Source organism: Ruditapes philippinarum, unplaced genomic scaffold, assembly GCF_026571515.1.
Source record: "Ruditapes philippinarum isolate M1 unplaced genomic scaffold, ASM2657151v2 ctg808_1_1_1_1, whole genome shotgun sequence".
In the NCBI taxonomy this organism is placed as follows: domain Eukaryota; kingdom Metazoa; phylum Mollusca; class Bivalvia; order Venerida; family Veneridae; genus Ruditapes; species Ruditapes philippinarum.
Window position 1 is genome coordinate 112267 of NW_026867265.1, and position 251354 is coordinate 363620.

The following is a 251354-nucleotide window of genomic DNA, read 5'->3' on the forward strand; positions in this document are numbered from 1 at the left end:
CCACAGTCTTCATATTTAGCATGGAGGCAAGTCATGATTAGTAGATGACCCCTATTGACTTTGAGGTCACCAGGTCAAAGGTCAAGGTCACAGGGGCCTTGACCTCAAAAAGCTTGTCCGCCCAATAACTTAAGATTTCTTTGACCCACATTCTTATATCTGGCATGGAGGTTAGTCATGATTAGTAGATGACCCCTATTGACTTTGAGGTCACCAGGTCAAAGGTCAAGGTCACAGGGACTTTGACTTCAAAAAGCTTGTCCGCCCTTTAACTTAAGATTCCTTTGACCCACAGTCTTCATATTTGGCATGGATGTTGATCATGATTAGTAGATGACCCCTATTGATTTTGAGGTCACCAGGTCAAAGGTCAAGGTCACAGGGATTTTGACTTCAAAAAGTTTGTCCAACCATTTACTTTAGATTCCTTTGACCCACAGTCTTCATATTTGGCATGGATGTTGATCATGGTTAGTAGATGACCCCTTTTGATTTTGAGGTCACTGGATCAAAGGTCAAGGTCACAGGGACTTTGACTTCAAAAAGTTTGTCCACCTATTAACTTAAGATTCCTTTGACCCACAGTCTTCATATTTGGCATGGATGTTGATCATGACTATAAGGTGACCCCTTTTGATTTTGAGGTCACTGGGTCAAAGGTCAAGGTCACAGGGACCTTGACAAAAAAAGCTTTTCTTCTCAATTGCTTAAGAATGTCCTGTCCGCAATGTATTGATTTTGACATTTTCACATTTGAAGCATGTAGAATACATAACTTAGCAATGCACTGGCTTAGTAACTTCAGATTTGGCAGGGAGGTTGTCCTTGAGCTCTATATGGCCACTGTTGATTCTGACAAAGTGGTATGCGGGGGTATTCACGCCATGATAGTGGCAGTTCTAGTTTATAAAGATATTACCCAATTTAACATTTCATGTAAATAAAGGGACGTAATTAGAAATTTATTTTCTATACATTCTAAGTCAAATTTTCCAATAAGAAATGAATGCATGTAATTTATTGATTAAATAAAATGTGCACAAATATTTGCAATACACATTTTACATATTCTTCGATGTTTGAAAATTGTTTTATTTGCATAATTATATGCATTTATAATTTTTTGCAAGTGTGGTATACACACAGTAACAATATCAATCACAAAACATATGTAGGATCTTTAAAGGTCCAATTTATATTTAGTAATTTATAGAATGTCAATGTATTGATATAAACTTTTAACTGAAATTCTTAGTGTGACGTTAAGCTGTAATATACAAACTTATTAAAACTCATCAATTTTTAAAGGTCATATATTTACAAGGACAGTTTTTCAATCTATGTGGACTGCACATGGCTATCAAAGCACAATCAAAACAAGTCTTTTGACATTGAAGTGTGGCGTTGAGCTTTAAGCTGATCAACTGGATCTTGTTCGCTACATGTTTTTTCTGGATTTAAACGCTAGTTTTTACTTATTTTATCATATCTCAGTGGTCGATTCAATTACCACAAACGGCTTTCAGCAGTTACAAAGTTCAACTACTGATCCTATTATTCCTGAATCAGCGGTGAAAGATAGAATCTATTATACTCGATGTCTGAGATGAACTGTCACGGAGAAAGTACGTCTAGTCTGAGGATCAAACCAGAGACTCCTGGGTGACTAACTTTTTCTGTTAAGCTGATCGGGTGGATCGTCATTTCAAAATTCAACAATGAATAACAAACGTGTGTACAAAGCATGACTAGTCATTTACAATTTTGAATTTTGACGTATGAGTGTTATTTTGACCTTTGAGCTGGAGACCTAATTTGTGGGCGTATATAAAATTCTAAATTTTACCAGTTCATGTTAAATGTTGAATTCTGCTGAAGTCGCTGCTAGGGGGCGTGGACGGTAGTTTGCACTTGACAGTACCGTCCATGAACAGGTTCAATCAGACCGAGCCTGCAACATTTTCAATTTTGCCGTGTTGGGCTTTCTTTAGTGATTCTTATTTCACTCTATTTAATAATAAAATCAATCAAATGACATAATAGATGATATATCTCTTGACCGTGCACGAATGTCAATATACTTTATTAAAAACTTTCCTTCCCGGATAAGGTATGAATGACATTGACCCTTATGCTAGAAACTATTTTGTGGGAGACACTCAATATTTATGAATTATCATTATTAAAAAAAATCATGACTTGACAGGAATCCATTCGCAATGAACACAAAGGTTCATTGTGGCCTTAACCTTACGACCTAATAATCAATAGGGTCTATTGTTCAGCCTTTTGAAGTTTGAAAATATTTATGATTTACAACAAGCTTAGATGTTCTATGTTCCATGATAACCGCCGCATGAACACATCTGCGGATGTTTCTGAATTCAAAATTTCACCATTTTCATGTTTAAATGTTGAATTCTGCTAAAGCCGGTGCTAGTGGCGTGGACGGTAGTTTGCACTTGACAGTAACCGTTCATGAACAAACGGAGCCTGCAACATGTTCAATATTGCCGTTTTGGACAGTCTTTAGGGATTCTTATTTTCTCTTTTTTAATAAATCGTTATTGTCATTTATTACTTAGTTTCTTGTTCATTTAATTGCAAGAAATGATTTAATTTTCAGAATGTTAACAACGTTACGTTGTATTGCTTCTTATGTTGTTCAAATAGCTGTGTTATAGGATATTGCTTTTTTCTGTAACTACAAGATGTGTACAAATATTTGTACAGATACAGTTCAGCCACATATTTTAAATGAGACATTGTTAGTAAGACAATTAAATCGTTATATGCCTTAAATTTTAAACATTTTCAGATAGTATGCCTAAGTTAAAAAGGATGGGTGCTGTTTGTGGGTATAATATTAACTCTTATGAACATTCTTTATATAAATTTGTACTTTTTGTGTCAGGTTAAAATTCCACTCTCATCCCTTTTCATTTTGTACACTACGGAAATATTTCTAAATAAACTTTATATATCATGATTATTAAAAAGATATATGCCTGTCAGTATAACATCAGATCAGGATTAGGTATGCATCGACAATCCGAGGTTATTACACACTACTTTATACATGTATTTGCTAATTTACACGTAGTTACCTCTTCGATATGGTTCAAAAGCAAATAAAATATACTTTAAGTCTTGTTTTAATTGTATTTTTTAATGAACTAGCTGTGATACAGTTGGTGACAAATAACTAAAGTACTTATAGACAAATTTATTTATTTATTTATTTATTTATTTATTTATTATAAAAAAGTGTAAGTGTAATTGTTCTTGTTTATATGAATTCGTGTGATTTAACGTTCATAAAAGTCAGTTAATCAATCAACGTATCTTATATTAGTTAAACCAGCGAGGAAAGACATATATAGTCGTTGATGTCTGAACTTTGTATCCATTTTAATAGAATATACATTATTCAGCAAAATCAAGTTCAATGGTCGGGTGTCATGTATGTCGTGCTAAGTCCTTTTCAAATGAAAACCCAATTAATTGACTTATTTAAGATTTCGTTCGGCATGCATTTTGACCTCCTTTGACCTGTGAATGAAAGAATGGAAACAACCAATGAAACATACCCAATTGTTCACCAAGTGCTTTCCGTTTTCCTGTTCGGTACTAAACAACACCGTGAAAATACTAGAAACATGATTGCCCTGGAAAGCTTATTGTAGAACCATTGCAAAACCAAAACCTATCTGCAGAAGCGCTCTGATGTAAAGATAAATAAAAGCAACAAGGAGCATAACTTTAAGATTATATGCCCGTTTGAAATTTACTACCAATTTATGACTATTTACATGTTTTCTAAGTTTCAAGTGAAAAGCTTGAATAGTTTCTAAGAAAATGGACCTTAACGAAAAAGTTAATCGGTGTCAACGCCGACGAGATGGTCATGACAATAGCTCCACTTTTTTCTTTGAGCTAAAAAAGCAATTTTTCTTCAATTAAGAAGTAGGTCACAAAGTAACATTGGTGTGGGATCAGTGTTGAAGAAACTGTAAAGGACGACGAATGACATGCTGTCACAAAATTTGAGCACTTTGGGTTCATTGTATGTCAGTAAGTATATTTTATTGATTATATTAAACTTAACATACAACTAACTTTTATTTTAAACTCATGCAATACTTCCTTGACATAACAATTTAGCTTAAATCGTCCAGCACGACATTATTGTGGTATGTGGTAATTTCGTTTATTTAATTTTCAGATTGGGTTGTTCCAGTAATTTTTATTTGAATATTGTATTACTACCCTTAGGACATGTTTCCTGCTTTCCAATTTTGTCTTTTGTCTGTGATGTGCAGTCTTTATAAGCAGTGAAATCCTTTAATAAAATTCATTTCGTTTAGTCCCATCGATTACTGTTTTAGGGTACACGCTTTCTTTTACTTGGGACCATTTGCATTTGAACACATATGCGGCTGCTTTTTATTCAAAATTACACTATCAAATGTTTAAATGTTAAATGATTGTTAAGCCGGTGCTAGGGGGCATGAACGGTAGCTTGCAAAAACCACGATCGTCCATGAACAGGCTCAATGAAACCAAGACTGAAGCATTTTCAGTTTTGCCTTGTTTAGATGTTCTTTAGGGATTCCACGGCATTTTTGTTGTGATTTTGGTACATTTTACATTTTTCAATTTGGCTGTTTGTCAAGTTGGGTGGTTCAAATATTACTTATAAGTTACCTGCTTTTTTATTTGTCTTTGGATAACCTCTGATCCCTTTTCAAAAATATTGCATGTTAATGTTTATGTATAGCTGGCACCATCACGTACCGTCAATAAAAAGGCTCAATCACAGCCACATTAAATATTCTATGTACACATCTGTAAATATAACAAAATTCAAAATTTAGTTGCATATTCTTTTATAAAATAGCGAAATATGGAATTCATAAAGAACGCACAAAAACAGCTAAAAATCCTCCAACATATTTGTTAAGAATGTCATGTCATTTCATTTCGACATTAAATTTCCGAAGATGAGCTTCATGATGGCTGCTAGAATTACAAAGACAATATCTGATCTGATAGTAAGGTTTTTCATCTATAGTTCATGACAATCAATGTAACTTATTTGTCTTGTAAATCACAATATTAAATGCTGAATATTTTTACTTGCTAATATATTTTTAATAACTATGTTTTATCTGTTGATTTTGTTTTCTTCAGCGATATAAGTCTAACACGATAACGTTTAATTTATTCGGTCATACCATTTTGGTAAATGGGTTGTGCAGGTTATTCAGTCATTTTATTTTGGATATTATAGCATTGTAGAAGAAAAAATTATATATTAACGGATTACGCTGAACGGATTAAAAATGAGTAATTATTGTGATAAAAGTAGGTGATAATAATTTTAGGCGATTTTAGAGTTTACAGTTACTTGCTAGTTATCCAACTGAGAATATTTCAATGATAAGTCAGGCGGTGCTGCTCTGCCTCCATATCGTTTTTTACTAAAATCCTTCCTCAGATTTAATAACATCAAAGCAAGTCATTCTCCTGACAAGCAAGAAATAATTGAAATAGTTATAATAAAAATAATCTAAAACAACATAGCTATGATTTAAGGACAGTTAATCCTATATTCCAGCATTAGTATGTTATATGTTATTAAGACTATTTTACATACCTACGCTTTAAATCCATATTTACATACATTTACATACTATATACAGTATAACATTGCTTTCATTCTGATGGTAAATATATAAAACTGCATTCATATGAAAACATTTATCGATGTATAATAACATCTACAAATATTTCTTCATATCATAAAATATCATCACATATTACTATGTAAATTTTACATAATTAAATCGAACAAATCATTTACCAATTTCCTTTCGTAGTGTTACATTAGGATTCTCATATAACTAATGATTTAAAACATGAAGCCCCATACAAAATCCATCAAAACATGAACACCAAAAAGGCAAAACGCGCCCAGAAGGTGTCATATTGTGTACTGATAATAATTATTTTAATTATGAGAAAGTTCGCTGCAGGCATTAAAATAATTAACATGATACATTTAACATCAGATGTCAGTATATCCACTCTAATTTGTATCCATGTTCTGTGGGAAATAATTTCATGATTACCTGAACTAATTTCACAGATGAATCAGAGCATCAATAAAGAAAATAAAACGAAAAGAGAGTGTCAAAAGTGTGCCCAAAGAATGCCCAAAACGGTAGCCGGTTCATTATGAGCCGACAAATTCCAGGCTATGGTAAAAAAAACTAGGGATCAAAATATAAGTTTCAATTTAAATGATAGTACAATCCAATGTGATGAATCTGTTAAACTTCTAGGGGTAACTTTTGATTTTTAACTCAAATTTGATAATCATATTTCAGACATTTGTAAAATAGCCTCAAAACAACTAAACGTGCTAAAGAGAATAGGTAAAAACTTATGTAAATTGGGGAAATTGAACATATATTACTCTTTTAAACTATCAAACTTTAATTACTGCCCTGTCACCTGACACTTCTGTGGAGAAAAGTACACAAACAAACTAGAGAAAATTCAAGAAAGAGCATTAAGATTCATTTATGATGACTATTAATCAGACTATGACTCACTTTTAATAAAATCTAAACTACCAAATATAAAATTAAGACGAATCAGAACTATAGCCCTCGAAATTCATAAAATTATTCGTAAACAAGGACCAACATACTTACATGATCTTGTTAATATAAAAACTCATTCTTTTAATTTTAGGTATAAATATGTAGCCATTATCCCTCAGGTAAGAACCACCAGTTATTGCAGCAAATCTTTTCGTTCCTATGCACCTAAACTATGGAATTCACTTCCTCAACACCTCAGAATGGAAGTGAATTATGACCAATTTCAAAGTTTAATTGGTGCATGGAATAGAGAGAGTTGCTCATGTACTTTCTGTCAATAAACCTGCATTATAGTTTAGCTCCATCTTCAGTTTTGTTTCTTGCTTCAAGATCAGCAGAATCCACCCACTTTTAATGTAATCTTATTTTATGTATGTGCTAATATGTTCCGCATTTTTATCTAGATATATATTATTTTATTCACTTATGATACAGAAATTAAATGTTATCCTTAGCATATCATTACTATTTATTAATTATTATTATTTTACTTTAAATTATTACATCTAGTGTCTACATCCCACATTATAGTAATTTAACTTGTCTTTTAACATTTGTCTTTCAAAGTTTATCTTAATGTGCTTCTTTTATGAGTTTTATGTTTATATGCATGTATGTCGGTCAAAAGCTATACATAGCTTATGTTTTGTAAAATGTTATATATATATACCGACAATGAATAAATTTTGATTTGATTTGATTTGATCAGCGGTAGTGGTAAGTACAGGCGGTCGGCGTACCATATTCAGAAAAACACCGTATATTCTAACCAGATACTTAAATATGTGTGCAACATTAAACAAGGTGACTTATTGAAAGACTATTATTTATTCAATTACACTTTATGATTTTCGGAAATAAATTGAATGCAATTTGCTCTATGGTTCGTTTATGTATGAGCAAAGGAAGCAGAAAGCACTTGTATCAAATATGGTAAACAAGATTAACAAGGACAGGTAGCATTCAATGAACGCAACCCCACACGACCCAGCAACAAGGAGTAGAGGCCAGGAGCCAAGGAGGATCAAAGACGACATAGGTAATGCCCGCTCTAATAGAATTGTTCAATGCACTAAATATAAGTTTTCCTTTTTCCAAAAACCATTAAAGGTATTCACTTCTAAACTTGAAATATGTGCTGATTAGCAAGGGCAGGTAAGTCTGAGTAAGTCTGCTAATCACGTTTACAGAATTATGTCATTTTCAATGTTACTTTTATTTATCTATCCAGTACTCAGAAAAGTTGAGCGCGCTCGCTGTACGCAAACAGGTTTGTTTAAATCACTCGGTATAACTGATAACATGTTGAGCGCAACAATCCGATATCCACAAGGTGAAGGACAAACTAAAAGCACACAATTTGGAATCTTACAAAACACGTCAAACAAGAAGATTTTCTGACCATATCACATGCAATGTGAAATTGGAGAAAAAAGTTTATGCTAACAATTTTGACGTATTACACGTCATGTAACTTATAAGTTCACAAATTAACAAGATAATCAAATCTTTAGAACATGTATTTAACAACTGAAACATTTATATATGAGTAAAGAAACTATTAAAAATAATTTTGTGAATAATTTTATTTAGATATTCAAGGTTTACATTTTGTCTCATTATGGTGTATCTATTAAAATAAACTTTTTAATGAAGTATTATTATAATGTATATTAAATTGTATGGTACAATATAATATGAAATTGATAAGTCAAACGTTAATATTAAAGTAACTTCTAGACATTAATTAAGATTACAGAAACGCTTTTGTAAAATAAAGGTTAATAATAAATTAATATACTAATGTACTTTTCAATTAGTTCTTTTGGATTATTGTGAACCGACTTTCGGAACTTCGATGACATTGGTTATAAACGAGTCGAAATAATAGGTTGTCAAACATATAAAATTATTGTAGGAACGACCGTTATAATTGCATGCCATTTGTTTTATGAAGCTTATGCTTGTATCAATTTCTCTTTTAATTTGTTTTTTGTTTTAAATATTTTCTTTATACGTTTATCAATAAAGGTATAACATTCAATTCGAATATAATATGTTGTATGTTTTAAAAATAAAACATAGCATTTTACTTTTATGAAAGATTACATTTACAGTCAAACATATTTTCTCTTTAGCTTAGTTTCTTGTTTCAGTCAAATATTAAAACAAAGTGTTGTGTATGCCTTAACCATACAATACTGAAACATTTTGTTACAACAATTAAACAATCGCTATACTCAGTTGTTCTCATATTTGATGTTAACATTACTTCTCATTCTTTTGCAATGAAAAACCTAATGACAGAGATAAGTAGATTTATGTTACACATTTCTTAGTTACTGCTGCAGATGTTAAAAGGTCAGTCATAAGATGTGCATTACGTCTATTAGATTAGACATGTTCCTTAATTTGTTTTACAATTATAAAGCTGGTAAAATAAAAGATAAAATCGTTTTCTGTGTGATAATCATTGTCGATTAATGACGATAATAACAAATGATATACATTACTTATGTCGTGCATATCAATGAAATATGCAACAATCATATTTAAACATCAGGTCCTGTATTATTATGCATATATTTAGGCAATCTCACCGCATAATAGCGAGCAGCAACGAAGTATTAACCTCAAAATTTATTATACTATATGTTTATTATTATGCCTCTATTTTACTTCCGTTTCATGATCATTTTCACAGTTGTTATATGACTGTTTCATTAGTATTTGAGTTTATAGCAAGTTTAAGTAGAGCTATGTAGTAAGGTATGGTAGGTAACTGCATCTATAAAATAATAGAATCATACAGGGAATGACTTTCTTTTCTGCCTTCGATGGACTATCATACCTTTTCCACATTTCAAAAGGTGATTAAAAGTAAGCTTCTCCTCTTATAAAATTACACCAATCCTAATTATTATAATGTAATATTTGACTATATAGTTATATTCAACCGAATAAAGAAAACACAGAAAATATCATTTATTTAAACCGTAAAATATTTGTATTAAAGCAGCATGCATCCAGATTCATGCTTATTTTTAAAAATAAAATATTTTGAAGTGAACAAAAAATAGTTTATACACTGCAAACAGCACTTGCAATCCACATTAATCACCGTAATCAGATCAAAATTATGTAAAATAGACTTTACTGTGTTAGTTACGCAGTAGAAATATGGTGATAAATATTACAAAATCAGTCCTAAATAGCACATAACATTTAAATAAACACTTGAACCTTAAATCTTTTTACTTCCTTGAAATGTCAAAACATTTTTCTCAAGTTTAAATTTCCTTTGAAATGTTTTGTCTGAGCTGAAGGCATTCAGCTTTAATTTCATGTATCATCACAAAAGGTTAAACGATAGTTAATTCTATTCTGATGGAAAAAACACAAGGGGTAATACTATTGTGATAATCACTAATTGATGACCTTACACTATTGTATGATCAATCATTACTTATTAAAGTGTCTTTGGCCATAGAATGATAACAGAAATTCTACAAAAAGCAAAGTAAGCGATCATTTACATTAATATAACTGTAAATTATACCGCTTAAACTTAGATTTATGTAGTTCATAACAAATTAAGGAAAATCACATATAGTATTACAAAAGAATAAAATATTAATGTCACCGATATTAAGCACAGGTAAAACGGTATACATTGTATTGAGAAAGAGTATAAAATCACAGATAAATAGACATTTATAAATGATATTATCACAATATCATTATATTCATATTCATATAGCAAATGGGAACAAAGATCAACACCATAGAACCATAATGACCACAATGCATTGTAAACATTTAAATGAATGCGGATCTTTCTTGAATTTTCTCTTTATAAAAGTACAATGTTTATAGACAGAAATAATCATGCATGAATAAGTATTTCCTTAATAGTTGGACGTAAAATAACCTTCTATATCAAGGATCAAAACAACACTTATACGTTTACTCTGTAAAAAAATTCACATTTCTTATAAATCATGATCCACACAAGTCTGTGGTAGCTGCTATAGACCAAAAAAAAAAAACAATATCCAAAATAGCAATATTAGTATTATCTGAATACTCTAGTAGTAAATGCTATTGTTTTTCATTATTGCAATGAAATATTCTTTCAGTACTTTATGTGTGATCATGGCTATAAAGGTATAAAGTATACCTTTTTCTTATTACATTCTGACCAAATCTATTCGGCAAAGAACTAAATAGTTATTATTCTCTTATAAATATATGAAACTTTTTCAGGGACATAATAATATTTTGACCTCATTCCAATTGTTATACAATATTATTTTCTTGTGTCTCCATAATCCAGAATGAAATTCCAAGGCCCTTCCGCAATGGCAGGTGTGTTCCTCGTTACATACAGCTGTATTCCTTGCTAATTACATTATGACATTCCACAATGACATTAAAATATTTCTTTTTTCTCAGCATGCACCTGCCTCTGATGTTGCTGAAGGTCATCTTTGATCCCACGGGATATTCCACACGACTTTTCCTGACCATGTTTGCTGCAGATAATAATGATATAATCGTGATTATAAAAGAATGGTTATCACCAACATTATTTGTTCACATGTGCTTGTTCAAATACGATATATTTTAATGGAAACAATATGCATTATATAATTGTTTCTGACAGCAGCATACATGCTATTAATTTCTTGTTTCTATTTGTCTGTACTTTAATTAATACGACGAATTTTTTGAAATCAGTAGAATTCAAATGATGATTGTTGTACTTATGAATGTCTCTGCATGACTACATTCTCTTGCCACAATATTTATGCAGGTCTGTATTGTTAATATGAATCTTCATTGAGCATCTTGTGGTGAAGATTGTCTTGCACGCCACTTAAATATTGTCTATAGTATCAGATAAAAGCAAAACAAAGTCATTAAAAATTTTAAGTGCAATTACTATTTTCTATTAATTTTTATTTGATTATCTGCTTTTCTACAGTTAAATAGCAACCTATACTGGGCTCACATTTGATTGTTAAAGTCAGTCAGTACCAACTTTATAAGGAAAACAAAAATTGATATGTTGCTTGTTAGTCAGGTACCACCACTGTTGTTCCCTTAGTTCAACCCACACATGTCATCCAAAAGTGAACACCCCAAACCCTTAAATTTTCAAAATATAAAACGTTAGAATCGACGATATATTAAGACAGCTTACTTGTAAAAGGCGTTCACCTATATTTTAATATTATAATCCCTTTCTTATACGCTCTATTAGGTCTAGTAAGACATATTTAATTGTTTTGTGAACGAGGAACGAGTTCTACAAGATTTCTTAAAGTTTTTGCATATAAAACTGCACAATAATATATAAAAGAGCTGCTTGGAATCGACGGTATGAAACCCTTTCTACTGCTTTGTGTGTCTATGAAAGCAAACAATTGACTTAAATGTTCTTAAAAGTAGCTATACGGTCTGCCCTGTCTACTCCGGTACAGCTATTCTTAATAAGAAAATTGTTTTCCATTAAAAGGTTATAATTATAAAAATTTAAATATTTCTTGCGAGATAATTTCCTGAAGTAGATAAAATCATTTCAAATATAGATATATACATATTAATTGACTGTCTACGGCTCCTTTAGATAATTAACGCTTACAGAAAATAAAATACGTAACTAAGGCGAATTTCGTGTGTTTGTTATCACTTGATTATTACAATTGAATAATTGATCATTATAAGGACCATCTATATACCAGTACGAACAATTTTTATTGTAGACCTCAGGATGTTTATTTCCATTTTTAGAAATAAAATATTGTTACATTTTACAATGTAGAAATATCATATTCAATTACAATAACTTGAATCCGAAGTAGATATTGAGTCTAATACTCGACCTACTTGAGACAACTAAAGATATACATTTTGCAATTACATTTGGCCAATTATCACTAGAAATTTTAGTATAATAAATGACAAGAGGATACGTAGTTTGTTTCTTAAAGGACCAAAATATAGAATTTATTCTGATATTGATTTTGATGCTTGTTGTAGTCAGTTTGCTGAACCAATCGGGACTTCGTCGAATAAATGATGTCGCCGCATAAACGGAAACATTATTTTTTTACAATTACCGATTCACTCATTGAAATTGATCATCTACCTCTTAAACCTCAAGTAAATTTGTGAACGATATATTAGCGTTCCTCTTAAAATTTGATTTTTAGTTTGAAGGCATATGCAAAAACCTTTGCATTTAAAAAAGATATTGTTGACAGTGATATCTAAAATTGCTTTACATTGTTTTCCCAAAATAATTGTCCGTGTTGATGTAAAAGGATTTTCTGTTATATTCTGGATTCCAAATTACATATATAACAATAAAAATGGTAACAAATATCAACAAGGCAATGCGTCATTCACAGAACGTAACCCCCGTCACGTATGAAAATTGTGAAATTAAAAATTATGTACCATGTCACATTGATGTAACGACGCTTCCAGGCTGGGATCAGTAGTAAGGATTTGCATACGCAATATTATAATTATTACTTTTTTGTATCATTAACTTTTCACGCACAATCACATTTATTCTGAGTTCAATTTGTTTTTGCTTTTTATATTATTTTTTTTCTTCTGCTTTTGTTATTGTTGTTGTCAAATGAATATTACATCCAAGAATACACGAGGCCACTTTTGTCGAACTTAGCCCTGCACATATACATAAAATTCAAGAAAAGTTATCAAGTAATCTTGAAATTTAAGTGGAGTGGTCACATCTCACAAGCATAATTTCATTTCTATTTCATTTCTCGCTGAACAAACGATTAGATTCATTCAGACAAAGATGGTTTTTGCATTCGTCATTTCACTTCATGTGAGTTGAAAAAAAACTTAAAAACGTTTCATAACAGAAAAGGGCCTGTTGCGTTGAATAAATTGTGTAAGTACATTATAAGCTTGAATTTCTTCTTCCAGTGACAATATAAATGGTGAAACAATTTAAGCTATATAGTATAACACAATTTTACCATTTCCAACAATGTTAATCAATCAACTTTAGGAAGTATGGCTGACAGTAATATTATAAAATAATTCTAAAATTATTAAATGACAGTTGATATGCCAGTAGTCATTCTGGCTGAGCCATTAACCTTTCGAAACAAGAGCAATAACCAGGAAAGTGACATTTTATTAAAGCATGTGATGTATTACTGAAAATACTTCTCATTATACCTTGCAGCGAGTCTATAAAGCATATCATATTTGACCGAATTATCAAAGTTACAGATGGGAAACACAAGAGCCGTGTACAAAGTTTGTATTTTCACTTGTTATTGATTTGGTAAGTTACCTAAAATGATACGAATATATTAATTATCCGGATAGATTAACTCGAAACTAAAGCCATTTCATCAATTTAACAAAGATAATTCCTTTTAAGCTCGACTGTTTGAAGAATATGAGACATATTGTAGTCGCCCCGGCGTCGGCGGTGGCGTCCGCGTCGGCGTCTGCGTTGGTTAAAGTTTTTTTGTAAAGTCAAATATCTCAATTATTGCTTGAGATATTCAATTGAAACTTACAATACTTATTTATAGTAACAATGTACATCAGATTGACAAGTTGGATAACTCTGCCTACAATATTTACAGAATTATGCCCCTTTCTTACTTAGAAATTTTGGTTAAAGTTTTTTGTAAAGTCAAATATCTCAGTTATTGCTTGAGATATTCAATTGAAATTTACAGTACTTTTTTATAGTAACAATGTACATCAGTTTGCAAAGTTGCATAACTCTGCCTGCAATATTTGCAGAATTATTTGCCACTTTGAAATTTTGGTTAAAGGTTAAAGGTCATCAAAGATATTTACTTGAAACTTGACACATGTACTTATGGTCATAATTGAAGGTCACATCTCAAGATTCATTACTCTGTCGTGTATTTTGACTGAATTATGCTCCCTTTTGTACTAAAAAAATCTCCTTTTCTTGGTTAAGTTTAACATGCAAGTTTTGCATATCTCTGAAACTATTAAAGATACAAACTTGAAACTTCATATGCGTATTTGTGGTCATAAATAATGATCACTGAACAGCACTCATATATGTGTCATGTATTTAGGCTGATTTATCTCCCCCTTTTTTACTTAGTCTCTTGGTTAATGTTTACATGTTTTACATATCTCTTAACTATCAGAGATTTTTATTTGAAACTTAACATATGCATGAAGAGTCATAATTGTTTGTCACTGACCAAGTTCCATAACTCTATCTTGCATTTAGGCTGATTTATCTCCCCTTTTCTTCTTAGTCTCTTGGTTAATGTTTACATGCAAGTTTTACATATCTCAATAGCAATTAAAGATATTTATTTAAACCTTCACATATGCATTTACGGTCATAATTGTAGGTCACTGACCAAGATCCATAATTCTATCTTGCATTTAGGCTGATTTTTCTCCCCTTTTTCAACTTAGAAATTCATGGTAAAGTTTTGCTTGTAAGCTGTTGTCTTCATAACTACTGAAGGGTTTGTGCCTTTTTTGGGACAATTTTACGCATTCATAATAATAAAGCAGTGATTTACTTGATGAAACATCTTAATAACAAGCCTTTGTACCTTTTCGGTCAATTTTATGAATTCATAGGTAAGCATTATTATACTCGATAAAACACCCTTGTGACAACTTTTTCGAATAGTCGAGCCTTACTGTCCTCCAACAGCTCTTGTTAATTGTTGAGCTAAGTTAAGTTAATGTTGTTGACTTTTTTTATTAAATTAACGTTTGCATTCTTTGTTTGGTAGATGACTTTAAAGTCATATAATTATACGGACAATGTGGCTATTGGCCTTTTATGTAATGAAGTAGTATACTCCAGTCTTAGAATTAACGAAAGAGAAGTAGATGTCGACAATGAATGCCAAAATGTATGTGGAAAACTTGACGTAACAGTTGTGATTCAAACAATAAGATGATGTCGAGTATAGTAAATGTCTGGACGACTGTGCTGAAGTATACATAAATTTTCAATATCAGCTGGATTGTTACATGAACTGAAGTTTTGGATGACTGTGTTGAAGTATACATAAATTGTCAATATCAGCTGGATTGTTACATGAACTGAAGTTTTGGATCACTGTGTTGAAGTATACATAAATTGTCAATATCAGCTGGGATGTTACATGAACTGAAGCTGTATAAGCCTTATTGTAAATATATAAACGGAGAGTTCCAAAACGGGAAAACGCGCAAGTGTATTTACAAAAGCATTGAACTGAAAAAAATCAAAACATTGTTGTTTGTTTATTTGAACACTCTCGTATGGATAATTTCACATATGATATACTTATCCTCTGGAAATTATTTTGATTTTGAAATAATGTTAGTGAAAGGTGGCAAAATGTGAACAGATAGGTATTTTGACTTCGATATTAATTTCTTAATTATTATAACTGCACTAATTGAAACAAAAGATTCTCCTGTCAGAAAATAATATATGTATATAGCGAATTTACAATGTTGCAAGCTCTTAATTAAATATTAAAAATAAATTAGAAAAATAACGGCGATGATTATACATATATGTTTACCAATTTCTTTTTAGATTCCCCAACAAGTGCCACATAAAGAATTATTATTATTAAAAGTACTTCAGACGCGATCATACGATATACTGTATTGTTTCTATAAGCTTATAGCGTCCAGCTTCCAACACAATCGAACTAAAAATTATGTATAAACTAAATTCAATCTCAGAACTTATATATGGCAACAAATTTGTTTTACCATATCCACGTACCTTGACCCTAAGCAGGGCTTAAAAGGAACTGTCGTATAAGCAGCATATAAAACTTTATTAGGGAAATCGTTAGAATGTCTCTTGAGAAATAAAACAATATCAGCTCGAAATCATGATTTCGTTGTTTGTTACCCTTGCTTGTTTATATATTTTTTTATTGTCACACCAGCGTTGTCCTGCATGTACATTTAGTCAGAGACGTTATATGTCCGGTATTGAGAATATTTCAGAACGACATAATTGTTGTGTTTCTGGTAATTATAGCTTCTATGAGTTTTCTTTTTCTTAATTAAACCGAGTCTGCAAAAAAATCAAAAAAATAACCTCTCCTATTTTATTTATTTAGTTACGCTAATATCATTTATTGGCAAATTCCGTGAAGGAAAATACAAAAATATATATTTAGCTCAGAAAGCTGATAATGGTTGCAAATTGTTCGACTGTAATTTATTGAGTGTGTTTGACACTTATTAATTGTTCTTAAATATACCATTGAGTTACACTAATCGACATGCAAAATAGGGAGACCGGTAGTTTAACTCGAGTGACCGTTTGGAGATAAAACAATGGAGGGACATCTGTGACGTTTCCGCCATCGAGACTATTGGCATTGATTAAGTAATCATTTGATGCTAGAATAGTTGCGAAAACCAGGTTTATGTTTTTGTTTGTTTGTTTGTTTGTTTGGGTTTTACGTCACACCGACACAGTATAGGTCATTTGGCGACGTTCCAGCTTTACTAGTGGAGGAAGACCTCAGGTGCCCTTACGTGCATTATTTCAGGCACGAACGGGCACCTGAGTAGAACCACCAACGTTCCGTAAGCTAGCTGGATAGCTTCCTCACATGAAAGAATCCAAAGTCCCTGTCGGGATTCGAACCCACAGAGGTGAGGGGCAAGTGGTTTGAAGTCAACGACCTTAACCACTCGGCCACGGACGCCCCCTTTATGTTTTTAAATAATCGGGAAAATGGTAATACGGTTAAACAAAAACACAATTTTAACTTTACTAGACGTTTCTACTTTAATCAATATAATTTCTTTTATTTCTATATTTACATGAAGTAAAATATGTTTTACAAATCATTTGGCTTTTTAATTCTCAATTTCTTATGGAATACTGGTAGAGCACGGAGGTTGGTGATCACGGTTTTTATGGTAACATTGGTTCCTGGCTCATGACAGCTTCCATTTTTTTTAGCCATTTACTATGTTGATCCGTCAAATGCCAAAGGGACTTTGGCATCATGCAAATGCATCTTAATGTTCCGATGTGAGGATTTGGTTGACCTGGTTTCCTCCATTTCGTATAACCACTCTTGAAAAAGGTTCCATCCAACCAAATAACATTTCAACCGTATTTCTTCCTCCAACCCATATTTTTTTCTTCTGGAAAATATTTTGATACATATTTAGTTTCAAAGCAGTTCACAAATTAACAAGATAGTCGCATCGTTAGAACATACAGTTATCAGCTGGAACATTTATGTATGAGGAAAAGAAACCATAAAAAATAATTTAATACATAATTTTATATAGACATTCAATGTCACATTTGCATTTAGTCTCTTTATGGTATATCTTTTAAAACAAGCATTTTTAATGAAGTATTATTATAATGTATATTAAATTTTGTGGTTCAATATTATATGAAATTAGTAGGTCAAACGTTAATATTAAAGTAACTTCTAGACATTGATTAAAATTATAGCAACGCTTTTGTAAAATAAAGTTTAATAACAGATAAATATACTTACGTACTTTAAATTAAGATTAGTTCTTTTGGATTACTGTGAACTTTAGAACTTCGGTGACCTTGGTTATAAACTAGTCAAAATAATAGGTTGCCAAACACATTAAACATTTTGTAGGAACGACAGTGGTAAATGCATGCCATTTGTTATATGAAACTCATTCTTGTATGAATTTCCCTTTTAATTTGTTTTTGAATACATGTATTTACTTAATTCGTTTATCAATAAAGATGTAACATTCATTGCGAATATAATTTGTTGTATATTTTAAAAAATACTTAACATTTTACCTATATGAAAGATCACATTTACAGTCAAACATATTTTATCTTCAGTTTAGTTCCTTGTTTCAGTCAAATATTGAAATACAGTGTTGTGTACGCCTTCACCATACAGTAGTGGAATATTTTGTTACAACAATTAAACAATCGCTATAGACACGTCTTCAGATGTTCTCATAGTTGATGTTAGCATTACTTCTCATTCATTAACTATGAAAAGACAGATGACAGAGATAAGGTGGTTTATGTTACAAATACTTTAGTAACTGCTGCAGATGTTAAAAGGTCAGTCACAAGATGTCTATTATCTTTACTCCTTGTTCAAATGTTGTACAATTATAAACCTGGTAAAAATAAATGATAAAATCGTCTTCTGTGTAATACTGACGATAAAAACAAATGATATACATTATTTATGTCATGTATATCTATGAAATATGCAACAATAGTATTTTAAACAATGTAAGTGCCATGTAAATAGCAATACTAATATTGACTGCATACTCTAGTAGTAAAAACTATAGTGTTTTCTTATTTTTCATTCATTAATTTTCAGTAATTTCTGATATTTTTTTATTATTGCAATGGAATCCAATTTTGGTATTTATTACATGCTCATTGATAGAAAATATAGTGTTTCTTTTTTCTTTCCCAACCAAATTTATTCGATAAATAACTATTTGGTAATTATTTCGTTATAAAATGAAACTTTTTACAGGGATCTATTTTGACCTCAATAATATATTTTTTCTAGTGTCTCCATAATCCAGTATGAAATTTCAAGGCCCTTCCGCAATGGCAGGTGCGTTTCTCATTACATACAGCTATCTTCCTTGCTAATTACATTATGACATTCCACAATGACATTCTAGTATTTCTTCCTTTTCAGCATGCACCTGCCTCTGACATCGCTGAAGGTCATGTTTGATGCCACGGGATATTTTACACGACTTTTCCTGACCATGTTTGCTGCAGATAATAATGACATAATCGTGATTATAAAAGAATGATTACCGGTATCACCAACATTATTTATTCACATGTGCTTGTTCAAATAAGTTATAATTAAATGGAAACAATGCGCATTAATATAATTGTTTCTGACAGAAGCATACAAGTCATGCTATTAATTCATTGTTTCTGTTTTATCTATACTTTTATTAAATACGACGTTTTTTAACGTTTGAAATTGCTGGTATTATTGGTATACAAACGATGATTTTTATTATAAATAATTATTATAATTATAATAAAGTACCAACTGTATACAGAAACAGATATTTGTTTGCGTGTTAATCAGGTACCACCATTGTTGTTCGCTTTGCCTGCCCCAGTGTTCAACCCATACAATATGACAATCAAGATCAACAAGGAAAGGCGGCGTTCAATGAACGCAATCCCCATACGACCAAGCAACAAGAACCAGTGGCAAGGAGCCCAGGCGGACCCCAAACAAAAACAGGACAGGGCATTCAAAAGTGATGACAATGTTTCAGTTTGAAACCCTCAACCTCTTAAATGTTTAAGACATTTAAATGAAAAAAATATATAAAGACAACATAACTTGTAAAAGGCGTTCGCAATTTTTCAATATCATAATCCCTTTCTTGCATGTTCTACGTATTAGGTCTAGTGAGACAAATTTAATTGTTTTGTGAACGGGAAAGGAGTTCTACAAGATTTCTTAAAGTTTTTGCATATAAAACTGCACAATGATACCTAAAAAGGTTGCTTGGGCTCCAAGGTATTAAACCCTTTCTACTGTTTTATGTCTCTGTAAAAGCAAACAATTGACTTAAATGTTCTTAAAAGTAGCTATACTGCATGTCCTGTCTACTTACAAATGTACCTAAAATACACCGATTCAGCTATTCTTAATCAGAAAATTGTTTTCCTTCAAAAGTTATAATTATAAGAATTGAAATATTTCTTTTCGAAATTATTTCATGCAGTAGATAAAATCATGTTGAATATAAATACATGTATATACATATCAATTGACTGTCAATGACTCTTTTAGATTTTTCTGGATAATTAACGATTACAGAAAATCAAATAGGTGAATTTCGTGTGTTTTTTTGTCATTTAATAATTAAACAATTGATTATTATAAGGACCATCTAATGCCAGTATGAATAATTTTTATTGTAAACTTCAGGATGTTTGTTTCCATTTCTAAAAATAAAATATTGTTATATTTTACAATATAGAAATATCATATTCAATTACAATAAATTGAATCCGAAGTAGATATTGAGTCTAATACTCCAACTACTTGAGACAGCTAAAGTTATACATTTTTTTGCAATTAGATTTGGCCAATTATCACTAGGATAATAAATGACAAGTGACAAGAGAGTTCGTAGTTTGTTTCTTAAGGGGCCAAAATATAGAATTCATTCTGATATTGATTGCTGTAGTCAGGTTGCTGAATCAATCGAGACTTCGTCAAATAAATGGTGTCGCCGCATACTCGGAAACATTTTTTTTACAATAACCGATTCACTTATTGAATTCTACCTCTTAAACCTTAAGTAAATTTGAGAACGATATATTAGCGTTCCACTTAAAGTTTGTTTTAGTAGTTTGAAGGCATATGCAAAAACCTTTGCATTTAAAAAAGATATTGTTGACAGTGATATCTAAAATTGCTTTACATTGTTTTCCCAAAATAATTGTCCGTGTTGATGAAAAAGGATTTTCTGTTATATTCTGGATTCCAAATTACATATATAACAATAAAAATGGTAACAAATATCAACAAGGCAATGCATCATTCACAGAACGTAAGCCCTGTCACGTATGAAAATTGTGAAATTAAAAATTATGTACAACGTTATGTCACATTGATGTAACGACGCTTCCAGACTGGGATCAGTAGTAAGGATTTGCATACGCAATATTATAATAATTACTTTTTTGTATCATTAACTTTACACGCACAATCACATTTATTCTGAGTTCAGTTTGTTTTTGCTTTTTGAATTATTTTTATTTTGTTCTGCTTTTGTTATTGTTATTGTCAAATGAATGTTACATCCAAAAATGGGGCGTCCGTGGCCGAGTGGTTAAGGTCGTTGACTTCGAATCACTTGCCCCTCACCGCTGTGGGTTCGAATCCCGACAGGGACTTTGGATTCTTTCATGTGAGGAAGCTATCCAGCTAGCTTACGGAACGTCGGTGGTTCTACTCAGGTGCCCGTTCGTGCCTGAAATAATGCACGGAAGGGCACCTGAGGTCTTCCTCCACCAGTAAAGCTGGAACGTCGCGATATGACCTATACTGTGTCAATGTGACGTAAAACCCAAAACAAACAAACAAACATCCAAGAATACATGAGGCCACTTTTGTTGAACTTAGCCCTGCACATAAACGTTAGTTGACATTCAAGAGGAGTTATCACGTAATCTTGAAATTTAAGAGGAGTGACCACAAGCATAATTTCATTTCTATTACATATCTCGCTGAACAAACGATTAGAATAATTCAGACAAAGATGGTGTTTGCATTCGTCATTTTACTTTCACTTGTATTAGATGAGATATAACCTTCATGTGAGTTGAAAAAAACTTAAAACGTTTCATAACAGAAAAGGGCCTGTTGCGTTGAATAAATTGTGTAAGTACATTATAAGCTTGAATTTCTTCTTCAAGTGACAATATAAATGGTGAAACAGTTTAAGCTATATAGTATAACACAATTTTACCATTTCCAACAATGTTAATCAATCAACTTTAAGAAGTTTGGCTGACAGTTATATTATAAAATAATTCTAAAATTATTAAATGACAGTTGATATGCCAGTAGTCATTCTGGCTGAGCCATTAACCTTTCGAAACGAGAGCAATAACCAGGAAAGTGACATTTTTACTAAATCGTGTGATGTGTTACTGCAAATACTTCTCATTATTCCCTACGGCGTGTCAAGTAAACATATTATATTTGATCACTTATCAAACTTACAAACTTACTTTCTTTAGGGATTCTGTTTTTCTCTATTTTACAGATGGGAAACACGAGAGTCGTGCACAAAATTTGTATTTTTACTTGTTATTGATTAGTTACCTAAAATGATTCTTAAGTATCTGAATTAATTTACTCGAAACTGATGCCGTTTTATCAATTGTATTTATTTAACAAAAAAAAATCCTTTTAGTTGTTTAGCTGAATTAAGAAAATGTTGTTGAGGGTTTTTCTTATCAAATTAACATTTGCATTCTTTGCTTTGTAGATGTCTTAAAAGTCATACATTTCAACGGGCATTGTGGTAAATGGTCTTTTATGCAATGAAGCGGTATGCTTCAGTCTTAGAATAAAACAAAGAGGAGTAGATGTTGGCAATGGATGTCAAAATGTATGTGGTAATTTTGACATCACAGTTTGTGTTCAAACACCAATATGAAGTCGAGTATAATAAATGTCTGGACGACTGTGCTGAAGTATATATATATTGACAATATCGGCACGGATGTTACATGAACCAAGTTGTATAATTCTTATTGTTAATATACAAAAGGGAGTTCCAAAATGGGAAAGCGAGCAAGTGTATGTATTTTCAAAAGCAGTGAACTGAAAAAATCAAAACATTGTTGTTTGTTAATTTGAACACTTTCGAATGGAAGATTTCATGGCACATTTAGTCTTAGAAATGAAGAATGCTTATTTCTTTGAAAGGGGCAGACATGTGGAAATACCATATTTAAAATATATGAGATACTTATTTTCTGGAAATAGTAATAATGTTTGAGAAAGATGGCAAAATGTAAAGATATTGGTATTTTGACTTCCATACAAAATACTAAATCATTATAACTGCATTAATTGCCAAATCACAAAAGAAACAAAAGATTCTTCTGCCAGCAGCCAAATATTGAAATAAAACGGATTGTATTTGAAAAGATAGACACAGTGGGATATCTTGAGTGGTCTTGTACCGGACGAATTATAGCCAATATACACTTCTGTTAAGGTGTTGCCTCTCTTTGATTGCAAGTGCTTATAATTCCGACCAATGTATTAAGTAAAGTAAGTGTTCGGTTATAGATTCACTCGTTCTAGAACTATATTTCAACAGAAAAATGTGGCATCATGAATTAAAATGAAATTTAAAAAAAATGATTGAAACCCATTTAAAAGCATGACATAAATAGAAAAGGTGTTTGTTTTGTATGTAAATATGATAAACAAGGTCAACAAGGAAATGCAGCGTTCAATGAACACAACCCCCACACGACCAAGCAACAAGAACCAGTGGCAAGGAGCCCAGATGATCCCAAAACAAAAATAGGACAGGGCGCAAGGCAGAGCACGGACAGGACATCCACTTAAATGACACTTTAAAAGAATTAATAGTAACCGACAAGGAAATCAAAGAAAACAAATAATTGATTAAATAATACACTCACAAAGTAAAAAGACATAGGGGGAAGGGGACTCAAGATTCGGGGAAGGGAGGGGCAAAATTAAACAAATAAAACTAGGGGCAAAAGGATGATCAAAGTATATCAACAGTGAACACCTCGACTCGGTTGTTCCAAATAGAGGTTAGAGAAAACGGACGGATAAAATCCATATCCACTGCCCCTAGCAGGGCTCAAAGGAAACGGTCGTATAAGTAATATATAGAAATCATTATAATGTTTCATGAGAAATAAAACAACATAAGCTCAAAATCATGATTCCAGTATTTTTCTTATTATTCTTAATTGTTTATTTTTATATATTTATTTATTTTTACTATTATTTTTAATTGTAGAAGGCTATTAATGGTTGCAATGAATGTCTGTAATATATTGTATTTGACACTTATTAATTGTTCGTAGATATACCATTGAGTTCATGATTTATTTATGTAGTTTAACTAATCGACATGCAAAATAGGAATAACATATACATGCTATATAAAGATAATATAATAATATTTATGTCTCAAGACTGGCAACATTTTTTTATAAAAAAAGGAAATAATAGGAAATTATTCAGCTTGTTTGTGGGAGATCGGTAGTTGTGCTCGGGAGTCCGTTTGAAGATGAAACAATGGAGGGACATCTGTGAGGTTTTCGCTATCGAGACTATGACATTGATAACCGAACTTATCAAATAATGGCAGAATAGTTGAGAAAACCAGGTTAATGTTTTATGTTTTTAAATAGTCAAAATGAAGGATAAAAATGTTAATACGTTTAAATAAAAACACAATATAAACTTTACTAGACTTTCTACTTTAATCAATTTAATTTCTTATATTCTTACATGAAGAGAAATATGGGCTCTCTGAGGGAATACTGGTAGAGCATGGAGGTTGGTGATCATGGTTTTTATGGTAACATTGCTTCATCGCTCATGACAGCGCAGATTATTTAAAATGTGTTTTGCTTATTTTCGAGTTATCTGTTTATGTTTGATTTATTTATTTATATAGATCATGTTCTAGGAAAATAATTTTTAAATTCAGCTTTATATAACTTTCCAATGTTGTTTTTGTTATTTTCAAGTTATACTTGTACAAATACGGGACCGTTACAAGAGTCATTATGGGGTTAATGCACAATGTACCAATATAATCGAATATAGTGTATATTTATTCAAATATTACCAGGCATATTTACTATAGATAAGTCATTGTGACTGTCATTATCGCGAATTAATGTCACGTGTTCTCCCACCCAGGAACTATCTATTAAAACATTTAGAGTGTATAAATAGATCTTATTCTAAACAAACAAAACCGAGATTACACACACTCCACGTTGTAGATCATTCAATTGGATTTTGATATCATGCTAATGCATCTTTTTGTTCCGATGCTTGGAATTGGTTGATCTGGTATCCTCCATTTGTAACCATCTATAAGGTTCCATCCAACCAAATAACATTTCAACCGTATTTCTTCCTCTAACCCAAACTTTTCTTCTGGAAAATATTTTGATACAGTTTTAGTTTCATAGCAGTTCACAAATTAACAAGATAGTCACATCGTTAGAACATTCAGTTATCAGCTGAAAAATTTATGTATGAGGAAAGAAACCATAAAAGATAATTTTATACATAATTTTATATAGACATTCAAGGTTACATTTGCAATTTGTCTCTTTATGGTGTATCTTTTAACACAATCATTTTAATGAAGTATTATCATAATGTATATTAAATTGTGTGGTACAATATATTATGAAATTGGTAGGTCAAACGTTAATATTAAAGTAACTTTTAGACATTAATTAGAATTACAGCAACGGTTTTGTAAAATAAAGTTTAATTAAACTTTAAGATGAGTTCTTTTGGGTAACTGTGAACTGACTTTTAGAACTTCGGTGAGCTTGGTTATAAATGAGGCAAAATAATATGTTGCCAAACACATTAAACATTTTGTAGGAACGACAGTGGTAAATGCATGTCATTTGTATTATGAAGCTCATGCTTGTATCAATTTCTCTTCTAATTTGTTTTTTTTTTAATATTTTCTTTATAAGTTTATCAATAAAGGTATAACATTCATTTCGAATATAATATCGAGGGTTCAAAGGTAAAATGTTATAACTGCCATTTTTGATGAAATCGACTTTTTATGTTTTTATAATGTACTTATTGTCCTTTATGTTTGGCGAAAATATTATATAAATATTCAATCCTTATAAGGGCAAAACATTAAAAAGTATTTTGTAATAACTTCTTTTCTACAAATTATGTAGGGGTAAAAGGTTCTAAGTGTACTTATTACCTGTTGTTTACTTGATGTTCCACATGTTGTGAAGAATCTGTAGTGGAAAAAGGTTATAACTGATTTTATCACCTTTTTCCTCTGACAGAAAACTGCATTCATACAGTTCACAGGCACTATCTGTCATCTCTTTTCCCAAAAAATTTATTTTGTAGATTTAAATGCAGCGAGAATATAACCGAAGATGAAAGACAGAAAATATTCAGTACATACTGGTCAATGGGTGATTACAAAAGTCAGAGGCAATTCATTTGTTTCCATGTTGCAAATAAAGAACCAGAGAAGGTATCTAAACAGAGAAGAAAACAATGAACTACACTTTACGAAACTTATAAGTACTCCAAAAACAAACTTGCATTAAACACGTGTTTTTTTAAAAATATGGACATTAGATAATGATTATATGTAATGCCCCAATTTGTCGTCTGCTCAAAATGAATTTATGCAAAATTAACCATGCAAAACCATACTTTGAGAGTGGTCGTTGAAAATCGAAAACGAGCACGTGCACCTCGTGCAACTGACCATAATGACCAATATAAACATGTATCGATAGAGTGTAGATGTGCCTAACATAAAAACACAAAACATGGCTCGTATGTCGTTGCAATCGCTATTGGACTTTTAGAAGCCGGAGCGTCTCATGAGCAGGTATGTGGTTCAATACCCATTGTTCGTTTCATTGCATTTCAGTGCATGCATTCTACGACAAGCCCGTTGCATATCAGTATTATGAACCTTGTAATCCTTTGTTTTTTTTTTCTAGGTTGCCCGAAGAATGCGTGTTTCAAAGACGTCTATTACTAGACTGGCCTCAAAGTACAGACGTACCGGAAGTGTCGCCAATCTTCCGAGGAGACCACGTGGTAGAGTGAAAACACGCAGACAAGACCGGTTTATGGTTTTATCGCACCTCCGCCAGCGGAAGCGCACAGCAGTAGAAGCAGCAAGGGCGACATTTGGGACTCACGGACGGCCAATCAGCAGCAACACAGTCCGATCGCGCCTCATATTCGTTGGTATTCGTGCCAGACGGTCGTATCGGGGAATTGTACTGCGTGGACACCACCGTCGTGCACGTTTCCGCTGGGCGAGGACTCATCTGAGATTCACACGTGCGGACTGGGCACAAGTCTTGTTTACCGATGAGTCCCGTTTCAATGTTCAGGGAAATGATGGGAGAACCCGTGTGTACCGCCGACGTGGTGAGCGTTATGCTGATGCGTGCGTCGTAGAAAGAGATCAGTTCGGCGGCGGCTCCGTAATGATATGGGCTGGAATTTCACTCCGCGTGAAAACACCACTTGTTGCAATTCAAGGGAACTTAAATGCGGCTCGTTACCAGAACGAAATTCTTCGCCCCGTTGCCATTCCCATTATTCAACAGAACAGGGGCATGACACTAATGCAAGACGGGGCAACGAGCCACACTGCACGCACAACACGGGCACTCTTGCAACAGCAGAATGTCAAAGTCGCCCGATCACAACCCGATTGAGAACATATGGGATGAACTTGGCCGGCGTGTCTACAGAGGCCCGAATGCACCCACCAACCAAAGAGAACTACACAACCGACTAATGCAAGAATGGGCTAATATCCCAGTGGCTTATTTTAGAAATTTCATTATGTCAATGCGATCACGGTGCTTAGCAGTAATTAACGCAAACGGTGGACATACGCGATATTGACTTCATAAGACTCTGGTGCGAATTTGTGTACTGGTAGTGATCTCGGTTTATGATCTTTTTTGTTAAGTTTGAGTTGTTTATAAATGAATTTTTTGTTATGAAATGTTAAAAATATGATTAAACTTTACACAGCATAAGTTTTAAATATTTGCGTTAATCATATCATAATTTATGCTGAAAACTATAACTGGGGTACTTATAAGTTTCGTTAAGTGTATTTCAAGTTCGTTTTTCTTCACAGTTGGTGGCAAAATGGTTAGAGTGTGCAATGACTTTTTCTAAAAACTCTCGATGTTGGTTCCAAAACAGTTGCAAACGCAGTTAAGCACAAATTGGCAGGGTTATATGTTGGTAAAGACAAGAAAGGGAAAGCTGTGCCTGGAAATAAAACAGAGAAATATCGCAGATCATTTGTAAAGAAACACATCGAAAGCTTTCCGACTTTTGAATCACACTACACACGGAAAGACTTCAACAGGAAGTATCTAACGCAAGATTAAAGTATAAGACGAATGTACTCACTGTATGTAGAAAAATGCAAAGGACAAAATAGAAGGTGTGTTTCAGAGGCTGTGTACAGAAACATTTTCCGTACAGAATATAACTTGTCTTTCTTCCATCCTAAGAAATATCAATGTTCACTCTGCAATCTGTATGACACTTTGAGAATAGAAGATAGACTAGACGAGGCAACAAAAAGCAAAACATCAGGCACACCAAGAAAGAAATAACAATGCTAGAATGGAAAAGTCAGCCGATAAAGAACGGGCAAAGAAAGATCCAAAGTTTTCTGTGTCGGCATTTGATATGCAGGCTGTATCGCCAAACACCATGCAGTTTAATTGGTGAACTTTATTACAAAAGAAAACTGTGTTGTTACAATTTGTCATTCTATGAACTGGGAAATGGTAACGGGACTTGTTATCTTTGGGATGAGACACAGGGGAAACGAGGTTTGTGCGAAGTAGGAACTTGTGTGTACTTGTATGTTACTTCTGATGCAAGTAAGACATCTGTTATTGAAGAAGTGACATTATATAGTGATACATGTGGGGGACAGAATCGCAATCAGTTTGTTGCAAGTTGCTTAGTTCACTGTGTCCAGTATATTCCTCACATCAAGTGTATAAACCACAAATTTCTCGAACGTGGTCATTCAGAAATGGAATGTGATTCCATATATGCATCTATCGAGCATGCAAAAAGCCTCACAAAAGTACATGTTCCATCTCAGTGGGAAACAGTTATATCATTAGCACGCCGGAAGCAACCATGTATTGTCGTTCTAATAAAATACACTGACATACTAGATTACAAGTTGTACAAAGAACAAAACTTTGGCTGAATAAAAATTTATGTTGATGGAGAAAGTTTTAATTGGGTGAATATAAAATGGATTCAAGTTCGTAAAGACAAAGAAATGAAAGAATACAGTATTTTTGTGGTTTTTGATGTTAGTGAGTTCAAGGAAGTTAGGTTAATGCAGAAGAAGAGCAAAAGCAAAGAAAAGTCTCTTAAGGCTCCACGAAAGGCTTATACAGAGAAACATTCAATATATGCTGCAAAAAAAAGCTGATTTGATGTCACTTGTTGCCTCTGGGACAATTCCGAAGGAGTATGAATCATATTACGAGTCATTGCCATGCAGCAAATCTATAAAAGACAAAATGTTAATGAGAGTGAAGAAGATGAGTGAACTTTATGGAATAATTAATGACAAACATTCGCATTTTGTGACATGAAACAGTAGTCTTTATTTACTTAACTATGATATGGGTCACTAATATCCTTAATTGCTGATGTCTGGGGTATGTTTGACTTCAGTTCGATTATATACCAGAGAACATTCAAAATAAATGAAAATTTGTAAACTTAGATTTTAAGGCGTATTTTCCTAACTTTTTAGTTATCAATTTATTTCTTTAGAATCTAAATATTGAGCAGGTACATATTTCATATTTCTATGAATGAAAATTGTCAATCTTGTGTACGAGTATTATTGTGCATGTGTGTTAATGACATTACGTAAGGTTCTTCAAAGTAAGGACATAATTAATAAATTTGCAACAGTAATTATTACTGCAACATCTAAATTCTTTTCAGAGGAACAAGGCTATAACTGCACTTATAACCTTTTACCACAATTTATCTCAAACTTTTATTGCTAAATCTTCAGAAGTAAAAGGTCGTAAGTGCAGTTATTACCTTTTACCGCTCAAACTTGTTGTCTTGACAGGATCTAGGTACATTTATTACCTTTTACTTCTGTAAAATGATATTATTTTGATCTTATAACTTTAAAACAAAACATAATTACTTTTTTTATCAGCACCAAGCAAGGTAAACTAAACGAATTATGATCCAGTGTAGTCAACAAATATGGGAGAATCAAAATTGTTATAAAAAATATTACGGAAAATAAAGTTGTATTAAAATATATGTTTTTTTGCGTTTTTCTCGAAAACAAGAAAATGGCAGTTATTACCTTTTACCTTTGAACCCTCGATATGTTGTATGTTTTAAAAATAAAACATAACATTTTACCTTTATGAAAGATCACATTTACAGTCAAACATATTTTCTTTACAGCTTAGTTCCTTGTTACAGTCAAATATTAAAATAAAGTGTTGTGTACGCCTTAACCATACAGTACTTACAACAATTAAACAATCGCTATAGACACGCCTTCAGATGTTCTCATATTAGATGTTAACATTACTTCTCATTCTTTTACTATATAAAACCTAATGACAGAGATAAGTAGATTTATGTTACAAATATCTTAGTTACTGCTGCAGATGTTAAAAGGTCAGTCATAAGATGTCCATTACGTCTATTAGATTAGACATGCTCCTTAAATTGTTGTACAATTATAAAGCTGGTAAAATAAATCTGTGTGATAATGACGATACTAACAAATGATATAATACATTATTCATGTCGTGCATATCAATGAAATATGCAACAATCAAATTTAAACATCAGGTCCTGTATTATTATTTGATATTAAAAATTCATATCTTTAGGCAATTATCGCATAATAGCGAGCAGCAACGAAGTATTAACTTCAAAATACATTATTCTATATGTTTATTACTATGCCTCTATTTTACTTCCGTTTCATGATCATTTTCACAGTCGTTATATGACTGTTTCATTAGTATTTGATTAATAGCAAGTTTGAGTTAAGTTATGTTGTAAGGTATGGTAGGTTACTGCTTCTATAAAACAATAGCATCATACAGGGAATGACTTTCTTTTCTGCCTCCGATTGACTATCGTCCATTTTCCATATTTCAAAAGGCGATAAAAAGTAAATTTCCTCTTATAAAATTACACCATTCCTAATCATCATAATGTAATATTTGACTGTATAGTTATATTCAACCGAATAAAGAAAACACAGAAATTATCATTTATTTAGACCGTAAAATATTTATATTAAAGCAGCATGCATCCAGATTCATGCTTATTTTTATGAAAATTTTAAAAATGAATCTAAAAATAAAATATTGTGAAGTGAACAAAAAATAGTTTACACACTGCAAACAGCACTTGCAATCCACATAAATCACCGCAATCAGATCAAAATTATGAAAAATAGACCTTACGTGTGTTAGTAACACAGTAGAAATATAGTGGTCAATATTGCAAAATCAGTCCTAAATAGCACATAACATTTAAATAAATACTTGAACCGTAAATCTTTTTACTTTCCTTGAAATGTCAAAACAGTTTTCTCAAGTTTAAATTTCCCTTGAAATGTTTAGACACATCTTGAGGCATTCAGCTTTAATTTCATGTATCACCAAATATACACAAGAGGTTAAACGATAGTTAATTCTATTCTGATGGAACAAACACAAGAGGTTGTGATAAAACACTAATTGAAGACCTTACAGTATTGTATGATCAATCATTACTTATGAATGTGCCCTTTGGCCTTAGCAATCTTACCAAAAAGCAAAGTAAGCAATCATTTACATTAATATAACTGTAAATTATACCGCTAAAACTTAGATTTATATAGTTCATAACAAATGAAGGAAAATCACATATAGTATTACAAAAGAATAAAAGATTAATGTCACCGATATTAAGCACAGGTAAAACGGTATACATTGTATTGAGAAAGAGTATAAAATCACAGATAAATAGACATTTTTAAATGATATTATCATAAAATCATTATATTCATATAGCAAATGGAAACTAAGATCAACACCATAGGACCATAATGACCACAATGCATTGTAAACATTTAAATGATTGTGGATCTTTCTTGAAAGTTCTCTTTATAAAAGTAAAATGTTTATAGACAGAAATAATCATGCATGAATAAGTATTTCCTTAATAGTTGGACGTAAACTTTAGTTGTTTTATAACCTCCGATATCAAGGATTAAAACAACACTCCGTAAAAAATTTCACTCTTCTTATAAATCATGATCCACACAAGTCTGTGGTAGCTGCTATAGACAAAAAAAACAATATCCAAAAAAGCAATACTAGTATTATCTGAATACTCTGGTAGTAAATGCTATTGTTTTTTATTATTGCAATGGAATCTTCTTTCAGTTCATGGCTATAAAGGTAGAAAGTATACTTTTTTCTTATTATATTCTGACCAAATCTATTCGGCAAAGAACTAAATAGTTATTATTCCCTTATAAATATATGAAACTTTTTCTGGGACATAATATTTTGACCTCAATCCAATTGTTATGCAATATTATTTTCTTGTTTCTCCATAATCCAGAATGAAATTCCAAGGCCCTTCCGCAATGGCAGGTGTGTTCCTCATTACATACAGCTGTATTCCTTGATAATTACATTATGACATTCCACAATGACATTAAAATATTTCTTTTTTCTCAGCATGCACCTGCCTCTGATGTTGCTGAAGGTCATCTTTGATCCCACGGGATATTCCACACGACTTTTCCTGACCATGTTTGCTGCAGATAATAATGATATAATCGTGATTATAAAAGAATGGTTATCACCAACATTGTTTGTTCACATGTGCTTGTTCAAATACGATATATTTTAATGGAAACAATATGCATTATATAACTGTTTCTGACAGCAGCATACATGCTATTAATTTCTTGTTTTTATTTTGTCTACACTTTTTATAAATACAATGTATTTTAACTTTTTAAATTACTGGTATTCAAATGATGATTTTTATTACTTTTTAATACATTCTTGCCCAAGGATTTGTATTGTTTGCTGCATACTGTTAATATGAACCTTCTTTGAGCATCTTTCTGGTGAAGTTTGTCTTGCACAACAAATAAATATTTTCAATAGTATCAGATAAAAGAACAAATATTAAAGTCATATAAAATCTTAATTGCAGTTACTCATTATTGTTAAACTTAATTTGACTATCTGCTTTCCTACAATTAAACAACAACCTATAGCTCACATTTGATAGTTCCAGATCAGCACCTTTTCGCAAGTTAAAGTTAGTCAGTGCGAACTGTATGAAGAAATAGAGGTTTGATGTTGCTTGTTAATCAGGTACCACCACCGTTGTTGTTCGCTTAACATGTTCGTTCAACCCACATCCAAAAGTGATGACAAGACTTCTGTTTGAATAAAATGTAAGAATCGGCGATATATTAAAACAACATCACTTGTAGAAGGCGTTCACCGATGTTTCTATTTTATAATCTCTGTCTTATTTGATGTATTAGGTCTAGTGAGACAGATTTAATTGTTTTGTGAACGAGGATCGAGTTCTACAAGATTTCTTAAAGTTTTTGCATATAAAACTGCACAATAATACCTAAAAGGGTTGATTGGATTCTACGGTATGAAACCCTTTCTACTGTTTTCTGTTTACAAATGCACCTGACATACACCGTTAGAGCTGGTCTTTATCAGAAAATTGTTTTCCTTTAAAAGTAAAAATTATAGAAATTTAAATATTTCTTTGCAAAATAATTTCATGAAGTAGATAAAGTCATTTTGAATATAAATATATACATAACAATTGACTGTCTACGATCCTTTAGATTTTTCTGGATAATTAACGATTGCAGAATATAAAATTCGTTAGCAAGGCGAATTTTGTGTGTTTGTTGACACTTATTTCTTACAATTAAATTATTGGTTATTATTAATGCCATTTAATTGACAGTACGAACATTTTTATTGTAGACTACGGAATGTTTATTTCCATTTCTAGAAATTAACTATTATTATATAGAAAAACCATATTGAATTACAGCAAATTGTATCCGACGTAGATATTGAGTCGTATATTCCAGCTACTTGAGACTTCTAAAGTTATATGCATTTTGCAATTTGTATTTTATCGTGTGAATGTACATCTTCTACCTTTTAAACCTTAAATTAAATAATTGATTATTATAAGGACTGTCTAATTGCCAGTACTTATATTTTTATTGTAGACTTAAGGGTGTTTATTTCCATTTCTGGAAATAAAATATTGTTATATATGTTTATAATATAGAAATATCGTATTCAGTTACAACAAATTGTATCCGAAGTAGATATTGAGTCTAATACTCGAGCAACATCTTACGGGGTTAATTAGATTCGCTAGCGCGTGTAGCAACGTGAAGGATTTCAACGAGCTGAATATTTTCATTACCAGCAAGCTTCTATAACATGGCTAGCGCTATTATAAATTACAGAAATATAGTACAAAAGTTTACAATCGTACTTTTGATTTAATTTCAAAATTCAATAGCGATTTTAAACAATGCAACAAGGGATTAGCTAGCCTGGTTTTTATGGCGATGTGATTTACAAACTTCGTAAGATTTTGGGTCATGGTAATTTTTCTGATCATTAAACGTTTTATTAAAAAAGACTTTGAACCTACTATTTTAAGGCATACTGCATGCTTAGTGTTCAACCATTTTACAGCTGGACACTACGCTTTCCTCTTTTGATTACATCTGACGGACCAAGTGGGAGACTCTATGATGGACAGTTCTTAAAGCCCTTTGAGACTGAATTGCCTTAATATTCGTCTTCTGCCTTGCTTCGTCGGGCCCTTGTAGGTGATTTTCTTGTTGTTCTGTCTTCCTTAAAGATATTGAGTACTTTTGTTATGGTCATTGGGTTTTCTTTTATATGTTTCTACATGCTCATTTTGGTGTTTTACTTATTTAACCTTTTGTAACCATAACAACTGTTAGAATTTCACTTGGCGGGGATTCATTTTATTTACACTGTCTCGTTTATAGGAACATGCTGGGGCTAAGAGTGAGGTTTGGTGCGCCATTAACCGGTTTGAACTCCCCAGTAGTACTTATGCTGCTGACCGTTCCAAGACGTAGCCCCTCTGTGTTCCTCAGATAAATGTCTTATTATTTCATACTGTTTGGATGACACATTTGTTTGTGTCCCTTGTTGTTTCTCGTCTTCGATAAGTGTCTTCCTTTATTTCTTTATTCCCCCCCCCCCCCGAATTTCTTATGTATCATTTTAGTAATAAGCCTGTCCGTGCTCTCCCTTGCACACTGTCCTGATTTTGTTTCGGGTCCTCTTGGGCTCCTTGCCACTGGTTATTGTTACTGGGTCGTGTGGGGGTTGCGTTCATTGAACGACGCCTTTCCTTGTTGTTTCTCATATTTTGAGACTGCTAAAGTTATACATTTTGCAATTGGATTTGACCAATTATCACTAGAATTTTTAGTATAATAAATTACAAGTGACAAGAGAATACGAAGTTTGTTTCTTAAAGGACCCAAATATAGAATTCATTCTGATATTAATTTGGATACTTGTTGTAGTCAGAGTGCTGAATCAATCAAGGCGTCGTCAAATAAATGGTGTCGTCGTCGCATACACGGAAACATTATATTTGTAGAATAACCGATTCACTCATTAAATTTTATCGTGTGAATGTACATCTACCTCTTAAACCATAAGTTAATTTGAGAACGTTATATTAGCGTTCAACCTAAAATTTGTTTTAAGTTTGAAGGCATATGTAAAAACCTTTGCTTTTGAAAAGATATAGTTGAAAGTGATATCTAAAATTGTAATACATTGTATTTCTAAAATAATTGTCCGTGTTCATGAAAAAGAATTTTCTGTTACATACTAGATTCCAAATTACATATGTATCGTTTTGTTTTGTTTGTTTGTTTGTTTCATTTTTTACGCCTTATCCCAACAGTATTTCAGTCATATAGGCGGGTAGTTTCCTAACCATCGTTCCTGGAGAGTTACACCAGTACTAGACTACCTTGCTCCGTGCTAAACTACCAAAGCATCTCCCGGGGATATATGTATCAATAAAAAATGGTAACACATATAAACATGGCAAGGCGTCATTCACAGAACGTAATTCCTGTCATGTATGAAAAGTGTGGACAAATCTACCCCAAAATTATAATCATGTACAACGTTATGTCACATCGATGTAACGACGCTTCCAAGCTCCGATCAGTTGTAAGGATTTGCATATGCAGTATTAGAAAAATAATTACTGACAACATTTTGTATCATTGGCTTATCACGCACAATCACATTTATTGCGTGTTAAATTTGTTGTTGTTTTTTTTCCTGTAGTCAAATGAATGTTACATCAAAGAATACACGAGGCCTCTTTTGTCGATTCTAGCCCTGCACATATACTTTAGTTGAAATTATAGTTGTCATCACTTAATCTAGAATTTTAAGAAAACGATTAGAATAAATCAGACAATGATGGTATTCCCATTGGTCATTTTATTTATTTGATATAACCTTCATATGAGTTGAAAAATCTTAAAGCGTTTCATCCGTTGCGTTGAATAGATTGTGTAACTACATTATAAGCTTGAATTTCTTTTCTCAGTGAAAACATAATAGGTGAAACAGATTAAGCTATATAGTATAACACAATTTTTCCATTTCCGACAATGTTAATCAATCAACTTAGGAAGCAAGATTGACAGTAATATAATAAAATAATTCTAAAATTATTAAATGACAGTTGATATGCTAGTAGTCATTTTGGCTAAACCGTTAACCTTACGAAACCAGAACAATAACCAGGAAAGTGACATTTTTACTAGATCGTGTGGCATGTTGCTGAAACTACTTCTCATTATACCTGGCGGCGTGTCTATAAAGCATATCATATTTGACCGGAGTATCAAAGTTACAGATGGGAAACACAAAATTTGTATTTTTACTTGTTATTGATTCGATTACTGACCTGAAATGATACATATTAAGTATCTGTATTAATCATCTCAAAACTGATGCCGCTTCTTTAACAAAAATAATTTTAGAAGCATGCTAAGGCAACACTGGAACACGTTGACATATGGGAGTGCGATCACGTGTTTCAATGTATATCGCATTTGATACAGCTTTTCGGAATTTGTAGATGCTTATGATGGGTACTTAAATGCGACCGAAAAATTCAGCCTTAATATAATTGTATTACATTTCCATTTTTATGGAACCAATGAGTGACCTCTGCTTTTGACTTAAGTTGTAAACAAGAAATGTTGTTGGACGTTTTTAGCATACCTAGCACATAATTTAAACAGTTTGAAACCAATATGCAGCCTGCAATGAAAATACAACTGCGTCGTATCATATTTTATTTTCAACTGCGTCGTATCATTTCGTAAAAATCATTATTTTCTTGGAAAATAAACATCTCTTTTTAATGAAAATTCAGTCAATGATGCAAAATTATGTTTTGAAGTTTATGGTGAACTCTGAAAACGAGTATATAATTTATTTGAAGGAGAAACGATAAATAAAGCAATATGAACTGCGTCGTATCCACACAATTTCATAAAAAATCTGCTCCGCTTCGAGTTGCAAGTTCGCTATAACTTTTGTTTTACAAAATAGTTGTCTAAGCGACATATACCGAACGAAGCGGAAAATAGTGTAGCGTGTTAATACATATATCTGGTTTTCAATCATTTCCAACAAAAAGAGTTATAAACAAAAACATACATTTTTCGTTCCAAGATGGCGGCGTTTGTTTACATTTTGTAGGATACGACGCAGTTTTGATTCCCAGCCCTGACAAAACCTCAAACAACTAAACGAATGAACTTACGAAGTGTTTTGTAAAAATATGCGGTTTTGGTTAAAACAAATCTGGATTGAGATAAAGTTATAAATCATTTTATCCCCAGATATGATAAAATACACATATATCTATATCAAATGATTATGTTATTTCCATTACCATAGTGTGTGGTATTGGAATAAATTCATGTGTATATACAGAATGATTTCGAATATCATTAATAGACTGTAAAACATGCATTCATTTGAAATATATGTAAACAATATATCTATTACATCAATTGTTGTTTATCAGACTACAATCTAAATATAGTCTAATACTTGTAAATGGACCAAGAAGCTTTCCACTGGTTTCTGGAATACTTGTTTTGGGTGGTAATATACAGTGGTACAATTACACATGTACCATGTTAGGAGCCAAAGTCAAACATATCATGTTAAATATTATAATAATATGATGTACGAGGTCTCCAAGAAAAAAGTAAACAATGGTGACTTCATCGAATATCTGAAATTATATCTGTATGCTGTCATTTGTTACATAGAAACTTATTAGTTCTTAATATGTGTAAAACAGAGTCATTGTGTGTACGTTTAAAGTCAACGGTTCAAAAATAAGCGGGAAAAATAAACAATATTGATTATTCGTTCCCTCTCTAATACGGATGTTCGAAGCCGGCTTGTCCATGGTGCCAAAAATAAAGTACAAGTGCTCGCACTTTATCAGTACATCTATATAATCCTCCTTATAAAATAGTTTCAAACACATGCGTATTTGTCTGACCATGTTGCGTTGTAATTATGTATTTGTAAAGATGAAAACTTTCAGTTATTGAGAAAATAAATAAAAGGACAAGAGAACTGCGAAATAAATTCATGAGTGAAGCTGGCTTAGTTTATAATATTTTCTTTTCAGTGCAGTATAATAAGATCATTAGACATGACGAATTTTAACGTTTAGAAACTCTCTATTATATCACGATGATTATTCAAATGTTTATGAACAAAATAATACCACTATAAGACTATCGTTAAATGGCGACCGATTTATTTGAAAATTATTTTAGTACTTGATTTATGATTTAAGAAGTAGAGCTGTGGGTTTATAAAAAGCATTTTTTTAATTGCTCACTAGAGATTTATCCATAGCACATGCTACTATTAATCATTTATAACATTTTAAAGAAAGTGAGAAGAAATTCATTCATTTGTATAATTGCACTGCTTGAAACTATAATTCTAGAGAATTACTAATTTACCTTATAGCTCTAAATATTTGAGGGGTAGTTTTGATCATTTTATTTTATGTTTCCATCTTAAGTAATTACTTCGTTGCAAAAACAGTATTTGTCTGTCATGGAAATAACAAGATGAAACAGTGTGTATAAAAAGCATTACTGAAAACACAAGAATACTCAACAATGTCTTTCATATTTCATACTTGAAACAGGTGTGTTTAATAAAATTAAATTCTTATTTCAAGTTTTTTGATATTCCTATTTGGATTTTCATCGCCTCCTCAAGCATTTTTAAATACAAAAATGTTAAAACAATATAACGCCATACACAAGTCCCCTGAAATGCATTATGTATCTTTTATATTTGGGGCTTAAGGACAGTTTATTTGCAGTTTCTTCTAAATTCAAACTTTGAATGGCTTAAGAAACAATAAGTACAGCAGTAAATGTCCCAAGTTGTCCGTTTTATAACCAATTATGGTGTAAACTAAACTGGCAATATTAATACTTTGTCAACACTAGGGTGTAATTGGGTTGAGTCGGGGCTGCGTTCTGTGAATGTCGCCTTTGCCTTGTTGATCTTTGATCATATTTTTTAAACTAGTATTAGAACGAATGACTTGAGAGTCAAACATTCACATATACTGTAAGATAACTTTATATCTTTCTTATACCCATGATATACGGTACATGGCAATTTTATGTAATAGAAAGAGCACCGAAACACGAGGCTATCTGATTTGTACGAGGGGGCGTAGCCCCCGAGTATAAATCAGATTGCCGAGTGTTTTGGTGTTCTTTCTCTTTTGTATCATAGTCAAACATGACAGCACGTTCCCTGTTGTCATAATATGAAACCCCAGAAAAATTTAATCAATGAATGAGCATTTGAATATGATAGTTCTGCCCCTTTCCCTTTCTCTGCCGTCACAATATGTAAACCCCGGCAAAAATGAACCAATCCACGGGCATTATCTGGAGTGCGGGTAACTGATACCTGCACTCCAGTTACCGCACTGTGCATGTATATGTATACGATTTAACCCTGACACTTTTTCAACAGAAAAGTCCCCAAACTATGATACAATTAGGTTTTAAACCACACTGAACTACAACAAAATTTAGTCTTGACAGAATTAAATTTCCAGAATGCAATTGAGCCGCGTCACGACAAAACCAACATAGCGCGTTTGCGACCAGCATGGATCCAGACCAGCCTGCGCCATGCTGTTCGCTTACAAACTCTATAACAAGTAGAGAAACCGATAACGAACAGCATGGATCCTGATCAGACTGCGCGGATGCGCAGGCTGGCCTGGATCCATGCTAGTCGCAAACCATTATGTAGGTTTTGTCATGACGTGGCTCAATTTTGATCTCTTTTCCTAATGTGCCGATATTTTCCCTCCCTAATACCATATTCCTATCTAGCAGATCTTCAATAATCCTTATTATAATGTTTTATTTGAAGAACTCTACTGGGAAATTTGTGTGATTCTGTATTTTGGTTGATGACTTGAAATTTGATATATTGATTTAAAGAATTAAAGTCGGCAATGTTTCCATGTCAGCATTTTCCATGTGAAAGACGAATGAAGCAGATAATAATGATGTGTTATTGTGTTATATGTCACAACTCTTTGATATGTTTTCTTCTGATAATGCTTTCGGCTACGGAAACAATGAGTATATTAAACCGGGAGTGGGAAACATCTTATACAACCAGTTAACTGGGATTGTTGTACAGTAGAAATTTGTGTGACTAAAAATCCCATTAGTCGTGGACTTGTTAACTTTCAGTGAAAAAAGAACTTACACTTGTTTGAGTTATCCATACGGAGTTTTATGTCATATGAATATACACATGTATATATATATCTAACATTATTTTTTCTCGGAGAAACTTTTTTATATATTCGAATTGTATAATTATTCATGAGATGTTAAAACTTTCAGTGTTATCATCACTTTCTGTTCGTAAAATCTGTAAACATTGATTTACAAAAAATATCACTTGCTACAGGAATAACTCAACTCTGTGCATTACACTTAGACAGATTTAGATCTCTGGGGAAATTTATCTTCCCGCATTTGTTTCTGACATTATTTCCTAGAAGTATCATTTATTGACATAAGACATATTTTAAACAAGGAGGAAAATCGTTGTTATTTTCTTTGATATTAACTTATGCATTGAACATGGCATAAACCATCAAGTGAAACAGTAGGTGGCTGGTATGTATATGTCTTTTATGGGGAAATTATTAAAATACAGTGAAACGTGTTTTCTTCCAAGAGATAATGTGCCATAGACAAACATCATTTTGATGAATAATTTAAAACTTTAAATAGTTTGTAATTTCCATATGTTTGTAACACCAATAATTAGATAATGTAATTGAAATAGCAGCATTCGTGTTAAGAGAAGAATAAAAATAAGCTTTGTTTTATTTGCAATAGCAATATAGCAATGGCTGCTTTACAATGTGCCCAACACTTCAAGAAATGTTAACACGGATTGTTTTCTTTGCACTAGGATATAGGATTTAAAAACAAAACAGATATGTCGATAGTAGAAGCTGCTTTATTATTTATTGTTTCCAATGTTCTTTTCAAAAGTTAGCAATGTATATAGTTCAGAACAAAAATCAAAGCGTTATTACTATTATTAAACTTATTATTTATAAATCTTACAATTTTGAACTCCGTGCACTTTAAATGTATTGCTCACGAATCAAGTGCATGCGCATTTAAGGATTTTGCACATTTCATGTGGATATAGTAGATTGTTAACATGAAATGCTGTAGATTTTTCTAGCTCGGCACATGTTTTGTTTATAAACCAGTTGTATGCGAATTACAGTAGACCTGCAGTAAAAAATACAGTCAAACACTTCGTGATAAAAATAAATACAAACGGTATAACATGGGACTTGTCTGAAAATTGGGTAATCCCTCCGATGCAATGTAAACAACAATATTAATTATACGAAATTGCAGCTCGGTTTTATTGTCTGTTCATGAGAGATAATGCAAAAGTGCAACATCTCTCATGCTCCCTAGCACCGGCTTTTAAATAGAAAGACCCTGCCTGAAGGGGTTATTTTTAAAGTTGCCATACACATTTTGGTGAGCACACCTAGAATAGAAATACAAAAGCAAGCATTGGTTTTCGTAACTACACCGGCCCTTCTTAACAAAGTCTTTCAAATACACCTATTTTTTCAAATACAATGTACACACATGTATTTGTATTTATCATGTCTAAGGTATTGGTGACTTATTGCGCATTTGGGTCGGATGCTTTATAGTATATTTGTTATGTAATGCATATGTTACGTTAATGAGACTACTTATTTATATGCATTTGAAGTATATGTATAAACTGGGACAGAATTAAGTTATCTTATAAATCAGAGTATGTAAATGTGTTGCTGTTCTGCACTGCTGGTTACTAAGACTGTTTCATTTGAAGTTTGGAGGATTACCTAAAATATTACGAAAAGTAGATATATTTTGTTTGTATATGATTCCAGTTTCCTTCTTGAAAACTGTAAAGGATACTGTATGTAGCCTGCTTTTTAAATTTAGCTTTGAGCGTCTTATCTGTAGGCTTCATAAACCTTTAAAATTCCATTTTGAATAGTTCCGACCATTTTTTTTTCTCATTTAGGACACACGCATTCTTTTACTTGGTGATCATACGCCGCTTTTCATAAATGGCACGAGCGTGTCACATTATTGTTCCGGTGGTAGGGGGCGTGACAAACGTCGAGTGCGAATCTCACGAACGTAATTATTACACGCGTCACCGTCAACTTCCGTCAAAATGTCAATTTGGGAATTTTTTAATTTTACGTAAATGAACTCTAATTAAAGCTACATGAGAATGTTAACATCTTTAGTTAGAACAAAATTTCTTTTGAAATGTATTGTAATTCTTTTAGTTATTGGTAAGTTATCCAGAAACAAGAAAAATGTTACGTTTGTAGATATATTTTCGGATATGTAAAAATATTAGATCTATAGTCATAATTTATCAGATTATTATCATTTCATGTCATATCTCATTTCAGGTTTAGCAAAGAATTTTTTTCATAGATTTAACACAATTTAATTTGGATCACTAGACATTAACTCATGTTTTGTATTGTTTTGTAACTCATGTTTACTGTTTTGTGGATTACCCTATAATTTCATGCGTCTTTTGGCGAGTCTGACTCTGAGGTTCAAGACGAAGTGTACCATTGTATAAAGTTAGTAGATTCTATCGCAAACCTGTTAATCCTCAGACAGTGATGGGTTTTGAACTCTGCACCTCTCGATTACAAGGAAGACCGATGGTGACTGCTCATCTGATGTACCAGTTACCTCTGTACTGCCCCAAGGCTCAGTCCTAGAACCCTCTGTGTCCTTTTCTATATCAACTAGCTAACATCTTCTGTCCTTAAATCTCAAGTCATATTATTTTCATATGACACTACTGTCTACCTAACCATCAATATCTCCTCAGACCCCCCCAACAGTCCAACATGATCTAGAAAATATGGTCTCTAGAGGAGACAGATTTGTCATAAAAAGGCACAGACAAATAATTGTTGTTTTGTGCCATATATTTGAGATATGTCCTAAAAACACAATTCTTTAAGCAGTTGGACATGGAGTTTAACCCTTCAAAGTGCCAAGTCATTCATATTGATCATCAAAAACACAGATGAGATGAATGATGATCTAGAGGCCTGCATTATGATGGGTAAATAGGGATTACTCTCCAGTGTCTCAGCCATGCAGGAAGAACTGGGTTGGCGATCCATTCAACATCGCAGACTGGACTGTAGACTCATCATGTTTTATAAGATTTACCATAATCTCCAAGGTTCATCCAGGAATGAATGAGAGTTTAAATTGGTAACTTTTTATTGGAAAAAGATAAAGACACAAATCTTGGCAAGTAACTAAACCCTTTGTGCATAAGCCCATGTGAAAAAAAAAACATCTTGATGTTAAGTCATTTTTTGTGGTGTCATTTCAAACAACATAATGGTTGTGGAAGATGCGTTCGCTCGAACGCAAGATGAAATTTATGCATATAGCAAGAGTGTAGGCGCTGAAAGAAAGTAGGGCTGGGGCGAGTATCCGAGTATTCGGATAATCACAAATCGAAATGAATAAACGAGTACAAATATTTGTAAGTCCTAAGATCGTGGATAGCAATCTTATTTGTTTATATACATTTACTGTTTCTCACTCTAAAAGTCAGGGAAGAAATAAATTTGAGTATGAATTATGCAATGTTTACCTAAATTTCACCGGCAAAATTTACTTCCAATGTTTTGAAATACTTTTGTATAGGTTGCTCATTGTCAAATATACATTAGGATACTCTTGCAAAGAATAAAAAACCAAAACCTAGTTTATATTTGCATAATTTTATATGTTTAATGAATTGTTTAAAGAAAAATAAACATGTTTTTAGAACTAATGTTTAAGTTTTAAGAGTTATTCAAGATATCAAGACGATAACAAAAGATTCATGGTTGGATTTGTGAATCGTAAGTGCTGAAACCCCTAAAAGAAAGCGACTGAAATATTAAATGCACTCCAGGAAGTTGACTCGATATGTGCAGTTGGAATTAGCACTATTTGTAGATGGGTGAAGGATTTCAGTAATTGGCCTGATGTCCTCAGATTTTGTACAGAGGTTGGTCATGTCTAATAAAAAAGTCCCCTTTTGAAATTTGGCCAAGGTCACTTTTGAAATTTGGCCAAGGTCACTTTAGCCTTGAGCACAAAATGCTTACCATACCAATAATTTTTAGAGTACTGTTTACAGTCCTAAAGTTTGGCATGGAATTGGTCATAACTACTAGGTGACCTCTTTTAATTTGGGGTCAGTAAGACAAAGGCCAATCATACTCAATGTCACTTGTCTTGAACTCAAGAACTCATCCAAATAATTAAAATGTATTTAAATAAGTCTTTTACATGTATATATCTGTGTACATAAAAATGTGACTAATGAGTATAGTATTGTGGTATTGTAGGACTGGTACAATGTGAAGGAAGCTGCAGAAATTGTCTATATGGTGAGGAATACTGTGATCCTAACACCAAGGTGTGTACATTTGGATGTAAACCAGGTTGGAGGAATGACAGATGTGATCAGAGATGTATAGTAGATGATTGTAGGGAATGCACTGTACCAGCTTCTACAATAGAAGAATGTACAAGGTAATATTCTGGCATGGTCATGTTCTTGGGGAAAGGTGTTCAATAGATTATTACAAATTTTACATTATCGTGAACTAACCAGTTCTCAAACCTCTAAGCATTCAAGAGGTCTTATAATGTGAATAAAAATATATCTTTATAAAAATTCTCTACATATGTACACTTTAATCTTTATGTAACATTTCTGTAAAATTTGACTGAAATTCAACTATTGAAAAAGCTCTATTTCCATCTTGGAAAAGCACAACCCTCTGTTTTAAAACTAACATGGCCTCTTTAAATAAAGAACCTAATCTCAAACCCCTTCAAGTATCTCTAAAGTTTAGTCAATGAAGTAATTGTTATATGACTATCACATGACAATGAAGTACCCTACACGATGTAGTTACCTGCTTTAAGATATTTTGTCTATAATATTCATTTTCACAAATAGGTAATGGTGTATTTATGGGGCTTACAAAGGTAATAGCGATTTGTATGAAATTACGCTAAGTAATAAAATATGTTATGTAAATATTTGTTCCTATGCACTGTTTTCATTTGACATCAGCAGACATGTCTGTCAGAAACAAAGCTTTAATGCACACAAGTTCAGGACATCATAGTCACTTATAGAAAAAAAATAACAGCAAATGAATGAAAGGTTTGAGAATAGGTTGGGTGTGAGATTAGGTACTTATATGATAAGTATCATTTATGATTAAACATTGATTAAACAGATACATGATAAACTGATACATTTTGAATTTTTCATGCTAATGAAGTAGAATGTCATTCTGTCTATTTTGATATTTCATAGCCACCTGCTTGAAAGCTTTTGGTATTTAAATCTTTGGTGATTTGTTAATATATATAAGTTTCATTAAAGAATTTTTTCTAGTATTTTGTAATTTTAAGTGTTTTGTTTTTAGTGGTAGAACTTTTTATGATAATTATAGTAATATGTTTATTTTGTAGTGTAGCATAGTGTAATATATATTCAACATTGTCTTTGAAAGTATATTTGTTTCAAGATATTCAAAAATAATGTAATTTGTTATTTGTACAGTTGTGATGCTGGTTTTTATGGACCTTTATGTAATCTACATTGTGGAGACAAATGTAATGGAGTGAAGGGTTTTGACACATGTGACCATGGTGGTAATTGTTTGTTTGGTTGTAAGCCACCATATAGTGGAGCCAAATGCCAGGATCAAGATTGTCCGTTTAAGAACTGTAAGAGATGTGATGTAAGTTCTCATGGCAATACATACTGCTGGCAGTGTGACTCAGGTAAGTTATTACAATCACTGATGTTATCTCACATGAGGACAAATTTACACACCAAATTTTAAAGTTAAATACAGTATTATTTAGTATGGTTATTTAATTACTAGCTTATATGTTTTGAATAAAAAGTTGAGCTATTATGGTCACAGCAGTGCCGTCTTTGTCATCCTGCAAAAACTTTAATAAGGCCCATAACTCAAACAATTTTAAAAGTATCAATATAAAACTTTGAAGGCTTGCTTGTCACATGACAAGGCACAGTAGTTTGACAAGGGGCATCATTCTGAAAGCTATATTTTTGGAGTAATGCCCCTTTTTTCACTAAGAATTTTTTTTAACAGACTAACGTTAACACCACATGACATGCTCTTGTTTCGATTATGTCTAGTTTGCCTGTAACAATACATATTTATGACCTAACTCTCACCCAATACTTTTTGTTCTTTTTAGAGAGAATATTTTACATTATTATATTAACACTTGCATAATTAATATATTAATATTTCCTGGATATAACACTTGTTCATTATGTAAGGGAAGGTTCAGTAAGAGGAGTATAAGTTTTGTGAAGTTTTGATATCTAAATGTGAGATGTAAATTTGTCTGATTAGCCTTTAATGGTTCCAATGAAAAGTATTCATACTTCGCAGAATACTAGATGCATACTGTTAAAGAATCAAGAACTCTGGTAAGGTATTTTCATGTGACAACTAAAATACTGTCAAAAACAGGCACTGGACCTAACACAATGCAAAAACTTAATTACAGGGAAATTGATATTAAGATTAATATGGTAATTAAAGTTGATGACTGTATTATTAATATAGATAAATTCATTCACTGATTATAGGCTATCACTGGGATGAAAACAGGGAACAATGTGTGAGATGTAGTGAGTACTGTAAAAATGGTCCTCGAGATTGTGACTCGTACACGGGAACTTGTCCAGAGTGTAAGAATGGCTGGTTTGGTAGCAAGTGTTTGTACCAGTGTAACATAGCAAACTGTACAACATGTGCACACAAAAAAGATCAAGTTATCTGTAAGAGCTGTAATAACGGAATGTACCCAGGTTTGTCATTTTTTGCTGTTATTTAAGGGGTTTATTTGTCGTTAAATACATGTAATAATGAAAGTTGTTTGATTCAACAATTCAATATATCCAATTTGTTTTGTAATGTCTTGGTTAGTAGCTTCACAGCATTAAACCGTAAGATTTAAATTGATTCCGATCAAAGAAAAGTTTATACAAACCTTATTATAATTTTAATGTTATGTAAATGATTTATACTACATGTGAATGTATTTCTTTCTTCATTGTAATAAAAACCTGGATAGATGGAGAATAATTTTTTTTCAGAAAATGATGTTGAGATTCTCTCTATTAATCACATTGACAAAACGTAATAAAAAACACTTTGTAATAAATCTATAAAAGCACCTCGTAATGACTTTATTAAAGCACTTGGTGTAATTGCTTCATTGATGAGATTTAGATTAATGAATAAACATGAGGAGATGTGTTCCTTGCCTCTACTCTTAATAATTTGTAAATTTATACCTTACACAAATATGCTCCTTCTTTATCTATATAAGTGTGATCAGGTCTTAAAAAAGTATAATATTCACAATGATTATGAAGTCAGCATTCCAACAGTGTATTACTGCGAGGAAGGTTTTACAAAACCTGCATTAAACAAGCTGAGTGCCAAAAGTTTTCAGTACAATTTACTTGGAAAATGATTTTATTTCTCGTACTTTTAACATTTTGTTCTAGTAAACTGCGATATAACATAAGAAATAGCACAGACCTCCAGGCATTCTATTGATCTCTTAGTCAGCCCCAATCATTGAATAGACCTGAGAGTTAGGTTTTGGTCAGATAAATGCTTGCAGGTTGACTGATTGATCCCTACAATACTGTGAGGCCCTTAGTGTTGTGTACTATTCCTTAATTAAAATATCAAAGGACATTCCTTTTCTTGATATTTTCAATATTTTTGACTACTTTGTTACACAGGTATCTGGTAATTTGTTTTGATATGTTTTGTTTTACATAAATCTTATGATTTCAGAGGCGGACGGGTTTTCATGTAAACCATGTGATGATCGTCATTGTATAGGTGAATGTAGCAGAAATACTGGGGAATGTTTTAATGGTTGTCAGAAGGGATGGTTTGGTAAGGATTATCTCTGTGACAGATATTGTACAATATCTAACTGTGAAATATGTTCCCTAAGTTATCACAGGAACGTTGTCTGTTCTAAATGTAACAAAGATTATTATGTGGAAAATAAGATGTGTGCTAAATGTCCGGCAACATGTCGTAACAGTTGTGAGGATCATAGTTCTGACTGTGTTGGTGGCTGTTTAGATGGTTACTATGGAGACCAGTGTGAGATGAGGTGTAATCCCCACTGCCTCAATAATACCTGTGTAGCCAGTACCGGGCACTGTGACTGTGAAGAAGGGTGGTATGGTTATCGTTGTGACAGAGATTGTCCTATACACTGCATAGATTGTCCCAATTTTACAGACGGAATATGTGCAAGTTGTGAGCCAGGTAGGTTTGGACCTACATGTGAAAGCCGCTGTAGCAGAAACTGTCGACCTAGAAGCTACGGAGGCTATATATACTGTGATAAAGACACAGGGGCATGTGAACAGGGCTGTATAAATGGAGCATACGGTGATAATTGTAACAGTTCTTGTAATTCTAATTGTGAATCTAATGTCTGTGATAGAGTTACAGGTAATTGTCTGTCTGGATGTACACAGAACTATTTTGGTCCGATGTGTCAATATCCATGTCCAGAAAATTGCCGTCATGTTGTACAGGGATATAAAAGAACATGTGACGCAATTAGAGGAGAATGTCTTGATGGTTGCGGCAAGGGGAAATACGGGGTGTTTTGTAACTTGACATGTAGTGATAGATGTAAAGAAGACATGTGCGAGCAGTCTAGCGGAGATTGTTCTCTCGGTTGTAAGATTGGATATGCTGGGGAAGATTGTGACATCATTTGTGCAAATAATTGTCCCAATGATTGCAGTCCAAACTGTAAAGATGGAGTGTGTGATAAAATCACCAAGTCTTGTATATCTGGTTGTAATACTGGCTGGTATGGGACAACATGTATGAATATTTGTAGTGATAAATGTGTCGGTCGTATATGTGAACAGATTAATGGAAACTGTGTGGGTAAATGTATAGATGGTTTCTATGGAGCAAGTTGTAATCTTCACTGTAGTGAGAACTGTTTTGATGCTGCATGTAACAAAACTACAGGTAAAATATTCAACTTTTTTTCTGTTTTGAATTAAAAACTTTATGTTTTCACTGTATAATTGTCACTTTCTCATGACATGAAAGATATTTGATAGAAAAATGTGTTTAACCTTCATTATATTTCAAAGTCTGGAGATAAAATGAATAACATCAAGGGATATAGGGATCACTTCTCCGTTGTCTGTCTGTCCGTCAGTACGAACCTAGGGGTACTTGTGTGACTTGGAGAACAATGGGTAACAGTAAATTCTCTTTGATCCTATTCATTCCGTTTTTACTTGTGTTTCTTTTTTTAAGCCTTGTGTGACTAAAAATGGCCAAAAAGATCAAAGGAAAAGTCACATAAGTACCATTTTGTGAGTACATCCGTCTGTCTGTCCGAGCAAACATTTTGGGTTTAGGGGCTATGTAACAGTAAAGAGAACAAAAGAGAACAATAGGTTCATTCCGTGATCAAAGGGTTTATGGGCTAGTAGCCCTTAAGAAAACAAAGAAAATAGCCCCTTAACCCAAAATGTTTGGGCGTTTGTCCATCCGTCACAAAACTTGTCCGGACTACTCCTCATAAACTACGGGTGCAATTTCATCCAAACTTTACAGGAATGATCAGTACCAAATCTTGTTGTGCATATTGTCAGCATTTTCCGGTTCAATGATTTTTGTCAGAGTTATGGCCCTTTAATAATTTTTATTTTTAAAGTTTGTCCGGACTACTTCTCTTATACCACTAATGCAATTTCAATGAAACTTTACAGGATTGATCTGTAGCTCAAGTCCTTGCGCATATTGCACAGGTTTTCCGGTTGAATGATTTTTGGCCGAGTTATGGCCCTTTGATAAAAAGGTGTTTTTTTCTGTGTGTTGCCAGATACACAAAAGCTTGTGTGGACTACTCCTCATAAACTACTGGTGCAATTTTATCCAAACTTTACAGGAATGATCCGTACCAAGTCTAGTTGTGCACTGTCCGTCTGTCACAAAACTTGTCCCAACATGAAATTGGCCATCATGAGGTGACACATGTGATCACTGATCGCTCTTGTATAAACAATAATTCTCTCAATATTAGTAAATCAATTTTTAAACTAATTAAGGTTCACAAATAGAATAAATCTAAAATAATATGTGTTTGTATGACTGTAAGACATTATGTTTCAGGATTTTGTATAAAGGGTTGTAAGACACCATATCATGGTAAGAAGTGTGATGAGTCATGTCCGACACTGTGTATGAATGGTACATGTAATCAGATCACTGGTACATGTATCTCCTGTGGCATCGGTAAACATGGTGACATGTGTGATGAGAGTAAGTTATTATATAAGATACTATATACATTATAAATAAGATATCTATACACATCCTAAAAAATTTACTATATCCATCAGAATTTAAACATAATTATTATAGCTTGATTGCGAAAGAAATTCTTGCAACTTATATTAATTACTGTCAAATTTGCTTCCTTGAACTAACCAGTACTGGTGTCATATGAGGAATCATGGTAGTGACAACAGTAGGGCTTAAACCTTTGATTCCTGGGTTGAGACCACTTGGCCACTGCTGCCACCTATAAAGTACTTTATCATCATCAAATAATTACATGTACATGTTTATCCATCATAAATAACCATATCCATCAAAAATTTATTACTATATTCATTGTAAATAAATTACTTTTTATATCATAAAAAAAGATAATACATCCATATTAGATAAATTACTATAACCATTATAAAGTATATTTAGAATTGCTGATTTAATGTTTACTGTGTTTTATGTGTGATGTGTAATATGTTATTAGTCCCCTACCGGTTTAACCGGAGGGGACTTTAGGTTTACCCTCCGTCCGTCTGTCCGTCTGTCTGTCTGTCCGTCTGTCTGTCTGTCAGTCTGTCAGTCCGTCAGTCCGTCCGTCCACAAAACTGGATCCCGCGATAACGCAAAAAGTACTGAAAATATTTTTATGAAACTTGATATATGGATAGATGGCAGTATGGAGATTATGCACGTCTTTTTTTTTTCTTCCTATGTTGAAAATTCTGGTTGCTATGGCAACAAATAGTCTGAAAATATGGCAAATTTAACACATAAACTGGATCCAGTGATAACTCAAAAAGTACTGAAAATATTTTTATGAAACTTGAAATATGTGTAGATGGCAGTCTGGAGATTATGCACATCTTTTTCTTTTCTTCCTATGTTGAAAATTCTGGTTGCTATGGCAACAAATAGCCTGAATTTCAAGATTTCTGATTTAAATTTTTCAGCTTTTTCACTATATGTTCTTTATTTCTTAAGGTGTTTACTTCAAACTTTAAATTTAAGTTTCTGGTCATCAACCACATCATATGTGACAAGGTTTATAACTCTAGCACAAAAAATATCAGTATTACCTCCCTTGAACTTAGATTTTTTAGGGGAAAAAATGTTGTCTTTTTTAAATAACTTCTTTATTTCCTAATGTATCTACTTCAAACTTCATATATATGTTTCTTATTATCAATCAACATTTTTGAGAAGGTTAAATACTCTAGCAAGACTATTTCCAGAATTATGTCCCCCTTGAACTTAGATTTTTTTCGAGAAACTGGTATTTTCACTCCAACTTCTTCATTCCTTATAGGATTTACTTTAAAATCCCACATCGTAATAATATGACAAGGTTGTATAAACATAATTTCCTTACTAAGCATGGAAACTTAACACATTACTGTGATATAGACAAACTTATTTTATTATGTTTTGTGGTTGATATTTTCAAATACAGACTTCATCCTCAAATTCATTATAAATGGCAATACACAGGAGTGTATGACAATTAAAGAACTTTTTGAGGGACCGGTAGGGGACTCCTGTATTGCCCGCAATACTATCAAATGCTTGTTATATTTCAGATTGTGAGCCGGGTAGTTATGGTGAGAATTGTGAGTTAAAGTGTGGTCATTGTAGAGATAATGTACCATGTAATATATATACTGGTGATTGTCTACCTGGCTCTGGCTGTATGGTCGGATATACTGGCGAAAAATGTATGAAAGGTAACATTTGTTTGCCCGATTGTTTTATACTATATTTTTGAAAATTATGTATAATAGAGAGTATTATGCTAATGTCTAACTCTTTTGATATCAATTTTCAAGCCAAGCCTGATAAAATTGCTATCAAAAGACAGTAGTTTGTTATTTTATTTGATGTTACTCAAAAGTATATATTATAGATCTATCATCTACTTTTACATGACAATATGTGCAGAAAGGGGCATTTTTTGTTTGAAGAAATATATTTAAAAACCTGTTTTTTTTTGCCCTTGAAACTTCTCAGTTTTGAGTCATCTCGTAAATGGTGGCTATTTCTGTTGAATTGATTTCATTTATTACAAAAGTAAATTCTTAACTTGAAACATTGATACAAAAGTTTCCCTATAAACTTTAGTGCATTTTTCCATTAAAATGTCATATGACAATTATTGTACCAGGTATATTTTGAGGTTGACTTTTTTCTTTTTTTTTGAAAAAATAAATAGACGTATTATTACAGTAAGGCATTGACTTTGCCATTGCCCTTGCTGTCTGCAAACTTGTACCTTGATCATAATTTTTTAACTTCAGTAGTACCAGTAATGATATTTATATATATTACAGCACTATACAGTAAAGAAGAGACTGTAGGACAGACAGTTAACATGGATCTTGTTATAGGTTGTTGTGTTGCCGCTGTTATATGTATTATCATATTATCTATTGTTGTTGTTGTCTGGTTGAAATCACGTAAATTAAAAACCAAGACAAAATGTGATGAGCCAGTTGTGGTGTACAGAGATGCCAATGTTTCTATTGTAAGTCAAAATTTATATATAGTTACATTGTAGGCCTAATCATATTTCGTGTATGCATGTTTGAAAAATATTGTAGGACTTATAGTCAGATAGTAATTTAAGTTAATATGTAGTATGATGTATTTTGAGAGGCATCCTTGGCCGAGTGGTTATGGTTGCTGACTTCAAACTGCTTGCCTTGAATCCTGACAAAGACTTTGGATTCTTTCATTTGAGGAAACTATCAAGCTAACTTACAGAAAGTTGGTGGTTCTACTCTTGTGCCAATTTGTGCCTGAAATAAAGTAAACTGGAAAGTCGCCATATGACTGTGTTGGTGGGACTTAAAACGTAGATTTCAGTTTTTTGTTTGATTTTTTTACTTGTATTGAGAATATTTCTTTGAAATTGTGAGAGAAAAAAATTATATTGGGAACATGACCCAATATCATTCATCAGAGTGAATAAACAAACCCTGCAATTAATTTAATTCATTATAATTTTGAATTTTTGTTATGAAGTAAAGTTACTAGTTGTAATAAGATGTAAACATTTTAGGAGCGTACAGCGCCATCAGGTGATAGAGGAAGTAATCAGAGTACACATAGTGACATGATGTTGCTAGGCGACACAAGTTCAAGGTTACAGATCAACCTTCAACAAGAAATCAACAAAACTAACATATATACATTATATAAAGGACAGATAAATACTGGAGCTAGAAAACATTATTGTTGTGTAAAACTTGTCAAGTTAAAAGGTTTGTACAGTTTCTATTGAATATTTATATTTGTACATTTGAGAAGATTCTTCAAATGGCTTTAGTTAATTTTCTCTTTCTGTAAAGATCAATGAAAATGAAATGGTTTCTTTAGAAGAACAACCTGAGTTTAATTTGTTCCAGATTGATTAAAATGTTTATCACCTTTAAAGAGATTGTATCAGTATTCTACACAATTCAATCAGCATAAAAACTATTTTTATGTCTTTTATTGGAAGAAATGGTTTGCTAAAATTCTCAGAAGTTTTCACTTTATTAATGCATTCAATCAATTGATATTGAACAAAAACAGAAAGTTTTTGTGACAATTAATTTACGATTGCAATGTTATTACACCTTATAGTGTTGGAGATATTTGTTTAATTATTTATACAGGCGGTGTTATATTCTCCCTATTTTAGTCTTGTTGTTTGTATTTAAACAAGTGGTGTGAACCAGACCAGCTTGTCATTGTTGACTCACTATCCTATACTGCTGTATGTCAGTATTTTAGCAAGACTTTATACTGTAACCTGTCAAATTTTGATATTTGATTTTGAAACCCATTCAACATTCCAATGTCAAAACGTGACATTTGCAGTCCATCAAGTCAGTGTATTGATAACCTTAAAAAAAAATTGAAGGAAGGAATGAATGAACAAAGGAACAAATGAAGATATTAACGAAAAGTGTCAGACTTGTAATCCAGGTTTAAACCATGCCAGGGACAAGCTGTTGGATGTACAAGTTGGATCAAGAAACAGATTTGAGTGTGTTACTAGAACTTAATTGCTTCCTACACATTCAAACTAACAAAAATTGTATAACTTTACACATATGAGCCGCGTCACGACAAAACCAACATAATTGGTTTGCCACCAGCATGGATCCAGACCAGCCTGCGCATCCGCGCAGTCTGATCAGGATCCATGCTGTTTGCTATCAGTTTCTCTACTTCAGACTACTTGTAATAGGGTTGGTAAGCAAACAGCACGGATCCTGATCAGACTGCGCAGATGCGCAGGCTGGTCTGGATCCATGCTGGTCGCAAACCCATTATGTTGGTTTTGTTGTGACGCTGCACATATGATAATGATTGTTATATTGTACAGATATAGAAGAAGATAAAAGCAGTTTAAGCAAGTTGATGAGGGAATCAGAGTTACACACCTTGTGCTGTTCACATGTCAATGTTGTTAACCTGATTACATCATATCAAAACACAGGTAGGCCTGTTATAAAATATTGGCTGATGGTTTCTAATTGATATCAAAACCTAAAGTGTATTTGAGAGTTACATACTGGGTGCTCTTTAATCTCATTTACAATGCTTAAATTCATTCTTATTTATCTGTAGCAACCTTGTGTGCTTTATATGAAAGATTTCTTTACTGTAATTAACATGAACCAATGGACAGATCATCATCAAACATGGTGTGCTTAATCATTAGACAGTTCACTTTAAATCAAAATTTTGTCAACTCATATTAAAGTAGGCACATGTGATACCAACTATGTTAGAATTAATCATTTTATAATGTATTCTCATGAAAATTGTAGAGGCCACAGTATAAATATATCTTGTGTAAACATGTGATTCAGTGCATCCTGGGATTTTATATTTAGAAACATGACATGTATAGATTAAGAAATGTATATGAATGACAATGTGAAATTCTAACTGGAACAAATTCAGTAAAATCATATATCATTGACTCTATTTTCATTTATTTGCTCTTCTTTTAGATATTTCTATTCATGATGCATGTTTTGAAAGTTTTTTACATCTTGAAATATTTCAGATGTTTATTGTGTTGCCTTTGACAACAGTATTGAGACTGGTTTAACGCAATATCTACAGAACTTACAATCTGATGGTGAAAGTTTAGAACCAGACAACATATGTAGACTGCTTCAGTTTACTATAGATATATGTTCAGCACTGTGTCATATACAGACAATGAAGGTATGTTTATGTTTAAACAATTTATTTGGAATCTTTTCATCTACATAATAACATACATAAAATAAATTTTACAGATTGAGTAGAAAACAGTACAATGTATTTTTTTGTTGATAGTAAATGTCTTAAGCTATCCTAAATGGCTTTATTTATACCTCTAACAACACTTATTCTTCAATGTTAAGCACATTATAAACTCTCATAAAAACAGCCTGGATCTGAAAGTATGGTACTATCAAGTTGAATGCATGCTTGTTAGTGTTATTGTGTTGTTATGGTTGAGGACTTAAGAAAATGAAGCCATCACTCCCTTTGCCACTTACAAGTGTGGTTAAAGATCTGGCAACTTTATTGTTGTAAAATAATCAATTTTGAGCATTTTTGCAAACAAACAGACTTGTTAAATTGTAACATTTCAGTGTAAGACATACATACATATAACTATTAACTTGAAATATATTGGGCTGTTTTTATTTATTCAATGGTTGAATGCATCATTTTTGCACTAAAACTACTTAAACAATATTACCAGAATTAAAAGTTTAGCTGACATATGAGTATTTATAATTTCAGATCATTCACAGAATGGTACAGTTAAAACATATTTATGTATCTGATACATTAGTTGCCAAGCTGGGAGATTTTTACTGGGCAAATAATGCCTCCGAGACAGATCTGATGGTATGTTCAAATATTGACAGACATTTTCTCTGTATTTAATGTAAAATAGAGTGTAAGAAAACATTTATCTGATGTTGCTTGTTAAAACATTGTCTAGCCAGGCTTTCTCTGCCATATGTCATACAAATGATTAGTTCAATATACCAGTATTCTGTTAGTTATAAATGAATTTTAGTGCATTAAGGATGCAGAAGGAAAAACAACAACACCTTATGAATCTTAAATGGGGCTTTTGTTTTTTGAAATTTTATATGCAATCTTGGGCTTAATGAAAGTTTCTAAGGTGGTTATGTTTTAGCACACCATTTAAATATACGAAAGCAGTAGTTTTTTTTTTCATAAAATTTTTTTTCAATTCTTCCATTGTAATGATTGCAATGATTTTAAAATGGCCACTGCTGGAAAGTACCAGATGCATCGTACAAAGTAATGCATAGAGAGGTTTTGCTATCATCATAGCTATTGGAATGTTAAATGAAAAATGTTTAATGATTGACAATTAATGATTGACATTTACATGATGAAATAGTATATGATTGACATTTATGAAAAAATGGTATATAATTCACTCTTACATAAAAAAGATTGTACTTTAATAAGTAACATAAATGTATGGAATATTGATGTTCAGTATATAAATTTATAGATTGAGTTACCAGAGGAGAGTTACCCATGGTGGTCACCGGAAGTTTTATTACGTCAACATTTCACCTACCAATCTGATGTGTAAGATTATTTCTATTTATTATACACATCTTATTCATTCATGAATGTTATAATATCATAATTTACATCGATATTATCATGCTAGAATAAATATACCATTTATATAATGTATATATTTTCAAGATATATAGTTATTTATTGAATTTAACATGTTGTGAAAGATAATTATATTCTTAATGAATATAAAGTGTTGAATACATACTATTATCATCATACATAAAAGAATGTTAAGTCATCTCCTGATAATTGATATACATTCAAATTATTTGCCTCTCACCTCTGTGGATTCATAAATGTGAAGAGCTATCCAGCTAAGAATCATATTTTTTGGTATGGCTATACATGTAGATGTGTATGTATTTAATGCTAAAGAAAAATTATGTTTTGTTAAAACTGGAATAAAAATGTGAACAATTCTGAATAATTCTGAATAAGCAGTGAGGTTGTTTTAGTTTATCTTCCCCTGATAAATATCATTGATAGTGATAGATAAAGAATTTCTCCCTGATAAATATCATTGATAGATAAAGATTTTTTGTTTGTTGTATAGTTGGAGTTTTGGTGTGACATTCTGGGAGATTTTCTCTCTTGGTAAACAACCATTCCAAGATGTTGATAAGGAAGAATATAAAACGATGATACTAGATGGAATACGACCTTCTAAACCTCAAATAGTCCATTTAACCAAGTAAGTTACCATTTCTAATATATACATTTTCTAAAAAGCTTAAGATTTAAAGGATTTTGTATTAGTATTTTCATGGAATAAAAAGCTTTGCTTAACTTTGTAACATAATAAACACAGACATTGTGTTTTATAATATTATCAGTTGTTATTAGTTAGTTAGCTCACAGGAATATGTTTATTCATGCAGAAGTGTTCAAAAAAAATTTTCTTGTATGACAGGAAAGTTTTCATAGCATTTATGTGTTAAACTGAATATTTCTGTAAGTGAATGGATTGGATATAAAACACAAATATAGGTATATTGTGATGATGCTCTAGTGGTTATATAAATACACAACATGTATCGTGTAATGATGTTATACAGTGTATGTATTATATATAATTACACAACAGGTATATGTACATGTATATTTATTTACACTACAAGTATCGTGTAATGATGCTATATGTATATTTAATTACACAACAGGTATCGTGTAATGATGCTTTATGTATATTTAATTACACAACAGGTATCGTGTAATGATGTTATATGTATATTTAATTACACAACAGGTATCGTGTAATGATGTTATATGTATATTTAATTACACAACTTGTATTATGTACATGTTTATATAATTACACAACAGGTATTGTGTAATGATGTTATATGTATATTTAATTACACAACAGGTATATATATGTACATGTATGTTTAATTACACAACAGGTATCGTGTAATGAAAAGTTGTTGGAGGTACACACCTGAAGACAGACCTACAGCTGAACAAATTCTCCAACAGCTTATTGATATACAGGTATATTACCATAGTAACCATTAGTATAATAATTAACTCCTTTATTTCTATCTCTTAAAGTGTTTGCCTGTCAACAATATAGTAAGGGAGCTCTACACTTGATTTACTTTACAGTATAAAAGTTGTAAATATAAGAATTGAATACAAGAACAAAATTAATATGTTTAAAAATTACTGTTTTCAAAATGTCAGACATATATTATAAGCATTTTATGATAGTTTTTGATGGACATGCCTGTATATTTCTTGCATCACCCAGAAGTGAAAATATCACAAAGCAAAATCTTATCAAAAGGACTAAGAAATTATATGGTTTTATTTTCACATTCATTCAGCAAACTTTGACATACACAGTCGCACAACATCACAGTTATCATAACAAAAGAAAGCCTGATACATTTTTATCCTATTGTATAAACACCTTCATGACTTAAGATACAGGTAAACTTGTGTATAATTCAAACAAATATGGAGATATTCACAGAAATACTGTCAATGAAAGGGATAAAAATGATATAGTTAAGGACGTTTTCGGGAGTTTTCATATACATATAGGCAAAATTAAAACTATTCAATATAATTTCTTTAAATTTGGCATGTTGTTAGAATATGATAACAGAAACATTTTAAGTGAAAAAAAAATTGGGGTCACCGTTCTCATTTTTTAGTTATCTGCCCTTGAATCAGGCTTTTCTACTTATTTGAGGTCATTTCAAGGGCAGATAACTTATACATACTTAAATGAATTCTTTTTTTCTTCTGGATTATGTTTTTCTTTTTATTGTTGAGTACAATACATAATAAAATGCAATTCCTTACATCGAACTCTGTTAATTTTTTTCAATGAAAATAAAGGTACTTTAAATACTTAAAATATAGGCCATTTTTTAAGAAAAAATGCACAAGTTAAAAGAAGAAGTGGGAATAAAAACTACCCACTCTAAATTTATTCTTGAAATTTTGCATATCAACTAAAACGAAGGTAAACTACATGAAAATAAGAAAAAAAATTGTATTGTTTCCCTTCATTGTAAAATATCTGCCCTTGAATTTAACAAAAAATCCAATTCAAGGGCAGGTAACTCAAAAACGAAAAATCCCGAAAACGTCTTTAAGCTAAACATGTAATTGAATTGCATGGGTGAATGGATATAATATGCTGATATATAAACTTATTTGTAAAAATATGCAATATGTTATATATATTTTACAGAGCCGGTTTTCAGATGTAGAGAGAGTGGTAGTTCATGTGTAGATATTGTGACTGTCATGACAGTGTAGATGTGGTGCTGATGAAGATATAGATCTTATATACAGGTTGAGATACTCTAGTTGGGGAGGATATATCATTGTTATACCTAGAACATCGAGGAATTCCAACTTGCCGTATAATCTTAATGCATAATCAGATGTTTGTCATGTTTTGTTATCTCAATTTGTCATGATTTATTCTGTAAAGATTACTCATTACATTATCACATATTTATACATAATGTAAGCAGGAAGACATACAAATAGAAAAACTTATAACATATCATTGACAATGAATGCAAAAAAGCTCTGAGAGCTTATTATTCAATTCCAGATTTAGTTTTTATATGTTGCATTTTAAGCATACAATTAATAATTAATTATGCCATTTAATTGCTCAGATTAACTTGATTCCATATTTATTTTAAGTGTTAAAATGTTTTTTCATAATACATCAAGCAGAAAGTATATGTTTGTTAATATTTGTAACAAGTGACTATAAGTCATCAAGTAAACTATTTATATAACAGTATTTTGCACATTCATTATAGGTTATTTTGTAATATCACAACATCATTGTTGTTATTTGTTTCCAAATTATATTAATATGACTTGAAAAATATTTTTTTTAGAGTCAGTTGATAGAAATGAAAATTGTGTTAATTTCAACATTACTTTGTTCAGCTTTTCTTTTGGCTGATTTTGGGAAGCACTTAAATTGTGGATTTGGCAGTAAAAAATCTGGACAACTATTAACTAGCAGTAAAATAACTAGACAAGTATTAACCAGCAGGCTGGACTTGCTGTGGTATTTGTACTGACCTGTGATATTAACAATAGCCCTATGAAGTTAAACAGTATTTTTTTTATTAAAGTTCTTATATCATTTCATGTAAATATTATTATAAATATTGAATATTGTTAAAAATCTCATACATCATATATTGACATTATATGATAGTTTAAACAGTGTTTTATTCCCTTGTATACATGTTGTATGCTAGTATTGATGTGGCAATAATTTGCCTTAATACTCTTGTACATGTACATTGTCTTTACAACAATTTTGAATTGTTTGAAGTATATATACAGTATGATATTAGAAAGGAATTTATACTGGAATGCTATTACAGTTGAAGGTCAATTACCTACTTATATATGTTATAGGAAACTGGATTCCTGTATGTGAAGAATTATATAACTAGATTACAGAACTTAGTGATTTTATTCAGGTGCCCCTCTGGTGACTGAAATAATGTATAGAGGGACACCTTAGGTTTCCTTGGACAAGTATAGCTGGAACAATCACCATGTGAGCTGTACACTTAAAACTGAAACAAATGAGTAAATATATTTGTTTGATTAAGATCTATGTAGTACTTACTTGGAGAACAACAACAAAAATCTAGATGAATTTGATGTTCCTTTAATTGTAAAAATATAGTAATGATGTACCTATAAATGTTTTACTTCCTTAATATACATTAAACTATTACATTCCATAATGGCATTCCATTTGTACCTATGGCAATTGATATCTGATCTGTTTGTTCTATAAAGAACTTGTGTGTTGATAAACTTGTACATTATTCTCTGTAAGATATTATTTGGCTTTTTTTGCCACAAAAGCTTATTCCTTCACATTCCAATTTTATTTCTTTTTCAAGATATTATTTTATTGTCCCCTGCCTTTTCGAAGAAAAAAGGGGGATATAGTAATAGGCTCCGTCCGTCTGTCCGTTCGTCCGTCACACTTTCGTGTCCGGTCCATAACTTTGTCAATTATCAAAGGAATCTAAAGATAACTTGGCACAAATGTTTGTTATAATAAGACGATGTGTCATGCGCAACAACCAGACCCCTACCTCCAGGGTCAAGGTGGCACTTGCTCATTCAAGGTCAACATTGTCTATTTGATGGTATATGTCGTGTCCGGTCCATAACTTTCTTATCTTTGAAGGGATTTTGTAAATACTTGCCACAATTGTTCATAATAATGAGACGATGTGTCATGCGCAACAACTGGTCACCTACCTCCAAGGTCACGGTCACACTTGGAGGTCAAAGATTAACATAGTCTATTACAGGGTATATTTTGTGTCCGGTCCATAACTTTTTTTATTTATCAAAGGAATCTAAAATAACTTGGCACAAATGTTTGTTATAATAAGACAATGTGTCATGCGCAAAACCGGTCACCTACCTCCAAGGTCAAGGTCACACTTGAAGGTCAAAGATTAACATAGTCTATTACAGGGTATATTTTTTGACCGGTCCATAACTTTTTCATTTATCAAAGGAATCTGAAATAACTTGGCACAAATGTTTGTTATAATAAGGCGATGTGTCATGCGCAACAACCAGACCCCTACCTCCAGGGTCAAGGTCGCACTTGCTTATTCAAGGTCAACATTGTCTATTTGATGGTATATGTCGTGTCCTATCCATAACTTTATTATCTTTGAAGGGATTTTGTAAATACTTGCCACAATTGATCACAATAATGAGACGATGTGTCATGCGCAACAACCGGTCACCTACCGTCAAGGTCACACTTGAAGGTCAAAGATGAACATAGTCTATTACAGGGTATATTTTGTGTCTGATCAAGAACTTCGTCAGGATTTTGAAATAACTGGGCACAAATAGTCACAATAATAAGACAATATGTCAGGTACAACACCTGCACCCCAACCTCCAAGGTCAAGGTCACACTTAGATGTCAAAGGTTAACAGAGTCTGTTATATGGTTTATTTTGTGTCCCGTCTATACCTTCTTCATAGATCAAGGGATTTTGAAAATACTTGGCACAAATAGTCAAAATGATAAGTTGATATGTCATGCGTAACACATGTGTCCCTACCTCCAAGGTCAAGGTCACACGTAGAGGTCAAAATTTACATAGTCTGTTATAGGGTATATTTTGTGTCCAGTCCATAACCTGGTATTTTAAAAATACTTTGCACAAATAATCACAATAATAAGATGATATGTCAGGTGCAACACATGGGTCCCTTCCTCCAAGGTCACACTTAGAGGTCAAAGATTGACATAGTCTGTTATAGGGTATATTTCGTGTCCGATCGATAACTTCTACATAGTTCAAGGGATTTTGAAAATACTTGGCACAAATAGTAATATTAATAAGATGATATGTCATGCACAGCACCTGCACCCCTACCTCCAAGGTCAAGGTCACACTTATAGGTCAAAGGTTAACATGATAGAATTTTAAATTCCATGTTTCATTTGACTAGTATTTCTTTAATAAATTTATTGTTGCATTTGCAGATCTAGCATTGATCATTATTTTGGACTGAAAGTCCTGAAATCCATACCTCAGTCTTTTGAAATAGAACAGTTTTATGCTTCATATAAAACTTCCCCGAGGCGGGGGACATTGGTAACTCTGTTACAAACTATTGTTAAGTTTGAACTTAGTTTTTTTATTGATTCATGTGATATATTCGGCATGGTTTGTTTTTACATATCTTTATGTAGTGAGTTAATTATTCTGTTTTCTAGAATCACCTCTTTCGTACATTTAGTGAACAATGTTATGCTTTGATAAGGTTTACTTTATTTTATTACAATTAAGGGAAGTAACCTACCAAACTGGTTAAATATTTTTCAACTTTTTTTGATATACTCTGAACATATTGGGCTGACTGATGGTTGAGTTTTTTTTCTCTGTTTAACACTTTACATCATATTCTTGTTATATAGAGGATATTTGTTTGTTTTGCATGTAAGATTGAAATATAATTTCACTGAGTGAACACCAGATGCAATATTTTCACGGGTGGCGTAGCCACAAGTGAATATATAATAGCTGGTGTTCACGAATGAAATATATTTCAATCTTATATGTAAAATAAATAAATTTTCTTTTTATTTCATGCTTTTTAGGTGATTTTAAGTATTTTTTACTGATTTTGCCGCGTAACGTCGCGCATTCTCCTTTGTGACGTCATCACATCATGACGTCACATCAGCAATTTTGAAACATAGGTCTATTTAATTTCCCTAATTGTGCTACATTTTTAGCATGATGTATGATGACATCAACTTCCTTTTCTTTAAGAAGCAAAATTTACGCATGACAGCATTTATTTCTGCCTGTTATTCCATGTAGTTTTGATTTTCTTTTCATACGCATTCAGATATAGTCCGGCTACAGTGAAAATTATATTTTATAAATTTCACTAGTGGTTTATCGGAATATAATCATCTAATATATTAAAATAAAACACTGGAAAGCATGAAATAAATCTTTCATATCACTGTTGATTGTAGTAAAATGGTTTGTAAAAATTTTAATAAATATATTTAAACATGACAAAAGCACTTTTTTAAGAAATGCCGCGAAAACTTTGGACTATTTTATGTTGTAAATATTCTCATATTTCTCTACCATGACAACTTTTTTTTAGGGGGGGGGGGGGGGTTATTTCATTTTTTTTCCAGCTATTAACTACAACATATCATTTTTATAATGCCTAGTTTTTTGGATTATGGAAAGAAACTTTATGATCACATATCATTTGTTGAAGAACTTTGTTACTGGTTTTGAGTTGTGTTGAAAGTTGTTTTTTTTTACAAATGTTTCCTATATTTTATATTTTTACATTTCAAGTATAAACAGTACAACATGTACATTGTTGTTATGCAGATCTTTATAGAGAAAATAAAACGTAAATAACAAATATTCTTGACAAGTTATATTTGTATGTAGGTATAATTGTAGCATTCAATATTTTACATGTGGCATTGCTTTATGGTCTTCTACAAGTTTGATAAATTATGCCTCTAACGACTATGCTAGGACATGTAAATTTGTTGACAAATCAATTCCAAAACTAAAGGGGCAAGTCTTATAATATTTGGCATGTACCAGTGCAGTCCTTTAAAATAAGTATTATAACACTGTGCTAATTACCTCGAAATATCTAGAACAATTTCATGTAAATATGAAATGCCACATCATCTTGTCAGCCTTTAGTAAGTTACGTATATACATGTACAGCATGTCTTTTTCTCTCAGAAATTCCCCAAGCCAGAGACTAACTTTGGAAAAGTTTTAAAAATAGTCTTCAAAAAAAAAACATATGGTTTGTAGCACCCATACTTTTTTGTGACAAGTAATATATTGGAAAACAATTTAAATATCTTCCGCTTTGAAACAGCAAGTCCTAGATGTTATATAAATGACACTTAGAATTATCTTGTAAACTTCTACAAAGAAATATAATGTTTGAATCAAAACTCTGGAGTACAAAATAGCCAGACACCCTGAGGCTGAATTTTGTGACAGAGACACAGGTGTAACACTTTATAAGAAATGATAAAGCCAAGAGCTTAGATTTGTAGCATTGTTCAGAATAATGGCCTTTCAAAAATAGAATTCATCTTGTATTTCCATGGAGTATTTATTTGAAGAACTGTACTGAAATCCAATGTGAGCTTAAAACATGCAGTAACTTGTGTGTAAGAAAAGTATGTTATAGGAGCTTCTAGGAACAATGGTTTTTAAACATCTGTCTAATTGCAGGTAACATGAAAATGCACAAGAATCCTGTACAGATTGTATTCTGTCCTACATTGGATTTTCATGTTGTCCCTGTAGGAAGGGCTCACATACATTGTATATAGTGATACAAACTAGTACCCTTTTAGGCCACTAGCTGTATGTTTATTACAGGCCACTCAATCCGTCAGGACACGGACAAATTTGTAATTCATCAGCATTCTTTAATCATGAACAATTTCTTATATAGTTAGTCTAAGCATTCCGGATCTCATTAAAATCATATAATATCTGAAGCTCCACTACCCTTCACTAGGTTTTCTCTTCGTGTAGGTAATTTACTGAGATTGATGCATTTGCACTTTACTTTTGTAATACATTTAAACGATTGTAATTATTTTATTTTTCCAATAAAACAACAAGTAAAATTGATATGATATTTTGTTTATTTTATAACAATTATTGTAGAAGCATATAAATCAGATGCAGAATTCACAAAAATAACTTACAAGTATGCTCACTGCTATATAACTACATTTCTTCCAATGATATACATGTAGCATCTGAACTTGTTTTGTAGCTTTTGATTACCCACAAGTAATAAAGCATATAAACATACAAAGAACAGGACATAAAGTTTATTAAAACAGCACTTATTTCATTGCTCTTTTGCGATAATTTTAGTAGCAAACAAATTCATAAATAAAAGAAACTCCACTGAGGCCAAAAAGTCTGAAAACCAAAAATATGAATTTCTTGCATAGACCAACTTGGACAATTAAATGGAAGGATATGCAAAAGATATTAAAACATATGAATGTACTTGTAATTAAATTGAAAATCATATTTTTTGTGCAACTCTTCGGCTTACTTGAGTTAAGTATGTTTTAAAAGCTTTACATTTTTGGATCATTTTTTTTTCTTTTTTTTTAAATCAGAATAATTATTCTGGAAAAACAGAGCTAGTGATTCATCTGAAATTGTGCACTAGTTATTGGTCCACACCTACATCAAATGGTACACATATTTTGAGAAAAACAAACTATTTCAAGTCCAGTCATGTCAACAAACCTCAGTGGAGTCCCTTAATCACCCTGTAAAAATGAGAAATCTCAAAAATAAAAGCATCAAATTTTGCCATACATAAATCATACATATAGTTCCCACCATAAAACATGTAGTATAAAACAGAATCTGAAATTTCCTCCACAAATACTTAGGAGAAACTTTCATGAAATTGATCTGAAAATTACACCTGTTGTTACCATTTTTCTCTTGATAGAGAAGTTTATGCAAGACAAAAAAAATCTATTCTATAGATGTTGCAATTTGCAAAAATAAGAAATAAGTACAATTTTTTTCTTTATAAAATATCTGTTCGCTTGTATAAGCCATAATTTGTAAAACATTTACCAGTTTTTCAATTGATTTATACACAGTGTCATGTCATTAAATGGAAGAAGATATTTAAGATGGAAAATGTAAAATTTATACAGTAAAAGAAATGGAATGGATATATATGTATAACAAAAGTAGAAGGACTTAATGGTACAATGTAAAACTACTGTAACTTACTACTGTAACTTGAGGTAAGTTACACCAGTCATACAATGTACCATTGTTTGGAAAAATTAACATAAAATATTCAGAGAAAATATATACTGACATTTTGTAAGTAGATCAACTGTGTCTTACATCGTTATTATAACATACAGTGATATATATATACATTTGTAAAATGTTTCCAACACCCCTACACATTACAAAAATATAGTTTTATTACCTACATGATATTAATACATTATACACAGGTTTAATGTAACATACATTCTAAACTAAAATTTCCCAATCATAGGACGTGAATTACATGTAATCAATCAAATGGATGCTTTATTGAAAGTTGATTTATGCACATGTATATAAAATTGAGCCGCGTCACCTCAAAACCAACATAGTTCGTTTGCGACCAGCATGGATCAGCAGGATCCATGCTGTTCGCTATAAAACATCTGTTTCTCTACTTGTAATAGAGTTGGTAAGCGAACAGCATGGATCCTGATCAGACTGCGCGGATGTGCAGGCTGGTCTGGATCCATGCTGGTCGCAAATGCACTATGTTGGTTTTGTCGTGACGCGGCTCAAATGTAACTGTATACATATCAACAGCATGGCATCTGTTTCTTTTAAGGACAATTCTACAATGTAGTTAGGTCAATAGTTTTGATGTACTAGAATGGATAACATGTACTTTATTTAACTGTTTCTCTGCCCGAGCTTAAATTACATTAGTACAGGGCATTTTTGTCTGGGACTTCTCCAATAATTAGAGAAATTAACTATAGATGTGTTCCCCTCACTTTATGTATACAAAATATATAAAATCTTCACTTTTATTTCAGAAAATCAACAATGTTAGACTAAAATGTTGTGTTTTTTTCCAAACTCAAACCAAAATGTATATAAAAGTACCAAAAAAAACTAATAATCAGATATCAAATTCTGAATCCCTTATTGTAGGCAAATATGTGGTTCTGCACATGGAAAGGTATACCCTTGCTTATTGGCAGTGAAAGTGTTGAGGTAAACAAGCTTGTCTATATATAATTGTTTTATGGTCAGTTTACCTACCACTGTTATATACATTAGACTCGACTTCAGAAACTTTGTCTTTTATAACAAATTTGAATTAAAAAATATTTTGAATTCAAACGCTTGTTTAGTTTAAAGCTAGCCACTTTAATGCAATGATTGAATCTGCATACAATTTTGCCTGCTGGCACATTTGTACAATTTATATAGGAAAACTCTTATATTACCTGTTTAATTGAACTATTTTGATATCCTTAAAGTAGATGATTACCAAATGAAAGCAGGGCATGTCTGTTATACAGATAATTAAGAGTCAGGTAAAAATGTTACAGGTAATAATGATTATCATAGTACAATTAATATTCAACATATTTTCTGAACCAAAATGAAAGGGTTATATGAAACATGTGCCTAGTTTGATATAAATCATGTGATAGAAGACTATATGTTGTAATAAAGCATCAACTCTTATAAATGTTACCAAGATATTTCTTTTGGAAAGATCCTGATGTAATAGCCCAACATTTTTAACTTGGAAAATAATAAAAATTAATTCCCAAGTTTGATTTAAATGCTAAGCTATATATGTATAAAAATGTACATACACCCAACCAGAATTATCTTAAACCATACAATTATGCCAAAATATACAACAATTATTTATCTCTTATAGAGATATAATGTAAAATATACAGGCAATTACCTAAATATTTACAATTTTTACTTTTATATGAAATATATCTCATTTCATTTTATTATTTTTTTACAAAAAAAAGATCATTAAATGTTATAATGATTTAGTATAAACAGGTAAACAATAAAACATTTATAATTTTCTAAACAATTTTAAATTGATATATATCAAAAGCATACTATAAACTATATAGTAAATAAAAGAATATAACAAAGGCCCTACAACAACAATAGATTTATGTACTATATGTTTGAAATTAAATACAAAAATCATAGCCCTAGTGGACAGTTAGGCAGGATGGTAAACATTGAATCTTCCGTCACAACACTACATATATATATATATATTTAATGGGGAGCTTACATTATATGTAAATGGGTAATTAACATAATCATTTAGATGAACAATGTTGTTTCTGTATGTATAAAATTATGAATACATTATGAAAGTGATTTAAATTCATATTACAAATATGGCAACTATATTTCTTATTCCTCATTTTTGTTGTTGCTTTTTCAAATCAAAATATCACCAGAACTTACAAAGTGTTAGAAGACTACCATTTCTATTATGATAGATTTACTTAAATATAGACAAGTTGCTTCCCTTTGTCTGAAATAAGCCAATAAGCCGATTGTTTTAACTATCAATCTCAGCTGCTAATTTCTATCTATATTTTCCTTTGAAAAAAAAAAAGAACTTTTATACAAGTAGTCCTCAAAGTCGAACAATTTGGAAAATTACACAAAAATTACATTTCTTAACCAGCAACTCAAATTATAACAATATATATATTCACATAGTAACTTAAATATTACCGTTTGATAAAATTGCTTTTGTTCCGATAGGTTTTTATAACAGTTTTAATTGTTATTTAGTCATGAGGATCATTTATAAAAATAAATGAAATACACATTTTACAAATGTGTAACAGATCTTTTAAATATATGTCAGCTTCACATCATATGTGTTATTACATAACTTTCATAAACATTTCACTTCCTCCTATACATGTAATTTGTCATAATCTTTAGCTTTCATTTCAGTTCTTTCGTTACCACAATTTGCTTTGTTTTTGTTTGTTTAATCCTGGTCTGTAGTGTTTATACAACCTAACTATAGACACTGGTCACATATATTGGTGCTTGCTCATTACTGATATAGCCTACCTATAAATGTTACACTATCATCATTACATGTAATGTTTGAGTATTATTTCTTGTTCTAGCCAATAGCTCAGGATAAACTTTTCTTTATTTTCTGTATAAACATCCCCACTAGTAAGATATCAGTGGCTACACCGGGTTTCAAACTTGTGCAGCCTCAGCCTCCTCCCCGGACTTCTCCTCTATTCTCATTGCATTCAGTGACTTACTGGTACCATCAACAAAATCCTGTCAAATATTCATACATGTTGGGAGTTCAAACATTTTGCTATTTGTCAAGTATTTATACATTTTCAAGTAGCAGTTTTGAATTTTCATTTTTCATCAACAATATTAATTTTCAAAAGTGAGTATTTGAAACAATTGATCAGAATTCATGTAGAGATTGGTATTTGAACCCTTAGTGTCATTCATATTACCATGTATAAAATATGTTTCATATGTACAATCAAAATATATGAACCTTGATGACAACATACATTCTGTTACAACTGAGGCCAAGGAAAATTTTTCAAAATCATCAGAAAATATTTCATTTACCCAAGTTGGGAAGTTATTTTGAAGTGTGATGGATGTACATATGATCTAAACATTATTATTCATTCTAACACACTTTATACTATTCCTCTATCAAACAAATAGTGAGGGTCAAGAGCATAATTACACCAAATTTACACACTGTAAAAAGGAATGCTTACATGTCATATGGCATCAATAAATCAAATGACGTCAGGAAAATTACTTCTACACTCAATGTAGTTTAAAATATTTTTATCAATTCTTTTTTATATCAGCATGTTAGAATGGAAAAAAATATAATAATTGTCCTTGCATTATTGTATGATAATGCACAGTTTATCAGTCAAATCAGTTCAAATGCTTTGTAATTAATCATTCAGGCTTATTGGCCTTCGTGATAATATTCCTAGTATGCTTTTGAACTTGAACCGTGCATTATTCTACAACAATGCACTCAAAATAGTTATCTATTTCCTAATAACCATTTCATATGAGTAAACATGGTTGTGACCCCAGTAGGGCTTCAACCCAAAATCCCTGGATTGTTTTTTAATCATATTTATTTAAGCTCAATTGCGAAACAAGTTCTTGCATATTAATCACTTTTGAGTTGAATTCCTGGAACCAACCAGTACTGGTGTCATATGAAGATACATGGTTGTGACCCGATTAAGGCTTGAACCCTTGATCCCTGGATTGAGAGGCAGACACTCAACCCTGTGAGGATAAACATAGTGTACAGGATATATACAAACCATGAGAGATTCTCCAGCAAAGTATGGGTTAGCAGCAGAACCATCATTGATATCACAATCATGACAGAAACACAGCAACATTGCGTCTATCACCATCTATATACAGAAATATTCAACTACATCTAGTATATCAAACAACAAAACAACAATGTCCTATCATATTGTATTACCTCTATAATATTAACCCTTTCGCTGCCAGAGGGTTATTGTTTTATTGTTCACCTATTTGCCAGAGGATTTTCTAAGAAATTACTATATTACTAATCAACATAATTATTATTATTTGTTATTAGTATTATAATAATTATATATGTTTCCAAATCTGTTAGTATAATAATAATTATTGTCTATGGTATAATTTTCTTTATATTTATATTTATTATTATTATTATTATTAATTTATTATTATTACTATTATTATTATACAAACGGCTAAAGCCGTCCATATGGCAAATACGCCGAAAATAACAGGGACGGCTTAAGCCGTCTCTATGACAGTGAAAGGGTTAAATAACTTATTATCTAATAATAAGGAAAACAAATATTCATAAAGTGTACCATTTTAAGATTCAACTTGCATACACGTGTATCATGATGAAACATAAAAATAAGCCCACCCCAACCCAATAATCAAAAAAATTGTAGATAATATCTAGTAGCTCACAACCTGCACTTTGATTTCTAAATGAAACTTAGTTCATTACATATTTCATTGCTGGTAGATATCAACATGTACTAAAACAATAATAGGAAAGTAATTTCTCAAGTTTAAGGTAAAGAGTAAAGCTATGATAGTTCAATTGAAAATTTCAAACTATTACAGTATTTGATTTTGATTTAGTATAATCAAATCTTAAAATAAATAAATTAGTTTGTGGGTAACAATAAAAATATCAACCCTATGTGTTATATAATGTTAAGAATATAAGAATTACCTCGTATGTAGAGAGGAATGATGATGCTATGAGATAGGAGAAAACACACACTAGTAACACCGGTACAGCATAATAATGTAGGTCTGATCTACTCTGTAAACATAAAATATATCTCCATCTCTTACCCTGCATTTTTATCTCTTGTTGGTTTTTGTATTTAATTACAATGAAACAGTTTTAGTCACAATGCAAATTTCTATAAAAAGGAAGACCACAGGTGTAAGTAGGTACCTGGGTAGAATCAGTCAGGTTTGCTTACGATGGTATAACAATTACTAGTCATACATGTATAATAACAAAATTCTAACTTTAATAGAAATATTATTGTTTCAGTAATTAACTTCCAAATTTAAACTGTTTTATATCTATTAAAGGAACTACATTAAAATATAGAAAGCCTACCTTAAACCAAAGAAGACCAACAGCTGCTGTGGCCGCCATTACACCAATTTTACCAAGAAATAAGATAAAATCTCCAACACTGTTTATTGCTGCCACACGTAAAGCATTTGTTACTAATGTTGTAAATGACTGGAAAATGAAATATAACACTACATTTTATATCAGAATTATATATAACAAACAAATAATTCTGTGACAATTTTGTACAAATATAGAAATATTTTAGTGATAATTACTAATGTTATATATCAAATTATAAACTTCATCATTCAACGATTGAGTTCCAAATTGTTTCTATTTCCAACGTTTTATCACATTTTTATAACACTTTGTCTCTAAATATCCCAGAAACAAATTACAGTTTTAATTGTATGCATAACAAATATAGAAATTATTATTAACATGAAAATTTCATTTTAGTGAAATAAAATGCCAAAATTGGAAAAACAAAATAAGATAAACTCACTTTTACTGCTGATTTACAGAAGTTTGTCCCTTCAATAGCTGAAATAAACAACATGTTAAATAAGTAATAAATCTCCACATAAAAGATACAAAAAAAACTTGGAACATAAATTGTGACATTTTACAAAACAAAATAAATACAGCAAAAAAAAAACAAACAAAAAAAACAAACCCGAATAAAAACCCATAAAACAAATTAAATGTTATATTTTCTCTATTAAATATTACGTAAAATATATTTTGAAAATAAAGAAACTAATTAATTTATAATTGGAAAGAGTGATAAAAAAGTAAAGTTAAACTTTAAAGCAGCTCGCCTCCAGATTTGAAAATTTAGTGATAAAAAAGTAAAGTTAAACTTTAAAGCAGCTCGCCTCCAGATTTGAAAATTTAAAAATGTATTTCACAGTATAATATTGTAAAGTAACCTAAAGAATGCAATTTACACATTATCAATGGCACTTACAACCCATGTAAATTACTATAAAGAGGTCAAAATATGCAAAAATAGCCCTTACTGTGTCAGTAACGCAGTAAAAAATTAGCTATAAATACTGAAAAATCGGTCATTAATCACACATAACATGTAAAATATTACTAGAATTTTGAATCTTTATACCTTTCCTTAAATCTTAAAACATTTTTCTCAGGTTTGAATTTATCGAAATAGTTTTGCTCATCTGAAGGCATGCAGCTTTAAGGTTATCATTTAACACAATACAAAGTATATTTTCTTACTTATACAAACTTACCTACTATAGTGTAGGCATTTTTGAACATTCTGGTTCAGATATTGTGATATATGACAAAACTTACCTACTATAGTGTAGGCATTCTGGTTATATGTTAAAACTTACCTACTATAGTGTAGGCATTCTGGTTAAGATATTTGAGACATTTTTCAAGGCACCACAGGCAACAAATACAACATTTCATACAATATTCTGCACATTTGTTCTCGGCATCCTTAAACCTGTAAATAGAATTATTATTTGACTATATAGCCATGATGTAAATTATGTATATTTTATGTATATGTTTTGAGGCCCACATGGAAGATTGGGTAACCAAATGTGTAGCCTCAGTAAATACTTACTTTACTTTACTCTTGATATATATAAACAATACAGCTTGTCTATGTGATCAAAAAATCAGTGTGGTCAGATGTCTGCACATACATTATAACTGTCTACTGAGTGATATTAGTTTATGTTGTCATTCTAGAAATTATCTATAGACACCTGTAAAATTCCACACACAACCAGCTGATATTATATAATCTGAAGGGAAAAAGTTACATTGACTATTATGTTACATTGTAAGGTTAGATTATATATCTGTTCAAAGTTATCAGAGCACCATCTTGTATAATATAAAGATTTACTATAAAATATTTAAAATATCTGTCTCTACAATGGTGCTTTCATGTTTTTGCTATTTATTATATTAAAGTGATGTTAAGCTCTTTTTTTAATGTCAAGTTGGGCTAACTTTATTTATATAATCTAAATTGGCCTAAGTATTTAAAAAGTTTCACTATAATAATGGTCATTGAACAAAACATGTTTAAGATATACTATGCTCATCTTTATGTAAAATACTTTTGAAGCATTAATTTATTCAAATCTAGGAAATTCTAACTGAATATGTATTATTTAAATAAGAGAAGGCACAAACTATCCTTGTAAAGCTGCATTTCTTACAACAGATCATTTTAACTGGGTCTTTTCTTAATTAAAGTGCCAGTTTTTTTAATGACACTTTGTATTTCATTCTGTGTTTACCTTTAGTGTGTAGTGTTTAAAACTTAACATAATTATATTCTCTGTGTATACTAAAAAGATCTTTATTTCACATTTAGAAATAAACTGTATAGAAATTATCCGTATTTTCAAATATCAAATTTGAGCATAATATATCTTTAAGGATAAAATATAACAACTGCCTAAAATATAAAAAAAACTGTTTCAATCTTTTTATCAGTTGATTAAAACTTAAAAATTCCCAACGATATTTATAGAATTTTTTTGTGATCACATGGGTTATTGATTATACACATGAACTAAACAATAAAATTGAAAACAATTACGTCAAAAATCTAAAGTTATAATTGAGCCGCGTCATGACAAAACTAACATAATGGGTTTCTGACCCGCTTACAAGTAAAGAAACTGCTAGCGAACAGCATGGATCCTGATCAGACTGCACGGATGCGCAGGCTGGTCTGGATCTACGCTGGTCTCAAACGCATTACGTTGGTTTTGTCATGACGCGGCTCAATTATTAACTTTGACCTGTACAACTACCATTTTCCCTTGTATCGGTATAATGCAACTTTAAAGTAATTAATTAATTTATTATACTGTTATATAACATACTTTTTATGAAGGTACATAAGAATCATCCTGGGTAGTTTGACAGCTGTGATAATTAGAGCACCAAATGCTACTGAGCCGAGATGATGGAATACCAACAACTTGATCGAGTCCATGATTGGGCATCCTAGATTGTCCTTGTCCCTAATTATAGAAAAATTATAAATGTTCAAAAGCACAGTAACATTTAACAACAATAAGATTTTTTTTTATCAATTATTTATCTTTTTATTGGAACTTAACAGACATTGTCTAGGTCATGTAAAAACTTTTCAACCTGACAGGGTGAGAAAGCTCAATGTGTCACTCAGTATAATATTGGAGTAATAAGCAGGTATTAAATTTTCAGAAGTCGGCACACAATATAATTCAACTACTCTGTAATCTGGTGGGATTCAATCCCACAGCAGTTAATTTTAAGTCTTTTTTTTTCCAGCCTAAGGTGAGTGTCAGACTTTGATAAATCTAACATTTACTTATATTTTGGAGAGTCAATTTTGCCAAAGGTTGAGGAAAACAGCTTATTTGAGGAAGAATAAGCCCCAATCATCATGTTCTGAATAACATACCAGAAATACAATTTGTTGATTTTGTGATATTTAAATTGTGTTTTGTAATTTTGCTTAAAAAAAATCATTTGTCAATTGTTAGTTTATGAGTATAGTAATCATGTTTTATTATAACAATATGAGAATGGTGCACCAATAATCAAAAACAGTCAAAACAAACATATGATTGACTGTTTATGAAGACGTCATTTGCCTTACATGGATTTGATAAAATAAAATTATCAGTAAACAGTCAAGTGTGATAACTGTAACTGTAAAATATAACTGTTGTAATTTTTATTTACATCTCAGCATTGTACAGACATTTTATACACAACATTAAAGACAACTTTTACAGCATTAAAGTACAATGCCACTCCAACATGGGGTTATAAGTGACAAAAGCTGTTTATTATGTAGGGATTAATAATATATCAGATTTTTTTTGCTATGATAATTGTGCTTTTGTGTGACTGAGTGCATTTAATTAAGATTTATATTATAATAACAATATTAACATAAATGAGAGCACATTATAGTATTTATTACATACTAAAGTAAAAGATTGAAGAATCAATGATAAAATAAACCATGTCATTTCTAATCATCTTTCTTTTGTTCTTGTATTTGATTCTTTACCACATTCATAATGCAAGATAAATCAAGTGCAAAGAAGAGTGATCCCTCTTTCTATATTGTTGACAAGCCAACAAAATTATTACCTCTGAATTGTTACACAATTAGAAGAATTTAATCACTGTTTTTAAATTTGAAATACCTTAAAAACTGCAAATAAAGTGAAAATAAACATGGCAGATTAATTTCCCCTATACAGTAGCTAACACAGCATTGCCATATCAATCAAAGTGTTCTACAACCTAAAAGATTTCTTCAATAATCTTTTTTTTTTGTAAAAGATAATTTCCTCACATTAAAATTGATTCATAATTATAGTTTGAGTATTGATTTTGTTGGAACAATTAACAATATTAATTAGTTATTCTATTTTCAGGTTTGTATCAAAAGATTAAATTCTATAATTGTTGCAGGTTACAATGGGAAAAATGTACAATTCTTGTAAAACAATGCGGGTAATCTGAAAATCTAAAACAAAAACTATGTAAACAAAAGTACAACATATCATCAAAGCCTTACAGATGCCGGGAGTCTGAATTACTGTAGTATGCACTTTTATATACTATAGTCAATATGTTCATATTGTTGGTTTGGTCCTTCAATGCTGACTTAATTAATTTAATAAAAGCAGATATAATCATGTTTTACTATTTTAGTGTTTAAGTCACTGCCTCACAGGATACTATGAATGCAAGATGACGGACACACAGAAAATATAAACCATCATAATAAAAGGACATTGAAAAGATAAACATTTACCTTGAGAAATACCAGGTAGCTGCAGACCCACAAATGACAAGTTGATAAACATTTACCTTGAGAAATACCAGGTAGCTGCAGACCCACAAATGACAAGTTGATAAACATTTCCCTAGAGAAATACCAGGTAGCTGCAGACCAACAAATGACAAGTTGATAAACATTTACCTTGAGAAATACCAGGTAGCTGCAGACCCACAAATAACAAGTTGATAAACATTTCCCTAGAGAAATACCAGGTAGCTACAGACCCACAAATGACAAGTTGATAAAACTTTACCTTGAGAAATACCAGGTAGCTGCAGACCCACAAATAACAAGTTGATAAACATTTCCCTAGAGAAATACCAGGTAGCTGCAGACCCACAAATGACAAGTTAATTAACATTACCCTAGAGAAATACCAGGTAGCTGCGGACCAACAAATGACAAGGTGATAAACATTTACCTTGAGAAATACCAGGTAGCTGCAGACCCACAAATGACAAGTTGATAAAACTTTACCTTGAGAAATACCAGGTAGCTGCAGACCCACAAATGACAAGTTGATAAAACTTTACCTTGAGAAATACCAGGTAGCTGCAGACCCACAAATGACAAGTTGATAAAACATTTACCTTGAGAAATACCAGGTAGCTGCAGACCCACAAATGACAAGTTGATAAAACATTTACCTAGAGAAATACCAGGTAGCTGCAGACCCACAAATGACAAGTTGATAAACATTTACCTTGAGAAATACCAGGTAGCTGCAGACCCACAAATAACAAGTTGATAAACATTTCCCTAGAGAAATACCAGGTAGCTGCAGACCAACAAATGACAAGTTGATAAACATTTACCGGAGAAATACCAGGTAGCTACAGACCCACAAATGACAAGTTGATAAACATTTACCTTGAGAAATACCAGGTAGCTGCAGACCCACAAATGACAAGTTGATAAACATTTACCTTGAGAAATACCAGGTAGCTACAGACCCACAAATGACAAGTTGATAAAACTTTACCTTGAGAAATACCAGGTAGCTGCAGACCCACAAATAACAAGTTGATAAACATTTCCCTAGAGAAATACCAGGTAGCTGCAGACCCACAAATGACAAGTTGATAAACATTTACCTTGAGAAATACCAGGTAGCTGCAGACCCACAAATGACAAGTTAATTAACATTACCCTAGAGAAATACCAGGTAGCTGCGGACCAACAAATGACAAGTTGATAAACATTTACCTTGAGAAATACCAGGTAGCTGCAGACCCACAAATGACAAGTTGATTAACATTACCCTAGAGAAATACCAGGTAGCTGCGGACCAACAAACGACAAGTTGATAAACATTTACCTTGAGAAATACCAGGTAGATGCAGACCCACAAATGACAAGTTAATTAACATTTCCCTAGAGAAATACCAGGTAGCTGCAGACCCACAAATGACAAGTTGATAAACATTTACCTGGAGAAATACCAGGTAGCTACAGACCCACAAATGACAAGTTGATAAAACTTTACCTTGAGAAATACCAGGTAGCTGCAGACCCACAAATGACAAGTTGATAAACATTTCCCTAGAGAAATACCAGGTAGCTGCAGACCCACAAATGACAAGTTGATAAACATTTACCTGGTGAAATACCAGGTAGCTGCAGACCCACAAATGACAAGTTGATAAACATTTACCTTGAGAAATACCAGGTAGCTGCAGACCCACAAATGACAAGTTGATAAACATTTCCCTAGAGAAATACCAGGTAGCTGCAGACCCACAAATGACAAGTTGATAAACATTTACCTAGAGAAATACCAGGTAGCTACAGACCCACAAATGACAAAATGATAAACATTTACCTGGCGAAATACCAGGTGGCTACAGACCCACAAATGACAAGTTGTTGACAGGCGATGATAAATTCACTTGTCCATATTAGACCAACAAGATGGTACCACCACATATACGATACTGTCTCATGTTCCTTATATGTCACATAGCCGTCAGCATTCATGCTTGGTTTCTCTGTAAAGATAGATAGGTTGAATTATTTCAAAATTAACTCAATGTTCATGCATAATAAAATGTATAAACAAAAGAAATAAAGTTGAGGGTTAATTTCCTATGTTTTCCCTATAACAGGCCAATTGAAATTAAAATATAATATGTTTTACACAGGAAATCCTCCACTTAATTACATATTAGAAATAACGAAGTGTTAAGAAGAATGATCAAAAGTCAAAATGAAGTGAATAAGAATTTTAAACTCACTGTGTATAACTGATCATTTAATAGAGAATAAAATGAGCCATGTCACGACAAAACAAACATAATGGGTTTGCGACCAGCATGGATCAAGACTAGCCTGCGCATCCGTGCAGTCTGATCAGGATTCATGCTGTTCACTTACCAACCCTATTTCATGTAGAGAAACTGATAGCAAACAGCATGGATCCTGATCAGACTGCGCTGATGCGCAGCCTGGTCTGGATCCATGCTGGTCGCAAACCCATTATGATGGTTTGTTCTTGACACGGCTCAAATGTTTTATTTGGCGTAAGTGCTTTAAGGTATTCCAAGGGTCCTAAATTAAACATTTGACAGTTGAGTATATTTATAAAATGTAGAATCTGACTTTATGATACAATATGCCAGTAATTTAGAACACTTTTGCCTCATTTACACAAACTGCCAAATAAAGAAGCATCTTAGACTTAATAAAATATAAAATATATCAGTATACCTGCTGTAGAAAGGAAGGCAAGAACTATCACCCAGTACATGAAGAAGCCCATCAGAATTAAGAATGTCCATACAGGTTGTAGCAGTAGACAAGGCATGGCAGCCATACAAGCTCCTGCCTCATGAAACAATGCTACAACTAGGGAAATACGCTTCCTCATCACTAATATCACCAACAATAATATCACCTGAAATATATTTATATATAATTGAGCCATGCCACGACAAAACCAACATAATGGGTTTCTGCGCAGTCTGATCAGGATCCATGCTGTTTGCTATCAGTTTCTCTACTTGTTATAGGGTTTGTAAGCGAACAGCATGTTGGTTTTGTCGTGACGCGGCTCATATTATATTATAGTCTCCATCTGTAGTATAAGTAAAATTAAATGAAATCTCTAAATAAATATCAAACAAAATTCAAATCAATAAGCTTTTTAAGCCATTTATATAATAATAATAATAATAATATAAAATAAGTTTAAAGTACAGTCTACCATCACATAATTATAGCTGTAAAAGATGAAAAATACAGGAAATATGCTCATACATACATGTAATACAATTTGTATGAAAACCTTGTGAAATTTATCTTATCATTAATAATTATTTGAATTTCCTTTTTTAAGAATATGAATTTCTTTTTTTTTTATAGGAAAGTACCATAAACTCTTTTACCCCTAGCATAGTAATTTTATATGCCACCTGTATACAGCTTGGTTAGCCTACATTTTCATCTGCTATCTAAAATGGCTCTATACTGATTCTACTAGCTTCCATATAATATTCATTTTAAATTGAAATTCCATTTAATAGACAGCTTTTACTATCAACAGAAGAAAAAATTTCAGAAGGTTAACTAAATGTCTCTGCAAACAGGTAACATAAGTTATGACAATATATACAATATACATGCCAGATACATTTATAATATTCTATAGAATGTAAAATGTAAATATCTCATTTGAACTTTCAAGACTTACCATTCACCACCATTAAATATAGTGGTATTTACATCACCATGCCAACCTTTTTACAGACATTATAATTCACTTTTCCAGGGGGTTAGCTCTGCAGACATATTGCACTTTTCTGTAGCTTTAATTTTTAGCTTTAAAGCAAATGCCATTTCAAAAGGAAAATATTATATTTATTACTCCCCTCTAATTGCAATAATGTACTAAGTCGAGTAATGGAATTCTACAAGGAATAAATTTCCTTCATAAATTATTCATTAAAGGAGAAAACAATTTCTTTCCCTGAGAAAATGTATGCAATAGATGTCTGTATGTAGGACCTGCTAGGCTAGAAGTATTATTTGTGAAGAACAAGCTGGGAATTTTGAGCAGATTCCTATACTTACTGTCAACACAGTGGCAATTATAGAGTAGATAAGAAAGGCCCTCTCACTGTTTATTTCTACATCTAACAATGGCAAGTTGATAGCATCGTCTTCTTCAAGTTTTTTACGGAATCCATAATATGTCCACCATAAAAACGCTGTTCCAGCTGTATTATAGAAGGTAAGAGTAGCATGATATCATAATCTCCACTAATTTAGCCACGTCACGAAAAAACCAACATAGTGCGTTTGCAACCAGCATGGATCCAGCAGTGTGATCAGTTTCTTATCAGTTTCTCTACTTGTAATAGGGTTGGTAAGCGAACAGCATGGATCCTGATCAGACTGTGCGGATGCGCAGGCTGGTCTGGTTCCATGCTGGTCGCAAACACACTATGTTGATTTTGTCGTAACGCGGCTCAATTGTCAATTCATTCATTTCTCAGTAGTGAAATATCTAAGTCATCAATTCTTTTAAAATTTTAGGTTTTTTTTCAAACAAATCACTAGCCACACAGACTAAACTTACCTATAGATCCCAATATAGCCACAGCTAAAATCACCCAGACAATTGCTGATGCTAGAAACCTGATCAACAACACCATTACTCCAGAAAATGCTGGAATAAAAAATAACATGAAAACATTAAATTACAATATTCTTTACATTTCATATCCTTAATTCACAATACAGTCTCATCTGTCTAAAAGGTCCATCCTATAAACAGCAAAAAATATGCCATGTCACTGTTGATAGGTCGACTCATTAACACAGGATTGACTATAAATATCAGATAGTTAATAATTTATTCTTCTTTATGAGCCTACAGACATTTAATCAGGTAAAATTCAGTAAACACTGAACAAAAATAATTGTTTTATTACTGTAGATGTTAAAGTATATCATGCCTTAAAAGATTTGTACATTATTAAAACAAGAAATTTATGAATTTATTAAAACAAGAAATTTATGAATTTCAGAATTTATGAGGTAGAGACACATGACAATATAACCACAACCATGATGTGTCTCATATCAAAATTATAGTTTTATATCATTAATCAGACAGTCTCAGTCATTTATGTTAGAAAATACAGAATAACAGTCTGTTATATGGTATCAATGACCAAACCCAGTCTAATTAAGTACATAGTACAGTAACAATCTATTATAAAATAAATTATTGTAAAACAGTCTCCTAGCCTACTTTGATAACCCAGTCTACTTTGATACAGATATCTGTAACCCAGCCTACTTTGATATAGATTTCTGTAACCCAGTCTACTCTGATAAAAATAACTGTAACCCAGTCTTCTTTGAAACAGACATCTCTAACCTAGTCTACTTTGATACAGATATCTGTAACCCAGTCTACTTTGATACAGATATCTGTAACCCAATCTGCTTTCATACAGATATCTGTAACAAAGTCTACTTTGATACACATATCTGTAACCCAGTCTGCTTTGATACAGATATCTGTAACCCAGTCTACATTGATGATACAGATTTCTGTAACCCAATCTACTGTGATACAGATTTCTGTAACCCAATCTATTTACTGCAATTTTTTGTAATAAAGTCTATTATAGTACATGTTACTGCAATTTGGTCTCTTTGGTACAGATTTCTGTAAGCTAGTATAATTTGATAGTAAGAAAACTATTCTTTAATACAGGTTACTGTAACAATAATCTGTGTTAAATTTGTTTACTTAAAATTAACATACAAAATATAAAAGTCATTAGAAATGTAACTTAAATAAAAACACCACAAACACACCCGCATACATGTAAAAGAATGAAGATTAGGTAATAAAGGTTTATTGTAAGTGTATACTTTACAAGGGTATCAGTAACTATGCACCTGTCATTTGAAGTATATACATGCAATTTCAAAACACAATTGAAACTTTTTTTAAAATGTGAACATACTAATGATAAAATACAGACATACAGTGGCGATGGCTAAATATATATATTACTACAGAAATATAGGTGACCGGGAGTGTCCATGCAAACAAGGCAACAAGCAAAACAGAACAGTTTTATAGAAATAGTAAAGAAGAGTATAAAATTGGCATATTCGAGAAAGTTTTCAGTGACCATTTTCTTCCTACATAGATAATCCCTGTAAGAAAACTTACTTTACAAAAGTATACCTATATATAATCTAATAACTTTGATACAAGTACATGTGTAACTACATATAATCTAATAACTTTTAAGTTAATATTACTGGATCTTATTTTAGATTCAAGCAAATATGCAAGTTTAAAACATTTAATTTGTGATGTAAATGGTTTACATTCCTGCAGCAGACAATTTCAGTAACTAAAATATACTTTTAATGCTTCACCTTACCATCAATTACTCAAGATTCCAAATTCTACAGAAATAGTTGACAACATGAAAATATAATGATTATTTTTGCCTTTTTGTACTTTAATTTTACCCAACCCAGCCCTATAATTACTGGAGACAAAAGTATCCTATTATTTATTGTTCTGATGAAAAAACCGGCAGCGTGCCTAACAGCACTGTGTGTTTACTTGATTTATATCTCGCCTTTATTCTCACCATGTAATCAATAGAACTCAATGGTCATAAAAAACAGTTATATATTATAATTACTAGTAATGAGGTATACAGACCAATTTATCATCCGATACTTCCCAATATTGTCAACCAAAATGGAAGCTAATAAACATAGGTTCTCAATAAGTGGCCTAAGATTACCAGCTATGATAAAATATTCCCAAACATTTACAGAACTTGATCTTCATATAAAACTATGAGAAGATTTTTTATGGAGTTTATACTGGCAATTCAAAAGCTATTATTTCAAAGACTTTATGCAATATTTGTTAATGGTTTTTGATATATATAGAACTTCAATTTACATTTTAAATTTACATTTCCTAGTAAACAACTAAGATGAAGGTGGGATTATTACATTGAGATGAAAAGTCATCTAAAATGGTGGCTGAATCAATAACAAATGTCTATTATAATTGTTACAATGTAAATAAATCCATGAAAAAAAAATGAAGAAAAAAAATCCATAAAATGCCTAAAACCATATGGAAAATGTGCCTTAAATTATACAAAGGAGCCTATTTGTACATCTTGCTCATGAGAAAAATCCTTCTTTAACTACATATAACTGCATTAAGAATTATTGTAATTAATAAATCAATTTTGGTTAAAAACTTGTCACTATATCAATGACAAGTGCCTATTAACTGTTAAATCCTTGAGAAAAATTCCTTCCTTAAGATAAATCAAGTTGTTATCCCTGAAAAGCCATAAAAATTGCCATGCTGTTATAAAAGGCTTGGTTAAAATACATAGATTATTGAAATCATAAACGCCCCTATGTAAAATTCATTGTGAATATCTTATCCTTAAGCTACCATGCGGACAACCTTAATTGTTCATATCCCTGCTAAGTTTAAGCAAAATCTGCATCACTAGTGTTAGATTGCGTTCACAAAATTTCTACATAGTATATAGTGAAAAAAATCAACAAAGGGCCATAATTCTGTTAAATTTGGTTGCAGCAAAAATTCCTTCCTTTACTACCATCTACACATTAAGGTTGTTCATCCCTGTAAGTTTAAGCAAAATCTGCCATCCGGTTTAAGAGGAGTTGCGTTCACAAAAATTTCTACATAGTATATAGTGAAAAAATCAACAAAGGGCCATAATTCTGTTAAATTTGGTTGCAGCGAAAATTCCTTCCTTTACTACCATCTACACATTAAGGTTGTTCATCCCTGTAAGTTTAAGCAAAATCTGCCATCCGGTTTAAGAGGAGTTGCGTTCACAAGATTTCGGGACGTACGGACGGACTGACGGACGGACAAGTGCAACGCTATATGCTCCCACATTGTGGGGGCATAAAAATGAAGAAAAAAAATCCATAAAATGCCTAAAACCATAGGAAAATTGTGCCTTAAATTTACAAGAAGACTATTGTACGATCTTCCTCATGAGAAAATACCATGTCTTAACTATATATACTGCATTAAGAATATATTGTACCATAATATTTGGTTAAAACTGTCATATATCAATGAAATTGCTTATATAACTGAATAAATCTATTAGAAGAATTGCCATAAAGGAAATCAAATGCTTATACTGCTGAAAAGCCATAAGAAAATATAGAAGTGAAGCTAGTTGATAATAAAGCTGGTGCTGTAAATACATAGACTGATCTGATCAGTATAACTGACACTTTAGTAATAATTCATTGTGATATATCTATATCAAAAGCTACCTGGTGCAATTATTGCTTCATATCCCCTACAAAAAGCTAATAGTGTGCTGCCTTATAATAAATCAGCAAGAACTCACTATGTGATTTATTTTGTTTTAAAATCCACAGATCAGTGGATGAGTTATCAAGAAGCAAATTATTTTAATATAGCTGGATGTCAAATAAACCCATAGTTGTTTATAAAAGTGCTTTGGATATATGTGCTTGAAAAGGAATGTTGCAATACATGAGCGAAATTTTTAATTTTGTGCCTGAACTACTGTTATTCTATTGTACCTCCTCTACATTTAGTGGAAGGCGACTTAATTCTATTGGTCTGTGAAACAATGCCAAAGGATCTGGAGAGAGTAAAGAAAGAATGAAATAAGATTTGTTCACTCAAAACAGGGAAATAATCACCCAATTACCATGACACATACACTGCCCCAGTATTATATACAAAACTAACTTTTCTAGAATTGTTAATTCTACACAGTACAATGTAAAATTAGTAAATTGTTTAAAATTCCTACATTTTTTCAGTCAGTAACTTGAAGAAAATATCAATTTGTTTGAATGTTCATGTAATAACTTTTTTGATTTTGATATCACAATTCACATTATGTCTTTATTAAAGTAGCCCATTGAGCTGATAGGGTATAATGGCATTTGTTCAGTACTGTTTATTGTCAGCTTTAGAGCATGTAAAAGTGAGCAGTAAACCATGCTGGCTGGCCTGGCTCTTTACCAATGCCATTACAAGGCCATGCTTTTCAGAAATTAAATCTACAGTCAAGTCAGTCAGTTTATCTAGATTGTGAACTAATATAAACATTTTTCCATATGTTTGAACTCCCTTTATCAATGAACCATCTGTTATCTTTTTCAAACTATAACTGTGAAGCTGTCTTTTAAAATTTCAAAGGTATTGACAATCCAAATAAAATCTTTTAAATAAATTAAATTAAATGCCGTGAAACTGATTTTGTTGTTAGGTTTAGGAAAGCTTAATATATAAGGACAGCTATTTTATATGTATGTATAGTAAAACAAACATTTCCTTCTAATTTATTTTAAAGTATCACATGATTTCTCATAAAATTTATTTGGACAGTGTATGATATGATGGTGAGAGTTAGTTCCCTTTATAAGGTATACTTTTTGGAAAAAAACTCAGTGAGTATAAAAGCTCAGGCATTATATTCATCACAATCGTGCAAAACTATTGTAGCTAAGTATATATCATATAATATACAGTCACATGATAAACAATAGTTTTGAACTGATGTGACAAGATCACCGTACCTACGGCAACGAAACACAATACCAGCATCTCCTTCCAGCTAGAATATAGGTCGCTGAGAACTTTCTGGAATAAGTCACTCGTGTTAAGAAAGCTTATGATATCAGACGATACATTCGAAGCAAGGGAGATCAGGTTGGTGGGAATGCATCGATTCAGGAGGGGTCGACTGAAATTAACAATTTGAAAAATAAAAAAAATTACCACCTAACGAAAAAAAATGTGAAAAATAAAACAAAGTTTGTACTTGGGATTTGGTTTCTAAATACTTTTTTCTTTTTTTCTGTAAAAAATACATATATAATAACAGATATGTGAGCAAATATTGCCTTTTACGGACAACAAATTCAGTATAAGCCTATTTAGTTCTAAAACACTGACTATGTAGACATTTTGATTGCACACATTTTACCACCAGACAAATAATTGCTGCCTTACTTAAAAGTTTACACGATCTCATAAATATACGTCTCCTCAATTAAAAACCTCTCATCTTTTAAAAGAAGCATCTTGCATGTGAAGGTTTCTATCAGAAAGATAACCATAAAACCAGAAAAAAAAAAACTTAAATTTGTCAAAAAAAGAAAAGGGAAAATTTGTACAATTTGTCAATGTTTATTAATTAGTTTATATACTAAATTCTAAGAACAATCAAACCATTACAGATTCTGTGAAACTCTGATTACAGATACTAATTATGTTTTGTATATTGGTTTATCTTAATTGAATTCAAAAGGTCAGATTCATAATGAATGTAAAAATTGAAATTAACTTTTCCTTGACAATTTTTCCTTGTTTCTTAATAATTATTCTTGAAGTGTATAGTTTACAAAGCTAATATTTGTGGTGTTAATTACAGAATTACAGGAACTGTATTGGTTAACTTATTTATCAAGTAGTTTATTTGACAACAACAAATTTCATATGTTTGCAAGAAGTGATTATTTATGAGTGTATCACCTTGAGAACAAGCAGTATTGTCACTCAAGATAAAACAGTTTTGTAAATTTACCATCTAAGCTGCTGTTCTTGTCTCATGAACAAATTATAAATTATTTCTAGCTGCTAATTCCCTGTAGATGTGATACAGTCATCATATATAGATATATATCCGTGCCCCTCACACAGACACATTATACAAGATCGGTGAAACAAAAGCCCCTGGATATTTCTACTATATATACATGGCTTGTGCAGGCTTTTGAAAGAGGAATTTATAAAGACTGCTTTCTAATTATTCTGTCTATATTCTACAGTATCTCAACAACAGACCATGTCATTCCCTCACCATATATAACACAAGTTGACCTTGAAATTTCATTTGTTTATATATTTTTGTTTTTTGCCCTTCACATTTCATGTATAAAATTTGACCTTGACATTTCAGAGAGTAATGTAAGAGTGTTGTTACTATGGTAACTGATGTAACCATGGAAATGATTTTAACATTTCCTGTATCTTTATATATGCTACAAAAAGTGATCTTATTTTATTTGACATGACTGTGAAAGTTAATATTATTGATAAATTTTTTACCCTTGTACCTCTTGCATCATTCAGAAATCAGTTTTGATGGAAAAATCAACGTAAAATAGTGATTTTTGGCAATTTTTAGATGTCCCCTCCTTGCCATGGTAACAGGAAATTTAAGATTGAGTCTGCAGTTACAAAGGCTGTGGTCCAGTCAACATTTGTGACAAGTTTGAACTATATTGAAACATCTTTTATAGTTTCATAGCAATTTGAACTTGTAACATGAAAACAGCCATTTTTCACAAAATGCTCATGAAGTAATGGGTTAAATTGATTTTTGAGAAATTTATATGAAACAAGATTTCTTTTTTTTTTCCATTCAAGCCATTTACATATGGAAAATAATTACTATATGCTTATAATTTTCCATAAATTAACCAAATAAGTCAAATATATATTAATATATTAAAATGTGTTAATAATTGTTCAACATAAAATGAGCTGCGTCAAGACAAAACCAACATTGAGCGTTTGCGACCAGCATGGATCAAGACCAGCCTGCGCATCCCCGCAGTCTGATCAGGATCCATGCTGTTCGCTTACAAACCCTATTACAAATTGAGAAACTGATAGGGAACAGCATGGATCCTGATCAGACTGTGCGGATGCTGGTCGCAAACGCACTATGTTAGTTTTGTCGTGACGCGGCTCAAATCTCTTTTCCGCGTACATCGTCTCATATTTTATAGGAGAGGTTTTCAAGGAATTCAATACATGTGATTGAAATAAGATACAGGGTGGCCGTAATTTATTGACATGTCTTTCATTTTCAAATTAATCACCAATAAAATACGAAATATGAAAATAATATGAGCAATAAATCATTTTTATGATGGATGAAACAATCTATAATTCCCTCATAGTTATGATATATAGTTCTTAGTTAGAATCTTTATATTTGATATCTGAACATCTTCATTTAAATTTCTTATTGGAATACAACATTACGCAATAAACTGGACTGATACAACCAAACAGTATATCATTCTCATGTTTATGTTAATATCTTTATATCACATATATATCACACATATATCACACATATATACATGCATGTTTATATCTTTCTTAAAGCAGCACACCTGCTGATATAAGAACAAATTTTCAAAAAACCCAACTAAAGTAAAAAAAATTCATGATTTTAGAAATGTATAGACATCTAAATTTCAAGAGACCCTTTGCATGTAATATACAGAATGAGACACAATCTACTAAATTAATTGTCATATTTCTACCTGATTATTAGGTAATATTCCTGCACAAATTTGACATGTTATTGGTGATTTCTGTAAATAGTTAAATGCCACACACAATGTTGAATCACACTTAAATTTACACTTGACAAAATTTTGACAATTTTTAAAATGTTCATGTTTCTAACACGAACATGGAGGTCCGTATTGCTTCAGACAGCTACAGAAATATATGGTATAGCAACACTATGTCTTTCTGTTGGTCAAGTTCATATACAGATTAAATGTTAAGGACATTTCCTCACATGTACTACATTCAACATTTTTAATTGATTCTAAAATGATATATTTCATTGTTTTGAGCAAAAATCGTATTCTTATCGATGAAAAATTAACTTTCATGTGCACTTGCAAATTTTTGCGAGTACCAGAATGAAATTTTAACTTGCAAAAGCCAAACTTAACTTGCATTTTCAACAATATATAATTGATATACAAGATGTTTATAATTGTTAGCAGAAATTGAATTTTTTGTTACCCATGCTGCCAGTGCAATATCAGCCAGCACATTGTTTGGATCATCAACTTAAATATGCTGTTTTGCCTCATTTTGATTGCGAAACAAGAACATGTTTGTTAAACACAAATGCCCCCGGCTCAGATTTGTGTCAGTAACAATATTTAAAAAAAAAATTTAACCTTTAGGAAAATAGTAAAAAATGAATAAAGGCTGTATGAGCAAAAGTGTAAAAATCCAATTTTAGCACTGTTGACCTTGACCCAACTGACCCCTACCTCCATCCAAATGAGAATACCTCAATTTTATGCTCCTACAAAATATATAAGACATATGTGGATAGAATAAGGTTAATACACCTGTAAAAGTGTAAAAAACCTATTTTTGACATTGGTGACCTTGACCCAAATGACCCCTTACTAAAGGAAAAGGAAGAGGACCTTCCTTGGTATGACTATTATAAACAATTTTACATGAAAGACATTAACTTAAAAATAAAGGCTGTATGAGCAGAAATGTTTAGATTTATTTTTTTACACAAGTGACCTTGACCTGGAGACGCCTAACGCCACAAAAAACTAGAGGACCGTTAAAGGTATGCACCTACCAAATATGAAAGATATCATTAAATAAATTAAGTAATTAGGTAAAATTTTTTGGTAAATCCAACTTGGCTGAATAGGTTAACCATTCAAGGCCCTATTTTCAAAGTGATAAAAAGGGAAATTACTGGGAAAATGGATGGCACATTTATATAACTTGGCAATATCATGTACATTGTATTGATAAGTAAGTGTGAAAATTATTAAGCCATTACTTCAGATAGAACATAAGATATTTCCAACTTGCCGGTTTAGGTTAACCATTATTCATTTTCTAAGTGCTTAAAAGGGCCATAACTTGGTGCAAATAGAAGCCATAGTTATGTAACTTGCCCAGATCATATACTTTGTATGGATTAGTAAGTGTGTAAATTATGAAGCCATTGGTACAGGTAGAACTCAAGAAAAATCCAACTTGCCGTTCTAGGTTAACCTCGTACAGACAGATGGACGGACGGTTCAATTACTATATGGCCGGGGCATAAAAACTCTAATAACTATAGCGGTATAAAGGGTAGGGGCAAAAAGCAAACATTGGAAGCTATTTCAAATTAAATGTTCTGATTCATACACATGAGTTTTCAATATTCATTCATCATTTATAAGCCAAATAAACAACAAAGTTATCATTAGTATTACAATCTGTCAAACTTTAAAACATTCAAATATAAAAACTTAAAATATCAATCAAAAGAGGCTAAATATCTTCTTCCTTCAGCTGCTGATGTTAAATTAACAGTACTTGTTTTGTAAAAAACCTGATTATATGTCCAGTGTGCAACCAAAATGTCATAACAGTCTGTGTCTTTATAAAATATTCTTTATTCATTTTTAAATCTATTTAATATATTCATGAACCATGTGATAAAAAATCCAAACCAAGTACAAACAGTGACATATGAACCAAAACTGAACCTTTATATACAAGCTGTTTTGTTTTTGTTATGTAGATTTCATAGTAATATATAAATGTATAAATTTCTGGTATAACATATTTTATAAATTAGTATTTATAATAGCAGATGTTTGCAAGTTTTGAGTACAACAGTTTTATAATTTTTTTTCAAGTACCAATCTCTAATACTACAAGTGTATCAAAACAAGAACATGTCCAAATTCGAACATAAAGATGATTTTTTTCTTAAATGTATAATTTGTCTACAGAAGCAATTTCACATACATTCTTAGTAAGACCTTGTGTATCTCAAATTTCCAGAATGGTCTAAAAACTTAATTCCATAACAATTAAAACTTTTATATCCTCCTGAACGTAAGTTACTTGAGCCTGATGACAGGCCTTCTTTTACTTCATAACAAGTTCATTTATTCTTAACATTCAAAACAAATCAGCTAATATAAAAGGTTCAATTACAACACAAAATGCAGAGTGAACAAAAATAACATGAACAGTGAACAAGTTATGTTGAGTACCTATAGAAAATAAAGTAAGCAACATCATTTCCTTCCAGGCATTAACTAGATCACTGAGCACCTTGTGAAATATGTCTCGCGAGTTTAAATAAGCTATCAATGAATTCTGTATATCAAAGCTTAAAGTTGTCAACTCCTTCGGAATACACACATGTAGTAATGGGACGCTGAAATATATCAGATCTATTATAGCTTTCACATTACTATAATTCAAAACATACAACATTGGTATACACACTCAGTCAAACTTTCTTGACTATTCACCTTACAGACTAAGTTTATATTGCATTGATAATTATAAATTTTGTCTGGAAAAATCATAAAATGAAGTATCCTGATTTCTTACATTCTTTCTCAACCAATGAAAATAGTTGTGTTTTTTTTTCAAAGAAATTGTTAACAAGTCACTGTTTTAGTATCTACAGTTTGTGAAATCTAAAATCTTGAGATCACTTTTTTCCTCTGATTTCATTATCATAAAAATCTTATGCCACCAATGTGTGTTTACATTCATTTCTGATACAAGTACTTATATAGCAAACTTTTTTTCAAATGTAATGAAACAACTGATTCTTTTAACATCATCACAGCAACCAGAATTTTGTTAACAGGATTATAATAGGACTGAACAAACAATAGCATAAAGCCCTATCAGTGTGCATCAATGTACATGTTGACCTGACTCTATAATACTGTTGGCAGAAATTGTTACAGTTGCTAGTTAACAAAGGGCACATTCTAGCTTTTCTGGTGGACAAAGACATTGCATGGCCAGCCATACATTATTTCACTCATGAGCAGGCACCTGAGTACAACCATGGACCTTCCTTAAACTAGCAACATGAAAGAATACATTGTCCCTGGCAGGATTTGAACCAACAACAGTGAGGGGTACATGAGTGTCTGTAATAGCTTAGTGACAGAGGCCCCTAGCTTCCATGATTTCCAATTGTAAATAAAACATAATGCAGTCTACAGTATTAACATTAACAATTGATACATAACAATTCCTTCTATATATTTCATGTTTCACTTTCATTTTAATGCTGAAATAAAGCCTAAAACCCTTGAATAATTGAAACCAAATATTGATTTATAAAGTCTGAACCTGAGGTAACAAACAGAACGTTTTTAACACATGTTATAACTTTCCAAGAATTTATATTTTATTTCAAGAGATTTTTACTAACATGCAAATGTTTGAGAGAATTTTAAAGTGATCTGTTTTAATGCTTTCACCATAGAATTTACTCTTACATTAATGATGGCCTATTTCCCTAGAGTAAAATATCACATATTTCTTTACACAGATCTTGAGATCAAATACAGAATGTTGAATTAACAATACATGGGAGAATAGTTAATGTCAGCTTTAGTTTTAATAGACAATTAAAGTTGATCCACTTGTTCATTTCAAAGAAATCTATATATTTACTAACAGGAAACAACTCTGTACTCAGACTCTTGGAAAAAAGACTTTCATTGAAATGTTAACAGATTTATATTGCTATGCAGTTTTAGAGCACTTGAGGTCCATTGGTAACTGAAATGGCACATCTATTTAGTGCTGCCATTATATATATATTGAGCTTTATCATATCAGTGATTTTGATATAATATATGTAAAGTTGTAATTTTAGATGTTCATAATTTTGCATCATATACATACAATACTTAGTCCCCTCATGGCTATGAGCTAGATGATTTAATATGAGAATATTAATGAATATATGTTATGGTATTCATTCATGTAACACATCATATATGTAAAAGACAACAAGGCAGGTCATTATTTAAAAACAAGATTGCATTTGAGAAAATGCTATGCCACCGCATTAATACAACACTAAATAGAAGTGTAGGAACAAATACTGTTGAAGAACAGGTCTTTTATTAACCTCGTATATTATTGTCTGGATGTGCCGGTACAATGCAAAAACCAACGTATTACTATAAACTGCTAGCATTCTTGCAGAAAGATAAGCAGACGACAGCCTAAATTCCATGACTACATCAAAGGACAACACAGTAAGACACTTTGTCAAAATCTAGGTCAGCTGATATCAAAAAGTTCACTTTACATCTTAATCTGTGCACATGGTTCAAAATTTCATAGCTGTACATCAAGGACAAGAAAGTAGGTCACATAATCAAAATCTAGGTCACTTGATATAAAAGTTCAATTTTTACAACTAAAACTGTGCACATGGTCAAAATTTCAATTGCTGTACATCAAAAGGACACGAAAGTAAGTCACTGTCCCTGTGGGCAAGGCAAAATTTTGACCCAAGGATTTAATTAAAAAATCTTGATACAGGTCCCACTAAACAACATTTCAAGTCAAATATCTAAGCTGTAGCTTCTCCATTCAGAAAACATTTTGTTTTAGTTTCTGTTTTTATTATGTGTTCTTAATGAAAATCACTGCCCCCCAGGCAGGGGCCTGATTTTGACACCAGGGGAAAAATTTGAAACAACTTTGGTAGAGGACCTACAGATGAATATTATATAGCAAACATCATAGCTCTATGCCTTGTACCTTCAGACAAAAATAGCTTTTATTTTTTTTTTTTTTACTATATGTACATTATGAAAATCAATGAACCGGGGCGGACCCAATCTTTTTGACCCAGGGCTATAATTTGAACAATCTTAGTAGAGGTTCATTCCCAAAGTCTCATGCCATAAATTTAACCTCTAGCTTTGTCAATTCAGAGAAGAAGGTTTTTCAAGTTTTTTACTGTATACATTTAAGGAAAACTATCGCCTCTAGGGCAGGGCAATTTTTTTAAACTAGGGACATAATTAAAACAACTTTTAGTAGAGGACCCATGGATGATACTATATACGCAAATATCAAAGCTCTAAGCCTTGTACCTTCAGACAAGAAGATTTTTTTAATTTTTACTATATGTACATAGTGAAAATCAACGACCCTTGGGGTGGGGCCAATTTTGACCCCAGGGCTATAATTTGAACAATCTTGCTAGAGGTTCACTACAACAATGTTTCATGCAAAATATCTAACCTCTAGCATTGTCAATTGCTAGAAGAAATGTTTTTAAAGTTTTTTACTGATAAAGTTTTTACAATATACATATAAAGAAAACCAATGACCCCAGGGGCGGGCCGATTTTTGACCCCAAAGCTATAATTTGGAACAATCTTGCTAGAGGTTCACTACACAATGCCTTTATGCAAAATATCAAAGCTCTAGGCCTTTTGGGTTTTTACAAGAAGGTATTTTAAGTTTTTTCCTATATGTACATATAGTTAAATTCAATAACCCCCCGGGCGGGGCCGATTTTGACCCCAGGGCTATAATTTGAACACTCTTGGTAAGGGTCTACAAGGACAATGCCTTATGCAAAATATCTAAGCTCTGGGCCTTTTGGGTCTTTACAAGAAGGTATTTTAAGTTTTACTATATGTACATATAGTGAAAATCAATGACCCCAGGGTGGGGCGATTTTTTGACCCCAGGGCTATAATTTGAACAATCTTGGTAGAGGTCTACCAGACAATGCCTTATGCAAAATATCTAAGCTCTAGGCCTTCTGGGTCTTTACAAGAAGATTTTTTAAATTTATTCTTATAATTCCTTTTGGTTGCCATGGCAACCAGATTTCTGCATGGAATGAAATTCTTTGAACAACTTTGGAAGCCCTTCACCCAAGGATCAATCATGCCAAGTTTGGTTGAAATTGGACAAGTGGTTTTTCACAAGAAGATTTTTTTAAGTTCACTATATAATCTATATAACACACACACACACACAAACAAACACACACACACACAAACAGGTGAATCGCTATATGCCACCGCATCGCAGATGCTGTGGTGGCATAAAAAGCATTTTCTTATATAGAGTTAAAACTTTAAGACTAATTACTTAAATTTCTCAATCTAAAGTTAGTTTGCAGTTAGTGTGACATTTCAGTGAAATATAAAGAGACAGGCTGCAGCTCATAAAGTGAAGTAAAGTACAAATATAGCACATCATGTCAGGCTCATGTGTTTATTACTGTTTGAACAATGACATTAAAGTGGTATTTTAGATGCATCACCGATACATCTAAAATACCACTTTAATGTCATTGTTCAAACAATAATAAACACAGGAGCTGCAGCCCGTCTCTTTAAATTTCACTGTAGAAAATATCTGCCTTCATTCAGGACAATATAAGTAATAGGGAAGGACTACTATGGGGAGAATATTTCATTAGGAAGTATATTATACTGGTAGGTTGTATATTGAGATTTACACGTGCTACCAGTGACTAGAATATATTATCTGGGGTGACATTTAACAGCATCTGTAGACAGAATTTCCTCTCTAATTACAGTATATGGTGACAGAGGTGCAGACAGAACACAGATTTTATATAGATTACATACTAATAAAACATGGCACCATCTACATCTCATGTGTATCAAAGTACCTCACGATACTTACATGACGGTTATATACAGGAATATTATAATAATATCATTATTGGTCTAATTAACTTTTTTAATCATTTAATTAAAAACTGTATAATGACTGGACTTTTAATGCCTTGCTTTAAGTTGGATCAGTCCCTCATTAATACATGGGACTTCAATATCAAACTACATGTAATGCAATTAATCAGCCAAGCCATCAATGTCCAGGACTATAAAATCAATGTCCAGGACTATAAAATCTGGACAAACTTTATGTATATGTAGACTAGCTTGGCTCTATAAAGTGACAAAGGGCACAAGTCTAGTCCCTAATAGCATTCTGGGAGGTTATTGTTTACTGAATAAACATTTTAATTCTTCATAATTATATTTCCATCTTAATAATTATATAAAAACAAGAACATGTTTGTTAAACACAAATGCCCCAGGCTCAGATTCTTGTCAGTAACAATATTTAAAATGGGCAAAAGTGTAAAAAATCTATTTTTAGCACTGGTGACCTTGACCCAACTGACCCCTAACTCCATCCAAAGGAAGAATATCATGCAACTTATTTTCCTACCAAATATGAAATAAATCTGTCAATATATAAAGGCTGTATGGGCAAAAGTGTAAAAATCTATTTTTAGCACTGTTGACCTTGACCCAACTGACCCCTAACTCCATCCAAAGGAAGAATACAATGTAAGTTATCTTCCTACCAATTATAATACAAATCTGTCAATAAATAAAGGCTGTATGAGCAAAAGTGTAAAAATCTATTTTTAGCACTGGTGACCTTGACCCAACTGACCCCTACCTCCATCCAAATGAGAATACCTCAATTTTATGTTCCTACAAAATATACAAGACATCTGTCGATAGAATAAGGTTAATACACCTGTAAAAGTGTAAAAAAATCTATTTTTGACATTGGTGACCTTGACCCAAATGACCCCTTACTAAAGGAAAAGGAAGAGGACCTCCCTTGGTATGACTATTATAAACATGAAAGACATTAACTTAAAAATAAAGGCTGTATGAGCAGAAATGTTTAGATTTATTTTTTTACACAAGTGACTTTGACCTTGACCTAGAGACGCCTAACTCCACAAAAAATTAGAGGACCGTTAAAGGTATCCACCTACCAAATATGAAAGATATCATTAAATAAATTAAGTAATTAGGTGAAATTTTTTGATAAATCCAACTTGGCGGAATAAGTTAACCATACAAGACCCTATTTTCAAAGTGATAAAAAGGGAAATTACTGGGAAAATGGATGGCACATTTATATAACTTGGCAATATCATGTACATTGTATTGATAAGTAAGTGTAAAAATTATTAAGCCATTAGTTCAGATAGAACATAAGATATTTCCAACTTGCCGGTTTAGGTTAACCATTATTCATTTTCTAAGTGCTGAAAAGGGCCATAACTTGGTGCAAATAGAAGCCATAGTTATGTAACTTGCCCAGATCATTAACTTTGTATGGATTAGTTAGTGTGTAAATTATGAAGCCATTGGTACAGGTAGAACTTAAGAAAAATCCAACGTTGCCGTTCTAGGACAGATGGACAGACGGACGGACGGACGAGCCAACATTTTTGGTTTAGGGGCTATTTTCTTTGTTATTTTCTTTGTTTTCTTAAGGGCTACTAGCCCATAAACCCTTTGATCAATCACGGAATGAACCTATTGTTCTCTTTTGTTCTCTTTACTGTTATATAGCCCCTAAACCCAAAATGTTTGCTCGGACAGACAGACGGACGGACGGTTCAATTACTATATGCCCAGGTGCATAAAAAGAAACCAAATTTAAACAGCTGACTTTCTTAATCTACATAAGTATTCTATATAATTTTTGACATGCATATATCATTTTTGAAAGTTTACTTTTTATCTTTTCCTCTTGTAAATTAGCATTTCAGATCTCTATTTCTGTTATATGGACAAAGATGATATCCCTCAAATACAAACAAGATTTATACATTATATTGAACATCAAAATATTTCTTCTAATCCAAGAATGCCTGTTCTATATTACAATACTTAATTACTTTAAATACATAAAATCATCATTATTATATAACATTAAAATTATAATATTTCATTTATTTTTTGTGACTGCATTTGTGAAAATTATAACCAGAATCTGAATTCCTCATCTGCAATTTATAAACAATAAATTATTCATAGCAATAAATCATAATTCTTCAATTATTATTAATAATGAGACGTAAAATTTCAATGTTTGAAATAAATACTTTCAATCTTACATGATTTATTAGATAGAAGTTACAATTTATTCCTTCGTCATGGATTTAATTTTTTAGCTTCTTTATTGAAATAAAAGTATTTAAATAATCATTTAGATAGGTCCAGCAAAATAACATCATGATTACCATCACAACTGGCCAATTTGGTTAATAATTTGTGTGAATTATTTGTTGAAACTCTACTCTAGGAACAGAATGTCCGTCATTTTGAGGGAATAGTTTGATGTCTATTAGCTTAGGGACTAATACAGATTTTGTTTTTGTAAAAACAAGAGCACCACATGTGTAGGTAAAAATTCAAGGTTAAAATGGGGCATAACTCCGAAACTATGATCATTAATGTGCCATTGTATTACTACATTTACATTGACATTGTCTTTGATAGAAAGAAAAGATCGTAAATTGTATAACTTTGCAGAAATCAAAATCTTTAAAGTTCATTGATCCTGATCAAAAAGTATATAATTATCCTAATTCATTTAGAATATACATGATTATAATATCAAAGCTAGAACTAAGCACAGTGCAGCATAACCTTATGGTATTTTAAAATTAAAGTTATTAATTAATTAGCAATGACATTAGAGGCTTAAACAAATTGAGAAAAGAATTATACCTTGCTAGCACAGGTGTAACAGGACATGGTCCTTTCTTTGATCTTCTCTGGGAAGGATAATCATCTGGTTTGATACCGTATTCACAGAGTTCAGAGCCGGTTGTTGTACTAAACAACTTTACATCCTCTATGTTGTCCAGCTTTTTCTCTGGACATCTATTTACACATATACATTTTGATCTGAATGGATCTTGTACATCCATGAAGAAAACATACCTGTAAAGTTAAATAATAGATGTATCAAAATAATTCTTCTGACAACTATAATAACATCATGTAGATGTTCACCAGCAACAATTTCTAATTGTTTACATCACTAGAGATTCATACCAAATACAGGTTAACTTGTTACACTGTTTATGCTAATTATCTTATTACATGGGAGGTCATTTACATGAAAGAAGAGTGTCCTTGTCTCAAAATAAGCCTGTCACATTTGACTCAGTAAGTCAAATACATATTTTCATTACATTATCTGATCTTGACCTTTGTATGTGACCTTGATCTTTGTATGTGACCTTGAAGTTGTTTTTGTTCATATAACAATGACAATTAAGAACATGTAGAAATAAAGCTATGACAATTTTTGATTTTCTTTTTGCAGGAACGTAACTTGCAGAACACACAGTAGATATATGTGCTGGGCGACATCATAATAATATATAATACCGTGTTTACATCAGTACTTTTTATATTTAACTATTCCCCTCTTTATCTTATTTATGTTATCATCTTTTTTCTCCATTTTTATCATGATTTAATTATATTCAGTTGCATAGATATTATATAAATATGATTAGCTAAATTAAATCATTTAATTATAGGTTGCTATGCGACAAAAAATGTTTAAAGTATAGAGCTTTAATCAGATTTTTTCAGAAATATCAAAAGATATGGCTACATATGCTAATAAAACAATAAATATTATATACTCTAGTAGCTCCTACATTCTGTAATTCAAGCGTATCTCACAGTTTTTGTCTAACATTTTTGATGTAAGAAAGAAAACCTAAGGGCTAAAAACAAATGACCATTTGATCAACATTTTATGTGTTTACATTTTTCTAAGTATTAAGTTTCAATTAAAAGATCTGCTCAATTAAATTTTAGGGTAGCAAAGGAATTATAGCTATAGTTTAACTTTATTGTTTATTAGGTTTATTGCTTATTGGAATTTTAAAACCATGTCATGCAATATTCTTAAGATCTATTTTTAGCATTAAAAAGCCTTTGTGTAAAAAAAGGTAAGTACAAAAAAAATTGTGTGAGCTATATTAGTTTTGCATTTAGTTGTAGATATGTTTCTTTAAGGAAAACTAAATCATATGATTGTACATGTTAACCTACCGCCGTCCCTTCATATTCCTGCCAGATAATGTCACATTTTCAATTTTCCTGTCAGAATTATCAGCGTCACATGTGTTACCAAAGCTGTCATAGCCGTACACAAGCCTGAATGCATCACCATGTATGATACCAAATGCAGCTATAAATATCTAAAATAGAACAAAACAAAAAATCTATCACCGAGCCACCTAATCAATTATCTAAACTCTTCAGTCTAGTTGGTCTGAAAGAGGTATTGACAAATATTTTTTCAAATACACCTATGTCTCAAACATTCTAACCTTATAGCATTAAATCTGTATGTCTCCAGATGAGCCTTAATGCTTCAAAAAAATCAACCTTGAGGAAATTGTACTAAGATTTTAAGAAAAGTAAAAATATTCGCAATTCAAGAAATAAGTTACATGTTACATACAATTAATGACAGATTTTGTGGTATTTACACCATATTTCTACTGAGCAACTAATGCAGTATTTAGGGCTATTTCAACATATTCTGACCTATCTTTTGGTAATTTTCATAGAATTTAAGTGACTTGCAATGTTTAAATTACTTCCTTTGTTTACTCATCAATATTTTATTTTTAAATATATTTTACAAATTATCATGAAAATTAGCACAAATCTGGAGGCATGCTGCTTTAAAAGTTGCAGGGCGGATTTACTTTTGACTTTAGTATCCTCTATTGATTCATGAAAATACAGAAAGTTTAACAACAAAAGTTAAGGAAGATATTCACAAGGGATTAATCAACTAAATTGCTGATTTGTGATCTTATTTTTGTGTTCTAGATTTATTTCCTCATTAGTAACAAAAACTTGATGCACATAGGAATTTTGATTTTTGTCTTTGACATTTTTGTTTTCATTTTTGAGACTGATTTAGTGAGGGCTTAAACACATAACACTATACATTTTTTGTTTATTATTCATTCTTTATATTTCATTCAAAGTCACTCAAGGGGATATAAATGATTATTCTAATAAAAGTCACAATTCCCGTATAGGTTGATGTAAAGGGTCTTATTACTTAAAGCCATGAATATTGGTTATATGGTAGATAATTTTTTTATCTAATTGTTTAAATCTCATCAATGATCAGAACATTCTGTCTATGAATGCAATTGTTAATATGTTGTCTTTTTCTTTTCACAAAATAAACTCAGATTAAATTCTGCCCACAGTTTCAGTAAATGTATGTTTATCTTGGTATATAACATAAGAAAACATGTATGTATGTTGCCAATTTGCCAGGAATTTCTTGTTTGTCAATTACCTGTATAAGATGAGAGACTATTTAGTTAACTTGTATATTTCACTTCAGTAAATAAAAATGATATTATCAGCTAGGAGGAGAGATTTATTATAGAGACTCTTATCTACGAGTGATGTTATATACATTTGTACTGAGAATAATACAGTATTCTAAGTTCTAACACTATAGTTTTGTATATACTGTAGCAAATGAGACCTGCTCAATTTGTGGAAAATTTGTTTGTTATTTTGTAGTGTTTTAATTCACTTTGCCACTGATAAATGTCATGTGGCAACTTGCTGGTGTAGGAAGACTTTAGGTGTATGTTTTGAGCATTATTTTAACCAGGAGCCAGCACCAGAGTAAAATCAACCATACAACCTTTTACAACCGACCAATACAATATCTGATTGTCTTTAAAAACTGGCCATGCTAAATTAGAAATCTTGTAAAGTTCTGGCAGAGGAAACAAAAAGTTGATGCAATGTTTATTGGGTTGATAGTATTTGTTTATTGCACTTTTATCATGTAAAAATTCAAGATAAGAACTATAAGTCAATAAAAATACAGTTATTTTTCTTTTACAAGTATTATAAAACTGATATATCTACATTGAGATACTTTCACTCTATGTTGTTTGATTTGATCTATTCTGAAGTTTCGAGTTTTTTTTTCTTGATAGCTTTTTTGAAAAAAGTAGTTTTTTTTTCTGCTATGTGTCAAAACAAAAACATTTGACAAGTCTTTTCAAACATTTCAAGATAGAGCTCAAGATTGTGAATGCCTCATTTTTTGCACAGGTGTAATCAGATTAAAGCATTCTCACAATGAAACAATTATTACAAGCAACAGAGAGACTCTAACTGATGTAATTGTCAGACATATAAAATGGTGAAAATATCCTTACCATGCCAGCCCAGAACAAGACAAACAAGATGAGAACAAGTAGATCTGTACATCCTCGATTCTTCACCGGATGCTGTAAATCCACTCTATCTTCATTCTAGAAATATAAGTACGTAAGTAAAGTAAAATGTTTATTATTGTGATATGTGCATAGTCAAATACAAATAACAATTATATATGTGTACAATTATAGCACCCAGCCCGACAGGCCTATAAGTCACTAATGTAATGATTTCATAATGCATCATACAATATATATGCATTATACATACATAATTATATGCAATATATACAATATACAATAATATATTAATCTTTATCTTGTGTACTTTAATATACAGAACAAAGCTATCAAATGTTACCCTAATGTCCCTTTTACAGAAATCACTCTGTCTAGATGTTCATATTCTCCTCAAACATAATTGATAAACATTAATCAGGTAAAATAATTAGATTATCATCAAAATAATGTTCATTTGTTTCAACAGTACTCATTTAATCTCAGTCTTGATACTAAACATAAGTTCTTTAGATAAATATTTGGTCTATTTGGTCAGTTAAGAGTCCCATGTTAGCTATATAGGATGGGTGTTTGCATGGTCAACTATTTTACATTATAAATCGTACAGCTTGGCCAAAAATGTTGAATATTCACCAAACAAGCCTTTTTCAAAATTAAATATTTTAGTTACTTTATTGTTAAATGTCAGTGTGTTTTTATATGTGTATAGAGTAATTACAACTTTGACTGCCTTTAATGGATTGTGACAAAATCTGAACATCAAAGTGTTTGCATATGAGTGTTACTTATGACACTTTTCATTTCAACATTAATAGATACATTAAAACATCTTCAGGATCATAAATCATTGGTTAGATAAACTAAAATTCATCAATCATGCTATAAAAAATAAATATAGCACAGTTTTAAAGTAACTTAACTCTTTATGTTTACACTTGTCACACTTTTAATTTGTACTTTAAGAGATTTGCATACAAAATAATTAAAACCAAGTACTATGTTTACACATTTTTTTGCCACATGCAATGTTTATATTTTTCTCTTACCCTAACAGACACATACTTTACTCTCTTACTATGTTAATACTTTGCTTTTATCCTTACAACCACAAACCTTGCTCTTATCCTAACAAACACATACTTTGTTCTTATCCTAACAACAACATACTTTGCTCATATCCTAAAACCACATACTTTGCTCTCATCCTCACAACCACAAAGTTTGCTTTTATCCCAACAACCACAAACTTTGCTTTTATCCTATCAACCATTTAATTGCTCTTATCCTAACAACCACATACTTTGCTCTTATCCTAACAACCACATACTTTGCTCTTATCCTAACAACATACTTTGATCTTATCCTAAAACCACATTCTTTGCTCTCATCCTCACAACCACAAAGTTTGCTTTTATCCTAACAACCACATACTTTGCTCTTATCCTAACAACCATATACTTTGCTCTTATTCTAACTATTCTAACGACCACATACTTTGCTCTTATCCTAACAAACACATATTTTACTTTTATCATAACAACCACAATTACTTTGCTCTTATCCTAATAACCACATACTTTGCTCTTATCCTAACAACCAAATACTTTGCTTTTATCCTAACAACTACATACTTTGCCCTTATCCTAACAACCACATACTTTCCTTTTATCCTAACAGCCACAAACTTTGCTTTTATCCTAAAACCACAAACTCTGCTCTTATCCTAAAACCACAAACTCTGCTCTTATCCTAACAGCAACATAATTTGCTCTTATCCTAACAACCACAAACTTTGCTTTTCTCCTAACAACCACAAACTTTGCTCTTATCCTAACAACAACATACTTTGATCTTATCCTAAAACCACATACTTTGCTCTCATCCTCACAACCACAAAGTTTGCTTTTATCCTAACAACCACAAACTTTGCTCTTATCCTAACAACCATATACTTTGCTCTTATTCTAACGACCACATACTTTGCTCTTATCCTAACAAACACATATTTTACTTTTATCATAACAACCACAATTACTTTGCTCTTATCCTAACAACCACATACTTTGCTCTTATCCTAACAACCAAATACTTTGCTTTTATCCTAACAACAACATACTTTGCCCTTATCCTAACAACCACATACTTTCCTCTTATCCTAACAACCACAAACTCTGCTCTTATCCTAAAACCACAAACTCTGCTCTTATCCTAACAGCCACATAATTTGCTCTTATCCTAACAATCACAAACTTTGCTTTTTTTCCTAACAACCACAAACTTTGCTCTTATCCTAACAACCATATACTTTGCTCTTATCCTAACAACCACAAACTTTGCTCTTATCCTAACAACCACAAACTTTGCTCTTATCCTAACAACCACAAACTTTGCTCTTATCCTAACAACCACATACTTTGCCCTTATCCTAACAACCAAATATTTTGCTCTTATTCTAACAACCACACACTTTGTTCTTATCCTAACAAACACATACTTTGCTCTTATCCTAACAAACACATACTTTGCTCTTATCCTAACAACCACATACTTTGCTCTTTCCATACAACTACATACTTTGCTCTTATTCTAACAACCACAATTACTTTGCTCTCATCCTAACAACCACAATTTATTGGCTCTTATCCTAACAACCACATACTTAGCTCTTATCCTAACAAACACACACTTTGCTCTTATTCTTATACTTTGTTTACTAATATACTTTCCTATCATCCTAACAACCATATACTTTCATGTAAATAAGTTTTGTTTGACTGTGAAACTTGTCATGTTGACAAAACAGCTAAGAAAGGGTATAAAACAGCATAATTGATGAAAGTTTTACCTCATCTCCACCTCCACAACAACCACACATGATTGTTCTATACTTCTGTCAATTTGTCCCCAGAAAATATCTGAAAATATAAATCATTGACACTAAAACAAAGATATAATACAAAACATTCCCATATATTATTCAAATATATTGTAAATGGCAACCCACAGAAATGTTCCTATAAAATTATAATAACTACAACAATAACACCAACACAAAAATGTTACTGTGTACAATCTTAGATGACAACATATAGTAAAATATCAAACACATAGAAATATTCCAGAAATTAACAACAGACAATTCATTATTGTCAGCAGTTCAAGTTCATTACTATCTAAAGTAGGTTAATTATGATTAGTAATCTCCAGGAAATCTACCATGACACTCAAATGCTCCTTTGTGTTAATTTAATTCTAAACTTTCTGTTACAAACTGACCTTGACCCTTAGCTTGCTGGAACTGAAAGTGATTTAAGCCTTTGCCTGTATATAGAGCAAGTTCTGCCCACACATCCAAACAGTCTGACCTTGCTTATTGTTGGTAGCTCTATTTTCAAATCACTATTTTGATACCCAAAATACCTTAAACATTAAATGGATTGTTCCAAATTTAAAGCAGGGCAAATTCATTATACAAATTCAGCATGGATAGGGTTAATATCATACTGAATACAAATGCTCCATCTAAATAAATTGCAGGAAACAACGTACCTATTTCAATTATATAAGTATACAAGTTCTCACTTCACTTGGTAAAATCAATTTCCAAGTTTATAGCAAATGAAAATGTCTCCAACCATTGAATTACACGTCTAATGGTCTATCAAATTCATTTAATATCATTTCTGTAGCATTTAATCAAGTTTTAAAAGTCACAAAAGCCCCGCTCAAAATTACAGCTACATGACTTGTACATTATTGAGAAGTGTAGCCACTTTTAAAGCATATTTCCTAAACCTTTAATCTTTTCTTTGAAATAGCAAAGGTGGAAAAATCTTCCAAGGTCTTATTTGTCAAGCTTCAGTATTCCCAAATGGATACAAACTTTAATTTGAATAATAGAAGAATGCCTTCAATACACCCCTGTGAAGAAATCTCCAATTGGTTAAAAAGAAGAATGTATTCCATTGGCAGGGGGTGCCTGATTTCTTCCTCCCTGGTTAAACTGATTACAATTTTGCATGCTGCTTCCACTCAATCATATAACATTACTACAGCTTTTATTCCTGCAATAAAATACTCCAATAAAACTTAAGAAAATCCATTTTCTACCTAATGATTCTACAGTGTGTAATGATTTACTGCAGCACTGCATCCAGAGACATTTTTTTTCCTTTCAGAATTCATCACCAGTAAATCAAATGGAATCAAATGTAATAATGTGAATACATGATATAAACATGGCTAGTTGTCAGATAGGAGACGAAGAAACTAGATACAATTACAGAGTGTATGCTGCCATGTCTCTCTATTATACTAAAAGGCAGTCATTATCCTGGCCAAGTACATTTTGTTAATCACTACTTAGCGCTAAATGTACCCAGTCCACGTGGACATTACAACAGCCTTTATGGAAAACTGAAATGCCACTGACTACAAAAAGCAAGCCATTACCATTTAGAGTTTTATGTTATGTCTAGAAAATTTATATAATCTACTGGTATAGTGTGTCCTCACATATATTTCCCTGCTACCATTCATGGTGCTATATCAATTATTCAGCACAGAAATCACACAGGGAGAGCTTAGACAAAAACATTATAGATGAAACTAGATCCCTCAAACACTAGGAACACATGGAGTCTGTTGTCATTTAGTTTTCCAGGGACTGGGCAATTTGTATAATTATAGCAGAAAGATGTTTCGGGAAAATCATTCTAAATATATATTAAAATGTATAAAACTTTTTGTAATTAAGTTTTAAAACCTCCTTATTTCATTTAACAATATTCAAATGACTGTCTATTACCAGACAAATTTATTAACTTCTCGATAATCATCGACCAAGATATATCGGGTCACATGACTGACGTGAAATTGACATCTCTTTTCTATTGCGCTGAATGTATATTTAAACTTAAAAGGAAATAAATTATCTTTTAGAATATTTCCGCATCATTTATTTCTATCACTATTTTGTAACTAATATTTCAACAAGTCAAATGATTATGTTTGTTAATGATATGTCTTCATGCATGCAAAATTATTTGAGATAACTTTTAAATTTGATATTTCATCATTCACTTGTTCTGTATTTATGCTAAAACATAACAAATTTATGACATCTTATATTTCATGGTGCCTATACCATGTGACTTTAATGTGATCTGTAAGTAACTGACAATTATATAGCAGAAATTAATTTCATAACAAAAATACCTTGATTCTAAATGTAACAAAAGTTTTTCCATATACATTTCTCCTTATGACTTACATATTTACTTATGAAGATTAATACACGGCAGAGTAGGGCAGGCAGGTGATAATCCACCCGCAAAATGAATAATGGCCTCGAGGGCTTCAGTCCGAGGGCATTATTCATTTCAGGTCCAATTGTTACTTTCCGATCGTCTATGACGTGTATTTATGTCTTTAATACACTTGATAGATTTAATAAAATCATTTTTTAAGTTACTTTGATGTTTTCTTTGTTGAAATTCCTTTGTTTTCTCTGAAAATTTGTACTTTACAGTTACTTCTACAGAGTTGCTTCCCTTGTGTGTGTAAAGTACACTAGAATCAAGGAGCATGTTTTATTTTCTTTGAATGAAATTGCCGTATTTATATTCTTTACTGTAAATTTCAATAAAACTGTGTTTGTACAAATTATGCTTAAAGTTCTCAACATAAAATCAAGCTATTTGTGCTAAAAACCTACTTTCACTTTTACAGCAAGCTGTTTTGATGACGTAAAATGTGACGTGAGAGTGTGCACGTACACATGTTCTGCGGCTGATTACAATTATCAGTTATAGGCCTGGGCGGGCTGCAAACTGATAATCTGTCAAGTGACACTCATAATCAGTTGAAATCATAGACAATTTTGTTACTATATATAGTAACAAAAGTATTATTATTCTATTTTTAATATAGTATGCAGTTAAACTAGGAGTGTATTTTATTATGGCAACAAGTCAGAAATCAAGAGCATTAAAGTACTTCTAAATAAAATATGACCCAGTTTCTTAGAAACCTTTATTATACACTCATAATCAGTTGAAATCATAGACAATTTTGTTACTATATATAGTAACAAAAGTATTATTATTCTATTTTTAATATAGTATGCAGTTAAACTAGGAGTGTATTTTATTATGGCAACAAGTCAGAAATCAAGAGCATTAAAGTACTTCTAAATAAAATATGACCCAGTTTCTTAGAAACCTTTATTACTATTAAACATATGTTAGCTTATAATAGGAATTATTGAAAAAATTCTAATTAAGTTATATAATTAGTTATTAATGTGTTGAATGACCTTGACGATTGTTCTGAATGTGAAAGTAATAATTAATAATTCAGTTATTTCATTCAAAACATTCTTTTTTTTTTTTTTAATCAACTAGTGTTCCTAGATGATATTTTTATATGAAGTATTATAATTTGTTCTGTAACTGGCAAGCAGAAAATGTGAAATTAAAAGGTAATATACTCCGATCTCTATTTTACGATTATTTTATCTCCAAAAGAGCTTAACTCTTTGCCTCAGGAAAATCTTGCTGTTCTCAGAAATGAGATGCCATGCAGATTTGATTACCCCCACAAATTAAATCAGTTTTACCCCTATTTCCATAAATTTCTCATTTTCTTGAATACAACCCAGTGTTTCAATGTTACAGTGAGAAATCCACAGCTGTATGCATACTGAATGAGATTGTTCCACAAGGCTAAAGTTGCCATTTTCCTTGAAATATTTAACAAGTGTCTAGTTAGAAGACAATCAAAACAGAACACATTACACTTGAAGTACTATAATGTTGAATATTAAATGATACCACTGTTGTAACCACTGTTGCCAGGCTACAAGCTATAACAATAACTATTTAAACATTGTTACTCGACATGTTTCTGAAAAAACATGTACCTAGAATTTTTTTCTAACAAATATTTAATCAGCTATCATGACAAAATGCTTCATCACATAACTCATTTTCAGTGTGTATGTGGTGTAATACTCAAACAGACTACAAACACAAGTGTATTACATAATAAATATACTGTCTGTAAGTCACCCATCTTAGATTACATAAATTTGGGACCTCTGTGGCCAGGACAGTGGTAAAGTTTGCCTGCCTCAAATCACTTGCCCATCACCACTGTAAATTTAAATCCCATCAGGGACTCTGGATTCATCCATGTGAGGAAGTTATCAAGCTAGACTAAGATATAAGTTGAATTGCTTAACTCAGGTGCCCACTATAGCCTGAAATGATATGCAATCTAAGGAGAACCTGTGGTCTTCATCCACTTTTAAAATAATGGTGTGACTTAAAACTGGACAAATAAACAACCATACACAAAATTCAATGTTATTGAGTAATTCAAATATACAGCAATGAAGACTAAGTGATTCTTAATCACTTAATCAGTGACCAGGCATTGACTAAGTGGTCAAAGTGGTTAAGATTGTTGACTTCAAACCACTCGTCCTTCATTGCTGTGGGTTTGAATACTGTCAGTGATTTTGGATCCTTTCATGTGAGAAAGTGGAGATCTTTGGTAGTTTAGCACGGAGGAAGGTAGTCTAGTACTGATGTAACTCTCCAGGAACAATGGTTAGGAAACTACCCGCCTATATGACTGAAATACTGTTGGGAAAAGGCGTAAAATGAAACAAACAATGTGAGAAAGCCATCCAGCTAGCTTATGAAACGTTGGTGGCTCTATTCAGGTGCCTGTTCGTAATACAAGGAATGAAACAGAGATGTATATGAGGTCTTCCTCCACGAATAACCTCGGAATTTAGCTACCATTGAAAAATGTATAAGTCATTGTGAAGGACAGCTGAATTTTGATGTAACTTGAAATTGAAATGTTGGAAAATAAATTTGATTTTTTGTACCAATATTATTTAATAAATGAATTAATTCATGTCAAATGAAACATGTAAACAAGGGAGATACAATGTAAACATTATAAATGGAAAATGTCCACATAAATTATGTGATGACTTTGTCATTACAACAATACTGTGTACTGTCTACAAAATATCATTGAAAACTTACCATATATTAAATTATTAAATCAAAATACATTATCTAAGCCATTGTGCAAAAAAAAAAGCGAAAATCAATTTTTAATATTTCTGTATCATATTATAAATACTAATGTCACTAATGTCTCCGAGGCTTTCCCTTTTTTTTCAATGCCATGTAATTTTTTTTTAATATATATAAAATAAATTACATTTGAGAACTTAAAACATATGTGGTAGAATTCATTATCTGCTGCTTTGACATTTTCTTTTAAAATTTAATATTTCCAGACAAGGTAGGAGTAATGCTTTTCTTATGTTACAAAACTTAATTACTCTTGAACATTTTCTGATTCTTATATGAAATATATCCAGAAAATAATTGTATTGCAAAAAAAACACTTAACATGATCAATAACATTATATTTAATGTATTATTGATAAACAATGGTTGTTCAAGAATTCTAAATTTTAACATCTCCTTAATTTCTTAAACAATTAAATATCTCTATTTGTCTGAAGATAAATTAAAGTTAATTATTCAATCACTATGAACATAAAAACATATGAATTTCATTATGCACTTTACTAGCAAGTCTAAGGTACCAGTGGTAACCATAGAAGTTCACTAACACCCCAGTCCTCATGTTCTCTAAAATTGTAATCAAAGTTAAAAAATAAAATATTCTCCACTGTTGAACATTTGAGTGTATAGTTAGATCTACACATTTAAATATATAATTATGTTTTCTACACATGAAATTTATAATGTATACAAGTATAGAAGTATGTGTGTGTTAAGAAATGTAATTTTTAATATTTATATAAATTTTGAATATTTATATCATTTTTGAATATTGATATTATTTTGAAATATCCCTCATAGTAACTTGTAATACTGATATAGACAGATTTCATTAATCTTTATTGTTTGCTAGAAATCAGATATTTTTTTCAATGGCTTGATGTCATAAGAAACAGACAGCAGACTCTTAGGGTAAATATAAAATTGTGCTTACCTTCAAGGAGAAAATAAACAATGACAGTGACATTTTGTGTAATAATTTGCAGGTGCTCACTGAACACATTCTGACAAACAAAAATTTAAGACCAAACCAAACAAATGATCTGTTTTCTTTTTATGACAGGAAGGCAAGTAAATACATCATTACTGTAAGTAATTTTACTGAGGACAAAGACAAGCTTTACATACCACACATAGTAACTCCCTAAATTGAAAAATATTTGATGGATTCAAACCAAACCAGTGAGTAAGGGGCACCGGTTGTTTTAATCTGGTGTCCTAAGAACAACATAGTCATAGAAACATATATCATCATCTTGTGTACATTGACACATATGACTTCATTATAAAACGCTTAATCTTATGCTCCAAAACAAAATCTCCAATTCGTATCAAAGACATATTAATGCCTGCCTCATGTCAATGGTCTTGTGATTTAATACATTGTATCCACTCATTATGTATTCTGTTTGTTCTTTTATTTTACATCAATAAAATTCTTGGATGCTTGTTAGACATGAAATGGACACAAAATACCAGTTAAAATCCTGTATAATAACAGTGTGTAACGGTAAACAAGTCTCGGACCTCCTTCTTGTCTGTAAACATACCACAATATAATAACATTTATCAGCAGTTTTATTATGAGAAGCTCTGAAGTTAAATCAGAAGATTTTCTAATACACTTCTAGCTGTCTTACATACATAATATATAAAGTGTCTGTAAATTCCATTACAAAGTAAAAGAGTCAAAGAAAAAAGAACTCCCTAATTGTCTTATAATGTACTTTGAGAATTGTTTTTGTTTAACATTCCATTTAAACAGAATTTGTTACAACAAAATTGATACTTTTCTGTTCCAGAATTTAGTAGAACTCAAAATAAATACCACTTATTATAAATACCACTTAAGGAATATCTTAAAAGCCAAATTAAATATACAGACTGTAACTTTGATTACTATCAGTGTTATAAATGAATGAAATAATTAAACATTCAATTTGTTTATCTAGAATTTCTGTAAATGAGTCTCTAGTAGTCAGAGCTTAATACTGAGAGAGATTTTTGATTAATATTGGTGCAGTTTTACCCAGCTTTATACAGATGGGGGCATAATTGGGGGCTCAGTTTATGTATTTTATAATGAAATCCCTTCATTTTTAAAAGACGTACACTATTGTAAATGCAAGGCATGGAAAATCCATTCCTCAAAAACAGCTTGTGATCTAAAAATCTATTAAGGTTATACTGATACTTTTGCAAGCAGCTCCCACCTCCAAGTTTGAACCACAAGAAAATGTGATTTAGTTCATGTGTGCAGCCTAAACATGCACAAACCAGCACATGATTACAGGAACTTACATTAACCCAGAAATTTAATATTTTATTTCATGACATTTTCATATTAGTGAAAATATCAACAACATTTATGTTACACTGATATTTATTCACACCTGTAATCAATTATGATTGAATTATATTGTTGACTTTTATAACTAAGTGGTTTGAGTACAGACTTTTAATCCCAATATGTCCTGAAGCCTGTTATTTTTTAATCCTATCTTGGACTCTCAATTCTTCTTGTCAGGTCAGTCACTGGATCAAGTTAGATGCACAAAATTATGCTACAAAAATATTTATTCTTTAATTCCAAACATCTGATATATCTATAAGTACAATATCTAACAACTGCTTCATTTTAAGGGATAGAATCTTTGGTTCAGTGGTTTTAACATTGTCATTTTGGGGAGTGGTGGCCTAGTGGTTAAGGTGTCTGCCTCTCAACCCAGGCATCATGTGTTCCGGCCCTACTTGGGCCACATCCATATTTCTATGACACCAGTATCAGTTAGTTCAAGGAAGCGGACTCAAAAGCGATTTATATAGGTTGCATTAACAACTTATTTTGCAATTAAGCTTAGAAAAATATGTTTAAACATTATTACTTTGTAAGCTGGAGGTTGCAAGTACAAATCCCAGCCACAAGGGAACTATTCTGAATTGGTAACATGCTTATAACAGTAAGGGTGACGGTCTATAATGTCATTGCTTAATTTCTCATCAGGAATCTCGTCCACAAATCCTTCTGTTAAATATCTACATTTGTATGAAGCTTTATCAACTAAAATGACTTTACAAAGTAAATTGTAAATGTTGTAAATCTGCCTGTTTCTCAGGCATGACTATTCAAACTCGATTTCATGATTGCAATAGGTAATAAAGCAAACAATTATATAAGTTTTTGTTACAAGATCATGATACATATCGTATATAATCTCAGACAATTCCACTAGGTATACAAATAAAACTATTAAATAAAAACATTTTATATATTGCACAGAATACAATTTAGTGTATTACATTTCTCCTCAAAGTAAATTTTTCCATTCCAATTGCAAAAGACAATTGTTTATTTTAAAGATTTAATATCAGTTTATATCACGTTATATGTTTTTTCCTTGTTGAAGACAGGTATCATCTTAAGCATCTTCATGTAATAAACTATTTAATATCTGTTTAATATGTTTACATTACTTGATACCAGTGTTTTATATTACATGTTTGTGCTCAGCTTACATTTTTCAATTTCAAGTTAATGAAACAAATATCATTATTTTGTTTTATTTCAGTTTTACATTTGATATTGATTAATGAAGATATTTAAGATTAATCAATATATAGACGTTTGTCTTAATGTCTTTATCAATAATATAAAAGGAAAGTCAGTAAATTCACTTAAGTAACATTGATTATGGCAAAAACCTTACTCAATACCTGTAATATATAAAGAAAAATTCTGTGTTTTAAACTGACGTTTGATTAACTTATGCAATACATGTACCATTGATGTGGGATTAATTTATGCAATACATGTTCCATTGATGTTGGATTAACTTATGCAATACATGTTCCATTGATGTTGGATTAACTTATGCAATACATGTTCCATTGATGTTGGATTAATTTATGCAATACATGTTCCATTGATGTTGGATTAATTTATGCAATACATGTTCCATTGATGTTGGATTAACTTATGCAATACATATTCCATTGATGTTGGATTAATTTATGCAATACATGTTCCATTGATGTTGGATTAACTTATGCAATACATGTTCCATTGATGTTGGATTAACTTATGCAATACATGTTCCATTGATGTTGGATTAATTTATGCAATACATGTTCCATTGATGTTGGATTAATTTATGCAATACATGTTAAACATTGATGTTGGATTAACTTATGCAATACATGTTAAACATTGATGTTGGATTAACTTATGCAATACATGTTCCATTGATGTTGGATTAATTTAATGCAATACATGTATTAACTTTATATGCAATACATGTACACTGATATTGGATTATCTTATGCAATATGTGTATTATAGGTATTAGATTAACTTATGCAATATAAGTACCACTAATGTTGGATTAACTTAGTAATGCAATAAATGTTCTATACATGTTGGATACAATTACGATTGATTTTGGATTAACTTATGCAATACATATAACATTACTTTTGGATTAACTTATGCAATACATGTTCCATTGATGTTGGATTAACTAATGCAATACATATAAAATTAATTTTAGATTAACTTATGCAGTAGATGTACCATCAATGTACTTATGCAAAGTTCTGACTATCATCTAAACTGTATTTCTACTGTACCAGCCTGACACAGCTTTGCAGCAAAAGTTTTACATGTTCTAAAAACAGTTAATGACAGTTATATTACTGGTCTCATGACTTCATTAACAAAGTCATATCGGATAAATATTACTGCTACCTCATTTAATACAATTAACAAGAAAATCAGTAACTCTCAATAAGCCAGTATCTCAATAATGTGTAATGATTCCTGACTTTACATCACTAATCTTTATATTTATGAAAATCTCATTTATGACATGCAATCAGGCAAAATTACTATCCCTTTTCAATTCTTTCTGGGTAAAAAAATGCCAGTGGAATAACAAAAATATTGTCATTTTCAAAAACCTGAAGAAGATATAAAACATACAAATCTAATACACCCGCAAAATTAAACTTCAGTATGACAATATGTACAACAAGCTTAAACTGAAGAATATGGTGAACTGCATATATTTTTTTATTATTTCCTTCAATGTTTTTGTAGTTATTCATAAATCATTCAATGTATGCATACTCGACAATCTTCCTGGAATATCCATGTTGTTTGTGTATGTTAACTAAATATAAAACCAATATATATCTAAGAACAAGAGCTGTGGATAGGACAGCACGCTGGACTATTCTAAGTGCTTGATAGTATGACCCTCCAATTATGACCCTATTATTAGTGCATGTGTAAAGTTTCAAGTAAATATCTTTGAAGACCTTTAACCTTTAACCAAAATTTCTAAGTTTAAAGGGGCAAATAATTCTGCAAATATTGCAGGCAGAGTTATGCAATTTTGCAAACTGATGTACATTGTTACTATAAAAAAGTATTTCAAATTTCAATTGAATATCTCAAGCAATAATTGAAATATTAGACTTTACAAAAAAACTTTAACCAAAATTTCTAAGTTTCAAAGAGGCATAATTCTGTCAATATTGTAGGCATAGTTATACTTAACTTGTCAATCTGATGTACCTTGTTACTATAAATAAGTATTGTAAGTTTCAATTGAATATCTCAAGCAATAATTGAGATATTTGACTTAACAAAAAACTTTAAACTAAAGTTCTAAGTTAAAAAGGGGCATAATTCTGTCAATATTGTAGGCATAGTTATCCAACTTGTCAATCTGATGTACCTTGTTACTATAAATAAGTATTGTAAGTTTCAATTGAATATCTCAAGCAAAAATTGAGATATTTTACTTTACAAAAAACTTTAACCAAAATTTCAAATTTGAAAAGGGGCATAATTCTGTCAATATTGTAGGCAGAGTTATCCAACTTGTCAATCTGATGTACCTTGTTACTATAAATAAGTATTGTAAGTTTCAATTGAATATCTCAAGTAATAATTGAGATATTTGACTTTACAAAAAACTTTAACCAACGTAGACGCCGACGCGGACGCTGACGCCGAAGCCTGGGCGACTACAATAGCTCTCATATTCTTCGAATAGTCGAGCTAAAAACCCCAACATATTCATTTTCACCTTTGTGGTGACACTAAAGGAAACTAAACCAGCTTCCTCCAAAAGCCTGTTGTAAAACTAAATTTTGCTGCATATAACTCTTTTATATTTTATTTTCTCAAGTACCAAATACATAATTTATATTCGAAGGTGACTAATTATTAAACAAGCAATCCAAAAGAAACACTTTAACAATGGAAAAATTCAACTATTGATTTACTGGTACATAAATCTTGATGACCAATAAAGCTAAGGAAGCATTCAAATGAGAGAAATTCTAAATAAAAATGTAGAGAACTAATGAAGCAGTGGGGAGACAGAATCAATGACAATTAAGGCTATCAGATAATGTCACATGACTTCATTGAAGGAGACCCGCTAACTCATTTCAGTAATAAACTACAAATTCTCCAGTCTTTATTAGAACTTTGTCTTCATAGAATCACGCCATAAAATATCAAGATTTACAACAAGTTAAAATCATGTACACTGGAAGTATTACCTTAAAATCTATTCAGATTTAAAAGTAACTATATATTTAAAATCATTGTATACCTGAAGTAAACATAATATATTGCAGACCTGAAATTATCATCTCAAAACATTGTAGATATAAAATCATCAAATCAAACTGGAACTAAAATAATCATTTTAAATCATTTAACACCTGAAGTGACTAATCATTTCAAATCATGGTAAACATGAAGTTACTAATCATTTACAATCATTGTAAACTTGAAGTTACTAATCATTTAAAATCATTGTAAACCTAAAGATACTACATTGTATAATCATTTAAATCATTGTAAACCTGAAGATACTATAATCATTTAAATCATTGTAAACCTGAAGTTACTAATCATTTAAAATCTTTGTAAACCTGAAGTTACTAATCATTGAAAATCATTGTAAACCTGAAGTTACTAATCATTTAAAATCATGATAAATCTGAAAATACTATATTCATTTAAAATCATTGTAAACCTAAAGATACTATAATCATTTAAATCATTGTAAACCTGAAGATACTATAATCATTTAAATCATTGTAAACCTGAAGTTACTAATCATTAAAAATCATTGTAAACCTGAAGTTACTAATCATTTAAAATCACTGTAAACCTGAAGTTACTAATCATTTAAAATCATTGTAAACCTGAAGTTTCTTATCATTTAAAATCATGGTAAACCTGAAGTTACTTATCATTTTAAAACATTATGAACTTTAAGTTAGTAATCAGTTAACATCATGGTAAACCTGAAGTTACTAATCATTTAAAATCATTGTAAACCTGAAGTTACTAATCATTGTAAACCTAAAGATACTATAATCATTTAAATCATTGTAAACCTGAAGATACTATAATCATTTAAATCATTGTAAACCTGTAGTTACTAATCATTTAAAATAATTGTAAACCTGAAGTTACTTATCATTTAAAATCATGATAAATCTGAAAATACTATAATCATTTAAAATCATTGTAAACCTGAAGTGACTAATCATTTCAAATCATGGTAAACCTGAAGTTACTAATCATTTAAATCATTGTAAACCTGTAGTTACTAATCATCTAAAATCATGGTATACCTGAAGTTACTATAATCATTTAAAATCATTGAAAAAATGTAGTGACTAATCATTTAAAACAATTGTAAACATGAAGTTACTTATCATTTAAAACAATTGTAAACCTGAAGTTACTAATCATTTAAAATCATTGTAAACCTGAAGTTTCTTATCATTTAAAATCATGGTAAACCTGAAGTTACTTATCATTTTAAAACATTATGAACTTTAAGTTAGTAATCAGTTAACATCATGGTAAACCTGAAGTTACTAATCATTTAAAATCATTGTAAACCTGAAGTTACTAATCATTGTAAACCTAAAGATACTATAATCATTTAAATCATTGTAAACCTGAAGATACTATAATCATTTAAATCATTGTAAACCTGTAGTTACTAATCATTTAAAATCATTGTAAACCTGAAGTTACTTATCATTTAAAATCATGATAAATCTGAAAATACTATAATCATTTAAAATCATTGTAAACCTGAAGTGACTAATCATTTCAAATCATGGTAAACCTGAAGTTACTTATCATTTAAAATCATGATAAATCTGAAAATACTATAATCATTTAAAATCATTGTAAACCTGAAATGACTAATTATTTCAAATCATGGTAAACCTGAAGTTACTTATCATTTAAAATCATGGTAAACCTGAAGTTACTAATCATTTAAATCATTGTAAACCTGTAGTTACTAATCATCTAAAATCATGGTATACCTGAAGTTACTATAATCATTTAAAATCATTGAAAAAATGTAGTGACTAATCATTTAAAAAAATTGTAAACATGAAGTTACTTATCATTTAAAACAATTGAAAACCTGAAGTTACTAACCATTTACAATCATTGTAAACCTGAAGTTACTATAATCATTTAATATCATTGTATACCTGAAGTTACAAAATTATTAAAAGCATGGTAAACCTGAAGTTACTAATCATTTAAAATCATGGTAAACCTGAAGTTACTTATCATTTTAAAACATTGTAAACCTTAAGTTACTAATCAGTTAACATCATGGTAAACCTGAAGTTACTAATCATTTAAAATCATGGTAAACCTGAAGTTACTTATCCTTTAAAATCATGGTAAACCTGAAGTTACTAATCATTTAAAATCATGGTAAACCTGAAGTTACTAATCATTTAAAATCATTGTAAACCTGAAGTTACTAATCATTTAAAATCATGGTAAACCTGAAGTTACTATAATCATTTAAAATCATGGTAAACCTGAAGTTACTAATCATTTAAAATCATAGTAAATCTGAAGTTACTAATCATTTAAAATCATTGTAAACATGAAGTTACTGATCATTTTAAAACATTGTAAACCTGAAGTTACTAATCATTTAAAAACATGGTGAACGGAAGTTAGTAATCATTTAAAATAATTGTAAACCTGAAGTTTTCATTTAAAATCATGGTTACTAGTCATGAAGTAAGTTTATTTATACCCATTGCAGACCTAAAAATCTTTTAAGTTATTTTTCTTTAATCCGTACATCATCATGCAAAATGTGTGTAATTAAATTGTTCTGCAATGAACTTTGAGCTTTTATTCTGCAGTGTGGCAGCTACCAGGATTAATCTCGTTCAAGTATGTAGGCCTGGCTTATTGTTACTGCTGATAGCAACACATTTTACTCAAGACCTACATTGTTCACTATTCAGTCATTGCAAAAATGATTAAGATTCACTTGTATTTTTTTTCTTAAAATTTAAAACATTTTAATAAAGAATATCAATATTCAAGTGTATAAAGATCAACAAACTTCATGAATAACCTCCCTTTCATGTCATAAAATATCACTTCTTTGAGAAATATCTGTAACTGAGAGGTACTAGAACACTAAATGTTGAAATAGTTCCTGCATAAACAATATGTTATTGTTCCTGGATGTATCATGAATATTTTATGAGTGTAATATGATCATGAACCAACACAAAAATTTCCTCTTTCTATGTTTGATATCTGATAACATTTTATAGGTCTTTATATTGTATTTATATAGTGTAACAACTTGGCAAGAACTTGAACTGGCCTGGAATATTATATCTGTAAGATATTAATAAAATACATTGAAATAAACACAGGGACTACACTATAAAAACACCTTAATCTTCAGAGATGTACTTAAATGTTTAATTTACCTAGCTAAGAAAGTATTCCATTGTGTACCACATCAAAACACTAAACTGAACTAAATGGTAAAAATTATTTAAGTCTTGGTATGTCTTCAAATGAGCTTATAACATTTGACCAAAATTATGTATATATCATGAAACATAACAACAATGCTATGTTCATATAAAATCGTTTTAAGAGTATAAACACTTATTCTCTTACATTAAAGGATATAAACAAGAACTCACATATATAAAACAAGAAACATGGCAATGCCACGAAACCAGGTTTTCAAATATCACCATTGTAGATAAATATGTTGTATTTGAAATACAAATACAAGCAACAAACAATGTAACTATGTGCAATGTAAAACATGAATAATGTAGGAGGAATTGCCACAGAAGAAGTGTTCACTATATATTCTGTATAAGAAAAAAAAACAAAGGGCCATGATTAGGTAAAAAATTATCCAATCACAAAACCCCGACAATATGCGTCAGGGCACTTGATGACAAAGCTTCTGTGAAAGTTTGAACAAAATCCGTTGAGAAATGTAGGACGGGTTCAGCACAGAAGAATTTGTTCACTATATATTGGTAATTCTGTATAAGAAAAAAAAACAAAGGGCCATAATTAGGTCAAATATTATCCAATCACAAAACCTCGACAATATGCACCAGGGCACTTGATGACAAAGCTTCTGCAAAAGTTTGGTAAAAAACCGTTGAGAAATGTAGGAGGAGTTGCGCACAGAAGAAATTGTTCACTATATATTCTATATAAGGAAAAAAATCAAAGGGCCATAATTAGGTCAATTATTATCCAATCACAAAACCCGGACAATATGCCCCAGGGTACTTGATGACAAAGCTTCTGTGAAAGTTTGGTCAAAATCCGTTGAGAAATGTAGGAGGAGTTGCACACAGAAGAAATTGTTCACTATATACTCTATATAAGGAAAAAAAACAAAGGGCCATAATTAGGTCAAATATTATCCAAACGCAAAACCCCGACATTATGCGCCAGGGCACTTGATGACAAAGCTTCTGTGAAAGTTTGGTCAAAATCCGTTGAGAAATGTAGAAGGAGTTGCGCACAGAAGAAATTGTTTACGGCGCCCGTCCACCCGCCCGCCCGCCGACATACCTCAATCTAATAACCAGATTTTACCTACGGAAAACCTGGTTAACAATGATCTTATCATTACCATAAGAGAAAAATAAGAGCCACTTGGTACTAATAATTTCAAAAATTTACACCAATATTTTACTTCATCTTCTGAGTTACCAATAAATGACAAAATGATAAAATATCCTTCAAGTTAAGGCAATTTAGAAAATGAAATGCAAAACTATATCCTCAGATTAATTCTAAGAACAAATCTTTCTTCACATTTAGGTTAATTAACTAAAAGGAAAAGTAAGAATTAATAACAGTGTAATAAAATTTCATACACACCTCCCTGGAGAATCAATCTGCTAGTGAAGATGTAATAATAGTACCATTATATGGTCACATGACTTTATTATTAAGTCACATGACTACATTACTAAAGATGAAAAGTTGTTTTAGGATATATATCATTGCTTCTTCTACCTCATTGACCAATTAATCAAACAATCTACCTTCCTTCTTGAAATAAATTCATTGAAATGTGAAATGATTCGTGATTTAACATCAACTCACTCAACAATCATGAATTATTCATTAATGTTTCAAGATTCGCACGCAAGGCACAAAAAAATAGACATGCAATGATTTGTACTGTAACACATACAGTATCATAGTCAATGCAAATTTTCTTCCGCAAAAACTAAATACAGTTTCAACTTTAGTCACAATATAAAATGATATCAATGGAATCTAAGGTGTCATCATCATAATTAAGATCATTTAAGCATCTTAAAGACTCAAAACCAATATACAATACACCAAATTTTTTTCCTCCACAGTCATGTTTTAACAAAAAAATCAAATTAAGCTCTTTCAAATTTTAATTGAAAGTAAAAGACCAAATAAATGCCTTACATGTATTAAGTATCTTTTTAATTTAAATTTCAGGAACTTTATGGACTTTTTGTATACAGTGTAAAATCCTAATTCCTATGAAAAACAAAATGCTTTTAGATTGTATAACAAAATACAGCCTGTCCCTTTTTTATAATACATGTAGTCATAAATTGCAAAAGAAAAATTAATGTATCCAATGAAATAGTGTTTAACTTCAATTTTTTTCATATCATTTTTGATTATTTAAACAATTTTTAGACTTATATTTTCAATAGCTTCATATATATTTTTGGTCTAAAAAAGTCTACCAATTTTTCTTTCCTGTCATCAATAGATTAAGAAAATAGAACAAATTTTACAGATCCTCATCTAAAATTGAATATTAATGACCGGATGCCATTTGAAATAAAATTCCCCTCAGAACTAATCAACGGCAAGAAAAGTCGAGTCAATGACAATTTATGTGTTCGCAGATTGTCACATGACTTCATTAAGAAAGACAAGAGTTATATGTTATACTTCATTACAGCAATAAACTACAAAAATCTCCATTTCTTATTTATACTTCATTACAGCAATAAACTACAAAAATCTCCATTTCTTATTTATACTTCATTACAGCAATAAACTACAAAAATCTCCATTTCTTATAAGACATGTGTGTGGAGGAATCTCTCTATCATAGTGTCTAATGAAGGCTGATTTACTATGAGAGACAACCATCTCATATATAATCATATAAATTATTCATTCTCTACTCTTGTTTTACATGAACAAACACCCTCTCATATCATATAATATATGGTCAATTGCAACCAACACACTAAATATTATAACAGATGAAATTATAAGATCCAGTTTTTGTGGTTCTTTTCCTTCCTTTATAAAGTTGCAATAAATTTGACATTTTAAATTTGATGTCATTAGATTTTACAAAATGTGTCTCCAATTATATTGACTTCATTATATAAATCACTGGGCTTGTCCTGATCTGTTCCGAGTTTGAAACTAATCATTCAATTAAGGGTAATCAATACAAAAATACTTAAATTCAACAACCAACAGTATAAATAGTCAGGTAGACAGCAATCATCACTTACAAACTGGCCTCACTGTTATACTGTGTCTCTTGTATCAAGTAGAACTAACATGTAAAGGTGAATACAAATTTAACATATGTATTTTGTAGAGGATATATATTTTTCAATTTTCTCAATAAGTACCAAATATGCTTAGAGACCTAAACCCCCTGTCTGTTGGTCGGGCTATACTGTCTGTGAATGCACATTGCAAACTAAAGTACATACATTTTAACATCGATTCTCAGAGAACAAATCTTTTTTCTTTTAAGATAAAAATACAATAATCTACCTTGCAATGTTTTCTTACAATTTCTGTGAAATCCATTACATCATTAACCTAAATCTATCCAGAACAGAGTATGTAAAAATATGTTTAGTTCATTAATACAAACCTAGATGTTCATCATCATAGATGTATTTGTATAATTGTGTGTTTGTGTTTGAAATCAAAAGAGTTGCACTATCTAGATTCATGAAATATAAAAGACATTGTTTAATTTGTGTTTGATGAATCCAGATACCACTGTTATCTTATAAAATCAGGAAAAAAAGTGAGTATATCCAACTGACTTAAATTATATTTTAATCAAAAGGTATTTGAGTTTCTTAACTTTTGCTTTTAAGAATTTGGAAATAAATTTTCGTACTGAATGTCTTAATCTCGAATACATGTTTTTGGAACAGGGATAAAATATGACAGATTCACCCCCAAATAATGAGAAAAAAGTTACCAAATTTCCCTGTGTTTCAATCCATCAATAAATGATGACTTAATGTGTGTTGAATAAATCTAATAAGTCTAAGTTCCCATGTGCAATAAGGAAATATTGCACCATGGTACCTATGATATAAATTTCCCTTCAACAATAAAACTTTTTCATAAATGACAAAAAAATGGCATTTACTGAGTCTCTCAGAGAAAAGATCTTGGCGGGCAATATATTACTGTTCCTGAATGTGTCATGAATATTTTATGAATGTAATTCAAGAAGAAACACACACACACACATTCTCAAAATTTTCACAAGAAAATAAAGAAAACTGCTGCTATTATTCTTCTGCCAATAGTTCATTTATTGGATAAATACAGCAATTTACAAATCATGTGAACTATGACAAACTTTGCTACAAATCAAGCAAGCACCATTAGCATAACAAAATTATAGAATGGTTAACAATGTTTACTTATAATTTCATACATCGATAATTGCTCAAAACTACTGACAGCTCAACTTAATTTGTAACCGGAGTTTTCTACAATATTTTGGCTGTATTTTTCTCCAATGTATAACTCGATTTTCTACAATTCTGGCTGTACAATGCTATGTTACAGTATTACTATATTTATTGTTGATCTGTTGAAGGTAATGGTTGCATGACAATACAATATTAGACATCAATTAGTGTCCTTAAAGCAGATTTATAGGAAGATACCAAATACTGGTACTTATTGTAGGATATATATACATGTATATGACAATGTTAAGTATTTAGAGGAGTAAGTCAGCTGGAAAATCTATATAACAGTTAATGTTGTTTCATCAAATAAAGCCATTTCAATCAATCTTATCCTCAGGCAAGTTTTATATCTATTGTCATTATAGTAAAATACATGTACAAGACACTGATGCTTCAAATATATAGAAGAGTTTGAGAGTAAATTTACAGCACCATTAAATGTTACATGCAATAAGAGTGCAAAAACAAATTCTAGATACTGCAGTTATTTTGTTCTTAAAATGTATATTAACAAAGCAATCTGATGTCTTTTTGGTTTTTGACAATACTTTGTAAATGTTTAAAATCATTGAAGGACCATAACTCTAACAAAAATACTCGAACTGGAAAATACCAATGATATGCACAACTACACTTGATACTGATCATATCTGTAAAGTATGGATGAAATTGCACCAGTAGCTTTTGAAGAGTTAGTACAGACATGTTTTGTGATGGACAGACAAACAGACGGATGGACATAACAGACAAAATGGCAAGTTACTGAATAAGTGAATAAAATCACATGAAACTCGTGGATATTTTTGTCTTTTGTATCACAGGAAGTCCAAGTCATCTGAGACCTCCAACAATGAAGATCAGAATAGCTTAGTGTACCATATATTGTTCTATCAACTAAAATCTATATTTAAGAAATAATATATCCCAAACTGTGATTTTATTGCTCAATAACATCACTGTTTGGAGTTCGGATGCGGGGAATTATATCACGAGGGCTAGCCCGAGTGATATAATGATGCGCATCCGAACGACAAACAGTGATGTTATCGAGCAATAAAATCACCGATTTGGATATATTATTTCGATTCTAACACGACATCAACAAATAAATGCTGCCGTACATTATAATTAGCTAAACTGCCCCTGATTTGTTTCCGTACTTATTTTCAGCGCGTCACATTTTTAGTGGTTACGTCACGTATAGAATGATTACGTCACATGTCTAAATATAGAACGTCAAACAGTGATTTTATAGCATAATAACACACACTTTCGGTTCCTCTATGTTCAATAGGAAAAAATGCGGGTCGTGTTAGAATAAGGATTAACAAACATGTGCTGCATGTACAGTAATTCTTTGTTATGACTGAAAATTTAATTTTTAAAGTAGTCTTTTGTTGTCATGAAATAGAGTAAATTCCAAACAAAATATTCAGCATAAAATGCTCAGCAAGATCTATGATATATTTCAGTCAATATGCTGCAGGTCTGTTCTAAAATTTAGTTATGTTTAAGGGAAGAAAAATTAATATTTTCCTGTCAATTTGTTTGCTCATGGTGAAATTGTTTTGAGTAATGTGGGGAGATTTGTTCATTCTGTCAATACTGTATCGCCCAGATTTGATTATATTGACAGAAAAGCCCAATAGATTAGTCTGATGGCACATGTATGTGTTGATGTAACAAAGCTTGCTTTAATCTAATACTTTCATAAACTTTTCCAAATTGTCCATAAATATACACTGTTTTTATTGACTGGGAAAACTTTTAAATTCTTAAATTAATTTAGAAGCTTAAAACTTGACTCATGTTTCAAGTATATTGGTACTATAATAATACCCAAAACTTGCAATTATAATGAGGTCAAATCAATTGATAAATTCATACATTTAAATTCAGTTGGAAATAATGAATATTATAATAAGTAAAAAGATAATTCACATTTATAACACTAGTCAAAATTTCAACATAGTTTTATTTTTATTTTATCTTTTTCTTTTTGGCTTTGTTTTTGGAGGTCTTTTTTGTTAGGTAGGAATAAAATATTATAAATATCTGGCAGTTTTCTATATAAATTTTCTATTCATACATTGAATATAGATTTATCCGCAAACATGGAAGGTATGCAAAATATTACAAGATAATACAAAAGACAAAACCTAAAATAAAAGATGAATAAGTCTTCCATTACAATTTACCTTTTTGAACAATTGCACAAAATTAAAACACAATTTTTACTGATTCAAAATTCTAAGCAAAGCTATTTAAGTTATTGAAATAACAAAAGAGGTTTCACTCACTCAATTAAGGGCATTTAGGTACTATTATATTAATTATAAGCCTAAAGCAGCTAGTTTTTGCCATATCTATTTCACATACCATGTTTTCTTTGACGTCATTCTAATTTGAGAAACCTTGCACTGTATAACATGCTCAATGGGGTCCATAATATTAAAATGCTAATTTCACAAATTTAATTATTAATAATTCAAAATTATAAAATTATCTTAATCATGCTTCCTGGAGTAAGAGTCTTGCATGTTTCTGCAGATGGCTTGCTATAAACTTGCAGCATAGGCCTTGTGTTATCACTGAAACTTGTTAAGATATATGAGCTGCGTCACGACAAAACCAAATTAGTGGGTTTGCGACCAGCATGGATCCAGACCAGCATGCGCCTCCGCGCAGTCTGATCAGGATCCATGCTGGTCGCTATCAGTTTCTCTACTTGTAATAGGGTTTGTAAGCGAACAGCATGGATCCCAATCAGACTGCCCAGATGTGCAAACGCATTACATTGGTTTTGTCGTGACACGGCTCATATAATAAAAAGTGTGAATATGGTGAAATAATCTAGCTAATGGCACAAACTGATGCTGAGACTTCAACCTGCATTCATGAAATAACAGAATGGTTGTGTTGGCTCGACTAGCACAGGGATAGTGTTATATTATCATAACTTTCTTACAAACAGTTTACATATGAATTAACTAAAGTCTCGGGATAGTCAAAATAACATACTGTTGTGTTATCTGTTAAAATCCTGAGACTTATAAACCTGCATTGATGAAATCACTTCTAGATGTTTCTATTAAATCTCTCAGAATCTTTACATTCTAAATCTCATTATATTTTTTACCTCGCACTTTAAAGCTTGAGATATGTCAGTTTTTTGAGTGACATTGTTACAAAATGAGTTATACCTATACAGCTAGGAAAACCAATTATCTAATATGCGCAGTTGCTTGACTTGATTAAATGTACACAAAAAATGCACACTGTAATTGTTTGTTTATTACTTTGCATTTCAAAGTACAGTTCTAGAAGTATTTCAGTATAATGTATTTGTTTTTTTTTGTCAGTAAGTTACTGTCAGCTTTTCCTTATCAATAAACAGTGAGTGGAAATTTGCAGAAAGATACAAAAGTTTAAACTAAATTGTCACAGAAAAACATGTGCATAGATTGCCACAGTTCAAAGATGACAATTTGTGAACTGTAGACTGAAATATCAAGTGTGTGTCGAGTTTGAATAAATCTAATGTACTGAAGTTGTAAGTGCCCTCTACAATTGTATATTAATACATGTACTTGTTAACATCAAAAAACACTTTAAAAGTTCTCACAAAACTCACACCATAGAGGAATTGTAACAGTGTGCATCATAAAAATAAAGAGAAAACAGTTCACCTCCATACCAAATACTTCTTCATAAGAAAAAATGTAAATCACCTAGTACAGGTAAACATATAATTTCTAATAAACCTTTCATACCAAACAAATTACACATATCTAACATAAGCCCTTACATTAAACCAGCCAATTAAATATTCCTTTGATCAATTAAATATTAAATCAAAATACATCATAAAATAGCACAGCTCTATTGCAGGAGTTGTGAATGAATGATTCATGAAAATATCCTACCAAGAATGTTGTCTCCTAACTTAAAAGCTTCTAATGCATTTGTTTTTCCTCTCCTCAAAATTTCTGTCGCTGTTTCAAAGGTCTGTAGAACAACATACGATTATATCACAGTAGAATTCTAGCAACACTGTAGGAGTCTGTTGTTGTATCCCTCCGGGGCAGCACTTTATCAGTGTTACATTATCAACGTAACCATGGTGTTGTAATTATAAACTCTTATAACAACTCCATTATTCTCTTACCTTTAAAACAGTTTGTTGTTTTTCTATTGAACACATTTTATAAATAACAGGTGAAATGACAAATCAATACCAATTTTCTGTAGTTTTCTACAATTATGCATCCGTAATAACAGTTTCCATAAAGTCAGCAAATTATTGTCCATTTATGGTTAACATAGATCACTAACAAACTGGTATAATCCACAAGCCAGTTAGGGGGAACTGTCAAGAGAAAAATCTGCATTAACTATTTTGAAGAATCGTATAAAAACTTAAGTAGAAAACTCTGCTGATTTGAGTGTCGGATCAATACTGGCAGGCTCTCTAATGAACCCAAATCAACCAATACCTGACAATGTCATGTGTATTATATACAAGACAGCAGCGAAAACGCAGCAGAGAGAGTGAGAGTGAGTTGTCTAGAGTTGTCTAGATGGATCAATGTGACTATTTTAGCTTTATACTGTCACTGGGAATGGACATATAAGACACCTCAAATCCACTTTATATTACTGTCTTAGACACTGAACAATCTCTCATATATAACAACATTATCTTAATGTCTCCAAGACTTAAGATGCCATATAGAAAAGATACTACATACCTCGGAGGAATACTATATAACACTAATGTCATAAGCTTCACTTACTAATTCCTTTATAGAGGAAAAATATTAAAAAGAAAATCATGAGATAACAAAGGAACAACACTTTACTAATGCACTATTAACATACAACTCTGATCTAGATCAACACATAAGATGGCAACCAAGTCTGATATACATTTTGCAGCAGTGTATGAGTCCAATAAAATCAGTATTACTTCACACTACCATTTTTGACATTTTGACAGAACTTTGTTACTTCAAGTATAATGAGGATTTGATATGGATTTTTTTTACTCTGAAAATGAATACGAGGCTATATGGCATATGATATGCAGTTAATATAGAATTTTTGAATTCTGAAAATAAAAACAAGACTAAACAGAGTATAATATGCATTTGATATAGATTTGTTTTGGACTCTGAAAAGAAAAGGGTACAATATGCATTTGATATTATCTTTTATACTCTGGAAATTAAGGAAACAAGGCTAAATTGATAAGATTACATCCAACAATGATTGGAACATCATATGGTGCAAACAACATAACTTGGAGGATATTATAAACATCTTATCACTTTAAATGATCTTTTACAATACTATCAGGGCTATAAATTGCATGCAGAAGTTATCAAAATAATGGAAAATGATCTGCAAACAGTTATTTTGATGCCAAAATATTATTGCAACTCAAGTCCAATATAAAAGTAAATTGAACAGTTTTCCCATTTCAGTATATAGATATTTGGTTATTTTCCCATTCAAAACAATAAATTCTAAATAAGTAGATCCATAGAGAGGAATAACCAGTATGCAAATTATGCAAGGTTTTAAGAACATGTAAAAGATACAGGGAAAAAATATGTGATGGTATGTGGGCTTAACACTGATGTCGATGCAGATGCACAGATGACCATGTAAGTTGGAGAGCTCTCCTTTTTTCATAAAGTTTAGCAACAGTGAAAGTTGCAAAGCAAGAGTGAATCAACATTAGAATAATAGATATTCCATGTAGTACTAAAAGATAACAGTGTAAAGAACATCAAAATAGCATTAAATATACTGCTAGAAGCTTCAAATCGATCAATTTTATCAGAAAAATATCCAATTGTAAATAAAATATTCTGCAAACATGCAATAATAAATCTGCACACCTAATTAGCTTCAATGCTTAGTAAGTTTAGTAAGTGGATGTTTTACATTTTGTGGAAAGTTTTAGATTTATTGACAGAGTATACACTTTATAACATGATAGATGATAGATACAATGTAACAGTGATAACCCTATAACATAGAATGTAACTTTTGCAGAGAATAGAATACAATGTAACATTATTTGAGCTGCAGCATGACAAAACCAACATGGTGCAATTGCGACCAGCATGGATCCAGACCAGCCTGCGCATCCGCGCAGTCTGATCAGGATCCATGCTGTTCGCTTACAAACCCTATAACAAGTAGAGAAACTGATAGCAAACAGCATGGATCCTGATCAGACTGCACCGATGCGCAGGCTGGTCTGTATCCATGCTGGTCGCAAACGCACTATGTTGGTTTTGTCATGACGCGGCTCATTTTGCTTTCAAGACTTACATTAACAATTCATTTCAGATTGATAAAATTATAGAAACTGCAATACATAAACTTGCTTTAAGTCATAAAACTATACACTATATGGATTTACTAAAAAATATGAACTCAGTACAAGAATATCATGTTGCATGTCAAAATATTTAAATTATAATGTTAAATAGGGAAAATAGCCAGGAGTTAGTGAACTATAGATGTTAGTGTGATAATGCATATGTATAAAATGTTTGACAATTCCATGTTTAACTGTACATGGAGTGTACTGTTTTACTGTCATGCTGTGATGTTTATAAACTTTTCAATCAAAGTTTACATAATAAATATTTTGTTTGATAATGATGATATTGTTTAAAAGTAAGTATTATTACAATGTATATAACTCAACACTTTCCCTTGCTAAAATGGTATCTACATTACTTCTTTGTAAACCAAAACAACAACATCGATAAAAATAAATATGTTAAACAAGAAGATAAAACGATCTATCACATATGACAAGAGACAGAGATTCACTTATTATTCATAAGTTTATAACATAAATATGGGCAATCATCTTCTATCAAGGAATCTACAAAATAATCTGAACATCGTATTGATTATAAACTATTTCCCTTTTACCGAATAGAATCTTAATTTGATCAATTAATTATTGCGACAACTTAAACTATTTTGCTGTTCAAAATAATTGGTTTATAATTACCTTAACCTAAATTATAACGAGAAGTGAAGCAACATGCCCTCGTCTCTTTCATTGCAGATTGATCATCAAACATTTACTCAGAACTGCATAATACTATCTGATACAATTTTCCAATCAATTCTTCTCCATCATGATCAGTTTAGGATTGATTCTAGATTATTCATACAAAGAAAGCACTTACGGTAACTTGATTTTCTTTCTTCTTTTCACCAGCTAACAAGAATTAAGCACCCAACATAATCCTGTAAATAATAATGGTAGCAGTCTAACGTTCGTTCAATCAGTAACGAAACTAATACAGTAGCTTTAAACACAATTATACTAAAATTCCAAATAAGGTAAACTAAATCCAAACAATCAAATTTAGCACAATTTACAGACAAAATGCAGATGCAAAATAAATTACAAGTCTATGAATTTTACACTGTGAGCAAAGTTCCACAGTTGAGTTTTTTTAAGAAAACATCTGCGCTAAGTATTGGTACAAACAAAAGAGAAAGTTTTCATCAATAAAATTGGAGATATAAATCTAGAGACTATTGCAGTATCCAACACTGTATGTGTTTTTACCTGGTGAAGACATAAACACAAGTTTACCAATCAGTATGAAACCTGTATATACATAAATGTTAGTTCTCTCAACCAGAACAAATGATCCAATAAACTCATCAAAAATAAACCTGTGGGAGTTTCTACATGAGAAATTATTTAGAGCTTAAAAAAATCTGCTTGTTCATTGAGCCTGCAGTTAAAATGTGGTATGCGATTAATTTGTAAATCTTGCTTAAAAATAGCAAGAATGTGTAATGTGGTTTTAATGTGACCTTTATATCATTGTTTATACTGGGTCACACTGGGTGACACACAATATGTTTTTTTAGGAAATAATTAACAAGCAGGTCACACGAGTTTCTCCTTTAAAATGAAGAAAAAAGCTCAGATTTTTTACTAGTTTCTCTTACAATGCCAACAAAAAATTCTAATTTACTAAATTAAATTAACTTGCTGAGACAGTTTTAATAAAGGTTTAGTGACCATTTTACCAGTCATTTCACCAGACATTCTAAATCACATGATAAAATCATTTATGTCACATTGCAAATTGTTATATGTTTTACATGTTAAAATCATTTATGGTGACATAAATTACTTACCATAAATACACACAACTGAGCATTGATATATTTTGCAATTTTTCACCACTTGTTCTTTTTTTTACATTTCATATCTATGAATATAGAGAAACAAATTCTGAGCCATCAAATATAAGAGTATTTTCAATCTCTCAATCATAGCATAGATTTGCTTCAATGATGCTACATTCCATTTAATATTTTATCAATATAAATAATCTCAAAGGCTTTAACCACTGATTACATGAAAAGCCATCTCTCTACATTTATAATGTACTTTAATACCAATAAAATAAGTACAAAATTAATCTTAGAACTTAACTGTTAAATAATTCCCGAGATTGTTTTAGGAGAGTACCTTTACAATTCTTACTTTACAAATTTATTTATTCAATGAATTGATAAAATGAACAGAACAGAACAAAACAGAACTTTTATTTTTTAGACTTATAATAAACATGCACATTGTCTTGTTTACATGGAATTTAAACACATACTGTATAATTATGTAATGATCATTATTACATGAAGATATATATCACAGTATGGTATGGGTTTTAACAAATTTTAATTTTACAATTAAAAGGCACAAACTTTCTTAAAGGATTATCAACACAATTGAGATTTGTTTAAAATTGAAATTCTTAATGTGAAAGCTTGTTTGATACATGTATATTGAAGAATTTGTGTTGGAGGCTATAAGTTTATTGAAGCACTATCGAGTCCGTCCCTCCAGGAACCAACAAATACTAAGCAACAAGTGTAAAGTTTCTTATGACGTGAACAACGGCTTGCACCAGACGGGGTTCTGAACCCACGGCCAGCAATGCTTAGAATACTAGTCTGTCAGCCACCCTGCCATGAGCTGACTTTAAGATATGCTCTACACAAACAAGAGCATGCAAGCATTGCTGTGTGAACGCTAATTGTCTATTAAGATACCAATCAATTTTTATAAATATTCAAAGTTAAAAAGAGGTATAACTCTTAACAATAATGCATTCAAAATAATGCCCCTTGTTTAACAACTGTGACATGATAATTAAGTATACCAAGTTTTGTGTTGTAAAATCATTCAACTTTACTTAATTAAAGGCAAATTTGACAAAAAATGTAAATCAAACAAGAGCTGTCACAGGAGACAGCGAAGCTCGACTAATGAAATACTGGACGCAGTAAGGAGGACAAAACTATGAAAGGAAAATCAATTATGTATAATTATGTATTAAGTTATAGTAAAAAAATAATATTTGTTAACATAAATTCAAAGATCAAGGGGAGTAATTCTAGAAATAGTCATGCTAGAGTTATGGACCTTGTCACACAACATTTGTGTAATGATAAGAAATATATATTTGAAGTTTGAAGTAGATACCTTAAAAAATAAAGAAGTTATTGTATTTCTTAAAGAAAATCCTAAGTTCAAAGAGAGATAAATCTGTAAATATTGCTTCAAGAGTTATGAACATTGTCACATAAAATGTAATTGATGATAAGGAATAAGTATTTGAAGTTTGAGGTAGATACCTTTAAAAATAAAAAAGTTATAATAAAAAATAAAATTTTTCTAGTAAAAAAATCTAAGTTTATGGGGAGATAATTCTTGCAATATTGGTGCTAGAGTTATGAACCTTGTCACATAAGATGTGGATGAGGATAACGTAAATATATTTGAAGTATGAAGTTGATCCCTTTAGAAATATAAAAGTAACAGTAAAAAATAATATTTTTTATGGAAAATTCTAAGTTCAAAGGGAGATAAATCTGAAAATATTGGTGCTAGAGTTATGAACCTTGTCACACAAGATGAAGATGATGATAATGTAAAATAATTTGAAGTATGAGGTTGATCCCTTAAGAAATAAAGAAGAAACAGTAAGAAATAGTACTTTTTGAGGAAAATTCTAAGTTCAAGGGGAGATAAATCTGAAAATATTTGTGCTAGAGTTATAACCCTTGTCACATAAGATTGGGATGATGATAAGGTACATATATTTGAAGTATGAGGTTGATCCCTTAAGAAATAAAGAAGTAACAGTAAAAAATAGTATTTTTTAAGGAAAATTCTAAGTTCAAGGGGAGATAAATCTGAAAATATTGGTGCTAGAGTTATGAACCTTGTCACATAAGATGTGGTTGATGATAAGGAACATATATTTGAAGTTTGAAGTTGATACCTTAAGAAATGACAAAGTTATAGTGAAAAATATTTTACTGCACCAAAACTTTAATCTAAAATCTGGACGCGGACGCCGACGCCGGGGCGAGTAGGACAGCTCTCCATATACTTTGTATAGTCGAGCTAAAAATGGCATACTCCTAACAATATTACTTTCAGTATTATCACTTGCCTAACACCGGTGCATTGTTATGAGTGTTCCAAGTTTCATCTTGATATCTTTAGTAGTTTTGAAATCATTCTACTTTATAGGCACAATTAAAATCTGTCTTTATCTATCTTCCATTGAGTCAAACCCCTGCTAGGAACCTAGACTTTACATGAATATTTGAAAATAATTCTATTCTTTTATGTTAATATGTTGTACATGTATATTAACTTACATTTTACAAAGCAATTATTTCAATTTACCTTTCCTGTATTCAAGTTATACCTAATTAGTCCACGGTTCCACCATAATTAATGCATGTCTGTAATCAATAAATAAAGTACCCGGTGTTTAACAATATGAAACACTTCAAATATTCTCTTTGGTTTTATAAATAACTACAAGTAAATTGTAGTAATAGAATAAAGGAAGTACTTGAATATAACTACATGTTAAATGCAAGGAAGGTTAAATAACTTTATTCCTGTAGTTTGTCATATCTGCAAATACATGTTTTTGTTTTTTTTGTGTATTTGTTTTCTTATGGTTGGATTTTATGTTGCACTAACCCAGTTAAGGACTCATATTGGGATTTTCCAGCTATACCGGTGGAGGAAGATGTAAAGTGCCCCTATGTGAATTATTTCAGGCCCAAATAGGCAACTGAGTAGAATCACCAACATAACATTCTGACTGTAAGCTAGCTAAACAAACTGACAACAGATTCTGTATTTTGAAAGAGCAATGTCACCAAAAATAACCCAGAGCAAATAGATAATTTAAAATGAAGTTGCAGAAATTAAATATTAATTTTATGACAATTTCAATAAAATGTATGCACCCTGTTATTTATTAAAGAAATATGATAAGTAAATTTTAGCTTTAAAAAAAAAATAACAATAATATTCTTGATTTAATTGAAATAGAGAGAAAGCCTAGACTTAATAAATTGCAAAAATCATAAAACTGTTCATCATTTTAGTTGTTATTAGTTTTCAGCATCATAAAAAGTTTAATGTTGCAATAATTTAAAATCTGATATGCTATGAATGGTTATCCTGTATAAAAGTCATGTCTGTATGAATTCATCATTAACAGTTATAATCTGCTGGGGGCAACAGATTCTGCCCATGCAACTAGTACAGACATTGATCAGCCAGCACTCTTGTGTTGACTGTTCATGGTCTCCACAGTTCGCTGTTCAATCTTTACATATTTAAACGATAAAAACAAGTCCATTTAAGACTTAGCTTGGCAAGCTTAAAGTTAGATACATTGACAGACCTTAATAATGGGTAAGCAAATTATTTGTCATCCCCAAGAGTTCGGAAATTTATACTCTTCTTTATGCTACAGATATTACATGTTTTTAAACATCAACCATTGGTAAATATGATGAAATATGTAATTTAATGTATTTAAAGATATTCATTTCTTGCATATCAGACTGGTGTTTCCTATAGTTTTACCCATGCTGGAAATTCCATCTAGCATAGGGGGTGCCAGATCAGTTGTGTGCTTTAGGATGATGTAATTTCACCATTATGAATGAAGTTGTAATGTTATACGCTGTTGTAAGAAAATAGTTACAGGAGTAATGACATACATTTCCATATAAAAATTGTGCTGCTGATGATATATCAATATTTTTTCAATTTTCTAATTTTACCAAATAAAGCATTAGAGCATTTTTAATAGACAAAGTTTAACATTAAAGAAAACCATCATAAGATGCTTAAAACAAAGATTGATAGGCCTTTTAGTTGTGGGGCTTTTGTCTTGAAGTTATTGCGAGCTAAAAATGTCCTATAGATATACATAATATATTCACGAGCTATATTCCTAAAATTGTTCTAGAAGCTTATACTTCTTTAAAGTTGTGCAGTCTTTGACAAAATCAATACAAAAATGATAGGTCTTCATTTTAATTTGCATTTTTTTCCTATTAGGTGTAAACATGCAGAAAAGTGAAGATTCACAGAAAAATTGCAAAGTTTGACTTTCCAGAAAGAGATATTTGTTATGAAACTCCCTTTTTCTTGCATTATAATTGTATCCAATATTAAAGTGCACACATTTAAAACACTTTGTGCAAATTTGTAATTAATATCAAAATTTATGTTGACCTTTTGATAGTGGATTAAATGACTATCAATGATGCATTACTGACCAAAATTGTGTCAGGGATATCTTTTAATTGTCTTATTATAAGATTATTACTAAGAACAAGCATGGGGACATAGATATTGCATTCACTATTTTCAAATGTAATCCCTTCATCCAGACACCAAATATTAAGACAATTATTCAGAAAATTCCACTTGTTGAATAAAAAATCCAATTTTTACTTACTTTCCTCTTATAACATTATCAGGTTGTTCTCATATTCTTATGGTCATATCTTGAGTTTTCAGGCAAATTATTTCAAGAAAACAAAATTTGTTTCCTAAAAATATTTTTGTTCCCTATAAAATTTTACACAGGAATTGTTTTTAGATTTAGAGATGATAATTTGCAGGCACTGAACACTTTATTGGAAATTAACAAATATATACTTTTTTCAATTTGGTTACTTTGGTTTAATTTTTATCAAAATACAAAAAAAAAATCTACTGAATGTATATAGCTCAATGTAACGCTCTTCCTTAAATATTGACTGAACAACATCCAAATAGTAACAAATTTATCCATGAACATCTTTCTAGAAAAAAAAGAATGCAATTATAAATATAATAAATACATGAAATTTATGCTCTCTATAAAAAGCTACTTTAGAAACACAATATAAATAGAGATAATTGCTGAAAGGTAAATTATATCATTAGAATAAAATAAATGTGTAACAACTTAAGATCATTAACACCTGTTTAATGTAATAATGAAATATTTAATGATGTGTTTAAAACCCCAATACACAGTCTGGTTACAGTTATTTTCAAGGAGAGTGTAGTTGTAGTAATCAATCAAAACCAGTTAAACTGTTTATATGTTTTTACTTCTGCCAATCCATATAAGCTCAGCTGTTTCAACAAATATAAGAATCAATTTCTCTCCCTACAGAATTCTGCCAGTTAAAATTTTATTTACCATGCAGACAATTTTAAATATCTATATTTATCTCTATGTCGTCACTTACATTATGATAATGGCCTTTTTTCCAAGTGGCCAGTGTTAACTTTGGGGTCAAATTGACCTTTTTTGTCATACACCTATGCAACAAAGTTTTTTGAGCAAAATATTTGGAATCTGTAAATTTATAAGTAACACAAAACAAGATTTTACTTAATTCTGCAAAGGTCATGATAGTCAGTGAAACAATCATCAACTGTAATGTATGTCACAGTCTGAAACAATCATCATTTTCCAAATGTTCTTCCTTGTTGAAAAAAATAATTTTGCATTACACTAGCCAGGTTTTTTTTTTCAGGATTTTGGGAACATGACCCTTACCCATGGAATTGGGAATTTCAGCGATGTTCTGTTAAAGTTGGGAAAAAATGCATGACTTAAATTTTGCAATGATAAAATGAATGCAAAGAATCACTGTCTAGGAGGCATCTACAAACATTTAAGCACCATAACAGTGAAGAAGCCCTTACTTTCAAAGACTTCAATATCTATATTTTGTAACTTTAAATTGGAAAGTTTTTCCTTTGGATTGGGAAAATAATATACTGTTTTCAATTGGGAATATCTCTGAATATTGGCTATAAAATAAGCCAAAAAAAATCCCTGCTAGGTAAAGTTGTTACTTTGAATATTTAAAAAAGAACAATATTACATATAGTATTTTTAACTGAAACATGAAAAATTAGAGTTAAATGACTCATGACATGTTTTCAAAATGGCCGACCTATGGTCTACATCTGGCACATTAAATCTGTTTACTGTTTCTTTGTGTCATACAGCAGGAAAAACTTTAAACATTACAGCTGACAATTTTTTTTTAACTTAAGTTCATTGTCTGTTTTCCTTCTTGTTTCGTAACATTAAGCACTGCAAACTATGAACACCACAGAATACCAGATAAACCTGGGTTATAATGTCCCACTTACAGAAAAACCTGTCTTTTAAAGTCAGTCTTTTGTTTTAAAATATGAAAAGGTTTGGTAAAACTTTCTAAAATAAATTCAATCCTTCCCTATGGGCATATCTTTAATACACTGTCACTCCCAACATAATTGTATTGATATATGATAATGACTGCAATTAACACATTAAAGTGACATTATATGCAGTTCCATAGAAAATATTTGCCCCTATATATATATTCCTTCCTCCAATCCTAACTTTTTCTGAAAAAATCTGAGAAATAAACAGTGGCCTCAGTTTATTTATTACTTGTGTCAACTGTGGAAATCACCCTCAGATACCATATAGGAGCAGGGATTTTTTGCCTTATTTTATAGCCGATATTCGGTCATATTCCCAATTGAAAATAGTATATTATTTTCCCAATCCACAGGAAAGAATTTCCAATTGAAAGTTACAAAATAAAAATATGGAATAACAAATTTTAAAAATTTTGAAAATAAGGGCTTCTTCACTGTTTTGGTGCTTAAATGTTTGAAGATCCCATCCTATGACAGTGATTCTTTGCATTCATTTTATCACTGCAAAATATAAGTCATGTATTTTTCCAAATTTTTAACAAAACATTACTGAAATTAGCAATTCCATGGGTATGGGTCATGTTTCCAAAATCCTGAAAAACTAGAAATGTGTCCATAGGACACGGATGCCCCCACACGCCACTGTTCTGTCAATCTAATGACTCTAGGTCAAATATTTTTTGGACTACATGTGCCACAAGTTGAAAACTTAAAATCAAGAAAGGGCCATAATTCTGTTAAATTTGGATGCAGCAAAAATACCATCTACACATTAAGGTTGTTCATCCTTGGAAGTTTAAGCAAAATCTGCCATCCGGTTTAAGAGGAGTTGCATTCACAAAATTTCTACATAGTATATAGTGAAAAAATCAACAAAGGGCCATAATTCTGTTAAATTTGGTCGCATCAAAAATTCCTTCCTTTACTACCATCTACACATTAAGGTTGTTCATCCCTGAAAGTTTAAGCAAAATCTGCCATCCGGTTTAAGAGGAGTTGCGTTCACAAGATTTCGGGACGTACGGACGGACAGACGTACGGACGGATGGACAAGTGCAACGCTATATGCTCCCACTTTGTGGGGGCATAAAAACCTGTAGGTGATTGGGGGTTTGTTCCCATCCCTCCTAAAAATATTGATTTCTACAGGGTGGAGAGTGTAATAGATGTATCCAAACGTATTCCTTAGATGTTTTATAGACTAAATCATCTTTTGACTAAGTCATCATATAGTCATACTGTGGTTTAACTTGAGTCAGATTTGTAGGTCAGTGATTTGATATTATACAAGTTCAATGTTATAATATCATTAATCGAATGCCAATTTTTGCTTTTTCAGAGCAAATACAGCAAAATACAGGTTGTTTACTCTTGCTTAAAAGCTATTTTCCTCTTAAAAACCACAGTGCAAGTCGTTCACCAGAACCATAACTTAACAGCAGCTTTAAGACAAGCTTGGTGAAAAAGGTCATGAGTTACTGGAAACAAGAGGGCCATGCTGGCCCTGAGGTCGCTCACCTGTATATAGCCCCCCCCCCCGGGCCAATTTTTACCCAAGGGCTTAATTTGTTTATTTGAACAGACTTGGTAGACACCCATAAGAAGATGTTTCATGCTAAACATCTAAGTTCTAGCTCATTGGGTTTTTTAAAAGAAGATTTTTTAAGTTTTTACTATACACATATAGTTAAAAACAATGACACCCCTGGGGCAGGGCCAGTTTTAACCCCCGGGCTTTTATTTGAACAAACTTTGTAGATATTTACTTAAAGATGTTTCATGCTTAATATCTAAACTCTAGCTATTTGGGTTTTTTCAAAGAAGATTTTTAAGTTTTTGCTATACACATATAAGGTAAATCAATGACCCCGGGGCAGGGCCAGTTTTGACCCCAGGGCTTTTATTTGAACATACTTGGTAGACACCCATTAGAAGATGTTTCATGCTAAATATCTTAGCTCTAGCTCTTTGGGTTCTTTAAAAGAAGATTTTTTAAGTTTTTACTATATGCATATAGGGAAAATCAATGACCCCCTGGGGCGGGGCCAATTTTGACCCCAGGGCTTTTATTTGAACAAACTTGGTAGACATTAACTAGAAGATGTTTCATGCCAAATATCTAAGCCTTAGCTCTTACGGTTCTTTAAAAGAAGATTTTTTAAGTTTTTACTATATGCATTATAGGGAAAATCAATGACCCCCCAGGGCGGTGCCAATTTTGACCCCAGGGCTTTTATTTGAACAAACTTGGTAGACACTCACTAGAAGATGTTTCATGCCAAATATCTTAGCTCTAGCTCTTTGGGTTCTTTAAAAGAAGATTTTTTAAGTTTTACTATATGCATATAGGGAAAATCTATGACCCCCTGGGGCAGGGCTAATTTTGACCTCAGGGCTTTTATTTGAACAAACTTGGTAGACACTCATTAGAAGATGTTTCATGCTAAAAATCTTAGCTCTAGCTCTTACAGTTCTTTAAAAGAAGATTTTTTAAGTTTTTACTATATGCATATAGGGCAAATCAATGACCCCCGGGGCGGGGCCAGTTTTGACCCCAGGGCTTTTATTTGAACAAACTTGGTAGACACTCACTAGAAGATGTTTCATGCCAACTATCTTAGCTCTAGCTCTTTGGGTTCTTTAAAAGAAGATTTTTTAAGTTTTTACTATATGCATATAGGGAAAATCTATGACCCCCTGGGACAGGGCCAATTTTGACCCCAGGGCTTTTATTTGAACAAACTTGGTAGACACTCACTAGAAGATGTTTCATGCTAAATATCTTAGCTCTAGCTCTTTGGGTTCTTTAAAAGAAGATTTTTTAAGTTTTTACTATATGCATATAGGGAAAATCAATGACCCCCTTGGGTGGGGCCAATTTTGACCCCAGGGCTTTTATTTGAACAAACTTGGTAGACACTCATTAGAAGATGTTTCATGCCAAATATCTAAGCTCTAGCTCTTAGGGTTGTTTAAAAGAAGATATTTAAAGATTTTTCTTTCCATTGCCATGGCAACCAGAGTTCTGCATGGAATTAAATTCTTTGAACAATTTTTAAAGGTGACCACCAAAGGAACATTCCTGTGAAGTTTGGATGAAATTGGCTCAGTGGTTTATGAGGAGATGTCATTTAAAGCAAAAGTTTACGGACGGACGACGGACGGACGACGGACGAAAAGCGATCACAAAAGCTCACCCTGTCACTTTGTGACAGGTGAGCTAAAAAAGAAAGCTGTCACTTATATAATCACCTCTGCTTTGTACTTGCATATTAAATATTGAATAGATGTATGGGTATGGCTATGTTGCATTCTCAGTTGTTGGTGTTTGTCACTTAGTCATTTTCAGACAATTAAATATGAAAGGACTTATCAAATCTTCTTTAAATTGGCATATTATTCTCCAATTTACACATTTTACTAGGACTAAAAAATACCCCTTTATGATGATCAACAAGATTAAGTGACAATGCAATTGAGTGCCAGATTGGATGAAAAGATATTGTGGCTTTCATCTGCAGTTGCTTGTACTATTATGTTATATCACAGAAATTATGAATTGTCTAAAAAAATCTTAAATTTGATGGTCAAGTCCTAATGCCATCAGGGAACGAAAATTCCACTTATCTACTTGTAAATACTAGTAGACATCGATGCAGGACGAGTACAAAATCGTTGCATACTCATCCGGCAAGACGAGCGGTAATTTTCCAATGTAATAGAAAGCCAGGAATTCTCAAAGTCATTGTGTTTACATATAACAATGGAAAACCGGGGACAAATTTTGTGTTTTACGTTATGTATAATTTGCGCACTTTATAAATCTCTGAACAGATTGTTTATTGGATACAGGGGTGACTGGAATGTGCCCGACAATGCTAAATATAAAGTGCACGCCTTATACTTAACCTAAAACACAAGCTTTGCTTTAGGTTTTGGTTCGTTAAATTCATGTAAACAAATTGCTTTAACTTTATGAGTATTTTTTTGCAGTCTCTTGCATTGGCGAGGTTCTAATGCATCGGCGAAGTTTATCTTGAAAATAAAGTCAAAACTGCAGAAGGAGTAGCAAAGCATGCTGGACCAGTAGAAATTTGAAGCCACTCGTAATACCTGTGATAGACCTAGTCCTATAAACATGAAGCCGCTTTGTCAGGCTTGACATAAAATTATCCACATACTGCCAGTTTTCAATCACAACCACTTTTCAATCATCCCTGGAAATTCTTTATTTTTGACCTTATTTGTCATGTAACCAAACTGTAAGCACATCTTGTATTTACCTTGACTACATTTATAAGCAGCAATGTCAATTATGGCGTTAAAAAAGAAAATAACAGTATTTTAGTTCAAAATATGTAAAATTTGTGTTTTCCACTAATCCTTTATTTACCCAGTTACAAATCGCAATAATTTTCTAAAAATAATTAATTTACAGACTCAGTTATTTGTCAGTCTGCAAAATGGATATTAAGTTAGACAACTGTTTCAATATCATTAAGTCATAATGTATACTGCACTTCAAAAGCTATAATTTTAATATGTACATATTTTACCTTACAATTCTTAATTGGAAGGTTATATGTCAGTAAACTAACAGTCACTAAACCAAAGATAACATTCTCTCTGATAACTTTTCAGAAAGCTGTCACTAGAATGGGGTCATATAGACCCTAAGATCCTAAAAATTTCACAAGAACATGCTTTTTCTGTTATGCACATTGAGATGTACATCCATACCCCAATTGTGACAGCTTTACTACTGCAAAAAGATATCAAGATTGAAAAATGTCATTATAAATACTGGTTGGAGAGATAACTCCGACACTAAATCACATATTTTTTGCAATATTTTAATTATCTTCCAGTATATTTTAAATATTGAACCACCTAAACAAAGTTCAGTTCAAAGACTTTACATTACACCACAAAAACTATGTATGAAAATGAAATCTGGTACTTCTTTAAGGTCTTGAATGAGGTATACAAAACATGGTCTTTTTACCCCACAACAGTAGATAAAGTCGACATTTAAATTTTTAAGTAAAAAATGACTGGAAAATCAGCATCAAAAATTTATTTTTACATCTTATATGGTTTATCTATTTTTTGTAAATATTTAAACAATTTTTCAAAAATCTTTCCCAAGTCAGTGGCCTGTGGTCAATACATTTCTAACTACCTTACTGTAATTTAGTAAAAAGAACGTTTTGAAGCAGTTTTTGCCTACAAAAAGTTTAGGTTATTTGAAAAACATTAAAAAGTCTACCAAATTATAACAAATCATCACATTCTGTCCTGTTCCTATACTGTTAGGTGAGCATGTGCTTATTTGTTGAAAAACAAAGCCAAAACAATTATATTTATCAAGTGTCGGGGTTATCTATGCGTCGGAGTTATCTCTCTGACCAGTAGGCTAAAATTGTTTATTACCATTTATCTTAGGTTGAGTTTGTTAAAATTTCTTCAAAATACATAACTGGTTATATTTTAACATTGTATGACAATTTTTATGTGGTACAGTTTATATTTTGTTAACTGATTGAAAAGTGGTTGTGAAATTTTGAAGAACAGGAAAATGGGTCAGTAATGATTTGTCCTCGATTCATAATAATAATTCAGGTAAAATTTTAAAAAGTTGTTGCATTTATTAGCTGAAATGATAATATTTGCAGAATTGTAAGAGAAATTTTATTTTTATAATTTCACTGTCAGTTATTATAGAAAAATCTGTTAGCTGATCGGAAAGTGGCAGTGCGGGAATATAACAAGCCTGTAACGTCTGATATATTGGACTATAATACCTTGCTTTTGAATACTTAATGCTCATCAGCTGTCTGAAACAGAAGATTAACCGTTCACACTAAATAAATTTAGACTAGATTTCTAAAAATTCATGGAATTATGATGTCCTAATGCCTAATTGACATGTTGACAAGACAGAGAATTGTAGGCCTACTCAGGCTACTGCAGTATCCGATAACCATTCACTTGATAATTAACATTCCAATTCATGAAAACAAATGTCTACCTGAACGACGATAAATGCAAACATTAATGTTTAACACATGGAAAACAAAATTTCATAAAATATCTTGAAATGTTACCTTTCAACTGTCAAAAAAGTAGCTGCAAAATATTTGTTACCAAAATTCTACGAGGACGTAAATATCACAAATGTGTAATATTATGGGTACAATACCACTAAAAATTGTATTTTTGGAAGTGTTATCTCCCTTTAACTGTTTTGTGACTGGAAATGACAAGTCAACTTTTTTATAATACGTTTTTTGTCTATTTTATATTTCAAAGTAACTACTAACAAACATAAATTTTAACTGAATGAGATTGGCTATGCGTGGGGTATGGAAAAAAGTAGTAACTTTCTCCCTCCTTTTTTGCAATGTGATAGCACTAAAGTCCGAGGTGATATAAAGCCGGAATAATCAAGTGTTAAAATATGCGCAAAAATTAATCTGTGAAAGATGATATGACAATTTTAGTATAGCAAATAATTCGGACATGTCTCTGGTAGTGATATTTTGATGCCGAATCTTTTAAAAAAATGTTTATAGTACTAGTAATATATATATATAGGCCTATACAGTACGTCTGTTTATGCCAACCGTTATGCCTATTTTGATTTAAACATATTTATTTTCGCTCGATTCCGAAACAAGATCTTGCAATTTATATTAATCACTTTCGGGTCCGTTTCGTAGATCTAATCAGCACTGGTGCCATATTAGGAGTATGATTCGAACCCATAACCCTTGGGTTGAGAGGCAGACACCTTTACCACTAGGCCATTGCCACCCCCCCCCCCTACCCCATTGATTCCTCGAAAGTCTAGCTCTGGGTAGGGAAGAGGTATTTCATGATAAAGGTAATGCGTGATGAAATTTCTTACAAATAAAGATAAAAAGATCTTCAAAAAATGTATAATATTGATCATTGCGCCTTTCAATTGCTTAATTTTTGACATAAAATATGCTGTAAACATTTTTGCATGGAAACTAATAAAACCACTATGAAGGACCTCCACCAAGGAGCTAAGCTATCTGTATATCTCCACTGATGTCAAAAAGTCTAAAAGCATAGAACAAAAATCAAGTGAATCACTTAAAATTGAAATCTGTAAAGGATGATATAGAAATATACTCAGAATTTGATTGAATATTGATTGTTTTGTGCGGTTATTGCCCGATTTGAGTGAAAAGCGTAATTTCTTTTTTCAGAGAATGGTATGAAAATTTATTATTTATGTTTTTTGTCCAGACATACATCAAATGCACAAATCTCGGAAAAAGATATTTCAAATCCCGTCATGTAAAAAAACTCAGTGGAGTTACTTTGAATCTTTTAATAATCATAAAACCACTAGAACTTACAGAAGTTAGAAGAATGGTAGTGTGAAGAAATAATTCAAATTCACTGTTAAATAATCGTTATTTGAATATGAGACCTCGGAAACAAAAAGGTAGTGTGCTGGGAAGCTTGATGCAAGTCCTGTTTGTCCCTTTTCACCAGTAAAGTAAATACTAAACGTACTTCTAAGTACCAACGTAGACACCAAAACAAAAACCTCCGAAGAATAAAGATCTTCATTTTGAGTCCCTGGTTTTGCGCTAGTTATATGTATTTTCTGCTGATGGCCGTGTATTCTCTGTAGCATGCACAACGTTTTTGAAGTGATATTAGCTCGTTTTCAAAGTTATGTTTATAATTAAGTTATTGTAAAATGTCCACGTTCACCTGTAGTACCATGTACTGCATTTTCACGTTTTTCTATTTTGAATGGATCTCGTAAATTACATACCTTCATTATTTTACTATCTATGGAACTTAAATGTATGTAATATATTCTAAACTTTTCAGCCTTCACGGACTATTTCATCCAACTCTTTAATGAGATGTAAAGCATCTCTTCAAAATTGAAATTGCTTAAGCTGTTTACTGGTTTGTCAGGAAGATGGCGTAATTCATATGGCAGATTTCTCAGCAGACGAAACGAACAAAACAAACATGCATGTATTTGTTTGGTGTGCAAATATGCCCAGGACAATCCAATAATCTAGATATACTTTGTGTATAGAAAGTTATATTATGTTTCCAGAATATTTCATATTTTAAAAGAAGGAAACAATATGGAGATGTTTTTGAGTAATGAGATTGATTGCCAGCTTTCTTTTCTTTTGATGTTTTAGAGTTTATTCATATGAAAAGATAAGGTTCAAGCAGGAAAGTATAGTACCATGAGTACAAACCCTGGTTCAAGGTAACATATTAATTGACGTATTACCAAATTGCAAATCGATTAATTTGTTATTAACCTCGGGCGAAATTTTGTTTGTCAACAGCGAGTCATTAATGATGTAAAGGGAAGTCATGCATCTATTGCGTCATTGAGGTTAAATATTTTAAAGCTTAAAGTACTTCGGGGGTTGTCCTTAAATAGAAGGCGTTGCTTCGAAAAAAAAGTTGCCCGCCCAAAAAACCATCAAATATTTTTGTCGCGGACCCAAAGCTTATTTCATTTTCAGTGTCATATTGTATCAAATTTGTTTTTCAGCATAATATCTGGATATATTCTATCATTATTATCATGTATATTTATATTTTGTGTTCATTGTTATTATTTGTCTATCAAACTAACGGGCAGGGACCAATCGTCCCCCCAGGACTACGACCGCTCGTGGGCCCGGCAGGTAAGTCTCATTGTCGTTTCTGCGCATTATTTTTTAGAATCCTTAAAAATAACAATAGACGCATTCCTCCGAAAGTGAAATAAAGCTCTTAAAAATAGAAAAAATACTATTTTCAGTATATTATTATACACGACTATGAAATGTCAGATTTTTGTTTAAACGATATAAAGCTATATCTTCTGACATATTTTATAAAATTTATCTGCAGTAAATCATAAACTTACGGTCGATCATCAAAAGAGTTGTAACAAAAGATGTCTCACATGAGTAGTGTACTTAAAACAGAACAAAATTTATTCTGAAATTTCTGCTATATATAGTAGAGTTTTATCTGTTTAGCAATGGTTTTGTACATGCGCCATTCATTAATTTACTACCGTATTTATTTCACACATGCATTTTGGAAGTATTCCTTTTAAAAATTAAACAAATGATTTTTGCAGCAGATGTTTAGCTTTATACACTTTAAAAACCAACGCAAATGTATGTTCATTCTCGTCAATTTCTGCAAATGCCACCTAATAAGTTTACTACCTGTTATACAATGCAATACCTAATTAATAATTTACATCATTATTAAGATTGATGCTTATAAAATCAGTTACCAAATTGTGCACTTGTCCTAATTTACTTATTGCACAAATTCGTATAGACTTTTTTCTATCCATAATAATTATTTATTATCTTAAAATATTAATATAATCAGCGATGTATAATAACATCAACAGGTCCTACTGGATCGTTTGTAACAACTGACAGTGTGGTATATGGCACATGTTACTTCAACAACACATACACCCCTGTACAGGGCAGGGTAGATATCAGACAAAATCTACAAATTGTAAGTATAATTCTGTTACCATACAATAACCACCAATAATGTGATTATCATCTTATTATGTTCGTACTTATTACTACAATTTAAGTGCAGTCGCCTTTCCTTGGTTTAGCATGAGCGGCATTAAACAATCAAATGCAAATTCGTGCACGATCATAGAAAATACATAATGATTTAATTTAAAAGGTTCTAATGTTGAACATTCTGTAAATTTTTTTATCAAATGCGTTGTTTTTATTCCCCCAAATAACCATGACATAACAATTAATTTACTATCAAGTTTATACTTATCCTACCTTATTATTTCATCAGTTAAATGCCGTCTATTTCAGAACCCACCAGTTATTGAGATGCGGGTACAGGCGTGGGGTTTACCTCAGAGTACAATGAGTGACGCCGAGCACGCGATGCACGTGCATCAGTGGGGAGACACGACACGTAATTGTTACAACGCCGGTCCTCACTTTGACTCGGACGCCTTTTCAGTCCACGGAGGTCCAGCTTCTATGGATAGGTAAGGAAAATATTAGTATCTGTAACTATAGTATTTTTTCCATTTATTCTATGATAGCATAGATGTCTTTTGAGAGGAGCGCATGCTCGAGAACCTAATTTTCTTAGTTTATTTATTATTAGATGAACACCGGAGAAAATGTGACATGAAAGACAAAAATTTCAGAATACACAATTTATATTATAGAACTGTTCGACATGATGGTGACCTTGGTAATCTACGTCAGACTAACGATGGTATCATCGACACCAGTTTTAACGTTCAGAATATGATGTTGGTAGGGGACGCTAGTATCATGGGCAGATCCATTGTTGTAAGTCAAAACACTCTCACTAGCTATAACTATAACTTATAAAACTACCGATAACTTTATACACAGTGAGGCCGTCTTGTTTTGCAAATGCGGTGTCATAAATTGTGAATATATCGTCGTTATTACTTGGCCGTCAATTAAATGGAAGGCAAAAGAACAAGTAGACATTTTACTAACCATTATATCAAATACAGATCATGGCGTTTGGTTCATTTACATCTCCATAAAAGAGAACTTTACAGATCTGGTAATAAAACAAACTATTGTTATCAGTTTTATATTTGTATAATCGACTTTTCCCAGCTGCACGTATTGCTTAAAGTTAATATAGAATATTTTATTTCTGATCAGATGCACGAGGGACGGGATGATCTAGGGCGCGGAAACACACCCGTTAGTTTACAGACCGGAAATTCGGGCGCTCCCATTGCATGCTGCGTGGTAGGGTTGTCAGATGCTACTAACTGGAATAACCCATTACTGGTCAATGGACAATTCCGAAATCGTGGGATGAATCCACTTAACCCGAATGTTAACATGCTTGGTTAAACACCACATATAGCATAAATATTATATAAACCCATATTTGACAGTGTTCCAAAAATTGATAGGACTGTGCAAAAAAGTTTCATTAGTTCATATTTTCTCAGCTGCTAACATTAATTCAGTTGAAACATAGGAGTGTAAACTTACAAAATTACATTGCAGAACTCCTATAAATTTTACTTTGAAAGCAATTTAAAAACAGAAAATGTTGCAGCAGTTACACGAGGGATTTCTCATCTGTATTCACATAAACAGTAATTATCTCTGACTTTACAGTCCTAGAATGACATTATATGGAATCTTTTTCCCATAAATTTCTGATAATTTAACAGGATCATAATTAAATAGGATTTCTACAGCTTCATATGACATTTGAAAGTAAATTTCACAATACAAGATGACATCTGTAAAGACAGACAGTGTCACAATTATTTTTATAATACAAACAGGAAATACAGTGGGATTTTCAAATTATTTCTACAAAAGTTAGTAAGGCATTTTTTTTATTTGATTTCTAAGAATTCTTGACGTATCTATCAGTGTTGTTTTTTTACCAATTATTTTATATGAAATTCTTTCCTTTGTTAAAGATATACTATGCTCAAATTTTATATCCGAAAATATTGTAATTCCTACATAGTCTCTTTGTAAATATAAAATAAACATGTTTAACTTCATACAAAGTAGACATGTTATGTTTAAAATTTTACAATCTATAGGTGGTCACAATATGAATATATATATTTATTAAAGAAAAGTGGTTGAAACGGGTGATGCTTCCTGAATAGGTACCTTTTGTAGTTTCAGAGTTATGTCAGACAAAGCTCAAAAATTCCAAACTAAGGCAAGTCTGAGTTACAGTTCTTTTGCAATGCATTTCTATTTAATGAGATCTATCTACCTACAAAGCTTCTTGTTGATACCTCTTATGGTTTCAGAGCTATGTCCCGGGCAAATTTCAAAAGTGTAAAAAAAATGAACAAAGGGCAATAACTCCAAAATTAGGCAAGGCAGAGTTATGGTTCTTTTGCGATGCACTTCTACCCATTGAGATCTATCTACCTTCAAAGTGTCTTATTCATATCTATTGTAATTTCAGAGCAATGTACTTGACAATGTTCAAAGTGTAAAAATGAACAAAGGGCAATAGCTCAAAAATTAAGCAAGGCAGAGTTATGGTACTTTTGCACTGCACTTCTATTTAATGAGATCTATTTACCTACAAAGTTTCCTGTTGATACCTTTGATGGTTTCAGAGCTATGTCCTGCACAAATTTCAAAGTGTAAAAAAATGAAAAAAGGGCAATAACTCTAAAATTAGGCAAGGTAGAGTTATGGTTCTTTTGCACTGCACTTCTACTCATTGAGATCTATCTACCTAAAAAGTTTCATATCAATATCTCTTATAGTTTCAGAGTTATGTCCTAGACAAAGATCAAATATTCAAAAGTTAGGCAAGGCAGAGTTACTGATCTTAGCACCGCACTTCAACTAAATGAGATCTATCTACCGACTTATTTTCTTTTTGATACCACTTATAGTTTCAGAGCTATGCCCCAGACAAATTTCAAAGTGTAAAAATGAACAAATGGCAATAACTCTAAAATTAGGCAAGGCAGAGTTATGGTTCTTTTCCACAGCATTTCTACCCAATGAGATCTATCTACCTACAAAGTTTCATGTTGATATCTTTTATAGTACCAGGGTTATGTCCCGGACAAAGTTCAATTATTCCAATTTTAGGCAAGGCAGAATTTATGTTCTTTTGCACTGCACTTAACTTAATGAGATCTATCTACCGACTTAATTTCTTGTTGATACCTTTTGTACTTTCACAGTTATGTTCCAGACAATGTTCAAAGTGAAAAAAGTACAAATGGCAATTACTCCAAAATTAGGCAAGGCAAAGTCACAGTTCTTTTTCACTGCTCATCTACCCAATGCGATCTATCTACCTACAAATTTTCTTGTTCATACCTCTTATTGTGTCAGAGTTATGTCCCCGACAGAGTTCAGTGATAAAATGAACAAGGGTAATAACTCCAAAATAAAGCAATGTAGAGTTAAAGTTGTTTGCATCGTACTTCTACCCAATGAGATCTATCTACCTAAAAAGTGTCTTGTTCATATCTATTATACTTTCAGAGTAATGTACTTAACAATGTTCAAAGTGTTAAAATGACAAAGGGCAATAACTCCAAAAGTAAGCAAGGCAGAGTTATGGTTCTTTTGCACTACACTTCTATTTAATTAGATCTATTTACTTACCTTAAATTACTTGTTGATACCTTTGATGGTTTCAGAGATATGACACGGACAAAGTTTAGAGTGTAAAGATAAAGGGCAATAACTCCAAAATTAGGCAAGGAAGAGTTATTGTTCTTTTGCACTGCACTTCTTCCCAATGAGATCTATCTACATTTGTACCTATAAAGTTTCATGTTTATATCCCTCATAGTTTCAGAGTTATGTCCCAGACAAAGTTCAAAGTGCAATTATTCCAAACTTAGGCAAGGCAGAGTTACAGTTCTTTTGCAATGCATTTCTATTTAATGAGATCTATCTACCTACAAAGTTTTTTGTTGATACATCTTTTGATTTCAGAGCTATGTCCTGGAAAAATTTCAAAGGCTAAAATGAACAAAGGGCAATAACTCTAAAATTAGGCAAGGCAGAGTTATTGTTCTATTGCACTGCTCTTCTACCCATTGAGATCTATCTACTTACAAAGTTTCATGTTGATATCTCTTATAGTTTCAGCATTAAATACTGGCAGTTTTATTAAGCAAAGACCAAATTTACTTCTCCTACAGCTTCTCATACATAGCTTGTTCATTCTTTAATCCAAATTCGACATATTCAGTAAGAATTTCATAGTTTTCAACAAATTTCTTAAGTATTTTTTTTTACTCAAATATCAGCATAGTATATTTTTAACAAATTACCACTAGCAGGTGATTTATCCATGAAATAAAACAAAAAATCTAGAATATTCTAATATTTCTAGGCAAATCACATTTGTGTTGTATACATTTTGTTTATGTTATAGTCTGATTTTATTGACCTGTCAATTATGAATACATTATAGGACTCATTTAAATATTCGATCCCACTTCGGTTTGGTCCGTGTAGTTTACGAGAATTAATGTGGAGTATATTAGTCATGGATTGAAAGTCACGCCAGCTTAATGTGAAGGTTTTCGTTAATTCACAATAGGACAGTCGGTAAAGAGAATGCCTGATAATTGAGAGGTCTGTGGTTCGATCCTTACTGTTGCCATTGTTTTAGTACTCTTTCTTTATTTTTGCAGTATATTTTAATGGAACAGATTTGTAGTGTGTTTTACGGCATTGAAAAGACATTTATTGATTTTAATCCGTTTTAATTTTAAACATGAATTCTTAAAAAACATGTTATTTAAAAAGAGTATATACATAACAAAATTAAGTAAAACATAATAAAAAAACGAACAACATAAAATAATCATATATAGATTCAATAATGTTGAAAGTATTAATAAGAAAAAAAATGGACCAACGCAACCTCAAACTTAAAACACGTGTGGCACTTGGATTATAAGCTCGTGATTTACCCTATTGCGCTATAACGCTGAGTACACCTTGTTTAGAGATACAATTCCATCGTACAGCTTACATCTCACGGAACTTACCGAATATCTACCGAAGATTAATATATTGTGTGCATCAACCGTGTAATCAGTATGTAATTGACAGGTTAATAAAACCAAACAATATATATGTTTTTTTTTCATGAAATTGTATGATAACTTGTTACATATATAAAAGAATATTATTAATTCAATAAATGATTCAAACAAAATATATGTGTTGACAATTTTTCTTTAATTCCATGTTAAAATCATGTACATTAATTTATACATTAATTCATACAACATACAGCACATATTTTGTAGTATTTTGTATCAGGTCTTACATACAAACATAGATAAGTGACCATGACATGTCATTGTGATGATAATTTAACCTCTTTTTCCATCAAACACTAATATTGTTTCATAAAGTTGCAATAACCAGTAATTTAAGCATTAATTATTCAATAACATCATTTATCACACACCTGTGCCGATTTGGCGACTCCGTTTAAGAAATAATATATCCCAAACAGTGATTTTATCGCTCAATAACATCACTGTTTGGAGTTCAGATGCAAGGAAGTATATCACGAGGGCGTAGCCCGAGTGATATAATGATGCGTATCCGAACGACAAACAGTGATGTTATCAAGCGATAAAATAACCGATTTGGATATATTATTTCGATTCTAACACGACATTAACAATAAATCTTGTCGTACCTTATAATAAGCTAAATTGCACCTGATTTGTTTCTGTACTTATTTTCAGCACGTCGCTTTTTTAATGGTTACGTCACATGTATATAATGATTACGTCACAAGTCTAAAAAAAGAACGTCAACAGTGATTTTGTTGCATAATAATACACACTTTCGGTTCTTCTATGTTCAATAGGGAAAAATGCGGGTCGTGTTAGAATAAATGGTATTGCACGGCCTTGCATATATTTTGACGTGACGTAAAATTACATTACAAAAATAGCATCTCTGATCAAAGTTACTTATTATGTAGTTCAACATATCATATTCTTTTTATTAACATGTGAAAATTGAAATATAATCATCACTTTTTCTTGCCTTGTAGTGCATGATTTATTGTTCAAATGCTTTGTAATTAAACACAAAGGCCTAATGGGCTTTTCATGATTATACTTCTTGAAATGTGCAAACAACAAACTCAAAATTGATACATGAATCTACTTCAAGTAGATTTACCCTAACCATAATTAATTTGCGAAATGAACTGATCTTATTCTAAATTAAGAACATTTCATTAATTTAAGGAACTTTGATAGGCAAGAGTCTCACATAAAATGCAACCAGGCCTGTCTCTTTACTGATGACATAATTCATTATAGACACAAGCATTAAATACTGTTAAACCTGTGTATTCATTCATGAATGGAAAAGAAGCCTTGTGCTCGACAAGCTGCTACGGACATCAGTTGTTCATTATTCTATGTAGAACAGTAGTTGCATTAAAATTAAGACTGTTACAGTATCACTATGCAACACTTCAAATAACTTCAAACTCCGGGGAACTAGGTGCTGAGTCTCTGGTATTATCTATAGATGACATAGAGGTCACAGACTGTACAGATGGCACCATGGGACTGGACACCCCAGTCACACTAAATCTGTCCTTACTGTCCCGGGTTCGATCCTTCTCATGTCTGTCATGTTTATGTTTGTGCTTGTGTTTATGCTTGTTTTTCTTCTTCTTCTTTTTCAGTTTATGATGTTTATTAGGGTCAGTTTCTGTAGTTGCTATGGTAACCGAGTCTGATACAGTAGGTACAGTACTACTGCTAGATGAAAATATACCATGAAATGATGTTGGTCCCTCTGTCTTTCCTGAAATATATATTATATTTTAATTTTAAGTTGCACCAACACAGTTTAGGTCATATGTCAACTTTACTGGTAGAAGAAGACCTCAGGTGCCGTTCCCCACAAATTATTTCAGGCACAAACGGGCACCTGAGTAAAACCACCAAAATTAAATAAGCAAGCTAGATAGCTTCCTCACATAAAGAATCCTCATCTCTGTTGGGATTGGAACCAACAGCAGTAAGGAGCAAGTGGTTTGAAGTTAATGACTCGGCCACACATGCCCCAAAAATGTATGTAATAAGATTCCTAAAAAACAATGACAAAAATGCAATTAATAACAAGAATTGCCACCACCTGATTAGCTTTTCATAAATGCAAGCCAAATAATCTTAAGTAAATGATATGTAACAACATTGTGATGATTTTATATGTGCAACACTGAACTTAACATTTGTGAAGCTTTTTAAATAATATCAATATCACTTTTAAATTAACACAAGATTTAAACCAATTCAGACCTGTAAGTGGTACTGGTCTAGACAAGGAGGAATCTTCCTGTGAGGAGTTCGAGTCTTCACTTAGCCGGCTCTGGCTGTCTCCACCCAGTACTGATAAGTTTGGAATCTCCGACTTGGTTGGTCTAGATGTCTGGCTTGGCTCCTCTGGTATCTATTATAAAATGAGCCGCGTCACGACAAAACCAACAAAATGGGTTTGCAACCAGCATGGATCCAGACCAGACTGCGCATCCGCGCAGTCTAAACAGAATCCATGCTGTTCGCTATCAGTTTTACTACTTGTTATAGGGTCTGGATCCATGCTGGTCGCAAACGCATTATGTTGGATATGTCATGGCGCGGCTCAAATATACATTCACATTATAATATATCTAATATTGTTTATTATCATTATTTGAAACTCCTTACATTTTTTCAACATAAAATATCCTACATGTATATTAAAGCTCAATGAATTATAAAGCACATTAAAAATTATGAATAATTGAGGACATGTCATTTGTAAATGAACAAAAATATAATGGCCCCTTAAAATCTCCCTATAGAGCTTAACAGTTAATATGGTTACTCATAATGGAAAATTTCTGATAATTTCAGTTAAATTATTGTATTTCTACACTACAATGTTTAACATTTACTGTCCTAAATATATAAACAGAGATTAATCCTATGCTTATTTATGATACACTTTCCATACAACTTGTTTATAAATTCAATCTGTAAAACTTACATATCTTTGATTAAATTTGTTAAGGCTTTAAAATCATGACCTAGAGTAGACCTGGTTTGAAAGAAAGAAATATTTTCACTATAATGAAACAAGAAAACTGGCTCTTGTAAAGCAAGCACAGACCAGGCAATTTATTTCAATACAATTTTCTGCAGGATAAAATTGTAGAATGTACATAATTGAAGAGAGTAGAATAAAATTGTCACAAAAATCTATTTTTCAGAGTTTGTACAGAATATAAACTTGATAGAACTAGAGTAATGTGCATGCAGTTTAAAGTCAAAGCTGAGCTACAGACAGTTAGAAAATAAATACTGAATATGTGATTAAGTGATCTATTATAGCAACAAAAATCATGCAAAGCGCCATAGATACTGGAGTCCACACATACCTGTCTTCTCCAGAAGTTAAACAAGAATAGAAAACTACCCTTGACTTGTCGATTCAAGGGAGTATTTCATTATCTAAATTTCTTAAAGAATCTTTTATATGAAAACAAACAAGTAATCAAAACTTTACTGGACAGAATTGGCAGATTTTTATTTTTTTCTAAAATCATCTGAGTCTTACAAGTGTAATTTATTTATAAAATATTGTCAACCTATCTGCACCTGAACTAATTCATGTTTGTTTTTTATCATTAATCAAAGAGTCACACATATTAACATATAACTTAAATGTTGTATTTCTGAATTTTTATTTTTCAAATTTTCACAACACTTAATAAAATTGATTGTGACACAAAAATGAAATGGAATTTAAATATAGAACAACAAGGACTATAAAGTTTTGAACACTTATAGTATAAGATTAAATGTTAGTATATGTGTACCCGTGCAAATCTAAGGAATTCTGGGTATAATACTGGTGGTAGTAGTTCACTGTTAGTTACCATGGTTACAGATGGTTGTGAGATGTACTGGTTCCTGTCCTCCACGCTGTTACGGTTCCCAAGCTGTACAACAATACATACAATACAACAATATATATATCATGCTGTAATAATCTCTACTAAATTACTAAACAATATTCCATCTTTTATTTGTTTCACCCTTAACCTGCTGAACTTCTTAAATGGACTTGCCCTGCTCCTATTTTTGGGACTGTCCATTATCAAATTTTAGAGATATCAAGATACAGTCATATATATACTGGTGGCAAAAACTCTTCATTTTTGGTACAGCTAGGTAAAGGGTAAAATAATGAAAAGACAGAAATCTCAGAATGAAATATTTCTAAATTATGTTAAAGTTGTCACCTCAACATAAGACTTCTATATTTTTATTATGTAACAACAGCACTGTAACAATTTCATAATTATGTTTTGTTTGATACTGAATTTTTATTAATTATAAATATTTAAAGATAACAATCAGCATAACCCTACAATCAACACAATCACATCATGCAATACACAATACTTTATTCTAGTTACCACAAACTACATAATTATATCATATTACTTATTATCATTAATTATAATGAAGTATCATTACATGTATACTCAAGGTCTTATCTTATAATATTTGACAAGATTTAAAACTTTGAAAAGACTGTTCTAAATCAAATGCAGGGTAAACCGATTACAGGTAAACCAATCACATAAATTCAGCGGTTTAAGGGTGAATGGTTTCTCAAACCTTCCTTTGTTTCTCCTTTTTCATACAAGCCTCTGGTTATAACACATACACTATGTCATGCTATGAAATACCAACATAGAATAATAATACAAACAAATTCAAGAAATTTTATGACAGAAAAATAAATAACCTAACCATACAGTATGAGGTAACACAATTACTGAATTAGGGTCACTTACACAACAAGTAATCTATTTACATTTTAGATATTCATGCAGAAATTAATAGCTATTTCATAACCATATGACATAGTTTTAGTTAAGATATACATATATAATAATGGTGCAATACCTTATTAATATATTTACATAATATTAAATCATAATATTCATTACAAAATATATTTGTAAGTATAATAAACAACTTATACTAAATTATTCTAACAAAGTATGATACTTTCTTGTCAATTGTTCTATAGAATAAAACAGTTGATCATGATGTCAAGGATGTGAATGTATCATGTGTACAAGAGGATAGAAATGTTCTAATCCTAGCTTGTAGCTAGAGAGAGGGTATTGGTCAGTATGACAAGGTCCAGACAAGCAAAGTTTTACAGCAAATTGTCAGGGAGAAATAGTGTGCAAGAGATGATTCTATATATATTGAAACAAAAAAGAAACTTTCTCCAAGTTTGAATGTAGATATGTTAGTACAGTTTTTCAATCCTTTTGAAACTCGATTTTTACATTGAATAAACATATCGGGCTTTTAAACGGGGATTAGCTGACCGATTTTGCAAACAAAACGAGTTTTACAAGCTACTACATGTATATAAGTGTGTACATCTAAGTGGTACCCTTGAACAACTGGCACATACTTTGCGAAAGTTTCTTTTTTGGTTCAGTATATAAATTTGTATAAAAAATTGACTGTCATAACAAGATTGTAACATCAAGTGAAAAGGAAACACCATTGCTTAGCATGGATCTAAAACATTGGCCAGTTTAAATCAGTAAAAAAATGCTAGGGTTTTGAATCTTATACATACTGGGGTCCTACATATTACCGGACAAAATATGAAGATTTTTCGCTGTAACTTTTATTAAAAACCATGAAAAACACTGAAATTTTACCCAATTGATTTTGGGTTCCTAATTCACGTAAAACTGACCTTATCAAACACGAAATTTAACATTTTGACCATAAAATGTGTCTTCAAAGTGGGGCATTATTATAGAAAAAAAATCGTGTAGAAAACTCAATTTACCGGACATTGTGTTTCATAATATTTTGAAGTCGTGAATTGAAATTAATCTTTTAATAATCTACAAGGAGAATACTCCAATTGAATGGCAAGGTTAAGATACTGGAAAACCCAAAGATGTCACTAAAATAGACACAGTATCCATGCTTGTTTCGAAGAGGCCTATATATGGGATGTAATGGACATTCACAATATTAACTCAATTATCGTATTGATTCATCATAAATCAGTAAACGTAAATTTTGATATTCATTTGTAATTCTGTTCTTTGTCATACAATTTCATTTTGGTCATCGTGAAGCAAGTGAAATCCAGACAATATATTTTATTTACATTTCATAAAGAGTTTCACTCTTGGTTTGAAAAACCGGGCGTGACCTGTTTCCTAATGTGGTTTTTACTTTGCATTTCCCTATAAAATACAACAAAGAATACTGTCTGGATTAAATTTGGATATACTTTTTATTATTAAAATATGGTATGATTGTCTTGCTAAGATAATGCAGAGAAGATATAATAGTAAAACCTGTCTTAAATAGTCCATTCAGGGCCTCAATATTCGTGCATACGCAAAACACATAACTCCCCCGCATGACCAGAGACATAGATAACATGTTATCTATGTCTCTGGCATGACCAGGTATGAAATAAAATAGTAAACAAAAGGGCATGTAATTAAATAAAAAACTGAATCAACGATATGTACATGAGAGTGGTCTTGTTGTTATTTACATGTACTTCGAAATTGAAAGTGTGTGTGCAATTCAGACCGGATGGCTTTTGATTTGAAACAAAAATAAAGCAATATTAGACAACAATCGATTGTGTCCGGTAAACTGATTGCCGGTAAATATGTAGGATCCCAGTAGACTTACAATTATGACTCCTTGAATGCAGTTTAAAGTGGATAGTTTAAGCACAAAATGAAAAAAAATGTTGCAGGATAGCTCTTGTATTCTTTGAATTGTCAATGTTAAAAAAATGTGTACCGGTATCCATCTTCGACATTTGACATTTAAGGCTGCATGCCTTCAGATGAGCCAATATATTTCAAGAAAATCAAACTTGATAAAAAAAGTTTAAAGAACAGAATCCAAGAAATAATATACATGTTTTATGCAATTGATGACTACTGTTTTAAGTATTTAATACTACATTTTTACTGTGTGTCTGTCACAGTTAGGTTTTTTGTGCATATTCTGACCTATGTTGGGCAATTTCATAGATTTAATGTGCTGTCTGCAATGTGTTAATTACTTTTTCGTTCATTTGACAAAATTTTACTCTTTTAAAATATATATTTTTTTCCTGAAAATTAGCATGAATCTGGAGGCATGCTGCTTTAAAAAGCCAAAATGTGAATACAGGAAATAACTGAGTGAAACAAGAAGATAATATAGTGCTGCACTATGTCATTTATTTGTTTTACAGAGAAAAAAAAGGCCAGGGAGGTACATTAGCTGAATAAATGAAAGGTACTGATAATGTCTGATCAAAAACAGTATGCAAAGGAAATAAATCCAGGTTTTCTTTTCACACATATCATATTCTTTCACTGCTGTAAATAAATACAAAAATAGATTTCCATAAGCAAGCTCTTCCTTCAAGCATGCAGGTTTGATGCATACCCACTATATACATGAAAGCTACATCAATATATAGCAGAAACCTTTGACCCCAGTTTAAATCATGCAATATACTCATTTTTATCTGGGTACAGCTCTTCACATGCAGGATCATTGTACATTTTACTCACCTTTTCCTTTATTTATACAAAAAATAGTTATAGTTAACAAAATAATACAGCATTAGAGATCTATATATTATATAGAATGTTATTAACATTATAAATATCTAGGCTTATGTTACAGTGCTTTCAGGCAATGAATAACCGTAAGCATTGTTTTCATTTATTTTCTCAGACAAGTTAAGTTTTTAGTCATTTCATATATCAGCATCACCTGGAATTCTATGAATACCATGGAAACCATTCTAGACAGATTTTAGTTTTGTAATTTACCAATTTTTGGTTTGTATTTTTACTGCCACGTGACTGTATATTTCAATACTCCAGTCCATAAATATCCCTACATGATATCCTAATTTTATATTTAAACAAAACAAAATTGATTCTAACAGAAAATGTATACACAGGGCTTTCACTCATAAATATGTACAACATAAACATTTGTTACTATCTTGGTAACTGTATCAGATAAAGTAACTTGGTATATATAGAAAAGTAAACAAGTTTTACTGTGATAACAGTTGATTAAGAATACCTTAATTTTCAGCTTGAATGAATTGCTGTCCTCCCCACTAGCACTCTCCTGTTTAACCAGTGTGGGAAGTTTTGGTGGGGGAGCAGGAGGTGGGGACTCTGCCCTACGTTTAATACCCTGGGGGAACAATGGTGCCTGAGGAGATTCGGACCTACTGTGCATACCCATGAAGGCTGGTATACTGGTAGGTTTCTCTATCATAGGTCTGATAGGTTCCTTTATAGGGCTGTTACTTTCTACATCCACAATAATTGACTCATCTTTGGGTCTGTAACATATAAAACAAGGTATAGTTTTCATTACCATAGATTTACATGTCAATTTGTGTAATTAATGTTCTCTTAATCTAGAAGATATGACGTTGAAAATGCTGGTATTCCAAGTGAGCAAAATACCAACTTTTCAATAACGCTTTATATCGTCAGAGAAGAAATTCAGTATTTATCAGCATACACAAAAATAGTTAAACTCTGGTTAGTTAATATCTTCAAGCACAGTAAGGAGTATTAAATTGGTTTTTTTTTTTAAAGTTAAAATTCCAAGCAATTTTCATTGGTCATTTACTTATGTAAAAGTGACACTGATGTATCGAGATCAGATATATATACATTCTTTACAGGTGTTGGAGCATGTATTAATGTCAGATTATATACATGTACAAATGTACTTACATTACTGGTGTAGGCACATGTGTTGAGATTATGTTTATGTACTAACATTACAGGTGTAGGCACATGTGTTGAGATTATGTACATGAACTTACATTACAGGTGTAGGCACATGTGTTGAGATTATGTTTATGTACTAACATTACAGGTGTAGGCACATGTGTTGAAATTATGTACATGAACTTACATTACAGGTGTAGGCACATGTGCTTTGATTATATACATGAACTTACATAACAGGTGTAGGCACATGTGTTGAGATTATATAGATGAACTTACTTTACAGGTGTAGGCACATGTGTTGAGATTATATACATGAACTTACATTACAGGTGTAGGCACATGTGTTGAGATTATATACATGAACTTACATTACAGGTGTAGGCCCATGTGTTGAGATTATGTTAATGTACTAACATTACAGCTGTAGGCACATATGTTGAGATTATGTACATGAACTTACATTACAGGTGTAGGCACATGTGTTGAGATTATGTTACATGTACTAACATTACAGGTGTAGGCCCATGTGTTGAGATTATATACATGAACTTACATTACAGGTGTAGGCACATGTGTTTAGATTATGTACATGAACTTACAATACTGGTGTAGGCACATGTGTTGAGATTATGTTCATTAACTTAACATTACAGGTGTAGGCACATGTGTTGAGATTATGTACATGAACTTACATTACAGGTGTAGGCTCATGTGTTGAGATTATGTACATGAACTAACATTACAGGTGTAGGCACATGTGTTGAGATTATGTTTAATGTACTAACATTACATGTGTATGCACATGTGTTGAGATTATGTACATGAACTTAACATTTACAGGTGTAGGCACATGTGTTGAGATTATGTACATGAACTTACATTATAGGTGTAGGCACATGTGTTGAGATTATATACATGAACTTACATTACAGGTGTAGGCCATGTGTTGAGATTATGTTACATGTACTAACATTACATGTGTAGGCACATGTTTTGAGATTATGTACATGAACTTACATTATAGGTGTAGGCACATGTGTTGAGATTATGTACATGAACTTACATTATAGGTGTAGGCACATGTGTTGAGATTATATACATGAACTTACATTACAGGTGTAGGCACATGTGTTTAGATTATGTACATGAACTTACAATACTGGTGTAGGCACATGTGTTGAGATTATGTTCATGAACTTACATTACAGGTGTAGGCACATGTGTTGAGATTATGTACATGAACTTACATTACAGGTGTAGGCACATGTGTTGAGATTATGTTTATGTACTAACATTACTGGTGTAGGCACATGTGTTGAGATTATGTTTATGTACTAACATTACATGTGTAGGCACATGTGTTGAGATTATGTACATGTACTTACATTACTGGTGTAGGCACATGTGTTGAGATTATGTTTATGTACTAACATTACATGTGTAGGCACATGTGTTGAGATTATGTACATGAACTTACATTACAGGTGTAGGCACATGTGTTGAGATCATAGATGGCAAGTCGTCCTCATCCTCCTCAAACATATCAGTCATTTGTTCTGATACTATGGCCGGATTTATCATGGCAGGTTTCTTCTTCTCGTTCATGTTGAACACAATAAAACTCTGAAAAATATTAACTTCCTTTTTATACACATTTATTTTCTCCAACATATGTGTTGCTCTTTGAAGGATGAGAAAAGAAATGCTTATTTAATAACAGCTACTGTTTCCACAGTTTTCTATTAACTAAAATATGAAACTTATTAATTTTTAAATCTTTTAAACCTTTAAAAGATACTTATCTAAAATGATGGCTTTTGGCAAGTTATCCACTTAACATGATAAATCCCTTAAACATTTTAATCATACAAGAAACATTGTAAGATAAATCATGTTCAGTCTAGAAACATATCTTGTATCTGTCTGGCATTCCTGACCTATTAAGACGTTTTCAAGTAACAAAAAGATTGAAGATTTATAAATATACTAACATCTGGAACATGTAGACAGGCTGGTCTGTATCGTCCAAACATAGCGAAGTAAAAATCAGCAACTCCACATCGTAACTTGGCATCATGTGACAATGTACAACTACAATATATATCATACATGTTACTAAATTAACAGTCACTGATTGCTTATTTATACAATATCAAATATTTTCTAAAAATAACAAACTTTCTACAAATGGCACTTTATGTAATATAATCAGTGGAACATATATATATCAAAGCAGAAATGAACTATACTCCAAAATATCCAAGATTTATAATATCTTAATATTCAGTAATTGTAATTTAGATGCTGACATTTTGACCTATTTTAACACAAAATATTATATTACATGTTATAAAAAATCAGTGTCATGTTACAATAAAACAGAATACATTTATCTTTTGCAGCAGCTAAGTACAAGATATTTTTAAATCTACAACTGAGACCATAAAATAAGAATTTTTAACATATTTTAATAATATACTTGATAAGTTTCCAGAGTCTGTTAACAAGAGCTTCAGTGTTCAGTAGACTGTCCTCTCCTCTTTTAAATGGTGGGTTATTACTTAACATTTGTATTGTCTCATAACTGTAAATACAAGTACATCATTCTCAAATATACATGCATATATAACAAATAAAACTTTACAAATTAATATAAATAATACTGCACAGAATATATTTAACAGAAATACATTTTTAAAATACCATGATGTGATCAACCATATGTTAAGTTAACAGGTGGTGATTTTTGCCATTTTCATGTTTATTGGCATATTAATATGATCAAAATAATTTAACATGCATTATCAATTTCCATGATGACTTACAATATCCTTATCCAAGAACGCTTTCCCTCGGTCAACACTTAAATTTTTTCCTAGACTCTGTTACAGTATGTTTATTAGACTTTATTTCTAATAACAATTTATGTAACATTTACAAAACAAATATGAGAAAACCCTAAATTTTTCCTTTACCCCCCTCAAGTACATAGTTCAGACAAAAATCTGTTTACTTTAATATCTCCCAAGCCTGACCTGTACACCAATATTTCATTAGATAGTTAATTAAAATTTTATAACCATCATGTCAAGAATACTCAGTGGAGTCCGTGATAATGTGATCAAGTGTATAAATTTACAACATACACTATCACTCTACATTTATACAAAAATATCATCTATAATAGCACATTCTTCTAGACATATTGAAATACTCAATGAATTAGCTGTAATAGTTCATGATATAGAATATCAAAGCAATAATATACCTGACATATATGTCTGGGTCTTTTTCAACCACTTCCAGTAACCAGTACAGTTCTGACACATTCACATCAGCTAGAATATTACAAATATATTAAAACTGTTGCTACTGTGCACTATATGCATGTTGATTATAAATAGGTTATCTGTTTGTTGTGGCAGATCAAATTTTCTTATTTGATTTACTTAGCATCAATAATGGAGTTATAAAGTTTTTTGGAGTTATAAAGTTACGAATGTTTAACACTCTTCTTTTTCTTATGTATATCTTGAAATTTACTCAAATTACATTATTTTAGAAATAACTCTAATGAAGGGCATGCCAACTAAATATTACTGAGTAAGTACAACATACATGTATATACTAAGTAGATTATTGCAGTTATATCATACAGATTGTTTCTCTGGTTTTACCGCCTTTCCTGGATATATGACCAGTAATTATCAATTTCTCTACTAGTGACTAGCTACTAATCTCACATTATTTGTAAGTCATGAGTGAGACAGCTGACTATTAGACACAATGCTCAAGATCAATTAACACAGGATTACATCTCACCTGAGGATCAAAATCAGCAACTCCTAGGTCTGAGGTTTTAGAGAATTATTTAAGCTTAAACTCAGACCTCAGGTATTTGATTGGTTGGAAACTGCCACAAAATAATTACTGACCAATGAAAATCCTGAGATTTGAGAAGAGACTCAGAAAAAAAGTTTTATAACCTCAAGGCCTGTATAAGTAATCAAATGCTCTCCCTATTGAGCTTAATGAAAAGACCATGTCATACTGGATAAAAGAACTAATTAAAATGACATACTTTTGTAACTAACAAGAGATTCTAATTGCAATGCTTATCTTTGACTATAAGCTGGGCGTAATTCTAATATAACATGGATAATTGCAAATGTCAAATTTTGTAACACGAATCATTGCCTTATACAACTGAAATATTGACAAAGTTTGTCTAAATTGTATACCACTTTTACTTAACTGTAATATTTCTAAATCTGAGTTTACAGAAATGATTCTAAAAGATCATATATGCGTTTTTGCATTTACAGAATATATTGCTTACTTTAGAACTTCATTTTTTGTTACACAGAAATAATTAGAATTTAACTACAGCGAAAGAAAAGAAACGTGTAGATACTAACCTGACAGTGACAGTATGCCTGTAACATGACAGTAATTTCTCCACATTCAGACATCGTGTTATCTCATCTAATATAGCCTTAGTGTCCGATGATAAGTCAGAATTAACACTTTGACTGAAATATACACAAGTAATGTTGGTGTCTTGATAATAAATATGTATCCTAGAAGTAATGGATAATGAGTTTATGAAACAACAGATATTACCAAATAATAAAAATTACTTAAACACTACATCCGGACTTAGTAAATTATACCCTGAATTTTGCTTTTCTTTACAGATTAGGTACACATATGTGACTTTAATATAATTAAACAACACTCAACAATATTTATCATATATGGTTAACAGCATAGGTAAGTGATATGATGTAAGCAGTTGATTTTCAAACAGCTCTCTGTACAGCTTTTATTATGTATTGTAACTGCTCTAAGAATGCTAATTGCATTAATTGCAATCATTAGTTGCCAATATAGGGATAAACCAGTCTCTTAACTGCCTGTGCTCAATTCTAATATTGAATTTCCAAGAAAATAACATAGGTCAGTTTGAATTCCAAACAAGTCATGTATTTTTTTAGTTAGAAAGTGAGATAAAACAGACAAATATTGTATTACCCAGTAATGGTAACCGTGGTTACAGCAGGTGTTACTGTAGCTGCCAGGGCATCAACTAATGCTGCTCTATAGTAATTGTCTGAATACTGTAATATATACATGCACAAATATGCAGTCTATTTTAGTTTTGTTGACTATAAGCTTCGAGACAAAGTCGTTTATAAGATTAATTCTTAACAGCATATCTCTCAGGATAGTTTGTTGTACTCAAAGGAATCAATATGTAATATTTAACCTACAAATCAATTCATTTTCACATATACAATTTGTTGCTGATGTTCAAGTTTGTTAAGAATGTGAATAGTTAAAGATATACTATGCTCAAATTAGATTTTTAAAAACGTTAATAATTGCTACACAGTCTCTTTGTATGTATAAAATAAACATGTTTCGACTTCATTTAAAGTAGATATGTTATGTTTAGAATTCTACACACTATAGGTGGTCACAATATAAATATATAGTGTCATAAAAAAAAACTGGCATTTTTTTTGAAAAAAGACCAACTTAACTTGACCCATAATAGGGAATGCAGCTTTTTAAACATATTCAGTAAAAATTTCATGGATTTCAATACATATCTAAGATAAAAATATTTTACCTAAAGATATATATATAGTATAAGTATAGTATATTTTTAATTAGTTATCTCCATAAATAAGATTGTATAAAATTAAGTTTTGTATAAATTACCTTATTTTTACTGTTGTCATTATATTTGAAAAGATCCAGTAGAAATCTAACAACCTCTGGTGGACAGATGTTGTGCATGTTTCTTAACTGTGCCATCGCCATGGGGATTGCCTGCAAATAAAAATAACAAGTATCTATAGGAAAATTATAGACTACCTTGATCATACTTGAACATAACAACAGCAACCTTTAGATATCAGCATCTTTATCACTGTTAACAAAAACTTGTATGAATTATGACAAATTTGATTCATTCAGTTAAAATTTTATCTAACCAGTATTCAACTTTAATCAAATAACCTAGAATGGGATCCCTCATTCTTGTGATGATACAGATATTGTACCAGCTATTAATTGCATCAACTTCTTGTACATGTATCAGTAATGGAGAATAAATGGCCAATATATAATTAACACATGAACTTGTCGTTGAAATACACACATTTCAAACTTTTAATCTACCAGTAGTGCTCTGCGTGGGTTAATTTATTACAGACTTAAACTTACCTTCAGTATAAAATATTGCTGGAAGTTGCTGAAGTTATTCTGTCTAACAATGCTAGGACAAGAGTGTGAGCCAAACATTTTCCTGAATATGTTCAACATAGCTGGTGGACCAGCCCAGGATGTAACCATTGTGTTAGCTACCTGAAATATTCACAACTGTCTGGTTACTTACAAATGTATGAGATAGAGAAACTAAATATTGATGAATTCAATGGAAAATATTCAATAAATATTGATGAATTCAATAGAAAATATTCACTAAATGGTGATGAATTCAATAGAAAATATTCACTAAATGGTGATAAATTCAATAGAAAATATACAAGCATACCAAATAAAAAGAAAAAAGAAGAAGAAATTCTAATCATTGCCTGACAATATAAAATTGGTAACAAAAATTAAGACTAACTTCTTTCTTACGATTCACTTGTTTTTCTTTAATATCTATATTTTACACTACAAATGTTAGAGAGTCATTATCTTTAATCACAATTGAAATTTACACCTAATTTAAGCCAAGTCAATTGAAAATATTCTGTCTGTATTTTATTGAATTGTACAGATTTATTTACCTTAGCTAGACACATACTGGATTCTATCCTCACTTTATAATAACTCTGTTCACACTCCAATACATCCGTCAAAGCTTTTCTTGTAGCTGGTGTAGCAAACAGTCGTAATGCTTGGATTGCCTGAAGTATTGTAATATACATAGTTTATGTAACATAAGTATGTCTGTCAAGTCCTTGCAAAGTTAACAGTTTAAAATTTGGTACATAAAGTGCATTTAAAATAAACCTTCAAACTTTTATCACATATTAAAACAATCATTTATGACTAACATTTTCATGGTAACATGACCACAGCAGTATCACTCATAAGAAACAAAATACTTACCTGAAACATTTGTCTTAGAGAGGAAAACCCAATATTTTGTAAATTTATATTTTGCAACATCACACAAGACATTAAGTTACAAATTAAATCTTAAAGTAGATTTCAAGATCATCTTAATTTTTTATTACTTCAAACACTTATCTTATGTAACTTAAAAACATTTACATGCAATTGCAAATTAAATTTAAGATGAGATTTTAACAATATGTTATTTCTTATTTACTTCATTATAATCTTTTCAATCATCATTACATATTGTTAACAGTGTATATAAGATTTACCTCACCCTGAGCTACTACATCTCTCTCATACAATGTATAAAGTGTTCAGTATATAAGATTTACCTCACTTTGAGCTACTACATCTCTCTCATACAATGTATAAAGTGTTCAGTATATAAGATTTACCTCACTTTGAGCTACTACATCTCTCTCATACAATGTATAAAGTGTTCAGTATATAAGATTTACCTCACCCTGAGCTACTACATCTCTCTCATACAATGTATAAAGTGTTCAGTATATAAGATTTACCTCACTTTGAGCTACTACATCTCTCTCATACAATGTATAAAGTGTTCAGTATATAAGATTTACCTCACTCTGAACTACTACATCTCTCTCATACAATGTATAAAGTGTTCAGTATATAAGATTTACCTCACTCTGAGCTACTACATCTTTCTTTTACAATGTATAAAGTGTTCAGTATATAAGATTTACCTCACTCTTAACTACTACATCTCTCTCATACAATGTATAAAGTGTTCAGTATATAAGATTTACCTCACTCTGAGCTACTACATCTCTCTCATACAATGTATAAAGTGTTCAGTATATAAGATTTACCTCACCCTGAGCTACTACATCTCTCTGGTACAATGTATAAAGTGTTCAGTATATAAGATTTACCTCACTCTGAGCTACTACATCTCTCTCATACAATGTATAAAGTGTTCAGTATATAAGATTTACCTCACTCTGAGCTACTACATCTCTCTCATACAATGTATAAAGTGTTCAGTATATAAGATTCACCTCACTCTGAGCTACTACATCTCTCTCATACAATGTATAAAGTGTTCAGTATATAAGATTTACCTCACTCTGAGCTACTACATCTCTCTTGTACAATGTATAAAGTGTTCAGTATATAAGATTTACCTCACCCTGAGCTACTACATCTCTCTTGTACAATGTATAAAGTGTTCAGTATATAAGATTTACCTCACTTGAGCTACTACATCTCTCTCATACAATGTATAAAGTGTTCAGTATATATAAGATTTACCTCACTTTGAGCTACTACATCTCTCTCATACAATGTATAAAGTGTTCAGTATATAAGATTTACCTCACCCTGAGCTACTACATCTCTCTCATACAATGTATAAAGTGTTCAGTATATAAGATTTACCTCACTTTGAGCTACTACATCTCTCTTGTACAATGTATAAAGTGTTCAGTATATAAGATTTACCTCACTCTGAGCTACTACATCTCTCTTGTACAATGTATAAAGTGTTCAGTATATAAGATTTACCTCACTTTGAGCTACTACGAGGGCTGATCAAAAATAAACCGGACTGTGACTGTCAATTGAAGAATTTTCAACCTATCACTTATTGTTATATATCACACTTAATCGTAAAACAATACCTGTAAACTGATGCTATATCTAATCTGATAAGGCAATTAGTTGGTCCGTTACAGCGAATTCAAAAACCATGGTAACGCACAACCGGCGCAGTGCGTAAATTTGCGTTGTCATCCGGCGCTTAATGCTGCGTATATTTTACAATATGACTAATTTAGATTTCAAAATACGCCAAAACGTCATCAACCATATCTTGGACGTGTCAGAAAAAAATGACTTCATTTAAATCATATTTATATTTGCAATCACAATTCAAACGTCACTGGTTAAAGAAATACTCGCCTTAAAACTATGTCGTTGGAACGTCTCGGAAATCGATCAATACGAAAAGTTTGTCAAAAGTAGGCGAGAAACAGTTTAAAACGTAGATAAAGATTATGACTAACTAGAGAAATGTTCCAGTAAGCCACGGCATAGTTTTTGATAAACATAAAGGATTAAGAAAGGGTAATAGACAAATAGAAAACAAGTTAGGGAGAGACAGAAAAGGACGTTGGTGACGTCAATCGCCGAGACGTTGAAATATGACAATCGATTGACTGCGGACATTGTCAGTGATGTTCGACAGTAGCTACGGGACGGTGCAGTCATCTCTAAGGATTTTAAAATGATAATTGTTAATGCATTATGTACAAAAATTGTATTTTTGGTTTACAATTGTATAAATTATTTTATTAATTTACGCAGTAGTCTTATAGAGAAATTGTGTCAACAATTTAACAGTCACGGTTCAAATTCAGCTATGCGTTTTATTTATTTTAAAATAATGACAATTCTGTTCTTATAGTTGTATTATTCTTTTTATTTCTCGTATGTATGATACATTATCATTCAGCAGCATTATTTAACATTATTTGTAATACATTATATAGTTTATTGCATTTGCGGTTTTTCCAGCAATCAAGTTACAGAAGGAAAGAACGGGAGTTTGCGTATTTACAGGAGCTCTTTATCATCATCCGTTCTATTACAATACAATATGATACCGACTTGTACAGATATATATATAGGCAGTGGATAAGATGAGTACCACGTATTGGCCTACTTTGTGTATGAGTAAAAAGCTGCTCTGTTAAGGACATTACGCTTGTGACGTCGTTAACGTCAATTTTTTAGATATACCGTGCGCCGCATTGCTTTACATATACATGCCAATAAAAGTATAACTTTTTTCTTTGTTAATATTTCTTGTTGGTATTTTTAGAATCATTTAGGGGAAAGATTCCGATTTATTGTCCGTGTATTTTTATTTAAATTCATTTATCAGGTAAAGAATCATTTACAAAAACCGGATAAATTTTGATCATCCTTCGTACATCTCTCTCATTCAATGTATAAAGTGTTCAGTATATAAGATTTACCTCACTTTGAGCTACTACATCTCTCTCATACAATGTATAAAGTGTTCAGTATATAAGATTTACCTCACTTTGAGCTACTACATCTCTCTCATACAATGTATAAAGTGTTCAGTATATAAGATTTACCTCACTCTGAGCTACTACATCTCTCTCATACAATGTATAAAGTGTTTAGTATATAAGATTTACCTCACTCTGAGCTACTACATCTCTCTCATACAATGTATAAAGTGTTTAGTATATAAGATTTACCTCACTCTGAGCTACTACATCTCTCTCATATTTCAGCTGATATTGCCACATATAATCTGGCTGTTCCCACTGTACACTACGTAACAAGTTCATATCTTTATCTACACGTAACCATAATACCGGTGAGTCAGCACTGTAATATAACAATACATTTAAATATAAGTAATAATAGGTATACAATATATCCATATTGTATCATAGTTTGGGGACCTTTCTGTTGAAAATGTGTCAGAGTTAAATCGTATACATATACATGCACAGTGTGTTAACTGGGGTGCAGGTATTAGTTACCCGCACTCCACACATGCCCATTGATTGGCTCATTTTTGCTGGGGTTTACTTATTGTGACGGCAGAGAAAGGGGAAGCAATAGAAATATCATATTCAGATGCTAGTTCATTGGTTACTTTTTTCTGGGGTTTCATATTGTGACAACAGGGAACGTGTTTTTATGTTTCACTATGATACAAAAGAGAAAGAACATCAAAACACCCGCTTCATTTACATTAATATGGTGATTTATGACTACATTTTTTCAAGCAAGTATAATTTTTTGCTAATCATTTTAATCTCTCCAGAAATTTAAGCATAAATTTTATACTAAGCATAACGCCAATGATTCTAACAGAGTTTTGATAAATAAATCTTAAACAGTAACCCTAAGTAAATATATCACAATTATCTTTTAAGATTGAATATGTTACTGCTATAACATGGGTGCAAGTTCAAAATACATGTATAAGAAAAACTGAAAACCCTAAATTTAGTATTTTTTAAATTGGTTTTAATATACAAAAAGAGAACTTTCAAGAGTAGAAAAAAACCTAATCTTCAGGCAAATGCCTGAAATCTTGTACCCAGCTATGTATTTATTTGTTAATTTGATGAAAAATGATGGAATATTTCTACAAATAAAGAATTAGGTAAAGCAAATAAAGCATTCTATAAATATCACAAAGTAAAACAATACTTACTCCATGGCACTAAGATCCATATCAACCTCCTCTCCAGTCATTAATGGAATCTTCTTCTTCTTATTCCTGTATAATAATTAATATTAAACATAGCAGAACTATATCACACTTAAATGAGACAATAAATTTGTAAATCACATTGAAGCTTGATTTGTATATCACACTGAAGCTTGACAATAATCATTGATTATACCTTAAAAAAGTAAATGTATTCCATGGTATGTATACATGTATACTCAAAGTCAATGAATAATTATTCATCTCTAAAACAGAGTTTATTACTACTCAAAAGATAAATGTATTTGCTTGTTAAAAAGCACAGTACAGCTTTTCTATGTACGGGTCAGGTAAGATATAGGACTAGAAAAAAACATTATGTATCAGACCAAATAATTTAGTTTCTTTAATCTTTATATAGATTACAAAATTGCTTAATTATGCAAGTAATGAATTCAGTATACCTTCTACTTTTAGAATGACAAGTTATTTCAAATTTTGTCTTGTTCTCTTCTATGTTAAATGTATGATTGAATGAGCCATCTAATTCTTGTATGGTCACCTCTAGAGGTCCCTGTTTTAAAACAAAATATATACAGTGAATCGAATGTCATTATACACTGTATACAATTTATATTTTAAACTAAGTAATCAAGGAGGGGATGAAGAACATATATATTTTAATCAATTAGTTTTATACATATAAATTATTAGCGGTAAAAATCTTTTGACAGGTTATATAGCCTTAAAAAAAAACAACAACAATTTATATAATCTGTCAAGAACCTTTATAAATAATTCATATAGCACACTTCCTAAGAGTGATGTTACAAATATGCAATATTTTTAGAATTAATATATCTATGCACAAAATAATTTCTTCGTAATTCATGAAAAAGAAATTGAAAAGAAATACCCAATATTTACTTATATATGTACATGTATTTCTTTTCCTGAAGCATATTCGATAATAAACTATCATACCACATATTTGAGGGAACCTTTAGCTGTATGGTCTTGTTTTATTTCAAGTTCTACAACATTTCTCTTCCTGTTGAAGACAAAATTTCCAATAAACCTGGCACATCCACTTTGATATCTAGAGGCAAGTTAAGGAAAAAATCTTTTGAAATGTTTTAATAAATAATGACAATAACATGTTAAAATATTTCTCCAATTTGCAAAAAAAAAAAAAACACCCAAAAACTGACATGGCAACAACCTTTTCATATATGGAATTTTGCATTTTAAAAGCAAATACAATTTTGTTTGAAGTTCAACAAAACATTCTAGTTTTTCTTAACAAATTAATTCTACCACTTTAAGATTAATTATTTCAGGAACCACAAGTAGCATTCTATGGCTACATGTATATCAAAAAGACCTACAGAAAATATATCAAACTCTGACATAAATCAACAATCACAATAATTATTAAACATTAAGGATACATCCATTGGTCTATAAAAGGTTGAATATCTTTTCCTGTTACAGTGGAAATTATCTTCAAAAACTGAAAAGAAACAAAAGCAAGCAATTTAAAATGAGAGAAAATAATCTCTAATTTAAGTCTTCAAATGAAACAAAGTAACATAACAGCATGTGGCATTGTCTACAAAAAACAGCATGACAAATTCTGGTTTGTAGCTCCTGTGCTAAATGTATGTCATGTTATATTTTACATCAACTGCTAATAGTAGACAAAAATTCATTCCCTGAAGTCATACAAACAGGAATACAAATTATATGTAAAACATTAAAAAAAAGTCTGAATGCAAAAATACTCTTTCTGTGAATATATTTTTTTATCACACTAGCTTTCAAAGCAATTTATCTATAACATTACACATAATATAAACCATTACTTTATCATCATTTTCATGTACAGACAATGGGTGATAAATTGAAAATGGATTTTATTATTTTTAGACATTTTGGCTTTGTAATATAATGTAAATGTAATTAACAAAATCTTACGTTTGTTATCATTTCTTAATTTCATACAGACATGTATTACATGTGTCCCAGAATTTTTTAAAGCTCAACATAGTCTCTCTTTAGAACAATTCTCTAGATTTGATAAGAAAAAAGTCTAAATACATAACAAGTCATGCTAGATCCTATATAAATACATATATAAAACATCATTATGATATATAATATAGAACATACAGAGTTTGTAGACAGCAGCATATTTGACCAGGAATTAGAAACAAACTTCTGTTGTGACGCTGTATATGCCAGTGCTTGTAACTTGTTCAATACCTGAAACAAATAATCATTGATAATGTTGCAGTCATTCTGACATTAATAAGCTTAACTTGTGTGAAATGACTCACAAAATGTTGCTGTTCCAAATAGTTTAGTATGAGTGGACATTTCTGTATACATGTAATCATAAACTGTCAGATCCAGGGTTTTCATTTTTATCTCAGCTAATAGATGCCCAAAAGAAAACAACCAATTTGCCCAATGGGTCATGGATGATATTTAATATAAAAGCTAAAAACACAACCGATTTTAACAGCTTTTTAACAGATGATATAAATTGCCAATCTGTTAATGATGTAAACCCTACAGCTCACTAGTAAATAGATTTCCAACATAAAGATTTTACATAAATGATTTTTGGCCACCTGGAGAGAGAGAATAAAGTTAATAAATTGACAAGCTAGACTATTTTTGGCAATTAAGATGCAGTGTTGTATGTTTTACTCATATTATTCTGTTTTTAGTGCCACCCCAAAAAAAACCATATCTGTATGACCTATCTATGTAAGTGTAAACATTATAAAATAGTATATTTTAGGAAGATATACCTGTAGTAAAAGTGTTGCTCCAATTCTTGCCTCTAACATACGTAATATAAGCATAGATTTCTTGTTGTACATATCTAGATATGTAGGTGACATTGTGTGTGGTTGGAAACAAGAGAAATATTGGTTGTTCTGACCTGTAGATGGATCTAATACAATACCCCCACACTGACCTTCATACTCCTGTACCTCCTTCAAATACTGTATATATAATAATAACATACATGAATAAATTAATGTGTTATAGAGATTACAGATAATGTTAAATGAACAGATAATGAAATCTATGAAGGAAGATGAATAATTGTACCATTTCTGAGATAGTAAAAAATTGAAGTGATATGAGACTTGTGACAAAGGGTGATTTCCATTAACTGAAAAGTTTAATTTAAATATAAAACTAAAGTTATGCATCAAGTAACATATAATACCAATATTGGCAATAAAATTTGCTACAATTTGTCAAAGTATCAGCTGATCTGGAAAGACTGCAACATATGAACCAAAACATATTTATTTATTTAAGTCTCAATAACATATATGTATATATCAATATAAAATACAGGATAAAACAAATGACATACATATATGAAACCAATCAAATGTTTGATTTGCTAGAGACTATTAAAATACTATACATTTTCACATTCTTAAAAACTCCATCACATATTTTAATGACTACTCACTTAATGTACATATACAGAAATGAAATGTCATCTAAGTTTGTTCTTAATCATAACTTTGGCAAGTCAAAGATCTTGGCAAGTATGTCATATTTGAGTAAAGTTAAAATTCAAACTACTCTGCCTATCCCATAGAAAACGGCTGAAAAAAATTAATCATAAACAAAATAGTTCAGAGATTACAATTTGTATTGTGCTAAACTGTATGAAGACCCAAATATTCATGTTCTATAACAACAGTGGGTGTGTCAAAATTATGACTTGGCATTGATTTGTATAACTAAAAACAAACTCTCCTTATTTTACGGTTCTACACTATATTAATTTCTTTACCATATATATACACATATTCTAAATACTATGACCTAGAAAACTCATCTTAATGAATGATAATCTATCGTTTGTGTTTCTCATTTTTATAAATTAAATTTTAGAATATCGTTAAAAAAACAACAACAAAAACAAACAAAAAACTCAATATAGTTTATAATGCTCGTCATTACAAAATGGTCTAAACAGTAAAAGCACATGACTGATCTTATATGGATTATTAACAAGGTTTTCTAGAGCAAGATAAAACAATGTTCATATGCAAAAACAATGTTTATATACTATAAAAACAATGTTTATATACTAAAACAATGTTTATATACTAAAACAATGTTTATATTCTAAAACAATGTTCATATACTAAAACAATGTTTATATACAATAAAAAATATAGTACAGTTTAAGATTACCCAGTATACAAACTATCACGACACTTTTCTAACATTTGAAAGCAGGTTTTGGCACAGCAATTAACAATGGCCTCCTCATTCAGAAGTATCCTTATCTTTTCAACATCATCTACACTATCAAAATTAGCAAAATGTTGACAAGCCTTAAAATAGAGCTGTTGTCTTAAATCAATATACAAAGGACAGTGTAGTAACACATGCATCTCATCCTCGATTACATTATATCCAATATTGTGACAAAAAGAACACTTTCTATTCTCTAACAAGACATTATTATATCTTCCAATCTCAACATTGATTGGGGCTGTTCCACTACAAAATTTTGCAAGTGCACCTCTATGTGATCTATTTAACACTAATTTACAGTATGGTTCAACATGAAAAGAAGTTTTGAATAATCGGTAAAACCTAAGTTTATTTCTACCATTTCCTCTCTGTGCATTAACACCATTAACATCGGCATGCCATGACATGACATATTCTTCATATAATTTTGGAACAAGTTTTCCACATATTTCATGCTTAGATGCAAACCTGCTAATATGTACATGTTCATTTAAATCATACTTCAAAAACACGTTAACAACTTTAAAATTCCAATTTTTACAGTTTCTATTACTTGCATTATTTGACCAAACAAACACTTTTCTGTTTAGTCTTTCACTTGACATATTAACTAATCTAGACCATAAATGTACAACTGTTTTTTTAACCCTACAAATCATTGGTTGCCACCCAATATCACCATTTACAGCAGCATTTGAAGTATATTTACCAACGTTCAAAAATATCTTGCTGCTCTATGCTGAATTGCATTAATACATTTAAAGTCTTCAGTTGCCCATATACCAGAGCCATATGTAATAATTGGTAAAATAGTTGAATCATAAAGTTTGGTAAACGCTGGAAATCCACCAACTGAGCGTGCCCTCGCTATAAGCAAACCCAAGGCCCTTCCGGCAGACTTAGCAACGCATTTCGCTGTGATCGAATAATCTAAATGTTCAGTCAAAACAAGACCTAAGTACTTGTACTGAGAGGCTGTACTGAGAGGCATACTCAATTTCTGAATCTCCACATCGAAATACAAAATCACTTTTTCTTACAGACGGGTTTCTAAACTGAACAATCTCGATTTGTCAATATTAATACACATTTTATTTTCAACACACCAAGTATTAAAAACATTCAAAATACACTCTAAATTTTCAGGTTTATCGGTTATCAAAACTATGTCATCAGCAAACAACAAAATTGAACAGTTAGTACCATCAATATCAATACCCTTATTTAACGAGTCTATTTTTGTAGCAAGGTCATTAATGTAAAGATTAAACAGCATTGGTGACAAGGTACATCCTTGTTTCAATCCTGTGTTAACATGAAACCAATCAGTTAAAAAACTATTAACTCTAACTGAGCACATAACATTATTGTAAAGACTTTTAATAGCATTTAACAATTTACATTCTAAAATACTATCTTATTTACACCATAAAATTTGCCTATTTATACAGTCATATGCCTTCCTTAAATCTATAAATGAGCAATATGTTGACAATTTCCTTTTCCTACGAGTATCAACAATACTAGTCAGGGTCGACAAATGATCAATAGTACTTCGACCTTTACGGAAGCCATTTTGACCTTCAGATAAAATATTGTTTGTTTCAAATATGGAAGATAACATTCTAGCATGAAAATGTGTCTCATATACTGATAACTTAACAATCTGTAAAAAAATGTATCCTATTTATTGTTAGTCAAATAATCATGCAAATAATATATTATATTATATAAATCTATTTCCTGTATAAAATCACTATACCTGAGCAATACCATGTCTGTATTCATTGTTACCAAATGTTTTCTTCACAAACAATTGTGTTAGGTATGCAGCTATACCTTTAGTTAACCAGGCATCAAACCAGCACTGCATCACAATAAAACAACCAAAGAACTGGTGAGCTATACCAGACGCCATAAACTTCCTCGTTATTATTGTCTGCTCAATGATCCGTGCAGAGTGTAGTAAATTTGTACTGAAATTATATCAAACTTTTATCAACTGATTCTGTAAGACTGCAAAAATTTGTTTCTGTAAGACAGTAGAACAAAATCATATATGATAAGAAAGAAGTTTTTGTTCTTTCTTATTAATTTTCTTTTTAAAAGTATTTAATACATTGTATATTAAAAGTAATTTAGTTAACGTAATGATTTGAAATGATAGAATTAAATAGAATAACTTTTCTTTCCAATCAAGAGTCATGTTCAATGACATATAAGTCGCAATAATAATGAGATCAACATTTAAATAAAGATGTTAAAGAAAATAAAGCTTCACTCTTATTAGTTATAACAATGAGCTGAAAAAAAACCAAAACAAAATAACTGACAGACTAAATTTTGCTAACTCGGAATGATATAAGCGACAGTTCTAACATAATTTAATTTATCTATTGAGAACGAAAGTAATTCAATAGATAACAAACTATTTTTTTCACAAGTATCATTCTTTCAAATGTAGAAAATGATGATACATAACTAACCTGAATATTGTCATAGTTGAGAATGACTGCATATCTTCATAGCTCTCATCAACAAAAACTTGTTTATAACACGAGAATGGATAACGACTAGACATCAACTCTTCATAAAACTCAAAACTCTGTAAAATATACATCACATTGAAATCTCATTAGTAATGTCATTGAGGTAAATAATACATTGATCTTGGAGAAGGTATAATTTCAGTTTCAAAACTCAATACTTCTATGTTAAAATGGTCTTGTTTACTTCATCATAACATCTGTTACAAATGTTTTCTTAAACAACTTAATGTTCTATATATAATTCAAAAGAGTACACTATTGACAGGATATTTATATAATATTGTTTGCTTTACATTTAGAAAAATCTTCAGGCATTTATATCAACTTGCTGATAGATCCTTGGCTATTGTGGGACCTAAATGGTGGAATTCATTGCCAGACTATCTGAAAGACATTACCAATGAAAATCAGTTTAAGGCCAAACTTAAAACATACTTGTTTGGACTGTTTTTCAACTAGAGTTGTAGATTGGCTGTGCCATCGAGACTGGGTTTGGGAGTGTCTTGATCAAGCATATGTGTATATAGTCTTAATAATGTACAGCGCAATCAAATATTTAATACATTTTTGCACTATATAAATGTCTTGTATTTGTATTTGTATAAGTAATAACATCCCCTTTAATCCATATGGAACACCCCATGATGATATATTAAAGTCGTCAAAATATATAAATAGATAGTTGTTTATGTCCTGGTAGTCAAGAGTCTAACTATAATCAATTATCATTTTATGAGTATATGTACAGCCCAAACTAAATCACAGGTCTTTATAATTAATGTAGAAATATATATCATAGAATACTTACCTCATGTAGGTAACTGGTGGTATGTTTGAGGATACCTTTTAAATGAGGTAAACAGAAATGTGTAACTTCATGCATGTTTGGGTCAACCAGAATCTCAAATGGTCTGAAATTGAATAGTTATATAAAAGTTTCCAAAATCTATACACCTTGTCTTTATCTGATTTAAAAATAGCATGAAATTCTACTTTAACAGAGGTAGAGCGTTGGACTGTGAATCCGGCAACCCGGGTTTGATTCTCGGATGGCGCAGCTTGCCTAGGAATGATGCGGTGACTGAACTGTGCTCTGGTATATTCAATATGGCTTACTGCCGTGATCCGGAGTAAAAACTACCAACACCACCACCACTTTTACATTTTACAACTATGATATATATAATTTGCTGTAAAATCAACTGTTTTGAAATCCATAAAATTTTTCATTATTTAGAAATGGTAAAAATATATAATGGTCTATCTTAAATTTAAACTTATCAGAACTAGAACTATCACTAAATGTGATTAATACCCCCACAAGTCTGCTTCGGAAATGATGATGTTACTAGTAACAGAATACCTTGTAAAAGAATTGAAACATAGAGTTATGGTTGTGGGCAATTAAAGATAGTTGTGGTTCATGTATGATGCATTTCCTTTCAATGTGGTTGGCCATTGATGAAGTTTAATTGAATTACTCTGTAATAAGTCCAGAAAGACAAAGAAAAAGAACAAAGGGCAATAACTCTATAAATACTGAAGATAGAGTTATAGTTCTTGTGCACTGCACTTCCTCTTATTGTGCTTGACCATTGTATTAAGTTATTTTGAATTCCAACCAGTACGTTTTAAGTTATGCTCCGGACAAGGAAAAGTATCAAAGGGCAATAACTCTGTATTTTGTCAAAATAGAGTTATGGCTCTTGTGCACTGCACTTCCTTTGAATGTCCTTGACAACTGTTTGAAGTTGTACTGAATTCCAAACAGTAGTTTTCAAGTTATGCTCTGGACAAGGAAAAGTAACAAAGGGCAATAACTCTATATGGTTCTTGTGCACTGCACTTCCCCTTATTGTGCTTGACCATTGTATGAAGTTATAATGAATTCCAACAATAAGTCTTCAAGTTATGGTCCGGACAAAAGAAAGCAATGGAAAAGTAATAAAGGGCAATAACTCTGTAATTAATTTAGATAGAGTTATGGTTCTTATGCACTGCACTTCCTTTCAATGTGCTTGACCATTGTATGTAGTTATATTGAATTCCAACCATTAGTCTTCAAGTTATGCCCCGGACAAAAAAAAGAAGGCAATTGAAAAGCAACAAAGGGCAATAACTCTGTAATTACTTTAGATAGAGTTATGGTTCTTGTGCACTGCACTTCCCCTTATTGTGTTTGACAATTGTATGAAGTTGTTTTGAATTACAACCAGTAGTTTTCAAGTTATGCCACGGACAAGGAAAAGTAACAAAGGGCAATAACTCTGTAATTAGTCAAGATAGAGTTATGTTTCTTACGCACTGCACTTCCTCTCAATGTACTTGACCATTGTATGTAGTTATATTGAATTCCAACCATTAGTTTTCAAGTTATGCTCCGGACAAGGAAAATGCAACGGACAAAAAAAAACAATGGAAAAGCAACAAAGGGCAATAACTCTGTAATTACTTTAGATAGAGTTATGGTTCTTGTGCACTGCACTTCCCCTTATTGTGTTTGACAATTGTATGAAGTTGTTTTGAATTCCAACCAGTAGTTTTCAAGTTATGCCCCGGACAAGGAAAAGTAACAAAGGGCAATAACTCTGTAATTAGTCAAGATAGAGTTATGGTTCTTGTGCACTGCACTTCCTCTCAATGTGCTTGACCATTGTATGTAGTTATATTGAATTCCAACCATTAGTTTTCAAGTTATGCTCCGGACAAGGAAAATGCAACGGACGTCTGGACCGACCGACCGACCGACCGACCGACCGACCACCGGGTGACTCCTATATACCCCCCCAAACTTCGTTTATGGGGGTATAAAAAACAACCTATATATTGTACTACATACCCTACAGCTAGAGCTATATTAGGAGCTGATGTTGGAGTACTCAGATAATAATGAAATGTTTTTGCCCTCTTATCTGTTGTATATATGACCTCTAAAAGGTCACCACATGACACTGCTGTCATGTCAAGGTCACAGGTAAACTCCAGCTTCCATGTGCAGGGCTCCGCATAACTGTCTATACAAGGGAACCACAACCTATAAAGTTATATAAATAGTATGTATATCAAATTTGACTGGCTTTACCAATGTATACATTCTATAACAGTTACCCTGTCATGGGAATATGTCACAATCAATAGACTATATAATATGTTTACTGAAATTCTAGGATATATGAACATAATAGTAAAATAATGATGAGAAAATAGCAGCTGCAAAAGCTTCAACTCAACTATACAATGTAGAAGATGAAGTATGTATCTTAAACTGTGACAACAATTTCCATGGAAAGAGACCAACTAAAACTTGAAATTAATTTTTGGATTATCTATCTTTTTTTAAATATGTGCCAAGACAATGACTTTCATAGACAGAAGTTATCACTTCAACATCTATTTCAACCATCCCTTAAAAAGATTGTTCTGGTTTGTTTCCGAAAAGTATATTTTTCAGAAATACTAGCGTAGACTTTAAATAACTCATTTCAATTCTATGGTACAAATTATTTTTACAAGAAGAATACAATTTCTTTCTATGCCATTCCTCCATAAAATACATTAAATGGCTACAAAACAAATCAGTTAAAGAATAATTATGTTACACTAATGTAAGAACATGTATACCTTGAACTATTTTCATGTCTATATGTAAAACAATGAGCCCCTCTCTCTGCTAGTGTACCATCTATATTTGGTAAAACAAAATGTAAACCACCTTCTGGCTGCTCCAGGGAAAATTCTATATTTATCCTGAATGGCCTCATCTCTGTATGATTCAAATTCATTTATAGAGGTATGCATGATTGTTCAATATTATGTATAGAATATCTATATCTTGTATAATTATGTTTGCTTGCGCTAAGCTTGAACAGATTAAATTTTGATATTTAAAGCATGGAATATTTAACAGAATGCCATTATAGATATAATATATGTACACCATTATACATTATTCAGAAATAAAATACCAACTGATAAAGTTTTGATATAAAACAGCATATTACAATGAAAATTACATATTATAATCAAAAAGACTTCTTGTTTCTCTATCTCTGTAAGTAATGACAAAATAACAATATGATTTTGAGAAAAACAAAAAAGTTATAATTGTGTTAACATACCAGCAATAAGAGGTAAGCATTCCTGTGGTATACGTATTGTAACTTCACCATTACCAAGATCAGGGTTAGTTGACTTTACAGCAGCATTATAACACTTCTCATATGCTTCCAAACTACACCTTAAATGTTAAATCTTGTCCTGAGATATAATATTCTTTACCATAGTCAATATATACTTTAACTAGTGAAGTGACATCAAAACTTTTAAAACCAAAACACGAAAGTCTCTTTTCATATTCTTCTCATATAAAAAATAAAAATAACCTGTTACCAATTGATTTTTTTGTTGTTATTTTTAACCATTTGTAGCTTTACATCAGCTTTGCAACAGTGAAAATAAGCACCTCTAAATTTCATCATTTTGTCAAAACAGTCTGGTTTTCTGGCCAATAAGTTGAGTTGAAGGTCATCAAGTATAACAGTTCAATTTTAAAGCAATACCATGATGGGTTCAATCAAATATTGGAGGGATATTAAGCTATTGACAGTTTGACACAGATGTATGGGTAGGTTATTTGCGTTATTTTTTTTCAATCTTGCAAATAATGGTAATATACATACTGTCTGGCCTTTTCTTCATCTTGTACAGCCTCTAGGGTAGGATCATTATACCAGAACTGTGACTCCCATGTATCATTAACTAATACTCTATATATCCCTGTATACTGTCAAGGTCAATAATGTACAATATTCATATCATATGCAATATTATCTGAATCTTTAAAAAATACTATATCATTGTAGGTCTTTATCACTGTAGTCATCATACATGTAAAGTGCATATATCTTTATTATCTGCTGTCTGTTGTTTACAAAGTTACTGTTGGAAAAAGGATAATTCAAAAATGAAAGAAATATACATGTATTTGTAGATTTCCTTATTAAGTTTACAGCTTATCATGTACAGAGACATAGATAATCTATGTCTTTGTCATGTATAAATGACATTGTTGCTAAACAGGTAAAAACGGTACTTCCAATAACAGCATAATATTTTGTTCAACAACATTTTATTCAGATAACATAAACTATTCATGTTCACTATTGCAACTATTGAAAATCAACCATGACTTTATTGAAACAATATATCTTTACTGTTAATGAATACTATAAAAATATTTCATTAGATATAGCTTTATACCCTGTAAAGTAAGTAATGTCATGATAATTTGAAAAAAAAAACAACAATCTGTAAATATTAGTTGATTTAGTTCCAACTTTCACATGTACATTTTAAACCATTACTAAAACCCACATTTTCTACTATATAATTATAATCAGAAAGGATACGGCACTGTTTACTGTTGATTTTGATCCTCTTTAAATCAGCACGAAGTGGATATATTGTCAGTTCAACATAACCCTACAATAACAGTTAAATTACAAGTTAAAATATTTATTGTTTTAAACAAAGACTTCAATGTATGAATATATTAACAAGAGATAGGTACATGAATAAATAAGATAAGCAAAATCATTAATGAACTTATAATGATCATGCTATTAATTTAAATCTAAATTCTTTAAAAAAATGTATTATATAAAGTATTTTAATCTTTTTTGAATTTGTAACAAAATTAAATATTCAATATTGACTCTGTATGCATGTATAATAATATTATTCAAATTCAAACATTAAAGCAAGTTTGAAGGAAAAACTGGTAAACTTACTATGAGTGATTTCCCATGAAAATTGAAAGCTTTGACACAAAGCACTTGATGAGCTGAAACATCAAACAAAACAACTACATGGAGAGTTCAACCAGGATAATATAAATAATGTACAGCATTTTCATGATGTTTGAAGTTCCTCAACAAATTGCATGGTGATCTTGGTGCTGTATGAGAAAGGATCAAAATTCACCAAACACTATGATTATAAATTCATGTTGATGGACAACACAACAGCCATTTTAAACCATCTGCACAGGCAAGGCAGCAAGAAATATCCAAAAACACTCAAATGTTTTCAAAAAAATATCCAAATGCAGTATACCCTATTCATACCTGAAACACTACACTAAAAGCAATCAAAACACGTCTATATGAGGTAAAGGGTCAACAATAATATTCTGAAAGCTTGAGCAGTGCTGCAGGCCCCGGGAGGGCTGTAGCGCTCTTAGATAAATGTATGGCGTGAATAAATAAAATTGATATCACTTTAAAATCAATAAAAATATATATCTAAAAAGTTTGAGAAAAATCCTTAGTGTACATATTGAAATCCTTGTCGCCATTTTGAAATCCTTTTGAGCTAAATATAGATATCAGGGTACTTTTGAGAGTCTATATAATTCAGACTATTGCTAGAAGATGTGCTGGTCTTCTGTGTCAAATAACACTTCCGGTAAAAAAATATGTACAAAATCAGAAAATAAATAAACTTATTAATGATAAGAACTATTGTAACAATAGTAAATGTAACCAGTTTTTTTACATATCAATTTTGATGAACCAGCAAGTTAAAGATAAAGTTAAAACAACAACTGTCATTAGAGATTAATACTATCATTAGAGATTAATAAAAATGGCAAATGGGATTTTCCAACTCTAACGCAGTGGTCCCCATTTATTAACGCAGTGGTCCCCCTTTGCTTCGCTTCAGTGAGCGTAGGCAATGAAATCACTGTGAGGAGTTTAGAGATTTCCAGAAATATTCGGAGACCTCTGATGACAGGTTGAACACCACAAATTTATTTGTTTCTGTTTTACAATACAAACACTTGCATGAAAGATCTGGTTTAAATGTAAACTGAACATGTTATGCTTCATATTAAATCATTAAAGCTTTCCATGCCATAGGAAGCACCTAATGTCATATTAGCCCAGTTGTTCTGATCAAACACAGAAGCATAGTCTGGTTCCGTCCTATTATGGTTCCCATCCAAGATGAAGTCAGAAGTGCACTGGAGACTAGTGTAAATGGAAGCAGTGCATAAAATACTGAATGACACTTTTAAAACTGAATATGAAATAAACAAGAGGGCCATGATGGCCCTGAGGTTGCTCACCTGTATATAGGCCCCCCACCCCCGGGCCAATTTTTACCCAAGGGCTTTTATTTGTTTATTTGAACAGACTTGGTAGACACCCATAAGAAGATGTTTCATGCTAAACATCTAAGTTCTAGCTCATTGGCTTTTTTAAAAGAAGATTTTCAAAGTTTTTACTATACACATATAGTTAAAAACAATGTCACCCCTGGGGCAGGGCCAGTTTTGACCCCCGGGCGTTTATTTTAACAAACTTTGTAGATATTTACTTAAAGATGATTCATGCTTAATATCTAAACTCTAGCTATTTGGGTTTTTCCAAAGAAGATTTTTAAGTTTTTGCTATACACATATAAGGAAAATCAATGACCCCCCCCCCCCGGGCGGGGCCAGTTTTGACCCCAGGGCTTTTGTTTGAACATACTTGGTAGACACCCATTAGAACATGTTTCATGCTAAATATCTTAGCTCTAGCTCTTTGAGTTCTTTAAAAGAAGATTTTTTAAGTTTTTACTATATGCATATAGGGAAAATCAATGACCCCCTGGGGCGGGGCCAATTTTCACCCCAGAGCTTTTATTTGAACAAACTTGGTAGACACTCATTAGAAGATGTTTCATGCTAAATATCTTAGCTCTAGCTCTTTGGGTTCTTTAAAAGAAGATTTTTTAACTTTTTACTATATGCATATAGGGAAAATCTATGACCCCCTGGGGCAGGGTCAATTTTGACCCCAGGGCTTTTATTTGAACAAACTTGGTAGACATTGACTAGAAGATGTTTCATGCTAAATATCTAAGCTCTAGCTCTTTGAGTTCTTTAAAAGAAGATTTTAAGTTTTTACCATATGCGTATAGGGAAAATCAATGACCCCCGGGGCGGGGCCAATTTTGACCCCAGGGCTTTAATTTGAACAAACTTGGTAGACACTCACTAGAAGATGTTTCATGCTTAATATCTTAGCTCTAGCTATTTGGGTTCTTTAAAAGAAATTTTTTTAAGTTTTTACTATATGCATATAGGGAAAATCTATGACCCCCTGGGGCGGTGTCAATTTTGACCCCAGGGCTTTTATTTGAACAGACTTGGTAGACATTCACTAGAAGATGTTTCATGCTAAATATCTAAGCTCTAGCTCTTATGGTTCTTTAAAAGAAGATTTTTTAAGTTTTTACTATATGCATATAGGGAAAATCAATGACCCCCGGGGCGGGGCCAATTTTGACCCCAGGGCTTTAATTTGAACAAACTTGGTAGACACTCACTAGAAGATGTTTCATGCTTAATATCTTAGCTATAGCTCTTTGGGTTCTTTAAAAGAAGATTTTTTAAGTTTTTACTATATGCATATAGGGAAAATCAATGACCCCCTGGGTCGGGGCCAATTTTGACCCCAGGGCTTTTATTTGAACAAACTTGGTAGACATGCACTAGAAGATGTTTCATGCCAAATATCTAAGCTCTAGCTCTTAAGGTTCTTTAAAAGAAGATTTTTTAAGTTTTTACTATATGCATATAGGGAAAATCAATGACCCCCTGGGGCGGGGCCAATTTTGACCCCAGGGCTTTTATTTGAACAAACTTGGTAGACACTCACTAGAAGATGTTTCATGCCAAATATCTAAGCTCTAGCTCTTATGGTTTTTTAAAAGAAGATATTTAAAGTTTTTTTCTATTGGTTGCCATGGCAACCAGAGTTCTGCATGGAATTAAATTCTTTGAACAATTTTTAAAGGTGACCACCAAAGGAACATTCCTGTGAAGTTTGGATGAAATTGGCTCAGTGGTTTATGAGGAGATGTCATTTAAAGCAAAAGTTTACGGACGGACGACGGACGAAAAGCGATCACAAAAGCTCACCCTGTCACTTTGTGACAGGTGAGCTAAAAATGAATTTTTTTTTGTAATTTGACTTCCATGTTCATAGGTTTTGCCTACTTTCATATTAACCCAGGGCTCGAGCTAGTGGGCGATTCGGGCGAAATAGTTGCCGAATTCTGTCTGACTTCGCCGACATCCTACATGAAAGCGAAGATGAAGTCGCCCGATTTTATTGATCCATTATTGAAAATTACCAACAATAACAATAACTGTGAATAACATGTTGAGTGTGTTTGCTTTGTTTACCCTCGCCGCCGGAAAAAGGGACTGTCATGCATCTCAATCAACGCGAAATGTCATTAATCCGTTTGTTTACCAACATGTCATAAAAGTCTAATTAACAGACACTCGAGGAACAATTAGACTCCGCCCACGGCGAGATTACCGATACGTGCGAGAAACCAATCGTAATTCACGTTTTAATCGAGGTGACATTATTAAACCAATCATTAAATCGCTAACATACAACTACCCGTAACAATTATTTATGATGGACGGATCAAACGTCAATTAAATTTTCACTAGAATTAAGAGGACCGCCCGACATATAACTGTAACGGTAATTTTTAATGAAAGTTATGATAACCTTTTTGTCGACGAGTTAAATTTGATCAAATTGACGGCGTATTACACTGTATTTATTACAAATGAAGTTAAATTAAAGATCGTTTCTTTCGTTATCTACTTTCATTTTCTTTACAACATAAGTGAATATGAATATAATGTCCGGTGCAAGCTTTTTAATAGGAAATCAGAAGGGAATAACTGTTAATCCACCCATGATATGATCCATGATAGGAATCAACTATGGCTTTTTTATCTTCATTTAATGCAATGGTTGCATTACATGATACTCATTCTTATTACTTGTTTCAAACTACTTTTAAATTAAAATTGAATATTCTGTTGTAACACAAATCCAATTCATTTAATAAGATATGTACAGTGAGTCAACATAATTGCGATAACATACAACAAACATCGATAAATGAATCTCCTCACTTCTCCCTAAAGTCTCCCCACTTCTCCCTAAAGCAGCTGGAGGGAGAAGTGACTTCTCCCTAAATTTTGAACCTAGCTTGAGCCCTGTAATCTGTCAGTTAAACCATAATACAGGGCTCGACATTAACGGTTGTCCGACTGCCCGGGACAACTAAAAGTTTGGTCCGGGCAAGTTATTTTGAAAAGCACTTGTCCGACAGGGCAAGTGAAAATAAAAAGCATCATTGACAAAATGCATGTACAAAATGAATAGAAATAACATCTTTTCATTTATAAACATCTTTAAAACAAAAATACACCATGAATTATTATCAATAATGTGAATATACTACGGTCATGTACATTTATTGATATAGGAAACGGAAGCAAAAATATGAGCATGCGCCGCGGTAAGGTAATTCTCTGTTCTAATAATAGACTAAATATCTAATTTTGTACAAGGTAAATCCCGGGTTATGCTGTTGTTTAAATTTTGATGTTTGCATGTAAAGATATCATTGAAAATATGTAGATAATCATATTGATCTTTAAATATAATTGTTAAATAAAGTTTTTGCATTAAAAATGATTTATTGTTTAATCTAATATAACAACATTATGAACTTAGTAAACGAAGACTCGTTTATGGCTGTTGACTTGATGATTGAACGGGGAATTTCCTTACCGCGGCGCATGCTCATATTTTTCCTTCCGTTTCCTATATCAACAAATGTACATGACCGTAGTATATTCACATTGAATAAACAGATGAACCGATGTTTTAGAAAAACTACTAAATACAAAAAATATTTATGAGCTTGTTTGTTTTTCTGATTTATACATTTTTACCATTTTTAGGTCAGGACAAGTAAGTCTTAGGTCACGGGCAAGTAGTTTTAAAAACTACTTGCCCGACAGGACAACCTGATTCAAAAGTTAATGTCTAGGCCTGTAATATTTAGCAAATATCCATTCCACAAGCGAAGACTCCATTTTGTGTTCGAAAATACCATTTGGTAGAGATGTGATTATTTTCAGAAACATGCCAATAAAATAGGATCTGTAGTTTTATGTCATATATGTTAAACCTAAATTACTAAAAACGCACTGACAATAATATTATTTATTACGCTAAAACAAGTAGATATGTCACAATATATATTACTTTATAGAAATCAACTTTTTATTACCCAAATCAACTCGTAAAAAAGAGCCAAGATAAAATAGCTAGCTAATTTTTGCATTTTTTGACATAAAGCAATCTAACTGAAATTGACTTCCAGTGAATAAACCTAAGAAAAATATAATTTTATTTTCATGAAGTTTCTGGCATTAAAAGCATTATTCGAATTTCTTCTCTTGTATGTCTTTGGTAATTGGACTAGGAGTATTTGACCTAGCTTTCCCAAATTTAAAATTATATCGCGAAAACTAGTGACATTACGATTAAAATGTAGTTTTTTTCATTTATTACCAAGTTTATACGCTTTAAGCGTTTCAACGATTTTGTCTTTCACCATTTTACTTTAAATGTTGTTGAATAATCGTTTAAAAAATGACTGTCAACATGTAAACTGATGATTTTCTCTTTGAATAAAATAATTTTATTTCATAAGACGCCATTTTGAAAAGGGTTTGCCTAAAATACGAAAGTGAGATTTTTGACGAAAGTGAGCGAAAGTGAGCGAAAGTGACTTTTAAAATATTAATTGTAACGTTTTAATAGACTTTTACAATAAAATTGCAGTTTGTAGACGTATATTATTAGAAATTACTTATATTTATTATGAAAAATAATCATAATGATGATTTATTCGGTTTTTATTTGCATAATTTATATACACAAATTCTTATATCTTCCTTTCGCTTACATTGAAAAATACGAAAGTGACTTATAAAATATAAAATATACCATTTAAATTGAAATTATTTTTACTATTATTGCACAAAGTGGAAGTATAATATCAGAAAATGATAATATTTACTTTCAAAGATAATCATTATGATGATTAAATCGCCATTTATTTTGCATAATCTATATACACAAGTTATATACAGAGATCTTCCTTTTGCTCGCATTGAAAAATACGAAAGTGGCTTACAAAATATCAAATATACTGTTTAAATTGAATGTATTACTAAAATTGCAATTAATTTGTAGACGTACAATATCAGAAGTCAATTATATTTATTTTTAAAAATAATCATTATGATGATTTAACCGCCCTTTATTTGCATTACACAAGTTAACAGATCTTCCTTTCCCTCACATTGAAAAATACGAAAGTGACTTCAAAAATGTCAAATATAGCGCTGAAAGACGCATGTTTTCAGAAATGAATAAAATATATTAAAAAAAATAATCATTATGATGATTTAATATCCATGTATTTTCATAATTGCTGTATACCTGTTCTGATATCTTACTTTTGCCTACATTGAACAATACGAAAGTGACTTAATCGGATGAAAGTCAATGTCAATATTCACGATATTAATGTTTTTTTAATAAAAAAATAAATGAGTCATTTTCATTATTATTCATGTTTTCATGGTGATTGACCTATAATTGATGATGAAATGACTAGCACAAAATATAAAAAAAATCCTAACTTATAAAAAGATTGAACTTTACCGATATATATAGTACGATATTTATAGAAAATATCGTAGATTACTTATTTCCTTTTTTCATAGTGAAATATCATTTTAACATAATGATGGGAAATTCCAAATTATTTTTCAAATTAACATGTACATTGCTCATCTACACCTGGATGAGCATAATAACTGCCACTTTAATCCGTGCAAGATATCTATGGTGGTGCAGAAGAAAGGTTAATTCAATTGTCCACTCAATAAACAACCGGGCAAGTGTCATCAGTTACATACCTATGATTGGATTATAATAATACTTTAGTGGGATTAAAGCGTCATGCGGTCACCGTCGTGTGTACTTTAAATTAAAGTGGGTGCGAAAATGATATGACAACACGTGTTTGCATGTAAACATATTCATACTTTATTTTGTCTCATTCGTATACATGCATTTTCAAACATATATACAACTATTCACATAAAACCTACATAAGACCATTCCATTTAAGAATTTCAAGAGACATTATAATAATGAGAAACACATTCAAGACCTATTACTGTTAGATTAGAATCAAACAGTATAATTACAATATGATATATAAACAGAATATTAAATGTTAGGTAACACCATCGTTAATCAAAAATTAAAAACTGCCCGAAAAAGACGATGTAAGAAATTGAGAACTGTAAATCGGAGCCCTAACGCATAAATTGTTTAATTCATGTTTTTGACAATTATAGTTTACATAATAAATTTCATTTTTCATCTTAACATATTAAGTTTTATAAAAATGATAGTTACTATAGCTTATAAGATACGTCTACAAACTGCAATATTATCATGAAATCCTATTTCAACGCTATATTTGATATTCTGTAAGTCACTTTCGTCAGGCTCACAGTAAGCGAAAGGAAGATCAATGTCTGAGCTTGTGTATAAATATTATGCTAATAAATGAAGATCAAATCATATTGATTAAAGATACTAGTTTTGATAATATATGTCTACAAACTGCATTATTAATATTAAGTGCAATTAAAACGCTATATTTGATATTTTTAAAATCACTTTCGCTTCTTCTCCTTAACATTGAAAATACGAAAGTGAGCGAAAGTAAGATCTCTGAAATTGCTATATAGAAATAATGAAAATGCATGAATATTAAAACCTCATAATGATTTTTAAGTATTTTTTATTCATTTCTGAAACTATGTGTCTACAAACTGTTGTATTAATATAAATTCAAAATAAACGGTATATTGAATGTTTTATAAGTCACTTTCGTATTTTTCAATGTGAGCGAAAGGAAGATCTATGTAGTTGTGTATAGAAATTATACAAATAAATAGCAATTAAATCATCATATATAATGATTGTTTTTGAAAATGAATATTATCAATTTCTGATAGTATACGTCTGCTTAGAGAAATTTTAGTAAAAAATCAACTTAACCAGTATATTTAATATTTTATATGTCACTTTAGTATTTTTCAATGTGAGCGAAAGGAAGATTTCTGAACTTGTGTATAGAAATTATGCAAATAAATGGCGATTAAATCATCATAATGATAATTTTTAAAAATAGATATTATCGATCAAATTCCAAAACTATACGTCTACAATCTTTTATAATTATATAGATTCAAATTAATCGCTATATTCGATATTTTGAAGTCACTTTCGTATTTTTTCAATCTGAGCGAAGGAAGATATCTGAACTTGTGTCTAAAAATAATGCAAATAAATAGCGATTAAATCATCATAATGATTATTTTAAAAAATAGGTATCATCTAGTTCTGATAATATACATCTACAAATTGTAATTTTAGTAAAAATTTCAATTAAACAGAATATTTAATATTTTATAAGTCACTTTCGTATTTTTCAATGTGAACGAAAGGAAGATATAAGAACTTGTGTACTGCAGTATAGAAATTATGCAAATTAGTAGCGATTAAATCATCATTATGATTATTTCTGTTAATAAATATAATTATTTTTCTAATAATATACGTCTACAAACTGCAAGTTTGTTTTAAAAGTCTATTAAAATGTTATAATTACTATTTTAAAAGTCACTTTCGCTCACTTTCGCTCACTTTCGTCAAAAATCTTACTTTCGTATTTTAGGCATACCGTTTTGAAAATATTGATGTGTATTTTTTCGAATTAAAAACAATATACGGGTATTCATTTTAGTCATTCCTCACAATCCAAGTTGAAACTCTTTCTTAATGTAAAATTAACTTGATTTAATAATATGAGTATCAGTTTTGCAGAAAACATTCAAAATATTAATTCGAATATGTGGATGCGATGATTTCGATTTGACAGGTGACACCTCAGCAAAAAAGGATTGAATTTTGTTGAATTTAAATAGCAAAATGGCCAGCCCAAGAACACGACGTGTGTTAAAAGATTTGAAAATTAAAGATGGCAATAGTGTAAGTATATTATATGTCAGTCAGTGTCATAACGAATTAAGTTGAGACATAATACAGTTCAAATGTTTATAGATCCATTACAATTCTGAATTCAATATTATATTGTTTTCAATTTTATAAATGTTACACACATATTAAAATAGAAAACTTATTGTCAAAACCCTTGATTAATTTAGATCCCCACTTCAGAGGCCTAATTTATAAACCGGTTGAAGTTCACTATGAACATTACTATACTGTACCCAATATGAAACAATATAATATACAAGATACAACAAGATACAAGAAACTTTATTTTAAGTCGGTTTACATATTACAAGAAACATTAGCTAATAAGCTATTTACCGACAATAATATAGAGGATATTTGTTTAGTTCAGTGTAAGATCGGAATATATTTCACCGAGTGAGCACCAAAAGGTATATTTCACGAGTGGCGCAGCCACGAGTGAAATATGAACTTTTGGTGTTCACAAGGTGAAATATATTTCAATCTTACACTAAACTAAACAAATTTTCTTTTTATTACATGCAAAGAAACGTTTTAAAAAGACATTAAACCTAATACTGAATGAAATGCGCGGCAAATAATAATACAACGTGACGTCATTTACGACGTCACGTCATTAAGTTGGTACCCAGTACTGTGCACGCTGATATTTCACTGAAACAACGTAAGGGGCTTAAATTCAAAACAGTGAAATTATCAAAGTGGTAATTTCACTGTTTCAAACAGTGAAATTACCAGTTTTATATCACTGATATATTTCTATAAACCACCGCAAAGCATGTAATAAAAAGGCATAAAACATATTTACTAACATATAACAGTTCTGAAAATAAAAACATATTAAACTATTAGCAGCTTTAAGCATGAAATAAGAGTATCAAGGTTAAGAAGAACTTTACAATAAGATGGTAAATTAAGGCATAGATTGATGACATGCACAGTACATATTGTATTAAAGGTAATAACAGTTTCTAAAAGTAATAAATGACTGTAGTCTAGAAATTTAAGTATGATACATATAGCAATGTGAAATAAATAAAAATAATAATAAAATATAAAAAATTAATAAAATAGTAATAGTTATAAGTTAACATCTACAATTTATAAATACGTAATTGAAGGTTTCCTAAAAAATAAATAAATAGATAAATAAAACTTACTTATAAAAGTGCATAAAAATTTATGATAGAACTAATACAGGATAAAAAAGAAACAAGATAAAGCACATACAGGGTAACAAACAAAGTTAACTAAAATTAAGTTGCATGCACAGCCTAATGGAATGGGGAATAAGGAGTTTTGATATGAACAAAGCATACAAATCATACAACAAAGATTCAACTAGCATAAAATATAGGGTTTAAGGAAAATTGAAACACAACATATAATCAAAGCATCATAGCTAACTAAAAAGGGATGCACAAAAGCAAAGCAAACAAACAAAACATGTAGTCTAAGCGTTTTACATAAATTAAAACTAAGCAAAATAATAAACACATAGCAAATTTACAAGCACATAGCACATTTACAACTGCTATTGTCGTATTGAGGGTATGCCTAAATTGTGAAAAATGCTCCTTTTCATTTTCACATATACTAGACCTCCACACTGGCCACCAATGTCACGGGGTAGAATAACTAACTCTCAGAGAAGGTTCATCAATTTAATAGAAGTATATAAAGAAAAAGTCTAAAACATAAATACTTAATTATAATAATTTTAAGTTAATTAAAAGTACAACATAACAATTGCGCAATAAGAATTATTTCAAGGAAATGAATGAAATGAGAAGAATCTTACCACACTGCCTTGATGATGAAAATAACTTTATAATAAGTTATATTTCTAATTTAAAATTCTATCAAGTGTATGTGTACTATAGAATTTTAATTTTTATGTAACTAGAATTTATTTGATATCCATACTTAATAAAAGAATATAGACTAAGTGATCTGGAAAAAGGATAGTTCACAGGAATGTTAAACTTTCTCTTTAATCCTTTTCTTAAAATGTATGAACACACATAAAAAACAGTTAACAAAATTGAGCGAGATACAAACATAGTATTTACATGTCCAAATTTGTACCTTCGGAATGGAATCACTCAGTAATTTCAAGTCTAGTACAGTAGAAGAAGTGTTTAATTTGTAGTTATCAATTGATTTTACAAATGTATATCTTATGTCACAGGGTCAAATATTTCCGGTGGAACAGAAACAAAACTCTGGGCGTAGGTTCGATGTTTTTAATGACTCCAAATAAAAATGGTCTAAAAATATAATAAAATAATTATACATCTTACAAATACAATACATAGAAAAACAAAATACAATGAAATAACAATATATACACAATCGACGCGGAATAAGAAAATACATAAGAAATACAATTAATATTCTAATATTAATACTATTCTTACCACAGCGTCTGTAATTAAACTATTTCAATATAAATTGAAATAGGTAAAGTAAATGTATATCTATATAAATGTTAAGTTTTTACTATGTCTGACTCGTAAGAGATGACTGTAAAGAGTGAGCGGGACAGGAAAAGCAAACAGTGCGCAGAAGTAAAAACTATTTAAAAGAACCAATGGATATCTCTCTCACATAGAATCATACATAACAAACACAACAATTGGATAAGTTACAAGAAAGAAAGAGTGACCAGTGTTCACGATATTGCACGGGTGAGATCGACAATGTACATCATTGACGGAAATTGTCGATTTTCACCGATTCAATACCGGAAGTTAAACTTATACGATAAAACCTAAACGAAACCGAATAAAAACGCGCGTGCACGATGTTTCCGCTTAAACAAAACTATGGAAAGCCACGGCTGCCATTACCATATAATTTCAATCTGTGACATTCTCCCCTGGTAGGAGAAAATGGCTCCTGACATTTTCCTACATTAATTAATTTACAGAATCTATCAACAAGTTAAAATACATTTAAATTAATACTACCTAACCTATTTAAGTAAATTCAAGTAAATTTCAGCAATATTTATTTAATAATTTAACTGAAATGAATTTTAAATTTTAAGGCAAAATTTTCCAAAACAATTACTGTAGTTAAGATTCTGAACATCTGAAAAGTTTCTAATCAATAAACAATTGCGAAAATAATACATCTGCTGAAAATTAAAATATCAACAATCATTTTCCAATTTGCATCAACCTATAATAAAACACATTTAAAAACATACTCTATCTAATTAATGTATACTGAAATAGATATATAAGAATAACATGACTCCAAGAGTAATGGTACATTAAAGGCACATATTGACATTTAGCATGTTAAAGGTACAACACTAAATTTGTCAACATTAAAGGTACTGCACCATATTTTCTGAAAAGATAAATGTAACATTTTCAGACACAAAATTCAGATAAGATATCAAAAAGAAATGCATTCAATATGAATAATTAAAACAAAGGCATTTCCTTAAACATTTCGAAATACAATATACATATTTCATTTACTTGTTCTCTCTCGAAAATCTGAAATGTAAATTGCACACACAGAAATAATAATGATTTCTGATAAAGATTTCACGTTTAAACTGAAACTTTATACCTATTCTGTAATGTAAAACACAGAAATTAAGTTCAGTAAACAAAACACATATAAATCAAAACTGAAATACAATATTTCAATAATTTATATGGAAAATCAAAAGTCATATCTATTATGTGACATTCTCCCCTGATCTGCAAAAGATTGAGGATACAAAATGTCATGATTTTGAAAATCAACATTTGCTGTGATGGGTCTAACCCACTCACCATACCTATCTGGTGGTTTTCTAACCCTTGATGACCTTCGAACAATACTGGGGTCATCTGTAACAAGAGAAAAATTGTTACTATTAGAAACATTAGTATTTAAATTACTATTTGATAAAATAGCATTATTATGGGAACTACTAAATTGGTTTCCACCTGAAAAAATAGAATATAGGTTATCAACAGGAAAATTATCTCTAAAATGTAAATTTGGAGAAACATGTTGAGACCCTAAATTCTGTGAAAATGATGACATCTCTCCACCAGTAGATGACAACTGATCCTCACAAACAACATGTGTATTGTTGGTTGGCTGCACCGGTCTTAGTACACGAGGCTTGGATGCTGGTCTTCTATGTGGAGGGATGTATCTAGGAGTTTCACTTCCTGTGCTGCAGTCTGAGTCTGACTCTTGCTCTGGTACAACTCCTGTAGTCTGTTCCCTTCTGTCTGGTCTGGCTTTTGGCTTAGAAACCTGCTTTTCACTCTGTGTCTCATCGTAAGTGTACGGTATAGACATCAGAGGAAGAAGGAGGTTTCTATGTAGGGTCTTCTCTTTTCCCTTGCCAGCTTCCTTCTTCAGCTTGTAGACTGGTATGTCTTCATTGGGGATGCCTACTATGATGTAAGGTTCCTTCTCCCACTTGTCGTCTAACTTGCCTTTAGGGGTAACGTTCCTGATGAGGACTCTATCACCAACATCTAATGTAGAGTGTGAACCTTAGCATCATAGTAGGTCTTGTGTCTCTGTCCTTGTTTGATGGAGGTTTCTTGGGCAGTCTTGTATGCAAACTCCATCCTCTTCTTCAACTTGTCAACATAGGACTCTCTGGACTTCGACTTCTGTTGATGCTCGATGCCCAAGAATGCATCAATGGCTAGGCGTGGGTGCCAACCGAACATCAAATAATGCGGAGAGTAGCCAGTAGACTCATGTTTGGTTGCATTATAGGCATGAACAAGAGGCTTGACAAAGTCCTTCCAATTGCTCTTACCCTCCGAGTCCAGAGTACCAAGCATACCGAGTAACGTCGAGTTAAAACGCTCGGTTCGTCCATTACCCATAGCGTGGTAGGGTGTTGTTCGAGACTTCTCCACCCCTGCAATCCTACACAGCTCCTGTATAACCTTACTTTCAAAGTTACGGCCCTGATCACTGTGCAGTCTTGCAGGAAAAGAGTAGTGACAGAAGAAGTTCTCGAACAACACTCTTGCTGTTGTGTGGGCTGTTTGGTTTCTGGTCGGTATGGCCTGGGCGTACCTAGTAAAATGATCAGTAATAACTAGGATATTTTCATATCCACCACTAGATTTCTCTAATGATAGATAATCAATACAGACAATCTCCATAGGATAAGAAGTCTGTATAGGTACCATATGGGCAGAAGGTTTAGTTGGCGCCTTTCTCCTTATGCGATTCGGACAGGTTCGAATCCTTTCAAGGACATCTTGTTCCATATGGGGCCAAAAAAAACCTCTGCTTAACAAGCCATAAGGTCCTATCACGCCCTTGATGACCAACCTCATCATGTAAACCTGTCAAGGCAATACCTCTAAAATGAACTGGTAACACTAACTGAAAAATTTCATTACCATCTATTTCTACTTTTCTAAAAAGGACTTTCTCCTGTATAAAAAGAGAAGACTTATGTCTAATATAAAATTGTACTGCCTTTGACTCTTGTTTAATTTCCTGTTGGTTTAAAATAACATTATTGTTTAAAATATGATAAAATCTAGCAATATCAGGATCTTTTTGCTGTTCCTGTGAAAAATCAACACTTGAAAAATCTGTAAAATCAATAATAGGTTCAGGGTTAAGTTCAAGGTCACTATCACCTGAAACAACAACACTTTCTGCTAAAGGAAGTACATCAGATTTCAATAAAGCTGAATTACACATTGCCTTAATAACATCTGATAATAAAACAGTTTCCTTTGCAGGATTTCTAGGTCGTCTGCTTAAGCCATCAGCATCAGCATTTGATTTTCCACACCTGTAAACAATTTTAAAATCAAAGTTACTTAAAGCTGCTAACCAGCGATGACCTGCAGCATCCAGCTTGGCCGAGGTGGTTACATATGTCAAGGGGTTGTTGTCTGTCCTGACTAAAAAAGAATTTCCATACAAATAATCATGGAATTTGTCAGTTATGGCCCACTTAAGACATAAAAACTCTAACTTATGTGCCGGATAATTCCTTTCGCTAGCACGTAAACCTCTGCTGGCATAACATATGACACGCTCTAGTCCATCTTGCTCCTGATATAAAACTGCGCCAAGACCTTCTGTCGAGGCATCACAATTAACAATAAAAGGTTTGGTAAAATCAGCATATGCTAAAACAGGGGGTTTGGATAGTTTATCAATAATACTATCAAAAGCTGTTTGTTGAGCATCTCCCCATATCCATGGAGTTTTGGTCTTCTTACTCTTCTTAGAAGCCTTATTAGTTGGATGTCCTACAAGAAGATCATTCAAAGGTTTAACAATTTTAGCATAATCAGGAACAAAACGTCTGTAATATCCTGAAAATCCAAGAAAAGTTCTTAATGTTTTAACATTATGAGGAACAGGCCATGTTTTCAAAGGTTCTGTTTTAGAAGGATCAGTATGAATGCCTTCTGCTGAAATATCATAACCAAGATAAGTAACACGTGTACTAAAAAATTCACACTTAGACGGTTTCAGCTTTAAACCATGTTTTTCCAAACGCTCGAAAACTGCTTCCAAACGGGAAATATGTTCTTCAAAAGTTCTGGAAAAAATAAGGACATCATCTAAAAATATCAAACATTCTTTAAGGTTTAACTCCCCCATACAGTTTTCCATCAACCGCTGAAAAGTACTGGGAGCATTGGTAAGACCAAATCCCATTCTTTTACATTCATAAAAACCTAAAGGACCTACACTAAAAGCTGTCTTTTCTCGATCTTCTTCAGCAATTTCCACCTGGTAATAACCACTGCGTAAATCTAATTTTGAATAATATTTTGTATCAACTAAAGAATCCAATAAATCATCAACTCTAGGTAATGTGTATGAGTCTTTGACAGTACGCTTGTTCAGCTGTCTGAAATCAATACAAAAACGCAAAGAATTATCTTTTTTTCTAACTAAAACAACATTACTACAATAAGGTGACTGGCTTTCTGTTATAGCACCACATTCTACCATTTCCTTCAAATGTTGCCTTACTTCTTCATACATAGCAGGTGGGATTCTGCGATATGGTAACTTGAATGGTTTGTCATCTGTAAGAGTAATATGGTGTTTGATTAAATCAGTTTTACCAATATCAGTTGAAGATTTTGAAAATATATGCTCCCATTTGCCAATAACTTGCTGCAATCTCAAAAATTGCTCATCAGTGAGGTTTTCTTTGTTGACCTTAACACCTAAATCCTGTAAAACTTGAAAAGATTTATTAGAATTTGTTTCAGGTTTTGGATCTGATACTTCAGGTTTCCATGAATCCATAACCTTAACTTCTGAAAGAGAACAAAATACAGAATTAGGTTTGATTTTAATAACCTTGGCTGTCATATTACAAACTCTGACAGGAATCCTAGATGTAGTCCCAGCATTATCAAGGGAAACAACTCTTGGACATATATTTAAACCTGAAAGTTGAGGTTTCTCAATTGCTTCAGTAATAGCAGTACAAACACCATCTTTTTTCCTCACTAAACCTGAAATAGTGGTAACCTGAAAAGGCTGAACAACAATTGGTGTTTTGCTTGTAGATTTCACTGAAATAGAATTGACACATTTCATAGCATCTACAGCTATTTTAAAAGGATCTGTTGAAGAAACATTTTCATCAACACTACAAAAACGTAAAACATTGGTACCAATAACACCAGGTACTGACTGTCGGTACTCTGTATCAGGAACAACTAAAATAGGAATAAAAACACAATTTTCTAAAATATCAGGAATAAAAACATCACCCTCAATATAACCTTTGTATGGGATCTTACTACCACTGGCACCTACAATATCTAATTTAAAATCTGAAATATCTAATAATTCAGGTTTTGGTTCCAAACTGTTGTAAAAAGACTCTGAAATCAAAGTAACCATTGAACCTGTATCAACTAATACTTTGGTGTCTACACCACAAATTCTTGCTGTGCCCTCATTAGCCTCACCAACCAACCTATCAGATAAAATAGATTTGGAGCTCTTGTTGCAGCTGACTTCCTCAGTGTGCCCCACCACAGAGGAGTCTAAACTTTTGGGTCAACAGTTTTAGTGTTGTCAGACCTGTTAAAAGAAGAATTGTCAGAATTATTTGACTTAACATTAACATTCTGTTGATGACCATAATTTCTGTTCTGTTGTTGACCTCTACCTCTAAAGTTTCCTCTGTTGTAACCTGCAAAAGAAGTTCTATTATATCCTGAATAATTTCTTCTATAACCTGAAAAATTTCCTCTATTTCCTGAAAAAGATTGTCTATTATGACCTGAAAAAGAATTAGTATTATTTGATGAATCTTGCTTCTTGCTGTCTTTGATGTCTTTTTCAAGAGACTGCATCTTGGTCATCAAAGTGTCCATTTTCTTCGAAAGATCTTCAACCATTTTATCCCTAGAATCTGAAATAGGTTGACATTGAACTTTTGTTAATTTGTCTGATGTTGAAAGTTCTTGTTCTGCAGCTCTAACTTCTCGCAATAACCTGTTATAATCTGAAATAGCATCATACTTGTGACTTGTTAATAATTTGAGCTTTTCATCATGAAGACCTGTCCAAAATTTAGATCTTAACATATCATTTCTAGATGAGTGGCTGACATGGCCTCTTTCAACTGCAACCTGCAATAAAGTTTCTAATCTACAACCATATGAAGTCACATTCTCTGAGGGCTTCTGACATTCACTATAAAAAGATTGCATGACAGATTCATTTGTTGAAACATTTCCAAACAAAGTATCAAGTTTATTTAAAATATCAGATAAAGTTGCCTTTTCTCCCAAAGGTATAAGAACCTGTCTGGCTGACCCACGTAATGATTTACGAATAACCTGTAAACAAATATTTTCTGTTAATGAAGAATCTGATAAGAGACATTTAGTCTCATATCTCCAAACATCATAAGTTACATCCCCTTTCAAAGGAGGCACTTCACCTGAAAAGAATGGTAATTTTACATCAACTTTTGGCATCTGTAATGCAGAAGCATCAAAAGGATTCTGAAATGAAGTTTTAACAATAGGTGTACTGGTAGGACCTGGACCTTTCAAAACATTATACTCATCTTTAGTAAGAACCACATAATCACCAGACTTCTTCAAAGCTTCTAAAACTTGAGAAATTTGCATATCAGTTAAAGGATCACTGTCTGGTTTGTCTGCACCTGAAATAAAACTCTTAATTTTCTCTGTAAGTTTTCCACCTGTAGCCATAGTAAAACCCTACAAATGTAAACACTGAAAATAGAACACAATATATAAACACAAAACCAAACCACGGGTACAGCTGCTAACTGAAATTTCAAATAATGTGATAAATAAATTCAAATTGACCTGGCCACCATCAAAGCATACAGACTATAGGGAATTTCTCAAAATAGCCTATAAACCCTGAAATTTTAATCACATATACATATAATCACAATTTTAATCACATATACATATAATCACAATATCTCACAACACTGACCCAAAACTGTGTCCTCTGAAACAACTGAAATAAAAATACAACACAAATATAATATGCAAATTCCTGTTTAAACAACTAATACCTCTGTACACCGTACACCTCTGGCTTCTGCATACAAAATCAAAATGACCTCTTCAAAATAAACCGAATATCAGCTTCAACACAAAATAAAAGTACAGTGTTACCTGGTGTGCTCACCAACTAACAGTACACAACACACAGCTGTTACTTGGTGTTATCACCAAATAAAAATACTGTATGTATAAACTATAACGATAATCCGCAAATGTTTAGTATCTCAACACACGAGTAATAAAATGTTTTACACCAATAGTTGAAAAATTGCTGAATTTACTTCTTAATTAAAACCTTAAACGGGCTGACTACAATGACAAAACTACTTAACCGTCAGGATAATACAATATAAGGGGTGGCAGCGTTTCAGTCCATAGATTATAAAATATACAAATACTGTTTAATCCGACTCAATAATTATTTATGTAATCTAACGCGAAACTGTCACGAAAGTTATGTATTGAACACTGGTATAAATTTACCTAAAACACAAAAGACATCACAATACTAACCTCACATAGCTCCTCTTCTCACTCATACATCTACGGGTAGTGCAAAGAATGTGTGCAAAGATAGGCAAAAAGAGTGCTCGATAGTTGGGCAAGAATAATTCAGACCAAGAAAGGGATAATAAGTCAATAAATCAACACCCTAAGTTTTCAAGAAAAAAAATACTGTGTTCCTAGAAAAATACCTATGACGCTGTGTGAAAACAAAACTGATCAAAATACAAATATGTCACCTAATCATCTCAATAATATCTACTGTAAAATGTTGCTAACTGGTCAAAATATATCTGATCAAGTAATTACTGAAAAAAATATCTCGCGAAAATATATGAAAAATTTACGTTTTACATGTCAACACAAAAAATACACATACCTCAATATTCACACTATACACAATGATATAAAATCCAATAATTTACAAAACAAAAATATTTACAGGGTAATTTAACAGGAGTTACCCGTTAAATTGGTATTCAAAAATAAAAAAGTTCTGCTAACTGTCCTTTCCTCATTCCATGGTGGTGACTCATCCCGGCTCCTCGTAAATTCTACACGTTGTAAAATTAACAAACGTCTATGGAACGCGTTATCCGTCAAGATGATAAAATTCCTCCTTTCGCGCGAAAATCCTCCAAATGAATTTGCTAGCTAGCTAGACTTAAAAAAATACACTGATGCATCAGATTTAAACACATTAACACTACTCTTCCATCGCATACCTACATTCCAAAAAACCACTACTGCCACGCATATCTATTCCTGGATCCTTTCAAATCCTTCCTAATAAAACATCCATAATAAAAAGAGTACAGTTATAGAGAGTAACAATTAAGAAAAACAAATGTAATAGAATACAATGATTGAATTGCTAGACTAAATTCTGACTAATAATACACAAACTTGGACTGACGTGTCCGAATATACGAGAAGGAATACATACACACACACATGACAATTAATTATATCTTTAATGGATCTAAAATACTTTGAATCAGTAATACCACCGTAGAGCGATCTTGATATATAAGAACTGTATATCCAGAGGTTCAATAATATATATAGAAAATAAGTAAATGATAATAATGTATGATACATAATAATAAACAAAGTTAAAGTTTTTAACGTCATGTCTGACTCCTAAGATGATGACTGTAAAGATAGTTGAGCGGGACGAGGAAAAGCAAACAGTGCGCAGAAGTAAAAACTATCAGAGAAAAGAACCAATGAAATAGTCTCTAAACTGCACCATATTAATCGGATACAGTAAACACAAACACAAACAATTGGATAAGATTACAAGGAAAGAAAGAGTGACCAGTGTTCACAAATATTGCACGGGTGAGATCGACAATGATACATCATTGACGGAAATTGTCGATTTTCACCGATTCAATACCGGAAGTTAAACTTATACGATAAAAAACCTAAACGAAACCGAATAAAAACGCGCGTGCACGATGTTTCCGCTTAAACAAAACTATGGAAAGCCACGGCTGCCATTACCATATAATTTCAATCTGTGACATACAAAACTTTTTTTTCACAATCTGAAGATAAATTGGGCATTGTTATGTACATGTGTAACAAATATCATCATATATAATTTAGAATGATCGGTATGTTCTAGTGATTTTAAGAATGATAAACAATGATAATGCTGTATCTAGCCTGAAAAAGGGCAGGGCACACACGATAATGGGCGATGTGCAAAAGGGTGATGGGACGGGGTGTGCTTCTTAAAATCTTATGAATTTAGCAAATAAAAGAAATATAAGTATAAAACAGATTCAGTTCAGTTAGGCATAAAAGTAATTTGAAATGAAAATGTAAAATGCAGGTTGTTTTATTCTTTTTTCAGAATTGTTTTGAGTGTGGTGGTCACAATCCCCAGTGGGTTAGTGTAACATATGGTGTATGGATTTGCCTCGAGTGTTCTGGTAAACATAGAGGTCTTGGCGTTCATCTCAGGTATTGAAATGTTCTCTGCCTAATCTGTATTGTGACAATAGTATGGTAAATTAACAATTCACCGCTGCTGTATCTGACTATATTTAGTCATGGCATTTATAATACGTTTAACTTTAGATGAAACATATTCTTAATAAAATAGTCAATTAAGTGGACAGAATATATTATTTTTTCTCGTCTTCATATTAAAAAAAAAAAGTACATTTTTAGAATGACTATAAAGTATAATACTAAGGCACTCATTTACTGTTTTTAAAATTTCCATGAAACTATGTTACAAAGAGTTATAGTATTATATCAGTTGTGGCATACATATTTGTGAACAGATTTTTCTTTGATTGCTTATTCATTAATATGTTTCTGAAGCTTAAATCTTAAATATGTTAGTCTGAAATACTCATTTTAAAAATAAATAAAACTACAGTAAACATACATTTCAGTTTTGTACGATCTGTGAGTATGGACAAATGGAAAGATATAGAACTTGAAAAAATGAAAGCTGGTGGAAACAGAAAAGCCAAGGAGTTCTTTGAATCTCAGCCTGATTATAAACCCAACATGTCACTGCAAGAAAAATACAACTCCAGAGCTGCTGCTCTCTATAAAGATAAGGTAATAAAAACATACATGATTGTCAAGATTTTTTTTTTAGATTATTTGGTTTTAGTCATCCACTCATCTTTATTTTATCCAGAAATTATCCCCTGCCAATAGAGTTTGTAGGGAGATATAGAAATTGCATTGTCTGGAATCTGTGAGACCAATTTTCTGGGATTTGTATAATAGAGGAGATGGGAATCACAAAGTGTCATCAAAATCAACCAAAGCTTTTTTAGATAATGACCCTTTGTTTCTTGAAGAAGTGCATTTTCAAAGGAAAATTGCCATTTTAAGCCATATTTTACAAATGGTTGATTACATTTAAATGAAACTCAACAAGAATATGTTAGTAAGCAAATGATGCTTATTACTATCATTTAGTTCTGTTCCTTACTTTTTAAGGTAAATTACCATTGTCAGCCAAACTTAACTTGTAATGATACTCATTATCATCATCAATTACAGTTAGTGTGTATGACTATCATAATTAGTAGGGATACCAGATTCATTTTTGCTCCTATTGTGTACCTCAGATTACTTAAAAACTTCAAAGTATGTGATTTCTATCACACAGCAGGCGTATACAACAATTTGCTTGTTCTATTTTGAATGTGTGTTGATACATGTTTTTTTCATATTATGATTGTGTAAATATTATATATGTAATTATTAACATTATGAATTAACATCTTTTGATACTAACTTATACCTGATATCAAATAATTTGACATATTTTCTTAATTTCTTTAAATGTATGAAACAGTTTGTTACATATCTAAAACAATAGATTTCTTGATGAGACTTAAACTTACTTACACAGTGTACCTTTTATATTAAAGATTTCCACATTAGCTGAAGGCAAGCCTTGGAGTATAGACACATCTACAGCAAGGCATCATAAACCATTTGTTGCCCCATCAGCTGGCCTAAAACCATCACAGAGTTACCCTAGAATGGGTCATCAGGACAGTAGTAGTAATTCCAGCTTCACTAGTAGCGGTTATCAGGATTCATTCTCCTCGTATGTCATTTACAATTGTCATCATAAAATTATTACAGATTTTAAACTTGACAAAATGTACTAAAAAGATTTGTTTGCAAGGCTTTATCAAATATTTTATTTTTTTGTTTATACAGTAAAAAAATCTGGAAAAAGTGTGATCCCTCGGAAGCATTAATCACAACAAAATTACATGAAAATTGAACACTCTGTCTGCAAAACTTTAAATTATATTTAAAGTTTATAAATGGATTTAACTTCAGTAAAGTTACTTGAATTAACTCAAAACGTCACTGTTTTAAAGTACTGTCCTAATATCTGAATATTTGATATCTTGTTGTGGTATCATTGCTTATTTCTTCAATCAAGAAATACACCCTGTATTGCGTCATTTTTTCCCAGTTGCAAATTAATAGAATTGACCTGGCAGTAGACAAAATTTTATGATTATTAATAGACTTTATATATATACAAGTTATTTTACATTTCACAGAGAGGATGTAAAGAAACATAAAGAAGATTTCTTTGAGAGGAGGCAAATGGAAAATGCTTCAAGACGAGAGTAAGTTTGTTATAACTTTACATATCTTTACAGGTATATATACCAACAATTTCAGCTTGTGAGCCAGCTGAACCACTGGCTCTTAAGTTTTTGTGGCCCAGGGAAAGTTTAAGTGATCCATCAGTTTCAATACATAGGTAATCTATGGAAATAAAAATATGGGTTTACACCACTGACCAAACACATTTCCTGTTCTGGTCATGTTTTTCTATGGTTCTTTCAATACATAACTTTAAATGGCACTTTACGAGGGATGATCAAAAATAAACCGGACTGTGACTGGCAATTGAAGAATTTTCATCCTATCACTTATTGTTATATATCACATTTAATCGGAAAACAATACCTGTAAACTGATACTATATCTAATCCGATAACGCAAATAGCTTGTCCGTAACAGCAAATTCAAAAACCATGGTAACGCACACCCGGCGCAGTGCGTAAATTCGCCTTGACATGAGGCGCTTTATGCTGCGTGTATTTTAAAATATGGCACAATTAGATTTCAAAATATGCCAAAACGTCATGTACAATATCTTTGACGTTGTCAGTAAAAATGACTTCATTTAAACCATATTTATATTTACAATCACAATTCAAATGTCACATGTTAATGAAATAGTCGCGTTAAAACTATGTCGTCGGAATGTCTCGAAAATCGATTAATAGGAAAAATTTGTCAATTGTAAGACGAGAAACTGTTTAAAACGTAGAAAAAGATTATGGCTAACAGGGGAAAAGTTCCAGAAAGCCACAGCATATTTTTTGATTAGCTTAAAAGATTAAGAAAAGATAATAGAGAAATAGACACAAGTAAGAGAGAGACAGAAAAAAGACATTTTCAAGGACGTTGGTGACGATTAGTCGCCAAGACGTTGAAAAATGACAGTCGATTGACTGCGGACATTGTCAACAATGTTCGATTATAACTACGGGACGGTGCAGTCAACTCTGTATATATAGGCAGGAGATCCGCTGCATCAATAACATAACTGCACCACATATTGGCCTACTCTGTGAATGAGTAAAGATCTGCTCCGTTAAGGACAATGCGCTTGTGACGTCGTTAACGTCAATTTTAAAGTTATACCGTGCGCTGCATTGCTTTACATGTGCATGCCAATAACAGCATAACTTTTTTCTTTGTTAATATTTCTTGTTGGTATTTTTTGTATCATTTAGAGGATAGATTCCTATTTATTTTCCGTATATTGTTATGCAAATTCATTTAACAGGTTAAGAATCGTTTACAAAGTCCGGTTAATTTTTGATCATCCCTCGTATATGTCTTTGTAAGTAAGTAAGACCTTATGAAAGGATTTAAAATGTTAGATATCACTTCCAGTGCTCAAGTTAAAGCATGGAAAGATAAATAATTAGATACATTATAAACTTTAAACCATCAATCTACTTTTACTATTAATATGTGTTACTATTTCAGTGATTTACCACCAAGTCAAGGAGGGAAATATGCAGGGTTTGGGAATACTGTAGAACGAAAGAAGGAAGATGACTTCTTTGAAAATACAATGAGCAGTTTATCCTCTGTAAGTTTAAATTTTATATCACTATACTGTTTCAATACAAAATTAACTGTCTCAATACAAATTGTATACTGTCTATACTAAATGTATACTGTCTCAATACAAAATTTATACTGTCTCGAAACAAAATGTATACTGTCTCAATACTAAATGTATACTGTCTCGAAACAAAATGCATACTGTCTCAATTCTAAATGTATACTGGGTCAATACAAAATGTTTACTGTCACAGTACTAAATCTATACATGCTTAATTTAAATGGTTGAAATAAAAAGAAGTTTGATAATATTGCCAAATTAAACTTATATACACAATATATATATAAAGAGTGAATTTAAAATAAAGTTGTGCACTAAGCATAGAAATCTTTTAGTAAAGCACTGAAAATATTTATTCCCCAATTATACATGCATATATTTCTTAAACAAAAGTAAGATGCACATCTGTTATAACTTCCTTTAGTTTGCTAACTTAAATTGCCCATTGAACTTTCAAGATTTATAGGTTGAAACCTTGGGTAAATTTGTTATGTGATATTAAGTTATGTAGAGAGTGTGAAAATATTTTATAATCATTAGATTAATTTATTGTAGGGATGGTCTACATTGGCATCAGGTGCATCAAAATTTGCTTCAGTTGCCACAGAAAAGGTAAGAATTTATCACATCTATAATTTATAACACAAATAAGAAAGGAAATGTTCTTTCAGTGTAAATAAATAAATTAATAAAAATTATAGCTGAATGAATCTTTTTTTAAATCTTTTTTATATGCCCAAAAGAATTTCGGGCATATGTTATACCCCCTGGCGTCCGTCCGTCTGTACAAACCCAGAGGTACTTGTGATCCTATTCATTCCGTTTTTACTTGTGTGTCTTTTAAGCCTTATAAATGTGACTAAAATGGCCAAAAAGATCAAAGGAAAAGTCACATAAGTACCATTTTGTGAGTATGTCCGTCCGTTAGCAATTTGGTGTCCGGAGCATAACTTAAGTTCCATTTGGCCCACAATATTCAAACTTCATAGGATGATTGTCCATATTGGGTAGAAGACCCCTATTGATTTTAGGGTCACAAGGTTAAAGGTCAAGGTCACTATTACCTTAAAACTGAAAACAGTTTTCGGAACATAACTTAAGTTCCATTTGGCCCACAGTGTTCAAACTTCATAGGATGATTGTCCATATTGGGTAGAAGACCCCTATTGATTTTGGGGTCACAAGGTTAAAGGTCAAGGTCACTATTACCTTAAAACTGAAAACAGTTTTCGGAACATAACTTAAGTTCCATTTGGCCCACAGTGTTCAAACTTCATAGGATGATTGTCTATATTGGGTAGAACACCCCTATTGATTTTGGGGCCACAAGGTCAAAGTTGAAGATCACTATTACCTTAAAACTGAAAACAGTTTCCAGAGCATAACTTAAGTTCAATTTGGCCCACGTTTTCGGAACATAACTAAAGTTCCATTTGGCCCACAGTGTTCAAACTTCATAGGATGATTGTCTATATTGGGTAGAAGGCCCCTATTGATTTTAGGGCCACTAGGTCAAAGTTCAAGGTCACTATTACCTTAAAACTGAAAACAGTTTCCAGAGCATAACTTAAATTCCAGTTGGCCCACAATATTCCAACTTCATATTAGGATTGCTATTTGAAGGAGGTAATACTTTATTTAATTCCCATGTCTTACAAATGCTTCATCCTTACTAAAAAAAAACAGCAATAACACACTTTTTGGCATGTAATGCTCCGCCTAGCAGTGCTCTTGTTATATATGGTATATGCCCACATAATCTACAGGTTCAGTTGTGGTATTTTGTAATAAGGATAGACGGTTTGTATCTACAGCCATACCTTAATGTAGAGGAATACAGCTTACCTCCCTTTTAATAAAATCCAACATATTGTATTGCACAATTATTTTCTTCAAAAAATGAATAAAACTTTTAGTTACTATAATGTTCTAGATTTAAGGATCTTGATAGTGACGCCATAAATATATTTGTCAGATTCTTAACTTACTTCTCACAACTAGCTTTGCCAAATAAATCAGAGTTAATATTTTATTCTTGGATTGGTTTCAATGAATTTGATAATTTGAGCATAAATTTGCCATCCTTTACTACTCTTGAATGAAGAGCTAATTTTGCCTGACACTGCTTATCTTGTCAGCATTGTGTCATGACAAGCATTGAAATCAGATTAATTTTTAGCTGCACTACAGAAGATTACTCACCCGGGTGTTTGAGAGCATTATACTAGGTCACTGTCCAAGGTTCTAACTATAATGTGGAATGGCCCTTTATGCATTTAGAAAATTCTACATTATCCAGGCTCTTGTTTTACTATAAAGCACTGAGAATAGTCAAGCACACTGTCCTACCAACAACCCTTATCTCTCTTATTCTGAGGTACAAAATATATAGTATACTGAGAAGCTTCTATCAAAAGTGATGTGTATAATACAGTGAAGAATGTCAATTCAACAAATATTCTTGTCTGTATTGTGGTTATTCAGATATAGTATTCATTGACATAGGAAGGCATTTCTTATCACAGTGTAAACAATATATAATAGGTAGTGCAAGCATTTAGAAAAAACAAATAAACATTTTGAACTGAGTGTAATGATAGTAATTAAACTAGCATAGTTAAATCAACAAAATATATAGAGCTTTGGAAATGTTAACAATATAAAAAATATTGTGTATTGAATATGAATAAGAAAACAAACTTAATTGAAATAAAGGATTTAATATACATCTAGAATTAGTGATCAAGAGAGAGAATATTTGCAATTTAAAACATAGATTTCTGTGAAATAAATTTTATCTGTCTAGGTTTAATTTTCATGTATTTCATGGCAATATTGCACATAATATTATATGTATTAAAGTACACTATACTATAAAGCAAACAGTTCTTTTGTTTAGAATTTGATATGGGAAAATATACCAAGTAAAGCTTTAATAGAAATGTCTGAAACAAATGCCTACTTTATTACTAACACATTTGTAGTATGATATCAGTATTTACATTATAGGGAAAACTTTAAATGATTTTATTTTAACTGTAATACCCTGTAGTATAATTTAGGCCTGTGAATACCTTCAGCATTCATTTAAGCTTGACCTTAAAATGTATCAGACTAGCTTTGACATTTAACAAAGATGTAGTTTTACAACTTCCAGAAATCTTGTATAATTGTATGACTATATGAGAAGAGTTGTTATAATTGTATTATTGTGTTTAATTTATCTGATGCTATCAGGTGTATGGTTGGTCTCAGGTAGGTTTTATATTGTGTCTCTATTGGTTATCATTTTTCCTTTATCAATATTCTTCTTTTTTCTACATTATGTTACTGAGTTTTTTATGTTTAAGAATACACTTGTATGTAATGTATAAATCATTATAATATGATGTGATATATGTTGTCAGTGTGTAGATGTTGTACACAGGATCTAAAGTCCTGGGATCTGGATGATAGCAACGTTTCTCATTTATGGTTTTAAAGGGACTCCACTGATGCTTGACATGACAGGTTTGAAGATCTTCTACATAGATTTATGTACCATTTCATGAAGGTCTGGACCAATACTGTGTGTACAAATTTTCAGAACATTCCCTCACCCTGTTTTTTTCTAGAATAATCATTTTTATTGAACAAAAATCTAAAATATGGCTAAGAATTGGGAAAAATAAAATCAGTATTAAAATATTTCTGGGTATTTCTTCATTATTCTTTGCATATTTTCCATTTTGATCAACGTAAGAATTTCAAATATATGTTTTTAGGCTTTTTAACATTAGTGGTGCTAAAGTCCTAAATTTTTAAAATATAACAATATAAATAATCAAGCATGATTTTAAATATTTTATCATAGCTTCTGCTGATAAAGTAGAATATGAAATGATATGCTCAATCAATATCTCAGATAAAACAAATTAATTGTTGTCTTGATGTGATAAAATAAGAAACTTTATTGTCTTTCCACTTGCCACAGCTAGCAGGTACTGATAAAATCATAGTTGTGACCATAGCAGGTATCAAACTCAGAATTCCTGGGTTGAAAGGCAATCATCTGAACTTCTATATCAAAAGAGCATCAATTGTTTATTTAAAGTGTCATTCCAACACCCTGAAACAGAAGAATAATTTTATTATGGTAGAATATCTTGCTTTGATAAATATCATATCATAAGCTGAATTTCAGTGATTTTTGTGCAGTATTATGATTGATGTATGATATTTTTATTTGGAAAAGATATTTTACAGTTATTAATCATTGCTGTACAGGGGGGTTGTTGAGAAATGATATAATGATGGATTCTGCTTCACAAAAAATTGATCCACCGCATAAATGGACAGCTGATTTATAGCTTTACTTGATCCTACAAAATTGACAAGTAATTTATTGCTGTAGTTCATGCCAGGAATATAACTAGGATGGAATGTCACCAGGGGAATTGCTTTAACAGAAAAAATAGACAAACAGTTCCAAACACTCTACAAACATTTTTTTAAGGACAATTAATTTTATAGCTGATATTTTTGTTTTCAGCTATTTAAGATTTGTTGTGATTATATTATTTAATTACACAGTGATAATCTACTTTGTTATAATCTGTATGCATGGAAGTGAAATATTAGTCTTGTTGCCTAAAAGTTCATATATCGGAAGTTTTTCTGTCTGTAAGTCAGCCATGTTTCTAGTTTGATTTGATACATTTATTAAATGATGAACCAGTATCATATTAATATTGAACAATACTATCTAAAGTAACTGTAGCTTACTGTATTTTATCAAGAATCTTTAACATGACAGACAATGCCTGTATGCAGTATTTAAAAGATACATTATTGTTTTGTCTGCTTGGTGTTAACAATTTAGATCAATTTGAAATAACCCTTATCTCATTTGTAACAAATTTTATGTTATTTTTAAGTGCATTATGGCATTTCATTAAAATTGTGTTTAAAATGTTTTCTTGGAAGTCTTCTGTAGAAAAAAGAAAGATAAACATCCAAAGTAAATATAAGGCGAAACATTTTGTTCTGAATAATGTTTACAACTCATTTATTTGAAATTATCTAGGTTTTACCCAACCATCTGAATTTGAGCCGTGTCACGACAAAACCAACATAATGGGTTTGCGACAAGCATGGATCCAGACCAGCCTGCGCATCCGCGCAGTCTGATCAGGATCCATGCTGTTCGCTTACAAACCCTATAACAAGTAGAGAAACTGATAGCAAACTTCCTGAACAGACTCCAAGTATGCGCAACTTGGTCTGGATAATGCTTTCAAAACCATTATTTGATTATTAGTTATCCAGCTCAAATTTCCTTTAACTTAAAAATTTGGGCTGTTTTGTACAAGCACATGTCATTGTTCATGTTCATGTAAAACCTACTTCAAAAAGGTTTTTCAGATTAAAATAAGTTAGTTGGTTGTTAATATATCAGCCATTTTTCTTGAAAAAGGGGATAAGTTACTATTATGTATTGTTGTTTTGATATTCTAACATTTTCAGAATGAACTGTAATGGAAAATAATGTTCCTTTTTTAAAGGAATAAATATCAGGACAGATGTCATAGTGGAGTTTGCATATCTGTAGAACTAATGGCATGACTTCTTCATCTCACAGCCCTGCTATACAAGTTGTTACATACATGCATGTACTTATTATTGCAATTACTTTCAAAAGTCACACACAATATTGTCATGGGTCTTGCCGTTTATTTACCATCTAGGAGGAGAAAAGAAATTAATCATTATGTTCGGCCTAGTATTTATTACGCATAATCCACGTTTTAGACCGTTCTTTACTGCTCATATTGATTAAAGACAGTCTGAGAAAATGCTGTTGTGCTCTTGTGCTTTCCCGGAGATATTTTTGCCAGACTTTTACTGACTTTTGCTTTTCAAGATTTTTGTATCCTGTTTTAGAAAGAAAATATATATAGATTTAGATGTATAGATATGCTGGAAAAGCTCAGTGCACGTTGCATACATAAATTATTTGTTTTAAGAAAAGTTTGTAGCATTGTTCTGTTTGTGTTTTGCTTTGTTTTGTTTTGTTCATATATTTTCAACAATATTTTGGCTCATGGAAAGATTATATGATAAAGATTATTCTTTCTGTTGCACAAGTATTGGTACTACTTGAGGCTTGGCAAGTGTCTGCCAAAAAAAGTTTACTAAAAGGGTGTTTACAAAATATATTAATTGTGATATTATATTTGGTTGTTTCTACACAAATAGATCAAAACCAACACAAAATTCAAATATCAATACATGTTTCACTTTATTACCTTCGTCAGTTGATACATAAAGGACATCCATACATCAGGGTTATGTATGTTTCACCATTTGTTGTTTATTCCAAAAATTGATATTCTATAGAGGTTAAATGGTGGTAAGAAAATATTTCCACCATATTTCTTGAGTAACAGCTGATGAATATTTTCTTAAAAACTTAAAACACAGATGTTGTAAAAGAATGTAATGAAATGCATCTTGTAGATTATCTGTTACCTAGTTGAGTGCATGGTTATCTGTTTTATATGACTGTAATATTATATGCAACTTTTTCTACTTTTGATAACAAAATAATTAATCGCTTATGCTCATATAAAGCCAGTTTAATCAATTATCTAAAGCACATTGAAATTGATGCAAATTGAACTATTCTAAAGATATGATCAGTTGGTAGATGCTGTCAACTTTACGTCTGAAAAACTTTATTTTATGGTATTTTGTTACAGTTTCCAAAAATGTACTCATTGTCCATATAGATGAATAATCTTTTGCTCTATAGCAATCGGTATAATTATAGTGATTTAGTATTTTGTATGGAAGTCAAAATACTACTTTGTTTACATTTTGTAATCTTTATGACACTTTATTGCACATTTATAGCTACTATCTTCAGGTAACTTGCTCTAAATCCATTAGTAATGTTGATTTTACAATGTTTCATTGATTTATAATTATGTGCTTGTGACAGATGATTTTCACATTATAGTGTTGAATCATATATAGAGTATAGACTGGATTGATAAACTGCTTCATTAAAACGGTTTCATTAAAAACATTGTTTAATACATATAAAAGTAAATACTTATAAAGTTATTTCAGATTTAGAACTGTAGTTGTGACTGTAACTGTACTCTCTGTATTGGAATAATGTTTGTGAATGTAACTGTAGATGCAGTATTATTGGCATGTAAGGCAAAAAATCCAATGTCACAGATGTTCTTCGGGCTTTTGGTTATTTCTCCTAACGAAAGGAAATATTGGGTAATATTGCAGAAAAATATTTTGAGGAGTTACTTGTCATCATTTTGAGAGGTAAAGATATTTTTTTGGTAACTTAAATTTGTTATCTTGAAGTATTTCAGTGAATTGCTTTATGTATTGATCCTTGTTAAATGTAATTAAATGCACGTCAAGTTGAAAAGTTTAAAACAAGATGTTGTATTGTATAGATTAGCAATTTGAGCACATGCTCATACAAAATTAAAACAATTTATTTTTAACTGTAAAGTTTGAAGTTTTAAACCTGTAAAACAATCTTAATCTGTTATTGTTCTGATATTTTAACGTTATCTTATTTTGCAATACATTATATCGGCGCATCCTGGATATTTTTTCTTCTGCGTAAAGTTACCGTCAAGAAATTCATATTCAGCTAAGCCTTTGTCATTTATAGCGGATTAGTGAAAATAAATTACATTTTCAGCGTAGCTTTAATGGACAAAATTGAGCAGAGAAGAAAAGCTGTTGGATGTTTTATTTAGCATGTATTGATCTGCTGAATTACAGGCAAGAAACTCTAGAGATTATCTTTTGTCGCAGACTCTTTCCCTTTGAAATGAAATTTCTTGAAGCTCTTTGAAAGTTGACATCAAGATTGTGGTAATAACACTCTTGCTTTTTTGCTGGTGTGATATTATTGAATCTTTGTCTAGTTGTTAAGAGTACAAATTTTGTACAAATATGTAACTGAAATTAGATAAAGGGACATTTCTTTTGTTACAGAATGAAGTGTATTTTGTTATGTTCAGTTTACAGTTTGATGGCCCCTTGTTAAAAAATTTTGTTTGATCATCTTTTCAACCACTCACCAACTGCTTGCCTTTTTCATTTAACATAACTTTTATGGTCATTCAAATAATGGTGATCAAATTATTTTTTTTAAATGGATACTTCCTCCATATTAACTGTGAAACCATTTAAAAGTTGATATGCTTGAAATAATAGTACTAATATTACAATACTAACTGTATACCAATCTGCAACTTGTTCAGATACCATGATAGCCTCTTTTACAAGGTTTCAAACAATGACAGTGAATATTTCTTCTAGACACCGCTGATTATACATGTAAATTATTTACCATGACAACTGGGACGAAGGATTCTTTCATTATCATATGAAGAATTTATCCTGCTAGTTTATGGAAGGTCAGTAATTGTAGTACACCAGTGCTCAATAGTTAATGGAAGGTCTATGAATACACTCCATTTAAGACTAAAAAAAGTATGAATATTTATATATTTCATATAAATAGCTCTGACCAATGTCACTAGGTTTCAGACATCCTATTCCATACATGTAGATTACTCTCCCTATTGCTGTGGTCTCTAACTTTCTCAGCAGTAAACTTTAATTAAGCAGTAAAGCAACTGATTCCTTATAATGTAAAGTTTTAACCATGAGTGCTGCTGTACTTGTGATTATTTCATTGGTTTTAAAAACTGCTTTAACTTTAGACAATTAGTCCATATGTTTACTTATGTTTCAAATCTGTTTAGAAGACAAATTAATGCTGGTAAATTGGGGGTAAAGATTCTTTTTCATTCTTTTTATCTTGAAGTGCAGTAAGATTGACCTTTTTACATTTATTTTATAATTTTCCTTTTTACAGTTATTTTATAATTTTATAAGATGATAGACAGGGTTCAAACCTTGCAGTGAGGTGATACTTCTTTTATAGGGACTGTCTAGATTCATAGTAAATTGATATTGAATTTTCAGGTGTATTAAATAAATGTATGAAATAGGTTCACAATTCAACAATTTTTATACCTTTTTGCTTTTGCTGGTACAGGAAAGTTATGGATTTTATCTTCTGTCTTGTGATTTTGTCATGTAAATTTAATTGAGTATTCATAAAAGACCTTTCTGATAACATATATTTCCCTTTTGTATTTGTAAGATTGGTATGAAGATTTTATTATGCTTGCTAATTGTGATGTATTGTTGTTTGCGTGCAGACCGAGTGATAGAAGCCATGTGAGGTTTTGTTAGGGTCAACTAACATATTGATTTTACATTTTGTTGTCAGTGAATTTCTTAAGATAACTGAATGTTAACCAATATTGAGGATAATCTTATGTACTGTTGTTGGATTAATTTTATAGCAAGTCACAATAATCAGCATAATTAATTATGTTGTGATTATTAAACATTATAAACAATAATTTAAGATATTACATGACACTTGGTGACCAGGACCTTCAGAGTACTGTTCCACAGCTCTACCAACACTGAGCTATCCACCAGCTTTCACACATCTCCCCTTTATAGTGAACAGATCTGAACCATGACATACATATTTACAGAATCTGCTCCTTTCTTTATACATTTAATATAATTGCCATAGTTGTGAAAAGTAGAATGATTTTTGAAGTTGTTGAATTTCATTTTACATAGTCATTAAAGAGTTGTGCTAAGAATTCTGAAGTCTTTTTCTCTTTCTTGCTTGGGGGTTTTCTCTTTCTTGCTTTTGCTTTCTTTTTCTTGCATTGGTTTTCTTTCTTGCTTTAGCTTTAGTTTTCTCTTTCTCAATGCTTTCGTTTATGATTTTGCTCTATACAGTATTGTTATTGACTATTTATTTTAATTTGTTTCTTTCTGTATATTAAAGCAAATGTTAAGTTGTTTATCTTTGATCTTTGTTTGTAGGATTATCATGTAGAATTGATTGAATGATAACATACAGTATAATGTCTTCAGCAGATAAAGATATTTTGCCTGATTTAACTGAGCTGTAATATATGAGGTTATATGCTGACATCAGTGTACAGATAAAGTTAGACAGTTATAGTGTCATCAAAACTATCAATTTCCAATATTTGCTGTTAGATTTATGAATGGTTTCAGAAATGTTTATCTTTCATGGTCATTGGGGGTAATTTCAAGCATGATTGGGGTCATTAGTAAAGTTTTGCTTCATTGCTGAGAGTACCTGTTGCCTGATACATGATGCTAATTGTTGGTATGCTTGATGAATCAGAACAATCAATGATTGAAAACAGTGACTCATTTCAGTGTCACTGTGACAAGTATAAGTGTAAAACACTGTATTGTAAGTGTCTGATGTAGTATTTTATGGTCATGAAGTAATAGACAGTGAGTGGTCTGTACAGTGGGAAATATTGAATTAGTTATACATGGAAAAGATAAAAACATGGAGAAGTTATGCTTCAGTACCAACAGGAAAGGTAGAGAGTTATTTATAATTAATAGGAATTTTTTTACTCTTGAAACAATTTAGATTATAAGGAAAAAAATTCAAACATCAAAGTGATACATGAAAAAGGCATTAAACTGATGCTTAACATTAAATCACTATAATGTTTTGAATGGTAATATAATCTAAAATATAAGAAAAGATCAATTTATAGTTTTCCCCATTGAATTCTTATTGTCGGCAGTGTTTTATTTTTACTGTTAGGATTCTGATAGATTTTTTTTTTCTTCTCATTTCCAGTACAGATTTAATGATCGCTGTGAGTAACTATTGGGTAATCATTCTCTACAGTCAATGCTCAGAGGTGTTCTCTGCTAAAGTAATAAAAGTCGCATTACAGGATCTTTTAATAATTTATTTGCTGTCACCTTTAGAAAAATCAACATGGTGAAAACTCTGGTGGCATCTAAATTAAAGAAAACTTTCAATAACTTTTGTAAAGCGGGAGGCCGTTGATTTGATTAACTATTTGATTGAGTGATTTTAGTTTACTGTTTCCGCAACTGTTTGTGCAAGATATTTAATTATCTGTCTATGTAATTCTATATAGGACAGAATAAAACATTGCAAGATATATGGTAAATTTTCTCTGCCAGAAAGTAGAGGTGCAACGATACCTTTCGATGCATCGAAAACCGGTTTTATGAGCGCCGATTCGATTCCCGATACCAACTGTAACATTTTCGATTCGATTCCCCACCCACAAATAAACATGGAAAAAAGTGAGAGTTTTAGTCTTTCCCTTCGCGCTTCATCACGTTACATACGATTGGCCAGTTAAAACTCGGTCATCCAATCAGTGGGCGCGTAATGTTTTATTTTCGGCAAACAAGTCAAAATGGCTACCAACAGCAATGTTGATAAGGGGGCAGGGGACCTAAAAATGAAAAATTTTGTATTTCAGTGTGACCAGAAACACAATTCCAAATATTTCAAAATCTGTTTCACAGGCAGATAACCAGTTGCACAGCATTATTCAATGATATATGACATACATTGAAGAAAATAATAGTTTGCATGCATTGCTCCTTCAAAAAATGACTGACAGCAATTTATATTTACCCCCACCCAGCCAAAATCACACCTAAAATATACCAATATGGGCAATCTTCATGAAGGTGCAGCATACTCCAGAATCCGCCCGATTCCTTTAAAAATATCAGTAACACGCAGTGCAAGCTATAGCATTTTCAGAAATGACAAATAAAGTGTCTGTCATACGTTTAGATTTTTCACAAAATTTATCTGAAATTTCTTACTTGTTTGGCGCCAACTGTCAAAGCTTGATTTTTAACTTTTTCACCTCCATTCGGAGAGTCAGAAATACATACAAAGCTACCAAAATGCTTAGTTTCGGGTAAAAACCCAAAAATATATCTCATTTCCTACACACAAACAAGAAAGAATTACAATGACAGAGAAATATCAGAAGTTATCAGTACCTTCAAAACACCATGTCTGAGTTATTAAAAAATTTGACCGGGGCCATCATACGAATATGTCCCCTGCCCCCTAAAATAAGATTAAAAAATCCACCTAAAAAATTAAAATCAAAAGTTTGGGAACATTTTAGGTTTCGGGAAGGCCAGGACACGGATAAAGCTACTTGTAAAATATGCTTTACGGACGTGTCATATCCAAAGTCATGCAGTACGTCTAATTTAATGCAACATACGAAACGAAAACACGATCATGGATGTGGACTTGTTTTGTAAGCTTTATCCGTGTCCTGGCCTTCCCGAAATAAGTTTGATTAGTACTACAGTAAGTAGGCATATTTGGGATTGATGATTATTTCTTTAGTCAAGTGTGAAAAAAGTGATAATTTCACGAATTGCATTTTTTCTGTATTGTTTACTAGACTAAGAAGTATTGTGTGACAACACTGACATTAGGATTGATTATTCATTTTACATATTATGGGAATTAATTTATAAACAGAATATCTGAATATTCATTTTACATATTATGGGAATCATAAACAGAATATCTGAATATCAGTTCTGACAACCTTGTGAAACTTTGTTAATTATTATTTAATTTACATACTTTGTTAAATTTCTAGTCAGTAGTCAGCAGAAGGTATCTGTGATAGTCATGTTACTGAGATTAATGATTATTTGCCTGATTAAAATTATTTTCCAAATAGACAAGAGCTTTTTATTCTCATAAACACAATTATTAAGTCAAATAAGTTTATATAATAGTTATATTACAACAGAAAAGCAAAGCACTAGGTTGAAGGCCACTCACTTTTGGAACAGACAAGCAGAATTATATACCAAAGATAAATAAGCAATCAAAAATGTATCGAATCGAAAAGAATCGAACCGAAGTGTATAACATCGAAATCGAATCGAATCGAACATTTGGTGTATCGTTGCAGCCCTACTTGGCAGAAACATTATTTTGTTTCATTGTCATGCAGCCAGATAGTGGTAAAAATGGTTTATATTGAAATCAGAGAAATCCTTATATTTGTAAAAAATCAATGTTTGATCCATGGAGTAAATCATCCTAAGAAGCTATGTGGTCAATTAAAATAGAAAGATTACCATGTCAGTAAGTAAGTTAGTAAGTAAGTAAGTAAGTAACGACTTTATTTTATGAGGCTTAAAAAAAACACATTCAGTTTCCCGATCTTCCATGCAGGCCTCAGTATATACAAAACATAAAGTACAATCACAATCAACATTTAGACAACATAAATATGTACATTAAACATCATATCAATACAATAAATAAGTAAACAATTTTTTTTTTCTTCTTACATAGAGAAGTGACATTTTCATAACTTCAGCATGGAAAGTATATGTTTTTGAAACAATATGTGCAAACAATTAGTTAGAAAATTGCCACTGGATATAGGAGGATTGAAATTTCCTCAGGGTATCAGAATTTCATATATGTATTGGTATGCTGTTCCATACCACAGGACCAGAGTAATTAAATGATTTTCTAAAAAATTCTGTTTTTGGTTTGGGTACAGTTAGTTTTTCATTTTGTATAGATCTTAAGTTAAAGTCATGTTTGTATTTGTGTCTATATAATATTGCTTAGGTATCATGCCTGCAATGTTATTATGCTGAATACTTTCCTGCTGAAATATGTTTTATGGATTTTGTCCAGCTTTCAGTGGCTTTTTAACAAACCATATAAAGGCCTGAAGTTACATCCAAATGGAAATTTTCTTTGAATCATGAAGTTTTCCCAAAAATCTGAACTTGCACCAGATTTTTACTTCCCAAATTAGCAATTTTGGCAATAATTTTCCCCAAAATTAAGAGGCTATGTTAAGTAAGAAACATTGGCTTTTTATTTGGAACAGTCAGTCCATTTGAAAATTACAGAATTTAAAATAAAAAAATAAATAATTGAGCCACCACAAGTATAGAGTTTGGTCACACTGCTCATACATGTAGTATACTAATGGCAATTTCTAATCTGAACTCTAAAACTTTTGTTTCAACCAGTTAAAGGCTAATATCAAACTCAAAAACAATGCTTCTATTTCATCATGTTGATTTCAAAATGGATTTGGCGTCTTTAAGATTTCCACAGCTCTTTCTTCCTTTTAAAAGACATTTTTATCTTGCATATTAAGTCCCTTAAAATATTCTCACATGCTGTCATCAGCATCTCATTTCTTTCTCAATATTCGTAAATTTATTAAAACACATTGCTTGTATATGGTATTTTATGCAGTGAATTCATTTAAGCATGAAGCTGCTAAGAAATAATAAATCACCTCAATAAATAACTAGGTCAGTAGATCAATGAAAACTAATCTTTTCTCCAAATTCTTTCTAATGTAGGCCAATTGCTTTGCAAATATTTAAAGAGAGTCGGCTATTAAAATTTAAGATGCTGAATTTTAAGCAGAGAAAACAAAATGAGAATGGATTATTAAGGAATAAAGTAACAAAGGAAGATTAAGCTTGCATTGCTGGAGATAATAAATGAGGTATTAGTTTGCAAAGTTTGTTAATAAAGTAACAAAAAAGGAATTGATGATGACTTGAGATGCCATGAAGAAAATGTAAACATTCTTTCTGTGTTATAAGATGGAATTTACTACACAAACAATGTTTTGAGAAAGTTCATTTTGTTCACTTTGTTCTGGAACAACTTTTTCAAAGAAACAATTGGAGCTATTGCTACAGTCATGGGGTCATTGCAATTGCTGTTGCCAAACTTTAATATTGATCATAACTATTTTTATTTCTTAAAGGATTGTGAGTCCAAATCATGTTACAAACCTAGAACATGTTCATATAAGAAATCTTATTAATAAATTCTTTAGCTAGTATACCAACGTGCACCCTTATACTTAAAATGATGCTTAGATGTTGACGGACTTCTCCTCCATTGGTATAAACATAACATAACACCTTCACTGTTTTCACTTTTACAGTAAAGCCAGCTTAAACAAAAAACAAAGAGAGTAGTGATATATCTGACAGTAACGATGAAGTATTATTTTGAATGTCATCTCTCTGTGGCTATTACATTAGGTGTATTAACTGTGAAATATACCAAATATCAACATAGTACCAGGGGAAATTTAATCATTGTAACACTGATAGTATGATAAAATTCTTCTTCTTGTAATGAATATAAAAAGGTTCACCAATCCTTGTTGTTGGGTATCCTGAAAGCTTCTAGTTTTACTGACAGATCTATTATAGTATAACTTTTGTTGCCGTAGAGTAAAGTAGATCTATACCAATAGCAAAAAATTCCCTGTTTTTTGTAGTGTAGATTATTTTATGTAAATGGCAGTGGAGCATTTGGATTAAGGGTATAGAGTGGGTGGGGGACTTAAAAAGATTAAGACTAAAAATAGTGACCTGAACAATGTTTAATTATTGATGTTAAAACTTTTGACATATTTGTCAGACACATTGCACTTTCCACAGTGTCTATGATTTATGAACTGTAATTATGTCTAAAACTTATTGAAGTGAAAATAGAAAAGAAATTTTGTATCTCATTGTGATTTATTTTAAATTGTTTGCCATGTTTTTTATAAAGGTTTAACAATGTCATTTGAGGTAAAACCCGAGTAGAGTCAGATTTAGAGGACACATGTTTAAATATTGCCAGATTCCTTTGATATGGTGCTCTAAAAACAACTATAATGATGATTTAGCTTCTTGTCAGTGATGATAATTGAAATACAGAATTTATCTTTTGTAACCTCGGGACCTTTAAACACTATAGTCTACTGGCGCCAACATTGTACCCAAGCAAACCAGACCAAGATCAGCAGACACTGTGCTGTCTGTTTATGGTTTACACTGTATACAAACCAGTCAGAATATTTTGAAATTTTCCATATTTTCCCTGTATCTACAATGTCTGGAGTTCAGAAACATTTCGATTAATAATTGAATAATAATCACATTAACACCATGATCTGTGTATTCTCAAATATGTCTGTGTTCTCCTTGAAAGGGAAAATGTGGTAATAGCATGTCAAAGAGTTTTTTAAAACTCTGTTATTTGGTTGCAAAACTCATTGTAGGTTATGTCAAAATTGTGTCTGTTGTGTTGATGTAGTGGGTAGAGATGAGGTTATTTGCATGCACATAGGATAGATGAAGTGAAGTTAAATAATGGCAATTGATACTAACAGACAAAATAAAATGATTGCTTCTCTCTGTATTGCATGAGAAAAACCATTGTTTCATTCTTGTATTTGCATTTTGTTAAAATATAACAATTGATTTAACCCACGGTATTACCCAAGATTTGGAAATACTGGTAAGCAAGTTTTGGTTGATATTGATGTTTTAGCTTGTTTTTGCATTTGTTCTGTGTAGAGTATAATATTATGTTTATTATAATAATAATAATAATGAAGACTTTATTTAAAGAGGCAACATAGTTAGGCAAGCCCAGTCTTCCCTATGAGCCTCTATCAAAAAAGTACATATATACAGTTACAAACAAAGATTTATATAAACAAAGAAAGAAAACTTAATGTATACAAGTTATACAGCATAGAAAAGTAGAGTAATTGAAAAATGCAATAAGAAAATGAATACAAACATTTGAAAGTATGAAATTTATTAAATTTATTTTGATGTTGATGAGAATTTTATGCAGCACATGCTACTAATGAAAATAATTAACCTTATTATATATTTACCATTACATTTTGTTGTCAATGAAATGGACAGATCTTCTTCATGACTTGCTTCATAATTTTGTATACTTATTTAAAAAATAATTTTCTTAGTCTTTTTATACATCACAGAGCTAGTGTTTGTTAAGAACGTTTTATCTATCTCTGAATTAGAAGAGTTTCTTCCTCAATTAAACTTTAACTTAAGTGATTTGAAGATTGAAAATCTTCATTATTGTGTAAAACATCCTTCTTAATAAGTCATTTTTCTAGAATTGTGAGTATTTATAATGAATTTCATTGGGAGTATTTTTACTAAATGTTTTAGCTAGTTTGCGCATTGGAGTGCATTAATAATAAATATTAATTGGATTATTGTTCAATTTTTAAAGAGTTCTTAAATTTTTAAAGAGTTCTTAATAAGCAAAGATGAGATACTTATAAAGACAACTGTGAAGCAGTTAGTAGTGTTTGAACCTATAGTGTTAAACTATATGACACAGACACATTAACCAGTGTGCTCAACATGCTTTAACCTCAATGTCTCTATACTGTCAAAATAATACTATTGTCATTAGTTATGAAACTGTCACACCCTAGGGTATAAATATACATCCCTAGAGGCTTAACATAGACAACTAATTGTTTAATATTGTCTCTATAGGTCACATACAGTTTTATATTTTATAGAAACTTAAAACTTCCTATATTCAACACACTGTGTATATTTTAATGCAGATTTTATTGAACCACTCAAACTATTATTTATGTGTGTATTGCAGCGTATGATACATTTTAAGACAAATAAATAAATAGCTTTCAGGGTACATTATAACAAAACAACAGTGATGTAATTCAGTGATTGATATTTTACAATTTAATTCTGTAACAAAGATTACAAATCAACTGTATAAATAGTTGTAAAAACCGGCACACTGCATCCATTAGAATGATCTTTTCTTAATGTTTTTAACTTGGCCCTGGCCCTGCGCATGTTGAATTTAAAATCAAACCAGGATTCTGTTTTCCATGTCATATGAATGTGTCATCTGGATTTTATTGACAATGAAATCTATAATCATAATGTGCATGTTTTCACACCATTTAGTTAATGATATTTAATAGTCCGACTATGCTTTGTAATCCTTTGAAGCATGTTCTATTGTTTAAATAACATAACAGAAATATATTAGGAACACTTTCATCTTTTCTAGTGAGCAACATTTAGTTTATCAAGGAAACAGAATAAAAGGAATAAAAACAACATACATATAATTATGACGGTATGCATTTCATCTCTTTAAGTGTTTCCATTTTTGCTTGCAATACTTCCTGGTTTCTTGTTTTAAATTATCATGCTACACTAAATGTCTATTTCCATGTGTCAATGATTGTCAGGACATTACATTTTCTTATAGATTGTATTATGTTGTCATAGAAACAAGAGTTTGGTCTTGTCTTACAGCTTTGATCTTAGGATTGCCAGTGTTAAAATCACTCTGTATTTGGGATATATTAGAGTTGTTTTTTCTCAAGGGTAAAACATTATAATAAGGCTATAATCCAAAACATGATTTCAATATGATTAACATTACATTATCTGTTTGATATTTTGATACAACACATAGGTATTTAGTTGTCTAGGTGTTCTAACCAGAAGTGGTATCAATGTAAATACTTACATTAATATATCATCATTATAAGTATCAAAATAATGTTTAAATGAGCATTAAGTTTCAGTTAATACTACTCTGCATTGTGATGCTATGGTCACAGATGTAATTGAGCTTTTAAATTGGTAGATACAAATTAAGCCTACCTATAGAGTCAGACTATTATGTACTTGTTGATGTTTGACCCTTAAATTGCTAAATATCTTCAATGGACTTGTTTCTGGGCAATTTTTTCATTCAGCATTTTTAGGGGAAATTTCAAAATATGTTCTGACTGGCATACCATGATCAGATGAACCATTTCATCTTGGTAGCATAGGTAGAAACAGTTACTACCAGTTGTACTATATTAGTGTTGATATTGGCTCCATTGTTTTCAACATTTAGATAATGAAATTCCTTTAGATAAGTTCAAATTGTTCCACAATTCCACTACACAAATTAAGAAGCTTAATGTTTGAAACTTCTTCTGGCAAGTTCTACCTTTGTTTAGTCATCACACCTCATGACACCTGTTGATGAGAGTGTTTGTGATACTGATATTCTTCTATGTCAAAGTTCACATATTGTACACACTTTATTTATCCAATGATTTATTAGGGAAATACACTTAAAAGTAAACCCTAGAATTAGAAATGAACTTTCTTGTTATTTAATTATAAACTAGTTATTATCTTTATTAGGTAATAAATTGTACAAATTACATTGAAAATGTCATGTGACAGTGACCCTGGAGCTATATACACTCAATCATTTCCTTGTTTGCTATCAATGATTAAATCATCCAGTAGCTGCTGTTATACCTCCTTGCATAGTCTTCATCACAATATTCTAAACTGTTTTCGTTTCCTTGGATACCATTATCCACTCACTTTAAGTCTGATTTTATTGCGAAGGAGACAGCATTTATATGGAAATATACTTAATTGAGCAGTCTCAAATTGCATAATGGACTGTCATTTTGTAAAGTTAGTGTGAGTGTATTTGCCCTTAGAGTATGGATGTACAGTTTTAGTACATAACTGAATGATCTTGTGTAGGATTTTTTTAATTTTGAAGAAATACAGTTAAAGTACAAAATGTTCTTCAAAAGGAAACAATATGCTGGCCTAGGAGAGGTAACATTTTGTTCTATAGTTATTAGTTAACCTGTAATTTCTATGTATGGATTGATGATGTTATTTTCTGTGACTCATTTTTGTGACTAAACATGAATTTTATAATCCAGGTTTTGTTATGCATTTTAAGACCAGGTATTGAATCAATTTAATTGTGGTACAATGAAAGACATATATAGATTGTTAATGTTAAGCTGTAAATGTGAACAGATTGTAACATTTCTTGCATATGTTTACATCTACTGAAGTTTTTGAATACATTGTAAAATTATGTAGACATAACATAAAGGTCTGTGATATTGTTATGACAATAGATACATACATTATCTCAGTCAGTGATGTATTGATCTCATGATGTCAGAAGAAAATGTCTAAAAAATAAGATCATTTAGAATATATGATGCTCTTCCATATTGTTTAAATGTCTGTAGATGATAAATGTCCTCTATTGAATATATATGAGCCGCGCCATGACAAAACTAACATAGTGCGTTTGTGACCAGCAATTGGATCCAGACGAGCCTGTGCATCCGCGCATTCTGATCAGGATCCATGCTGTTCGCTTACCAACTCTATTACAAGTAGAGAAACTGATAGCGAACAGCATGGATCCTGATCAGACTGCGCGGATGTGCAGTCTGGTCTGGATCCATGCTGGTCGCAAACCCACTATGTTGGTTTTGTCGTGATGCGGCTCATATGTGTAATTGTAACATCTCTATATTTGTAATATCTCTATACTTGTACACATAGGGATTGTCTTGCTGTTAGAATTTACTCAGGCAGAATGTTAACAATGTGTCAAGAGATTTATAGAACATTTGACCTTATTTATTACAGTCTGCTATAAATGGATTGTCATAATTTGTTGTGGAATATTCTACTGTAATTATAGTTATGATGATGGATGGGGGAATCTTGCAAGAACTCCTTATGATATCACATGCTGTCAGTCTGTGACACAATCAATAACAGTGCCCAATGATTGATGTATACCATCCTTCCATTGATCCCTTATACCCACAAGTGAACTATTTGGATAGTAGTAACAATGTAGTAAATGTAACAACTAGTGGTCAATGTTTACAATGATAGAAGCTTATTAATGTCAGTTGTCAAAGTGTTAGGGAGAGGAAAAGTGTCAAATTTTCTGACAGATTTAACCTTTAACAAGCAAATCTGCATGAATCTGCAGGCTGGTCTGCTTGTATAAACACTGCATAGACTTGGAGGCTGATCTTCCTGTACAGAGTTGGAGGCTAGTATGGCTGTACAGTCTTGAAGGCTGGTCTTCCTGTACAGACTTGGAGACTGGTCTTCCTGTACAGACTTGGAGGCGGGTCTGTCTGTAAAGACTTTGAAGCTGGTCTTCCTGTACAGACATGGAGGCTGGCTGGTCTGCCTGTACAGACTTGGAGGCTTAGCCTGCCTGTAAAGTATTGGAGGCTAGTCTGCCTGTACAGACGTGGAGGCGGGTCTTCCTGTACAGACTTGGAGGCTGGTCTTCCTGTACAGACTTGGAGGCTAGTCTGCCTGTACAGACTTGGAGGCTGGTCTGCATGTACAGACTTGGAGGCTGGTCTTCCTGTACAGACTTGGAGGCTGGTCTGCCTGTACAGACTTGGAGGTTGGTCTGCCTATACAGACTTGGAGGCTGGTCTGCCTGTACAGACTTGGTGGCTGGTCTACCTGTACAGACTTGGAGGCTGGTCTGCCTGTACATACCTGGAGGTTGGTCTGCCTGTACAGACTTGGAGGCTAGTCTGCCTGTAAAGTATTGGAGGCTGGTTTGCCTGTACAGACATGGAGGCTGGTCTACCTGTACAGACTGTGAGAATGGTTTGCCTGTACAGACTTGGAGGCTGGCTTGGCTGTACAAAATTAGAGGCTGCTCTACCTGTACAGCAGACTTGGAGGCTGGTCTTCCTGTACAGACTTGGAGGCTGGTCTGTCTGTTAAGAATTAGAGGCTGGTCTGTCTGTACAAACTTGTAGGCTGGTCTCCATGTACAGACATGGATGCTGGCTGGTCTGCCTGTACAGACTTGGATGCTTGTCTGCCTATACAGTATTGGAGGCTGGTATGCCTGTACAGACACTGGCTAAGCTGCAAGGACTTTCTGGCTGGTCTGTGTCAAACTATATAAACTTGCAGGATGATTGGAACATTTAGGCCTGTCATAATTGCCTGCTACTGCTGATGCCCTAAGAGGGAAGGAGCTTTGTTTGATTAGATTCAGTGACATTTTACTGTGTGTGTGATATTGATGATGGTATAGCATTGGAATTTTGCTAGCATGAATAATTTACAGTTGTTTCATTTGTGTAATGGGTATAGATGAGTAAGAGGGATAGATCAAGAGTTGTTGGAAATTAAACAGTCTTTCCCTGTTCAGTCCTTGAGTGATCAAGATTACATCTACATGTTTATACACCATGTATATTTATTACATATTTGTGCTTTTGTAATTTTTATATTCACTTAGCAGAGAAAAAATGTGCATTTAATGAATTTATTGTCTGTCAATATGTCAATAGAAACTCATTCAAAAATATATACTGTTAAGTAAACAAAATTATACTTAATACTTTTTAAATAAGCTCATCAGAACTGAAGGTTCAAGCTGAGACTGAATGCTCCAGCATCTGGTAACTGAAAAAATTTGTAACTCCTCTAAAATTTCTTAGAAGAGTTACTGGAATTACTACATAGTACTAATAAATGAGCCTATAGAACTACTATTGATTGACTTTTTCTCAAGAACTAATGTAGGATAATTTTACTTTGTCCGTAACCTCTAGAATAGTGTAAATGCCCTCAGTTGTGTTTGTTGGAATACTTTTGGGTTACCCTAAAAATAGTCTTTACAGTTGGAGAACAATGATGGAAATAGTTCTTGTATACCATTGGCTAGATCATCATTAGACAGTTCTTAACTGATTTAGTTATGACACAGACTTTAAAATGGAAAGACTAGTGTTGAGATAATGCTACTTAACATTATAGCAGGAATTCTTCTTGTATATTTTCAGGCAACAAAAGTCGCTCATGTAGCCAAAGAGAAAACAATAGAATTAAGTGGTACTGTGAATGAGTCAGTCATCAAACCAACAAAAGACAAGGTAACTATAGGCAACAGGCAATGTATGGATTTTCCTAGTTTTGAAATTAGCATTGTCTGGTGGTAGTTTCAGGGAGTTCACATGTCTGAGTATAAGATTTGAGGAGCCACTAATGTATGGTCATTATCTTGTGATTATAGAGTTGTGTGCTGAGGTTGAACATTTCAATAATATAGTTTAATTATTTAATATCTTTTAACTATTTTCCTGTGTTGTACATTAAAATTGGTTATTTGTATGAAGAGATTAACATGTAAAATAGAAACAGACATATTTTATTAATAAAAAAAGATGCATTTTAAAAAACCAGCCAGATGTCTTAGTCAACATTGTTTCAAATGTGATATATCTGTATATTCGTGTTTATAAATTTTTTAACAGGTAATATGGCCCTTGTAACATAAACGGTTGTTTGTAAATATAACCCGAGCAGCTAGGTGAGGGTTACATTGCAAACAACCATTTATATACAGCCATATAACCTGTCAGAAATATGTATAACGAATTTATAATACAGCAAGCATCATTTTTAGAGAAGTAAGATTTCTTTATAAAGTGACAGCAGCCATATATATATAAAACCATATAAACATCACGATTATCCAATGAAAAGCAACATTACAAAATTTATGTGCAGAATTATAAATGCAGTTATATATAAACATGACATGACTGTTCCACAGTAGACTTGTGATCAAAGTATCAGGCAATAATGCTTTGACAAATTTATCTATCAGTGACCCACTATGATAGAAGTAGTTTTCTATTGTACTAACAAGATGTCATGTGGAAACATTAAGATATACCGAGAACAGCAGAGTTTAGAGTTGTTGGGCTCTCATTAGTATAAACAGATATATATTGATTTTATGTTGTAAATGCTACCTGACATATATAAATACATGTAAAATGCACATTTCATAGGTAAAAATATATATTTACTATGATGTAATGAATTATGCCTGAGGTTTTGATAAAGTGTTATCAGTTTAATGCAATATGTTCAATATGTATGGTGAGATAACATACACAGAATGGTCACATATTTTTATAATGTTTTATGGACCTAATTAGAAGGATATAATATATATATGGTTACATTTTAACTTTAAGTAAGTAGGTAGTATTATCTGCACAAATTTTTAATCGTTTGCATGTAGAAAAACAGTTTTAACATTAAAAAAACTGTTTTTGAATGCAATCATATTTTAAAAGAAATTGATTATATTCTTTTTTATCAGGTAAAGGAAGGAACATTGTTGAATGACGTTGGTGAATCCATGAGTGGATTTGCTTCAAAGGTAATTATTCATGACTAATCTAGTTTATATACTAATGCTTGTCTAAACTGTTTTCCATATTATGAAATCTTTTTTTTTGGTCCAGATGGAATAATTTAAAGTAACATGCATCCAGATGTTTGTAATTTTTATGAAAAGTGGCAAAATTGTTCATTACAGTAAAAATGTTGTCAGGATGTTGGCATGTTATATATTAAGTAATTTAACAGGTTAGAGTTGATGACTTCTAATCCAGTTACCTCTGGCGTGGGTTCGATGCCTTGGAGATGCTTTGGTAGTTTAGCACGGAGGAAGGTAGTCTAGTACTGGTGTAACTCTCCAGGAACGATGGTTAGGAAACCACCTGCCTATATGACTGAAATACTGTTGGGAAAAGGCGTAAAATGAAACAAACAAACAAACAAAATTACTATCCACAGTCAGAATATACATACATTTTTCTTACTTTTTAGTAGCTGATGATGTAAATAGTGAATTTTGTCATATTTTGCATAATACATTCCAAATTTTTACCTGAATTTTAAATATTTATACATTTCTTACATTATTAATATACATATATCTTTCTTTAGTTTCTATTTTTAAATGACATTTGAAAGATTGTTTGACTTATCTGGAGGTGTGCTGCTTAAATACATCTATTTCATAGTTATATCAAGAAGCAAAATAATGTTTTCCCATCATTTTAGTTGTCACAAGTTGGCATGTCTGCTACAACTGTATATCACAGAAATAAAATACATTTCCAAATGAGTGACACGAGAATTGGTTACTGATAAGAAGTTTCCAGACACATTTGGTATTGAATCCTGTTCACATATAGTTGATTGGTGTCAATTTAAGTGATTTGGTCGGCAGAAATGCATGCAGTATTGTATTCACATCAATTTTCTATGACTTTAAGCAATATTGATACTGTACAGTGATGGAGATTGCCTTACAGAGAACAATAAATGAAATGTTCAGGGCTTGTGTAAATGTTAAAAACTTGTTAATGACTTCATTGCTATAGTAATCAGGAAGTGAGGTTTCTGATATAAAGATATTACATGGTTTCATCCCAGCACTAATTGATCATCATATCTTCCCATTGTTGATTGTTGCTGTAAGGTTTAGATGTCAGGGATATATATGAATTGCTTTGTTCCTTGGATAAAAATAGGAGAATTAGAAAGTCTTTTATTCAGCTTTAAATCACAAATTGAATCAAGAGGTTGAAAAGGATGTCAAGTAAATTTGTTGGGTTTTTATTCTCAGCTAATTACAAATCTAATTACAATAATTGAATATATATGTATATGACTGTTGTTGATATACATACAGAGAGATATACACTATGAATCCTTTCATATGAGAAAGTTAGGGAAAGTCAAGCCAGATGCATGGTTACACTTAAAATTCATGATACACAGAACAGAAAGGCACCTACAGTTTTTGTCTCTTTGCCATGTTAGAAAGTCCCTTAAATCTAAAACCCCAGTCACACTAGAGCTTACGATTACTTGCGACCACCGGCGACTTGTAAAACTGACGATTGTCTGCGACCAAAACACTTTTTGCACAGATACATTTACTTCTGCGACTATCGTAAGACCAGTCATCATTGACAATCGCACGACAGGTCATAAGCAAACGTACGATGGTCTCAAGATTGTGTGGGATTACTTACGACTACCCGTGACCTGTCATGCGATCACCTACAACTTGTCCTACGACCATCGCACGATAACTCAAGGTTACTCAAAATTATCAGTGACTAGTGGCAATTTGTAAAGACTGTCGTAAGATTGTCGCACTTCCGATCGACGATCGTGCGACAGCCTAAGACTTTATAAGATCACTTGCGACCTGTTTGATCGCAGGGAAGTTGTTGTGCAAGCTCAAAAACCTCTCTACGACTGAAATTGGTCGTTGGACCTAAATAAGATAACCTGCGACTGTCAAAGATCACAGATGACCGTCAAAGTTAAAGATTGTCTGCGACCAGAGGTCATAGGTGATCGTGAACTGGTCTTCACTGGTCGTAAGCTCTAATGTGAATGGGGCTTAACTAACCAACAATCAAGGATTAACAGTTAGTTCTATATTTGTGTTATGATGAAAGTAAAAAGGACTGTCCTGTTGTTTATTGTTCTATTATTAGTTACATGTATAAAGATTTTTGACAGATCATATGGCCGTATATATAAACGGTTGTTTGGAAATATAGCCTGAGCAGCTATCCCCTTTTTATTGAATCATTATGAATGTTCGAATGTTTGTATATTATGATAAAATATAAGAAAAAAAGTTTGCCCCTCACTGCAGTAAGTTTTCAGGGACATTGGATTTTATTTTCATTTAAGAAAGCTATCTAGCTAGCTTATGGAAAGTCTCTGGTTCCACTCCCTGGTTCTACTTGAAGTCTTTCTCCATCATTAAATCTCTGCAGTCTTTACACTTTACAGTTTTAACATGAAACACAAGGTTAATCTGAAGTACATGTCTTGTGTTTCTTGGTTTTCTCTTCTGACAATTTCTCTATTGGAAAACTGTCAAGTTCCTTGAAAACAAAAGATGGGCTAAGAGGAGTGTCTGTTTTGATTTGGAAATTTGATTTTTGTTTTGTAGTCGAGTAAAAAAATCCGTCTAGAAACTACTGTAGTTGTCAGTCATTATTAGATACAAACTTTATTTAATCTCACACTTTCTTTATTTTATTAAATTAATATAGATTTATGTTCAGATTTAGATAGAGTGTTAAAACATTATCGGATCAACTTGACATTAGCAGATGTTTTAATTAGACAGATGTTAGATTGTCAAATCAACTATATGCTGTGTTGTAAATCATGCTGCACATGTACATGTATACTTGTATACCTCACCAAGTTATTTGACCACCAACAGTATTGAAGTCCTTTGAATTGCTAATACATTTGTAATACCATAATGATAGGTCTATTATACAAATTTAGAAGTGTTAATTTGATGCAAGGGTTAGCTGTTTTGACAATTGCTAAATGTTTTGAAATACTTAAATCAGTCTGTCTAGATTGTCTGTTCAGATTTATCATGATTGTGTACATTATATATTTTGCTATTTTAGCTCTCCAGTGTGGGGGCCAAAGGCTGGGGTAACCTGCAGAGTCTATGGGGAGAGCCAAAGACGACATTGAGATCTGTAGACACAAGCCCCGGGGAAAAATCATCACTTCTAGGTGGTGGAACACCAACCCATCAGAGGTAGTGATAAAATATTGTTGCTAAATAAATCAAAGATGTTTACATTGTCTTCCAAGGACCCATACTTTTTACAAAACAGGCCATTATTTTCAGATTAAGGCGGCCCAAGGTCCAGCACTTTCAAATTCTTTGCAGATCTCTGCTATAAGACAAAAAACAAAAACAGTGGCACTCAAAGGCAGTTCATATAACAGTATATAAAGCAATTCAAAAACATAGTTATGAGGATCTTATATGTCTTACAAACATTTGTTAGTTTGAAAATAGAAAATAGACTCTCATCAATTTTCCTTTTGTGCAACCCACCATATTTTTTTCCTATGATTTATATAGATAACATTTTGTCAATAATTGGTTTCCTATGATAATTTCGTATTTTTAGACAAATAATGATTACAAAGCAGGGAGAAATAATCATATATAATGATTTACAATGTATTAATCAAGGTTTTGGTCAGGAAATTATAGATTATAATTATACCTTTGTCCTGTAAAGTCAGCTGTAGTAATATCTTTTATGAATGTTCAATTATGTATAATAAATAAGTGTAGAACTTTTAATTTTGTTGCTATACGGTAACTGTGTTTAATGATTTTAAGCTTTAATATTGTTGCTGTTATTGTGTTTTAAGACTTTGATCTTTCATCCATCATTTTACAAGGAAGTGAATCTAACAGTTGTTAAACAATATAACATGATACTCTCACTGGACTGGTTACTTTTTATATGATACTTTGTTGCTTAGTTACCTAGAAACTTGTTATAACCATAATATGTTGTTGTTATAAGGGAGAGAAAGAAGGCTGTACCTTAACCCACCGAACAAGGGTGTGAGCCCTACTTGGTCACAACCGTGTCCACATTTGAATGTAAACTGGAACTGAGATTAACAGTGATTCTAAATAGCTCACAATCAAACTAAAATAAATATGTTTAGTAGCTTAATTTTTGAATAATAAAAATATATTCTAGCCAGACATATGTTCAATTTTCTGTGTTGTGTTAATTTATTGATATTATTTTTCTTTTACTGTAATGTTAATTTACTGACTGTAATGTTGATTTATTTATGTTATTTTAGTGATCCTAGCCAGAATAAACTGTTGAAGGATGAGGATGATTGGGGCGGTTGGTCGGATGATAAAAATTCAGGATGGAATAACGCTGATGAGAACGGTGACGATCAGGAGCTAGAGGACTGGCTCAATGATGATGAAGAGGGCGGGTCAAGGTCTTCCAAACATAAACAATCTAAAAATAGTAATAATGAGGACAATTGGGATGATTGGGGAGACATTGATGGAAAAGATAAAAAATCTTTAAAATCTAGTCAAAATATGAAAAAGAAAGAAAGTTTAAAAACAAAAAGTGATTCTGACGGATGGAATGTTGAAGACTGGGGCATTGACACATCTTCCAATAAACATTCTTCTAAAAAGCGAAAAGATCCATTAGTAGGAAATCTTTTAGATTTGGACATAAATGAGAGTAATAATATAGAAACAGGAGCAAATAACTCTGGTTGGGACAATGATGTCTGGGCTGATGGGGATGATGATGAATGGCAAACTTTAGAGCTGGATAGTAAAACTAAATAAATTTTATATCTTGTACTGAAATAACTTAAATGTTAAATGAAATATTTATAAAAAAAGCAATCTGAAATATCTGTAAATAACACTCTTAGAGACATCACAATATAGTTACATCATTTGTGTTCATTGTTAAGGAAGTATAAGACTGGTAGTTTTGACTTACAGACTGTATTTATTATTTATACATTCTGATTCTTGCAGCTTCATGTACAGAGAAAGGTTCATTAGATAGATTTGAAACAATGTGTATCATGCTGGACCAATATTCTCTATTTACATTGCCAAATCAGACTGATGTGTTATCATAAACTGTGAAAATTGTTAAATCCTTCATCATAAAACTATTCACTGAGTTGATTATTTTATTCTTAGTAAACTTGTACATATATATATAAAGTGAATAATGAAACATGAATACATTTTTTATCAAGTTTTGTAAAAGCACCTAGCTTCGATAAAAGTGCTTTAACATCACAATTATGAATTCAATATAGTTTTTATCAAATTAAAGCTTCTTTTTGGCTTTGCACTATTGAGAGGGGAAATAGTAACAAACAAGGTACCTGCTCACTCACGCATCATTAATGTGTAATCATGAACCAGTAATTGATTATTGTAACATGGTTTGTTTAAAAGTGCAATATGTAGTTTAATCATTGCTATATTCTATATTAAATTTGTTACTACATGAAAATATCCCAGTTACATATACAATACAGTATGTACATTGTACATGTTTCCAACATTCTTGTTATTGAATCAGTCTATGATTATATTTGATATAATTTTATTTTGGCCTAAACATCTTTAGTATTGTTTCACAATGGTTATGTTATTATTGTTCATCAAGTAGTATTATTTTGTAAGGGTGTGTATGGCTGATGTTAATTAACTACACAGATTATTGTTACTGTATACAATGCTGACTTGTTCTGTGTAAGAAAATGTAGCCCTTGAAATCTATATTTTAGTTTTACCATAAATGAAGACAGGATTCATCAATATCAAAAGATTTCTGCGCTACAATGGTTGTCTTAATCATTTTCCATGATCTGTGATCTTTCCGGGAATTATGATTGTTAACAGTTTATTTGTCTGTCTATGTTCAACTAACTTTTTAAGATTGTAAGAAAGACACAGTCATGTTAACCGAAATACATTTTATTATGTTTAAAGCCAGTTATATGATAAATCATGTATATGTTTCAAAATATGTAAAGATATGCCAGTTAAAATTAGAAAGTTTTCAGCCCAGGGTACATATAAAAAAAATCTTGTGTATATTATGATATGTAGACATTTAAATTATTCAGTTATTATAAATAAAACAACAGTTTGTACAAGGATTAGTGGTATTAAATATAAGATTACATTATTGCTTAAGTTTGTTTTTATCATTTATCAAATCTTGTATATTTCAAATTAAATTTGAAATGGTATTTCTATTGTTCCATAAAAACATAAAGTAGGTGCAAATTAAATATATGACCTGGTGTAACAGATATTAGTTATTTGAGATATAGTTGACATAGATTCAAATTACACATGAAATTTGATGCCTATACAGTTAAATTCTGTGACATGCATTAGTCAAGCAAGCTTAAAGGAACTGCACTGAGATTCAAAGGCTTGTAATATTTAAATTTACAAGTCTTTTTCTAGAAAAACAATGTGTGGGAATGACTTGAAAATTTGCACACAAGTTATTGCTTCTGACCTACTTCAGTTGGTATACAGATCTCGGAAAAAATATTTGACATAACCTCAGTGGAGTTCCTTTAACCCTTAGCTTAATACCTTAATGGATTTTCCCATCTTTCAATCTGGACAAAACAACACTGATCTTGGTCTGCATTGGTAACATGGGTAGATTCAATTGTCTGCAGCAGGCAGATTAACGATTAATGGTCCTACTTATGTGCCAACTTGTGTATAACTATAAACACTTGAATACAAGGCATCTTTGTTTACCATTAAAACACAAAAAAATGTCCAATTGTTTTGTTTTTAATTCAAATTCAAAAATGAAGGTGAATAATTCACTTGTTAACAGCTACATTCTTATTTTTACCTCATTGTTTGAAGTATTATTCTTTCTTTACCAACCACATTATTAATTTAAATGTTATGTTTGTGAAATATCTGTTTTTAGTCCCCGACCGGTTTACCGGAGGGGACTTTAGGTTTACCCTCCGTACGTCTGTCCGTCTGTCTGTCTGTCCGTCCGTCAGTCCGTCCGTCCACAAAACTGGATCCCGCGATAACGCAAAAAGTACTGAAAATATTTTTATGAAACTTGATATATTGATAGATGGCAGTATGGAGATTATGCACGTCTTTTTCTTTTCTTCCTATGTTGAAAATTCTGGTTGCTATAGCAACAAAGCGACTGAAAATATGGCAAATTTTACATATAACCTGGATCCCGCGATAACGCAAAAAGTACTGAAAATATTTTTATGAAACTTGATATATGGATAGATGGCAGTATGGAGATTATGCACGTCTTTTTCTTTTTTTCCTGTCCTGAAAATTCTGGTTGCTATAGCAACAAAGCGACTGAAAATATGGCAAATTTTACACAAAACCTGGATCCAGTGATAACGCAAAAAGTACTGAAAATATTTTTATGAAACTTGACATATGGGTAGATGGCAGTCTGGAAATTATGCACATCCTTTTCTTATCTTCCTATGTTGAAAATTCTGGTTGCTATGGCAACAAATGGACTGAATTTCAAGATTTCTGATTCTAGTTTTTTAAGTTTTTTTACTATAAGTTCTTTATTTCTTAAGGTATATTATCTCCAAACTTTAAATATAAGTTGCTAGTCATCAACCACATCATATGTGACAAAGTTTACAACTCTAGCACAAAATTTATTAGAATTACCTGCCTTGAACTTAAAATTTTCATGAAAAAAAAAAAACCTGGATCCAGTGATAACGCAAAAAGTACTGAAAATATTTTTATGAAACTTGACATATGGGTAGATGGCAGTCTGGAAATTATGCACATCCTTTTCTTATCTTCCTATGTTGAAAATTCTGGTTGCTATGGCAACAAATGGACTGAATTTCAAGATTTCTGATTCTAGTTTTTTAAGTTTTTTCACTATAAGTTCTTTATTTCTTAAGGTATATTATCTCCAAACTTTAAATATAAGTTGCTAGTCATCAACCACATTATATGTGACAAAGTTTACAACTCTAGCACAAAATTTATTAGAATTACCTGCCTTGAACTTAAAATTTTCATGAAAAAAAAATATTTTTTTTTTTTAATAACTTCTTTTTTTCTGAATGTATCTACTTCAAACTTCATATATATGTTTCTTATTATCACTTAACATTTGTGAGAAAGTTCAATACTCTAGCAAGACTATTTCCAGAATAAGGCCCCTTTTGAACTTAGACTTTTTTTTCGAGAAATTGGTTATTTTTACTTCAACTTCTTCAATCTTGATAGGATTTTCTTCAAACTCCCACATCATAAAAATATGTCAAGGTTTATAAATCTAGCATCCATATTTCCAAAGTTATCTCCTCCTTAAACTTTTAATTTTTCTTATTCGTTCTTTTAACTTTCATTTACTTCAAATTAAAAATAACCATTCTTTATTCATATGTTCATTACTAATTGTTCTTTGTTACACTCACATCAGGTATGACAACTTGCATCTTTATTTCAAGAGTTATATCCTTTTTAAAAATTTTGCTTTTAAAAATGTTATATTTTGATAACAGGGATGTTTAAAAAATAACTGTAGAGTGTCCTTCAGTCCGTCTGTCTGCACATAAAAACTGTTTCCTGTGATCACTTTTAAAGAACTTTTTCAACATTTACTTAAAATGGAAACATAAGTGAATTGCCAATGACCCTTCAGAATGTTGCTGGGGTTCTAACCGGTAGGGGACTTATGGATTGCTTGCAATACTATGATAATTGCTTGTTCTAAATGTGATATAATGCTTTCACATATTGGTTGGTCTGCACCAACACATGGTTACTGAATTGGCTAACAGTTAATTCTAGGGTAACCACTTCAGTACTCATTAGTTTGGCCCTTCAAGGGATCTATTCCTCTGTCTGTTAACCTGACCATGTCTGATCAATAACTAAAACACAATTTAATGAAATGGAGATGGATTAATCCTTTATATTTAGAAGTCATTCGGTCAAATGTCATAGTGACTATGACCTTGACCACAAAAAGTTTGTGTAAACAAAAAACAAGGTAAAAGCCTTTGACCTTGAAATATCAGATTTGTATGTAAGGTTGGTCATGATGACCCCTATCACTTTTTAGGTCAAGGTTGGCCATTTAACAAAAGTAGTATCTAAAACAAATTGTTGTTTTGACCAACTTGGTTCTGCTAATATTCATGTTTAGTGGCATATATTTGACAGGGTTAAAAGTGAAACAAGAAAGTATATTTGGTTAGTAATAATTCATTATTGTTATTTTCAGTGTAATGAACCACATACTATACTTTGAGGAGAACATTACACTGTGCTTGTTTCCACTAGCATCCCTAGTTTAACATGTTGAATGCTGTATAACACATAAAATTAAAATAAAATGATAATATTGAAAAAAAATACTTTTACATTACAATATGTTTGAGATAAAAGTTTGGTAAAAAACAAACCAAAAGGACTAGTAGATATAAGATGTGAACAAACAGAGGTGTCCTGTCATATGTCCTTTCATAAAATATAGATTGTTTTAATCCGTAATTCAATTTCACAAAATTGTTTTATATAATACACAGCTGGAAGTCTTACACTACATTAAGTCTTTTGATGGATGTCTCTCTTCTAATAACATTTCAGTTATCTCGGGGGACTTTACTGCTGCTGTATGCTATAATAATCTCATTATTGAAGAGTATCCTTCTTACAGATGAAAGCACATTTGTCAGTATAGCACAATGGTTATGCCCACTCTAACACTTTGATTAATTAATATACTTCATGATCTTTCATCAAACACCATAGGCTGACAAAATAATTGTGAGTTTCAGGAACTTTTACCTAATCGTTTAGTTTTATGTCAAACAACTTACAGAAAAATACACTGCTCAAATAAGATAAAGTATTAAATGATGCATAAATGGACTGACGCACATCAGGACAAGGTTTCCTGTATTGGCCTGGCGGCTAGAATGAAGTTACTGTCTTACTCAGGTTTATAATTACACTTTCCTTTTGACATTATTTTATTCTGAATGTCTTTGAAAATATATATTTTGTGCAATACATTGTGAAAACTATTGGTTGAAAATATTATTACAAATACAGAAAGTAAGCAAAGTTTCCATGCTATATATACATGTATAGTAGGTTGTGATGTTTAACTATTTTCACATTGTGAGCTTTTATTTCCATTTTATATGTACTGTTGGGACCAATCTTGTTTTTGTTCAATATAAGTTATGCATATACATGTATGTATTTTCATTGAATTAACCGTGGCACCATGCTTTCAACACTAGATATTTTAGCTGTGCAAAATATTATCAAAAACACTAATATGAAGGGAGACAACTTTGTTCTAACATGTTCATAGTTATGCAAGAGTTGTGTAACATATATTGAATATTGGTATTGTACCGTGTATGCACATAAGTGGGAATTTGTAAGGTTGCAAACATTCTAAAAAAATGTGTCAATAGATACCGCATTTATATTGTTAACTGCCATAGTTTAATGTTCAGTTGTGCAGATAGTCTGTAATAAAGATGTTATCATTTTAAGTATTGAATACACATTCAAGCATCCAAATTGCTACAAAGCTTGCTTACATATGACAGTAAACTAGAATATATATTTATTAATTAATTGTAGCTTAAACAAAATTGTGTTACATCGTTAATGTCAGACTGTTACATTTTCACATTTGTCAACCATTATTGTTCATAGCATATAGTACTTAATAGCTTCACTACTGGACAAATATTTTTGTTTGGTTGGAATATTTGACACAGAAGTAAGTATATATAAGTATTGTGTACTGAAATCCCCATGAAGGCTTCCATGTATATAGAATTATTCAGTACTGTAAGTTATTTTATTATGATTAATTTACTATAATAATGTATTATTGATGTCATTGAATAGTTTAGAACAATTGTGACCAGAGATTTACATGTATTTCAAGTTGATGACTATTAGTACATGAGTTGTGTTATATATAACATATATTAGTATAACAGTTGTGTGTTGTGTTATACATAACATATTCTAGTGTAATGGTTGTGTTATAATTATATAACATATACTAGTTTCTGTTATATAAAACATATATTAGTGTAATGGTTGTGTTATGCATAACATAACTAGTATAACATTAGTGTTACACTAACATACATTTAAATAGTATAACAGTTGTGTTATATATAACATATTTATCAACATTTGTCAATTATTTTATGATTGTTTTACTAAATACCTGTTATAAACCTGTCCTGTCTTCAATTAGGAACAGCCAACCCTGTTTGGATAAAAGGATGTCAATATCAAAGTCCAAAACTTGTTGAGTCAGGTCTGACAACACAGATGTGTAGGCTAGCTTATGTTTATATCTGTTATTTTGCTGCTAGTTCTGGAAGAGTTAAGAAAAACTATTTCAGTCATATTGTCTATTGAGATCCATTTTTGTTTCGCATGTCTACTTTTTTTTTAATGAACTTTCGTTACATTTTTAATTGTGCAGACATATTGCCTCATGTTAACTTTAATAAACGATTTTAATTTAAATATATAAAATTATTGATGGTAGGTCAGTATTCGATTTTAAATTATAACTTTTGAAATGCCCCTAAGATTTGTATTTTAAAATATGATTATTATTAATTATGCCCCCATTTCGAAGAAAAGGGGGTATATTGCTTTGCACTTGTCGGTCCGTCGGTCCGTCGGTCTGTCGGTCCGTCGGTCCGTCGGTCCGTAGACCAAATGGTTTCCGAGTGATAACTAAAGAACCCTTAGGCCTAGGAACTTCAAACTTGGTATGGTGATTGGTCATGTCCAGTAGATGACCCCTATTGATTTTGGGGTCAAGGGGTCAAAGGTCAAGGTCACATTGACCTTGTAGGCAAAAACGGTTTCCGATCAATAACTAAAGAACCTTAAGGCCTAGGAACTTCAAACTTGGTATGGTGATTGTTTCATGATCAGTAGATGACCCCTATTGATTTTTGGGTCAAGGGGTCAAAGGTCAAGGTCACATTGACCTTGTAAGGAAAAACAGTTTCCGATCAATAACTAAAGAACCTTAAGGCCTAGGAACTTCAAACTTGGTATGGTGATTGGTTATGATCAGTAGATGACCCCTATTGATTTTGGGGTCAAGGGGTCAAAGGTCAAGGTCACATTGACCTTGTAAGGAAAAATGGTTTCCGATCAATAACTAAAGAACTTTAAGGCCTAGGAACTTCAAACTTGGCATGGTGATTGGTCATGATCAGTAGATGACCCCTATTGATTTTGGGGTCAAGGGGTCAAAGGTCAAGGTCACATTGACCTTGTAAGCAAAAACGGTTTCCGATCAATAACTAAAGAACCTTTAGGCCTAGGAACTTCAAACTTGGTATGGTGATTGGTTATGACCAGCAGATGACCCCTATTGATTTTGGGGTTAAGTGGTCAAAGGTCAAGGTCACATTGACCTCTTGGGTAAAAACGGTTTCCGATCAATAACAAAAGAACCCTTAGGCCTAGGGACTTCAAACTTGATATGATGATTGGTCATGATCAGTAGATGACCCCTATTGATTTTGGGTTCAAGGGGTCAAAGGTCAAGGTCACATTGACCTCATAGGTAAAAACGGTTTCCGATCAATAACTAAAGAACCCTTAGGCCTAGGAACTTCAAACTTGGTATGGTGATTGGTCATGACCAGCAGATGACCCCTATTGATATTGGGGTTAAGGGGTCAAAGGGCAAGGTCACATTGACCTTGTAGGTAAAAATGCTTTCCAATCCAATAACTTAAGAACCCTTAGGTCTAGGAACTTCAAACTTGGTATGGTGATTGGTCATGACCAGCAGATGACCTTTTGATTTTGGGGTCAAGGGGTCAAAGGTCAAGGTCACATTGACCTTGTAGGTAAAAACGGTTTCCGATCAATTAACTAAAAAACTTAGGCCTAGGAACTTCAAACTTTGTATGATGATTAGTCGTGACCAGCAGATGACCCCTATTGAGTTTTGGGTCAAGGGGTCAAAGGTCAAGGTCACATTGACCTTGTAAGTAAAAACGGTTTCTGATCAATAACTTAAGAACGCTTAGGCCTAGGAACTTCAAACTTGGCATGGTGATTTGTCATGACCAGCAGATTACCCCTAATGATTTTGGGATCAAGGGGTCAAAGGTCAAGGTCACATTGACATTGTAAGTAAAACGGTTTCTGATCAATAACTAAAGAACGCTTCGGCCTAGGAACTTCAAACTTGGCATGGTGATTGGTCATGAGCAGCTGATGCCCCTCATTGATTTTGGGGTCAAAGGTCAAGGTCACATTGACCTTGTATGTTAAAACGGTTTCGATCAATAACTAAAGAACCCTTAGGCCTAGGAACTTCAAACTTGGTATGGTGATTGGTCATGACCAGCAGATGACCTATTGATTTTGGGGTCAAGTGGGCAAACGTCAAGGTCACATTGACCTTGAAGGTAAAAACGGTTTCTGATCAATTAACTAAAAACGCTTAGGCCTAGGAACTTCAAACTTTGTATGATGATTGGTCGTGACCAGTAGATGACCCCTATTGAGTTTTGGGTCAAGGGGTCAAAGGTTAAGGTCATGACCAGTAGATACTTGATAATCCTTTTTAATTGTTTGATCACTGGGTCAGAAGTCATGCATAATAACCTTATCACATGACTAATTGGCTGCTGATAGGGGGCATACATGTTTTACAAACATATCTTGTTTCTTTTTTGTTATATGATAGATAAAATGAGGATAATTGTGTTATTTGCTGAGAAAATTCAGAGTTTTAAACAAACTGTATTGGATGTTGTATGAACAATTTACAAAAACTGTTTCATTTTGTTTGCTTTTACTGACAGGTACTTATTAACTAAAAGTCTTTCAACTTGAAATTTTCTTCTAAAGTGAGTGGTAAATTAGAGCCTTGTGTATTCATCTAAGTCAGTTTTATGATTGGTGTATGTTAAACACATAGATAGTTAATGATAAGATATTGAATGTAACAACGGGTCTATATTCGACCTGCATGAAGGACAGATGGACCCTTATCTGACTTAAGAAAGATGAGTAGTATTTAACAGCAAGATGTAGCGTGATAATATTACAATGTATTATAAGAATTATTTATAACACACAAAAATGTATCAAAAACGATTCATGAAGATATTGTAATGACAACAAACGTTGTAGGTGGATTTAGAAGTCTTGTTATTTTATTGAAGATATTGTCTTGTGATGTGCAATTAGTAAAGAAAGTACAGTTTATATGTGCATTGTTTTATTTTTTCTCCCCAAAACCCTTGTTTTTAAACATGTCTAGACAGTTGATGGTTTTATATTTGTGATGTTTTTCCCCAGGTATGTTTCACAGCTGGAC

The 251354-nt window shown here is 31.5% G+C and overlaps 5 protein-coding genes across 12 annotated transcripts; 3 read left to right on the plus strand and 2 right to left on the minus strand.

Annotated features, from left to right (window-relative positions):
* Positions 1 to 42972: 42972 nt before the first annotated feature.
* Positions 42973 to 61107, plus strand: LOC132735449 (multiple epidermal growth factor-like domains protein 6). The gene is made up of 16 exons (XM_060722394.1): positions 42973 to 43138; positions 45230 to 45416; positions 46465 to 46688; positions 47536 to 47757; positions 48761 to 49975; positions 51134 to 51283; positions 52873 to 53016; positions 53620 to 53813; positions 54351 to 54552; positions 55665 to 55778; positions 56355 to 56518; positions 57089 to 57196; positions 57843 to 57922; positions 58473 to 58610; positions 59323 to 59410; positions 60624 to 61107. The coding sequence occupies exons 1-16, from the start codon at positions 43069 to 43071 to the stop codon at positions 60663 to 60665; spliced, it is 3342 nt and encodes a 1113-aa protein (XP_060578377.1). The 5' UTR covers positions 42973 to 43068; the 3' UTR covers positions 60666 to 61107.
* A 5510-nt stretch (positions 61108 to 66617) lies between these two features.
* LOC132735453 (choline transporter-like protein 1) lies at positions 66618 to 146858 on the minus strand. Of its 7 annotated transcripts, none has more exons than XM_060722408.1 (18): positions 146758 to 146858; positions 133260 to 133320; positions 106647 to 106716; positions 103781 to 103876; positions 101619 to 101767; positions 100272 to 100487; positions 92949 to 93115; positions 82636 to 82725; positions 82128 to 82273; positions 80766 to 80952; positions 79882 to 80047; positions 76093 to 76233; positions 74572 to 74687; positions 73716 to 73753; positions 73250 to 73378; positions 72848 to 72940; positions 71913 to 72008; positions 66618 to 70866 (listed from the first exon to the last, which is right to left on the minus strand). In XM_060722408.1, exons 3-18 carry the CDS (start codon positions 106674 to 106676, stop codon positions 70780 to 70782), a joined length of 1947 nt encoding a protein of 648 aa, XP_060578391.1. In that variant the 5' UTR covers positions 106677 to 106716; positions 133260 to 133320; positions 146758 to 146858; the 3' UTR covers positions 66618 to 70779. The 7 variants fall into 7 exon arrangements, with proteins under 7 accessions (XP_060578391.1, XP_060578387.1, XP_060578388.1 ...); XM_060722404.1 differs by lacking the exon at positions 92949 to 93115 and adding an exon at positions 87675 to 87841 and having other exon boundaries at positions 146758 to 146856; XM_060722405.1 differs by lacking the exons at positions 92949 to 93115; positions 146758 to 146858 and adding exons at positions 87675 to 87841; positions 136802 to 136907.
* Positions 146859 to 149151: 2293 nt separating this feature from the next.
* On the plus strand, positions 149152 to 151980 carry LOC132735455 (superoxide dismutase [Cu-Zn]-like). Its single transcript, XM_060722411.1, has 5 exons — positions 149152 to 149358; positions 150087 to 150199; positions 150529 to 150710; positions 150897 to 151023; positions 151375 to 151980. The coding sequence occupies exons 1-5, from the start codon at positions 149256 to 149258 to the stop codon at positions 151570 to 151572; spliced, it is 723 nt and encodes a 240-aa protein (XP_060578394.1). The 5' UTR covers positions 149152 to 149255; the 3' UTR covers positions 151573 to 151980.
* Positions 151981 to 156108: 4128 nt separating this feature from the next.
* On the minus strand, positions 156109 to 193885 carry LOC132735452 (transcription initiation factor TFIID subunit 2-like). Its single transcript, XM_060722403.1, has 31 exons — positions 193735 to 193885; positions 188077 to 188129; positions 187696 to 187768; positions 186967 to 187063; positions 186406 to 186524; positions 185909 to 186050; positions 185127 to 185321; positions 183096 to 183198; positions 182225 to 182343; positions 181501 to 181714; positions 178253 to 178450; positions 177606 to 177698; positions 176885 to 176946; positions 176418 to 176532; positions 175898 to 176007; positions 175437 to 175502; positions 174463 to 174595; positions 170869 to 170988; positions 170297 to 170437; positions 169790 to 169900; positions 169097 to 169182; positions 168481 to 168594; positions 167719 to 167747; positions 167331 to 167400; positions 166542 to 166646; positions 166054 to 166153; positions 165540 to 165685; positions 163392 to 163659; positions 159098 to 159220; positions 157536 to 157686; positions 156109 to 157038 (listed from the first exon to the last, which is right to left on the minus strand). Exons 1-31 carry the CDS (start codon positions 193778 to 193780, stop codon positions 156701 to 156703), a joined length of 3840 nt encoding a protein of 1279 aa, XP_060578386.1. The 5' UTR covers positions 193781 to 193885; the 3' UTR covers positions 156109 to 156700.
* Positions 193886 to 197147: 3262 nt separating this feature from the next.
* Positions 197148 to 243386, plus strand: LOC132735456 (ADP-ribosylation factor GTPase-activating protein 1-like). Of its 2 annotated transcripts, XM_060722413.1 has the most exons (12): positions 197148 to 197304; positions 209224 to 209333; positions 209774 to 209945; positions 210773 to 210954; positions 211427 to 211495; positions 212937 to 213042; positions 213634 to 213690; positions 216316 to 216333; positions 235545 to 235634; positions 236876 to 236935; positions 240024 to 240160; positions 241243 to 243386. In XM_060722413.1, exons 1-12 carry the CDS (start codon positions 197245 to 197247, stop codon positions 241757 to 241759), a joined length of 1578 nt encoding a protein of 525 aa, XP_060578396.1. In that variant the 5' UTR covers positions 197148 to 197244; the 3' UTR covers positions 241760 to 243386. The 2 variants fall into 2 exon arrangements, with proteins under 2 accessions (XP_060578396.1, XP_060578397.1); XM_060722414.1 differs by lacking the exon at positions 216316 to 216333.
* Positions 243387 to 251354: the final 7968 nt, after the last annotated feature.

Bases quoted from the DNA above. Each gene is read 5' to 3' on its own strand.
- LOC132735449 (XM_060722394.1), top strand. From the start codon at position 43,069: ATGAGAATGTTAACATCTTTAGTTAGAACAAAATTTCTTTTGAAATGT. The intron at 53,017-53,619 runs GTAACATTTGTT...TATATATTACAG, and splicing joins TGGCGAAAAATGTATGAAAG to CACTATACAGTAAAGAAGAG. The intron at 55,779-56,354 runs GTAGGCCTGTTA...GAAATATTTCAG, and splicing joins TACATCATATCAAAACACAG to ATGTTTATTGTGTTGCCTTT.
- LOC132735453 (XM_060722408.1), bottom strand. From the start codon at position 106,676: ATGTGTGGTTGTTGTGGAGGTGGAGATGAG. The intron at 101,768-103,780 runs GTAAGGATATTT...GTTCTATTTTAG, and splicing joins TCTTGTTCTGGGCTGGCATG to ATATTTATAGCTGCATTTGG. The intron at 82,726-92,948 runs GTACTCAACATA...TTTTTATTCCAG, and splicing joins GCTTACTTTATTTTCTATAG to CATTTTCTGGAGTAATGGTG.
- LOC132735455 (XM_060722411.1), top strand. From the start codon at position 149,256: ATGTATATTTATATTTTGTGTTCATTGTTATTATTTGTCTATCAAACT. The intron at 150,200-150,528 runs GTAAGTATAATT...CGTCTATTTCAG, and splicing joins TCAGACAAAATCTACAAATT to AACCCACCAGTTATTGAGAT. The intron at 150,711-150,896 runs GTAAGGAAAATA...TTTATATTATAG, and splicing joins GGTCCAGCTTCTATGGATAG to AACTGTTCGACATGATGGTG.
- LOC132735452 (XM_060722403.1), bottom strand. From the start codon at position 193,780: ATGGTGAAAGACAAAATCGTTGAAACGCTTAAAGCGTATAAACTTG. The intron at 183,199-185,126 runs GTATGTAGTACA...ATTCAATTTCAG, and splicing joins AATATAGCTCTAGCTGTAGG to ACCATTTGAGATTCTGGTTG. The intron at 177,699-178,252 runs GTATATCTTCCT...TATTTGTTTCAG, and splicing joins GAGCAACACTTTTACTACAG to GTATTGAACAAGTTACAAGC.
- LOC132735456 (XM_060722413.1), top strand. From the start codon at position 197,245: ATGGCCAGCCCAAGAACACGACGTGTGTTAAAAGATTTGAAAATTAAA. The intron at 210,955-211,426 runs GTATGTCATTTA...TACATTTCACAG, and splicing joins TATCAGGATTCATTCTCCTC to AGAGGATGTAAAGAAACATA. The intron at 213,043-213,633 runs GTAAGTTTAAAT...AATTTATTGTAG, and splicing joins CAATGAGCAGTTTATCCTCT to GGATGGTCTACATTGGCATC.